Source organism: Aotus nancymaae, unplaced genomic scaffold (genome assembly GCF_030222135.1).
Source record: "Aotus nancymaae isolate 86718 unplaced genomic scaffold, 86718_ANA_hifiasm-v0.15.2.pri h1tg000018l, whole genome shotgun sequence".
NCBI classification, from domain to species: domain Eukaryota; kingdom Metazoa; phylum Chordata; class Mammalia; order Primates; family Aotidae; genus Aotus; species Aotus nancymaae.
The window spans coordinates 10,267,807-10,556,164 of record NW_026988430.1 but is presented as its reverse complement, the minus strand read 5'-3'; the positions used below and the strand labels follow the sequence as shown (position 1 = coordinate 10,556,164).

Sequence of the window (288,358 nt, the reverse complement as noted above, 5' to 3'; positions counted from 1 at the left end):
GCCACTGCACTCCTGCCTGGGCAACAGAACCAGACCCTGTCTCAAAGAAAAACAAGCAAATTATTCCCATATGCTAAAGATCAGAAACGAGTTGGCGCCCCAGGCCTCAGAGCGCGGTCAGCCTGCCCCAGAGCGCGTCCATGTGTTTATTTCCCTAAGGGCAGCGGACCCCAGGGCCGGCGCGTCAGAACCCTCGCGCGCCGCTCACAGGCCTCTCCCAGCGCCCGCCTCCAACCCCATCCCATTGGACAAAATGAAGTCACGTGCTCCAGCCCAGTCAATCTGGGTGAAGGCAGTGCCCTCCCACTCCCCAACCCCTTGGAGCTGCGCGGGCTCCCGCTCGGAGCAGGCAGGCGCAGTTTCCCCGACGCGAACGCCCTTATCCTGAGGGAGATCCGGGTGCTGCTCGCCTGGAAGGTTGGGCGCGACCAGCGTTCCTGCTGTGGTGTGCCAGTGTCCTCGTGAAGAAGGCGCTGGGCGGGGACAGCGTTGCCCGCGGCGTCCCAAGGGGCACGTCCCCTCAGGGCTCCCACGGGGCGTCCGTCAGGCACCAGGCTGAGCCGGCGCGGCCAGGTCCCCTCAGGGCTGCGGCCGCCCCACCAGAAACCGTGCCCATGCGCCTCATAGACAGTGCAGTCCTGGCTGGGGTCTGACGCCGCCGGAGGAACCCGCCAGGCCCAGCTCGGCCCCTGCAGGCGCCGGAAGGCACTCCTAGGCGGGGCTCCGGGCCAGGGGATAGGGATGCCCAACGACCTCGCGCTCCTGGGGCGGGACACTCTGCTGGCCACATCGGGGGCTCCATTCAGCAGACGACCGCTCCGGGCCTGGCGCGAGCAGGGGCGGGGCCTGGGGGTTCCTTTGCTCTTTTCCCAGGAATTGGAACGAGGGCGGCCCCCGGGACGGCGCTGGGTTTCGCTGTCGTCCTGCCCCTGCCGCTCCCTCCCCACACTCTGGCCGAAACCTCTCCAGAGTCCCCAGCGAGCCTTGCCCTGAGGCCAGGAGACGGAGGCGTGCGCGGAGCCGCAGCCACGGCCTCCTTGGCCCCTTGACTCAGGCTCCCCAACCCCTGCCACAAGAGGCAGCCCCGACCTCCACCTGTCAGAGCGAGGGCTCGAGCTCAGTCCCCGTCCCGCCTCCCGCCACTGTCCCTTTCTCTCTCTCCCGAGCCTGCACTGGGCCCGGGCTGTCCTCCTCGGTATCCTTGTGGGTGACAGTCCAGGCGGCTGTCGTGAGGCACCTTAGACTGGGCGGTTTAGAAACAACGTTGCTGTCTCGTGGTCCTGGGAGTCGCTCAGGGTGGCAGCGTGGTCGGATTCTGGAAAAGGCCTTCTTCCAGGTTGCCCAAGGCCAGCTTCTTTCTGTGTCCTCACTTGAGGGTCAGAGAGCGAGCTGCTCCTGGCCTCTTTCTACAGGGGCAGAAATTCTTCCATCCTCATGACCTGGTCACCTCCCCAAGACCCTGACTCCTTATACCCTCGCTTTGGTTAGGGTTTCAGCATAAGAATTTGGAGATGGGGGTGGGGTGTGACCACAAACATTCAGTGCATTGCCAAGGGCTTTCTTTCTCCTCTTCTGGCCCCTTGAAAGTCGGAGTCTTAAACCTTTCATCAGGTACAGGCCCCTAAGCTTGAACCTTGTAATACCTGTTACATTACTCACCCATTAGGATATAGGAGCTGCCAGACTTGCAGAATTTCGTCGGCCAGTCCCTGATGAATGGGGCTGAGGTGGCCTAGTTTGTAGGCTGAGTACAGTCACTACATACAACACAGGATGCCCAATTACATTTAGATTTCAGGTAAACAATGAATAATTTCTATGGTTGTTACTGTTGTTTTTGTTTTTTTGAGACAGAGTCTTGCTCTGCTACCCAGGCTGGAGTGCAGTGGCATGCTTTCGGCTCACTGCAACCTCCACCTCCTGGATTCAAGCAATTCTCCTGCCTCAGCCCCCCGAGTTGCTGGGTGCCGCATGCCACCACACCCGTCTTATTTTTGCATTTTTAGTAGAGACAGAGGGTTTCACCATATTGGCCAGGCTGGTCTCGAACTCCTGACCTTGTGACCTGCCCTCCTCGGCCTTCCAAAGTGCTGGGATTACAGGCATGAGCCACTGTGCCTGGCCAACAACGAATAATTTCTTAGCACAAGTACACCTCCTGTAATATTTGGGACAGACTCGGGAGTTATTTGTTGTTTATCTGAATTTCAAATTTCATTGGCAGCCCTCTAAGAGCCTTGGGGCAGGCAGGTCACTGTGACTGGGGACAACTGGAGGCCCAGGCAGGAGGAGCAAATAGTGAAGCCTGAGTGAGCCACCCAGACAGATCCTGAGCTCCCCACCAACATCCGGTTTCTGTCCCTTCTCAGTCTCCAGGAGGAAGTTTATTTTCTTCTCTGCTCGCTGGGCAGCTCTCCAGTGCCCAGCCCAACTGCTGGCAACTGTAAGCAGATACGCTCCAGATGCAGCATGGCATCCTTGGTGCCACCTTCTGGGGAAGGAAGCCGTGATGGGCTCCCTGCCATCCTACTACCATGGTGCCCACTGGAAGCGTCTTGTTCTAAAGCCCAGTGGCCTATTCCAGGTCCTGGTAGGAACTAGTTTGAATTGTTTGACCCAAATTTTCCAGCCAAAGCCTTCAGAAGGTGCCCATCCAATCCCACTGCAGTCGGTTGAGTCATCTCTGGGTTCGTCCTCTACCTACCAACTACTACTCACCTTTCGGGATTACCTAAAACAAGACTGCCTTAGAGAAGCACCTCTCCATTCCCACACCCCAATTAAACTGGGCCCCCTGAAATAATGTGGCCTTCGCTTTTCCTTCAGGACCATCATCAGATGTTTAGCTCTCCAGCTATGGGTGTCATTTTGGGGCCAATGTCCGTTTCCCACCCTCAACCAGGGACTGCAAGGTGCGCCAGGGCAGAGACCTATGTCTTTGGTCCTCTGGTGTGTCCTGGCACCACCTCCTCAGCGGAAAATGGGTGCCTGGGAGCCTGATGGCAGGCATGTTGCAGGGGTTGAGCCTCCTGAGGTCAGGAGATGGCCACCAGGTACTGCAAAGGAGGTGCCCAGGGGATGGGAAGGGAAGAGAGGTCAGGTAGGATGGCAAGTGGGGGGCAGAGGAGGCTCGGAGGCTCCAGCGGCCAGCTGGGTTGGGTGTACAGGATGGAAAAGACCCACTTTCTCCAGCCACCTTTTATTAAACAACAACAACAACAACAACAACCTTTCTTCATGAAGGAATTGAGTGAATGTGTCTAGACAAGATTGGATGTAATACCGCCCCAAAGATAGTTTCAATTAGTGTCAGTGTGAAATCCTGTAAGCCAGAGTTTTAAACCTTTTCCCAAGACCAGAGTACCCCGGTGGCCCCCTAGGGGGTCTCAGAACACAGTTTGAAGCTGTGTACTACAAGAATTTTTTTTGAAATATTTTATTTTGAAAGCTTCGGATTTTCTAGAAAGGCAGATACTGAATGCTCTCATTATAAGTGGAAGCTAAATAATGTGCACACATGGACATGCAGAGTGGACTGATGGACATGAGAGACTCAGAAGAGTGTGAAGGTGGAATGGGAGTGAAGCATGAGAAGTTACTTAATGGGTGCAATATATACTATTCAGGTGATGGCTATACCAAAAGCCCAGACTTCACCACTGTGCATCATACCCATGGAACAAAACTGTGCTTGTACCTCCTATATTTATACAAAATAAATAAAAGGCATCGTAACACATCGGTGATTTTTTTTTTCTTTTTCAATGCATATTTGCAAAACAGTGATAGTTTAATATAAAAATGATGACTTTCCCCTCCACAAATTTTTGCATAAAAGTGACATGCCAGAAAGATGCATCATAGCACCATGCAGGTATCTGTTACAGGCGTCATCCCTTGGAGGCTGCAAGCCCAGCTGGAGAAGCACAGCAGGGGGCCAAGAGGATGACTCACAGATTTCACAACTGCAGGCATCTGGGAGCTCCCTGCTAATGGTCTTCTCACAGAGCCCCTGTCAACACATCTTCTATAAAAATTCTCTCGCTCTGGAATTGTTTGTATATGGCTATATAAGAAACCAAAGTTTGAGTCCAAGAACATGTGCCAGCCTTCCAGGCTTCCGATCATTCCAGGATGAGTCAATGAGCCAGAGGGGCACCCATGTGAGTTTTATCATCCGTCTCCCCAGGCCATGGAGGATTTCTCCCCTGCTTCAGACAGTCATAGACAATGGAAACCTGTTTTCCAGCAGAAAGCAGACAAACTGAGCCTGGGGATTTGGCAAATCTCAGAATTGGCTCCAAGCATCTTCTAGGTCCCTTACAATTTAAAGCAACAGGCAGCTTTCCTCAACTGGAAGGCCTCAGTCTGTACTTCTGCAGCAGCAGGGATGCTATGGGGTCTCTGCTGCTAACAAAGCACCACTCTGAATGGCTTCTGGAGATATCATCCCTCGTGATCTTTGCTGTCATTATCTCCTTTGAAAGTGAAATTCTCCTGACACAAAACCAGAAACTACAAGATCCATTTTCTGTGATCATATAAATGTTTTAAAATGACAGTTGATATTAAAATAGATGTTCAGTACAGAATATACCAAAGGTACAAAGAAAATAAAAATGTCCTGTCATCATACCAAAAATGGGTAATTAAAATTAACACTTTTTGGTAGTTTATCAGCACACGTCCGTATCAGTTATAATTAGGTTAAGTGGCAAGGAATAGAGTCCTGAAAAACAGTGCTTTGAGGCAAGAAACTTCCTTCCTTCTCATTAAAAAAAAGAAGTCCAGAGGTAAAACTGCAAAGCTAGCATGTTGAATTCACAAAATCATTAGGGATCCAGGTACTTTTCAGCATTCACATCCTTAAGGGAGTGGCATTTGTCCTCATAAATGAAAATGGCTGTCAGTTCCAGTCCTCACAACTATATCCCAGAGACGGGATAAAGTTTATGTCTTCCTAGAAGACTCGTGTGACACTTTCAGTTCTATTTCATTAGTCCCATGGCTACACCTAGCTGCAAGGGAGAGTGGGAAATCTAGTCTGGGGTTCTGTTACACAAAGGAAGGATGAATATTGTTTAGACAACCAGAAGTCTCTGTGACAATTTATATACTTATTCATCTTAAAGTTTAACTCTGAATAGATTCAAAATTTTATGTTTACTTAACTCAAAAATAAAAAAAAATTATGAAAAAATATACAATGAAAGTCTCTGCCACTCAGTCTTCCCTTCCTTTCCCAGATGCATACACACTGGTAACCACTGTTATGAGTATTTTGTGTATCCTTCTAGAGTTTCTTAGGCACATACAGGCAAATGTGAATAGCAGCATCATATCCTCTTATTTTTAACCTGAAAGTTAGCATACAATGTATTTTGTTCTGCACCTTGTCTTTTGTTTTTGTTTGGGTTTTTCTTTTCACTTAGCAGTGTGTCTTGGCGACACTTACCTATCAGTACATAGAAAGCATCCACATTCTTTTTTTCTGCTGCATGGTATACTATTATATGAGTGTAGCATCAATTATCTAGTCCCCTATGATTAGGGCAGCTATAAAATCAGCCATCCAGATTGGGACACTTTCAGGAGTGAACAGGGCTCTATTATTAACTATACTGGGCCAAAGGTACTAGGGCTGTCCCAAGCAAACTGGGATGTAGAGTCACCCCATAGATGATGAACATGGGGACCGTTTCCAGTCTTTTTCTGTTATGACAATGCTATCATTATTAATGCGCATATGTCTGTGTTCATGTGTGTAAGTTTCAAACGCATACTTGCTGGGTCACAGGGTTTATGCTTCTGATAGAAACTGCCAAATTGCTTCTATGGGAATTGGATTAACTTGTTCTCTCATCAGCATCATAGGAGAGTGTCTCCTCACAGCTTGGCCCACAGAGTGTGCTATCAGACATTTGGATTTTTGCCAGTCTGATAGGTGAGAAGTGGTGTCTGAATTTAGTTTTCATTGGCATTTTGTTACAAATGAGGCTGAATGTGTTTTAAAATTTTATTTGTGTTCCTTTTTCTGTGAACTGCCTTTTCATATTCATTGCCCACAGGGAGACAGGGAAGGAGCCAGATTCCGGGCACACACGGAGCAGGGAGGCTGAGTGTGGGGAGCCTGTTGGCCGAGGTGTGTCATTACTGCCACAGCAGGTGCAGCTGTACAAGGGCACAGGGCTGGATGTCAGCCAGATGATGCTGAGGGGCAGGTGGAGGAAATAGGCTGCCGAGGTGGAGACAATTGTCCAAGAGGGGACACTTGAAGCAGAAACTCTGGAGAAGATGCAGTTACCGAGAGTGACAAGTCTCAGCCTTGACCAGGACTTTGTGATGGTGGGTCGGGTGTGTTAGAGGGAAAGAGGGATGTGAAGGAAGAGATTGGGAAATAGAGGCAGGAGGATTCATGGACAACATTGTTAAAGCTGCCAGAAATGAGCACAGGAGTGTCTGGCGACAGAAGGACAGTGTGAGGACGAGAAACCGTCCCCAAGTGGGCAGAGTGGCTGGAGGTCTAGAGGTGACTGTGGCAAGCAGGGCTCTAGAGTTGTATGGTCCCCAAGCATGCCTTCAGAGAGGCTGGGTTGTTACGGAAGGAGAGGGGAGGAATATTCTGGAAAAGTGGGGAGATGAGCCCTGTCAGCCACAGGTCCTTGGAGAAGGCAGAGTGTGAGAGACAAAAACAGCCGCCACTTGAGAGAGCTGCAGGGGAAACAGCGTCTTCAAGGGAGAGCCCAGCTTCCAGCAGAGTGCTAGAGTGAAGGGGTGTCGGAGAAGAGACTGAGGATGTGGGGGTTTTCTGATGACACCGTGAGTTCCCAGTGGCCTACTGACAATTTGGGAGTCAGGAAGATGTAGACTTTTAGGTCCGATTAAAGAATGTTTGAACCCTCTGGGGATAACAATGGTGTGGAATGTGAAGTGGAATCCAGCCTAAAACAGGAAAAAGCCAGGAGCTCTTTCGGGAGTCGGGTGAATGGAATGAGCAGGTGAGCCCAGGAGCCACGGGGTGGACTCCAAGATGTGCTGAGGCTACAGTAGAACCATCATGGAAAAAACTCACTGACCATGCTCTTCTCAGCCCAGCTCATGAGGGGCTGCGCTGGCCAGGAAGGCTTTCTTTGTGGAGGTGGCCAATGAGTACTGTGCTTTCATCCCTCCATCCGGTATCAAAAGTCAACCTGGTGCCCACCTGCGTTCATAGCAGCACTCTGCACAACAGCAGAAAGGTGGAAACAACTGAAGCATCCATCCATGGATTACTGGATAAAGAAAACATGATTCATCTATATAATGAGATCTTATTCAACTTTAAGAAGGAGGGAAATTCTGACACAGTGCTACAACCTGGATGAACCTTGAGGACATTATGCTGAGTGAAGTAAGCCAGACACAGAAGGACAAATCCTGTGTCATTCCACCTATATGAGGTGCTAGAATAGTCAGATTCAGAGACAGAAAATAGAATGGTGGTTGCCAGGGGCTGGGGGAAGGGGAAAATGGGGGAATTAGTGTTTAATGAGGACAGAGTTTCAGTTTTGCAAGATGAGAAACATGGAGATGAATGATGCACAGTAATATGAATATACATTTTGGTTAATGACACCAAAATGCTTAAGAAGATTTTTTTAAATGTCAGCTTGGGGAAACTGAGGCTATCCTATTGCCTCGAGGCCGCACAGTAGACCTGAGGCTGCAGCATTGGACCAGAATGTGTCTTTAACCCCACACCCTGCAGGGGCTCTGCAAGGCAGAGGAGGAATCAGGGCTGTGGTGATTTGAAACAAAGAGCATCCTGGGGCAACCCTGCTGAGCCTCTCAGGAAGAACTTTTTTTTAAAATTTTCTCTTTTTTTGTGATTGGTTTATTTGAATATAAGACACTACAATTGGTTTATATGTCATATGTCTCTTTTTTTTTTTTTTGGTGACAGTCTCACTCTGTCATCCAGGCTGGAGTACAGTGGCACGATTTTGGCTCACTGCAACCTCCACCTCCCAGGCTCAAGAGATCCTCCTACGTCAGTCTCCAGAGTAGCTGAGACAACAGGTGCGCACCACCTCACCTGGCTAATTTTTGTATTTTTTGTAGAGACGGTTTCACTGTGTTGGCTAAGCTGGTCTTGAACTCCTGAGCCCAATCGATCTGCCTGCCTTGGCCTCACAAAGTTCTGGGATTACAGGTGTGAGCCACCATGCCTAGCCAGGAAGAACTTTCACTGACTCATTTGCCACACTCAGATATAATCCAGAGACATTTGAATTCCCCAGGGTGATGATTTGCATCGGGTGGAGCAGAGCACCGTGGGCACTTAGCTTAGCCTAGGCTCAGCAGAAAAGCTGAAATGCTCACAAACAGCAGGCCCTGGGCATTATGGTTATTTTCCTGACCTCAGCCTCAAGTGCCAAATCATAAAACTATCATTAAAATGTCCATATTTTTTCATTTAGAGAAAACAGTGTCTGCTAAAATCCATAATATCCACCTGAGTGTTTGTTCAGCACAGCTGGCCTGACAGCACTTGTTTGGGACTTGACAAGTAAGTCTGAGTTCGCCAGGAAAGATGAAGCCAAGAAAATTTGGAAGAAGAATGAAGGAGGATGCACCCTGCTCATATCCAAACACACTATAGAGACGCAGTGTTGGCCAGGTACTGTGGCTTATGTCTGTAATCCTAATGCCATGGGAGGCTGAGGCAGGAGGATCTTTTCAGCCCAAGAGTTTGAGACCAGCCTGGGCAACACAGCAAAAACATCTCTACAAAAAATTTAAAAGGAGCCACAGACAGGAAAGAAAAGAGAAAAGCAGGGTGTCCATATTTACTATCTATGTTATCCCACCTGGGACTTTTCCCTTGTAGCTTAGCGCTTCAGTGCTGACCTCTACCAAGGGTCTGAACCTAAGGTCACCTCCGAGGCAACTCTTCATCTTACTCCAGAAGGCTGGAGACCTTCAGTCCTCCCCAGCACCCACTCCTGTGTGAAGTGAGATCTGATATCTTTGAAGGACATCGATGTTGGGTACAAATAGCCTAAGAAAGACTTTCATGTCCTTTTCCTTAGCAAGGATCCACATGCAGATCTGGCCCTGGGATGGGCATGGTGTGGGCATCACCAGAGGGGCAGCAGGAATGCAAACAGACCTGGCTTAAGACCCAGCTCTGCCACTTAGCAGCTGTGTGTGGTGGCTCTAGGAAGGTCATCCAGTCACCTGCAGTCTCAGCCACTTCACCTCTCTATATAGGACCAAGTTACAAGCTATGTGACTTGCTTTTGTATATCTTCTTTGGAGACATGTCCATTCAAGTCCTTTGCCCATTTTAAAAATTAGATTGTCTTTTTTTTTTTTTTTTTTTTTTTGAGACAGGATCTCACTCTCACCCAGGCTGGAATGCAGTGGTATGATCTCAGCTCACTGCAACTTCTGCCTCCCGGGTTCAACCCATTCTTGTGCCTTAGCCTCCCAAGTAGCTGGGATTACAGGCACCTGCCACCATGCCCGGCTAATTTTTGTATTTTTAGTAGAGACAGGTTTTCACCATGTTGGCCAGGCTGGTCTCAAACTCCTGACCTCAGGTTATTTGCTTGCCTCGTCCTCTCAAAGTGCTGGGATAACAGGTATGAGCCACCATGCCCGCCCTGGACACTAGACTTTTATTAGATATATGATTTGCAAATATTTTCTCCCATTTTGTTTTTGTTTGTTTGTTTGAAACCAGGTCTCTTTGTCACCCTGGTTCAAGCGACTCTCCTGCCTCCGCTCCCGAATAGCTGGGATTACAGGTGCCCGCCACCATGCCCAGCTAGTTGTTGTATTTTTAGCAGAGGTGGGGTTTGACCATGTTGGTTGGGCTGGTCTTGAACTCCTGACCTCAGGTGATCTGGTGATCTGCCTGCTTCGACCTCCCAAAGTGCTGGGATTACAGGCGAGAGTCACCTTGCCCAACCTATTTTCTACCATTTTTTTAGCTGTTTTTTCATTCTCTTGATAGTGCCCTTTGATGTACAAAAGTTTTTAACTTTGAAGAAGCTCAATGTATTGACTTTTTATCTGATTGCTTGGGTATCCTGGTGTCATAGTTAAGAAATTGTTGCCCAGGCCAGGTGCAGTGGGTCACACCTGTAATCCCAGCAATTTGGGAGGCCAAGACAGGCAGATCACAAGGTCAGGAGAGCGAGGCCATGCTGGCTAACATGGTGAAACCCCGTCTCTACTAAAAATGCAAAAATAAGCCAGGCACGGTGGCATGTACCTGCAGTTCCAGCTACTTGGGAGGCTGCGGCGGGAAAATTGCTTGACCCCAGCAGGTGGAGGTTGCAGTGAGCTAAGATCATGCCACTGCACTCCAGCTTGGTTGTCAGAGTGAGACTCCATCTCAAAAAAAAAAAAAAAGAAAGAAATTGTTGCCTGAGGTCATGAAGATTTACACCTACATTTTTTTCTAAGCGTTTTATAGTTTTAACTCTTACATTTACGTTTTTGATCCATTTTGAGTTGATTTTTGTATATGGTGTGAGGTAGTGGCTCAACTTCATTATTTTACATGTGGATACTCAGCTGTCCCAGGAGCATTTGTTAAAAAGGTTGTCCATGGCCAGACATGGTGGCTCACACCTATAATCCCAATACTTTGAGAGGCTGAGGCAGGCAGATCACGAGGTCAGGAGTTTGAGACCAGTCTCGCCAACATGGTGAAATCCCATCTCTACTAAAAAGATACAAAAAATGAGCCGGGTGTGGTGGCATGTGCCTGTCATTCCAGCTACTCAGGTAGCTGAGGCAGGAGAATCATTTGAACCCAGGAGGAGGAGGTTGCAGTGAGCTGAGATAGCACCATTGCACTCCAGCCTGGGCGACAGGGCGAGACTTCATCTCAAGAAAAAAAAAACAAAAAACTGCCATGAGACGCTTGTCAAATATCAATTGACCATAAATGTAAGGATTTATTTCTGGATTCTCAATTCTAATTCATCAATCTATATGTCTGCCCTTATACCAGCACCACATTGTCTTGATTACTGCAGCTTTGTAATAAGTTTTGAAATCAATAAATGTTCATTTAAAAGTAAAAATTTTAAAATAACAAATAAAAATAAAGTAAAAAGAAAGAAGTGTTAGTCCTTCAAATTTGTTTTCCTTTTTCAGGATTGTTTTTGCTATTCTGGGTCCTCTGCATTTCCATATAAATTTTAGGATCAGCTTGTCAATTTTTGCAAAAAAGCCAGCAGAGATTTTGAGAGATTGCATTGAATGTGTAAATCAGTTTTTGTAGTATTGCCATCTTAATAATGTCTTCAAATCAATGAACATAGACTATCTTTCCAGTTATTTGGGTTTTCTTTATTTTAATGATGTAGGCCAGGTGCAGTGGCTCACACCTGTAATCCCAGCACTTTGGGAGGCCGAGGTGGTCCGATCACAAGGTAAGGAGTTTGAGACCAGCCTGGCCAATATGGTGAAACCCCATCTCTACTAAAAATACAAAAATTAGCCTGATGTGGTGGCACGTACCTTTAGTCTCAGCTACTTGGGAGACTGAAGAACAAGAATTGCTTGAACCCAGGAGGTGAAGGTTGCCTTGAGCCAAGATTGCACCATTGCACCCCAGCCTGGGTGACAGAGCGAGACTCTCTCAAAAAAAAAAACAAATTATGTCAATGATGTTTTGTAGTTTTCTTTGTAAAAGTTTTGTACTTCTTTGGTTAAATTTATTCCTAAGAATTTTGTTTTTGATGCTACTGTAAATGAAGTTGTTTTCTTAATTTTAAGATTATTCATTGCTATTGGGTAAAGATACAGTTAATTTTATATTTTGTCCAAGATATTGATCTTGTATTCTGCAACCTTGCTGAAGGCATTTATTTGTTCTAATAAGTTTTGTTTTTGTTTTCTGTATCTCTTAGGGTTTTCTATATACAAGATTATGGCATTTATATATATATATATATACACACACACACACACATATGTGTGTATATGTGTGTGTGTGTGTGTGTGTGTGTGTGTGTGTATGTATATATATATGGAGAGAGAAAGACAGAGAAAGTTTTAGTTTTATTTCTCCTTTCTAATCTGGATGCCTCTTATTATTTGTTTTTAGTTTTTTTCCTTTGGCTTAGTTGCCCTGGCTAGAACCCTCAAAACAATTCTGAATAGAAGGAGTGAGAGCAAAATCCTTGTCTTATTCTTGATCTTAGAAGGAATGCTTGCAGTCTTTTACCATTGAGTATACTACTATTAGCTTTGAGTTTTTCATAGATATCCTTTATCAGGTTGAAGATATTTCCTTCCATTTCTATTTTGTTGATATTTTTAAATCATGAAAAGATGTCAGATTTTACTAAATACTTTTTCTGTGTATATTGAGATAATCATGTTTTTTGTCCTTTATTCTATTAATAACATATATTACATAAATTAAATCTTATTCATTAAACCAACCTAGCATTCCTGAGATAAATCCCACCTGATTATGGTACATATTTTATTTATTTATTTTTTTGAGACAGAGTCTTGCTCTGTCACCCAGGCTGGAGTGCAATGGCACGATCTTAGCTCACCACAACCTCTCAATCCATTCTCTTGCCTCAGCCTCCTGAGTAGCTGAGATTATAGGCAACCACCACCACACTCAGCTAATTTTTGTATTTTTAGTAGAGATGGGGTTTCACCATGTTGGCCAGGCTGGTCTCAAACTCCTGACCTGCAATGACCCACCCACCTTGGCCTCCCAAAGTGCTGGGATTACAGCCGTGAGCCACTGCAACCAGCCCTCATCATAGTATATAATACTTGTTTTATGTTGCTGGATTCAGTTGAGAATTTTTGGAGCTATATTCATAGGGAATGTTGCTCTGTTGTTTTCTTATATGTATTAGTCTGGCTTTAGTATTAGGATAATATTTGTTTCCTAGAACAAGGTGAGAAGTGTTTCCTCCCCTTCTATTTTTGGGAACAATTTGTGAAAGATTTCTGTTCATTCTTCTTTAAACATTTGGTAGAATTCACCAGTGAAGCCATCTGGACCTGGGCTTTTCTTTCTAGAAAAAAGTTTTAAATTACTATAAATGTAAATTTTTATTACTATATGATAAATTATATAGTTTGTCTATATGATAAATTATATAGTAATGTCTTTTTTCATTTCTGATTTTGGTAATTTTACTTGCTTTTCTTTTGATCAGTCTAGCTAAAGGTTTGTTCAATTTTATTGCTTTATCAAAAAATCAACTTTTGGTTCTATTGATTTTCTCTAGTTTTTAACGCTTTATTTTATTTATTTTCCATTTTAATATTTACTCTTTCCTTCTTTCTGTCTGCTTTAGGTTTAGTTTCCTTTTCTTTTTTTAGTTGCTTAAGTTGCTTTTCTTAGTTGCATAAGCCTTAATTATTAATCTGATTAATAACTAAGAAGAAATATCTTTTTAAATATAGGCATCTACAACTATAAATTTTCCTCTAAGCACTACGTTTACTGCATCCCATATATCTTGGTATATTGTTTTTGTCGTCTCAAAACATCTCAAAGTAGTTTCTAGTTTCCTTAGTATCTTCTTTGGCCAGGCACAGTGCCTCACGCCTGTAATCCCAGCTACTTGGAAGGCTGAGGTATGAGAATTGCTTGAACCCAGGAGGCAGTGGTTGCAGTTAGCCAAGATCACACCACTGCACTCCAGCCGGGGTGACAGAGTGAGACTCCATCTCAAAACAAAAGAAAACAAATCAAAAAACCACAAAACGTTTTTGATCCTTTGATTATTTAGTGTATCACTCAATATCCAAATATTTGTGAATCCTCCATATTTTATTTATTATTGACATTTTCAAAATGTTACTCTATCATGGTTATACAACATACTTTATATGATCTAAATTGAAGCTTGTTTTGTGGCTAACATACTGTCTACTTTGGAAAATGTTCCACATGCCCCTGCAAAGAATGTGTATCCTATTCTAATATAGCATTGAGTGTGTATCTGTTAGTTCTAGCTGGTTTATAGCGTTGTTCAAGTCTTCTGTTTCCTTGATCTTCTGTGTAGCTGTCTAGTTCTTCTATCCATGAAAGTGCACTATTGAATTGAATTTTTATTGAATTGCCTGTTTCTCCTTTCAATTCTGACAATTTTCATTTTATGTGTTTTGGGGATCTGTTATTAGATGCATAATTTATAACAAATCAGCTTTTCTTGTAAAACATTATTATTTGTCTCCATAACAACTTTTGTCTTAAAATCTATTTTGTTTAATATCAGTATAGCCTCCCCAGCTCTCTTTTGGTTACCCTTTGCATGGTATGTTTTTTCTATCATTTTACTTTCAGTCTATTCATGTCTTTGAATCTAAAGTGTGTCTCTTACAGACAGCATATATTTGAATATTTTTAAAAAATCTATACTATTCTGCCAATATCTGGCTTTTAATTGAAGTGTTTAATCCATTTACATTTAATGTAATCACTGAGAAGGTGATATTTGTATCTGTCATTTTGCTATGTTATTTTCTATGTATCTTTTTTGTTCCTCTATTCCTCTATTGTTGACTTCTTTTTTGTTAAATAGGTATTATTTAGTGTACCATTTTAATTCACTTGTCAATTATTTGTTAAAATTTCAGAATATATAATGATGTAAAAAGCTTTCTTTTTATATTGCTCAATTTCCTTCCCTCCTTTTGGCTATTATCATCATACAAATAACAGCTTCATACATTGTGTGCCCATCAGCACATATTTCTTTTTTTTTTTTAGATAGAGTTTCTCTCTTTTTACCCAGGCTGGAGTGCAATGGCGCGATCTCGGCTCACCGCGACCTCCGCCTCCTGGGTTCAGGCAATTCTCCTGCCTCAGCCTCCTGAGTAACTGGGATTACAGGCACGCGCCACCGTGCCCAGCTAATTTTTTGTATTTTTAGTAGAGACGGGGTTTCACCATGTTGACCAGGATGGTCTCCATCTCTTGACCTCGTGATCCACCCGCCTCGGCCTCCCAAAGTGCTGGGATTACAGGCGTGAGCCACCACGCCCGGCTATCAGCACATATTTCTAATTATTGTCTTATGCTGTCTTTTATATTTATTTTTATTTATTTATTTAAAGACAGAGTCTCACTCTGTTGCCCAAGGTGGAGTACAGTGGTGCAGTCTCAGCTCACTGCAACCTCCACCTCCCAGGTTCAAGTGATTCTCCTGCCTCAGCCTCCCAAGTAGCTGGGACCACAGCTGGCCAATTTTTGTATTTTTTGGTAGAGACAGAGTTTCACCATGTTGGCCAGGGTAGTCTCAAATGCTGACATCAAATTATCTGCCCACCCTGACCTCCCAAAGTGTTGGAATTACAGGTGTGAGCCATCGTGCCTGGCCTATATTTACTTTTTATTCTCACTTTTATAGTTGTCTTTGTAGTAACTTTTTCTGTTGTACTTTATTTCTACATGCATATTGAGTTATTGTCTAGTGTTCTTTCATTTCAGCCTGAATAAATCCCTTTAGTATTCATTGTAGATCTGTTAGTGAATTTTTGTTTATCTACTATCTTAATATTTGCTTCATTTTTGAAGGACATTTTTACTAGATACAGAATTTTTGTTCGGCAGTCTTTTTCTTTCAGAGCATTTACTATGTCATAGTAGACACCTTTTCTGGTCTCCATGACTTCTGATTAGAAGTCAGATGTTAATCTTATTGAGGATTCCTTGTATATAAGTCACCTTTCTCCTGATGCCTTGAAGATTTTCTCTTTGACTTTAGCTTTTGACAATTCGACTGTGATGTGTCTAGGGGTAAATATCTTTGATTTTATCCAACTTAGAGTTCACTGAGTTTCTTTGATGTACATATTTACTTTTTTCATCAAATTTGGGAAGTTTTTGGCCATTATGTTAAAATTTTTGTTTCTCTCTCTTCTCTTTCTGGTACTCTCATTTTGCATATATTAGTACACTTAATAATATTCCAGAGGTCTCTGGAACGCTATTGATTTTTATCTTTTTTCTTTATGTTCCTCAAACTGGATTATCTCAACTGATCAGTACATTCAAGTTTACTAATCTTTACTTTTGCAAGTTCAAATTTGCTGTTGAACCCTTCTATTACATTTTTCATTTGTTACTGTACTTTTTTTTTTGAGATGGAGTCTCACTCTGTCACCCAGGCTGGAAGGCAGTGGTGAGATCTTTGCTCACTGCAACCTCCACCTTCCAGGTTCAAGCGATTCTCCCACCTCAGCCTCCTGAGTAGCTGGAATTACAGGAGCATGCCACCATGCCCAGCTAATATTTTTTTGTTTGTTTTTAGTAGAGATGGGGTTTCACCATGTTGACCAGGCTGGTCTCAAACTCCTGACCTCAAGTGACCTACCCTCCTTGCCCGCCGACCTCCCAAAGTGATGGGATTACAGGTGTGAGCCACATGCCTGGCCTGTTACTGTACTTTTCAACTCCAGAATTTCTATTTGAGTCTTCATCATTTCCATCTCTTTTTTGAGATTCTCTATTTGGTGAGACATCTTTCTTTTAATCTCTATTTAGTGAAACATCTTTCTTTTAATTCTTTAGACATGATTCCCTTTTAATTTTTTGTTATTATTTTATTTTATATATTTTTGGAGACAGTCTCTCTCTTGTCACCCAGGCTGGAGTGCAGTTGTGCAATCTTGGCTCACTGCAACCTCCACCTCCCAGGTTCAGAAGATTTTCATGCCCCGGCCTCCCAAGTAGCTGGGATTATAGGCGTGAGCTACAATGCCTGGCTAATTTTGTATTTTTTTAGTAGAGATGGGATTTCACCATGTTGGCCAGGCTGGTCTCAAACTCCTGACCTCAGGTGATCCACCTGCCTCAGCCTCCCAAAGTGCTGGGATTACAGGCGTGAGCCACTGTGCCTGGCCCTTTTTAATTTTTTGAACATGTTTAAAATAGCTGATTTAAAAATCTTTGTCTAGGCCCCAGGCACGTGACTCATACCTGTAGTTTCAGTACTTTGGGCATTTGAGGAAGAAGGATCACTTGCAGCTGAGAGTTTGAGACCAGGCTGGAAAACAAAATGAGACCCCCATCTCTACAAAAAAAATTAAAAATTAGCCACCATGGTGGCGTATGTCCATAGTCTCAGCTACTCAGGAGGCTAAGATGAAAGGATCACTGGATCCCAGGAGTTTGAGACTGCAGTGAATCATGATCGTGCCACTGCACTCCAGCCTGGACAACAGAGTGAGACCCTATCTCTAAAAAAAATTAAATAAAAATAAATAAAACATGTATACATATAGTCTTTGCCTAGTAAACCCAACATCTCGGCTTTCTCAGGAACAGTTTCTATTGTTTCTTTCTTCTCCTGTATGTGGACTATATTTTCCTTTTTTATATGCATGTCTTGGAATCTTTTGTTGAAAGCAGCACATTTAAAATAATAAAGCATGGCAATTCTGAATATTGGATCCTGCCATTCCAGGGTTTCTGGTTGATACTGTTTGTTGCTGTTTTTGCTGTTTGTTTATTTAGTGAATTTCCTGGACAAATTCTGTGATGTCTGTATTGTTTGTCTTGTGCAGGAGCTGAAGTCTCTTCCTAGTTAGCTTAGTGGTCAGCTGATAATTGGATAGCAATTTCCTTAAATGCCTTGAATCCTTTTGCCTTTGCAAAAGGGCTTAGTGTGTGTGTTGGGGTACATTTTCAACGCTTTAGCAGACGATTGGCAACTCTACTTTAGACTTCATTTCCTGCTTATGTACAGCCTCAAAGTCAGCCAAAGGTGAGGTGACAGATTATGGCATTTTCATGTCTTTCCTGGGCCTATGCACATGCACAAGGCCTTACATATTCCCAGGAATAAGAGCTTTTCTTTTCTTTTTTTTAAAGACAGTTTCGCTCTTCTTGCCCAGGCTGGAGTGCAATGGCATGATATTGGCTCACAGCAACCTCCACCTTCCAGGTTCAAGCAATTATCCTGCCTCAGCCTCCTGAGTAGCTGGGATTACAGGCACCTGCCACCACACCCGGCTAGTTTTTGTATTTTTAGTAGAGATGGGATTTCACCACATTGGTCAAGCTGGTCTTGTTGGTCAAGTTGGTCCACCTGCCTCGGCCTCCCAAAGTGCTGGGATTACAAGCGTGAGTCACTGTGCCTGGGCTGAATAAGAGCTTTTCAAAGCCTCCTATGGACATCTCATTTTTTTGGTTTTTCTTTTTAATTTTTTACCAGCCTCTTGTTAATCCTGCCTGGCATTGCCTTCTCAGGGAACTGCAGTGTAAACTTTTCTCTCACCCACTCCTAAACACACACACTTTTCCACACCCCCAGTGCCATTTCCTCAAGACAGTTTTATCAGACTGGTTGTGGGGGACCATATCTGTAATCCCAGAACTTTGGGAAGCAGAGGTGAGTGGATCACTCGAGCCCTACATTGGCCAGGCTGGTCTTGAGCTCCTGGCCTCAAATGATCCTCCCACATTGGCCTCCCAAAGTGGGATTATAGGCATGAGCCATGCTGTTGTTGTTACAGCTTCGTTGATCTATAATTTATATGATGCACAATGCATCCCTTTCACATGTACAGTTCAGTGGCTTTGGGGTATATCCACAGAACTGTACAACCATCACCACATTGAGATTTTTTTTTTTTTTTGAGATGGAGTTTTGCTCTGTCACCAGGCTGGAGTGCAGTGGCACGATCTTGGCTCACTGCAACCTCTGCCTCCCTGGTTCAAGCCATTCTCCTGCCTCTGCCTCTCTAGTAGCTGGGACTACAGGTGCGTGCTACTACGCCCAGCTAATTTTTGTATTTTTAGTAGAGACAGAGTTTCACCATGTTGGCCAGGATCATCTCCATCTCCTGACCTTGTGATTCACCCGCCTGGGCTTCCCAAGGTTCTGGGGTCACAGGCATGAGCCACCGCGCCCAGCCGAGAAAAATTTTATCACCCTAAAAAATCCTGTACTCTTTAGCAGTCACCCCATGTTTTGTTTTCTGCTTAACATGATTTTACAAGCATCTTTTCCTGTTACTGGAAAATCTCCTTACCCATTCTCTTTGGTGACTGCCAGCAAAGGCTTTCGGGAGGGGAAATAGAATGGCCAGGCTCTCTCGTGTTGGTGAGGGCTGCAGAAGCTGAGGACGCACAGGCAGAGAGGCAGCGACTGTGGTGAGGAGGGACTCCAGGTAGGACTTTGCAGGTAGAGGGAAGCAAGGCTCTGGAAGCAGAATCAACAGCACTGCTGATCCTTGGGAGGAGGAGAAAGGCGGAGGCTCAAGTGTCAGCAAACTTCCTAGGGTGGGTGAGGGTTCCGAGGTCAATAACGAATGGGGTTCCAGGAAAAGGCGGCAGCACAGGTTTGGAGAGAATTCGAGATGAGCTTGGTTTTGGACTTGTTGGATCTGGGGGCACCAGTCTCTCTCCTGGAGAGTCAGTGGGATGCTCGAATCTGGCCCTCAGGAGGCGGTTAGGGTTGAAGCGAGAGATTTGGTAGTTAAGGGTGTGAGAGCCACGTGGGAGGCCTCGGGAGCCTGTGCCGATCCAGGGTGTGAAGAACAGAGGGCCTGGGGAACACTGGTATTTTCGGGCGGTGGATGAGGACGGAACAGACATGAGGTTGTTCTAAGGTAGAAGGCAGAGCGGGGCGTCGGGGCAGTGGCCGGGGGTGGAGGGGGCGCAGAGTAGCGGGCGAGAGTGGAGAACGACGCGGAGCAACTCAGGGAGGCGGCCGGGGCTGCAGCGCCCGAGAGCTCCTTGCGGTCCGGCGCCGCGGCCTGGGGACAACTCGGGTGGGGCCGCGCGGCCCGAGGCTGCCCCACGAGCGGGGACTGCGGGCTCGGCTCCCTGCCTGCCCGGCGGCACCCCATCCACTCGGCCTGCCCCGGGTGCGCAGAGTTAGCATGGAGTCCTCAGCTCGCCGCCCCCGGGGGTGCGTGACCCTGGGGGGTCCTCTTGCGGCGGCTCCTGGGACCGGCGGCGCCCCGGGCAGAGCCCTGCCCCATTCCAGGAGCCGCCCGGACTGGACGGCAGTGCAAGCACTGGGACGCAGCCTCTGAGCTCCAGAGTGACTGGGAGTTGGGGCAATTTGTTAGTTACCCGCCGCCACCAAGACGCGGCGCCGTGCCGGGACCGGAGGGGCCCCGCGTTAGCGCGAACTTCGGGCGCGGCGAGGGGGTGGTGCTCCGCCCAGTCGGACAAGGGCGGGCTCGCCGGCCAATGGGTGCCGCCTCTTGGCCGCGGATCCGACCCCTGGGTCCCGGCCCCCAGCGCCTCAGCCCTGAGGCTCAGAAGCGGCCGGCGGAGGCGCGGTCTGGGCGCTGCGGCCATGCCGGGCGGGGCTCATGCAGCTGCCCCGCGCCAGGCCAAGCTCTGGTAGGGGACGCCCGGGGCCCCGCCGGCCCGGCCATGCTGCTGGAGACACAGGACGCGCTGTATGTGGCTCTGGAGCTGGTCATCGCCGCGCTGTCGGTGGCGGGCAACATGCTGGTGTGCGCCGCGGTGGGCACAGCGAGCGCGCTGCAGACGCCCACCAACTACTTCCTGGTGTCCCTGGCTGCGGCCGATGTGGCCGTGGGGCTCTTCGCTATCCCCTTTGCTATTACCATCAGCCTGGGCTTCTGCACTGACTTCTACGGCTGCCTCTTCCTCGCCTGCTTCGTGCTGGTGCTTACGCAGAGCTCCATCTTCAGTCTCCTGGCCGTGGCAATCGACAGGTACCTGGCTGTCTGTGTCCCTCTCAGGTGAGGCGCGCGGCGTCGCCGGAGCTCGGGGCCCTGTCAGAGCTCCTAAATGGGTCGCCCTCTCCAGTCCCGGGTTCCTCCCTCGGGGACCCCAGACGGGCCAGGCTGGGGGCACTCGGGGCTCATGGAAATCTGGTTCCCATACTGGCCACCCCGTCTCGCCCCCAGACAAGTGCGCCCGAGCACCCAAGGTGTCTCGGATGCTCGTCCCTCTAAGGAGATCTGCATAGAAACAACTTTAGGGGATCCAGGGAGTGCGCCCCCCTCCCCGCGCCCGGCGAGGCGTCGTGGAAACCCCGGAGAAAGTGTCACCCCCGTGGGTGGGTGGAGCCCGGAGCGTGTGAGGTTTGGTGATCGCATCTCCACCCCTGCCGCGAAGGCCGTTCCTAATATTCACCGGCAGCGGCGATGTCCGAGAGAACGGCTGCCCCAGAGCAGGGCCGGGGTCCAGAGCGGCGGCCAGACGCGGTCCCGTGGGTGCTACCGGTCCCAGAGGCCGGGGAGGTCCCACCAAGGGCAAGGCTACTTTGGACGCTGGGCATTCGCACCGTCAGGATGGACACGCATGAACCAGCTTCAGAACGTGCCTGCTGCGGAGAGGCGGCCAGGCCCATCCCAGGAGAAGGTGTCCGTTAACTTTGGGGAACTCTACGGACACTTGTTCCTGCGTGTGTAATGGTGACTCAGATCACCTCCATGTACTTTTTTTTTTGAGACAGGATCTCCCTCTGTCACCAGGCTGGAGTGCAGTGGCGCAATCTCAGCTTACTGTAACCTCTGCCTCCTGGGTTCAAGCGATTCTCCTGCCTCAGCTTCTCGAAGAGCTGGGACTACAGGCATGCACCACCACACCCAGCTAATTTTTGTGTTTTTTAGTAGAGACAGGGTTTCACCATATTGGCCAGGCTGGTATCGAACTCCTGACCTCGTGATCCACCTGCCTCTGCCTCCCAAAGTGCTGGGATTACAGGCGTGAACCACCGCGCCTGGCCTCCTCCTTATACTTTTAAAGGAGTTCCAGTGCTTCCTCGTGTCTGGTGAGCGGCCTTGCAGCCTCCCTGCCCTTGTGTAACTGTATCTCCTGCCGCCCTGTCGGGAGCTAGCTGAAAAGTACAGCCAGAATTGCAGAAAATGGTGACGAACTTACGGGTCCACTCTTTCTCCGACTCGGAGAAAATTTAGGATTCAGGGGATGGAATCAGCCGGCAATCAGAGTGGATTCCCAGGAGGAGTTGATGACTTCAAAATTAAGGGTTTGTCGAAAGTAATTATTCTCTGTCTTTGGTGCCTGGGCCTCTTTGGCATTTCTGAGGAGAGCTTGAGATCTCTTTATATTTGGAGCTGAGACAGGGACCCTAAGTCACAGAATAGGAAGGAAGGGAAGGAAGTCATTTATTAGGTGCCAGCTCTGTGCCAGGCAGTTTATAATAAATGTGTCCCTAGAAGTCCTTGCAGTAACTCCAGAGGATAGGTGCTCTAACCTGCATCTTGTAGAGGAGGAGGGGTAGCTCAGGGAGGTTGGAGTCTTGCCCGGGATGGTGTATCAGGGACGGGTGCCAGAGCTGGGGCTTGAACTCAGACATGTGTCCCCAGTGTGTGGCACTGGTTTGGGAGACAGGGAGAAAAGTGTTCTGCTGTGTTGGGAGGAGGATCCTGCCTGCAGTAAACTGGTGGTTGTAGGAGAATGTGTTTGTGGGAACTGAGCGGGAGAATGCTCCCAGAGGCCATCTGAGTAGGCAGATGTGTTGAGTCTGGTCCCTGTGGGTTGTGTCCTGGGTCCCAGCAGGAGCAGGAACCTCCTGCTGGGGAGGGCCATGAGCCTCATGTGGGTGTCTGGTCATTCCACGTGCTGCTGCTGGTGCTGTTGGACCAGGAGGCATCGTGCGTCCCATCAGGTGTGACAGCCCAGGGATTTCCAAAAGTTAAGGAGGCACAGCAGTCTCTTCTCCTCTCTTTTGAGTCCCTTCCCTGCCTTTTGGTGTCATCGTTGTTACAGCCTCTTGGATGTTTCGCATCCAGCAGGGCAGTCACGAGCCCCAGCCTGAGTTGTCCATCTAATGGAAACCCCTTGGACTTGCCCTGGCAGAGACCCAGAGAGGAGTTACTGGAAGAATCTCCCAGGCCATAGGGAGCAGGAAGTTCCATAAAAGTTTAAATCTGTTAGTTCTTGTCTGGGTTTGTGCTGGGTGGGGTCTTGAAAAAAATGGGTGTGGGTGTGTTAAGGGGAAAGCTGTGAATCACAGGTCCTGAACGTCTTTGCATTGCCAAGGGCAGAGGGGAGAACACTGAGGCTCGCCCCATCCTGCCTTCCTGGCCCGGCCACAGAGCTTGGAGGTCTGGAAAAGGTGCACAGGGAGCCCCCCGCTCCCTGCCCCAGAGGTGGTCATCTGACCCGGCCATAGCACCACCAACCCTAGTGGGTGGGAGAGGTGAACTGGGGCCCCCAGGGCTTCCCTCTGGGGGGCTGGTGCTGGCGGCAGGCCTTCCCTCAGCTGGCCTAACAGTTCCTGGCCCCTTGTGAGCAGTTAAAATACAGATTACAGGGCCCCACCCAGTCGTACTGAATCAGAATCTCTGGAATCCCCAGGATTCCAGCAGTTGTATCTTTAACCAGGGACTTCTGGTTCCACCCAATTTGAGAACCCTCCTGGAGTCGGGGCCTGAAGCTTTCCTCACTTGACTGACACAGACTGGGTGCAGGATGCCCCAAGCTCTGACTTGGCCCTAAGGCCCTCCTGGGGTCTCTGAACTCCAGGTGAGAATAAAGTCGGAAGTGCCGTTTGGGAGGAGGTGTCTCTGCTTTGAAGCCAAGCAATAACGAGGGTGAGGTGCAGGGAGTGAGGGCTGAAGCCTTAGGAAGGACAGTCCTGGGACCTACCCCAGTTCCTCCCAGTTCACCGGCTCTGAGTGTGAGCCCTGTGGCCGCAGAGACCACAGCCCCCACCTGCCACCTCGTTGCCAAGGTATTCACTGGTGTGAGATGACTGTGTAGGAGGGAGGGGAGCCCGGAGGGAATGCCGGGGACAAATATGATGCCCTTGGCCTGGCTGGGAAAACGAGTGTCTGCTTGCACCAGGCACTGCCCTTTGCCTTCAGGGGAGGGCTGGCCACAGACAGAAGTCCGTTGCCTCTGGTCAAGTCCACAGACAGCACCTGATGTTGGGGCCTGGCAGGGTACAGTCCCAGTGGTGCCATTGGGAGTGGGCGTGCAGCTCCTGGGCTGGGGGATGTGGGCGTGGACAGGCAGAAGGGTGTGGGCCCTGCCCACACAGCTGCTTCCAGCTCTTACTTCACCCGAAGGCAGGGGCACTTCCTCCTCCCTGCTCCAATCCTGTTCCCTTCAACACCCAGTGTGGGGGCCTTCCCTGCTCTGTAGACTTAGTTTCCCTGGCCCTGTGGCATTGAGTCTGGCCAGGCCAAGGCCAGCTGTTTTCCTAGTAGAGCTGAAGGAGGGTGGATCGGGGAGGGGTGAGTTGGCCAAATTGGGTCCAACGCTGTGTTTGTCTGACCTGTCCCTGGACCCTACCCTGTCACCCTCCCTGCTCTTGCCACATTGAAGCTTTTCTCTGGATCTCACGTGTCTGGTCTGCAAGGTAGGGATTAAAGACTTCTTAGCAAGACTCTGTGCCTTGTGTGAAATGTGGCCTCCACTTAGGGTGGAAGTTGGCAGGGGGTTTTGAATGGTTTTCAAAACTTTAAAAAATTGAGCTATAGGGCTGGGCTCGGTGACTCATGCCTGTAATCCCAGCACTTTGGGAGGCTGAGGCGGGTGGATCACCTGAGGTCAGGAGTTCAAGGCCAGCCTAACTAACATGGTGAAACCCCATCTCTACTAAAAATACCGGGCGTGGTAGCAGGTGCCTGTAATCCCAGATACTTGGGAGGCTGAGGCAGGAGAATCGCTTGAACCAGGGAGACAGAGGTTGCAATGAGCTGAGATTGTGCCATTGCACTCCAGCCTGAGCAACAAGAGCAAAACTACATCTCAAAAAAAAAAAAAAATTGAGCTATAGGCCAGGCCCAGTGGCTCATGCCTATCATCCCAGCAGTTTAGGAGGCCAAGGTGAACAGATCAGTTGAGGCCCCCCATCCTAACTCACCATGGTCAAGTTCCTTTCCCACCCATGGTCTTTGCACCCCCATTCCTCACTTCACCCACCTGGAGAGGCTTCTCAGCCACTGCACTGGTTTACCACTATCTTTAGTTATCCCGTTAAACCATGTCCTTACTTAGAGTCTCTCTGCTCCCAGTGTGCGAGCTTTGTGGGCAGGGGCCTTGTCTTACACCCCAGGATGCAGTGTGATGCTGACACAGGGCAGGAAACCACATTTTGGATGAATGCATGAGTGACTAGGTGAAAAGAGCACACGTCGGCCTACGTCACACCCAGGGAACAGCTGGAATGTGGGAAGGGAGGGTCCCAGACAGCAGATGTACAGTGAGAGCCCAAGGGCTTTGTGAAAAACGCCAGAAGAGAAGCTGCTCCCACAAGTTCTAATGAACAGAAGACAGGAAAACCGTCTTCTGAAAACATCTCATGGGTCTGAGGGACAAAAGGGTGGAGAGGAATGCAGAGGTGTCTGGGGACTGCCAGGCAGCTGGCAGGGGCTGTGGGCCAGAGGCTCCAGCTAAGCTGGTGGCTGCGGGTGGTTGGGGCGTGGCCCGTGGGCCCTGGCTCCTGGTCCCATGTACAGGCCAGGAGCCACCCTGTTACCTCCATCAGGGCATCACCCAGTACTGAGTGTTGTCATTTATCCTCCATTGTTAGCACACAGTCCTCTCAACTCTACTTCTCAGGCCACGTGGCAGCCTTAAAACCAGCAGGTGCTGTTTATAATCCTGCTGGGACCTCCAGCTGAGACAAGGGGCTGGTTCCCAGTGTGTTGGTTCCACAGGGCACACACATGTCTAGGCAGGAGCCAAGGTCTGGTTTGGTCAGTGAGGCCCTCAAATGTGTCTGGGAACCAGGGGTAATTCAATCCAGAGGGTACCTGAAGGCCCTGTCCCCTTGGGGAGGGTAGTGTCAGCCCGACCTGGCTGGACAGTCATCAGGACCACATAGGAACTTCAGGGCAGGGGAGATGGAGGCGGACTTGGCATGTGTGGGGGGTGCTGTGGACGGGTTTCCTCTGAAGGAGGCGGGGAAGGAGGACCTGCTCAAGCCACCTTGGGCCTTGCCCTGGGACTGGAGCTTGGAGCTGCCCCCAGAGGGCAAAGTCCTCCTCTCCAGACCAGACAAAACCCGCAGAGGCTCTGCATGCCTGGAGGTGGCCAGGTGCCCTGGAGCAGCATGGCCAGGGCAATGGTTCCTGGCCTCGTGCCGTGGATCTCCACTGAATTCTGAAAAGCACAGTGGCTGCCTTTGGTTGTCTGGAGAAAAAGATGAAGGACAAAAGTCAACATTTTCCCACTACAGATAATCTGACTCCTTTCTCGGTGACCATGTGCAGGGCAGGACCCAATCCCTGTATCTCATTCTTCTCATTTGTCAGTTTGTGATCACAGCATGGGTGTACCCTGTAGGGACAGATATGGGGAAGTGTCCTTAGCTATTCTGGACATTGGGATTTTCAGTCTTGTGAATGGCAGCCATTGTTCCCAAGCTGTTTCTGGGTGCCAGGCACCTTACATCCCTAATTTACTTTAATTGTTATGACTACCCTATGGGAGCAGATACAATTATCTTCACCACCTCACAGATAGGGAGATGGAGGTGCAGAGAATTATGTTTAGTCCAGGGTCACATGGAAGCCAGGACTGAGTCAGCCTATCTTCCCAGGAGCCTTTAACCATCCTGTGAGCAGCTGGAGGGGACTGTACACCCCAAGGTAATCCCGAAACACCCCCTTGATGAGGGGTCCCTTCTAGTGGTGGATGAATAAGGACACCCGCAAATTGTGATTAGATCACTTTAAATGTTACCTGGACAGGCGGGGTGTGGTGGCTCATGCCTGTAATCCCAGCATTTTGGGAGGCCAAGGCTGGTGGATCACCTGAGGTCCGGAGTTCGAGTCGAGACCAGACTGGCCAACATGGTGAAACCCTGTCTCTTAAAAAAAATATATATATATATATATATTTTACCTGGACAAGGAAGACTGCAGCTAACCTGTCAAATGGCTGAGTGAGGAAAGAAGCTAAGCCCTGGCCATGTGAATGGAATCTCACAGCATTTGCCTGACAGCTGCAAGGCCCTGTGGCTCTCCTCCCACCTGCTCCTCCCTCAGATTGAGGACCTGAGGCCCAACCTTTCCTTTTGCCTCACATTCATTACTGACTCCAGAATGGGGCTTTAGACATGGTTATTCTCCCCTGAGGGCATTAATATGATCAGCAGTGGGACTCCGAGGCTAACCGGCAGAGACAGCGCCATGGGCAATGGGAACTCAATGGCAAAAAGCAAATGTACCTTCTTGGACAGAATGAAAGTGGAGAAAGTGCGCAGGAGCAGGGGGCCTCCTGAGCTGGCCTCAAACCTTGGGAGCCTCACACCTTGGGCGTGTGAGTGGGCACGGGATTCGGGCTGTCGTAGGGAACGGGTAGGGGAGCAGGCAGCTCAAGGAGGGCCTAGAGCTTGCTGAAGGGTTTGGATTTTGTCCTGAAGGTGCTGGTGAGCCCATGAAGGAGTCGCATTTATTATTTTCTATTTTTTTGAGTTAGAAATCAACCAGTGGGCACGGAAGCAAACAGTCAAAAGTACAGAAAGGCACAAAAGGGAAAGCAAGAGCCCCCACCAGTCCCTCTGCTGGGGGCTGCCCCAGACCGTTTCTCTTGGCATTTGCCCCGAGGGACGCTCCGGGCTGAGTCCTGGTTTCGTGCGCCATCTTGAAGCAGAATCCATTGACTCCCGACCGTGAACCGCGAGGCCGTGGCCCTTGCCGGCCTTCTTCCCTACCCGCCACTTGAATTTCTGTTACGTTTTTTTCGTGTGGTCATTTTGTGTCCACATTTCGTGTGGACATTTCAGCCTGTATTCCTGCCAGGTGGTGATTGTATCTGCTGACTGTCAGGAAAAACGAGGAAGAGCGTGCCCGCCATTCCTCTCCCAGGTCTGCTCCTGGTTTCCGTCAGCCGCGCGGTTACTGTGGGCACGCCGCCTACGTCACCAAGTTTTCCCTTTGGAAAGTAACTCATGCTGCTGTAAAGAAACTGAAACGACACAGGGGAAGCTGCGGAGAGTCAGTCACCTGTCTTGGGTCCCTGCTTTCCTCCTCTGCCTGTCAGAGGCAACCACTGTTTCTCATGGCTTCCTCTACACAGATGGGGTATCGAACACATTTGCGTTATACCATGACTTTTATGGTGTTAAGGTTTATACCGTTTATATTTCATTCTATTAAAAACATTTCCTGAACTTTATGTAGAGAGTTTCTGAAAACTGGAAACTGAGAAGGAGCACTTAGGATTGGTTCACTTGCCTCTGTGGTGTTCACCCCGGGACGGAACAGTCCAAATGGAGTAGGGAACGCAGGTTGCCCATACGCCCATGCTTCTCAGGGAGGAACTTCTCACGTCCAGGTCAGATGGATCCTATTTTTATTTTATTTTGTCTTTTGAGACGGAGTCTCACTGCAATGACCAGGCTGGAGTGCAGTGGTGTGATCTCGGCTCACTGCAACCTTTGCTTCCCAGGTTCAAGCAATTCTCCTGACTCAGCCTCCTGAGTAGCTGGGATTACAGGCGCGTGCCACCACACCCGGCTAATTTTTGTGTTTTTAGGAGAGATGGGGTTTCATCATATTGGCCAGGCTGTTCTTGAACTCCTGACCTCAGGTGATCTGCCTGCCTCAGCCTCCCAACGTGCTGGGATTGTAGGCATGAGCCACCGTGCCTGACCAGGATCCTATTACTCAGATTTTACTCAAAATTATGTCAAGCTTTAGCTTGCTTCATGTTTACCATCTCGAAATGAGACAGTTAAAGGAGGAAGCCTGCCTTCCCACATCCTCATGGTCACCCAGCTGCTTAATCACCCTCATGCGGAGCCTCCTCCTGCCCTTGCTACATGTGCCACAAAGCTGTTGGGGCATCCTTTACTGCTCCTTTGGAGTGGTTCCAGCATTTCCCGTATTCCGTATTCTCTTTACTCTTTCTAGGATTCTGTATTTGTTAGACATGGAGATAAACTTTCTGGGTTCTTATGTGTAAAAAATGTTTTTTTGGCCTGGTGAAATGCCTCACACCTATAATCCCAGCCCTTTGGGAGGCTGAGGCAGGAGGATTGCTTGAGCCCAGGAGGTTGAGGCTGCAGTAAGCTGCGTTCACACCACTGCACTCCAGTCTGGGCAACAGAATGAGACTCTGTCTCAAAAAAAAAAAAAAAAAAAGCTTTTATTTCTCACATATGATTGGTTAGTTGATGGATTGTGGCTCGGAAGTGTTTTCCCTTAGAAGTCTGAAGGCGTTGGTGTAACACCCGGCATTGCTCATGAAGTCTGGTGTGTCTGTGGTTCTTACTGGTAACTTATATCTCTGCTCTGGAAACCTTTGGGATCATTTGTTTTTCCTTGGTGTTCTGAAATTTCGTGAGGCTGGGTCTAAATAGTGACTTTTAGTTTTTCCCGTTCATTGAGGTTGGCACTAGTAGGTGAACCTTGCCAATCTGAAGACTTGCGTCCGTCTTCAACTCTGAAAATTTTTTTTTTTTTTTTTTTGACACAAGTCTTGCTCTGTCACCCAGGCTGGAGTGCAATGGCGTTATCTCAGCTCACTGCAACCTCTGCCTCCTGGTTCAAGTGATTCTTCTGCCTCAGCCCCTAAGTAGCTGGGACTACAGGGGCGTGCCACCACGCCTGGCTGATTTTTTGTATTTTTAGTAGAGATGAGGTTTTACCTTGTTAGCCAGGATGGTCTCAATCCCCTGACCTCGTGATCCACCTGCCTTGGCTTCCCAAAGTGCTGGGATTACAGGCCTGAGCCACATACCAGGCCAGGTCCAAAACTTTAAAAGAATACAGTTGACCCTTGAACAACTTGGGTTTTAACTGTGCGGGTCCACTTAAAATTGACTTTTTTTCAACCAAATGCAGATTGAAACTACAGTATTTGCGGGATGTGAACCTGAGTATACAGAGGGCCAACTTTTCCTCTAGTAGGGTTCCTGGGGCCAACTTCAGGACTTTTACATGTGGATTTTGGTATACTTGGGTGCCCTGGGACCAATCCCCTGTGTATAACAAGGGAAAAGTGTATTTTCTTGATTAATTCCTTCTATTTCCTCTGGGATTCTCTTTTTTTTTCTTCTTTTCTTTTTTTTTTTGAGACAAAGCCCTGCTCTGTCGGCCAGGCTGGAGTGCAGTAGCATGATCTCTGCTCATTGCAACCTCCGTCTCCTGGGCTCAAGCACTTCTCTTGCCTCAGCCTCCTGAGTAGCTGGGATTACAGGTGCCCACCATAACACCTGGCTAATTTTTGTATTTTTAGTAGAAACAGTGTTTCACCATATTGGCCAAGCTGGTCTCGAACTCCTGACCTCACATGATCTACCCGCCTCAGCCTCCCAAACTACTGGGATTACAGGGGTGAGCCACTGCGCCCGGCCGCCTGTGGGGTTCTTAATAGGTAGATGGGGACATCCCCTCCTTTACTGGTGGCTCTTCTTTTACAGCTCTCAGTGCTTCTGCATTCTCTGGAAGAGTTCCTTGACTTTTTTCCTTTGTGCTTCTATTTTTTTTTTAATTAAATTTTAGCATTAATATGTTTACTTTTAATGAAGACTAAAGGATTTTAAATTGACTTTGAAAAACATTTTTTAGATTCACATGGTTGAGATTCTTTGCATGGCACAAAGTGTACATAACAGAAACTCTTCCCCTCCCCCACCCTTCATCACTAGGTCTCAAGCTGCAGCTTGGGGAGACTGTGGGGGGGGGGGGATCAATGGTACAGCTCCTTAGTGGTGGGGGCAGCCCCCAAAGCTGCCTACAGGCTGTCTTCCTCTCGATTTCTGTTCTTTTCTTAATCCCATTCTGATCCCTGCTGTTTGCTAGACTGGAGCCTCTCATCCTGTCCATCTCTGTTTCCGATTTAAGGCTCCATGGTTCATGCTGATGATCCTGTCTGCCTTCTGTTTTTAGAAACTCATCAAAATCTATGGTTTGCTGATATCACCTTCTGCTTGCTTTTAGGATGATTATAATCACTTTCCACTTCTGTTTTTAGGATGATTATGAATTTATTTCTCTTTGTGTGTCTTTTTTTTTTTTGAGACAGAGTTTCACTCTTGTTGCCCAGGCTGGAGTGCAATGTCACAGTTTTGGCTCACTGCAACCTCTGCCTCCTCGGTTCAAGCGATTCTCCTGCCTCAGCCTCCCAAGTAGTTGGGATTACAGGCATGCACCACCACGCCTGGCTAATTTTGTATTTTTAGTAGAGATGAGGTTTCAACCATGTTGGCCAGGCCAACTGGTGAACTCCTGACCTCAGGTGATCTGCCTGCCTCAGCCTCCCAAAGTGAAAGGGCATTACAGGCATGAGCCATCGCTCCCGGCCTGTGTGTTTTTATTGTCATTAAAATGTGATTTTGTGAGGAGCGATAATTAGGTGGAACTTGGATTGCCAAGGTAGGATTTTAATCAGGAGTTTGATATAGTCAGGTTTGTATTTTTAAAGTCACTGGTGCAAAGCTGGAGGAAGGAATGGACAGGACAAAATGATATAGGGTAGCCACTTGCCATCCAGGTGAGAAGGAAGAAAGCACGACTAGGGTAGAGGCCATGGAGGTGGCGGCAGATTCTAGATATTGAAGACTTGTAGAACCACAACTTCTGCACCAGAGAAAGTTGATGTTTGATGCCAGCCATGGAGCTCAGCAAAGCCTGGAGCAGAGAAGCCACAGGTAAAGCCATGCAGCCAACCAAGGGAAGAGTCCTGAGAACCACAGATGGGCCCTGGACCTGCAATCAGTGAGTGACACCCAGAAATGTGGGTAGTTAGAGCCAAGCTGAGTGGAATTTATGTGTGTGAGATCTGCCATTGTGGACCAGTGATGAGTCAGCGCAAGTGATTGGCAAGCAGATCCCATCAATAGCACACACTCAGTTGTGGGCTTCTGGCTGGAAGACAGGGCACACAGGCGACAGGTTCAAGAGGACTTGGTGACTCAGTTGGATGTTGGACATGAGGGAGAGGGAAGACTGCAGGATGACTCCTAGATTTCCGGTCGCCTGGGTGATGCCATCCTGGAGACGGGGGCTTTGGGAAAGTGTTGCCTAGGTTGTGCTGAAGGTGCCTGTAGGTTGAGAGATGCAGTAGTGGTTGAGTCTTGGGGAGTTTGGGGCTGCTAGTCCTTCCACCTGGCTCTGGACCCAACTCTTCTTGCTTTAACGGGAGCCCAGCGCTGTTCATTACTGCTGCACAGCAGCCTCTTCCCTTCCCCATTTAAACGTGTTCAAACTCCTCCCACCCGTCTCTGCCCAACCTTCTTTGGTGTTCCGCTTGTTTTGCACCAGTCCCGCCACCTGCAGACTTCCCAAAGCAGCTTTCTATGACATCTCCATTTCCACTGCTGATTTCAGCACCACTGCTAAGTGTTCTTTGTTTGTTTGCTTTTTTTTTAAATGTAGAGAACTACAAAACTTTATTGAATGACATTGTAGTAGAACCAGGACCTGTCAGGTACACTTTATTTATTTATTTTTGAGACAGAGTCTTGCTCTGTCTTCGGCTGTAGTGTAGTGGTGTGATCTTGGCTCATTGAAATGTCCCCATCCCAGGTTCCTGCCTCAGCCTCCCGAGTAGCTGGGATTACAGGCGTGTGCCAACACACCCGGCTAATTTTTGTATTTTTAATAGAGATAGAGTTTCACCATGTTGGCCAGGATGGTCTCAATCTCTTGACCTCGTGATCCGCCTGCCCCAGCCTCCCAACATGCTGGGATTACAGGCATGCACCACCGTGCCTGGCTAATTTTGTATTGTTAGTAGAGACGGGGTTTCTCCATGTTGGTTAGGCTGGTCTTCAACTCCCGACCTCAGGTGATCCACCCGCCTCAGCCTCCCAGAGTGCTGGGATTACAGGTGTGAGCCACTGTGCCCAACCCAGGTATACTTCTTAAACCCTCCCTCCATTCACTTCTCTTTGGCCCCATCTCCATGTCTGCCCCATTCGAGGGCAGCAGTTTCCTACCTGGTCTCTCTGCATCCATCCTTGCCCTTTCAGCTCATTCTTCACATAGCTGCAATCTTTCTGAAATGAACCCCTGTGTGCATCTCTTTCCTTTACCCAGTGCTCCCAGTGCCTTAGGATAACATCCCAGATCTCTCCCTTGCCCCTGCTACCCCCCTGATCTGGGGCCTAGATCTGCTTCTGGCCTCATCCAGCTCCTCTCTTTCCTTCGTTTCTCTGCCCTGACTTCTCAAGACCCCTCTCAGTTCCTGAGGCCTACGGAGCTCAGGCCTTTGCACATGCTTTTCCCTCTGCCTGCGATGACCTTCTGTCTACCTCTTTGCCTGCTGATTCTTCCTCATTTTCACTGTGACCCTTAAAATGACGTTCCCTCTGGAGGAACACAGGGCTCTTTTGCAGCTCTCTGCATACTTGCAGCTGTTTTCTTAATTATTTGTAATTTGTTTAAGGTTTGCCATCCTGTCTCTGTTATGAGCAGAGCTCATGTCTGTTGCTTTCTCATTATCCCCAGTACATTGTCCAGTCACTGACTTGACTTGTGACATATTTAAGAGTTGGCAGTATGCATGTGCATGCAAATGTATGAACACATGTCTCTCTGTGTGTATACTCGGGGGTGGGATTAGCTCTAAACCGTTGAGCTTGTTGCCTAGAGATAAGAATCCCGGCCGGGCATGGTGGCCCACACCGGTAATCCCAGTACTTTGGGAGGCTGAGGTGGGTGGATCACGAGGTCAGGGGTTCAAGACCAGCCCGGCCAACAAGGTGAAACCCCTCTCTACTAAAAATGCAAAAAATTATCCAGGCATGGTGGCACGCACCTGTAATCCCAGCTACTCTGGAGGCCGAGGCAGGAGAATCGCTGGAACCCAGGAGGCAGAGGTTGTGGTGAGAGGAGATCATGCCATTGCACTCCAGCCTGGGCAACAGTGTGAGACTACATCTCAAAGAAAAAAGAATCCCGTGTTGGGTGTTCTGAGAGGAGAGGTAGGAGAAACTGAAGAGGCAGAAAAGCTAGACTGGCTTCACTAAAACCAGCAGGGAGACTTTGATGGGGAACGGTTAGCAGTGTTACAGAGGGATAAAATACCTCCTAAATTTGGCATTTTCAGAAATCATTTAGCAACCTAGGTATTTTTTAGTTTTTTGTTTTTTTTGAAATTGAGTCTAGCTCTGTCGCCCAGACTGGAGTACAGTGGCCCGATCTCGGCTCACTGAAACCTCCACCTCCCATGTTCAAGCTATTCTCCTGCCTCAGCCTCCTGAGTAGCTGGGATTACAGGCACCCACCACCACACCCAGATATTTTTTGTATTTTTAGTAGAGACAGGGTTTCACTGTGTTAGCCAGGCTGGTCTCGAACTCCTGACCTTGTGATCTGCCCGCTCGGCCTCCCAAAGTGCAGGGATTACAAGTGTGAGCCACCACACCCAGCCAGCAACCTAGTTTTTTAATTGCAGGGACTTTATGAGTACAGTACATATGTGTATCTGTTTGACTCATCTAACAAAGTGTGTGGTTTCAGAAATAATGAGTCATTCTGAAGCCATGTATTTTTTCACAACTTGCACAAGTTGCACAAGTCATACAGTGAATTCCTATATACCTTTCACTTACATTCACAAATTATGAATATTTTGCTACATTTGGTTTCTCACTCACACACATACACTGGCACAATCATCACATTCAGAAATTTTAATAGGTACCACAGTCTATAGTCAGATGTTCCCAGTTATCCCAATCATATCTTTAGAGTTGCTCTTTTTAAAAAGTCCAGGTTCTATTATAAGGTCATGTTTGCATTTAATATGTTCCTTTAATCTGAAAGAGTTCCTCAGTTTTTTGTTTGTTTTAGTCTTTCAAGACATTAATATTTTCACCTGGGCGTGGTGGCTCACACCTGTAATGGGAGGCCGAGCAGGAGGATCACTTGAGGCCAGAAGTTCAAGACCAGCCTGGGCAGCACAGCAAGGCCCTATGAAAAATAAGAAAATTCGCCAGGCGTGGTGGTGCATACCTGTAGTCCTAGCTACTCAGGAGGCTGAGGTGGGAGGATTGCTTGAGCCCAGGGGTTCAAGGTTACAGTGAGCTATTAGGTTGGTGCAAAAGTAATTGTGGTTTTGCCATTTAAAAAAAGAAAAAAACTGCTGTTACTTTTGCACTACCCTAATATAGTGAGTGTACCACTGTGCCTGGGCCACAGAGTGAGACCTTGTCTCAAAACAAACAAACAAAGAAACATTTTTGAGTTCAGGTTGTTTTGCCGAATGTCCCTCGATTTGAGTTTGGTTGTTTCCTTATGGTAACACTCAGGTTAAACCTTTCTGGTGGCAATACTGTCTACGTGGGTGATGTTGCGTCCTCAGTCAGTCTGCCAAGTAAGAAGGCACACGATGTCAGTTTCTTCCATTGTTGGTATAAATCTGATCACATGGTGAAGGTTGTGTCTGCCAGGGTTCTTCACCGTAATGGTATGTTTTCTCCATTGATTATTCTTGCCTGAATGAGTTATTACTATTGTCTTAGTCCATTCTATGCTGTTATTACAATACCACAGACTGTGTAATTTATAATGAAAAGTTTATTCCCACAGTTGCGAAGGCTGGGAAGTCTGATATCAAGGTGCCAGCATCTGGTGAGGGCCTTCTTGCTGCATCATCCCATGGCAGAAAGTGAGAGGGTAAGAGAGGTGAGAGAGTGAGCAAGCAAGAGAGGGCTGCACTTGCTTTTATAAAAGAACCCTTCTCAAGATAATGAACCCACTCCCATGATAATGACATTAATTCATTCATAAGGCCAGAGCCCTCATGACCTGATCACCTCTTCAAGGTCACATCTCTCAGCACTATTGCATTGGAGATTAAGTTCCTAACACATCAACTCTGGGGGACACATTCAAACCACAGCAACTGTGGTGATTATAAAATGGTAATTTTCAGGCGAGGTTCTGTGGCTCACACCTATAATCCCAGCACTTTGGGAGGCCAAGGTGGGCAGATCACTTGAGGTCAGGAGTTCAAGACCAGCCTGGCCAACATGGTGAAACCCCATCTCTACTAAAAATACAAAAATTAGCCAGGCCTGGTGGTGGGAACCTGTAATCCCAGCTACTCAGGAGGCTGAGGCACGAGAATCGCTTGAACCTGGGAGGCGGAGGTTGCAGTGAGCCGAGATTGCACCACTGCACTCAAGCCTGGGTCATAGAGCAAGACTCAGTCTCAAAAAACAAAACAAAACAAATTGGTAATTTTCTTTTTTTCTCATTCCCTCACGTTTATCAGTTTGTATTTTTCTGTAAAGACATTTTCTCAATGTCAGTATGGACTTAGGGAATTTTATTTTCATTAAATGAGTTATAATCCATTCCTGTTATTTATTTTGATGCCCAAATTCAGCCAATGAGAGAGGGCCCCTGCAAGATCACTTATGTTTGAGTGTTCCCATTGTTTTTGAGCACTTTCTTATATTTTGGGATAGAAAGGTATTCTAGGCTCACATTATATTTTCCAATTTGAGTACCAGCCATTTTCCAAAGAGCCTTGGTTCCTTTTAGTGTAGAATTGTATATAGAAACCAAGATTTGGGTAGATTTGCTCAATACTACTGGAGTAGCATTTTCTCTGGGCCCTAGCAATAAACAGAGGTAGGAGGAGACTTTTTGTTTTTGTTTTTGAGATGGAGTCTTGGACTGTCACCCAGGCTGGAGTGCAATGGCACGATCTCGGCTCACTGCAACCTCTGTATCCGGGTTCACACTATTCTCCTGCTTCAGCCTCCCAAGTAGCTGGGACTACAGGCGCATACTACCACACCCAGCTAATTTTTTGTATATTTAGTAGAGATGGGGTTTCACTATGTTAGTCAGACTGGTCTCGAACTCCTGACCTCATGATCCACCAGCCTCGGCCTCCCAGAGTGCTGGGATTACAGGCATGAGCCACTGCACCTGGCCTTTTTTTTTCAATAGTGAATTACAAGACGTCTTGCTTACAGTAGAATGCCATCTAATTAATGAGAAGGAATGATTGAGTTAAGCAAATCACTATTTCACAACTGTCACAGTAAGAACTGATTCAGGCAAGAATCATCAATAGGTGCTAAAACTCATGGGTGAAAGTTTGATGAGGAGTAAGATACTTACAGTCCCCAAACACGTACCACAAGATACCTACTAATTAAAATGGGAATGGTAGTTATGATGGAGAAACCTGGCAGATACCACATCAGCTAAGTGCCTTCTGATGAACTCTTCTCACTGGTCGTTTGTGTATATGGTGGCTGATGCTTTTGACAGTTAATGTCACATCTGAGGCAGTGTTCCATAACTCCAGTCTTGGGAGGGCACTTTTTACGGCGGAGGACAGATTGTCCTATTCTCTTTTGGTCGGGTTCCAGGCAGGGGCCCTTTCTCTCAGGGGCTGCTTATTTTATGGGAAAGAGATCAGAGTCTGGAGCCTAGTAGCTTTGGGCTGTCTCTGTGTCCCATGTGATCCATGAAAACGGTGCAAAAGAATCACCAAAACCAGGCCCAAAGGGAAACTCTGGGAAACCTGGTCCTGTCCCCTATCCGCAATCTCAACTGGTTGAATCACTGGTGGACCACCCTGGATTGCCTCTTCTTGCCATAGGAAGCTGCTGGGGAGTGCTGCCAACTTTCTTTACTGCGACCTGAATTTCCCTCTGTTGTTCTTGGGTAACTGTACAGGACAAATAACATCTCTCTCAGCCACCTTCACATATGGCAGTAGGCTTAGCTCAGGCTCAGCCAGGTCCACCACTGGAATTCAGACATGTTTGAACTTGCTGGAGTAGATGAGAACCCTGTAGGAGCCACAGCAGCCCAGGGTCAGGGCTTCCTGGGAAGACTCAGCTTGAAAGTAACCTCTGGTGACCACACCTCGCTGTCAAGTGGGCAGGCAGGCACTGTCCTTTCCTCAGACTGGCCTGCAGGCTATAGCTATGACCATCTGCAGAGACAATGTGGTTTGCCCTCAGGACACAGATGGCAGAGAGGCCTGCTTCCCATTCCTAGACCTGAACTTCATATAAGTAAAATCAAATAGTAGCTACTTTTTTTGTTGTTGTTGTTGAGGCGGAGTTTTGCTCTTGTTGCCCAGGCTGGAGTGTAATGGCATAATCTCGGCTCACTGCAACTTCTGCCTCCCCGGTTCAAGCGATTCTCCTGCCTCAGCCTCCCAAGTAGCTAGGATTACAGGCATGCACCACCATGCCCAGCTGATTTTGTATTTTTTTTAGTAGAGATGGGGTTTCTCCATGTTGGTCAGGCTGGTCTTGAACTCCTGACCTCAGATGATCTGCCTGCCTCAGCCTCCCAAAGTGCTGGGATTACAGGCGTAAGCCACCATGCCCGGCCTTATTTATATATATATTTAAATATAAGAATGGTTTTATTTGTTCCTTAAATGTTTGGTAGAATTAATTAGTGAAGTCATCTGGGCCTAAAATTTTCTTTGTGGGAATGTTTAAAATGATTAATTTTAGGCTGGGCACGGTGGCTCACGCCTTAATTCCAGCACTTTGGGAGTCTGAGGCAGGTGGATCATCAGAAGTCAGAAGTTCAAGACCAGACTAGCTAGCTGGTAAAATCCCATCTCTACTAAAAATACAAAAAAATTAGCCGGGCATGGTGGCAGGCACCTGTAATCCCAGCTACTTGGAAGGCTGAGGCAGGAGAATCACTTGAACCCAGGAGGCAGAGGTTGCAGTGAGTTGAGATCGCACCACTGCACTTGCATTCCAGCCTGGGCAACAAGAGTGAGACTCCGTCTAAAAAAAAAATAGATGAATTATAGTGCTATTAAAATTTCGATTCTTTTTCTGTTCGTGAATATTTTTTTTAAAACCCTTTTATAGTTTGGTCCCATGGGAAATCTGAAAAACGAGAGGCTGTTTAGAGGCTCATCATAAAAATATCCCCTCTTATGTAGCCTCTAGTGGTTTACAAGCTGAAGCTGAAACCATGTTCATGCACTTGATGCCTTGCTTCATTTACAACTCCCAGCTGGGCGTTCAACACGTATCTTTGATTAAGAAGGCAGGATTCTGTTCCCTTCTTATAAACTCAGGCTTTCTCTGACCATTTGCTTGCCAGGCAGTGTTAGGCATTTTGGATACAGCTGTGAGTCTGTTCCATGGAGGAGCTCATCCTTCAGTGGAAAGAGACAGAAAATGCAGTTATGTGGTAGGTACACGGGAGAGGTGCTCTGGGCGGTCATGAGCTGCTGTGAATGCTCAGGAGCAGATAAGCTGCTCTGCTTCCATGTGAACTTCTGTACTGTGAATTAATTCACACGTGGCAGGTGAGCAGGGGAAGGATGTTGGTATAATGTGCGTTTCTTTGGTTCACCTGTGATTTTGCCTAGGCAAAGGAGGTGGAGTAGTGAGAGGAGAATGACAGTTTTCAGCAGGAAAGGAGAAAGCCCTCTGGCTGCCCTGCTGGAGGAGCCCCTGTGGGCTTCTAGGAACAAGAAATAAAACCACTGGCACTCCCGGAGAAAAGCCACATCTCCTAGCCTGTTGGGGTCTTGGCGGTGGCAGGCTATGGCTGCCTCCAGGCCCAACTTAGTAACAGTCCCCTGGCTCAGAACTCCTCTTTCATCTGCACTGTCTTGGCACCTTTCAGCCTTGCTCTAATTAAAGTTTGCCAGGATTTCTATTTTACTTTTTTGGTGCATTTTTTTTTTTTTTTTTTTGAGACGGAGTTTCGCTCTTGTTACCCAGGCTGGAGTGCAATGGCGCAATCTCGGCTCACCGCAACCTCCGCCTCCTGGGTTCAGGCAATTCTCCTGCCTCAGCCTCCTGAGTAGCTGGGATTACAGGCACGCGCTACCACGCCCAGCTAATTTTTTTGTATTAGTAGAGACGGGGTTTCACCATGTTGACCAGGATGGTCTCGATCTCTTGACCTCGTGATCCACCCGCCTCGGCCTCCCAAAGTGCTGGGATTACAGGCTTGAGCCACCGCGCCCGGCCTTTTGGTGCATTTTTAATACCCATGGTGGTATCCTCTCGCCCCACTGTAGCCCAAAAGATTTTGTTAGTGCTCTAGTGACAATGTTTTATAGGTTTGAGTGGTTTGCCATAGCCCCATTTTTCACAGAAGTCTTGTTAATTATGTACAATAAGATAACATGAGGTTTTCTTTTTCTTTTTTCTTTTTTTGAGATGCAGTTTCGCTCCCACTGCCCAGCTTGGAGTGCAATGGCACGATCTCGCCTCACTGCAACTTTTGCCTCCTCGGTTCAAGTGTTTCTCCTGCCTCAGTCTCCCAAGTAGCTGGGATTACAGGCCTGTGACACCACACCTGGCTAATTTTGTATTTTTAGTAGAGATGGGGTTTTACCATGTTGGTCAGGCTGGTCTCGAACTCCTAACCTCAGGTGATCCACCCGCCTTGGCCTCCCAAAATGCTGGGATTACGCCCAGCAACATAAGGTTTTCTAAGAATGTATATATTGCTTTATAGCAGAAATGTATGTATTTCGCAGGAATTTAAAACTTGTGAGCTAGAGAGACTGTAAAGGGAAAAAAAGTCCTAAACAATCAGGAAACAGTTTTAAGAAGTGGCAGTAGAACTCTATGCGCATTTACTTAGCAATCTGCATTTACAAAGTGCTTTGTACACATTCTGTCTATGTTAAAAGCCTTGGCAGCAGCTTGGATGTGGGTTCTGGGGCCAGTGTTTCTGATGGGAAGCTCAGGCTCCAACCAGCCTGTGGCTGGACTGACCAGGCTCAGTGTCACTCCCTGGGTGGCTGCTCTTGAGGATCTAAGTAGGAGCACCCTGAGAGCTGGGAATTGATTTCTAAGCCTGCTTTGAGCTGAGGGCCACAGAGCCAGAGCAGGAGGAGACCCTGCCCCAGAAATAGGCCAGTGCTTGTTATGCAGGCTTTGGCGGTTCCCGTTTCCTTATGTAACCTCAGTGTTCACACTGTTCTCTTTTGTTGATTCCCTCCATGTGACTGTTTTTCTATCAATCTCCTTAGCTAATGAGCTCCTTATAAGGAGAACGGATGGATCAGAGCACAGCTCCGTACACAGTGGTGGGGCACAGTCATTTCCCAAAGTGTGGACTTTCCCAGAACGCCCCTTTTGTGTGGGCCTGCAAAGGCTGGGATTGTTCCTGCCTTGTTTGAAATAATAAAGCTGCCTGTGTTTCCTGTGTTCACTTTTCAGTCGCCTGTTACTCACTATCTTACACTTGGGGCAGCTGTCCTGCTTCCCTGGCCTCACTGCAGTGCCCAGTGCCCTCTACAGCAGGGCAGTGACTGCCATGGGTGGGCGAATAGAAGGACATGGCCCATGCCCTTCAGGAATGTTTTAGGAAGATGGACACACACATGCAGACCTGAGGATGTTCTGGAGCGCAGGAGTGAGGCAGTCAGCAGCAAGGGTTAGGGCCAGGGAGGGAGACAGGCCTGGGGAGAGGATGGAGGCCCAGCAACGAGTGGGAAAGAAGAGGTCCTGGCAGGCAGTTACCAGAGCCCTCCTGCCATGCCAGAGTCCCCAGGGGTTCGTTCCTTCCAGTGTCCTGCTCAGTGCAGGAATACCTGCTTGGTTTTTTTTGTTTGTTTGTTTGAGACAGAGTCTCACTCTGTTGCCCAGGCTGGAGTGCAATGGTGCGATCTTGGCTCACTGCAATCTCTGCCTCCTGGGTTCAAGCAATTCTCCTCCCTCAGCCTCCCCATTATCTGGGATTACAGGCACCTGCCACCAAGCCCGGCTAATTTTTTTTTTTTTTTTTTTGAGATGGAGTCTCACTCTGTTGCCCAGGCTGGAGTGCAATGGTGTGATCTCAGCTCACTGCAACCTCCGTCTCCTGGGTTCAAGTAATTCTCCTGCCTCAGCCTCCCCAGTAGCTGGGATTACAGACATGCACCACCACACCAGGCTAGCTTTTGTATTTTTAGTAGAGATGGGGTTTCACCATATTGGCCAGGCTGGTCTTGAACTCCTGACCTCAGGTGATCCACCCACCTTGGCCTCCCAAAGTACTGGGATTACAGGCATGAGCCACCGTGCCTGGCCACACCTGCTTGCTTTCTGCAGCATCCCTGTCTCCTACCCTCTGCCTGGGTCCAACTGTCCTGCCATTATGGAGCTGGAGCTCTGGTGCTAAAAGTGCTTCTGTCGTTGGAGCCTCTGAGCAGGAAAAAATCCCCAAACTGTTTGCTCTCACAACAATCAACACAGAAGATTTCTGTGACCAGATATGTGGGGATTTCTTCTTACCAACAAGCAAGCAGTCCATTCTGCAGCAGACACCAGTTGAGTGTCCTCCAGTTCAATTCTGACACTCTCTTCCTGGAGACAGCATCAGATCCCAGAGGTTGAGGGCTTAGTCCCACAAGACTGCCCCTAACTTCCAACCAGCTATAAATCAGGGATCTCACAATCCCTTACTTGGGTTTAATTTGCTAGAGTGGCTCACGGAACTCAGGAACATTTACATAAGTTTTCTGGTTTATTATAAAGGATATTACAGGTTAGGCACAGAGGCTCACACCTGTAATCCCAGCACTTTGGGAGGCCGTGGCAGGTGGATCACCTGAGGTCAGGAGTTTGAGACCAGCTTGGCCAACATGGCGAAACCCCATCTCTACTAAAAAAAAATACTAAAATTAGCTGGGTGTGGTGATGAGTGCCTGTAATCCCAGCTACTTGGGAGGCTGAGGCAAGAGAATTGCTTGAACCCAGGAGGTGGAAGTTGTATTGAGCCGAGATCACACCATTGCACTCTGGTCTGGGTGACAGAGCGAGACTCCATCTCAAAAAACTTTTTTAAATTTTAAGAAATGATATTACAAAGGACATAGATGAAGAGATGCACAGGGTGAGGTGTGAGAAGGAGCGTGGCGTTTCCGTGCCCTCCTTGGGCGCACCACCCTACAGGAACCTCCATGTATTCGGCTGTCCTGAAGCTCTCCATACCCTTTCCTCGTAGCCGTTTTTTGGATTCTTCATTGGATAGATATGACTGAAGCATGGACAACTGGGTGGACGTGTGAGTAGATGAAAGGGGAATGATCTCAGACTGATAGGCTGAGTGGGGAAACTCAGCAAAGCTTATCTGTTCAGAGGCTTCTTGGTCTCTGTGCACCTTCTTCTAGGGGAGGGGCAGGACCCCTTCTGAAATGGGGGTTGTATGACTCACAATCAAACAAGGTAGGTCAGAGAATTTCTTTATGATCGGCTCCAAGACAGAAAGACAGAGGAAGGTATATATTTAGTTACCATGGCCTGTCTTGGGGAGAAGTAACAAGGGCTATGGGAGTTATGAGCCAGGAACTGTGACCAAAGCCAACACAGCTGAGCCTTGAACAGCACAGGTTTGAATCTCACAGGTTCACTTGTACGTGAATTTTTTTCAACAAAATGTGATTGAAAATGCAGTATTCCTGGGATGTGAAACTCACATATACGGAGGGCTGCTGATTGCGGAAACTAAGTATGTGAGGACTTCGGCATACGTGGGGGTCCTGCAACCAACCCCGTGTGGACATACTGCAGGGTGACTGTACACACATACCATGACATCGCAGAGCACACACCTGCTTCCCACGGAGGTTGTGCCAAGCAGTCTGGTTATGTCCTCCAGCACGCATCTTTTTGCTGTCCTTGAGGACTGCCTCCCAGGAGGGTGGCAGAAGCCCCTTCCTTCAAGTCTTCAAGCCGCTGACCTATGGCTGGGTGGTCAGGCAGAGGAGGGAGCTGGGATTTGTGAGATAAACACATAAGAGCTATAGATTCCTATGCAGGAAAACAGCCGTTTGGGGCAAACTTGGAATCAGATTAGACTCGGTCTGTGTCCTGACTGCAATTTAGCAGCAGCAGGCACATCACGTAGGCTTTCTGAGTCCTGGCTTCCACATCTGTAAACTAAGGATAGCAGCTCTCAGGAGGCGTGATGTGATGAGATGCGAGAGGTCCACAGCCCAGAGCTGCCCAAACAGCAGGTGCGTGGGCAGAGGTAGCCATGCCAGGGACGTGTCCGGACAGCTCGGGGAGGATCTGCAGGCATCTGTCACCAAAACTTGGAGTTTGGTTGTACGATTCTTCCTCTGCCTCAGCTGGTGACATTTTCTATCCTTCTCTGAGGTAACAGCAGTTCTTGAAGGAGATGCTGCCCCATCTTCTTACCGCTCAACTGTCCCGCTCTGTGCACTGGCGCTATTGTCCTTCCTTCTGCTACAGCTGAGGAAGTGTCTTTCCCCATGTACCCTGGACCCTGCATCCTCCACCTCCTCCCATTCTTATCTTCTTTAGTAATCTGTCCCCTTTTCCTGCATGTTCTCTATTATTATTTTCAGCAGTATGCTCACATCCACCATTCTCTTGATCTTTATCCCTCACATCCACCATTCTCTTGATCTTTATCCCACTCTTGCTTTAATCCTCTCTTTCAGGGAATGCAAACACACAGAGGAAAACCCTAAGGAATCATCTTGGAGTCTTCATCTTCCCGCACCTGGTCGATCTTCAAGACCTGTTGGTTCTCCCTCCAAAGCGTATATCCATTTCCATCATCTTTGCTGTCACCCTGGCCCAAGTTGATGTTTTCTCGAGTCAACTACTGAAAAAATTTCCTAACTGATCTCTCTGCTTTTCTTCTGGCTCCCCTAAAATTCAGTCTCTGTACTCTGGCCAGGTGACCTTTATACAACATAAATCAGTGCCATCCCCTGCTTAAAAGCCTTCCATGGGTCCCAGTGCCTATGAATTGGCCCCTGACTTGCCTTGGGCTCATTTTCCTGCATGACAGCCTTATTAGCACACGCTGTTCTCTCTGCCTGGAATGTTCTACTTTTCAAATTTCTCACTCCTCAACCTTTAGCTTTCTGTCTGAAAGCCCTTCCTGACATCCTGTATCCAAGGCCTCTGGTTCTCCCTTATCAGTGCATCCTATTCATTTTGGTATAGCTGAACCCATCCCAATCCATAATTTCATATTTATATGTTTACTTACTGATTTCTGTCTTTCCCATTAGCTTATGTTCCACGAGGGCAGGGATTGTGTTTCCAGCGCCTAGAAAAATGTGTGGTACAATGGAAGAACTCTTCGAATGAAGCCATGAACCAACGGGGAAGAGAGGTGGTGATGGAGGTTCACAGAGAAGGCAGTGACCAGCTGCCCCACTGATTGAATTAGCTGCTTTTCCTTATCCAAGACAAGGCATGAGAATTTTGCACATGTGTAGGATTCAGCAGTTGTGAGAAGTTCAGATATGGGTGGATTCCAGTTGTTGTTCTGAAATCTAGTGGGAAGCCACCCCCATGAACAACCCCTGTATGTACACCATACCCCAAATATAATATTGCTTTTAAAAAAAGGTAAAATAAGAGGCAGCATGACAGAGTGCAAGGAACACAGGCCTCTGAGTACTGATTTGGCTTCTGGTCTTTGGTTTGTGTATTAGCTTTGCTTTTCTTATTTTATTTGTGAAATAAGAGAGATTGGACTAGAAAGATAAAAGTCCTCTCCAGTTTGGCTGCCTTAACAGAGTATCTAACAGTGTTATCAGCAATTAAGACATTTAATTTATCTTTTGAAACCAGAATATGAAGAAGCCATGATGGCTCTAGGGTCAGTGTCGTGGTTCAAAGGTGTCATCAAGGACCCAGCCTCTACTGTTTTCTTCTGCTTTGCTCCAGGCTTGTCTCTCATGGTCACAATGTGGCTGCTGCAGCTCTAGGCATCACAGCCTTCCACAAGAGCATCAAAAGCAGAAAAGGATGGGCACGGGCAGAGCTGTCCTCATGGGTCTCTGTCTCTTCATCAGGAAGTAAAATCTTTCCTGGAGGTCCCCTAGCAGATGTCCTTGTATGTCTCACTGTCAGAACCATTTCATGTAGCCACTTGACCAATCATGAGAATGGAAGTGCCATAATTTCCTTATCCCAAATATAAATTCATCCCCCAGAGCTGCCCTGTTATCTGCTGTACTCGATACAGTTCGGTCCTGTGAACAAAGGAGGAGTAAGGGCAGGCCGCTGTATGGCTGCCTCGTGGACGTGAAGTTCTGTGATTCTAAGTGCTCTGCCTTTGGGAGGCTTCCTTGTTATGCTGCAGGGACTGTGTTATTCACATCTCCAGTGAGGCAATGGCAAAAAATAACTTTTTTTTTTTGAGGAAGGCTTTACGTTCCTGAATGAGATGGGAAACAGAAAGGGTTTGGCCAAGAAAGATTCAGTGAGAAACTGAGCCCGGCAGGTCATCTGCAGTATAGGGGCCCACAACTGAGCTGCCTGTTGCTAAGAGGGAGTAGAAAAGATTAGAGATCACTGTAAATTGTGAGGCAAGACCTCAATTCACTTCCTCAGTAAACTACTGGTTCTTCTGCATGTCCAGGCTGCAACCTCAAGTATTCTTAGTAAGTAGAATCTTTCTTTAAAGCTGCTTAATAAAGTCAGATAACAAATGATGAATATATTGTATCTGCTAGGGGACCTCCAGTCCTTTTTGTAAGTCCTAGTCCTTTTAGTTTGTTTTTTTGAGATGGAGTCTCACTCTGTCGCCCTGACTGGAGTGCAATGGCACGATCTTGGCTCATTGCATCCTCCCCCTTTTGGGTTCAGGCAATTTTCCTACCTTAGCCTCCCGAGTAGCTGGATTACAGGTGCCCACCATCATGCCTAGCTAACTTTTGTATTTTTAGGAGAGACAGGGTTTCACCATGTTGGCCAGGCTGGTCACGAACACCTGACCTCAAGTGATCTGCCCACCTCGGCCTCCTGAAGTGCTAGGATTACAGGTGTGAGCCACCGTGCCTAGCCTATAATGGCTATATTAAGAACATACTATGTGCTGGGCACTATGTGAGGTCCTGGGGATACCAATACAAGGGGACAAGGTCCCAGTCCTTAAGAGGCTGACATTCCAGTTTAGGGCTACCACATGCATCAGATAAGTCGGCTTTATGGGGCAGGAGAATGGGAGTGGCCACGTCTACCTAAGAGGTAACCAAGAAAGGAAGTTAACTGGTAAGAGCAACAGATGCTTTGTCTGATGTTGAGAATAGCATGAGCCAGAGGGAGCCATTGGTCAAGACTGACAGGCACTGGACATGTGGAGCTGAGGCTGGAGGGCTCTGCAGCCTTGCAGGGAAGTGCACACCTTACCCTGCAGGCAAAGGAAACAAACGCTTCTTATTGGCAAGTCTTCAGGTAATGTCAATCAAATTATTTCCCAGTTTTCTCCCAGAGATTACAGAAGGATTTTATTTCATTTACTTAATACATTACATTGATTATGTTCATTTATACATCAGATATGTATTATGGACCAGTTGTTAACAAAATTTATACCTTTGCTATAAACCGTGGATAGACTATAGCAAAATGTCTAAAAGGTATATTATGGTATCTGTTGCTCTTATAAGATAAGCTGGCTTATCTGATACATGTCATATCCCTCAACTGAAATGTCAACTTCTTAAGGACTAGGACCTTGTCCCTTTGTATTGGTGTCCCCAATAGTGATTTCTAGTAATTTTTTTTTTTTTTGAGACGGAATCTTACTCTATCACCCAGGAAGGAGTGCAGTGGCATGATCTCGGCTCACTGCAACCTCTGCTGCCTGGGTTCAAGCAATTCTTCTGCCTCAGCCTCGAGAGTAGCTGGGCTTACAGGCACCTGCCACCGTGCCCAGCTAATTTTTAAATTTTTAGTAGAGACGGGGTTTCACTATCTTGGCCAGGTTGGTCTTGAACTTCTGACCTCAAGATCCATCTGCCTCAGCCTCCCAAAGTGCTGGGATAACAGGTGTGAGCCGCCGGTATTTTTGTTTTTTTGAGACAAGGTCTCGCTCTGTCAACCAGGATGGAGTGCAGTGCTGCAATCACAGCTCACTGCAGCCTCAACCTCCTGGGTTCAAGTAATCCCGACTCTCCCACTTCATTCTCCTGAGTAGGTGGAACCACAGAGGTACACCACCCTGCCTGGCTAAGTTTTGTATTTTTTTTGTAGAGATGGAGCATTACTGCCCAGGCTGGTCTCAAACTCCTGGATCCAATGGCTTAAAAATGACCAAAAAAATTAATATTTGCTATTTCTCAATTTTTATCAACTATGCTACGAGCATTTCTCAGTACACATGGGCATTGCCAGAACTGTTGTTCTCCAGCAGTCTGCAGAGGTATTCAGAAATGATTCTGCCCATAGTCCTAGGCAAATCTCTTGTGTTGCTTGTAGGAAGCCAAAAAGATCCTTGCCTGAAGCCCCTGCCTCACGCCTTTGTTCAAGTGTCACCTTATCCAGTTCTGCCCGTCCTGATAGTTCTTACTCTGCTTTTTCATTTTTCATACCACACGTCTCCATACTGTTTACTAACTTGTATTTGTTTATCCCTGCTAGACTCTAAGTCTCTTAAAATTCAGTAGGGATCTTTGTGTGTTCTGTTCACTGGTGTATCTTAAGCACCTAGAACAGGGTTCCCCAACCCCTGGGCCACAGATCAGTACTGGTCTGTGGCTTGTTAGGAATCAGGCCACACACGGCAGAAGGTGAGCAGGCAGGAGAGCATTACCACCTGAGCTCGGCCTCCTGCAGATCAAGCGGCATTAGATTCTCATAGGAGCTAAACCCTATTGTGAAGTATGCACACAGAACATCTAGGTTGTGCACTCCCTATGAGAATCTAATACATCCCCTCCGCCCCCAGTCTGTGGAAAAATCGTCTTCCATGAAACTGGTCCCTGGGTGCCAAAGAGGTTGGGGACCGCTGACCTAGACTCAAAGGGCAGTACCTCGGTAATTAGGAAGTATAGGAAGTCTCCTTCTGAATTCTTTTATCTGGCAAAAAAAGGAAGTTAGTCAGTTCTTGGAAACTTGTGTCTTGAAGCAAAATGATGCACTGTATAACAAACCCAATTTTACCACAGTTGATGTTGTTTAAAAAAAAAAAAAAACTTCAGCTGAATTTAATTTAAAAGAGCTTAATTTAGCAAAGAATGATTCACAAATTGCACAGCCTGCTGAGCCAGAGTAGGCTTAGAGACTCCAGTGCAGTCACGTGGTTTAAGAGAATTTATGGACAGAAAAAGGAAAGTGACGTGCAGAAAATGGAAGTGAGGTACAGAAACAGCTGGATTGGTGATAGCTCGGCATTTGCCCTATTTGAATACGGTTTGAACAGTTGGCCACATCTGATTGGCCAAAAGTCGAGCATTGGCACAAGAGTAGGCTGCAGTCTGTATACACCTCCACTTGTTACAGTTCTTGATGTACATACAGAGAAACCTTTAGGCTGAATTTAAAATATGTAAGGAGGCAGCTAAAATTTATTTAACAATATAAACAAGAGTTAACTTCCTATGACACATACAGTATATGATTTCACTTCAAGTCACAGTTTGCAAGAACCTACCGAGGAAGTTGTAAGGACTTAACAGCACTCCCTTAAGGCTTCTCCGCCTCTTGTTATTGGCCATCCTTTGTCACTAAACGGAAAGGAGTTACTAAGTCAAGAATGAAGATCTTTTTTTTTTTTTTTTTTGAGACGAAGTTTCGCTCTTGTTACCCAGGCTGGAGTGCAATGGCACGATCTCGGCTCACCGCAACCTCCGCCTCCTGGGTTCAGGCAATTCTCCTGCCTCAGCCTCCTGAGTAGCTGGGATTACAGGCACGCGCCACTATGCCCAGCTAATTTTTTGTATTTTTAGTAGAGACGGGGTTTCACCATGTTGACCAGGATGGTCTCGATCTCTTGACCTCGTGATCCGCCCGCCTCGGCTCCCAAAGTGCTGGGATTACAGGCTTGAGCCACTGCGCCCAGCCAAGAATGAAGATCTTATTGAGCTTGCTACAGCAAGCTGCTCATCCCTGCTTGCATGTCTTTAGTATTGAGGATAAAGAGCATGGTGCCCTGGAAGGTGAACTTAAGGGTCATGGAAATAAAGAGGAGGTGGGGTCTTAGATTCTGATTGCAGAGCACTATAAACTGACCATAACAGCTGGTGTTCTTTTAAACAGGTATAAAAGTTTGGTCACTGGGACTCGAGCAAGAGGGGTCATTGCTGTCCTCTGGGTCCTTGCCTTTGGCATCGGATTGACTCCATTCCTGGGGTGGAACAGTAAAGACAGTGCCATCAGCAACTGCACAGAGCCCTGGGATGGAACCACAAATGAAAGCTGCTGCCTTGTGAAGTGTCTCTTTGAAAATGTGGTCCCCATGAGCTACATGGTATATTTCAATTTCTTTGGGTGTGTTCTGCCTCCCCTGCTTATAATGCTGGTGATCTACATCAAGATCTTCATGGTGGCCTGCAGGCAGCTTCAGCGCACTGAGCTGATGGACCACTCGAGGACTACCCTCCAGCGGGAGATCCATGCGGCCAAATCACTGGCCATGATTGTGGGGATTTTTGCCCTGTGCTGGCTACCGGTGCATGCCGTTAACTGTGTCACTCTTTTCCAGCCAGCTCAGGGTAAAAATAAGCCCAAGTGGGCAATGAATATGGCCATTCTTCTGTCACATGCCAATTCAGTTGTCAATCCCATTGTCTATGCTTACCGGAACCAAGACTTCCGCTATACTTTTCACAAAATTATCTCCAGATATCTTCTCTGCCAAACAGATGTCAAGAGTGGGAATGGTCAGGCTGGGGCACAGCCTGCTCTCGGTGTGGGCCTATGATCTAGGCTCTGGCCTCTTCAAGGAGAAGATACAAATCCACCGTAAACAAAGAGGACACGGCTGGCTGATTCTCACTGTGAAAGACAGCTACACCTCACAAGGAAATGGACTGCCCCTGGAGCTACCACATATCTAGCTAATATGTATGTGTCACTAGTAGGCTCCAAGAGTTGACAAATATATTTATGATCTATTCAGCTGCTTTTACTGTGTGGATGATGCTGACAGCTTGAATGGATTCTAACAGACTGTTTTGTTTTTAAAAGTCTGCCTTGTTTATGGTGGAAAATTACTGAAATTATTTTACTGTGAAACACTGTGAACTATTATAATGCAAATATTTTTTAACTTAGAAGCAATGGAAAAATAAAAGTTGGCTGTACTAAAAATGTATACTTGCTCCTAGGAAGGTGACCTCGAAAATTAAAAGTATAATTATTCGGCCAGGCGTGGTGGCTCATGCCTGTAATCCCAGCACTTTGGGAGGCCAAGGCAGGTGGATTACAAGGTCAGGAGTTTGAGACCAGCCTGTCCAATGTGCTGAAAACCCATCTCTACTAAAAAATACAAAAATCAGCTGGGTGTGGTCGTGTGAGCCTGTAGTCCCAGCTACTCGGGAGGCTGAGGCAGGAGAATCGCTTGAACCTGAGAAGCAGAGGTTGCAGTGAGCCGAGAGCACCCCACTGCACTCCAGCAGGTGACAGAGTGAGACGCCATCTCAAAAAAAAGTATAATTATTCAATCAATCAAGAAACTGCTGTATTAATTTAAGGAAATGATAGTCTGATAAGTTGAATTTTGATCACATAATTTTAAGCTCCATTCTTTTCCATATACAGAAAACTACCCGAGGGAAAAAAGCTGGTGAAATGGGATTCCCTCCTCTACCAAATTCTGCCAGCTAGAGCTAGGTAGGGAATTTTCTTTGCTCCAAAGTTCAAGTTTGGTTAAGTTCTTGGAACCCAAAGTGTGAAAATTTTACTAAGCAAAATTATTTAACTCTGTGTGTATATGAGGTTAAATAAAAATAAAACTTACTTAAAAAGATAAGCTTAGGGTGCTGCATTGGCTTGTTACATCTACCTTCTAAACTTTACCCTGAAGGCTGCTGGAAAAAAAGTAAGTTATACTGAGTCCAAGTTTCCCGAGTAGCAGAAAAGTCTTGATAGATTTTATTTGTTACACTTTAACAAAACAAAAAACATCATCCGCCAACCATAGAACATTACAACATCCGAGCCCTGGGCTTTTCACCCAGCATTTATTCACTAGCACTTCATGTTCTGGGGGCAAAAGCACGGGCCTTTCTTAGGCTGTAAAATCACCTATATCATCTGCTTGTCCATTGCGTCAATTCCTTCTGCAGTATCCCTGCAAGGATATTACATGCTTATGAAATGCTGCAGACAGGGAGTTCCTGTCCTTCTAGGATCGTCTTCTGGCTGTGGGCAGCTTTACCATAAGTTCTTGTCTTATGATGAAATAACTGATTTTATTTTCTTCTTCATGAATTATTTTCTTTGCTCTCTCCTAGTGTCCAACTGAGTCTCATCGCTCTCTCTTCTAATACTCTTGTTACCTATTTTGTCTTTTCTTCTTCAGACTGAAAATCCCTGGTAGTACCTGTAGTTTCCTTCTAGGACATGATTTTTCATCTGTTCCTTCATTTGCCCTGTTACAAAGATCACAAATGCACGCAGAGTGAAACCAGTTCTTCCCTTGATCTCGATACTACCTCTCAATACAGCCTACTTAAGCTGTTTTGCTACCAATATCACAGATATTTGAAGCTTACAGAAACCAGAACCTCTAAGTCTTTTCATACCTGCTGCTGTTTAGCCACATCTCTGCTATGATCTACTGTTGATGCTCAATAGTTTTCTGGACACAAGGAAAAGAACTACCTACTCATCTCAACTTCATCTTACTCTGTTTAGCCCACCATTCCAACCTTTTAAAAATTACTACTAATTCAGTTACTTAAGACTAAATAATGTGGACACAACATGATATTAAGCTTTATTTGAATTTAAAATCTTGATTCCATCCAGGGACATTTTTTACCCAAGTGCCTCAGAGACTGGCTCAGGCTTTTCTTGAGAAGTCTGCACAGGGCATCTAACCATATGCAAACCCTCTACAGCCCATGGCTCCAACCCAGACCACCTCCTGCAGTCACGGAGGGAAAAGGGACAGTAATAAGAAGTCTCTGAAGATGTATTTCACCTCTTTTCCATGTGAATCATAACATATTAAATGCATTTCTTGACAGGACTGTATTTTGAAAGAATGATGCTCAATCTGTACCTTTTATGGTTCTTGTTTCTTCTCCATCAATAATATGTCAGTCAACTGCTTGTCGGAGACACTTAGCTGCTGACAGGTCCTCATAACCTGACTAAGGTAAACTGCCAGGAGATGCTTGCACTGAAATATAAAACACACACACCTATTAGAAACAGGCAGAGCTGGGGATGGCCAGTCTAACCAAGATTTCTCATTACCATCTTACTCAGCAGGAAAGAACTAGGGCAAACAGATTACGGGGTCTCTAGCTGATTGTCTAAAAAGTGCAGACAGACCTGGCATGGTGGCTCACGCCTGTAATCCCATCACTTTGGGAGGCCAAGGTGGGCGGATCACTTGAGGTCAGGAGTTCAAGACCAGCCTGGCTGACAAAGCAAAACCCCGTCTCTACCAAAAATACAAAAATTAGCTGGGTGTGGTGGTGCACACCTGTAATTACAGCTACTTGGGAGGCTGAGGCATGAGACTCACTTGAACCCAGGAGGTGGAGGTTGCAGTGAGCTGAGATCATGCCACAGCACTGCAGCCTGCCTGGGTGACAGAGCCAGACTCTGTCTCAAAAAAAAAAAATAAATAAAAACTGCAGATAAAGATGGTGAGACAAGCATATTCTCTTTAGAAATCAGAGTGGACAAAGACAGACTTATTTTACCTGCTGCTTTGGGAAACGGCTTAGATATATCGGGCACAGGGTATGTAACCCATGATGAAAACCAAGACTAGCTCTGCTCTTCACTTTAGTCCTAAGTCATCTTTTTTCCTTGCCTTCAGAAAGCTGTCACAGCAATGTTTTAATATTCCTTGGGGCACTATGTTGTTAAGTGTTTCTCATAGATTATCTCGCTGAAATCTGACAGCTACCCTAGGAGGACAGGTATTATAACCACATGCTCATCAGAGTCTATAGGCTACTCTCTTAACTACTATGCTATACTTCTGGGGTTGAGAGGGCAGGGAATAGTGGCAAAACTCTCATATATATTGGCCTGTACACACATCTGGGGAGTTGACTATGTTGAATCTGATGTCAGAGAAAGCAGCTTTAGATCTTGAAGGGGCCCTGGTTCAATCCTGTCACTTGCAGGTGAAATAAACTTACGGCACATCAGTTTTGAATGTGGCCTTTTGTACAATGGTGTACCCAACTTGCCACCCAGGTCCAAAGATGTTTGTTTAAGAAGTTAACAGTGTAAAACAAAGGGGAAGAATGGAGTGGACATCATTATTTTCTTCTTTGGCAAGACTTAAAAATAGCTGCCTGCCTTCAGGAAGGTAGCGTTTTTCCCTTTGGAATAAGGTGTGTGTGAATATGTCCTGTTTCTGCTTCATGCACTGGACTCTGATGAAATTGGCAAAGGCTTAAAGGAATAGGCAAAGGTACTTATATGCCATGTGAAGGTCAAGTGTGGTGCCAGGCTGTCTTACAGTTAATGTGAAGAGACTGCCAACATCAAATTTAGTTCACATTTTCATTGGGCCATCTAATTCCCCAATGCCCACTTCTGGGATTCCCTTTTTGTCCTTCTCAAAGCTTCACTCATGATCCTTTAAATAAAAATTCAGGAAATTGATGTAGTTCTAAAAATACATTGCATTTGGGAGGCTAAACCCCTGAGAGATGACTAACTGAAGTCAAGGACAAAAAACTACTATCTGTTTCAACAAGTAGTAAGATTCCCATTTTATAGAATAGTTAAACCACAAAGTAAGGGTGATTTCTCTCTACATTCAATTACAGTGGGAAGAGCCTTCCCCATCCTCACCAGGATGCTGTCACTCTTCCGTAGCACTGAGAAGGCAAATGCAGGACAAGAACAGTAATGACAAGAAGCCAAACATGTGTATGTTTTCCCAGAACTCCCAAGTACCTAGGAAGAAAAGGATAGATGGGATCAGACTTCAGAAGATGTGCTGGAAAACCCACCTCTTTCCCTTTTTATCTACTTAAAGACTCAGAGTTGCTCTGCAAATTGCACTGAGAAGAACTGCAGTAACATTTTACATAAAAGAGGAAGCAATGGGCTGGGTGCGGTGGCTCACCCCTGTAATCCCAGCACTTTGGGAGGCCAAGGCGGGTGGATCACGAGGTCAAGAGATTGAGACCATCCTGGTCAACATGGTGAAACTCCGTCTCTACTAAAAATACAAAAATTAGTTGGGCGTGGTAGCGCGCGTCTGTAGTCCCAGCTACTTGGGAGGCTGAGGCAGAACTGCTTGAACCCAGGAGGCTGAGGTTGTGGTGAGCTGAGTTCGTGCAATTGCACTCCACCCTCGGTAACAAGAGTGAAATTCCATCTCAAAAAAAAAGGAAGCAACTTCTCTTCCCTTCAGTGTGCAGTTAGGGCTTCATAAAGAAACTGAAGAGTTTCAGGTTAGTTCAACCAACCACATAAATCATTCTGTTCCTGTGCCTAGTGATTCACAGGGCCCACTCTATGGGCTGACTGTAACTAGAAGGAAGTGGAGGGGAAATCTCTCATCTACATTTTATTGTGGGGGTTCTTAACCTTTGGTATTCTGCAGCAGGTGTGTATATTCCTAAAGCTTCCTACATATCTAAAAAGAGAGTAAAAACAGGTAAAGGGTCAGTAGAAGAGCAGGAGTAGGATACGTCTCAAGCTGGGTATGGTTCATGCCTGTAATCCCAGCACTTTGGGAGGCTGAGGTTGGAGGATCATTTGAATCCCAGAATTCGAGACCAGCCTGAGCAACATGGTTAGACCTTGTCTCTATAAAAAATTGTTTTTTAAAGTCAGGCGTGGTGGCACATGCCAGTAGTCCCAGCTACTTGGGAGGCTGAGGTGGGAGGACTGATTGAGTCTGGGAGGTCAAGGCTGCAGTGAGCTGTGATTGCACCACTGCACTGCAGCCTGGGTGACAAAGTGAGACCCATCAAAAAAAAAAAAAAAAAGGTCACAGAAGAAGAAAAGAAGAAAGTGGGAAGAGGCTTTTTTGAAAAGTATTTGAGAGCATGAGAACAGAGAGAATAAATAAAGCAAAGAACCTTGCAAAAGGAATGACTCAACTGTTCAGAATGAAGGTCACAGGAAAAGAGGCAAGCCCAGATCTGCCTACTCATCTAGCAGGATGGAAGGGGGACACTGATATATAGCGGTTGGTAAGAGGCCCAGTCTAACAGTCTTGGTGGCAATCAAGAGGAACAAAAAGGAGAGGTACAGGAAAAAAAAACAAACATCTGTAGTATGATTGCGCAAATTTGTTGGAGAAATCATTCATTTAAGTCTCTCTACCACCAAGCAGCCAAAAACTTTTTGTTGAGGTCTTCATTCCTACAGTTAACTTCCAAACTGGAGGCGTAAGATTATTATTAGTATTTGAGGGAAGCAGAAATATCCTAAGGGTGACTTTATAATAAACTGCCACTTAGGAATTTGCCACAGGGCCTTCAAAGCACTTTTAGGCTCTCAGGTGGCAATCTAAAAGAAAAAGCAAGAACTTTTAATTTTTTTATTACAATATTAACACTCCTAGGATTCTTTAATCTTTCCTACCTGCAGAGAATAAAGCTACAGGTATGGTTTTACTGCAAGAACAAACAGCAGATTCCAGTGCCGTGTTTTGTCACATTTTCACTGGTTCATTTAATGCAGTTATCTCTGTACAGTTTCTATTAACTTTTTATTTCTTTAAGACAAGGTCTTGCTCTGTCATCCAAGCTGGAGTGCAGTGGTGTGATCATAGCTCACTGCAGTATTGAATTGCTTGGCTAAAGTGATCTCCCACTTCAGCCTCCTGAGTAGCTAGGAGTACTGGTGTGTGCCACCACACTATGCTAATTTAAAAAGATTCTGTAGAGATGGGGTCTTGCTGTGTTGTCCAGCTTGAACTGCTGAACTTAAGTGATCCTCCCACCTCGGCCCCCAAAGAGCTGGGATTACAGGCATGAGCTACCATACCCAGCCTCGGTATGTTTTTTTGATGCAATCAGAATTCCTTGGGGGTTTTTAGGTTACCAGAAATGGCCAATGATTAGGTAAGAAGATGCCTACTGAACCCATTCAAGATTTCATCAGGCCGGGCACGGTGGCTCATGTCTGTAATCCCAGCACTTAGGGAGGCCAAGGTGGGCAGATCATGAGGTCAAGAGTTCGAGACCAGCCTGGTCAATATAGTGAAACCCTGTCTCTACTAAAAATACAAAAATTAGCTGGGAGTGGTGGTGGGCGCCTATAGTCCCAGCTACTCAGGAGGCTGAGGCAGGAGAATCGTTTCAACCCAGGAGGCGGAGGTTGTAGTGAGCTGAGATTGTGCCACTGCACTCCAGGCTGGGTGACAGAGTGAGACTCTGTCTCAAAAAAAAAAAAATTTCAGCCCAGTTACAAATTAGGTGTTGAAAAACCACACGTTGCATATTACCTACTGCAAGGCTCTGACATGTTACAAACATATCATCTAGACCACTCAGTATCAATGAAAAGAATTCCCTAGCATGTGTGGAAACTTAAACCGAAGGAAGAGCATTAAAGCAGATTGTTTTCCACTTAATCCTAAAGAAAACCCACAACATCCAGCAGTGACATGTAGAATTCTTTTTTCTTTTTTTGAGATGGAGTCTCACTTTGTTGCCCAGGCTGGAGTGCAGTGGTGTGATCTTGGCTCACTGCAACCTCCGCCTCCTGGGTTCAAGCAATTCTACCTCAGCCTCTTGAGTAGCTAGGATTACAGGCTTGTGCCACCATGCCCGGCTAACTTCTTTTTTTTTCCCTGCCACCCCTAACTTTTGTATTTTTAATAGAGATGGGGTTTTGCCATGTTGGCCAGGCTGGTCTTGAACTCCTGACCTCAGGTGATCCACCCACCTCAGCCTCCCAAACTGCTAGGATTCCAGGTGTGAGTGAGCCACCACGCCCGGCCTATAATTCTTGGGTGTCCAAACTATTACCAATGAATAAAACTTTAAGTTTCTTCTCCCTTTAGTTACTCCTGTGTCTCTTCTCTCTAGATTTAAACTTAAGCAGGCAGAAGCCTCTGGGATTCTATACTGACTAGAATGATTCACTGCTTCCTTCTCATTGTGAGTCCCTCATCCATCATAATGCTCCCTGGATCATGCTAATAAATGTCTGGTGACTTGGGATGGGCGGAAATTCTACAGAGGTTTCCTTGCCTGAGCCTTTCAAGGGCTAAGACTCAAAGTAAAATGTTCAACTGCCTAAAGCAATAAACACTAAAAGAGGTTAAATTTTGTATTTGCTTTTCACTTATCTAGTAGTGGACAACTAATGAACCCAATAATCAGATAAAATCTGAGTTAGAAAATGTAGAACTGGAAATTGACCTTAAGGATAACATAATTCTATTCCTTTACCCTTCAATGAGAAAACAACTTCCTCTTACAGGAATTGCTCCTAGTTTTCCCACTTATGGTCTGGAATTTTATCCCCAGAAGGAGAGAGCTTTTTAAAAAAGGAACATGCTGGAAAGAGGATGCTCAGATCATGGCTGACTGGACTTGCAGGAACCTCACTTGGAGGTGGTTTCTACAGTGGTTCTACTGTGGTTTCAGTTAGGCTACAAGGAGAGTTGACCCGTTTAGACGGTCATCCATTCATGGGTACAGTTTTATTTTATGACTGCTCCAAGCCTCTTAAGACACTTCATAGTGTCTTAGTTATTGTTCCCTTGGTTTGGTGCTTCTCTCTGAAAATAGGATTACACATTCTTGTCCTGTTAAATACAGGCTGGCCATGTGACCTGCTTTAGTAAAATCTGAGTAGCCAAGCAGAAAAATGTTAAAAATTGTGTCCATGTCCTCTTTTTTCTCTTTGAGATTCACAATGTTCCAGATATGAGCTGCTTCACCAACTGGGATCCCTGAATGAAGATGTTCTGGAACAGAGAGCTACAACTGCCTCCTGATGGATACATAGCATGAATGAGATATAAAACTTTGTTTTTGGCTGGGCGTAGTTGCTCACGCCTGTAATCCCAGCACTTTGGGAGGCAGAGGCAGGTGGATCACCTGAGGTCAGAAGTTTGAGACCAGTCTGGCAAACATGATGAAACCTTGTCTCTACTAAAAATAAAATTTAAAACATTGCTGGGCAGGCCGGGCACAGTGGCTCATGCCTGTAATCCCAGCACTTTGGGAGGCCAAGGCAGGTGGATCACGAGGTCAAGAGATCGAGACCATCCTGGTCAACATGGTGAAACCCCGTTTCTACTAAAAATACAAAAAATTAGCTGGGCATGGTGGCGTGTGCCTGTAATACCAGCTACTCAGGAGGCTGAGGCAGGAGAATTGCCTGAACCCGGGAGGCGGAGGTTGCGGTGAGCCGAGATCATGCCATTGCACTCCAGCCTGGGTAACAAGAGTGAAACTCCGTCTCAAAAAAAAAAAAAAAGCAAAAAAAAAAAAAACATTGCTGGGCATGGTGGTGCATGCCTGTAATCCAAGCTACCTGGGAAGCTGAGGCAGGAGAATCGCTTGAACCCAGGAGATGTAGGTTGCAGTGAGCTAAAATTGTGCCACTGCACTCCAGCCTGGGTGACAAGAGCAAAACTCTGTCTCAAAAAAAAAAAACAAAATAAAAATAACTTTATTTTTGTGAGCCTTTCAGATTTGGGGTCACTGTCACTGCAGCATAACTTAGCCTCTCCTGACTGAAATATCCCCCTTCCTAAGTGAACCAAAAAAGTGTAAAAAGTGGCCAGGTGTGGCAGCTCATACCTGTTAATCCCAGCATTTTAGAAAGCAAAGGTGGTGGATCACCTGAGGTCAGGAGTTCCAGACCAGCCTGGCCAATATGGTGAAACCACACTTCTACTAAAAATACAAAAATTAGTCAGGCATGGTGGTCCACACCCGAAATCCCAGCTACTCAGGAGGCTGAGGCAGGAGAATCACTTGAAACCAGGAGGCAGAGGTTGCAGTGAGCTGAGATGGTGCTGCTGCACTCCAGCCTGGGCAACAGAGTAAGACTCTGTCTCAAAAAAAAAAAAAAAGTATAAAAAGCAACTCAGGTGTCAGCAACATAATGACGACTTTAGAATTATTTCACATTACATCTGGAGAACAATAAGAATATTAGAGTTGACCTATGGAATAAAGATTGATCTATGAAAAGATAATTAGTTGGACATGAGGCAGTATGTGACTCAACTTTTATAATCTCATACGACTCCTGAATTCAGCCACATTCTTACTATATGACCATACAATGCAACCATTAAGGTTAATTTGAAGGTGTATAAGACTTCTACAGCCTCATTTAATTCAAAGTCCAAGATGACGGCCACAATTCTTAGAAGTTAGCATTTTATAATTAATAAACCAATGTAATATATACCAGATGGGAACAACAAAAACTAAACAAGTGACTTAAAAAGTCACTGTTGACCACTGGGAGGAACAAAAAGTCAACAGTAATTAAAATATTTCAAACAAAAGTCTGCTTGCCCATGTCAAGTGTTGTGCCCATAATGGAACCAAGATCGAAAATCCAGAACTAAAAGCACAGGGAAAACCAAAAATAAAAACACCAGGAAAAGAAGACAGACACACCTCCTCAGGTACAAACTGCAAGCTCAGTGACTGATTATTAATCTCTAAGTTCACCATGAGAAAATTCATCTAATAGGCAGTCTCTTTTTGAGTAAGAAAATACCATCCAAAAGTTTTAACCACAGCAACCAACACTAATTACCACATTTTCCTTAATGCAGAAATGCAAGAAGATTTTACCAGATCAGCGTGAGGAAGGGCAAGTTAATTCACTAGGCAAAGGCATCTATCTGCCCAAGGAGGCTTTGCTCAAGCCATTTACTCCCTAAGAATTGACATGGCCTTTTAATGAGCGTTAACTGATATGGTCTCAGCTCTGAGAAATTCACTGTAAATAAATCAGAACTCAAACTCTGAAAAACTTACCCTTTTCTGGTCTCAGTAAGGCCTGGATTACATACAAGAGCTGACAAAATTTTGGACACCATTGCCAATATTTTCATTTCATTCATGATTTCCTTCCCTCAATCCCAGCTGCACTTACCCTGTGTCTCATGTAGCTAAAATGGGGTGGGGTTGTGCAGGGAGAAAGGTCAGGTGGTTGGAGTCTGGCTCCCTCTTTATATGGTCTTTATTCATGTCTCATAAGACAGGCAGTGTGGGGTAACCAGATGTGACTGTTATTTTACTTTTCTGCATTTCCATTTCCTGCAAAAGAAATACCTTGCTGGGTTTTTGCAGAGATGGGTCTTACTACGTTGCCCAGGCCAACAGAGGGCTGAGATTACAGGCATGAGCCACCATGCCGGGCCTGTAAGCAGACTTCTACACAATGCTTTTAGGTAAAGTCAGTAGGATTTAATTTTTTATTTTTTTTTTATTTTTTGAGACAGAGTTTTGCTCTTGTTCCCCGAGCTGGAGTGCAATGGTGCGATCTTGGCTCACTGCAACCTCTGCCTCCCAGGTTCAAGCAATTCTCCTGTCTCAGCCTTCTGAGTAGCTGGGATTATAGGCGTGCACCACTATGCCTGGCTAATTTTTTGTATTTTTAGTAGAAATGGGGTTTCATCATGTTAGCCAGGCTGGTCTCAAACTCCTGACCTCAGGTGATTCTCCCGCCTCAGCCTCCTGAAGTGCTGGGATTACAGGCATGAGCCACCGCGCCCAGCCATCTTAATTACAAAAATGTCTGAGGATTCTGTTAAGTGAAGCTATGCTAAGTGAAATAAGCCAGGTATAGAATGACAAATACCACATGATCTCACTTATATATGGAATCTACAAAAAGCTGAATTCATAGCCTGGGTGCAATGGCTCATGCCAGTAATCCCAGCACTTTGGGAGGCTGAGGAGGGAGGACTGCTGGAGGCCAGGAGTTCAAGACCAGCCTGGGCAACACAGTGAGACCCTGTCTTTGTTTAAAACAAACAAATATGGGAGGCTGAGGCAGGAGAATTGCTTGAACCTGGGAGTCGGAGGGTGCAGTGAGCCAAGATCGTGCCACTGCACTCCAGCCTGACACCTGGTGACAGAGTGAGACTCTATCTCCAAAAACACAAAAAACAAAAAAGTCAACTCATAGAAGAAGAAAGAATAGTGGTTACCAGGGACCTTGGGGTTGGCAAGGAAGATAGGGAGATGTTGGTCAAAGGGTACAAATTTCAGTTAGACAGAAGTAAGTTCAGGATAACCATGGTACAACATGGTGACTATATTTAATAACAACGTATTGGAGAGGGGTGGTGCTCATGCCTATACTTTGAGAGGCCAAGGTGGGAAGATCGCTTGAGCCTAGGAGTTTGAGACCAGCCTGGTGAGACCTTATCTCTATAAAAACAAAAAAATAAAAAGACTGAGGTATTGTATACTTGAAAATTGCTAAGACAGTGGATTTTAAGTGTTCTTACCACGAAAAATAAGTATGTAAGGTATTGGATATGTTAATTAATTTGATTCAGTTATTCTACAAGGTATCCATATATCAAAACATCATGTTATATGCCATGAATAAAGACAATTTCTATCAATTAAAAGTAAATAAAATTTTTTTAAAATTACCAATTTGTTAATTTTACCAAGTTAGGTCAAAAACTTTTTAAAAGTCCAGGAAATTTTTTTTTTTGAGACAGAGTCTCCCTCTGTGATGAGGCTGGAGTGCAGTGGCCCAATTAGTGGCCTGATCTCGGCTCACTACAACCTCTGCCTCCCGAGTTCAAGCGATTCTCCTGCCTCAGCCTCCCAAGTAGCTGGGACTATAGGTTCGTGCCACCAGCCCGGCTAATTTGTGTATTTTTAGTAGAGACGGGGGTTTCACCATGTTGGCCAGGATGGTCTTGATCTCTTGACCCGCCTGCCTCAGCCTCCCAAAGTGCTAAGATTACAGGCATGAGCCACCGCGCCCAGCCTAGTCCAGGAAATGATTTAAAGCTGGTCACCAGCTTCCACAAAGATGAAGAAAATATTTTGTCCTCAGGGGTTTCTGTATGGATCACCCCCATCTCTAGACTTCTACCTGGTAAACACGCCTTCCACTGGGTGATGAGATTAAGGTGATGGATTGTCGATCAACTAGGTCCAAGGCCTGGGTGGCTGATGAGCCAAAGAGAAACTTCAGCCTGCAAAATAAGAAGGCTTCAGATTAGAAGGCCTGATACTCAAAGTCACCTCAGTAACTTGACCCAAAGGATCACTAGCCTTGGCATTTTTTAAAAATTCATTTTATTTGGAAAAAAGGAAAATAATACAGCAACGGACTCACTCATTCCCCAGAATTATTATCATCTGGTGTACTTATTTCAGATCTTCTTGTATTATATTTTTAATAAAGGAAGGTACTCCCTTTGTCACTGTTGGTGATAAAGAAGCCCTCTTTATGCTTCTTTTAGTGCTTCCTGTACTTCTTCCTGCCTTCCCCTTGCCTATGAGGCAACCACATGCATTTGTTGGTTTCCTTCCTGTTAATGTGTTCATTTTATTAAATATTATACATAGAACATACATATGCACACATACATAACAAACAAATGTGCATATATGTACGCATATACATATACATATGGTATTGTTTTAAAACCTAAAAGGTATATTGTAGGTTTCTTTTTGCTGTTCTTGAAATGGCTCATAAAAAATAAATGAAAATAAAAAATACTGTAGACTTATTTTGGCAACTTGCATTTTTCTACTCAAAAGCATTTTTGAAAATGAAGCATGTTGATGTACATATATTTTTATTTACTTTTGAATAATATTCCATTACATGTACACACTGAATTTTATCTGAGTACCCTATGTATGGACATTCTGTTTCCATTTTATACTATTATAAATAATACTCAATTATCCCCATATGTGTCTCTTGGCATACATCTCTTGAAAATCCTCCTTTACTTTATGTAACTAAAGGATATGTTCACTTTTCTTTTCTTTTCTTTTCTTTTTAAGACGGGGTTTCACCATGTTGGTCAGGCTGGTCTTGAACTCCCGACCTCAGGTGATCCTCCTGCCTTGGCCTCCAAAGTGCTTGGATTACAGGCGTGAGCCACCACGCCCGGCCATTTTTCAACTTTAATAGGTATTTCGGGCCAGGCATGGTGGCTTATGTATGTAATCCCAGCATTTTGGAAGGCTGAAACAGGAGGAGTGCTTGAGCTCAGGAGTTCAAGACCATACTGAGCAATGCAGTGACACCCCATCTCTAAAGAAAAAAAAAATTAAAACACACAAAAAAGTGAAAATAGCACCCCCACCAACACCGAATAAGATTTCTATTTTCACCATGTCCCCACTAACACCAGTATTATCAAGCTTTTTTATGTCTGCCCATCAGAAAATATTAAATGTGTACTTTTTGGATTAGTAATAAGGTTATCCAACTGTTAAATGATATAAAGGAAAAAATTTTGATATGTTGGAAAATTCTTACAATATTAGGTGAGAAAGGTAGGAGACAAAATTATATTTTAGCAAGTCTCAAGCATGTTAACTTTTTTAAAGGAAATCTACAAGAATTGCTGGATCCCGGGAGGCAGACATTGCAGTGAGCCGAGATCACGCCACTGTATTCCAGCCTGGGTGACAGAGTGAGACGAAAAAAAAAAAAAACAAAGAAATTTTTTAACCTGCTCTGCCTACTTTATGACCTATTCTGAATATCTCTTGAATGCATTAAAAATTTTTCCAGAAAAAAAAATTTTCCATATCACTTTTTTTTTCACTTTTAATGGTTACAAAGAACTCTACTGTAAAGATGAATCATTTTTATTCTCCTCAAACTCCATAAATTATTAGATTGTTTCTAGGTTGTATTGCTACCATAAACAATATTGGATGACTATCCTCACTGTAAAATCTTTATGAACGTGCATAATTACTTCCCGGGTATATGTTCTTCTCCTAGAATTTCTGGGTCAAAGAATATGTCTGTTTTAAAGTTCCTATTGCCCGTTATCCTGAATTTACATTCCTGCCAGCAGGGTATAAACGATCCCTTTCCCCATATTTGTGTCAACTTCTTTTCTATGGTCACTAATTTTCTAGATGAAAAGTTATGTTATTTTAATTTGTATTTTTGTGGTCACTAGTAAGATTTATCTTTTTCCTCCCAAAGTATTAGGCTATTTCCATCTTTTATTCTTTGCCCTTTTGTTTTTTAAAGTAGTAAATTTTTTCCAGTAATATATAATTCTTATTAAAAATTTAAGAAATACACAGCCAGGTGCAGTGGCTCATGTCTGTAATCCCAGGAGTTTGGGAAGCTGAGGCAGGCAGATCACTTGAGGTCGGGAGTTCAAGACCGGCCTGACCAACATGGAGAAACCCTGTCTCTATTAAAAATACAAAAATATCTGGGCGTGGTGGCACACACCTGTAATCCCAGCTACTCAGGAGGTTGAGGCAGGAGAATCGCTTGAACCCGGGAGGCAGAGGTTGCGGTGAGCTGAGATTGTGCCATTGCACTCCAGCTTGGGCAAATAGAGGGAAACTCCGTCCCTCTTTATTTCAGAAATACAGTATTTTATTTCTGTATTTAAGAAATACAGAAAAGGTTAAGGCCCTTCCCTCAATTCAACCTCCTTCCTTGCCCAAAGAAAAAACACTGGTAGAGCTTGGTATATATTCATCAGAACTTTTATTTTTTTAGAGTCAAGGTCTCACATCATCCAGGCTGGATTGTAGTGGCACAATCATAGCTCACTGCAGCCTCGAACTTCTTGGCTCAAGCAATCCTTCCAGGACTTTTTTTTTTTTTTGGAGACAGTCTTGCTCTATCACCCCGGCTTGTGTGCAATGGCGTGATCTTGGCTTACTGCAACCTCTGCCTCCCAGGTTCAAGTGATTCCTGCTTTAGCCCCCTGAGTAGCTGGGATTACAGGCGCCCACCACCACGCCTGGCTAATTTTTGTATTTTTAGTAAAGATGGGGTTTCACCATGTAGGTCAGGCTGGTCTGGAACTCCTGACCTCAGGTTTCTACCCATGTTGGCCTCCCACAGTGTTGGGGTTACAGGCGTGAGCCACTGAGCCTGGCCAGGACTTTTAAATATAAGTTTACAACAGCAATTAAGTGTCACTTATTTCTAGGTAGCTTTCACTTTTTTTATCTCTGCATTTTTTAAAATAACTGACCACTCTATTTTATTTTATTTTATTTATTTTTTTTGAGACAGAGTCTCGCTCTGTCACCCAGGCTAGAGTGCAATGGGATGATCTTGGCTCACTGCAACCTCCGGCTCCTGGGTTCAAGCAATTCCCTGCCTCAGCCACCCAGGTAGTTGGGATTATAGGTGCCCGCCACTATGCCTGGCTAACCTGTATTTTTAGTAGAGATGGGGTTTCACCATCTTGGTCAGGCTGGTCTTGAACTCCTGACCTTGTGATCCACCCGCCTCAGCCTCCCAAAGTGCTGGGATTACAGGTGTGAGCCACCAAACCTGGCCTTGTTTAAGTAGTTGTGTCATCTGCAAATAATGATAATTGTCTTTCCTTGCAGATAGGTACACTTCTAATTTCTTTTTCATGTGTTAGCTTAATAATTACAATTTTTAAAATAATGTTAAATAAGAGTGGGAAATAGGACAATATTGTAATGCTTTGTACTGTCTGACATGGTGTTGGTTATTCAATTCAGACAAATTTTTAAGAATCATGTCAAGAAAATATTGTACCTAGTTTAGTAAGATTTTTTTTGAGACGCCTTTTCGTTCTTGTTTCCCAGGCTGGAGTGCAATGGTGTGATCTTGGCTTACTGTAACCTCCACCTCCCAGGTTCAAAAATTCTCCTGCCTCAGCCTCCCGAGTAGCTGGGACTTCAGGCAGGTGCCACCACGCCCAGCTAATTTTTTGTATTTTTAGTAGAGTCGAGGTTTCACCATATTAGCTTGGATGGTCTCGATCTCCTGACCTCGTGATCTGCCCACCTTGGCCTCCCAAAGTGCTGAGTTTACAGCTGTGAGCCACCACGCCTGGCCAGAATATTTTTTATTCTATTTTCTACTTTTTAAATTTTTTTTTTGAGATGGAGTTTCGCTCTTGCTACCCAGGCTGGAGTGCAATGGCACAATCTCAGCAAGATATGCAACCTCCACCTCCCAGGTTTAAGCAATTCTCCTGCCTCAGCCTCACAAGTAGCTGAGATTACAGGTGTGTGTCACCATGCCCTGCTAATTTTGTATTTTTAATAGAGACAGGGTTTCACCATGTTGGTCAGGCTGGTCTTGAACTCCGGATCTCAAGTGATCCACCTGCCTTGGGTTCTCAAAGTGCTGGGATTACAGGTGTAAGCCACAGCGCCCGGCCTTTTATTCTATTTTCAAATTTCTTTTGTAGAGATGGGAGGGTCTCCCTATTTTGCTCAGGCTGGTGTAGAACTCCTGGGCTCCGGCAATCCTCCTGCCTTTGGCTCCCAAAGTGCTGGGATTACATGTGTGAGTTACTGTGCCTGGTAGTAAGAATATTTTTAAAAATCAAGAGTTGATGTTGAAAGGATTTTAACATTAATGGTTAAAAAAAAAAAATCAAACACAACAATATATGTACTTACGATAACAGATATTCATCAGGAACTGTAAAATGAGAATGGAAAAAAAAAGTTAATTATGTTAAGCCAGTGACCACTGATGTAAAAATCTTAAAAAAACACTAAAACCACAAACATTTCTATGTGTTATGGACAACTGAACCTATGCATCTGGTTTTACTCCTTCCCCAAACCACACTAAAACCATAATAAAAAGGCTTCTTCTTTTTTTTTTTTTTTTTTGAGACAGAATCTTGCTCTGTTGCCCAGGCTGGAGTGTAATGGTGCAATCTGGGCTCACTGCAACTTCTGCCTCATGGGTTCAAGTCATTCTCCTGCCTCAGCCTCCCAGGTAGTTGGGACTACAGGCATGCACCACCACACCTGGCTAATTTTTTTTGTATTTTTAGTAGAGATGAGGTTTTACCATGCTGGCTGGGCTGGTCTTGAACTCCTGACCTCATGTGATCTGCTCACCTCAGCCTCCCAAAGTGCTGGGATTACAGGTGTGAGCCACCATTCCTGGCTGGATTTAGTTTTTAAAAGCATGAATTCCAAAGGATAAGAAAGACAATGAGAAACAACACCTATGGTACATTGGAAGCTGATAGAGTAGAAAATGATTTATAAGACCTAAGAATACTGAATCCTAGGTTAGCAATAGGGAAAGTCAAGCACCAGTCTGAATTACACTCTGAAATCCACCTCTCCCCTTCCCCAAACCCTAAGAAATTGGTGGTGGCACCAAACAGCTTCATTGAGGATGAAGTAGGGATATGAAAATAAGACTCTTTTTTTCCCCCAAGGCAGAATCTCACTCTGTCGCCAGGTTGGAGTGCAGTGGTGTGATCTCGGCTCACTGCAAGCTCTGCCTCCCGGGTTCAAGTGATTCTCCTGCCTCAGCCTCCCGAGAAGCTGGGATTACAGGTGCATGCCACCATGCCAGGCTAATTTTATTGTATGTTTAGTAGACATGGAGTTTCACCGTGTTAGCCAGGATGGTCTCGATCTCCAGACCTCATGATCCACTTGCTTTGGCCTCCCAAAGTGCTGGGATTACAGGCGTGAGCCACCGTACCCAGCCAATAAGACTCTTTGCAAGTACGTTTGAGAAGTAGTGGGACCCCGGTTCCCCTCCATAGCTTTAGGTGACTGCCTCTCCCTCATTCTGGCAAAAGACTAGGTTTATTTTCTGGAGAGGTTCAAATATAGGTTATCGGGACTAGGGAAAAATACTAGGCACAGTTAAGTCAGGGTGTCACACTGACAACAGGGGGATCTCCTGCTCTCTTCCCTGACATGGCTCCCATAACACAAGCAATCAGGCTTTACCCTCTAGCCAGGAAACTGTAAGTCTTCCCTTGGTATATCCCAATATATACCCAGGGAAGTGGGAATGACACTGATATGGTTTCCCCAACTAAATAGCCCAGTGAGAACGACTATAGTGACATTCACATTCCGTAAGCCCCTCTACCACCCAGAGCTTCCGAAATACTTTTTAGTCTTCACTCAAATATGGCTAGACAACCAAAGGTTACCAGACAACAAAGGAAAAAGGAAACAATAAAACAAACAGAAGAAAGTTACAGGAAAAACTGCAGGAAGGAGAAAATTTAAACATCTATTATTAATATTTTATCAGAAAAAAGTCAATGCAATCATAAAACAGGCACAAAAACAGGCACAAGACATAATAATAAAAAAAGAAATATTTTGGAAAAAAGTTATAAATTAAAAATACATGAAACATCCCTGTAGTTTCAGCTATTTGGGAAGCTGAGGCAGGAGGACTGCTTGAAACCAGGAGTCTGAGGCCAGCCTGGGCAACATAGTAAGACACCATCTCTTTTAAAAAAAAAAAAAAAAGGGCAGAAATTCAACAGAAAATCTGGAAGAAAGATAAAGTTGAAGAAAGTTCCCAGGAAGTAGAGAAAATATAAAAGAAACACAGAAGCCACAGTAGGTCAACCAGAAGGACAACAGTGGACATCCAGTATCTTAATTACACAAATACTAAAAACAGAGAACACAGATGGAGGGAACTCATCAATCACATAATTCAAATTTTCCCACAGCTGAAGAACATGAATTTCTAGCTTGCAAGGGCCCACTGTGTGCCCACACGGTGGTGTGAAAAAACACCTTATCAGAAGATTCAGAACACCGGTTGTGAAGAAAAGATAATTCAAACTTCCAGAGAAACCAACGGTCACATACAAAAATCAGGAGTAACACTAGAAGCTAGGAGGTAGTGGAATAATGTTTTCAGATGTCTGAAGAAATAGTATTTCCAACAAATAATTCAATACCTAGACAATCACTTAAGTGTGAAGTTAGAAAAAGAACGTTTTCAGACATAAAAAGTCTCAAAAAGGAGCCAGTGTAGGGGCTCACACCTATAATTCCAGCAGTTTGGGAGGCCAAGACAGAAGGGTTGCTTGAGCCCAGGAGTTCCAGACTAGCCCGGGCAACAAAGGAAGACCCCATCTCTACAGAAAATAAAATAATTAGCTGGGCGTGATGGCACACACCTGTGGTCCCAACTACTCAGGAGAATAAGATGGACGGCTTGAGGCTGGAACACTGAGGCTGCAGTGGGCTGTGACTGTACCACTGTCCTCCAGCCTGGGGAACAGAGTGAGACCTGGTCTCCAAAAACAGAAAAGAAAGCCTCAAAAAGTACATCTCATGATCCCTTCTTCGGGGAAGCTAGCAGAATATGTGCACCATAAAATAAGGTAGTAAGCCTGGGCAACACAGTGAAACCCTGTCTCTACAAAAAATACAAAAATTAGCTGGGCATGGTGGTGCACACCTGTGGTACCAGTTACTTGCGGGGCTGAGACCAGAGACTCTTTTGAGCCCAGGAGGTTGAGGCAGCAGTGAGCTATGATTACGCCACTGCACTCCAGCCTAGGTGACAGAGCAAGACCCTATTTCCAAAAAAAAAAGATTTACGACCAGACGCGGTGGCTCACACCTGTAATCCCGGCACTTTGGTAGGCGAGGCGGGTAGATCACGAGCTCAAGAGATCGAGACCATGCTGGTCAACATGGTGAAACCCCGTCTCTACTGAAACTACAAAAAATTAGCTGGGCATGGTGGCGCGCACCTGTAATCCCAGCTACTCAGGAGGCTGAGGCAGGAGAATTGCTTGAACCCAGGAGGCGGAGGTTGCGGTGAGCCGAGATCGCGCCATTGCACTCCAGCCTGGGTAACAAGAGCGATACTCTGTCTCAAAAAAAAAAAAAAAGATTTACATGGGCCAGGTGCAGTGGCTCATGCCTGTAATCCCAGCACTTTGGGAAGCCAAGGCAGGCGGATCTCTTGAGCCCAAGAGTGCAAGTCCAGTCTAGGCAACATGAAGAGACCCTGTCTCTACAAAAAAATACAAAAAACTAGCCAGCCATGGTGTTGTGTGCCTGTAGTCCCAGATACCCTCACTCAGGAGGCTGAGGTGGGAGGATCATCTGAGCCTGGGAGGCGAAAGCTACAGTGAGCTTTCATCACACCATTGCACGTCAGCCTGGGTGACAGTGAGACCCTGTCTCAAAAGAGGTGGTAAACCGAGAAAAAGAAAACCGCAGGATATAAACATAAGATGCAACATAGATACAGAGAATTCCCAGATAATAATGGTGAAGAGAGATCTCAGGAAACAGCCAAGAGATCAGTCAGTCTGTATTAGTCAAGTCAGAAGGCTCTAGAGATTTCTTCAGGAAAGTAAAACTGATAACACACTTCATTCATCTGAACATCTTGAGGGGAAATTGAGAATACTAGTAAAGGATGGGAGGTTAAAGCAGGAATAAATATGTAAAAAACTAAACAAGCAAATAAACAAAATTAACATAGCTTTAACTCCAGGGAAATCCAAAAGTTACAAAGAAAAAGAAAAGTAATCATAGCTTCCTAAATGGTTCCACTGTGACTAGTTTATACATCATCATACAACCATGAATTTGGAATCTTGATCTAAAAAAATTACCACTGAAGAATGGGGGTGAGGAAGGGTGTATAACTATATATTAATAGAAAAAAGATTTTGAAAAAGACAGAAAACAGGGCTGCTGAAAATAAACATGAATCAACAACATTGGCCCGTGTCTAAACCATGGGTGTCGGAGGCAATGATTCTGCTCCCTGGACTGTCAACGTGTATTCTGAACCTTCTTGTGGGAGGGAAAAAAACCCAAGACTTCTGTCAGTGTATGGATTAATCTATTCAGACACAGAACAGTTCCGGCAATCATTGTGTAAAGTGACAGCATTCCAAACCCTGAGGCCATCAAATCTTAGAGCCCAGAACAACTGTTAGAGCTAACATCAGTTGGCTTTTTCCCCATCTTTTTTGGAATCAAGTATGTATAACAGGCTGTACTAATCTTTCAAGCACATATACTTAAGTCTTCTTAATTTTGACTGAGAAAATAAAAGCCTTAGTTCCTTAAAACAGCAACTCAAAATAAACCCTTTCAAAGTGCAGTACAGTACTTTTAAAACAAAAGCCATCCAAGTGAGTAAGCGTTGGCAGTTCGGGGCCTAACATGGCTGTTATTTATAAGGTGGCCGTTTTTCCATTGTAAGAGTAGTTCATCAGTCAGTGCATCTTGATTAGATCAAATATGATTTGATCCTATCCTAGCATGCTATGAACACATCTAGAGATCATCCCTTCTCAAGTGATTTTGGTGAGCATAGCCAAAGAGCATCCTCTGCTGGTCAGAAAAAAAAAATAGTGCTTTCACAATACCCAGATTTACGCCAATGATTGCATATGCATTTAGGTTTTGTGGCTCTTAAATACTTACTCAAAAAAATTTTTTTTTTGAAGCGGAGTTTCGCTCTTGTTGCCCAGGATGGAGTGCAACGGCACGATCTCCGCCTCCTGGGTTCAAGCTATTCTCGTGCCTCAGTTTCCTGAGTAGCTGACATTACAGGCACCCGCCACCACGCTGAGCTAATTTTTTTGTATTTTTAGTAGAGATGAGGTTTCACCATGTTGGCCAGGCTGGTGCTGAACTCCTGACCTCAGGTGACCCACCTGCCTCGACCTCCCAAAGTGCTGGGATTACAGGCGTGAGCCACCGCGCCAGGCCTACTTTCTAAACAAAGTGTATGAAAGCATTAACTTTAATGTTAACATCAGAATTTGAGAAAAAGTTTAGGCCGGGCGCAGTGGCTCACGCCTATAATCCCAGTACTTTGGGAGGCCAAGGCCGGTGGATCATGAGGTCAAGAGCTCGAAACCATCTTGGTCAACATGGTGAAACCCCGCCTCTACTAAAAATACAAAAATTAGCTGGGCATGGTGGCGCGCCCCTGTAGTCCCAGCTACTCGGGTGGCTGAGGCAGGAGAATTGCTTGAACCCAGGAGGTGGAGGTTGCGGTGAGCCGAGATCGCGCCATTGCACTCCACCCTGGGTAACAAGAGCGAAACTCCGTCTCAAAAAAAAAAAAGTTTAGTAACTCAAAATTTCGAGTAAAATAATCCAGAACTCCATGTTTCTATCACTCACGGTAAGCTCCTGTCCCTTCCATCCCGGGGCAGGGACCCCTCTAAGGGACCCAGCCAGGTTTCGGCACTTCGGTCCCCACTGGCCTGCTCGCTCCGACGGAGGGGCTCCTGCAACTGCGCTGTACCCTAAACATTTGCTGAATCGATTTGACTTTTACTTGTTCCAATTTCGCTTTTTTTCTTTTTTAAGAACATAAAGTTAGCCGGGCGCGTTGGCTTACGCCTGTAATCCCAGCACTTTGGGAGGCGGAGGCGGGTGGATCACGAGGTCAAGAGATCGAGACCATGCTGGTCAACATGGTGAAACCCCGTCTCTACTCAAATTACAGAAAATTAGCTGGGCATGGTGGCGCGTGCCTGTAATCCCAGCTGCTCAGGAGGCTGAGGCAGGAGAATAGCCTGAACCCAGGAGGCGGAGGTTGCGGTAAGCCGAGATCGCGCCATTGCACTCCAGCCTGGGTAACAAGAGCGAAACTCCGTCTCAAAAAAAAAAAAAAAAAAAAAAAAACAGAACATAAAGTTTACAGAACCACACGCATAAAAGGCACGGCCAGGCCCGGACGCCCCGCCTCCTGCCTCCCGGCCCGGCGGCGCCCGGATGCCCGGCCTGCGCCCACGGCGCAGCCACACATGACCTCCGTCCCGTACTTCGCGCACTCTCCTGCATCGCCGCAGCCATTTCGCTCAAGAGCTCCTCCACGACCGCCGGCAACACAACGGCCATCGCGCCGCAGGACACACCCTCCTCAACAGGCAGACCGCCGCTACGCGCCAGCAGACAGCGCCGACAAGCGGAGGATCCCGGCCGCTCGAGACTGAGTGACGTCGGCGTGCGACATCGCGCGTGCGGACGCAATGATGTCTTGCTCAGTCGTCACGGCTCGGCCAATCCGGAGGGCGCTCGGCGAGGGGGCGGGGTCTAGGATCGCGCCCGGCCTGCAGTGCGCAGAGGAAGCGGCTGGAGTATGTACCGGCTCCTGAGCCGGAGCTTGGGCCGAGGCCTCCTGTGGGTCGCGGGGCGGCGGTGCCGGCGCTGCTCGGCACGCCTACTCCCGGGGCTGGCAGGAGGCCCGGGACCCGAGGTCCAGGTGCCGCTATCCCGAGTTGCGCCGCACGGCCGGGGCCCGGGCCTGCTGCCGCTGCTGGCAGGTGAGGGGCGCGGGCCGGGCGGGGCCTGCCGGGCGGGGACAGGGGCGCGGGCCGGGCCCGATGACCTCAGAGCCCCTTCCCGCAGCGCTCGCCGGGTTTTCGAGCCCCGCTGCGGCAGAGGAGGAGGAGGAGCAGGGAACCGACGAGGCCGCCGCCGAGGACGGGGCGGACGAGGCCGAGGCGGACGAGGCCGAGGCCGAGATCATCCAGCTGCTGAAGCGAGCCAAGGTGAGGCGGCTCCGGGCCCTGCGCCCGGCCGAGCGCGGTAGCCTTTGTGAGCGGGGTCCGGCGGCCTTGTCGCTGCGTATTACTCTCTCCGCCTCGCCGAAGAGTGGATGGAGGCTCCGCGGGTAGAATTGCCGAGAATGAGGTGGGTCATCCGAGAGGGGATTGGAATTCTTCCAGGCTTTTCCGGCTCTAACGCCTGCAGTAATACCTCTGCAGTGTCAAGTGCAAATGGAGATGGCGCCCCAGGCGTCATCTTTTTATGCAAACGAAATATCGGGAACGTTTTGTAAATGTTTTTATCGATTAACCAACCTAGCTGAAATGACATAATTTCTCACGTATATAGCAGCCTGAAAATGGCAGCTTAGTGTTGGTTATGCGGTTCGGTTCTCTTTTGAATTTTTCCTTTTCTCCACATCCTTTTCTATTTTATTTTCTCCAAGTTATCTCATCTCTTTCATTGAGCTAAATACCGGCTCGATGCCAACCACGTCCAAATTTGTATTCCCAGTAGTGTGTTACTGATATGCCATCTGCATTTTGGGACCTTACCTACCTCTCAGATTTAACAATGCTCCGAACTATAAACTCCATCTTTAATGCCTCGTCAACATATGCTTTCACCATCTCTTTACTACCATCAGTTTTTCAGCCTAGAAACCTCATAGTCATTCTTAAAACTTATGCTACCTTACCATTGCCTTCCAATACTCTTACAGACCAGCAACAGGTCCAGTTTCCAACAAATGCAAAATATTTCTAAATATTTCTCAAATCTCCCTATTTCTCTATCTCCCCTGCTATCACCCTAGTGCAAACCATCACTGCCACCACCTATGCTCCAGTAGTCTTCCCTGCCCTCCTGTCTCCCTGCAATGTATTCTTGCAGAAACCAGAGTGACCAAAAAAAAAAAGTAAATTGTATCATATCATCTCCTTGCCTGAAAGCTCTAAATGGCTACTCACAGCGTTTATAATAAAATACAAACTCCTTGCCATGGCTTGCAACACTCCACATTATCTAAACCAGCATACTTTGCCCACCAGTTTGGCAATAATCCTCTGGCTCACCATCCTCCCTTCACATCTGGTTCTTTCCGTTTCTCCCCGAAAACCATTCTCTTCAGCTTGTAGGGACTTGATTCATTTTCTACCCTCTCTGTTTGAGTTATTCTTCTCCCCAGTTCCTTATTTGGTTGGCTTATTCTCATCCTTCCTACCTCAGTTTAGTTGTCATGTTCTTGGAAGGCTAACCTAATTCCCATTTAGAGGAGGCCCCTATCATTTCTTTCTGTCATCTTTATAGCTCTTATTAGTTTTAATTAAGCTTACTTGCTCTATATGATCACCTCCAGCCTGTAGGAAATTAGAGGATGAAGGACAAGGAAGTTCCTTATAAAATATGTTGTAAGATCACATTTCTTCTGCCCGAGTTTCTTGGCCAAAATTTCATCAGATGGCCACACCTAGCTGCAAGGGAGGCTTACCTCCCTGTCGCCTCTGTAGACAATGCCTTGTACATAGTAGGAATTCAGTAAATGTCTGATGAATGAGTAGCTTCCTTCTATCAGTTGGAATGCATAGTTACATACACTTCTGTCTGGTAGCATATGCATCTACTTTATGTTTCATTTTCTATTATTTTGTTTGTCTTCTCTTTTCAGTTGAGCATCATGAAAGATGAGCCAGAAGAGGCTGAGTTAATTTTGCATGACGCTCTTCGTCTCGCCTATCAGACTGATAACAAGAAGGCCATCACTTACACTTATGATCTGGTAACTCTTAACACCAGTCTGAACCACTGAGGAGAAAGGTTGGATGGAAGGGGAGGGTTGTTAGTTCTCCTGATTTATATTCCTGACTTTCATGATGTTCTAAAGCTCTTTTTCTTTTTTTTTTTTCCTGAGACAGAGTTCCACTCTGTCGCCAGGCGCCAGGCACCAGGCTGGAGTGCAGTGGCTCGATCTCGGCTCACTGCAACCTCCGCCTCCCAGGTTCAAGCAATTCTCCTGCCTCAGCCTCCTGGGTAGCTGGGACTACAGGCGCACGCCACCACACCCAGCTAAATTTTTTTGTATTTTTAGTAGAGATGGGGTTTCACCATGTTGGCCAGATGGTCTCGATCTCTTGACCTCATGATCTGCCTGCCTTGGCCTCCCAAAGTGCTGGGATTACAGGCTTGAGCCACCGCACCCGGCTGAACCTCTTTTTCTTTTTTACTGAGTTTTCGTTTGGCTTCAGGTTTGTTTTGTTTTTGTTTTTGTTTTTGAGATGGAGTCTTGCTCTGTTACCCAGGCTGCATTTCAGTGGCGCGATCTTGGCTCACAGCAACCTCCGCCTCGTAAGCTCGAAGAATTTATGTGCCTCAGCCTCCCGAGTAGCTGGAATTACAGACGTGCACCACTATGCCTGGCTAATTTTTGTATTATAGTAGAGACGAGGTTTCACCATATTGGCCAGGCTGGTCTCCCAACTCCTGACATCAGGTGATCCACCTGCTTTGGTCTCCCAAAGTGCTGGAATTATGGGTGTGAGCCACCATGCCTGGCTTCAGTTTTTTTACCTTTGGGGTGACATAAGACCTCTCAATTACAGACCAAAAAGAAAGCAGTATCATTAGCATGTTTCTTTTTTTTTTTTGAGACGGACTTTTACTATTGTTGCCCAGGCTGGGGTACTAACAGTACGATCTTGGCTCACCACAACCTCCACCTCCTGAGTTAAAGTGATTCTCTGCCTCAGCCTCCCAAGTAGCTGGGATTACAGGCATGTGCCACCACGTCCTACTAATTTTTGTATTATTAGTAGAGATGAGGTTTCTCTGTGTTGGTCAGGCTGGTCTTGAACTCCCAACCTCAGGTGATCTGCCTGCCTCGGCCCCCTAGAGTGCTGGGATTACAGGCGTGAGCCACCGTGCCCAGCCATTAGCATGTTTCTTTAATGATGAGTGGACCTAGATTTGGTTTGTTACCAACAAAGTATGTGCAAGTATTTACTTCAAACACGATTGTTGTTCTGTACTTCTAGCAGATTAATTGGTGACATGCTTTTCATTTTAAACTATTTTTTCAATTTTGAGGGTGAAAGCAAAAGGGAATTTTAAAGTTTGAAATAAATAGGAACGGTGCTCTAAACTGAAAAACAATTGTAATTTGCTTTCAGATGGCCAATTTAGCATTTATACGGGGTCAGCTTGAAAATGTAAGTAAATTACTTTGTAATACCTTGAATTTGTAAAGGAGTAGCCTCAAGGGAACCGTAATAGTAAGGGTACAGCCTAAGCTGCTATAACAAAGAGACCCCAAAATAGTGACTCAAACAAGATAAAAATGTATTTCTCTTTGTTGTATTAGTCCAGAGATAGGCTAAAGACTGAAGGCAGATAGACGAATAGGCACCATTGCTCTCTGATCCAGAAGTCCAGATTCCTTCTAAGATAAGCCCTCATCTGCCTGGATGAGCTGACTCACCTCCAGCCTCCAGGAAGGGAGAGAAGATGGACTGTGAGCAGCTTCCTTATATGATTTAGAAATTCACATTCTTTCTGCCTGCATCCCTTGGCCTAAATCTTATCATATGACCATATCTAATTTCAGGGGGCCAATCTGCTAAAATTGACTGAATTTTTTTTTTTTTTTTTTTTTTTTTTTTTTTTCAAAATAAGGTGTTGCTCTCTTGCCCAGGTTGGAGTGCGGTGGCTTGATCATAGCTGACTGCAACCTCGACCTCCCAGGCTCAGTTGATCCTCCCACCTCAGCCTCCTGAGTTGCTGGGACTCCAGGCGTGTGCCACAACACCTGGCTAATTTTCTTTTTTTTTTTGTAGAGACAGGGTTTCACCATGTTTCCCAGGCTAAATTGAGGGGATTCTGTAATCAAAAAGATGGAGAAGGAGAGTGACTATTAGGAGACAGTTTGTAGTCTTGTGCTACAGTGGGTTTGGATAAGTAGTTAATCTCCAAGTTTGTTTTCTACTTATCACAGAGTAGTTTAAGGTACATAGAGGATGTTGGGGGTCCTGATATTTTGATCTGCTTTCCTTTCAAAAGGGTATTTTCCTGTGTGTGTGTGAGTGTGTGTGTGAGTATATGTGTTTCACAAGGAACGAGGCATCAGACTGTTACTGAGAATCCAGGGTCATCTATATAGTGAGGCCCAATTAAAAGAAAAATCTTTTCCTTATGCTTTTAGGCTGAACAACTTTTTAAAGCAACAATGAGTTACCTCCTTGGAGGGGGCATGAAGCAGGTAAGGACATTGCTTAGTATTGGCCCCTCACTGAAGCAGTTTTCAAAACATTCTTGTCTCCTGAAAACTCTGCCCAGCCCCTACCATACGCTTTGGTCAGGACAGGTGGAGTTTCCCTCCCAAGATCTGTATAGAAATTGCCATTCTTTCACTAAATGCAACAGCATGATCACCAAGGAATTGACAGTTGGCTGATCACTCTAAAACAATAAAGGCTATGGCTTTGAGGCCACCGTCAGTCTGGAATTTGATCTGAAATATTGCATGAGAAAATGTTACTTGTTATGAATTCCCTTCATTTCTCTTTCTCTCACAGGAGGACAATGCAATAATTGAAATCTCCCTAAAGTTGGCCGGTATCTATGCGGCGCAGAATAGGTAAGTATAACAGCCAGGGAGTAGGACTGTGGGCAGAAAACTGTCTTTGGGATCTTACATAATATTCATTGCCTACCGGTCATCTGGGTCTCCCAGAAATTGGGTGTCACACTCAGTGTTCCATCCCTCATCTTTGAAATTGTCAGTCTTTTCCAGTTTGCCCCTGCTGTTTCCATTAGCCTGCCTAGTGGGGCACACAACATCTCTGGCTGCCCTGTGACAAAGCTAATCAAGTGTTCTGTTGCTGCTTGAAGTAGGAAGGGAAGTTAGAGTTAGAACTTTAGTTTAACTTTTCCTAGAAGAGGAAAGAGCAATGTAAAAGCTGCTGGGGATGACATATTAATACTTTCAAGAAGCCACTTGGCTGGTATAAATAGAGTCCAAAGATGAAGCATGTAGGATGTAAGCAGAGAACTCGTCTAGAGAGTTATATTTTGGGGTGAATTTAGGGAGAGACCTAAGATTAGCTTCCCTTAGGGTTTTAGTGATGCAGAAGTTGGTGTGAGAGGTTTGGAGTGACATGGAGCCTGATGCTGTAGAAAGGGTACTCACCGAGGCCAGGCCCTGGCATTGGTCCCTGCTGTCCTACTCACCAGCTCCTTTGTTCTCATCAGGACCTGCATAGTCTGCTTGCATTCTGATTGGACACTAGAGAGGCTAGAGCTTCCTGAAGCCTTTGACTTCAAGTCTTTTGAGGAGCTTTGAGCTTGGCCCATGCCAGAGAACACTGCATCTTGATCAATCTTTCTTGGAGTTGTAACAAACATGCCTAGTTCTTGATTGGGAATGAACTTCTAGGGTAAGAAGAAGCCCAGAGCTAATAAACATTGTTGAGTAAGACAAACTCATAGTCTTGTAGAGGTGAAAGCTAGTAATAATTAGCCTCTAAGTTACTTGGTACTTTGTACTTTTCATTTTGTTTTATTAAGAGAAACATGAGACCAGAAAAGACATGGCCAGATCTGGGGCTTAAAAGGCTGATATAAGTTAGGAGGGGAATTGTTTGTAGATCTCTTGGCTCTGACTGGGAGCCTCTTGTGGGCAGCGTCCACTTGCCTTGTATTATGGCTAAAGAGGGCCCTCTTGCCAAGGTTTGAGTATAGGGAAGAAGGGGGGTGCTTCTGTTCTGAGAACAGAGCAGAATAGTAGGGTCATAAATTCTCCAATGGCAAAGCACTAGAGAAGATGAGCTTTTTAGTGCCACTTGTATAAAAAACTAAAGCCAAAACTGAAGAACAAGAACCAAAGCTGAGCTCCTGAATGGAGAAGGGATTTCTGTCACATTTCTTCTGTGTCTCTAAAAAGCAGCAGTCTGTCTGCCTGCTTGGGTTGACTGAACCCTCTCCAGATGATTGAGGGTCCGGGGCTGCAGAGTTGGGTTAAATGACTTCTATTGCCATAGCTAGGAGTTCCATTTCTGTAAAAGAAATTTTTTTTTGGAGAGGATGGAGTTTCACTCTCGTCACCCACCCTGGAGTGCAATGGCATGATCTCACCTCACTGTAACCTCTGCCTCCTGGGCTCAAATGATTCTCCTGTCTCAGCCTCTTGAGTAGCTGGGATTACAGGCACCTGCCACAATACCTGGCTAATGTTTGTATTTTTAGTAGAGACAGAGTTTTGCCATATTAGCCAGACTGATCTCGAAACTCCTGACCTCAGGTGATCCACCGGCCTCGGACTCCCAAAGTGTGGGGATTACAGGCATGAGCCACTGCACGTGGCCCTGTAAAAGAAACTTTGATCAAAGACCAGCTTGAAAGAAATATAAAATGACTAAACTCCTCAGAAGCTATATGAAGTCAACAGTTGGAATCCTCAACTGCAGGGTGGCCTGAGCCACCTACTTCAGGGTAGTATTACTTGAACAGGGGTAAGGCTTTCACACATGGAGAAACTGATTCACTGGATACCATTTGTTCATGGGAGATGATGAAGACTACTGGCTATGTCAGTTATTAAAATTATGGTAGCATTCCTAGTTCTTTATGTCTTAAAGTTATATTAAATAGATGACTTAAAAAATACTTCTGAGAAATGGCAGATTTGACACTCTTTAGACTTTAAGCAAAGTTCCCTCTTCCTATTTTACACTTCCTTTACTGATAATGTTTAAATTGAGCTGGAAGAATGAAGATAAAAGAGGAATTTATGAAAAGGTAAATGGACCAGGCAGAGTGGCTCATGCCTGTAATCCCAGCACTTTGGGAGGCCAAGGTGGGCGGATCACCTAAGGCCAGGAGTTTGAGACCAGCCTGGCCAACCTGGTGAAACCCTGTCTCTACTAAAAATACAAAAATTAGCTGCGCATGGTGGCAGGTGTGTGTAATTCCAGCTACTTGGTAGGATGAGGCAGGAGAATTGCTTGAACCCAGGAGGTGGAGGTTGCAGTGAGCTGAGGTTGCGCCATTGCATTTCAGCCTGGGCGACGAGTGAAACTCCGCTTGAAAGAAAAAAAAGAAGAAAAGGTAAATGACTGATTACGCTTCAAAGAAAAAAAGAAAAAGTAAATGACTGATTATTGATTTTGCTTTACAGGCAGGAATTTGCTCTTGCTGGCTATGAATTCTGCATTTCAACTCTAGAGGAAAAAATTGAAAGAGAAAAGGAATTAGCAGAAGACATTATATCAGGTAGGAAACCTGTTATCTGGGCATTGCCTTTTCTCCACAAAAGGCTTTATTTTACACTTTGAGAAATGGAAAGAGATCTAAATTGGGAAGAGGGAAAGTTACCTATTTTGTAAAATAGATGGCTATCTTTAAGGTATCAGCAGAAGTTTTGGAATAAGATGTTTTGTTTAAAATATTTGACTGCTGTTTTGGTGGGTTTTTTTAACCCTGTTGGTGACACGTTCATAATTTATCTGTTAACTTTTAGTTACATGTAACTCATGGAAAATCAGGGAGCAGAAGGAGGTCTTTCATCTTTTAGTTCAGCTACCAATTGAAATGGTTATTATGTTTTAGCCCTAAATAAACAGCAAGTTAAGAAGGAAGAGAAAAAAGCTCATGTTTTTACAATTCATCCTCACTCATTATGGAGGCTAGGAATAGAACTGGATGAGCAGGAAGCTCTCTAGCTCTCCATTTTGGGTTTCTTAATTTGGGTTGAAGTATTGAGAATTTTCATATGTGACATTTATTCAATACCTACTCTATACCAAGAGCTATTGAGATGGTAGGGATACAGCAGTCAACTCTACTGGACTTAATTGTCTTCTCTCTCCTGAACATATAGTAGTTCCCCCAGTAGATGCCTGAAACAAATTCTAATACACTGTTTTTTCTATACATATGTTCTTATGATAAAATTTAATTTATATTAGGCACAGTAAGAGATTAATAACAGTAACTTAGAACAGTTATAACAGTATAGTGTTAACAGTGTCACAGACAGAAGATTCATTCTCTTGTAGATCTTAGCAACTTCAGCATACAATTTTTGTTTCTTATTGTCGAGAACTTTCACCTTTTCATTAAAAGGAAGCACTTTCTGACTTCTCTTTGTCATATTCAAATTACCAGTGTCACTATTGCACTTTGGGGCCATTATGTAAAATATGGATCGCTTGAGCACAAGTACTGCGACATGATGGGTTGATCTGATACCTGAGACTGCGGCTAAGTGACTGAGGCCAGGTGCTGTATGCAACATGGGTATGCTGGACAAAGAGATGATTATATGTCCTGGTCTGGATGGAGTGGGACAGTCCAAGATTTCATCATGCTACCCAGAATAGCATGCAATTTAGAAACTTATGAATTATTTATTTCTGGAAATTTTCCATTTAATATTTTTTGGACCATGATTAACTGCAGATAACGGAAACCTCAGAAAGTGAAACCGTGCATTAGGAGGGGTCACTGTATGCCAATTTTTTTGTCTTCACCACTCCATTGAAGCTACCTTTATCCAAGTCACCAAATCCAGTGGTTACTTCTCAATCCTTAACTTACTCATCAGCAGCTTTAACTTAGCGGATCACTGTCTTTTATTGAAAATACTTTCACGTGGCTTCTGGGATGCTTCATTGGTCTCTTCAGTGAGGTGAGTGTTGGCAGGCCGTGGGGCTGTTTTCAGCCCTATTCTCTTTTCTTTCTGCCCCCACACCTAGGAGATATCCTTTAATTCCATACCTTTAAATATTAGATTTACACCTTCAGCCCCAACTTGCCCCCAAATGGCAGACTTATGATTATGATTGCCTACCTGACATCTTGACTTGACGTCTAATGGTCATCTCATGCTTAACATGTCCAGAATGGGTCTCCTCAGTTTTGCTATTCACAATTTGTTTCTCCACTAGTCAGTCTCAGTTTTATAAATGGCACAACACTCACTCATTTAGTTGCTTTGACCAAGAACCTGAGAATTGTCCATGATTTCATCTTCATTCCTCATATCTAATCCATTAGCAAGTTGTATTGGATCAGCCATCAAAATATATCCATATCTGACCATGTCTCATCCCTTTACCCTACTGCGTTGGTCCAGACCATCACTGTTTCAAGACTTCAGTATCTTTGATCACCTTTAGAAAAAACTTAGAGTCCCTGTGTGGACCTGTAAGGCTCTTTTGACCTGGGCCCACCCACCTCTTTCATGCCATCTACTACTCTCCCCTTGCTGGTTCTAGTCTCTCCACACTGGTCTTATTCTTGCACATTCCAAGCTCAGTGCTGCTTTAAGGCCTTTTTGCTTGATATTCCCTCTTCCTAGACTATTCTGTCTTCTCCCATACTTCACTCAGGTTGCTGCTCAAATATCACTTCCTTGGAGTCCTCCCCTCACTAAAACAGTCATCTCTTCCAACCTTACTATTGATCTACTCCTCTTTCCTTTACTTTTCTTCATCACATTTGAAAGTAGAGGTGTGTGTGTTGTGTGCTTGTGTTTGTTTCTCCACTAAAAGTATGTTTTTGTTCAAAAATTTTTAGTCTTTGTCTTCCTTATCAAAGAAGGATAGAGACTTCATCCATTATGCTCACTGCTAAATCCTTGGTGCCTAGAACAGTGCCTGGCACATAATAGAGGCTCAGTAATTACTGAATGAAAGAACAAAAGACCCAAGAAAGACCAATAAGTAAATCCAGTTTCAGTGCAGTGTGGAAGTGCTTTGAGGAAATCCACAAGAGGTGTAAAAACAAGTCTAGCTGTCAAGCAAGTCACTTTTGAACTATTCACACCCTTGCTATCTTTCATTCGTAGTGTTGACTGCGGTTTCTTAGGAATGTAAAGCTATATTTTCTGACTCAAAAAGTAGTATCAGTAAACACTGAAGAAAATTTAGAAAAGTGCTAAGAAGTAAAGATCATCTATAATCGTACTGCTAAGAAAAAGCTACTGTTTATTTTTTAGTAAGTCTTTTTGGGTCACATTTTAAGAAATAAATTTGGGATGATACTATATATGCTACTTTGTAACCTGAGTTTTAAAAATTTAGAAACATATTGTGAAAACGCTTCTTTTTTTTATAGGCAAAGGAATTCTTGTTGGATAGAGCAAGCTAATTTCTATTATAAACATTATTTTTACGTTTTATTAGTTGTGCAATATAGAAAATGTGTTACATGATTGTTCATCTTATTTTTTTGGGGCAAAGAAATAAATTCCTACCTATTCAGTTTTGCACAAAGCAAATCTATTATCAAATTTATGTGCTTTTTATTGACACATCTAACTCTATCCTAAGAGAACATTACTTAAGATCACATAAAAACTTGCTCTAGCGTAATTATCTTGTTCCCCATGTAAGTATATGTACTTACTGAGGAAATGCCCATAAAATATTAAATGAAAACTTTGGTTACAAAACAGTATAGTTAATATGTAGACTAAAGATAGACATGGAACAAAGGCTGAATGATACATATCAAAATATAGGCAGTGATTCTCTTTGGTTGATTTATAGGGAATTTATATTTGTGTTTCTCTGAGTATTCTATAATTTTTTACAACAAATTTACATTTTTCTTCTTAAAATTGATTTCCATTGTTACCTGTTAGTATAAAAAGTCAAATAATATTAATAGTACAAAGCTTAATTTAAGATAGCATTTTCTTGCTACCTCACCCCACCCCATCTGTTTTCAACTCTTAACCAGTTTCTTCTGGTATTTACCTTTACATTTCTCAATAACATAAAATTGTTATTTCCTGATTCATTATTTTCAGAATCTGCTGATTTATGGAAAAGTGAAGATTTAGTGCAATTTCTGGTTATGTCTACATCATGAGTGTATGAATACTGTTAGCTGCTGAGCCAAGTAACATGATTACAGAATTATATTTCCTTTTGTGTACATTTTGCTTCCTTTGCAGTTAACTAGGTTTTTTTCGTGGCTCTATTTGTTATGTATGTGTCAGATAATCTTCACTTAACCATATTACTTGCTTTCTTCAATTTATAAGCTTTTCCAGTATTCTAGAGTTCATGTTGGCTCACTTTTCATTGGCATGGGTGGCCATAGGCATTCAGTCTTCATCTTCCTTTTTTTTTGTTTTTGTTGAGACAGGTGTCTCACTCTCTCACCCAGGCTGGAGTGCAGTGGCGTGATCTTGGCTCACTCTTAAGCTCTGCCTTCCTGGGTTTAAGTGATTCTTATGCCTCTGCCTTCCAAGTAGGTGGGACTACAGGCGTGAGCCACCATGCCCGGCTAATTTTGTATTTTTAATAAAGACAGTTTTACAGTGTTGGCCAGGCTGGTCTCAAACTCCTGACCTCAGGTGATCTGCCTGCCTCAGCCTCCCAAATTGTTGGAATTACAGGCATGAGCCACTGCTCCTGGCCATGTTATATCTTTTTCCTCCTGTAACTTTCATTTTAGTGGTATTTAGGGAAGGAGTGGAGAGAAACACGTGTTCAGTTCAGCATAGTAAATCTGTCATTGGGCATCAAGATAGTGTCCAAATCTGTTTCTTTAAAGTGGATTCTTAGCACTGAGATTTTGAAGTCATGAGTAGCAGCACATTTTAAGGTTGTTGATGACTGTTGCCAAATTGCCTTTGAAAGGGCTGTGTTACTTTATATTTCCTGGTTCTGCTATTTATTTACCTTGTGACTTTGATCAAATTACTTAATCCCTGTGTGCTTTTTCTTCAGTGTGGGATTAAAAGTAGTACTTATAGGACCTTTAGGAAGGTTGAATGAGTTAATACATAAAAAGCACTTAGAATAATACATTGTAGCTGCTCAAAAAGTGTTTGTTAGTGGTTTGTATTATTGTGGTAAGGCTATATCCTCCTCCCGAGAACTCATTAATTGTTATAATCTTTGTTAGCTTGATGATATGGCCTTGGTGGATTATCTAGCATTTCTTTGATAAGCAGTGAGGTGTATCTTTTTCTTTTCTTACCATGTCTTAGGGTGCTGAGAGGTTTTTCTTTTATTGGAGCTTTATTGTAAAAATATTAACCCTTTGTCTCTTGAGTTTTCCTCCTGATTTGTGTTTATAGAGTGGGTTTTTTTTCCCTAATGAAAAGGGAATATGAAATTAACATTTGTATAAAAAATTATGAGAATCGGCCAGGCACAGTGGGTCACACCTGTAATCCCAGCACTTTGGAAGGCGGAGGTGGGCGGATCACTTGAGGTCAGGTGTTCAAGACCAGCCCTGGCAATGTGACAAAACCCCATATGTACAAAAATTAGCTGAGCGTGGTCATGCACCCCTGTAGTCCCAGCCACTTGGGAGGTTGAGGTGAGAATCTTTTGAGCCTGGGAGATGAAGGTTGCAGTGAGCTGAGATTACACCACTGCACTTCAGCCTGGATGACAGAGCAAGACCCTGTCTTGGGGGAAAAAAAAAAGGGATTGTGAAAATAGACAAGTGGCCCAGCATTACAAGTACCTTTGGAGCTCTTTCTGCCTGAGATACTGCTTTCCTTAATCTTGTCACTGTCATTCATTTGCTTTTCTTTAGTTTTACTCTGTGTCCCTTAAGAAGATGTCCTTTAGTTTTTGCATATTGCTTTTAAAAATTTAAGTAGGCTGAGTGCAGTGACTCATACCTGTAATCCCAACACTTTGGGAGGCCAAGGTGGGAGGATCACTTAAGCCCAAGAGTTTGAGATCAGACTGGGCAACATGGCGAGATCCTGTCTCTTAAAAAAAAAAAAAAAAAAAATGAGTTGTACACAGTGACACATGCCTGTGGTCCCAGCTACTTAGGAGACTGAGGCAGGAGGATAACTTGAGCCCAAGAGGTTGAGGCTGCAGTGAGCTGTCATAGTGTCAGTGCACTTCAGCATAGGCAACAGAGAGAGACCCTGTCTCAAAAAAAAAAAAAAAATTATATAAATGAATCATAATATGTATTCATTTTAGGGCATTTTTATGACTTGTCTGAGTAATCTTTTTGGAATTAGATCAGAATTCATTTCTAATTTCCTTTGCTTTTATTAATTTTTAATAAATACTAAGTAGCTGTTCTGTGCCAGGTATTCTAGGATTTGAATAGCAGCAAGGAAGGCAAAAGTCTCTGCCCTTCTGGAGCTTAATGCTTAGAGAGGTATTTTTCAAGCTTTGAAATCATATGAATTCTCACTCATCTTTCCTTACAATCTTCTATTTTTTCCTCTTTATTTCTAAACAATTTAACTTTTTAGTATATCTGGAATTTATTTTGGTGTGAAGCTGGTAACTTTTCTTACAGATAGTAATCAATCTTTATGTACTAAGTAGTATATACTTGGCTTTCTTCTGGGGTTTTCCATTCTAATGTATTTGAGGACTCTTATAACAGTATACATTGTTTGAATCAAATATTTGAGTTAATACAATAGGACAGCTGACACATGCTTCCTTTGCAAAATTCCTTCCTACTTTTCATGTGAATTTTAGAATTCTGTCAACTTCCCAAAGTGCCTTGAGACTGAATTATCAGATTTGCATTATATTTACAAATTAGTTTGAGGAGATTGCCATCTGAATTAAAGTTAGCATACCTTTGACTGTAAAGAGCAGAAATTTCAGCTAAATGGGTTTAACAGTAAGGACACTTACGTCAAGTAGCTGGCAGTCAGCAATAGGGAGCAGGCTGTTGAGTTAGTTGATAATGTGATTCATTGAAATCATTAAGGAACAGGCTCTTTCCATCTTTCCTCACTCATTCTCAATGTGTTGGCTTTTTTCCCATGCTCCCTTGTGGTCGAAACATGACTATAGCAATTCCCAGGAATCTCATCCAGAAATGACAGTGTCCAGAGAAAAAGGAGACTTCTTTGATGTTTCTCATAGGATCAAGGTAATCTTTCCTAGAAGTCTCCAAGTAGATTTATCCTTACTTCTCATTGGCTAGAATTGGGTCACATGCCATTTCTAACCCAGTCCTTGGCAAGAAAAATGGATTATCATGATTGGCTAAAACTGATTGATATCCTTTCCTGAGGATGTGAGTCATGTGAGAAAAGAATGGATACTGGGACAGACAGCTGCTCTGCTAACAAAGGAAGATCTTTGTAATAGTGAGCCGTCTCACTGAGGAATTATTATAGTTTTCTTCATATGGATGACAGCTATTTATTACATTTGATTCTGACTCCTTGACTGAACTCTTTGCTTTTCAGTTGATATTCACACTAATTCTGAGAAAAATGAAGTCAGAAAAAAGTAAAAGAAAAAAATAATGTAAAAAGATACTCACACGAATTCCAGATTTATGATTATACATTCCTGAAATCATGATACAGGTTGAGCATCCCCTAGATCCAAAGCTTTCTGAGTGCCAACATGATGCTCAAAGTGCTCATTGGAGCATTTGAATTTGGATTTTTGGTTTTGGCATGCTGGCAGTATCCAAAGCAAATATTCCAAATTCTGAAAAAATCTGAAATCTGAAACACTTTTGGTCCTAAACATTTCAGATAAGGAATACTCAACTTGTAATTGTTTCCTTACAGAAAATTATACTACTATTTCCCTCCACTTCCTTTATTAAATTAGTTCATTGGCTGCACCTTTAGAACATTAAGCAATAGTAGTAATAGGCAACTTAGTCTTATATACAATTTGGTACCAAACTATATGAATATATTTATTACTATTATATATCTAGAGCAGACCAAGCTTGCTTATAGGTTAATTGCTCAATACCTGTGTACTGCTGAATAATATTTAATGCTGATATGTAACTTTTGTGTTTCTTAAGAGATCCACAGTATATTTCTTATTGTATTGTTTGTATTATTGTGTTTGTATTATTTGTCATTGCAGGGTTGTATTGTGATAAAATGAATTGGGATGGTTTTTGTATTTTCTATTCTGAAATAAGTATGGGATATTGCATTGGAATGATCTGTTTCTTGAAAAGTTGTAGAGTCTATGATGCCAGATGGACCAGAACTCCTGAGTTAATTCTCTGGCAGCTTTTTCCTTCCTTCTTGATTACTCATGTATTTCTTCCATTTTCTTGATTTAATTTCAGTACATAGGACAGTGCTAAATACATGATAAGCATTAATAAATATCTGTTGAATAAATGAACATATGGGTCAACAAATTTTATAAACCTATTTGCTAGAAGAAACTTTAAGGAATTATATTTTTAAAGCATATTTTACACTACTCTTATATGTCTGAGATCATCTTCCTTTTCTGTTTCCTAATTTTATGATGTATATTTTTTTAACTAGTAAAAAGATGTTTCCCACTGATTTCTTCCTCCTCCTTTCCTTGAAAGGTTTTATTCCTTTTCATATTTTAAATACTCAAAACATTTCTGAAAAGTTATTTTTGATGACATAATATTTGGTACCGTGAGTGTTTGAAGTCTGGAGCCTGAGTTCAGATTCTGGTTCTGCCACATATTAGCAATGGACAACCTATTTAACTTCTCTATTCTTAGCTTCCTTATCAATAAAATGAAAATAATAATAGAACTTACCTCATAGAGTTAGGAGAATCAAATGCTTCAGGTCTATGATCAGTACGCATTAGGCACTATACAAAAGTTTGTGGAATGTGATATATTTACTAATTTATTATATGATTTGGCACCTATATTTTACCACTCTCAATTTTATGAAGGACTTTTCTGGCTTTTGTATTTATACTTCTCCTTGGTTTTAATTTTGTTGATTCATTCAAAGAGCCAAATTCAGGTTTCATTAATTTTCTTTATTTTTCTATTTTCCATTTGACTTATTTCTACTTTGTCTTTATTACATCTCTCCTGTTTGCTTTAGGTTTATTTTGTTTTCTTTTCTCTTTTTTTTTTTTTTGGTTTCTTAGGTGGGAGATTAGGTTGTTGACTTAAGGTTTTTCTTCTGACATAATTGCCACATAACTATTAATTTATAACATCTCATTAATTTTGGTGTATTTTCATGTGTCTCAAGTATTTTCCATTTTTTTTGTGTGATTTCTTCTTTGACTCTTTGGATATTTAGGAGTATATTGATTAATTTTCACATATTAGTGAATTTCTCAAATTTCCTTCTTTTGGATCCAGTTTCATTCCATTGTGTTCATAGAACAACTGTGCATGATTTTATTTATTGAGACGTTTTATGGCCTCACATATGGCTTATCCTGGAGAATGTTGCATGTGCATTTGAGAATTGTGTGTATTCTGTTGTTGGTGTTTCCTGTGAATGTCTGTTAGGTTTAATTGGTTTATAGTGTTATTCAAGTCTTTTGTGTCCTTACTGATTTTGTCTAGTTGTTCTAGATATTTTTTTTTTCCTTGAGACGGATTCTCACCCTGTCATCCAGGCTGGAGTGCAGTGGCATGATTTCGGCTCTTCTGCCTCCCAGGTTCAAGCCATTCTCCTGCCTCAGCCTCCCAAGTAGCTGTAGTCCCAGGTCTGTGCCAGGCGGGCATGGACCTTTTTTTTTTTTTTTTTTTTTTTAGATAGTCTCTGTGTAGCCCAGGCTGGAGTGCAGTGGCATGATCTTGGCTCATTGCAACCCCTGCCTCCAAGGTTCAAGCGATTCTTGTGCCTCCGCCTCCCAAGTAGCTGGGATTACAGGCACATACCACCACATCCAGCTAAGTTTTGTATCTTTCGTTGAGACAAGGTTTCACCATGTTGGCCAGTCTGGTCTCAAACTGCTGACCTCAGGTGATCCGCCCACCTTGGCTTCCCAAAATGCTGGGATTACAGGCGTGAGCCACTGTGCCTGGCCAATTTTTTGTATTTTTATTAGAGATGAGGTTTCACCATAATTGCCAGGCTGTTCCTGAACTCCTGACCTCAGGTGATCTGCCTGCCTCAGCCTCCCAAACTGTAATCCCAGCAGGCTCCCAAACTGCTGGGATTACAGGCCTGAGCTATTGTGCCCAGCCGATAAATTTTTTTAAATCTTTTTTCTTTATACATGTTTCTGTGCTCTGTTTAGATAGTCCCAGATGTATATCTCTGTTATGAATTATCCCTTCATCAGGAAAATGATTCCTTTTTCCCTATTTAAGGTATTTGTTACAAATTCTAGTTTTATATTATCTACTATATCTTACCCTAAAACTTTTCTGAGTCTTTTTTTATTTTTATTTTTTTGAGATGCAATCTTGCTCTGTAGTCCAGGCTGGGGTGCACTGGCGTGATCTCAGCTCACTGCAACCTCCGCCTCCCAGGTCCTGGTTCAAGCAGTTCTCCTACCTCAGCTGGGATTACAGGCATTAGCCACCATGCCCAGCTAATTTTTGTATTTTTTTTTTTTAGTAGGGACGGGGTTTTACCACGTTGGCCAGTCTGGTCTTGAACTCCTGACCTCGTGATCCACCCGCCTCAGCCTCCCAAAGTGTTGGGATTACAGGCGTGAGCCACCACACCCAGCCTTTTCTGAGTCATTTTTCAGTGTGTGTGTGTGTTTTTTTTTTTCTGTGTACGTATCTTGACATTGCCTTTTTTTTTTTTTTGAAACTGAGTTTCAGTCTTCTTGCCCAGGCTGGAGTGCAATGGTGCCATCTTGGCTCACTGAAACTTCTGTCTCCTGGGTTCAAGTGATTCTCCTGTCTCAGCCTCCTGAGTAGCTGGGATTACAGGCATCTGCCACCACCCCTGGCTAATTTTTTTTAGTAGACACGGGGTTTCTCCCTGTTGGTTAGGCTGGTCTGGAACTCCCAACCTCAGGCAATCTGCCCTGCCCGGCCTCCCACAGTGCTGGGATTCCAGGCGTGAGCCACCACACCCAGCAGCCTCAGTGTGTCTTTTGTAGAAGGCTATGGTTGGATTTTTTAGAAACCTGAGTATCATTGTCTTGTGATATAGAATCTGAAAACCTTTTAAAAATTAGTATTAAAAGGGATAATTGGTCTAACTATTGCATTTTAAAAAGTGCTTTCCATTTTTGTTCCTCTTATAGGAACTCTTCCCTCATGGATCTGTATTTGTATTTTGTAGGGAAGGTATATATATGATTTTCAGTTCTATAAGGAGTGACCTAAACATTTCTTAGACATATTTGACTCAGAGGAAAAAATACTGTTTTCAGTTACTTCTCTAAAATGACCTGACTACATTTTAACATTGTCCTGCCTTTCCCTTTTCCTCACTTGTTTTTTCTCTGTGATCTGGAATTTTAGACTTAGTGGAATTTATTGCAGAGGGGAATTCTAAAGCCTGAGTATTTGCCTTGCTTTTTAAGTAGTTTTTTTTTTTGAGGTTAGGGAGTTGTCTGTTTATGAAGCTTGCTTAGTCCCTTGTGAACCTTCATTTTTAGCATCTAGTTCTTTGGAGCTTTGTAGTCTGACCTGGCTCAGTGCTTCTGTTCCACATGACCTCTTTGTCTGGAATGTCATTTACCTGTATGTTGACCTCTCTCTTCTCTATCCTTCACATTATCCCCTCTTCCATCAGTTTTTTTCATCTATATTTTGGGAGGTTTTGCAGTTTATATTCCACATTACCCATTTATTATTAAGAAAAGTCAGTTCTGGACCAGCTGTGGTGGCTCATGCCTGTAACCCCAGTACTTTGGGAGGCTGAGGCAGGCAGATCATGAGGTCAGGAATTCAAGACCAACCTGGCCAAGCTGGTGAAACCCTGTCTCTACTAAAAATACAAAAATTACCCAGGCACGGTGGCAGGCACCTCTAACCCCAGCTACTTGGGAGGCTAAGGCAAGAGAATCCCTTGGATCCGGGGAGTGGTGGTTGCAGTGAGTTGAGATTGTGCCAGATAGAGTGAGACTCCGTCTCAAAAAGGGAAAAAAAAAGAAAAGTCACTTCTGTGCTTTTCTTCTGATTTTTTTGTTTTTTGAGATAGGGTCTCACTGTGTCACCCAGGCTGAAGTGCAGTGGTGCAATCTTGGCTCACTGCAACCTCTGCCTCCTGGGTTCAAGTGATTCTTCTACCTCAGCCTCCCCAGTAGCTGGAAGGGACTACAGGTGCATGCCACCATGCCCAGCTAATTTTTGTATTTTTAGTAGAGATGGAGTTTCACCATGTTGGCCAAGGATGGTCTTGATCTCCTGACCTCATGATCTGCCTGCCTCGGCCTCCCAAAGTGCTGGAATTACAGGTGTGAGCCACCACACCCAGCAGTATATTGTTTATTGATTGATATATACAAGTGCAATAAGTAGGCAAACAAGACCAAATTCAGGATAGTAGCTACCCCTATGCACAGAGGGGTATACAGGGGTTTAAACATTATATATATATATATATATATATATATATATATATATATATATATATATATGTATTCCAAAGCAAATATGGTAAAATACTGAAATTTGGCCAAGGCTGAAAGTATAAATGTATTTGGTAAATCCTCCATCTCAAAGAAAAAAAAAAATTAGCCTGGCATGGTGGTAAGCACCTGTAATTCTAGCTACTCGGGAGGCTGAGGCAGGAGCAGCACTTGAACCCGGGAGGCAGAGGTTGCAGTCAGCCAAGATTGCGCCACTGCACTCCAGCCTGGGTGACAGAGCAAAGATTCTTCTCTCAAAAACAAAGATATACAATAGGGCTAATATATTTTTAAACAATATGAATGGTATCATACTGTACAGTTGTTTCTGTAGTTTGCTTTTGTCACTCAACATTTTGTTGTGGAGATACATCAGGCTGATATTTAAAGCAGTTTTCTTAGCACAGTCCCTGTTTGCCATACTGCATGTCTGCTGGGTTGCATCTGTTTTTAAAGGGTGACTTCCTCTAATTAATCCACTGGTGTGAGGGGTAAGTTGAACCTTTTTTCTTTTCTCACAAGGGATGGTACAAGCTAAAGGTGGCCCTGTTTCCTCAGTACAACCATGGTATACAGTCCATTGTAGAAGTATACCACAGTTCTTCTATTGATGGACCTGTTGGGTTATTCTGTATGTTTTGCTATTAAAAGTCATACTTCATTGAACATTTTTGGACCTGTGTCTTTGTGCACACCTATAAGATATTTCCTAGAATATGTATATAAAAGTGGAGTTGCTGGGGTGCATATAGCAAACTGCTTCTCAGGCTTGCCACAGTGGCTCATGCCTGTAATCCCAGCACTTTGGGGGGCTGAGGTGGACACATCACTTGAGTTCAGGAGTTGGAGACCAGCCTGGCCAACATGGTGAAAACCCATCTCTACTTAAAAAATAATAATAATACAAAAATTAGCGTGTTGGTGGGTACCTGTAATCCCAACTACTTTGGAGGCTGAGGCACAAGAATCACCTAAACCCGGGAAGGTAGAGGTTGCAGTGAGCTGAGATCACTCCAGCCTAGGCAACAGAGCAAGACTCTGTCTCAAAAACAACAGCAACAGAAACCAAATTGCTTATCAAAGTGGTTTTACGTTTACATTTTGACTAGCAGTATATTAGTGTTCTTGATGCTCTCTGTATATCTTTGTTATCATCAGATTTTTTTTTTAAATAATTGCTGGGTTTGAAAAGGAATTTCATTGTGGCTTCACTATATGTTTCTGATTACTGGTAAAATAGAATATCTTTTTATGTATTTATTGGCTATCCAGATTACCTGCTCTGAAAATTAGCTCTTCATATCCTTTGCTTATTTTTTTGAGGGGTTGTCTTTCTTAATGATTTGTAAGAGTTACGTATTCAGTCATTTTATATTTTTATGGGTTACATATCTCCTTGTAGCTTGTCTTTTCACATTAGGGCATTTGGCATAGATGAAAAATTTGGATACTAACAGAATCTTGATATTTACCTTCATAGTTTGTACTTCTTGCGTCTTGATTTGCAGTGACATCTCTATATATATTGTTTTCATAGATTCATGGGGTGCTAATCTTTAAATCTGTAATTATAATTAAGTTTTAGTTTCATTATTTTTCCCTATTGAGTTCAGTACCTTTATGGGTTTTTTCCCAAGAGACAGGGTCTTCCTTTGTTGCCCAGGCTGGAATGAATGCAGTGACACCATCACAGCTCACTACTGCCTCAAACTCCTGATCTCAAGATCCTCCCACCTCAGCCTCCAAAAGAATTAGGACTACAGGCATGTGGCAACGTTGTCTGGCTAATTTTTCTATTTCTTTTTGGTAGAGATGAGGTTGTGCTGTTACCCAGGTTGGTCTTCCTCCTGGGCTTAAGTGGTCCTTCTGCCTCAGCCTCCCAAACTACAGGATTGCAGGTGTAAGCCACCACGCCTAGCCCTTTTATGTGTTTAATTCCTTCTATTTGTTCATTCATTCAACGATCCAGTCAGAAATACTGAGTGCCCATTACATGCTAGATATGCTGCTAGGTGCTGAGATACAGTGACAAAGTCACTGCCTCATGGAGCTACATTTGTGGTGGGGGAAAGATGCATAGTAAGCACTGTCCCACAAGTTGGTGTGTACAAAGATGAATTAAGTGCTGTGTAGATATTTATGAAGGAATATACATACCAGGAATATGTTGGGGCAGTATGCGGTCTTACAGAGTGGGTAGGGAAGGCCTTGTTAGTAAGAAAACCTGGTGAATGGGAGAGAATAGGCCAAGTGGCTATTTGAGGGAAGAAAATTACAGGCAAAGGGCAATTACAGGTATAAGACTTTTGAGGTGGAATATGCTTGACTTACTAGAAGTAAAGAGAACTACTGGAGTTGTTCTGATTTTCTAAAATTCTTGAGGATGAGGCCTGCTTTTTTACTGTCTGCTGATTCTCATTTATGATGAATTGTCATGTTTAGTAATACTGGATTATACATTCATCTTCAGCAAGGTTTTAGCTATACAGTGAGATTTCTGAATAGTTTTGTGTCTTCCAGGCACTCAGCTCCTGGCCTAAATGGATGTTATAAATTAGACATCAAATTTACATGGTAGTCATTTTTCTCATCTAGATCCCAGACTTGGCCATTCAAGCCTCCTTGTCGTCTCCCTCTGCCTGTGGTTGGGGGGTTGAGGGAGTGAAGGATGGAGTGGTGCAGTTTTTTTCACATATATTCTTTTCCTGGGGTTGTGGTCTTAATGGTAATTATCCTGGTTTTATGCATTGGTTTCAGATCGAGTTTTCTGTTTAGTACAAGTCAACAGCTTTAATTCTTGGATTACAGAGACACTCAAACTATCCTACAAAACCAACAAAAACTGGGCTTTTGCTGTGTCAACTCACAGGCTCTCCACTTTGGGTTTTAGCTTACTCCTGATTTCTGGCTTTTAGGGGTTTCCTTCTCTTAGGAGCTCAGCTGTGCATGCAAAGGATGTATGTTGTATTTTTTCTAAGATTACTAGGTGTTTGAAGCAGATGAGTTTCATGTATAGCATTAGGTTAGATCCTGCTTTATTTCCTCCACTACAACCATTAAGACTAATCAGGAAGTGCTAGTCAGTTGACTAATAAGAGATTTAGTTTAACAGAAATTTCAGGGTGTTCCTGGAATTTGGGTGACAAATATCTCTAGTTTCAAAGAGCCTTGCAGACTTCCTATATTGCTATTGATGGTGAGGGGGTATGGGAGAGTTAGAGGTCTATGCTCAAGTTTTTGTAAATTAAGAGATGCTCTTTTGCTATTGTAATAAATGCATATAATTGCTCCAGTACTTTATCAGATTCCCTTTTAGTCTATATTTATGTAAACCTAGTTTGATACTCTGATACATTAAGTATGTTGAGCCATTCTTATATTCCTGGAATAAATGCTGTTTGGCCATCTCTTTAATATATATGATTGTTCCATTTGATAATATTTTGAGTAAAAAAATTCTATAGTGAATCCTGTTTGCTTCATGGACTGAGTATAGGTAGTAGTGTATCTTTTTGTGAGCAGAAGTAATTTATGAAAGAGAATCATGTTTGAAGAAGTAAATATGCCTCAGTTTCAAATGATCTTTTAGGAGCTCTGTATAACGATTCCAGTGTATTTCTGTTATTAAACTACCTAACTTTTTTCTTGTCTATATTAATATTTCAAAGAACCACGTTTAAGTAAATTACTAGAAAAGGAACTCTTTGGGGGAACTTTATTAAATCTATGAAATTTTCTCTTGGCAGTTGTTAAAGGTTTTGTGTTTTCTAAAAGTTAGGTAACATTTATTTTTTAGAAAAGTTTGGTTTTCAAAAAGTGTTTTCATTTTTATTGTGGTCAGAAAGTGCTATGAATTTTAAGTAGCTAAACTGTACCTCATTAATTGTTTTCTCTAAAAAGCTTTGCTGCTTTTGCTTCCACTCCACTACTTAGTGAGAACAGGGGTAACAATTTTCCACTAGAATTGCTTGTCACTTTATTCTTGTACTTTTGTTATACTACTGAACATCTTTTTTAATCATTGCCACAAAATATCTCGCTTTTACCATTTTCACATCGCTCTAGTATATCAACTTTGGAAACAAAAGACATCATTCTAATTATAGCATTCTGTTTTTAGTAGTGGTATTTTCATTTACAAAATACAGTAATTCTTGATTGCTGAAAATGTCATATCCTAGAAAACATAGCATGTCTATGCGTGACGTTAACATCCTTCTTGAACAGTTGTTGGTTGAAGATTCATTTGATGAATCTGATTTTTCCAAAATAGATGAGTCTGATTCAGATGATTCTGGTGTTAGTTCTGTATAGAAATAACTCCAAGAACACTTTTAATATTTATTTTCACATTGAAAATCAGACTTGCTCAGTCTCAAAGAGCATATTTATGTAAAATTAAGTGATGGAAATAAGCTGTACTTTTTTTCTAAATGGGAAGGTATTAAAAAAGAAAATTCTCATTTTAGTAACATAGTCTTCCTTAAACTCTGTATGCCACTTGTAAGATTTCTGAAAACTGAAAACATGGAAGGAAAAGGGTTTGATATGAACAACAGCTTTGCTGGTAAATAAATCCAACTGAACATATTCACTTGGGTGTCTACTAATTTGTTACCTAAGATTATCTAAGGTAACCTCTTTTTCTAGTCTTTTATTGTGTGAACATTTACCTTCTGCAGAGTGTTTGCAGAACTTCCATATAATCTTGCTTATGACCATTTCTGCATTATTTGTATCATCTATTAGAAGTCTTACCCAGGTTGATAGAGGTTACTGTGCTCTAGATCTATGTTTTCCAATTCTTCCAATGTGGCATTAGGTGTTTTATGCTTGTTCTTTTTCAGACACTGTATAGTCAATTCTTGAATGTGTTGAGAGATGCTGTGTCATTGTAAGCTTTATTCTTCTTTTCTGAATGGATTAGCTTTTTTAAATTTTACCTTGCATTCTTTAAATTCAGCTTGTGACTTTGTACTTCAGGATTTTGAGTGTTCTGTTTTCTTACTGCATTGCTTTTCTTATACCCTGCAGATTTTTCATTAGCCTTAGACTTTTTGTTGTTAACTCATTCTTATCTTCATTTGTTTCTGCTGAATATTGTTTCAAACTAAAAATGACATTCCACATTTTAATTGATGTGTGGACTCTTAATCTGCTTAAAATGTAGGGTGAAGTTCCATGATTCCAGCTAGTCTGGAATATGTCATTTAACTGGATGTTAATCCACCTACGTTGTTCCCTAAGTGACATGTGGGTCCCAGTCTGCTGACATATTTGTGGGTCCTGGTAACAACGATTTGAGTAGACTTGCTGATTCCTCTTCTCTCCTTAGTGGAAGAGAAAGCCAATACCCACCTCCTCTTGGGCATGTGCTTAGACGCCTGTGCTCGCTACCTTCTGTTCTCCAAGCAGCCATCACAGGCACAAAGGATGTATGAAAAAGCTCTGCAGATTTCTGAAGAAATACAAGGAGAAAGACACCCACAGGTAAGGGAGGAAAACATAAAAGAGGGAATATAAAACAAAGGCTTCAAATTGATGGGTGTGAAATGTCACACTCATTGAGAACAGAATCAGCAGATGGTCCTAGATCCTCCTTGCTCCCCAGTCTACTCATTTTCTTACCACCAGTACCCTCACCCCAACCACTTGTTTCAGAAAAGATTTGGGACTAGTTATCAGTTACTAGGTCTGTCCAGAACATGTGCATGAGCCATGGTTTGCACAACAGAGCAACCTTTCTACAGGGCAGGACTGGTCAGGCTTCAAAGGACACAGCACAGTATTTCAGAGTGGGGTCTGTATGTACCCCCATTAGAATCTTTATGAGGAACATTTTAATACACGAATATCCTTGCCTTCCTTGCCCCACAGTTAAAATGGCAGGTGAGGAAAGGAATCCGGGACCACATTAAAACCACTTTAAATCATTGGCATATTATAGAATTTAAGTATAATATGTAAAGCTCTGTGTTAGAACATTAAACACATTGAATTGAAATCATCTTTTTGGGTCTCTCCTCCATCAAAATAAGTTCTTAGATGTAAGGAGTGCATGGCTTTGGCTATGAATGCTCGCTACTCCAGTGTAAGACAACTTTAACTGAATCTGTCCAAGGCTGGGGTATATGGGTAGGGTAAGTAATACGTTTTGGAAGAAAAGGGAAGTTGAGCTATGAATTATCTCCATGAAAGGGATTTACGACTTATTATGAAGAGTCTCCTAATGGAGTGAGGAATAATAAGCAAGCAAGCAAGCACAGAATTCAGAGCTCCAAGTCCTAGAGTCGGGGGGCTTAAAGCATGGCATCAGTGGGGAAGAAGGTATGGAAATCTACCTCTTACAGTAGCCAGATTTAAAAAACTTTTACTGGGCATCCTCATAAAATAGATTGTGCATTTCTTGTTTTTGATGAGCCTCAGGGTTATCAGCAGCAACAACATAATACAGTGGAGCTCCAGAGGCAAACAAACCATAAGGGGCTGGCTTCTCAAAGTTGCTCAGCCTTAACTGGGATCATATATATAGCTTCTTGCTGTTGTTTTCATTTGGTGCTTCTAATTGGGTAATTAGTTGGAATAAGGTATATCCATTCCCCAGTTTCCAGATTTGAATTTCTCAAAAGGTCAGACTAACATTGTCCACTGTACAATGTGATTAACAAATGCCCACAAATTTGTTAAAGGCTGATATCCCTCATCTTTTGTGGAATGCTAGGAAAGATTAAATCTTATATATTCACAGTTGGATGAACTCCACATTAACATTCTATGCAGGCATGTTTTTAAAGAAAAAACTTTTTTTCTTTTACATATAGACAATTGTGCTGATGAGTGACCTGGCTACTACCCTGGATGCACAGGGCCGCTTTGATGAGGCCTATATTTATATGCAAAGGGCATCAGATCTGGCAAGACAGATCAGTCATCCTGAGCTACACATGGTACTCAGTAATCTAGCTGCAATTTTGATGCACAGAGGTAGGTAGCAATGGAAACTTAACTGACTTGCTTTAAGGGAGGGATGTCACTGAACTGGTAAATTTGTGAAATGGTGTATAGGAAAGGCAAGGGCCAATGAGGAAACTTGTACATTAAAAGGCTGGTTGAATAATGGCAGAAAAAACCCGAGGTATTATGTTGAAGTACGATTGTGCTCAAGTCACAAAACTTCTACAGTCCTGCATTAGCCTCTCAAATCCCATCAAGCTGCAGAAAACTTTGCGATGATAGTCCCTTATCATTTTCGAAACCTGGGATGACAGATGTATTACACATACCACCATTCGTGAAATCTTTGGCTAATTGAGGACCCCAGGATATACTGGAAAGGATGGTTAGAAATTCCACAGAATTTAGTGGAGTTCCAGCCTGTCAGATGGGGATGAGATGAGGCAGCACCAGCCTGTCACTTCATAAGCACACAGTAAATTATCCCTATATCCTCATTAGTGCTCTCTCTTCAGAATCACCTTGAAAACATACACTTTCTTACTATCCCTTCTCTCTGGGTTGTTTTAGAACGATATACACAAGCAAAAGAGATCTACCAGGAAGCACTGAAGCAAGCAGAGCTGAAAAGAGATGAAATTTCTATACAACACATCAGGGAAGAGTTGGCTGAGCTGTCAAGGAAAAAAGTATACCTTTGACTTAAATTCTGTCAAGCTCTAAATCCGTTTTTGTGTAGGGAGAATAATGTCTAGTAATGCAGAAGAATAGGTATTATTTTTCCCGTCTCTGTGGCACCCAAATCAATGGCTTAAATCTGTTGTTTTTGATATTCAGGTTTCCTCAATTTCACCTTAGTGAAGGACGAGTTATATACACTGCCATTTTTGTATTTTAAAGGAAAAATGACTTTCATTCCCAATGATTATGATCTTTCAGGACTGCTGTTAAGTAATGGTTTCAGTTGTAACATATGACTAGGTGCTGTCCCTGCTGGTCTAAGTAGAACTATAGATTAATATGGGCTGGCTTTCCTGTGGGCTGTGGGCTGTGGGTGTGGTGATTCAGCCTGGCATTTCTATCATCAGTTTGTGGTCTACTGATTTGCTGCACTCTCTTCTCTTACTTTATCAATATCTGGCAAACTGACCAGAATTACCTTTCTCATGGCAAAGGGGATTATGGTGAGTTTTTCTTATAATCTGTTTCATGAAGCACAATGTGGAATTTAATGCATAAAAGAGAAAAAGTAATAGTTTCCTACCAGCATCCAGCATGAAGTTTTAAAGTGGGAATTGGGCATGTGACAGTATATAGCACCCACATTTTATTTGAATTTAAATAAAAGTGAACCATATGTATCTGGTTATATAAAACTACTTAAAAATAGGGGTGGACTAGAAAGAATGATGTAACCTTTTGTCGATGTTATCTGAACACTCTACTACCCAGCCTTAGTCACACAACTGAGTCATCTCAAGTACTCTTTAAGGACACACACGCCCAGGGCTAAGTCAGAATAGGGCCCTACAGGTGTATTTAAAAACTTCTCGTAATTTCGATGTGTACTGCTGGTATAGTTAGTTGAACTACTGACCTGGATCTTAGTCCTAGCCTTTTTGCTTTTGTGATTTCAGTATCTTCATCTGTGAAGTAGGGAAACACTGAGATTCTTTCTTAGCCATGGGAGAAGGTATTTGGTTAGATGACTTTGAATGAATAGACTGCTGTGCTAAAAGAGCTTATCACATTGCTTCAAAGTATGTAAAGATACATAGGTGGGTGCTCTTACCTCAGCAGTTGTACAAATATATCTTGAGCCATTTACCAAAGGGAAAAGACAGTTTAAACTTTCTAGGCACCATAAAGGAATACTAAAACTGTTGGTATGCCTGTGTGGGTGGGATGTGAGTGGGACCGATAAACTGCTATTTTTGGTTCGTATGTACATACTGGAAGAATCTTTTCGTAATAAATGAGACTACACAACAATATTGTACGTATCCCAGTAATCTCTGCATTTCTCAAAAAACAAAACAAAACAAAAAAAAACTTCCTGAAGAATTAATGAAAACACCGGAAACCCTGAGGTCCAAATCCTCAGGGATTAGACTAAAACTAGAATTTTGTTCAAATCTCATATTATTTACCACCCAGATAATGCCGTTAATCAAGTCTAGCTCAGAGAGATAAATACAACATAAATCAGACTGTCAGTAGAAACCAGTATTAACATATGGTGATTTCTTTAAAAAATTAATGTCAACCACTTACCTTTTGCATGGAGAATGTTTTTACCTTTTCACAACTTGCAGGGGTTACTGAAAGGTTTTTCATTGCAAGTTTAATTTATTAATTTTAAATCATCCACAGTAGTTAAGTTCATGGTCCGTTGTTGGAAACACTAGGAGTTTTCAGGACAGTGTCTTCATGTGGGTGTTCTCATTACAGTTCATTTGCACTGTTGTAAAATAAGGTATTGAAGCAAAAGGAGGACTGATCTCCTTTACTGACTGGTCCAAATTCAAAAGTGAATTGGTTAAAATTATATGACTAAATTTTTGGACTGTCCAATGGTCAGTGGAGTTTTTCCGGGCATAAATATTTTTAAAATAGAATCAGTGTACAAAAATTAAAGCATTATGAAATTTCCAATCATAAACATGCACTGTAAAATTGGCTGTCAGAATATTTCTATGAAGTGTATTTGGAAGACTTTAGTTCTGAGTGTCAAAAAAACTCACGTGTAAGGATATAGTGTCACAACACTGAAATCTAAGCCTACAAATATCAGGCCTTGGTTTGCAGTGAACTTCAGTAAGTCATCAGTACTGCTCCATGCTGTGCTTACCACTTAAATCATGATAGGTGAACCTCCACAGGTAAGCCATGTGAGAATTCGGTCCTTTCTTTTTTTTTTGGAACCAAGAACTGTTATTGGATTTTTAACTCTCATTCTGAGATTTCTTCTCCAGATGATGGTAAATAAAGTAATACGCACATGCATTATGATGAGGATGGAGTGAGTGGTTCACAGCAGCTCACCTTCAGGTCCTCAAGTGGAACTGCAAGAGTAACAGGTTAGGCTCTGATCTGACATGTTCTCAGAAACTATACAGTTGACCTTCAAACAATGCAGGAATTAGGGGCATGGACCCCCTAAGTAGTTAGAAATCCACATCTAACTTTGTCTCCTCCAAAACTTAATGCCTACTGTTGACCAGAAGTCTTACGGATAACATAGTCGATTGACACATATTTTGTTTATGTATTATGTGCTATATTCTTACAATAAAGTAAGCTAGAGAAGAGAAAATGTTATTAAGAAGATTATAAGGAAGGAAAAATATATTTACTATTCATTAAGTGGAAGTAGATCATCAAGAAGGTCTTCATCCTCATCATCTTCATGTTGAGTAGGCCGAGGAAGAGAAGGGGTTGGTCTTGCTCTCTCGGGTGGCAGAGGTGGAAGAAAATCCGTGTATAAGTGGACCCACACAGTTCAAACCCATGTTGTTCAAGGGTCAACTATATTCTGACTCCGAATAGCTTAAGACCCTCAGGGTCATAGAAAAATACCATCATAATCTCTTTTATGGTAGCTTGGCAATATAAATTATTAACAAACTCTAAAATATTACCAGTATCTCAAAAAAAAAAATTCATCAGAAAACTGTAAAGTGGAACATTTAGTCATTGTTTTTCATTCATATTGAAATTTTTATGTGTTTACATATATCTATTGTAAAAATACGAACTTTCCAAGTAATAGGAATGCTGACCACTAAGCCTGATCTAAAATTTATGTTGGAGACCTCAGGTATACCGGAGTGGAACAGGGACAGAAATGAAAGATTTCACTGAAGACAAATGTGGGCTTATGGCCTATCTCTGTCACTAATTTAACTACATGGGCAAAGTACTAAACCTGTGTCTTCATCTCAACACAGGGATTAGACACCAGTGATAGGAGGGTCTTGGTCAGCAGCTAATCATAGAGCTGCTTCCTTAAAAGCCTTGATTACTTTTGTTTAAAAGTTTAGGTCTACTTGAAAGTCTGTAAAGTGCTAATTTTTATCATCCTGAGAGATCTATTTCTCCCCTTTCCAGTTGCCAGTGGCATTCTCCCAAAACTGTTAGTATCTGTATGTTATGGAAAGGTACTTAAATGCTATGATAAATTGTATGAAAAAAACTTTAAAATTCAGCAAGCAATTCTTAAAGATAAAACTGGCCCTCTAGTACCATAATTAGTTTAGAATTCCATCTTTTAAATTATTTGCACCTTGAGAATCTGTGAAATGAAACATTTAGCAGTAAACTCTTGTCCCAAGGAAGCAAAGTGAGAGTAAGTGCTGATCCGGAGCAATGTGGAGAAGGGCTGTGTTCACCATGAGTTTTTCAGGATGCAGCACAAAGCACATCTAAATACTACATAGATCATTATCATTTAACTTGACCAATCATAGCAAACTAAGGGAAAAATACGTAAGCTTTTTCTTTGGAACCTGAGACACCAGGAGCCTGAAACCACAAAATAATCTACTATCGCTATGGACAGGGTAGTCAAATTTATTTCAAAACAAAAGCTTTGTTGGGCTGCATCAAATGCAGGAGAAAAGGAATACTTAGGGGCATGGTTAAATTACCAGTGTGCATAACAGTGAGGTATGCCTCAAATAAGCTTTTAAAACTTTATAAACTGAACTAGAACATACCCATGCAGTAATATTTTTTCAGTGCTACTAATGGAAAAAAAAATTAAAGCCTGCACTGGAAATTTACAATATGGCAGAATTTGTTACTTCTACCTTTTGACTCTAATGTACAGATTTTATGACAGGGTCTGTGTTAAAAATCTAAACATTTCCACAAGATTTTAAACATCACTGGAAAGCTGAATTTAGAGGAAACAAAATCAGATAAAAGTACAATGCCCGTGACAGCCAACATTATGTAACTGGGCTGTATGAGGTTGTTTAGAAGGCTAGGGTTAAAAAGATAGACAAAAAGATTTTTTAAAAAATCACCCCCAAAGTTGATGCGCTGATTTGAACATAAGTACACCAGATACTACACAGCAAGGGGGATATACACTGCAAAAAGATAATCTATTTACAGAAGAGTGATTTAAAGACATTATGGTTTTCTTTACAAACAGATGTAAGAACAGGAACTGTCCACTTTTTAAAAACTCTACATTTCAACCCTCCACTATTATAGTCCACTGAATTGCCTGTATCAAAGGCAGTTTTTTGTTTTTTTTTTGTTGACTCTCCAAATAAATTTCCATCATTTCTTCTTCATCTGTGGGCTGGCTGTCCTGAAAAGTCTCAGGGCATAAGTCATAGGAGGGCAGGTTTTTGACCTGCTACTAAAAATCAAACCATCAAAAACTGGAGATCCCTTTCCTGCACCCTGTTCCTCTCACTTTGTGCAGTTCAGTCATCACTATCCGACAGGGTCTCGTACTGTGCTGAGAGGAGGGGGGCAGGCTCTCGCTCCCAGATCCTGTTCTGTTGGTGAGGAGCTGCTTGGTTCACAGCAGAGGGAGCACATGCAATCGGTGTTGGTGGCGTACTGCTTAGCATCCGCATAGTCAGAGGGTTATAGGGAAACTGAGTTGAGCCTGACAAAAGAAAAATTAGGTTTTCATTGTCATGAGCATACCTTCTATTTCATCCAATCCAACTTTTGTAGGATAGAGTAGAACAGGATTACTCTAAAATGGTCATGTGACACCATGAAAACAAAATGAATACAACACAGAAGGGCCAAAGTCTCACCACTTAAATCCTAGCCAATGATACGTACCAATCAGTTCAAGTCCAAAAAAGAAGAGTAACACGAGGAGCATATGAGTGAGGGCTGCTTAGCCCAGAAGAGAAAGCCCAGGATAGATTTTTAGTTAAGTCTATAACTATCAGGTGTTACCATGGAGAATCCAAGTGGAACTATTAAGTATTAAGCTCTAATTGAAACAGGGTCAGGTTATACCAAGAGCTTTCTTAACTCTTCAAGAGAAATGCAAAAGTATCAAAGGACAAGTAGCCAGGAATGTGAGCAGACTGAGGGGCAGCAGGATGCATGTCATCTGCTGACTCTCACTAGGCAGATTTTAAAGTATAAAGACAGAAATGAGGTAATTAATGAACACTGCTACCCTTCATCAGTTTCTAGATGTTTACCTGTCCCCAGAAAGCCTCCTACAGCTTAAGAAACCCCAAAAACATAAAACATAACCATTTCATCAAATAGTAAATCTCATGTATGGTCTAATAATACTTCCCTAAGAGAGATCTGAGAAGCAGCAATCACTGGTCTAGGCTGAAAGCTTTCAAATTCAAACACAACCACTTTGCATGTGGCATGAGTTTTATAATGCAAAAGCCTGATATAATTTATATATGTCTTTAGGGGGAGGGCACATTTCAGATTTTTTTCAGTGACATGTATTTAATCCTAAGGAAAAGAAGGCTTATAATTCTCTGAAACTTTAAAATCCATAATATCCCAGTTTTATTTAGAAAGTCCGTTACTTTTTAAAGCTACCATGATGACAGTTATTTTACGTTTTTTAAAGTTCACAAATAGGCACAAAATAGAAAATAGTATCCTGGAGTATTATTTTTCATCAGTTTGTGTAAATGTAGTGAACGTACAGAGAGATGACAGCTTTTTTGTTTTTAAGTTGGAGTCTCACTCTGTTGCCCAAGCAGGTGCAGCAGTGCAATCTCAGCTCACTGCAATCTCTGCCTCCCAGGTTCAAGCAATTCTCCCACCTCAGCCTCCGGAGTAGCTGGGATTACAGGAGCCCACCACTGCACCTGGCTAATTTTTGTATTTTTAGTAGAGACAGAGTTTCGCCATGTTGGCCAGGCTGGTCTTAACTACTGACCTCAAGTGATCTGCCCGCCTCAGCCTCCCAAAGTGCTGGGATAACAGGCATGAGCCACCACACCAGACCAGATGATGGCTTTTTAAGCTAGTCTTCTCATTTCTAATTTTGATTTCTTAGTATTTCCCTAAGAACTTTTTCTAAGAATGCCAATATGAAAGGTGAAGTTCTCTTAGAAGTGGCATGGTACATTCAGGTACAGTTCTCAAAAGAACTAAAACTGCATTGTTTGCTTTGCAGATAGTAAATGTTCACTACTAGTGTACTAAAGAAGTGAGAATGGATGAGATAATTTTTTCATAGCTCTTCCTTTGTTTGCATTCTAAAAATGTTTCAGGTTATATGTGCATTCAGTTTCTATTCTGGGTGTGTGCATTGGTTTATGTCTGTAATACTAACACTTTGGGAGGCCAAGGCAGGAGGAATGAGTTCAGGAGTTCGAGACCAGCCTGGGTAACAGTGAGATCTCATCCCTACAAAAAAAAAAACAAAAAAAAAGCCAGGCATGGTGGCGCACATCTGTAGTCCCAGCTACTTGGGTGGCTCACCTGAACCTCGGAGGTTGAGGCTGCAGTGGGCCATGATCATGCCATTACACTCCAGCCTGGGTGACAGAGCAAGACCACCCAAAAAAACATTTCTATTCTGGAAAGTGGAACCTATTAATTAAACAGAAATGGGAATATAGGTTTCCAAATTAGAAAAATTGCTGAATTTTGAAGAACTAATAACCAAGACATTGATATAAGTTGCTTTGTCTCGTTTTCTAACAGTTAAAGCAGGCTCCTTACCTGTTGAAGAGGGCCTGTCTTCCCAGGCCCACCCTGGCGTCTGCCTATGGTAATCCCCTTCTGAATGCACAGAGGAGACTGAAGACGGCCGTTCGGTTCCTAAGTAGCCTTGCCCAGGGATAGGAGATTTAGATTTCCTGCTGTTTGACTTGCTGATCAGCTTTGGTTTGCAAACGCCTCCTAAAAGTGAAATTCAAGTTAAAGTATTAATATATTTAAGTTCTCAAAAATCACCCAAATGCTAATGATTATATAGTGCTAAATGAAAAAAGCAGAATGGTAACTTGAAGAATCCAGACCCTAGTACTCAATGAAATAAAACTCTACAGGGATACCTCAGAGATACTGAGGGTTCAGTAAGTCAGAATCATTTTGCTGATGGATGGTCTTGCCTCCATGTGGATGGCTGCTGACTAATCCACATGGTGGCTGCCGAAGGCTGGGGGTGGCTGTGGCAATTTCTGTTTTTTTTTAATGAAAGATTTATTTGTAGCATACAATGATAGCATTTTACCCACAGTAGAACTTTCAAAATTGGAGTCGATCCTTAACCCTGCTTTATTAATTGGGTTTATGTAATATTCTAAATCCTTTGTCATTTCAACAATATTCACAGCATCTTCAGAGGCAGAGTCAATCTAAGAAACCACTTTCTTTGCTTATTCCTAAGAAGTAACTCCTCATTCATTTCAAGTTTAATCATGAGATTGCAGCAATTCAGTTACATCCTCAGGCTCCACTACTAGTTCTAGTTCTCTTGGTATTTATTTATTTCTTTTTTAAGGCAGGATCTCACCTCTGCTGCCCAGGCTGGACTGCAGTGGCACAATCACAGCATACCAGTTCACGAAAGCCTCAACTTCTTGGGCTCAAGCAATCCTTCCACCTCAGAACCAAGTAGCTGGGACCACAGGTGCACACCACCACACTCGGCTACTTTTTAACATTTTTGCAGAGATGGGGTCTCAGTATGTTGCTCAAGCCAGTGTCAAACTCATAGATTCAAGTGAGTCTACTGCCTCAGCCACCCAAAGTGCTGGGATTATGGGTATGAGCCATCACACACGGCCTCTCTTGCTATTTCTACCACACCTGCAGTGACTCCCTCCCCACTGACATCTTGACCTCCTCCCAAGTTATCCACAGGAGTTGGAATCATCTTCCAAACTCCTGTTAATGTTGATACTCTGACCTTCTCCCATGAATTACAAATGTCTTTAATAGCATCTAAAATGGTGAATCCTTTTCAGAAGGTTTTCAGTTTACTCAGATCCATGAGAGGAATTACTGTGGCAGCTATATAGCCTTATAAAATGTATTTCTTAAATAATAAGACCTGGAAGTGGAAATTACTCCTTGATCCATGGGCTACAGAATGGATGTTGTGTTAGCAGGCATGAAAACAATGTCTTGAACCTTTCCAACAGAGCTCTTGGATGATTAAGGTGCACTGTTAATGAGCAGTAATATTTTGAAAGTCATACTTTTTTTCTAAGTAGTAGGTCTGAACAGTGGGCTCAAAATATTCAGCAAGCCATTCTGTAAACACATGCTATCGTCTAGGCTTTGCTCTGTTTCTAGAGCACAGGTGAGTAGACCGAGCATAATTCTTAGGTGCCTTAGGATTTTCAGAATGGTAAAGGAGCACTGGCTTCAACTTAAAATCAACACCTGCATTACCCCTAACAAGAGAGTCAGCCTGTCTTTAGAAGTTTTGGACTGTTCCAGTAGAAGGTGGTTTTGTCTGTATGGAAGATCTGTTGTTTAATGTAGTCACCTTTATCAATGTTCTTAGCTAGGTCTTCTGAGTAACTTGCTGCAGAGTCTTCATCAGCACTTTGTCCCTCAACTTGCACTTTTATGCTAGGGAGACAGCTTCAGCCTCTCAACCAGCCTCTGCTAGCTTCAATCTTCTCGTCTGTGGCTTCCTCACCTCTCTCATTAGGACTGAGGAGTCAGGGCTTGGAACAGGATTAGGTTTTGGCTTAAGGGAATGTTGTGGCTGGTCTTTGGTCTTCTATCCAGACCACTAAAACTTTCTGTGTATCACAAAACACTGTTTTGCTTTCTTATCATTTGTGTGTTCACTGGAAAAACACTTAATTTCCTTCAAAAACTTTTCCTTTGCATTTACAATTTGACTAATTGTTTGGTGCATAAGGTCTAGCTTTCTGCCTGTCTTGGCTTTCAACATGCCTTTCTCACTAAGCTCAATCATTTCCAACTCTTGATTTCAAGTGAGAGACTTGTGACTCTTCACTTGAACACTCAGAAGCCACCATAGGCTTATTAACTGGTGTAATTTCAGTATTGTTGTGTGTCAGGAAATAAGGAAGCCAGAGGAGGTGAGAGACAGGGAGCAACTGTCAGTGGAGCAGTTGGGATACATGCCGCCATTTTCTTTCTTTCTTTATTTTTGAGATGGAGTTTTGCTCTTGTTGCCCAGGCTGGAGTGCAATGGCACGATCTTGGCTCACCGCAACCTCCGCCTCCTGGGTTCAAGTGATTCTCCTGCCTCAGCCTCCCAAGTAGCTGGGATTACAGGCATGTGCCAGCAAGCCAGGCTTATTTAGTATTTTTAGTAGAGATGGGGTTTCTCCGTGGCTGGTCTCGAACTCCTGACCTCAGGTGCTCCGCCTGCCTTAGCCTCCCAAAGTGCTGGGATTACAGGCATGAGCCACTAAGCCCCAACCAAGTTTGCCATCTTATACGGGCGCTGCTCATGGTGCCCCAAAACAATTACAGTATCAAAGATCACTGATCAGTCACAGAGATAATAATCATGAACAAATTTGAAATATTGTGAGAATTACCAAAATGTGACAGAGACAAAAAGGAGAACACATGCTATTAGAAAAATAGTGCCGACAGACTTGCGGGGTTGCCACAAACCTACAGTTAAAAAAAAACAAAACACACACACACAATAAAACGAGGTATGCTTGTATTTAAAAGAAAGCCAGAATTTCACTTGTAGCAATCAAAACAAAAAACAAGGGTCGTCCTCCTGCCATTAATTTTAAAATGTGGTAATTAAGGAACTGAAATTTCTGGAACGTCAAGGCTTCTTTACTGGCCTCAGAGTACAGAAACTACTAAAGAAAGAAGGCAAGGTGACAAAAATCATACCTCATAATGACCAAGCCCCCTTTCCAACTGGAGTTAACAACACGCCACACAAAGAAACAGTATGTAAAGGAAAAAGTGCAAAACAAAGCTGCTTCACGCTACTACAGGCCTTGAGCAGAGGCTCAGCAAGTGTTGGCAGCCCTTTCTATTTTCCCAGACTTTGCAGCTGATGAACTCAGCAGAAGTTCACGTAAGTGAGACACCTCTGACTGTGCTCTAGAAGAAAACGTGAAAAAGATCTCAGAAGAGATCAGAGCCCAGGTCACCAGCAAATACTTTCCTCAACCCCAGCAGAACAATTTCACACTGCCCCAAATTCCCATACAACCCGTACAGTGTAACTGCCTAAGTCACCAGTCTTACAACCTTAAAACACACACACACTTAAAGCCAATAAAAATTGGAAGGTAAGAACAGAAAGAGGAAGATGATGCTTATTTTTCAGAGCAGGAAGTAAACTGATAAGGTCTTAAAGTTAACATGTATAGTTTTTTGGTGTTTTTTTTAAGACCTCTAATTTTTTAAATCTTTTTCTTAACTACAGTATCTAAACTAAAACAGAAACTGCTGAATTTCAAGTAATTTTCAAAAGCACAAGAGATATTAGTTCTCAAAATATTAAGAAAAGGGTTATAAGATTAAAACTTAGGATTTTTTTTTCTGTGCTTGTTTTTAACAGAACGTATAAAATCTTAGACAGAGACATGTCTGAAACAATGCTTATCAGATAGAATAGCATTCTGCATGGCGTAACTTGAAGAGTTGGGTTTTTTCTTCCCTTTTTTCAGACAGGGTCTTACTTTGTCACCTGGGCTGGAGTGCAGGAGCACAATCCCAGTTCAATGAAACCTCTGCCTCCTTGGGCTCAAGTGATCCTTCCACCTCAGCCCCCACAAGTAGCTGGGATTACAGGTGCAAGCCACCAGGCCCAGCTAATTTTTGTACTTTTTGTAGAGATGGGGTTTTCACCATGTTGCTCAGGCTGGTCTTGAACTCCTGAGCTCAAGTGATCCACCCACCTTGGCCTCCCAAAGTACTAGGATTACATCTTTTTTCCTAATCTATTTTTGGCATACGATTATTTAATTTTAATTTATTAATGTATTTATTTAGAGACGAAGTCTCCTCGCCAGGCTGGAGTGCAGTGGTGTGATCTCAGCTCACTGCAACTTCTGTCTCCTGGGTTCAAGCGATTCTCCTGCCTCAGCCTCCCAAGTAGCTGAGACTACAGACAAGCGCCACCACACCCAGTAATTTTTGTATTTTTAGAAGAGACAGGTTTCGGTATGTTGGCCAGAATGGTCTCCATCTCTTGATCTTGGGATCTGCCCACCTCAGCTTCCCAGAGTGCTGGGATTACAGGTGTGAGCCACCACGCCCCGCCAGTTTACAATTGTTTTATACTGAGCCTAATTTTTGCAGTTAAATCATTTTCATTCAAAAACATTATATTTGTGTTACAATTACAATGTAGTATGTATAGATGAGGACTAGATGCAAACAAATAAAAAAATGGACATCCCAGGAGGGTGACACTTCGTGGAATTTTCTTCCTTTTTATTTCTGTTCATGTCATGATAATGTCTTGGTAAGTTTTTAAAAACATTTTTTAAGTAACTGAAACCCTAAGAGGTGACTCTGACCACATAAAGACATAAATGAAATCTCTCAGTGATGCACTGGAACTTGGGAAATAAACTGGCTTTGAGGGGGAAAAGCAGCAGAAAAGCACTAAAATGAAAGCTGTACCTGAATGAGGTGATGGGTCCCCTTCCTCTCTCCGTGTCTCACCACTGGTCACAACTGAGGTGTTGGCAGTACCAGACACTACTCCCATAGGCTGGGACATGACAACTCCATGATCCTCAACTTTGTCATCAAAGCTTCCCATAAGAGCCTTCCTGATAATGTCTTCCAGCCCGAGATTACTGGCAGGATCAGCAAAAGAATGGCCTCTAGAGCTAACTGAGCCTGAAAGAGAATCAAAAGCATTTCCACGTTATTTCTGAAAGGCCAATCAGGAAACAAACATGAACAGTCCCTTCAGCCCGCGGAATACATATAGCACTTGTCAAGTCACCTAGAACAACACCAGGACTCACCACACAGAGACCATCTTTTTTTTGAGACGAAGTCTCACTCTGTCGCACTCAGGCTGGAGTGCAGTGGCACGATCTCGGCTCACTGCAACCTCCACCCCCAGGTTCAAGGGGTTTTCCCACCTCAGTCTTCCAAGTAGCTGGGATTACAGGTACCCGCCACCACACCCAGTTAAAATTTTGTAATTTTAGTAGAGATGGCGTTTCACCATATTGGTCAGGCTGATCTCAAACTCACAACCTCAGGTGATCTGCCCACCTTGGCCTCCCAAAGTGCTGGGAGCCATCACGCCTGGCCCAGAGATCATCTTAATCCACAAATAACTCCTTAAGGAAATTTCTTTCCGAAGTGAATCGGTCACCCACACTTCTATTAAAGTTACTCAACAGTTTTCCCAGTTCCCTAGTTTCTAACACTGTTCTTTAATAGTTTCCATTCTTTTTGTTCATTTATCTTTTCAATAGGAATTTATTGGATCTCAGTTCCTTTCTGTGCTACTGACTAAACCTTCGTTCACTAAATTATTTATTCATTTTTCATACTGGAGCAGTCACTCCCCTGGTATACAGTTGCTACTCGGTACATTTGTTGGACTGACTACTGCTGTACCAATTTTGTATTGGTAAATAATGTCTTTTCAGTCTTACCTGATGTAGTAACTGCTGGCAGATTAAAGATCTCAGTTCCTGGCTGAGCAGCTGCTATATTTAAGCAAACATTTAAATTAATTAAGATGTGATAATCATATACACCAAACTAAAGTCTCAAAAAATTCCGATAATAAAATTAATCTTTTTATTTTCCATGATCCCCACCTTTGTTTTTCACTCATTGAGTGAAGATAAAATGGAAGAACATTTTTTTGAGATGGCGTCTCACTCTGTTGCCCAGGCTTAGTTTATTTATTTTTATTATTTATTTATTTTTGTTTTGAGACGGAGTTTTGTTCTTGTTACCCAGGCTGAAGTGCAATGGCGCGATCTCGGCTCACCGCAACCTCCGCCTCCTGGGTTCAAGCAATTCTCCTGCCTCAGCCTCCCAAGTAGCTGGGGCTACAGGCGCACGCCACCATTCCCAGCTAATTTTTGTATTTTTTTTAGTAGAGACGGGGTTTCACCATGTTGACCAGGATGGTCTGGATCTCTTGACCTCGTGATCCACCCGCCTCGGCCTCCCAAAGTGCTGGGATTATAGGCGTGAGCCACCGCGCCCAGCCCAGGCTTAGTTTTTTAAAAGGAAATCAGGAAATAGGTAAGTAGGAACATCAAAAGAGAATTAGTAATTGGGTACAGTGGTGTGCTTCTGGTCCCCCAGCTATTCAGGAGGCTGAGGCAGTAGGACTGCTTGAGCCAGCCTGGGCAACACAGTGAGACTCTCCCATCTGTTAACAAAAAAGGAAAAAAAAAAAAGTAAATAAATAAAGGAGCAATGTAACCTAGAAAAGGGGGAAGAAAGTTTGCACTGCTGGAGAAACAAATAGGAAAATGCTGTTCTTAGAACAGGAATCAAGGCTTTCTAACGAAGAAGAAATCTTGGACTCTGAGATGACCACAAGTACCCAGGCAGCCTGGGATTAGATCCAGAGGAAAGCCGCCTCAGTGAATACTATGAAAATGACTGAGTTTTCCTGTATGGCTAACTAGAAACTCAGGATATCTTTTGGAAAAAAAAGACTGTTAATCCTTTTCATTTCTGCTGACTGTGCAACTTGTAATCTGCAGTTTGAAAAACAGCATAAGATCTGTGAACCACCTATAATAAAGCAGTGTGCCTTTATTATAGGGGAAGAATTTAGGACATAAATGGTGTTTCTGTCATTCCTGACTTGATGCTGAGAATTTTAGAGAGAGAAAAGGAATTCAGGAAGCAACTGGGTAGGCAAATGGTGTCCCAAAAAATGTGAAAATTTTTTCTTTGTTTTGAGATACAGTTTTGTTCTTGTCATCCATGCTGGAGTATAATGGTATGATCTATGCTCACTGCAGCCTCTGCCACCCAGGTTCAAGCAATTCTCCTGCCTCAGCCTCCCAAGTAGCTGGGATTACAGGCCTCCACCACTACATCCAGCTAAGTTTTGTATTTTTAGTAGAGACGGGGTTTCACCATGTTGGCCAGGCTGGTCTCAAACTCTTGACCTCAGGTGATCCACCTGCCTTCCAAAGTGCTGGGACTGTAGGCATGGGCCACTGGGCTCAGCCAGAATGTGAAATTTCTAATGAGACCAAAGAAAGATGGACTCTTAACCAAGGGGTGAGCACATTAAACAAGAGGGAAGAGTGCATGTGCCTAGAAACAAACTTGGTTGATCAGGGAGGCTTTAAACTGACAAAGAGAGGAGAAAAGTCTTCAGAAGAATGAGAAAACAATGGCCATGGATGATAGTCTTTACTTTTGAGCCAGGTGACAAGGTAAATAAACTGAGCCTGAAATAACAGAGCCTTGTTATTATGAAGTTCGTGGAAGAGGAGTCATTCATTCATTAGATATTTAATTGAGCAGTTATTTGGCTGAATCATAAGATTACCTTCTTACTGATCAAAAATGGTCAGATGAAGACAATTTCCTATAGTTAACCAATGATAATCCTTAGAAACTACATTTGCAGAATACCCGTTCCTTTGCTGATGGAGCTTACAGTGCAGTGTGGTACTTGCTGAGGCCATACAAATCAGAATCACCTGGAGTAGCTTAGTAAATTTTCTACATTCCTAGGGCCCCATAATTCAACCATTTAATAAGGAATCCAGGTGACTGGTATCTACGGTTGAGCAAGAATGTGGTAACTGCTCAGAAATTAGCAGAAGGGAAGGTAGACGTGTGAAAGCACAGTGGAGGCCAACTTGATGGGAGGAAGTGACTCCCATCAGGAGGCAGAGAGGCCAGGGTAGTGATGGCCAGAGTGAGGGCAACTGCGGTAGGGAAGGAGGAACTTTTTGTGTGGGGAGGTAGAATATGAATTCAATTTTAGATGCTTAGGGAGCCAGTAAGTTAGTCAAGAAGTAATGAGGTCTGCAAAGATATGTAAGTAGAGCTTAGCAGGAAAAGCTGGACTGCAGATACAAATTTGGGAGTTTTCAGCATACACCTGACCATTCAAATCCCCAGAGTAGATGAGATGACTCAGATTATAAAGCATGAGGAGAAAGGGACTAAGAAGTGAGCCCTGGGGAAAACCAACAATCAAGGGCCAGGCAAAGCAAGACTGAGCTTCTAAGGAGATGGAAATGGCCAGAGAAGTAGAAAGAGGAGAACATGGTATCAGAAAGCCAAGAGAAGAAAGCATTTCGGGAAAAGGAAAGTGGTTCACTATGTTAAAAGCTGCAAAGCGATCCAATAAAGTAAATTTTAAAGCATTAAGGTTTTCAAAAAAATAAAGTCATTGATGTCCTTGGGAACACTGAGTTCAGATACAGTGAGGTGAAGTGAAGCTGTGCTGGTTGCTGTTGGGTTTCATTTAGTTCTACTTCCCAGTGAGGGCTAAATGTGCCATGGTGGGCCCACTGGTTCTTTAATATAAATTATCCTTTCCACCATGAAAACCAGTTCTTGGGAAAAAAAAAAAAAAAAAAAATCCCAGACTTGAAAGCAGTTCTGTTAGTACTTCCCTTAAGACATGATTATCTCCTATTAAAGTTAGGTATTAGTTTCGTCATGCATTTTCAGAGAATAGAGACCATCCATCATACTAAAATACCCAATATAGCAGTATCCTACTCAAAACATTAGGCAAGAAGGAAAAACTATAAAGTAGGCTTCTTCAGTTCATACACGGCATTTCCCTGTCAAGAGTTTCCCACTTCAAGGGCAAGACAAAGACTAGAGGATGAGAGTAAACCACACAACGGTGAAATGATTTGAATCTCAGTTCCTGGCTGCTCTGGTGTATCTAGCTCTCCACGCTCACACAAATTCACCTCTGAGTTCCGAGAGCATATTTTTGTTGGTGACACTTGAGGAGCTGTAAATAATAAACTGTTGAAGACTGGAGATAGAAAATACTAGTAACAGTATTTTTTGAAAAGAAAGGCGGCCAGGTGTGGTGATTCACGCCTGTAATCCCCACACTTTGGGAGGCCAAGGCAGGTGGAGCACGTGACGTCAGGAGTTCTAGATCAGTGTGGCCAACATGGAGAAACCCCATCTCTACTAAAAATACAGAATTAGCCAGGCATAGTGTCAGGCGCCTGTAATCTCAGCTACTCAGGAGGCTGAAGCAGGAGAATCACTTGAACCCGGGAGGCAGAGGCTGTGGTGAGCTGAGATTGCACTACTGCACTCCAGCCTGGATGACAGAGCAAGACTCAGGTCCCCCCACAAAAAAAGAAAGGTCATCTGTAAGCCTGATAACAATTCTGGTCACCATTCTAAAATATTTGTCTTTTAGATGATTTTCTTGCCACCTTAACAGAGAATCAAGGACAAGTTCACAAACTGGTGACACAGCCCATCCTTTTCTCCTTGGCGTTCAACACTTATCAGTCACACAGAGTGACAGATCTAAATACACATCCACCAGGCAGTTTACAGTGCAGGGCCCCCACTTTCCTTTTTTGACAGGGTCAGAAGACTAGTACATGGTAAATTACAGAAATAAAGCAGATTACCCATTCCTCAGCTGCTGTCACAGTGCTTGGTCTTTCTGAGGAAGCTGAGCCATGTTGGGGTGAGGCCCTCATTTCATCACGCAACTAGCACTGTGTCCAGCAGCACCAGCCCCACCTCACCCACGCCATGGCCCCCGTCTCTGAGCACGCCTGCATCTACTTGGCCCTCATTCTGCACGAGGATGAGGTGACCGTCACGGAGGATAAGATCAATGCCCTATCATTAAAGCAGCCGGTGTAAATGTTGAACCTTTTTGGCCCGGCTTGTTTGCAAAGGCCCTGGGCAGTGTCAACATTGGGAGCCTCATCTGCAATGTAGGGGCTGGTGGGCCTGCTCCAGCAGCTAGTGCTGCACCAGCAGGAGGTCCTGCCCCCTCCACTGCCACTGCTCCAGCTGAGGAGAAGAAAGTGGAAGCAAAGAAAGAAGAATCCGAGGAGTCTGATGATGATATGGGCTTTGGTCTTTTTGACTAAATCTCTTAAAATATGTTCAATACAAAGCTGAACTTTAAACAAATAAAAATAAAGAATAAAGCAGACTGTGGTATACCCAAAGTCTCTCTATCACGAGGACTAACCTAGGAAAAGACTGGTAAGACCAGGGAGACAGTAAAAGTGAGTGTGCTGACAGAGTATGAAGAGGTTCTGATTAATATTTGCATATCAACCCAGAGGAAAGGTTCTGCCACAGAGCATTAGCTAGGGTATCTTACCAACTATCTGGCTAGGATGCTGAGTATGGAACTGTTACAAGCCAGTTGGTCCATCATTAGCAACATGGATTCTGGAGTTGGAATGCCTGGGTTTGAACTGCAGCCTCATTACTATGTTAACTGTGCCAGCTCTTAAACCTGAGTCTCAGTTTCCTCAGCTACAAAAGTGGAGATTATTATAATGTGTAACATGTAGGGTTGCTGTGAGGATTAAATGAGATTATATCTACACATGCTTTGAATAGAGCTTAGCACATAGTACGTGCTAGATAACCTTTTGCTACCATTATTTTTATATTTTTATATTATTTTATTATTTTTTTGAAATGGAGACTCACTCTGTTACCCAGGCTGCAGTGCAGTAGCACAATCTTGGCTCACTGCAACCTCTACCTCCCAGGTTCAAGCGATTCTCATGCTTCAGGCTCCCGAATAGCTGGGATTATAGGCACACACCATCATGACCAGCTGATTTTTGTATTTTTAGTAGAGATGGGGTTTCACCATGTTACCCAGGCTGGTCTCAAACTCCTGACCTTAAGTGATCTGCCTGCCTCAGCCTCCCAAAGTGCTGGGATTACAGACATGAGCCACCACACACCCAACCAATCTTTATTTTTAATTTTTTTTTTTTTTTTAAGACAGAGTCACATTATGTCACCCAGGCTGGAGTGCAGTGGCACGATCTCAGCTTACTGCAACCTCCACCTCCCAGGTTCAAGCGATTCTCCTGCCTCAGCCTCTTGAGTAGCTGGGATTACAGGCACATACAACCACGCCCAGCTAACTTTTTTTGTATTTTCAGTAGAGATGGGATTTCACCATGTTGGTCAGGCTGGTCTCAAACCTCATGATCTGCCCGCCTGGGCCTCCCAAAGTGCTATGATTACAGGCGTGAGCCACCGCGCCTGGCCAATTTTTTTTTTTTTTTTTGAGACATCTCACTCTGTGACCTAGGCTGGAATGCAGTGACCCAATCATGGCTCACTGCAGCCTCAACTTCCCAGGCTCAAGCGATCCTCCCACCTCAGCTTCCCATGTAAATGGGACCACAGGGGCATACACCACCATGCCCAGCTGAGTTTTTTTTATATTTTGTAGAGACGGGGTCTCCCTGTGTTGTCCAGGCTAGTCTTGAACTCCTGGGCCCAATCAATCCTCCTATCTTGGCCTCCCAAAGTGCTGAGATTCCAGGTGTGAGCCACCGTGCCTGGCCAATGTTACATTTTTACACTGTGAGTTTATCAGAGTTGCATATGAATAGTGAATGACTCAACTGAAGTCCAGAAAGACACTGGTAAGGTAGAAAAAGTAGTTGGACTGGAGCAAGCACAGACAGACTTGGACTTGTCCTATACATGGAGCTAGTTACTGCAGAAGTAGAGCAAAGGGGCAAAGTGTGGATTAATAGTAGCCCAAGACCTTGATTATCAACATTCAAATTAAGTACACTATAACTTAACAGTGTAACCAAAAAAGCTAATACAGTTTTAGGCTACTTTAAAAATGATGTCACGCCTGTAACTCCAGCACTTTGGGAGGCCGAGGCAGGTGGATCACAAGGTCAAGAGATCAAGATCATCCTGGCCAACATGGTGAAACCCTGTCTCTACTAAAAATACAAAAAAATTAGTTGGGCGTGGTGGTGCACCACCTGTAGTCCCAGCTACTTGGGGAGGCTGAGGCAGGAGAATCGCTTGAACCTAGGAGGCAGAGGTTGCAGTGAGCTGAGATTGCACCACTGCATTCCAGCCTGGCAACAGAGTGAGACTGTCTCAAAAAAAAAAAAGATGAATTTAGCATATATCATATTACACTACTCTATTCTGTATTACTTGGAACCTAGTGAAAGGCTAGGCTAAACGTTTTTGGTGGAGAATAATTGAGATGGTAGGGGTACTCATAATGAGGACATGTGATAAACAGATGAAACTGGGGACACTGATTGAGAGGACCCCTGAAGGACATGTCTTCAAATATCTGTGGGGATGGGCCCAAATGGACAAAAGTAAGACTCATGGGTAGGGGAGAAAGAAAAACTACGGAGAGTTAATCCAGTCCCCTATAAGGAAAAGTAACCTAGACACAGCATTTGTTCAAAGAGAAACAGCACAACTTCGGAAAGGAGCGAGCTCCTGCTTCCTCATTAGAACTCTTCATGGGCTGGCAGGCACTTGAGAAGGAATGCTAGGATCAGATGTGTTGGACAGATGCCCAGTAAAGAGCCTTCAAAGTCAAACATTATAGGAAAGGCAACACTAGAGAGATCATTATTAATGCATGTTTTATTTGAGGTTCATGAAAGAAATCCCACTTACCCATATCAGAGTCACCTCCACCAGAGGAGTTCAACTTACGAAAAATCTCCTGCTTCTTTGACTTAACCATGGGTGATGTGTTTTCAAGCTTGGTGAAGAATGAAGGCAAGTAGCTTATACTCCCTGGTGAGCGGGAATCATTCCTGTTAGAGCCAAAGTTAAGTACATTACAACCACGTACTCCTAATCCTGGGGACATTCCTATCAATGGTAACAACAGTCAGAGAGTGCTTGGGAAACTACCGCCTCCTCATCCCATGTTTGTGGTTACAGCCCTAAGAAACTGTATGAAATCAAAAGCGATTTAGTACATCACTTGAGGACAGTCAAATGATTTAGCTCTCAAAATGAAATCATAAAATTAGAATTAGAATGGAGATAATCTAGAGTAGAAATTCTTAGGAAGGAATGAAGCAGCAGCAAATGAATATTAATAGGAAAATTCAAACAGCTTATCATGATTCTCTCTGCTTAACAGCACAAACACTGATATATTCATGGTTGCCACATAAACTGCAAACTATTTTACTAGAATTAGTTTTAAGTACACTAAAATATAAGCATGCTTGCCTATAAAACATCAAGAACTCAGATCTAAGCAATCAACAGTTGGAATGGAATGCAACAGGGATAGTAGAGGAATAACACTGCCTGTTTGTTACAGTCATTTCAAGACACCTAACAAATGAGCGGAGTTTAATATAAAGAGTTTTATGTTTTATACACATTTTAAAACACAACTTTCCCCTAACAGCTCGAGGCCACCAAGGATCTAGGTAGAGCCAGAGATGAGAACAGAGAATTCAGGTTACTGACAACCCTAATCCAGTCATGTGGATTCATTCATCATTCAAACATAAGAACACTTACTTTATGCCAAGAAAGACAATTAAGATGACAGGAACAGGAATAAGACATGGTTCCTGTCCTTAAAAAACTCACAAACGTGGGGAAGAAATATAAACGCAAAATGAAATTGAATATCACTCCCTCTCCAAAAATGGATTTTCTTCATTTCATTGAAAAGTAGCAAAATTTATTTAGCTGCCTAAGAATAAATGCAATAAATTAATAGCAACACATTGTAAGAAATGCACTAGCAATTTGGAGTTAGAAAGACCTTAGTTTAAAACTGGCCTTTCCCCATTAGTATCAGTATGACCATGAGCAAGGGACATGTCTGGCACTTGGCACATCACCAGAGGGTGTTCTGCTCTAGGCAAACTGCACAAGTATGGACAAAAAGGAATTCAGGGAATAATAAGCTAAATGATATGGACAGAGACTCCAGTGTAGGGGTGAAGCAGTGGGAAGCGAAGCTGAATAGGCAGCATAAACCTGGTCATGCAAGAACTCAGATGCCACGTTAAAGACTGGCTGCTGGATTCTGCATGGGTTTTAGACAAATCACTCAGATAGAGGTATGGAGACTTACTGGAAAGGAGCCAACTCGAAAGCATCTAATCCAAATGGGGAAAATAACTTAATAATGAATAGGATTGGGGTCAGGGTTAGAAAGATGTAAGATAAAATCCATTCAGAGTCCACAGTGCTTGGTGTACAATAAGCATTCAAATGTTGGCTGAATCAATGTGTGACCCTTCCCCCTAGACAAGAAACATTAAAAAAAAACTATCTAGAGAGATTTAATTTCAAGAAGAATAATGAACAAATATTTTCTAACCTATTTAAATATTATGATATTGTGAATATTTTCTTTTTGCCAAAATCCACTAGCATTAGATCACTAGGAAAACAGAGACAAATGATGCTCTGAGAATCCCATCCAGACATAAAAGCCCAAAGTAGAAAAATGGCACTAACTGAAGGAAATGTTAAAGCATGAGCACCCGCGCCATGAATCAGTGCCGTCACTAGGAAGTACACTTACCTCTGCTCTGTAGGCTCCGAGCCCCTCTGAGACAAGAGCAGCAAGCTGTCCTGTTTCTCATGTACAACTGGAACCTGGGGTGGGGAGATGGGCTCGTAGGGCTCCGAAGAGACGTGACTTCTCTCTGGGGATTTTCCAGGCCTACTATTGTAATATGTAAAATATTAGCTTCTGTTTCAAAGGCGTACCTAGGACTTACCTAAACAGAAACTGGTTAACTTATGACTTCATTCAGAAGAAAGAACAAAAGCTGCCAATTTCTGTCAGTAAAGAAGTTGCTTCAGGTATTCACTATATACATAGTTATAAAAAAAATAAAACACTCTGTTACTGCCACTTGACCCACGAGCGCCCACGTCATCAGACAGGGCTGCCTGGGCAGCAGCAGCAGCAGCAGCAGCTGTGTCCTGAGGCTCCGCGTGTGTTTCAACGTCAGGCGCCATCTCACCCTTGGCTCCTTAGTCCAGGTGAACCCTCAAGGGTTTTCCTATTTTGAGTCATGACTGACCAGTTTTTTCATCATCAAGTTAAAGATAAAGGACTTCAGTACTAAAATGATACCCAAGAAGTTTTATCAGATGAGTCAACACAGGTTCTAGTTACAGTATATTACAGAGGGGTTCTCTGCAATTTTATATTTTTTCTCTGGATATCATTTGTTAAGAATAATATACGACGGATGTACTGTTTAGCTCCTACCATTTATTTTTATTTTTATTTTTTTGACAAAGTGGCTTTGTCGCCCAGGCTGGAGTGCAGTGGCGTGATCTTGGCTCATCGCAACCTCTGCCTCCCAGGTTCAAGCGATTCTCCTGCCTCAGCCTTCCAAGTAGCTAGGATTACAGGCAAGTGCCACCACGCTGGCTAATTTTTGTATTTTTTTTTTAATTTCTTTTTTTTTTTTCTTTTTCTTATTGGCTACTGCTCAGCAAAATTTTTGTATTTTTAGTAGAGACAGGGTTTCACTATGTTGGCCAGGCCTCCTGACTTCAGGTGATCTGCCCGCCTCAGCCTCCCAAAGTGCTTGGATTGCAGGCATGAGCCACTGTGCCTGGTCCGTTTATCTTATTATTACTATTTTTATTTTATTTATTTATTTATTTTTTTTTTGAGACGGAGTTTCGCTCTCGTTACCCAGGCTGGAGTGCAATGGCGCGATCTCGGCTCACCGCAACCTCCGCCTCCCGGGTTCAGGCAATTCTCCTGCCTCAGCCTCCTGAGTAGCTGGGATTACAGGCACGCGCCACCATGCCCAGCTAATTTTTTTGTATTAGTAGAGACGAAGTTTCACAATGTTGACCAGGATGGTCTGGATCTCTTGACCTCGTGATCCACCCGCCTCGGCCTCCCAAAGCTATTTTTATTTTTTTAGAGACAGGGTCCTACTCTGTTGCCCAGGCTGGAGTACAGGTATGCAAACAATCATAGCTCACTGCAGCCTCAAATTCCTGAGCTCAAGTAATCCTCTCACTTCCATCTCCCAAGTACCTGGGATTACAGGCATGCACCACCATGCCCAGCTAGTGTTTTTATTATATGCTTTATTATGTCGGTGTGGCTCCTTTTTAATTTTTTGTAGAGACGGGGAGTCTCACTATGTTGCTGGCCTCTAATTCCTGGGCTCAAGCAATCCTCCCACCTCAGGGTCCAAAAGTATTGGGAATTACAAGCACCTGGCCCCACCACTCCTTCCCCCCACATCCTCTCTCTCTCTCTCTTTTTTTTTTTTTTTTAAAGACAGAGTCTCCCTCTGTCATCCTGGCTGGAGTGCAGTGGCACAATCCTGGCTCACTGCAACCTCTGCCTCCCAGGTTAAAGGGATTCTAGTACCTCAGCCTTCCGAAGCTGGGATTACAGGTTGATTGATTTTTGTATTTTTATTAGGGACAAGGTTTCACCATGTTGGCCAGGCTGGTCTCAAACTCCTGAACTCAAGTGATCCACCCGCCTCGGCCTCCTAACGTGCTGGGATCACAGGCGTGAGCCACCACGCCTGGCCCCCTAAAATTTTTTGACATAGTGATTATGCATATTAAAGCCACCTGTGACTTTCAGCATGTAGAATTATGACAGTTATACTTAAGCAAAATTATAATATGATTTGTTATGGCCCTTCCCAATCATCCCCTTCCAATTGTTCAAGATAGCCACATTTTTTTAGTTGCTTTGGTATTTACCTTCAAAACTCTTTAAATAATCTTAAATATGTACTTTTTTACTTATCAAATTTGAAAGAGTATCTGTCAACTCTCTTCCATGAATGATGAAGAATTTATCTTCTCTGTAGTTGCCTATTTTAATTTAATTTAATTTTTATTTGAGATGGAGTCTTACAGTGTCGCCCGGGCTGGAGTGCAGTGGCGTGATCTTGGCTCACTGTAACCTTTGCCTCCCGGTTTCAGGAGTTTCTCCTTGCCTCAGCCTCCTAAGTAGCCGGGATTACAAGTGTGCGCTACCATACCCGGCTAATTTTTTTTTTTAATTTTTAGTAGAGACAGGATTTTAGTATGTTGGCCAGGCTGGTCTCGAATTCCTGACCTAGTGATCTGCCCGCCTGGGCCTCCCGAAGTGCTGGGATTACAGGCATGAGCCACCGTGTCCAGCCTATTTTTACTTTTATTTTTTTGAGACAGGGTCTCCCTGTGTCACCCAAGCTAGAGTGCAGTAGTACGATCACTGCTTACTGCAGCCTTGACTTCTGGGCTCAGGTGATCCTCCTAACCTTGGGTTCCCAAGTAGTTGGGACTTCAAGTGCACGCCACCAAGCCTGGGTAATTTTATTTTTTAGTTTTTTTTGTGGAGATGGGGTCTCACTATGTTACCCAGGCTGGTCTCAAACCCCTGATCTCAAGCGATCCTCTCACCTTGGTCTCCCAATACACTGAGATTACAAGTGTCAGCCAACCTGCTGGCTTGCCCATTTTATTTTAATTTTGCCCATTTTAACTTTACATAGCATACTTTGGCCTTTGACATTTTCTTTCTTTTTTTTTTGAGACAGAGTCTCGTTCTGTCGCCCAGGCTGGAGTGCAGTGGCATGATCTCAGCTTACTGCAACTTCCGCCTCCGGGGTTTAAACGATTCTCCTGCCTCAGCCTCCCAAGTAGCTAGGAATACAGGTGCACCACACCCAGACAATTTTTGTATTTTCAGTAGAGATGGGGTTTCACCATGTTGGCCAGGCTGGTCTTGAACTCCTGACCTCGTGATCCGCCTACCCTGGCCTCCCAAAGTGCTGGTATTATAGGCGTGAGCCACCTCACCTGGCCAGGCCTTTTACATATTCTTTTCAAAAATGAAGAAATTAGCACACATACCCTTACTTCTACCTCTTTTTCCTAAGCAACCTCCACCTCCCAATATCGGTCAACCATTTGTTGATTTACTGCATCACATCCTTTTCTAGAACTACAGAGAAACTCCTCTGTGTTTTGCTTATAAAAATTAGTCCATACAATTACATGGAAATTGAGTAACCTGCTCCTGAATGACTATTAAGTAAATAATGAAATTAAAGCAGAAAGCAAGTTCTTTGAAACTAATGAGAACAAAGATATAACATACCAGAATCTCTGGGACACAGCTAAGGCAATGTTAAGAGGGAAATTTATAGCAGTCAATGGCCACATCAAAAAGTTAGAAAGATCTCAAGTTAACAAGCTAACATAATAACCAAGAGCAAACAAATCTCAAAGCTAGCAGAAGACAAGAAATAACCAAAACTGAAGCTGAACTGAAGGAGACTGACACACAAAAAAACACTAAAAAGATCAACAAATTCAGGATCTGGTTTTTAGAAAAAATTAATAAAACAGACCACTAGCTAAGATGAACAGAAAAGATTCAAGTAAACATAATCAGAAATGACAAGGGGAGTATTACCACTGACCCCACAGAAATACAAACAACCATCAGAAAATATTATGAACACCTTTATGCTATAAACCTAGGAAATCCAGAAGAAATGGATAAATTTCTGAACACATACACTCTTCCAAAACTGACCAGGAAGAAACTGATTCCCTGAAGACAGCAATAACGAGCTCTGAAATTGAGTCAGTAATAAATAGCCTACTACCCAAAAGGAGCTCATGGCCAGACAAATTCACAGCTGAATTCTACCAGATGTACAAGAAGAGCTGGCACCATTCCTGCTGAAAATGTTCCAAACACTGAGGAAGGACCCTTTCTATCTCATTCTGAGGCCAGCATCGTCCTGATACCAAAACGTGGCAGAGACACAACAACAACAAAAAGAAAACTTCAGGCCAATATCCTTGATGAACATCGATGCAAAAATCCTCAACAAAATACTGGCAAACCAAATCTAGCAGGACATTAAAAAACTTATCAGCTGGGCATGGTGGCTCACACCTGTAATCCCAGCACTTTGGGAGGCCGAGGTAGGTGGATCACGAGGTCAGGAGTTTGAGTCCAGCCTGGCCAACATAGTGAAACCCCATCTCTACAAAAAATTTAAAAATTAGCCAGGAATGGTGGCACGTACCTGTAATCCCAGCTACTTGGGAGGCTGAGGCAGGAGAATTGCTTGAACCCAGGAGGCAGAGGCTGTGGCAAGCAGAGATAGCACCACTGCACTCCAGCCAGGGCAACAGAGCAAGACTCTGCCTCAAAGAAAAAAAACAAAAAACAAACAAAAAAGCTATCCACCACAATCAAGTAGTTTTATCCCTAATATGCAAGGTTGGTTCAATATACACAGATCTCAATAGATTCAGAAAAGGCTTTCAATAAAATTCAATACCCTTTAATGTTAAAAACTCTCAGTAAACTAGGTATTAAAGAAGGATGCCTCAACATAATAAAAGAGCCATAAATAAAAACCCACAGCTAACATCATACTGAATGGGTAAAAGCTGGAAGTGTTCCTCCTGAAAGTCAGCACAAGACAAGGATGCCCTTTGTCACCACTTTTATTCAACATCATATTGGAAGTCATGGCCAGGGTGATCAGGCAAGAGAAAGAAAGAAAGGGCATCCAAATAGGAAGAAAGGAAGTCAAACTATCTCTGTTTGCAGAGGACATAATCCTCTATCTAGAAAACTCCATAGACTCAGCCCCAAAGCTCCTAAAGCTGATAAACAACTTCAGCAAAGTCTCAGGGTATGACATCAATGTGCAAAAAATCACTAGCATTCCTATACACCAACACAAGTCAAGCCGACAGCCAAGTAAGGAATGCAATTTGATTCACAACTGCCACAAAAAGAATAAAATACCTAGAAATACAGCTAACCAGGGAGGTGAAAGATCTCTGCAAGAAGAACTACAAAACACTTCTCAAAAAAATAAAAGACGACATAAACAAATGAACAAACATTCCATGCTCATGGATAGGAATAATCAATATCGTTAAAACGACCACACTGCCCAAAGCAGTTTACAGATTCAATGCTATTCCTATTAAACTACCAATGACATTCTTCACAGAACTAAAAAAAAAATTTTAAAATTCATATAGATCCAAAAAAAAGAGCCCAAATAGTCAAGGCAATACTAAACAAAAAGAACAAAGCTGTAGGCATCACACTACCTGACTTCAAACTATAATACAGGACTATAGTAACCAAAACAGCATGGTACTGGTATAAAAATAAGACACACAGATCAATGGAACAGAATAGAGAACCCAGAAATAAGGCCTCACACCTACAACTATCTGATTTTTTAAAAACCTGACAAAAACAAGCAATGAGGAAAGGATTCCCTATCAATAAATGGTGCTGGGATGACTGGGTATCACATGCAGAAGATTAAAACTGGGCCACTTCTTGCTGGGTGGGGTGGCTCATGCCTGTAATCCCAGCACTTTGGGAGGCTGAGGCGAGTGGATCACCTGAGGTCAGGAGTTTGAGACCAGCCTGGCCAACCTGGTGAAACCCTGTCTCTACTATAAATACAAAAATTAGCTGAGCATGGTGGTGAGTGCCTGTAATCCCAGCTACTGAGGAGGCTGAGGCAGGAGAATCACTTGAACCTGGGAGGCAGAGGTTTCAGTGAACCGAGATCACGCTATTACATTCCAGCCTGGGCAACAGGACTAAACTCTGTCTCAATTTAAAAAAAAAAAAAAAAAAAAGTACCCCTTCTTTATACCGTATTTTAAAATTAACTCAAGATGGACTAAAGACTTAAATGTTTTTTTTTAAAAAAAAAACTATAAAAACCTTGGAAGACAACCTAGGAAATACCTTTCAGGATATAGGCACAGACAAAGATTTCTAACGAAAACAACTGCTGCAACAAAAGCAAAAATTGACAAGTGGGATCTAATTAAACTAAAGAGCTTCTGCACAGGAAAGGAAACTAATAACACAGTGAACAGACAACCTACAGAATGGGAGAAAAATTTTGCAAACTATGCATCTGACAAGGTCTAATATCCAGCAATGTATAAAGAGCTTAAACAAATTTAAGAAAAAAAAAACAACTCCATTAAAGAGTAGGCAAAGTGAGTGTGGTGGCATATGCCTGTAATCCCAGCTACTTGGGAGGCTGAGGTGGGAGAATCACCTGTTACCTGGGAGGCTGAGGCTGCACCACTGAAATCCAGCCTGGGCAACAAGAATGAGACTCTGTCTCAAAGCAAACAAAAAAGAGTGGGCAAAGGACATGAACAGATACTTTCCAAAAGAAGACATATATGCGGCCAAGAAGCATATGAAAAAAAAAAAAAAGTTCAGTATCACTGACCATTAGAGAAGTGCAAATCAAGCCAGGCGCAGGGGCTCACGCCTGTAATCCCACCACTTTGGGAAGCTGAGGCAGGTGGATCAGCTGAGGTCGGAGCTCAAGACCAGCTTGGCCAACTCAGTGAAACCCCATCTCTACTAAAAGTACAAAAATTAGCCAGGTATGGTGGCAGGCACCTGTAATCCCAGCTACTTGGGAGGCTAAGGCAGGAGAATAGCTTGAACCCAGGAGGCAGAGGTTACAGTGAGTTGATATTGCACCATTGCACTCCAGCTTTGGTGACATGGCAAGACTCTGTCTCAAAAAAAAAAAAAAGAGAGAGAGAGAGAGAAGTGCAAATCAAAACCACAATGAGACACCATCTCACACCAGTCAGAATGGCTATTAAAAAGTGAAAAAATAACAGATCCTAGAAAGGTTGTGGAAAAATGGAACACTTATACACTGTTGGTGGAAGTGTAAATTAGTTCAACCACCGTGAAAGACACTGTGGTGATTCCTCAAAGACCTAAATACAGAACTACCATTAAACCCACAATCCCATTACTGGGTATATACCCAAAGAAATATAAATCGTTCTATTATAAAGACACGTGTGTTTATGTTCACTGTAGCACTCACTATTCACAATAGCAAAGACATGGAATCAACCCAAATGCCCATCAGTGATTGATTGGATAAAGAAATGTGGTACATATACACCATGGAATACATGGAGCCATTAAAAAGAATGAGCTCCTGTCCTTTTCAGGGACATGGATGGAGCTAGAGGCCCTTATCCTTAGCAAACTAACGCAGGAACAAAAAACCAAATACCACATGTTCTCACTTATAAGTGGGAGCTAAATGATGAGAACACGCAGACACAAAGAGGATAAAAACACACACTGAGGCCTATCGGAGGGTGGAGGTTGGGAGGAGGCGGCGGCTCAGGAAAAAATAACATGAGTTCAGGCTTAATACCTGGGTGACAAAATAATCTTTACAACAAACTGCCATGACACAAGTTTACCTATATAATAAACCTGCACGTGTGCTCCTGAACTTAAAATGAAAGTTAAATAAATAAATAAATAAAATGAAAATCAGTTGATGCTGTTTTCAAACACCACAGATTATGTTAACATTTTCATCAGGAATGGACCATGACACTACTACAGAGTTTTCAATTTTTCCTTGATAATTGCATTTCTTTCTTTTTTTTTTTTGGTTTTGTTTTGGCTAAAAGAGAATAAATGTGCTTTCATCTTATCCTTAAAGTTATCCAACTTCTTCTAATGACTAAGTCCGAAATTTGCTTCAAAATTATCCAGTTTGGGGGTTAGGCCAAGCGGGGATAAAAATGAAACAAATCTCGTCATACACTGATGATTACCAAAATTGGGTGATGGAAACTTAGAGGTGTATTATATTGTTCTCTCTACTTTTGTATGTATTTGAAAACTTCCACAACAAAATGTTTTCTTAAAAAAGAAGACCATCTAGCTTCTTATCTATATTTTTCTTTCTGCTCTTTGCTTACTTTGATGGGTTGGTAGGTAGGCTGGAAAATACTTCTGCTACAAATTTCTCTTTTTCAGGCTCTGAGCCATGGCTTCCACTACTCTGGCTCACCTGTCCTCTATATCTTCCAGGTATCTGCCAGAATCTTTGATCTGCTAATATCTGTCTTGTTCTCATCATTTTTCAGCTCTGTCACCTAGGCTGGAGTGCAGTGGCACAATCTCGGCTCAATGTAACCTCTGCCTCCTCTCTCAAGTTCAAGCGATTCTTCTACCTCAGCCTCCAGAGTAGCTGAGATTACAGGCACTCGCTATTATGCCCAGCTAATTTTTTTTGTATTTTTGTAGAGACGGGGTTTCAGCATGTTGACCAGGCTGGTCTTGAACTCCTGACCTCAGGTGATTTGTCCGCTTCGCCCTCCCAAAGTGCTGGGATTACAGGCATGAGCCACTGTGCCTGGCCTTCTCAGCATTCTTAAATTTACTTACCTTTGTGCTTGGTAGTAATAATGTAACACATGCTAATATTTAGTCTACCACTTTGAAGCAAATATCCTGTGTCCACTTTATTTTAACCAATCACAGAATATAAGAAGATATGCTCTTTATCAGAAAGCCCTGCCATATAACATGTTTCCACCCATGATGCCACTACTGGCTTCCCTTTCCTTTATTTAATGTCACTTTTTTTTTTTTTTTTTTTTTTAGTTTTTCTGTAGAGGTGAGATCTCACTGTGTTGCCCATGCTGGTCTCAAATTCCTGGGCTCAAGCAATCCTCCTACCTCAGCCTCCCAAAGTGCTGGCATTATAGGTATGAGCCACTGTACCTGGCCAATATCACCTTCTTAAACCTTTACTCATGCTGATCCAGTAGAAACCACTGAGACAGATAAATATGAGAGGTATTATTCGGAAGGACCACTCAAGTGTCCCTAAACCACTACCAAACTACACATTCTTCTTAACTGTCTTTACAAACCAACAAACAGAATATAATCATCAACTTTTGAATATACATTAAAAAGACACAGTACCAAATGCCAAGACAGCGGACATTCTAAGAATAATATTCAAGGGAAAAAACCTCATTTACGGTTTCCTAGGAATAAAAGCAAACGAACTTTAGTTGTGAGAAACACATTCCTTATCCTGTAGATACATTCCATTTGTTTTACTGTTGGGAAATTTATATATAATTTGAAATAAAGATCATACCTTCCCCTGGATTTGTCCACAAGATTTTCTGGAGAGACTCTTGAACCTGGTCTTTGATGATGGACAGACTGAACCTGGGATTCTGGGCTGTAACGGTTTGACGTTTTAGTCCTCACAGGTGTAGACACCAAAGAGGACGGTGAGTTCTGGAATGTAGAATTAGGAGGCTGCTGGGGAGTCTGTGAGGAAACTTGATTTCTAGCAAAATCTTGTGTGATAATTTGCTGTGAACAAGAAAAGAAGGAAGTGGTAAAACTCACTGAGTACTTACAAAAAAAAGTATTAAGAAATCTAGATATCTTTATTATAATTTTCTTCTTCTACATGAAATTTGCTTTCCGCATGATCAAAAAAGAAAAATTAATAAGAATAATGAAAAACTTACACAGATGTGATCAGCAAGTGTGATCAGCCGATGGGTCCTAGGCACTTGCCCCATTCCCTCTGCCTGTGAAGAAGGGGGCAACTGTTGCTGGGGAGATGGTGATTCCTGCTGTGGTCGATAGTGAGGTAATGGTCCTTCATACTGTCTGGTAGGATCATCTAGCAGAGAACATATAGATGTCTTACTCCAGGAATGCCCATACCTTTCACTCATTATCAAAGGTTAAATATAATTCAGAAGAACACATGAAAGGACGTGGTACATAGCTCCAAACAAAGAACTTATCTTAATTTTGGAAAAAAAAATATTCACTGCCAGAAGTCTGAGGACTAACAGAATAAAATATAAATGCAGAAATACGCAAACAAATTTAATATAAACTATTTTCTGTATCATTAAAAAATAAAGAATCGATAGCTGAAAAGTTGTTTTTCACTAGTGCAATGTTAAATGTTTCTAAAGCAGGCTCGTATAAGATTACCTTAAACAAGTTATTTCTTAACATGGTCTAGACAGATAATTAGAAGCAAATGATAAATGCAAATAAGAAAACATGTAAATGGTGGCTTAAAAAGACATACTTTCAGCTTGATTTGCCTTAACAACCTCTGGCTGATAGGTCTGCAGCTTTTCCTGGGGTGGTGCAGGCGAGCTGGCAGGACTTATCACCTCAATAGCATCGCTAGGTGTTTCATACCTGTGAGAAGATACTTTAAGAAAAGAAAATCTTATTTTAAAACTAATCCTAGGAAAAGTTTCTAAAGTCTAAGTTCTTCAAACCTATAGTATATTTCCAATTCTGATCAACCATGTTCTTTGGTATTCCAGGTTAATGACGGTTTTCTGAAGTTTTATGGGCTTTAAGACATGTTTTAACACCCAATAATAAACACTGAAATAAGTTGGAACAGAGAACAGATTTATGATATTTTCCTGGGAGCTGGAAAAGAAATCACCAGGGAAACATTTATGAGAAGAAATTAATTAACAAATGAGGGAGTAGATCTCAATAATTGATTCCAATAATTCCAATTCTGTGGGACATTCTGTACTTAGAAAAACACTGAGGCTATAAAGCTGTTCCATTCACTACCATGATGATTTTAAAGCTATGGATTACATAACACCATATAATGATTTTCTCAAATAACTGGAGTATTGCTAACAGCAGTTACTCCAAATAGTAATAATTTATTAGAACTGTGTTATATTGTGAAAATAACCAGAAATGGTAGAGAGTATCTGAAGTGAAGTATATTCCCAGAAAGGGAAGATGTCAACCAACTCTGGAGGATGCCCACATCAGAGTCCTCTAAGACGCAGAGGGTCTATGTGGTGGGGCTTATAGAGAGCTTCTCACAGTCCTGCTATGGCCTCATAGCTGACAATTGGAGAGAGGCAGATGTAACCACCTGCTCAGGAACTTCTGCATTCAGAGGGCCCTTCACATCCACAAACTACACTACAGAATCTGAGAGCACTGTCAGAGCTCCAAAGGGTACATGGGCCTGGCTGGACACAGATGTGGCAGGTGGGGATGAACTCTGCTCCCTAGCCACCACCTGCTCCTCTGGTACTCAACAGTCCTTCCTAACCCACCAGGTCATGGAAACTGCCACTACCTGGGTTTTAATACACTTAGGAGATTGGAAACCTGATAAATAGGTCAGAAATGATCATTGAGAAACTAAAATAAATATCTGTATGCTAAGTAGTTTACAGTAATTTGTGACTTTTGTATCCACTGTTACTCATCACTATTTATGTATTCAACATTCTAATTCTGCTTACAACTTCCAATATTCACTCAGTAAGTCTGATTCCAAACTGTGTTCACATTGCTCTTGAAGCCTTAAGGGGCAAGACTATGAAAATGAACTTCACCTTCAGGATGAGGGAGGCTCTCAAGAGTCAAACTGAAAACCTCACTGAAGAACTATACATAGCCTGTGGACATCATGGAATTCACTGATCAGTGATAAAAAAGATTACCACATACAGAGACATGGATACTCAGAAAAGATGAACTTTCTGTTTTCACACCTTCTGAAAACCAAATTTTTAGAGCAAGGTTTGGTTTCTGATACAAACTGAAAAGAAATGTTTTATCCAGTGATTAAGGAATCCATGTGTTATACCATTCAATGAGCCTGGGTGAGATCTCCCAGTGTGCTGGTGACTTCCCTTCAAAAACCCTATTCATACAACTACAGAATATTTCTTTCTCAGCTAGCAATTTTCTGCAAGCAGAAAATCTATATTGCAGATTTTCCTAATCTCAAGCTAAAAGAAGTCTTTTGTCTCCACACTACTACCCTCTCTCTCTAAAAGCCTCACCAATGGTGTAGATGTGACCCAAAAAACAAATTATAATTAAGCTAGTGGATGCTTTTAAAAAGAACTGCACATTGCATTCTGGAGCATAAGAAATAATTTTTTTTCATGATCTCTAACTCTACTAGATTTATTCAATGGAGATAACAGAAACATGACTATATAGGATTAAATTACTTCTAATATTAGCAGATGCTTATTTAAATACCTGCTTGTTCTTTCTGCAATTCTACATAGAATTGAAGCAATAGTTTAAAAGAAAATTTTAAATATAACTTTTCTAGCATTTTAATGTAGTATCAGATTTGCAGGGTAGCCATCACAATGACTAACCAGATTTGAACAAAATCCAACTTGCAAGAAAGATGCAATATAAATACCAATCACCAATAATAAGGTAGTCTCACTTTTAAAAAGCTGTGTCTTAGAAAAAGGATATTCGAGGCTTTGGGCTATTGGCATAAATATAAAACCATGTCCTAGCAAATGCTTCCTGAGAAATTACACCTCAGTAGCACAGAGCCTGGCAGTATATCCATTCCTTTCAAATGCCTAAATACGTTAATAAGGTCTGCTTTCTACTTTCCAAATTTAATTACATAAATGGTACCGTTTTCTTGTGGAAATACATTGATATGCTTATATGTAGGAAACTGGGGATATTTAATCATAAAAACAGCAAAAGATACATTTTTGCATTACATTTACTATCAAGCATTAGGATTTTTAAATACCATATAGTTTACTTGACCTAAAGAAAAAAGTAATTCTTTACTCAGACATCACATTGTGAAACTCAGATTGAGATACATACAGCTACTAGAAGAGTCTGAACTTTGAGAGCCACGTTCCCTCGCATCCTTGTCCGAGGCAATTTGCCGGGTGATGATCACGTCTATGAAGTTAGCTGCAGTAATGGTAGTCTTCCCTCGGGTCCTTAGCTCTTCCTCATATCTGGATTTTGGAGGAGGCCCTTTATCTTTCCCAGCCTCAGAATAAACTACTGAAGAATGAGGCTGGGGCTTGCCACTTGGAAAGGCTGAAGAAGTGTATAAACACTGAACAGATCTCTTCTCCACCTCCAGGGTTTTCTGCTCTAGCTGCTGCTGTTCACTAACTGCTGCTGACCTGCTTCTCAAATTTTCTTCTAACCTGGCAGCTTCATGCTTACTCTCTTTTGTTTTGGACACATCCATCTGGGGTGCAGAAGCTGCAGCATCCACAAGAGCGGCCAGGGCATCCGCAGCAGTGTTGTAACGGGAGGCTGGTAGACCTTGGCTTATTGAAGGGCCTGCAGCAGGCAGTGGCCTGTAAATAAAACCAAATCACAGCTCTGTGAAAGGAAGACCATTTACTGGGAATGCGGTGGGGAGGTGGAAGGACAAACTGCAATAACAAAAAAAGGCTTTGTGGCACAGGGAGAAAAGTATGACTATACTTAGACTACAGCAGTCACAAATTTTAAAATGTATATGCAAGAGACTTTTGTCAAAATGTGTACAAGAGACTGACATGATTCGTAGCTGAGCAGTTGGATCCAAAGGTGTGATTACACTGGTTCCATTGGTTCCTTGGAAAACACTGGGTCTCTGTTGCAACATGGTCTCCTGAGTTCTTACTGAAGGGGAAGGGGAGCGAACATATCCATGACTGCCAGGTCGGCCAGGCTGTTCTGAGCCTGCAGGAGCAAAAAGAAAAAGGAAGAAAGACATAAGGAGGAAGCTGGTGACAAAAGGAAGCAGTATTTATGGATTGTTTATTTCCTAATATACCTAAACGGAAAAAAGGAAAACAAGACAAGAAACTTGATAGTCTACTTTCTGGCCTTTCCAGAAATATGTTCTAAAAGTTTCCCAACAAAGATACAATAAGGCCAGGTGCAGTGGCTCACGCCTGTAATCCCAGCACTTTGCGAGGCCGAGGCGGGTGGATCACGAGGTCAAGAGATCGAGAACATCCTGGTCAACATGGTGAAACCCCGTCTCTACTAAAAATACAAAAAATTAGCTGGGCATGGTGGCGCGTGCCTGTAATCCCAGCTACTCAGGAGGCTGAGGCAGGAGAATTGCCTGAATCCGGGAGGCGGAGGTTGCGGTGAGCCGAGATCGCGCCATTGCACTCCAGCCTGGGTAACGAGCGAAACTCCGTCTCAAAAAAAAAAAAAAAAAAAAAAAAAAATACAAAAATTAGCTGGGCATGGTGGCATGTGCCTGTAATCCCAGCTACTCGGGAACCTAAGGCAGGAGAATTGCAGTGAGCCAAGATCACACTACTGCACTCCAGCCTGGTGATAGAGTGAGACTCCGTCTCAAAAAAAAAAGATAAATAAAACTACAGCAGTAACTTGAAACAAAACATCTGCTATCGTTTACTGTCATCTCCATTTCTCTGATAAATTTCAATCTTGATTTCAAAAATAAAACAGCACCAACAAGTACTACTACAAATCATTTCCTCAAACTCTAGTGTGTATATGATTTCCAAAACCAAATCAGGCACAACTTTCTAAGCATCATAATGAAAATAATATACCACTGCTACACTAGGGTTTGAGACTGTTTCATTCAACCATAGTTCACCCTGCTTCACTTCTTCACTGTCCCCTTCACAGGTGACTCTTTCTCTCAGCAAGCTCTCTTTTGACATGGAATCACTCACATTATCCTCCCACAAAACTTGGCTCCAACAACTGCACTTCTTCAATGTTTGACATATTTTTGTTCACTTAACTTTAACTCTCTTAACTCTCCCATAACAAAATCAGAGCTTGGACTTGGTCAGAACTACTTCATGCACAAATCTTGAATTATTAAATCCCTCACTAATCACTTTCTTCTCAACCTCGTCTTGTTCTGTGTCCTCACTCCAACCTTCTAACACACTCACTGGCCTCCTAACAGCTAGCAGTTTTAGCACACACCCCTCCTTCTCACAGACACCACCACCTTAGTCAGGCTTCTCAGCAGTTTTCTCCCTTCTGATCCATTCATCAGTTCATATGAATATTTATTTTTTAAATTAAATTTTAAAATGTTTAAGAGACAGCATCACACTGTGTCATCAGGATAGAGTGCAGTGGCACTCTATAGCTCACTGCAGCCTCAAACTCCTGGGCTCAAGGGGTCATCCCACTTCAGCCTCCTGAGTAGCTAGGACTACAGGTGTGCACCACCACTCCTGGCTAATTTTATATATATGTGTATATATCTATATATAGAGATATATATAGAGAGAGAGATATATATCTCTATATAGAGATATATATATCTCTATATAGAGATATATATAGAGAGATATAGATATGGATATTTTCCTAGACGTGGAATTACTAGACCACATTATTTAAAATTTTTATCTCCTTAGAGGCTACACCAATTTTTGCTGCCATTGCCAATATATGAGTGTCTGTTTCTGTAGAAACTCCAACACAATATTTATCAACTTTCTTATATGTCTGACACAGAAAAATGGTATCTTTGTGCCTTAAATATAAATTTTTTTCATCTACAGGATCACAAACATTTTAAAAATCTGTCTCTACCAAAGTTATGTATCATTGTTTGAGGGTTTCTTAATTAAATCAATTTTCCATGTTTTATGCAATTAACATGGAATCAATATTACAGTTCTGCCTTACAATTCATTAAAGCATTTCCTATGGTCAGATTCTTAATTTTTATTGTACACAGATAAAGATACATATACATAGATAATCTTACTATACATAGATTATACAAGATCCTCTGGGTGAAGTAGTTGTATCTAAATGTGTCTGAGCTTTGCAACCATAGAATTATTTAAGATAACACCTCAGAAATGATATTACCAGATCAAATATGATGACTCACTTTTGGGCTCCATCCATATATTGCCATTCATATTGACTTCAAAGGTTTGTTTCCTATGACAATATCAATGTGACAACCTTCTGCCACTGTGCCCTTTGCTTCTGCCTCTATCCCTCTGATCACATCTCTGCTTCCTTTTTCCTTGACCTAGATCAACTGTCCTGGTAATATCTAAAGACTGATCTACTCTTCACACTCTTGCCCCTTGGAAATCTCATTCAAGCCAGATCTTCGGCTCTTGCAAGTTGACTCCTAAATCAGCATCTCCAAGCTCTGTGTCTTCTTCTGAGTACCAGATCAGAGTATCTAACAATACAGACATAGTCAATAATTTGATTTAATTAAAAGAACTGAAAAGGGCAAGTATACCATGGCTAAAAAAGATTGCCCATGGACACATGAGACTAAGTATAGGTTGGGCATCCCAAATCTGAGTAAGAAATGCTCCAATATCTGAAACTTTTTGAGCTGACATGACACTCAAACACTCACTGGAGCATTTCAAATTTCATTATTTTTGGATTAGGGATGTCCAACTGGCATAATGACAATATTCCAAAATCTGAAAAAATCCTGGTTCTAAGCATTTGGGATATTCAACCCGTATGTCTAAAATCATCATCTCTTTGCTGTCTCTCATCATGCTGTATCTTTACTGCAGACTAATCTTGTTTCTCATCTCTTTCTCACTCCCCATATCTAGGTAAGTCCCATTTGAGTCTATAGTGATATTCTTCCCAGCAGTTCTTTTCTGGCCATTCCCAGCGTAAAGTATTCCAGGTTGCCATTAGCACACATAACTACTGACAGTCTCACTGGCCTTCTTGGACCAGCCATTCCCTTCAGGGTTTTAATCCACCTATTCCACTCTGTGTAAATGGCCCTCTGATCATGTCACCTGCCTCCTGAACACAACATTTCATTGTAATTCAAGATGCTACACAAGCTGCTAACTGTATTTTCCATTCCACCTCTAAACTCAAGCTCAACAAGATGTTTATATCTAGGAGTTTTGCTAGGGCTGTTCTCAGCTTTCAAAGCTCTGTGACCAGTATCTTCAGGCCCAACTGCAGTCCACTGTTTGCACGAAATAAAAATGATACCTTCATCATGAAAACATTTTTCCGTGTAAAATTCATGTCTCTACCATCTCAGCTTCTACAGTATTTTCACCTGTTTTTCACTTAGGGCCTGTAATGATGTTGTCTAGAATTTCTGTTTGCATCAAAATTTTTTGTGTGCAGCATTATGCACAGCACACAGAACTGCCAAGATGTGTCCAGAGGATGGAAGAGCAATGCCTTTCACTGACCTGGCCGCAGGTAGAGATCGGAGGAAGCTGCAGCAATCCGCTCCCGCTCCCGCTCCTTCTCCCGCTCACGTTCCCGTTCCCTCTCAGCACCTGCAGCAGCTGCAAGGTGTGTCGGGTGTCCTGTAAAACATACACCTGCAGCTTAAAGATAAAAATGTCAACTCACTGAGTATATCAAACAAATTTGCAATTCTAAGTGACTGAAAATTTTTCAAAAAGTTTCAAATTTGGGATAGGACAAGTTTGTTTTGGCTGGGTGCGGTGGCTCACACCTTTATAATCTCAGCACTTTGGGAGGCCAAGTCAGGTGGATCACTGGAAGTCAGGAGTTTGAGACCAGCCTGGGCAACATAGTGAGACCCTGACTCTACTAAAAACACAAAAAAATTAGACGGGTATGGTGGTGTGCGCCTGTAATCCCAGCTACTTCAGAGGCTGAGGCACGAGAATCTCTTCAACCTGGGAGATGGAGGTTGTAGTGAGCTAAGATCACACCACTGCACTCCAGCCTGGGTAACAGAGCCAGACTCTTATCTCCAAAAACAAACAAACAACAAAAACAAACAAACAAACAAAAAATAAGAAAAAAGAAAAAGTTTGTTATTATTAAGAGTCCTGGATAACAACTGCAGCATAACATAAGCTTTTAGGGCATTTCTAAGGTTTCTAGTGACAGTTGGCACATAGGAACTACTATTAAACATTAAACGAAAAACAAGAAACCAGCTGGGCACAGTGGCTCATGACTGTAATCCTAGCACTTTTAGGAGGACGAGGTGGGCAGATCATGAGGTCAGGAGATTGAGACCATCCTGGCTAACATGGTGAAACCCCATCTCTACTAAAAATACAACAAATTAGCCAAGTATGGTGGCACATGCCTGTAGTCCCAGCTACTCAGGAGGCTGAGGCAGGAGAATCGCTTAAACCCGGGAGGCAGAGGTTGTGGTGAGCTGAGATTGCACCACTGCACTCCAGCCTGGGCGACAGAGAGAGACTCTGTCGAAAAAAAAATGAAAATAAAAATGAGGAAAAACTGCCCAAAATACCTTAAAAGGCTATGTTGTAAAAACATGAACATATTTGTTCTATTAGAGAGATGTGTGACTGCAGAATCTTACCTGGAGACATGGAAGCAGAGTTGTATGGCCTGGGAGGGAAAGTAATCTGTGTACCAGGAATATATGTGATTCTGTCCATGGGAGGAGTACTTGTTCCCCCTGGATGAGGCACTAAAATTGTTGGAGGCATATTGGTCAGGTCAATGATTCCTATCCAAAAGACAAATACAATTTATGTTAAGTGTTATTCTATAGGTACAGAACCATACGTGACTTTTGGATTTTGTCTCTCTCTATGACTCAAGGATAATTTAATATAAACAAAAATGTTTACTATCACCATTATTTTTTAAGACATTCTTTAACTCTAGAAAAGGACGTTAAATACTCTACTCCACATCAGTAACCTTAAAGTATGGGCAGATTAAAGAGACAGAACAAACTTGTAAGACATGGATTACAAATACTCAGCACAAGGATTTGGCTTAATTTCAGTATTCATTAAAACACCTTGTTTCAGTGTATGACTCTGGGCTAAAAAAGTCTATGGGAAGAAGGATATAGAGTTCTTTTCTTTCTTTACAACAAGTATTTTTATTTTTTTGAAACAGAGTTTTGTTCGTATTGCCCAGGCTGGAGTGCAATAGCACAATCTCAGCTCACTGCAACCTCTGCCTCCAGGGTTCAAGTGATTCTCTTGCCTCAGCCTCCCAAGTAGCTGGGATCACAGGCATGTGCCACCATGCCCAGCTAATTTTGTATTTTTAGTAGCAATGGAGTTTCTCCATGTTGGTTGGGCTGGTCTTGAACTCCCGACCTCAGGTGATCTGCCCACCTCGGCCTTCCAAAGTGATAGGATTACAGACGTGAGCCACCGCGCCCAGCCCGATTCAACAAGTATTTATTGAGTACCTAAAAAACACTGGGCAAACATAAATTCTATGAATCCTGAAATGCAAAGACACATACCTCTCGTTGCTGGGTATGGGAGACCCAGTGGCTGCTCTCTTGGTGATAGTCCTCTGGCCACATCTGGACGCAAGTTCACTTGCATCTGTTGTGAGGTAATGTAATCATTTAAGATTGTCTGTCGTGTGTTCTCCATTGCATAAAGCTGATACTGACTTGGGTAACCTGGAGTTGGTGAAAGCTGTCTCTGAAACAGGTAAGCAGCCGCTGCTGATTGAGAGAATGAGAGAAAGGCAATGAGTTTTGTCCTGGCTGAAATGCATTTGCTAAACACCATCTACAAAAATCATGTGCTGAGCTAGTGCACATGGAACTCTTACTTAGCTACAAGGATTAAGGTGGATTTATTTTAGACCTTCATATATTAGCAATATCAATTCTAACTCATTCTACTGTCTAAGATGTAATGGAAAAGGGGAAGGATAACAGCAGCTAAAAACTTCTCAAGTAGTTTAACTTTCAATTTTGACATGTAACTTTATTACATTTTTATCTGTCATCTGCAAGAGTTGCGTTTGAAACTAAAATTGTTTTTATAGTACTGATCTTCCAATAGAACCAATGAAATGTATATGAAATACTTTGTGGCAATCAATCAGCAACTTTACTCTCCAGGGGGTGAAAATGATTAGACTACAAGGATTTAATTAGCCCAAGTGTATGGAGCAGAGAATGGCAAACTTTTGATATAAAGAGCCAAACAGTAAATATTTTAGGCTTTGTGGGCCATTTTGCATCTGTCACAGCTGCTCAACTTCATCACTATAGCACAAGGAGAGCTAAAGAGAAAAGCAATAAATGGTGTGGCTGTGTCCCAATAAAACTTTATTTACAAACACAAGTGGCAACAGGATTTGGCCAAAAAGCTGTAGTTTTTCATGAGAGAATGACACAAGACACGAGGAAGGGTTAGGTGTGGTAAAAAGTAGAAAATAATGTCTCTATACTTGAAACATAATCCAGCTCAGGCTCAAAAACAAGCAAATGAAACCACTACAAAATGAAGACTATGATAAACACTAAATAGAAACTAGAAATATTCCATTTTGTCTGAGAATCTGAGTGACCTATTTTATATGTATATGTTCTCCCTAGAAAAACAAGTAACATGTTTTCTGGAATATTTGCTTCCTCTTCATCTAGAAAGTAGATAAGTCTGTCAGCTGACACAATCTGGGAGATAGTGCCCTAAGTAATAGGTATTGGGCTCCTCTGAAACAGTGTTGTCAAGTGACAAATAATTTGATGGCATTTACACAGCTTTTGGATATTTCCCACAGATATTCTGCTATCATGAAATGTAAATAACCCTTAGAATTCTTACTTTTAAAATTTAGCATACTGGTAATGAAAAATTCTTCCCTAAGGACCAAAGTGAGACACAGGTATTCTGTGTCCTAATTTCCACCTGAAGGACATAAGTAATAAGCAAAGAGTAATTTAGGCCAGAGAAGAGGTCTGAGCAGAAAACACGTTTGTGACTGGGCTCAGCCAATAATGTCAAGGAAGAGCAAGGACTGCAACCTGGGAGGACAAGGTGCAGCCTCTGGTCCAGCAGATTATAACAGCCCAGCCGAGCCTCTCTTAACCAACAGGTGTGACCGCTCCTCTCCCCTCCTTATATAAAACACCAAGTTCTGTCTACCAATGGCAGTGGTATTGCAAAGTTTCTTCCAGCTATACTTGTTACTAGAATTATGTAACTTAATGACATAATCTGTAAATCAAAGAAGAATGAAGAGTGGTTTCTCTGAAAACTAAGTTAATAGCTTTGGAAAGACTTGATACAGAAGCTGAATCAGGTGTTGAATCTTACTCAAATTTATAAGACTGAAAAAAAAATCTGGAAGGATTTTTATTGCTTCGAAGTGTCTTTACTTGGAAGTTCCAGCTTTACTTAAAAAAAGTAAAACCTGGAAATGTGAATTTCTTCTATATAAGATAGACAGTGAGGTTTAATCAATCATTTATGAAAAAGCCATGGCCTGTCTACAGCCATACCACCCGGAACGAGCCCGATCTCGTCTGATTTTGGAAGCTAAGCAGGGTCGGGCCTGGTTAGTACTTTTTCCCTGGATGGGAAAAAGCCTTGGCCTTAGGTCAGAGTAATGGTAGATGAACGTCTATTTATGCTGTAAGTTAACATGTTTAAGGTATGCCTCTGTCATTTAAAAATAATTATTCACATTAACCCACTTTTTCAATTAGCTTTGCCAAGTGCTATCAGATCAGAGAGCTTTTCATATACTATTATTTTTAGTTCTTTAATGGGTGCTGATAAGATTTTATTTCTTGATCTGGGTACTGGTAGCACGGGGGCATTTAGTTTGTGAAAAATCATTGAGCTGTACATCAATGATACACATGCCATTGCACTATCACAGAAAGCTGAAAAGTCATACAGGTGGCATATTTCTTTGCCATAGATTGTCACTATATTTTGTGTTTACCAGGATCCAAAGCCCTGTGAAAAGGCATGGCTGGATCTAAGTGTGTGGGCAGGTGGCTCCGATAAACCTCTCCTGCAGCGCTGCCTCTGTGATGGGGATCAAACGGACTGTGGCTCACGACAGGATCCACCCCAGGCACTGGAGACTTCGCTGGTATACTTTCCCTTTGGGTAGGGGTCAGTGTCGATTTCCTTTCATGATTGGTAGACTTGTTGGAAGAAATTGTAACTGGAAAAAAAGAGCCAATCCCACAAGTTCTTAAACTTGCAAAGTATGATAATATTTGTCCATTTCTCAACCATTCAAATACAGACTATATTCGTGTATTTTGATCTTCTCTTTCCCCTCAACATTTAATATTTAATATTGCAAAATACGAAAATATAAAAAACTAGTAGAAACTGAGATCTGGAAAGTACTGCCACCTTTTGGATCACAGCACCAGTATTTTACATTAAAAATAAAATTCAGCTCTTCTTTAAATCTCATTATGAATGATTTGGTTTTTTGTATGACTTTAACACTCTAACTTATTTTGTCCCCACATGTAGTAAACTTCAATTTTCTCTCATTGCCTGTGTTATGCAATCTCCTTCCCACCCATTAACCACAGTTTCGCTAATTTCTCATTCTTTCACCAAAGTCTATCTCCTCCCTACTCCAGCCTCTCCTCTTCTAAATGATGTTATTCAGAGTAGTCAGACTGTCCCACCAATACCTATATATTCAAACACTTATTAGCCATCACTCTCAATTTTTTTTTTGAGACAGAGTCTCCCTCTGTCGCCCAGGCTGGAGTGCAGTGGTGTGATCTCAGCTCACTGCAGCCTCTGCCTCCCAAGTTCAAGCGATTCTCCTGCCTCAGCCTCCTGAGTAGCTGGGACTACAGGCACCTGGCTAATGATTTTTGTATTTTTAGTAGAGGCGGGGTTTCACCATGTTGGCCAGGATGGTCTCCATCTCCTGACCTTTTGACCTCTCCTGACCTTTTGACCTACCCGCCTTGGCCTTCCAAAGTGCTGAGATAACAGGCGTGAGCCACCATGCCCAGCCACCCTCAATTTTTTAAACTGTGGTGAAATATACCTAACATAAAATTTGTAATTTTAGCTATTTTAAAGGGTACAATTCACAGTGGCATTAAGTACAAGATGATGGTCGTGCAACCATCACATCTAATTACTAATATTTTGATATTATAAACTTTACCACAATCAGACAAATCTGCCTCCCCAAAGAAAGAAAGCACACTGGTTTATCACATCCCCTTCCAAGTTGCAATGAGCTCAAATATGGAGTGCCCTTCCCTCTGCAGGGCAATTCTCCATCAGAACTAAAGCTACAAACTTTGGATTCACCACCCTATCCCTAACAAGGACTTCCCCTTCTCCTCACTCTGTGCTATGCCTCTCACAGCTGCCAAAACATTTTTCTTACAGCTCGAAGTGTCTAGCCTAGGACTTAGCATGTGAGTCATCAATAAATTTGTATTATAATAAAAAATGCTAAGTAGATGCATTTTTAAGGGCCTCATGTTGTTTCAGGGACCACTTGGTAAAAATCATGTGGTAAAGGGCCGGGCGCAGTGGCTCATGCCTGTAATCTCAGCACTTTGGGAGGCAGAGGTGGGTGGATCACGAGGTCAAGAGATCGAGACCATCCTGGTCAACATGGTGAAACCCCATCTCTACTAAAAATACAAAAAATTAGCTGGGTATGGTGGCGCGTGCCTGTAATCCCAGCTACTCAGGAGGCTGAGGCAGGAGAATTGCCTGAACCCAGGAGGCAGAGGTTGCGGTGAGCCGAGATTGCACCATTGCACTCCAGCCTGGGTAACAAGAGCGAAACTCCGTCTCAAAAAAAAAAAAAAAAAATCATGTGGTAAAAATCACTTCTCAATTGATGTAGCTGCCAGCAGCATGGGGATATAGTAATAACAATAATAACAACAGTAATAATTCACATTGACTAAGCCCTTCGTAAATACTAAGCACCATTTTAAGCTCTTTACTTATACTACCCTATCTTCCTAACAGTCCAAAGAGGTAGGTCTTAATGTTACATTATGATTTTACAAATCAGAAAACAGCCAGAAAAAAGCTAAGTAACTCATCTGAGTTTATGCAGTAATAATGTTAATTCAAGCTTACACAGTCTTATTCCAGAGCCTACTTTCAGCTTCCACACCACACTGCCACTGAAGGAACAATGTCAAAACTGACTTCCAGAAAACCTTATGTAATTGGCTGAAAATCCACCTTTAAAAATACTCTTACTCTACAGCATAATCTGCACTTGATTTAAATATTAGGTATTTTACTTAAATTATTCCTACTTTCACATTGGTAGCCTTTCATACTTCTAGAAGCAAGCACAACCTGCAGATCTTGAGATACTCTAAAGCTAACAATTCGGTATTTACTACTTGACAGAGGTTTCTTTTTTTTTTAATGCAATAAAAAGGATCAGACCAAGCCTCAAAAACAACATACCATCAGAAGTTCTGTTCATCATGGGTGAGCCTCTGGACATGGTGTTTTGATAACTCACAGGGGTCCTCCGTGCACTGGTGTCATCGTAAATCCCAGGGCTCAGTTGTGCTTTGGGAGCTTCATGTAGTGTGGACCTAAGAACGGAGGGGCCAGAGCTTACCACTGATGTGTGTCGGGAACGCACGGGCTCGCCTGCTTTCACATCTTCATATTTTCCCCGTTCTACCACTTTTATGTTCTCTGGCACGATTTCCAGCGAAGGCATTCCACGGGATAGTTTGCTAGGCCCCGTGATTAAGGATTTGACATTGTGTTTGATGGCAGATTGACCTGAGTTGCTGTCAAACTTTATTGGTGTGCCCTAAGGAGAAGGAAACAAACATTACAGTGGCAAAGTCATCTGCCTATTTTTCTATCTCAGGTCTATGTCTGGCCCATGGAAGTTACAGTTCGCTGGGGTGACCTTTTTGTCTGTTTGGACATCTCAATCACAACCCCAGTGATCCCCTGAGCTGCCTACTTTCCCATATTCCACACTCCAGGCTATGGACACAAGAAAACCTGATGATAAGAAGAACACAAAGGCCGGGCACAGTGGCTCAAGCCTGTGATCCCAACACTTTGGGATGCCGAGGTGGGCATATCACTTGAGCTCACAAGCTCGAGACCAGCCTTGGCAACATGGCAAAGCCCTGTCTCTACAAAAAAATACAGAAATTCTGGGTGTGCTGGTACATGCCTGTAGTCCAGCTACTTGGGAGGCTGAGGTGGGAGGATCACTTGAGCCCAGGAGGTCAAGGCTACAGAGCTGTGACCATACCACTGCACTCCAGCCTGGCCCACAGAGCAAAAAAAAAAAAGTACAGGAAACTTTCATGTTTATTTCCAGGAGGTCTGGCATCATAAGAACCACTTATAATTATTAAGTCACACTTTTTAAAATGTTCCAATAAATACCAGTGACTGACAAAAAGAGCCCAAACTTAGTTACCTGGGAAATAGAACCCTCAATTATCGGCCTTGTGCTCTGGACCACTTCTGGAGTTTTCCGACTTTCCTGAGTTAAAATATCTTGCCTTGGAATCTCATGAATGGAACGCCCCATTTCTTTGATGGTGGTGATGCCGTCATATGGTTTTCCTTTGGTAATGGCACCTTCAAATGCTCGTATGGGAGGACTTTCCCTTTTAATTTGTTTGGGATATTTAAGGCCATCTTCAAAGCTTTCAGTTGTTGCTCTTGGTGTGCCTTGAAAAACAGTTCAGGAAACATTAAAATAATGCTGATGATTGCACAACAATGCCATTGAACTGTGCACTTAAAAATGGTTAAAATGATAAATTTTGTTACATATATTTTAACATAATTTAAAATAATTAATGCCTTGGCATCTTGTAGTCTCTAATTAATTTTCTGTTTACAACAGATCCTCAAATCAGTATTCATCAATCATTATTTCTTTAGGGTTGCTCAAGATATAATATTAATACATCATTCACAATAGTCACAGAATGGTTCTTGCATAATAAATATGTTATTAAAAGATTAAGAAACTGTCACCTTCCAATAAATTATGTAGCCCAGAGGCAGAAAAGTAATAACCAAGACTTTAATATTTAATATTTCAAAAGGGAAAATACCTTGAAAAGCAGAAATGCACTGTAAATTAATGTCAAACTATTTTGCCAGGGAGGCAGTTATAAATAAAAAGGCAAAACAAGCAGAAAGTTTACCCTGCATTATGGAGCCAGACAATACAGTCCTTTCTTTGAGGTCAGAATGAGGACTCCCCCTGGGTAATGCTCGGCATATCAGCCCTTTCAAAACAAAAACGCAATTCAATTATTTAACGTAACGTGTATGTCAGCTCACATATACTGAATGTTGTTCTTAAAGTACATGTTTATGATAAATGCTCTATGAAGGAAGGAATGTCAATTTAAGTTTGTGAACTATCCAGAAGTATCTAATATAACATCACACGGTCCTTTGTAAATATTTTCCTAAATAAAAAATGGTCATCAAAGGCATCTAATGAAAGGTTGAAAAGGAAAGATACTTTCAAAGTTAAATCTAAAATCCCAACACTTCTTTATCAAGAGAAAAGAAGATATGGGATTGGAAATCATTGCTTAGCTTTGAAATATACTTGTGATAGGGGCTGGGCGCGGTGGCTCACACCTGTAACCCCAGCACTTTGGGAGGCTAAGGCGGGTGGATCACCTGAGGTTCGGAGTTCGAGACCAGCCTGACCAATATGGTGAAACCCAATCTCTTGAAAAAAAAAAAAAGAAATATACTTGTGATAAAAGGAAAATGGGAAATATGAACACCATAAAAACAGGGAAAATGTATTAAATAAAACATGCAAATCAAAATGAAAGAGTTGTAAATAACCTCCTAAGAAGTTTCACATTATTGTTGCTGATAAATATAAATAAAGGGTTAGAAATAACCACACATATTTACAGTAAAAGTGAGGTGTGATTTTTTTTTTTTTAACATAGAGAAAAATACAGCTCTTGGAAAATTATATAAGACTTACCCTGCTTTTAGTATTTCATCAGGTTTAAAATTGGCTGAGGCAGGTTAAGATTTAAACAAAGTGGGAGATTAACAGAACAAAATCATACTGATTATGTACTGAAGGCATATCACATGAGTAGTGACAGTTCAGACACTGCTTCCAATCCTCACACGATTTTAGGTATGACCCCTTAATTTACAGAGGAAGAAACAGGCTCAGAGGAATTCAGGGAAAGGTGAAGCTGCAATTCAAATTCATGTCTTTATCCATTACACCACTTCATCTGCCTCACAATTCAAAATGAAGTTCTCATAACAAATTTTACGTATTTTATTTTATTTTATTTTATTTTTTGAGACAGAGTCTCCCTCTGTTGCCCAGGCTGGAGTGCAATGGCGAGATCTTGGCTCACTGTAACCTCTGCCTCCTAGGTTCAAGCTATTCTCCTGTCTCAGCCTTCCAAGTAGCTGGGACTATGGGTGCATGCCACCATGCCTGGCTAAGTTTTGTACTTTTTAGTAGAGACAGGGTTTCGCCGTGTTACCCAGGATGGTCTCGATCTCTTGACCTCGTCATCCACCTGCCTTGGCCTCCCAAAGTGCTGGGATTACAAGTATGAACTACCACGCCCAGCCGGTACCTTTTTTAACTCACTTAGCTGAAACAAAAATAATCTACAAATTGTATGAGCATTCAAATATGAACATTCTAATAGTAACCTACGATATGACAAATTATGCTTAATTTTACTTCCCTCCATTGTTATATGCCACTTTAATTATATACAGATATGAATATAAACTTCGATTAATATTAATATAAATATACATTTCAGGTGGAAATGACAAATTGCATACAACTTAATTCAACAATGCAAACTTATTATATAAAATTACATTTATCAAAATAACATTCTGGAAACAAAGCTTTACCCTCTAATGGTGCTGATACTGGAGACTCCCTCATTGACATCCCTTGCTTTATATTTCCTTCCACTGATTCATAGCTTCTCTTTAAATTAATTTCATGAGCTGTTCTTGGACTCCTAGTCCCTTCTCGGGCATTCTTAATATCTGCAGAATACACAAACAAGATTTGCTCAGACAGAGCACAAGGTGTACAATATACAGTAAATAGGTTAATTTCATAGTCTATCTTATAAAAATAATATAAAAACTTATCTTAAACTATAATAAAATGTGTGGAGATGATTCATGAAAATATTTTCATTCATTCACATATGTTTATTAATGCCTACTGTGTGCCAGACATAAGCTAGGCTTGCAGATGAGATTTACAAATTAAGTCCCTTTCTGCATGAAACTTACAGACTATGTAGTGCAGTACAGACTCTGTAGTGCAGTAAGCTATGAAAATATAATGTGCTATGAAAATGCTGGGAGAGAAACCTAACACCTTCAGGTTCAGATAAGCCTGCTTAGAGGAAGTAATGTGTAAGCTGAGAATGAAGGATGAATAAGAGTTTTCAAGTCAAAGGTAAAAGGAGGAAAAAGGACAGGTAGAAGGGAACAGTGAACACAAAGACCCCCTAGGCAAGACAGAGAATGGTACATTAAAAGAAAATAAACTCGGTAACTGGCTAATGTGTAGAATGGAGTTGGGAGAAAGAGTGTAGGGGAAGTAAACATGAGGGACTAAGGGGAAAAGAAAGAACGGAAGAATCTCAAGAGCTAAGCTGGGAGCAGCTCCTGGAGAGGTCATAAAGCTAAGGGGCTTGCAGTTATCTTAGGGGTGATGGAAAATTCAAGCAAGGAGTGATATGGTACACACTTTGAATATGAGTGAGACTGAAGGTAGGGAGATGAGTTAGGCGGCTGCTGGGTTAAAGATGATGGTGACAGTGGTGAATACAGAGTATGGATGGATTCTAGACACTTTAGGAAAATGAACAGAAATGACACAGTGATTCTGTGGATGTGGAAAGAAACAAAGGTATGCAGACTTCTGGTTTGCACAACGTACATTAATTTCTTAACCCCAGAAACAAAATGTTAATCAATATATGCCAGACATGTAAAGGAGAGAGAAATAAGAATGCTACGAAGCATTCTGCAGCATCTGGCACTGTGTACACTCATACTTTATTTTTTTTGTATTGGAAGACAAAGAAAGCATAGCTAATGACTACTCCAAGGTCACAGAACCAGGCCCAAATAAGAACTCAAACTCAGTCAAAACTTTGGCTAATATTGCTATCACATTTGAGTCATTCTTATAAAATACTACTACTGAGAAAATATAACTTAAGAATACATCTAAAAAAATACATAGATGTTAAAATAGTTTTATTAAAGAGATTTTAAATATTGTTATAAATATTGTCAGATTATCTACCCTTTAATTCTTTTTTTTTGGAGACGGAATCTCTCTTGGTCGCCCAGACTGGAGTGCAGTGGCGCAATCTCTGCTCACTGCAACCTCCACCTTCCAGGATCAAGTGATTCTCCTGCCTTAGCCTTCTGAGTAGCTGGGATTACAGGTGCATGCCACCATGTCCAGCTAATGTTTTTTGTATTTTTAGTAGAGAAGGGGTTTCACCATGTTGGTCAGGCTAGTCTTGAACTTCTGACCTCGTGATCCGTCCGCCTCAGCCTCCCAAAGTGCTGGGATTACAGACATGAGCCACGGCACCCGGCCTACCCTCTAATTCTTAATTCATAAAACATGGATCTCTTCAAAATAAAAGTATTCCATTAAAGTTCAACAAAGGCTCTTTTCCTAAGCTAAACTGACCACAGTTGATAATCTTAGCTACCACCTATGGGACATTTAGTCTGGGCTCTGCATTGTTAATTGCTTTTCACTGACTGAGCTAATATTCACAAAATTCTCATGAGATAAGTATTATTACTAACTCCTTTTACTGAGAGAAAACATAGGCTCAGCAAAGATAAACTGACTTCCCCATAGCAGAAATGTGGGAAAACCCAAGCCTATCTTTTTAGCACATATTGTAATACTGGCTATGGGTGTATGTATACAATACTTACTATCATATGACAAGATATGTCCACTTTTGCCTTCATAAATAACATGGCCTTTGGATGCAGCTTCCTCTCTGCCTTTTTCAGGACTGCTGTCTTCAATGGGCATTCTAGAAATGGACCCCTTCACCAAAGTCTCCGTTGGTATGCCAGGCTGGGGCAGAGCCGGGGTGCCCTGCCATAAAATCAAGCACAATCACTCGAGTTTAGGGGAAACACAAGATGCTCAGAAAATTTAACTTATCACAGAGTCAGACTAATCCATAGCTTCAAAGAAAGCAGATGTACATGAAAGGAACTTAAAACACTGAATTTTGTTTTGTTTTGTTTTTGTTTTGTTTGAGATAGAGTTTCACTCTTGTTGCCCAGGCTGGAGTGCAATGGCGCAATCTCGGCTCACTGCAACCTTCACCTCCTGGGTTCAAGTGATTCTCCTGCCTCGGCCTCCCGAGTAACTGGGACTACCGGCATGTGCCATCATGCCCGGCTATTATTTTTAGTAGAGATGGGGTTTCTCCATGTTGGTCAGGCTGGTCTCCAATTCTCGACCTCAGGTGATCTGCCTGCCCTCCCAAAGTGCTGGGATTAAAGACGTGAGCCACCACGCCCGGCCTGAATTTTTATAAACATGAAGATATCCTGTAGCTTCATCCTTCAACTCAGTCACATAACACTTAAAATTATGACAGGTATATTAGGTGAATCAACTTTGCTCCCACCTTCATGTGAGGATTCTATTACAGGACTTAACTCTCAGAAGTTTCTCTTAAGGACTAAAATCATTTAAATGTAACAGCTTTTATTAGGTCAGTGCAAACATAATTGCAGTTTTTGCATTGTTGAAATTTGCCTTCTGATACTGGAATATATTCTTAAATAAATGTGGTTATGTTCTTTTCTCTTTTGAATGTTGTTAACGCTATGTATCATTTTAATGCACATTTCTCACTGTATTTGCTAATAACATAACTTGCTGTTTATTTTATATTCATTTTAGACAATGAAAATGATGTTAGACAAAAAGCAAATTCAAGTGATTTTCTTATTCAAGTTCAAAATGGGTCATAAAGCAGCGGAGACAATTCACAACATCTGCAACGCATCTGGCCCAGAAACTGTTAATGAGCATACAATGCAGTGGTGGTTGAAGAAGTTCTGCAAAGGAAACGAGAGCCCTGAAGATGAGGAGTGTAGTGGTCGGCCATCAGAATTGGACAATGATCAACTGAGAGCAATCATTGAAGCTGATCCTCTTATAACTACACAAGAAGTTGCCAAAGAACTCAACGTCCATCATTCTATGGTTCTTTGGCATTGGAAGCAAATTGGAAAGGTGAAAAAGCTCCAATAAGTGAGTACCACATGAGCTGAGTGAAATTTTTAAAAATCGTCCTTTTGAAGTGTCTTCTCTTATTCTAGGCAACAACAAACCATTTCTCAATCAAATCATGCCATGTGATGAAAAGTGGATTTTACACAAAAACTGGTGACAACTAGCTCAGTGGCTGGACTAAGAAACTCCAAAGCACTTCCCAAAGCCAAACTTACACCAAAAAAAACGTGGTCTGCTGCCGGTCTGACCCACTACAGCTTTCTGAATCCCAGCATAACCATTACATCTGAAAAGTATGCTCAGCAAATCAATGAGACGCACTGAAAACTGCAATGCCTGCTGCCAGCACTGAGCAACAGAAAGGGCCCAATTCTTCTCCACGACAACACCTGACCGCATGTCACACAACAAACACTTTAAAAGTTGAACAACTTGGGCTATGAAGTTTTGCCTCATCTGCCATATTCATCTGACGTCTCTCTCACCAAACAACTACCACTTCTTCAAGCATCTCAACAGCTTTATGCAGGGAAAATGCTTCCACAACCAGCAGAATGCTTTCCATGGCCTGGCGCAGTGGCTCATACCTGTAATCCCAGCACTTTGGGAGGTCGAGATGAGTGGATCACCTGAGGCCAGGAGTTCAAGACCAGCCTGCCCAACATGGCGAAACCCCATCTCTACTAAAAATACAAAAATTAGCTGGGCATGGCGGCACACACCTGTAATCCCAGCTACTTGGGTGGCTGAGGCAGGAGAATCACTTGAGCCTGGGAGGCAGAGGTTGCAGTGAGCTGAGATCGCACCACGATCTATTTTTTTTTTTTTTTTTTTTTTGACAGAAGAAGACTCTTGTCAAAAACACAAAAAAAGAAAGAAAAGAAAAAAAAATGCATAGTTTGTCGAATCTCGAGGCATGGATTTTTATGCTATAGGAATAAACAAACATTTCTCATTGGCAAAAAATGTGTTGATTGTAATAGTTCCTATTTTGATAAAGATGTGTTTGAGACTAGTTACAGTGATTTAAAATTCACAGTACGAAACCACAGTTTTGCACCAACCTAATAAAAATAAGATGCTAAATCAAGTTTTAAATTTAGAGTACTACAACTTTCTCTCAAATTGCGATATGAGGGAAAACCAACTTTCAAATATCCAACTGACTACTAGGTTGTTAGGCCTTTGGATGCCTCTGTGTTGTGACACTGATTCAGTTTAGGTCAGATTATCTAAATTTTCACCATCATCAATCCTCCTCTGGGTTGCCAGTGACCATGCTTCTTTTTATTCTTCTTTTATGCAGTGAGCCCTTCCTTCAAGGAAAATAGTTCATAGAACCTAATATGTAGAGCATTTGGCAAGAGAGAGCAACTTGGCACATAATAAAGGAGTTAGAGGCCTAGACTGAGTTTACTCCCACATTTGGGGTCACCACTATACTCTGAGGACTGCTAAAATACTAGAGAGCATGATCTGATACTATATGCTTAAGAAAAGTGGTAAGAGACATACATTTACTTGTCCAGTCATTAAGTGAACTCATTAGTAAACATCTAGAAAACCCTAATACCCACTTCAGAAGTACTCATGTCAAATGCACAGATTTTAAAACAAATAAAATTTAGTCTCCTTTGGCCCAGTTCATCCTGTCTTTCTTCCCACAGTTTGGATACTAGTGTGAAGAGACAAAAATAATACTATAGGCCCATTTATTTTCCTCTGTCCATATTAAAGCATTAGCTTGTAAAAATAGAAACAACTGACCAACTGTAAAAGGAGAGATTTTACAAATCAGTACGTAACTTTCTTCTTTTTTTTTTTTTTTTTTTTGAGATAGAGTCTCACTCTGTTACCGGGCTGGAGTGCAATGGCACAATCTTGGCTCACTGCAACCTCTGCCTCCCAGGTCTGAGCGATTCTCCTGCCTCATCCTGCCTCAGCCTCCCAAGTAGCTGGGACTACAGGTGCCCGCTACCACGTCCAGCTAATTTTTCTATTTTTAGTAGAGAAGGGTTTCATCATGTTGGCCAGGATGGTCTTGATCTCTTGATCTCATAATCCACCCACCTCTGCCTCCCAAAGTGCTAGGATTACAGGCGTGAGACACTGAGCTTGGCCCTTTTCTTCTGTTTTTAACTTAACCTTCAAGGAAGTGGTATGTGGACTACATCTCAGAAAGAAATCACCTGGGAATCTCTTTAAAATGGGGATTTTGATTCACATAATCTAGAATGGGGACTGACATTTCTCCATTATCCTAGCAAGCTTCCCAGTGATGCCAATGCTCTGCTACACAAACCACACTTGGCCAGTAAGGCCCTAGCAGAATCACTGAAGGGCTTGGGAAAACAGACTGCCAGGCCCCAACAACAAGGGTTGGGTTTCAGTAAATCTGATGTAAGCCCTGAGAATTTATATGTCTGAAAACTGCATGCCAGCACTTTTCTGACAGTAGTATTAGAATCACCTAGAAAATTGCTAGACATTTTCTAGGTGATTCTGATGCTACTGGTCTGGGGATCACACTTTGAGAACAACTGTCCTGGAGAATAGGAACAAGTCAAAGAAGAACAGAGTGACAATGAACGAACACTTTAGAGAATGCCAGACACAAGTTTCTGTTTACAATGATTTCCCAAAACAGAATCTTCCATCTTGTGCATATACATAAAGAACTTTTTTAAAAGATACAAAAAATAAAAATAAAGAACTTTTTATATTTCAAGTTAAAATTAACAACTGAGAGAAATTTTATTAATCAAAATTGGTGATTTATTTGGCCTAAAATTGGAAGATTTTTGGTGCTTTTGTTAATGCCATCCACATTTCCTGGTTTAGCATTAGATTCTAATAAGGCAGCTCACATACTGAGATTCTAGAACCATCTCTCCACAAGGGCAAAACTAAGCAAATAATTTGTAATGGTTTTCTTCTCAATTTCTATTTAGGCTAAACACATGGTAAAAGCTTTTCCAGGAAGACAATAAGAGCTGCATCAATTGGAACATATTTCTTCTTCCAATTTGCAAATAAGTGACCTTTTCAAATGAACCAAAATATACATAATATAGCTTGCAGTCAAAATGATCACATTAACGTCTCTGTGTAGGTAGTTTGTAGATCTAGGTTTTACTACCACTGAGATCCAGTTCCATAATGCAGAAAAATGAGCTTAAGCCACAAGACTAATAACTAAGTGCTAAGAATTATTTCTCATTTTTTCTGAGCTTCTGTTCAGTATATTAGAGATAATCATAACTAACCTGAGTGATAGAGCCCCGTAGGGACGGAATGCTCTCCACTGAAATTTTGCTGGTTGGAGTTCCCCGAGTTATACTTCCTTCTTGTATGGTTCCTGTGGTACCTGAATACAAACAAAGCTATTAGCAAATTACACCCCCAGCCCCTGCCCCAAAACACAAAAAAATGGCCCCTACTTTCTTACTCAAATAAGAAGAAAAGGAAAAAGCAGCACAAAAACCATGATGTTTGTTTCATTAAAACGTACTTCCAAAATAATACTAAAGAACTGCTGAAACATGGAATTTCAAAGTTTTAAAATAACTTTTACATGGAAAGAAAACAAATTTAGAATTTAAAGACTATAGTTAAAAAATATTAAAATCATTAAAATGTATTAATAATGTACTTTAATAAATTTATTGGGGACAAAAGTTTAGTATTTCTGCCAAACAGCATATTTTACCTCTGACTACACCTTCATGTTGGGCCCTGACCAATAGACCCTCAGGTTGTGAGTTTTGGCTTCGGGGAGAAAATTCTTCCTGCTTGATGTAGGGCAAAGTAGCTGTGGAAAGGAAGAGAAACATGAAGCAACCCAGTACTAAATTACTGGCTGTGATGCTACAAACGTAGACACATTATGCACATTATAACTGTATTAACTCACTGACCTGATTTAGCAGATTCCTGTTGCCGTGGCAGTCCAAGAGAGATAGATCCCACTGAGGGTTTAGGTGTTTCTTGAGTGTAGGAAGCCTGATTATGAGAAGTCAAATAAGTGCCTGGTGTTCCCTAAAAAAAAAATTTAAAGATTAAACATTGTTTTCTCACAAGGTCAGTTTCACAAAGTCAGCATCCCCATTTCTGTTTTTAAAAAAATATACCCCAGGCCAGGTGTGGTGGCTCATGCCTGTAATCCCAGCACTTTGGAAGGCTGAGGCGGGTGGATCACGAGGTCAAGAGTTCAAGAACAGCCTGGCCAACATGGTGAAATCCCGTCTCTACTATAAACAAACAAAAAATTAGCCAGGAGTGGTGGCACGCACCTGTAATCCCAGCTACTCCAGAGGCTGAGGCAGAGAATTGCCTAAAGCCGGGAAGCGGAGGTTGCAGTGGGCCAAGGTCATGCCACTGCACTCCAGCCTGGGCAACAGAGCAAGACCTCATCTCAAAAAAAAAGTATATCCCCTCTACCCAAAACTAAGAATAGTTTTTGTAAAGCAAGAAAATCTTCATTATAGATTGCTTTAATTTTAAAATTTAATTTTATTTTTTAAATTTATTTACTTATTTATTTATTTATTTTTGAGATGGAGTTTTACTCTGTCACCCAGGCTGGAGTGCAGTGGCATGACCTTGGTTCACTGCAACCTCCACCTCCCTGGTTTAAGTAATTCTCCTGCCTCAGCCTCCTGAGTAGCTGGGATTACAGGCACGTACCACCACATCCAGCTAATTTTTGTATTTTTAGTAGAGATGGGGTTTCACCATGTTGGTGAGGCTGATCTCTAACTCCTGACCATGTGATCCATCTGCCTCAGTCTCCCAAAGTGCTGGGATTACAGGTATGAGCCACTGTGCCCGGACCAATGTAAAAAAATTTTTAAAGGGAGTAGGATGTGTCTTCTAAAATTACCATACATTACATGTAGATAATATTTGCTATTAATAAATTACATAAATAAAGCACTTGCACATTGCAATCAAAATGTAAGCTACTATTATTAATATTCATTCCTACTAAAAATGCTATGGAGAGTGATATCAGCAAAAACAGCAAAGTAATAAGTACTTCCAAAAACTCTCTTCCATAAAAGCAACAAGAAAACATGGAAAAACTGTAAGAATCAACTTTTTTTTTTTTTTGAGACAGAGTCGCTCTGTCACCCAGACTAGAGTGCAGTGGTGCAATCTCAGCTCACTGCAACCTCCACCTCCCAGGCTCAAGTGATGTAAGAATCAACTTTTAAAGAACCCTGGAAATTAGCCAAAGGCTTGTAGAAATCTGGAAACATTTATTAAAAAAAAACATAGTGGAATTTAGGTAAGAACAGTGGGCTTTGTGACATTTTAACTTATTCTATTCTCATTCTCATCAAGCTCTACGGTAGTGTTGAAAACCAAAAGCACATAATCATAGTGCAAACTAGCTGCCTGGCAGCCACTAGAAGGGAAAGAGCAAGGTTGGAGCTCCTTAAAAGTCTCATTCCCAAGTCATTCCCAAGTAACTGTCATTGTTTGACTTATCTGCTGGTTTTCTGGGAGACTCCATTCACGAAGCTTGTCTATATTTGACCTGACTAGAATGAGAGAGAAGGTACAGGCTTGTCAAAAACACAGGCAAGTGATTAACCTCTCCACTGCCTGAGACAGTAGATAACAGCCAGGGTAAACAATAGGCTAACCAAAATGCTTAAAAGTCAGAGAATGAGATGTTCATGGGGGTCTGAAAAACTCCAACATATTCTTGAGAACCTAGAACACTACTTGCATGTGGCAAGGCTATGGCTATGCCTAGGAAAGACATGGGAAGGCCCTATGCTCTTAACTCAGGCTGCTTTAAGGCTCTGCATGCCAGAAAGTGAAGACTAAGGCAAAGCTATCAATTGCCCAACACACAAAGAGGCCTCCTCAGCAAAGACTGATTTTACTGATTTTAGACATTTAAGGAAATCTCTGTCTAATCATTAGCTGAAGTTAACCAGACTTCAGTAGCCACATATAACAAGTAATACAAACTTTTCTGAATTAGTTAAGAAAAGTCACTAAGCAAATAATAACAGCAAAAATAAAATAAAATTTAAAAAACCCAGAAACAAGCCCTGAAAAGTGGGGGAAATCCAAGTTCCAGAGTTGCTACATTATATAAAATGCCAGTTTTTGACTAAAAATTTCAAGATACTCAAAGAAACATGAAAGTGTGAGCCGTACATATGAAACAGAGCAATGAACAGAAACTATTCCTGAGCTTTGGGCTCACTAAAGACTTTAAATCAGCTATTATAAATACATTCCAAGAACTAAAATGAACCATGCCTAAATTAAAGGAGGCCAGATGCAGTGGCATGCCTTCTTTAATCCTTACATTTTGGGAAACCCAGGCAGGAGGATCACTTGAGGCCAAGAGTCTGAGACCAGCCTTAACAATATATTAAGACTGTCTCAACAAAAAATAAAAATAAAAAGCCTGGCATGGTAGCGCATGCCTCTAGTTCCAGCTACCCAGGACGCTGAGGCAGGAGGATTGCTTGAGCCCAGGAGACTGATGCTGCAGTGAGCTAAGATCATGCCCCTACCCTCCAGCCTGAGCAACAGAGTTGCTCTAGAAGAGAGAAAGAAAAAAAAGAAAGTACAAGAATGATGTTTGTCCAGATAGAGAATACCAACAAAGAGAAAGAAATCATTAAAAAACAAAATAGAAATTCTGGAGCTAAAAAAAATATAAGAACTAAGAGTGGGGGTGGGTCTCAGCAAAATAAGAATGGAAGGAAACATCAATCTGATGAAAAACATCCATGAAAAACTTAACACTTTGCCTAACAGTAAAATACTGAATGCCTTCCTTCTAAGATGAGCAACAAGAAATGCATGTCCATGTTCACCAATTCTATTCCGTATTCCACCAAAAGCTCTTGCCCAGCTGCTACAATAAAATAAGAAAATGAAAGGAATAAAAATTTGAAAGGAAAAAGTAAAACTCTGTTTATTTGCAGATGACATGCATATATAGAAAATCCTAAGAAATACACTAAAACAAAAGCCCTACTAGAAGCACTAAGTAAATGTTACAGGAGAAAAAGCCAAGATATACAAATCAATTGTACATCTATATAAAAGAATTGGAAAATAAAAATTTAAAGGCCGGGTGCGGTGGCTCATGTGTGTAATCCCAGCACTTTGGAAGGCTGAGGCGGGCAGATCACTTGAGGTCAGGAGTTCGAGACCAGCCTCGCCAACATGGTAAAACCCTGACTCTACTAAAAATACAAAAAAATTAGCCAGACACAGTGGTGCACACCTGTAGTCCCAGCTACTTGGGAGGCTGAGGCTGGAGAACTACTTGAACCTGGGAGACAGAGGGTGCAGTGAGCCAAGATCCTGCCACTGCACTCCAGCTTGGGTGACAGAGTGAGACTCCATCTCAAAAAAAGAAAAAAAAAAAAACTTCCCAGTTACTCGGAAGGCTGAGGTGGGAGGATCACTTGAGCCCAGAAGTTGGAGGGTACAGTGAGCTATGATTGCACTACTGTAGAGCAAGACCTTGTCTCAAAAAAAAAAAAAACACTTTTTAAAGGAATCAAATAGCCAAATATAAATCAGACAAAACATGTACAAATCTCTAAAGTGAAAACTTTAAAGTGCTGCTAAAAGATATAGATAAATAGATATATAAGTTCATGGATTAGAAGATTTGAGGTTAAGATTTCCATTTTTACCCCAAATTGATCTACAGATTTAATATAATCCCAACAAAAATCCCAGCAGATGGGTGGTTTGTGGGTTTTCTTGGCTAGGTTTTTTTTTTTTTTTTTTTTTTCGGTCTTTTAAACCTTAAACTATAAGTTGAAGCATTCTCTGATGTTTGCAGGGAAACATCCTCTTAAAATGGGTCCTTGATCTTTCCTTCTGGGGAAGAGTACTGAGCAGGTAAATTATAAAGCATTTATGCATATGTTATATGCCAACTGCACCCACCTCTTCCCCATAATCTTTGCCTCTTGGGTAGTTTGTGTTATTTTCCCCTTACTTTGCTACATTTATATAGTTAAGTTGGTTTTACTTAAATGATTCATGTTTGGGGGTAAAAATAAAAATCTCCCTTAAAACATGTTTCAACTCCTTCTGCAAATAAAACAAATGAAGGGGAGGAGAGGAGGGGGAGGGGAGAAAAATAAATCCCAGTAGATTTTTTTTTCTTTAAGTAGAATGACAAACAGATTGTTTCTGCCTTTGCTGCTGCCAGGTGCCCATGAAAAAGCTTGTGGCAAAGTGCGGTGAAGGTGGGGGCGGGGGCGGCAAAAAAAAAAAAAAAAAAAAGACAGGATGACTGGATCTACCCTGTAGAAGATGCTGCTAATTGTGAGCAGTTTCTCTAAGACAGAATTAAAGTGAATGGAACCACCGGGAATCTTGGTGGAAAGGTAGTAACCATTGAAAGGAGCAAGAACACAAGCACTGTAACTTCTGAGGTGCTTTTTTCCAAAAGGTATTTGAAATAGTTCACCACTCAAAAAATATCTGAAGAATAAGCTATGTAATTGGTTGTGCATAGCTGCTAACAAAGAGAATTTTGAATTGCGTTACTTTCAAATTAACCAGGACAAAGAAGAAAAGGAAGATGAGGGTTAAAACTCATTTATCTGGAATGTTTTGTATGAGTTCTTGAATAAAACTTGGGAACCAAAAAAATGGGGGAGATAAAAATTGATAAACCGATTATATAATTTATATGAAAATGTAAACGACATCAAATAGTCAAAACAATCTTGAAAAACAAAAACACTGAAGACATAATACATAATATCAGGACTTACAATAAAGCTATAGTAATCAAGACAAAAGGATGCACAAGTAAATCAGTGGAACAGCATGGAGAGAGTGCAGAAACAGACCCATATATACTGTCAAATGATTTCTAACAAAGGAACTAAAGCAATCAAATGAGTAAAAAGACTTTTCAACTGATTTTCTTTCTTTCTTTCTTTCTTTTTTTTTTTTTTTTAAGAGACGGGGTTTCACCTGTTGGTCAGGCTGGTCTTGAACTCCTGACCTCAGGTGATCCACCCACCTCAGCCTTCCAAAGTGCTGGGATTATAGGCTTGAGCCACCGCGCCCGGCCTGATGTTATTTTTCAACTAGAAATTTAAATAGAGACGAATGTTAATCCAGATCTTATACTATACACAAAAACTAATTTGAGACTGGTCACAGGCCTGAATATAAAAACCAAAACTATAAAGCTTTTAGAAAGAAACACAGGTGAATATATCTCACAACCTTGGAGCAGGCAAAGAGTTCTTAGGAAAATAAAACTAATCATAGGAGACAAAAGTGTGAATATATATTTAGACTACATAAAAATTTGAAACTTCTGCTCATCAAAACACCAATAAGAAAATTAACAAAAAACACAAAATATTTGTAACATATATATCTAACAGAGAACTTTCAACCATAATAAAGACCTACAACACAATATCAAAAAAGTCCCAGTAGAAACATATAATCAGATTTAAATAGTCACTTCCTAGGTATACAAATGGCCAATAAAAGCACATGAAAAGTGCCCAACACTGTTTGTTGTCAGAGAAATGTAAAATAACACACCAAGTACGACTAAAATGACCAAGACTGACAACAGCAAATGGAGCAATCACAAGTCTCATACATCGCTAGTGGCAGTGTAAAATTGTAGAACCACTTTGGAAAAGTATAAAATATACATAAACCTAGTAATTCCACTCCCAGGTAATTGTACAAGAAAAATAAAACCTATGTCCACAAAGAACCCCTTACCAGAATGTCCAGCTTTATTCATGGCTGCTGAAAACAGCTTAGGTTTTCATCAACAGGAGAATGGATAAACAAACTGGTATTATTCAGCAATAAAAAAGAAGAAACTACTGATTACATAAAACCCTGGATAAATTCCCTAAAACCATTATGCTGAGTTAAAGAAGAGAGACACAAAAGAGTACACCATGTTTGATTCCATTCACATGAAGTTCTAGAAAAGCCAAGACAAATCTACAACAACAGGAAGCAGAACAGTGGTTGCTTCAGGCAGCGGGAGGGGAGATGGCCTGGGAAGGAAATGAGAACACTTCTGAAGTGATGGAAGGTCTTCAATAACTTGACAGGGGTGTGACCACTGATGTACCTGTTAGTCAAAACTGATGGCACTATTAAGACCAGATTGTATCTCAATTTTTTTTTTTTTTTTGAGACAGAGTCTCACTCTGTCGCCAGGCGCCAGGCTGGAGTGCAGTGGCACAATCTCGGCTCACTGCAACCTCTACCTCTCAGGTTCAAGCAATTCTCCTGCCTCTGCCTCCTGAGTAGCTGGGACTACAGGCGTGCACCACGTCCCGCTAATTTTTGTATTTTTTTAGTAGGGATGGGGTTTCACCATGTTGGCCAGGATGGTCTTGATCTCTTGACCTCGTGATCCGCCCGCCTCAGCCTCCCAAAGAGCTGGGATTACAGGGGTGAGCCACTGCACCCGGCCTGTATCTCAATTTTTAAAAACATAATGAACCAGAAAAAAGATTAAGTGGCCAAAGTCAGAATAAATTATAATACTAATCACCTACAATTTAATATTTAGAGCCTTTACCATAGGTTAGTGAACAAATATTCTACTGTTTGAAACTAAGTTTAAAACTTGTAAGTTTAGAGTGATGTAAATTAAACCAGGTGGTATGCCAAGTGCCAAGTGTAATTAAATGGGTGTTATGCCATGGCCACTCAATCTGGGTACACAACCCACTGAAAACTCTTGTGGCAAGAGTATAGCAACTGCTGCTATACTTGAAGCTCCATATTCAGACAGATTACTATTTGCTAGTACTCTGACAGATAAGTGCGAGCAGGAAAAAGTTTTACCAAAGCCACATTTGACAAGAAATCTAATGTAAAGAGAAGTCATTTCACCTGTGAGATGGAGCCTCCCATTATAAATGATGGTTTTTCTGAAGCCACTGTGGTTTTGGATGATGGGATGAGAGGGGGTGGCGGCCTGGTTGGTCGAGTTGTCGGAAGCCGAACACCTTCAGGGAGATTAGTTATCACTTGATGTGGAGCAGGCTGAAGGACTTTTAAAAGGAAAAAAAAAAAATGATTTTAAAGTAGTCCATTTCCTAGTTTACAACATGTTACCTATCTCAGTCATTCCTGAATTTTTAAATCACAAATTAAAAATGCAAGATGAAACCAACAATGAACATTTCTATTTAAATTTCTCATTCACTTAAGCCTGTATACATATTTAAGTCACAAATACTATTTGTGGGGTTGAAATAGTCAACTCTCTGTCAAACCAGCGCTTTCAAGCTGATGCTCATTTCAAACTATTTCTGCTTAGCATGGCAAACATCAGTCTTCAAAAATGTTTACCTCTTGCCATCACTCTTAGGGTACTTCTTAAGAACAGCTGATAACACTACTTCATAGAATACACAGACATGACTGACAACCAGTTATGCATCCTTTTTGCATCTTGCATATTTTGAGAAACATTTACTGATTCTGGCTTTCACAGAACACTTTAATTTTAAGGATGGGGAGATCAAGCCTTTTGCAAATTCGTGTACTCTTCTTAAAAGAAGAGCCAGTCAATGTCACAGTATAAATGTGTGAACACAAATTTCCCAGTGGCCCAGTGAACTCAACTAAATACAACTGATGATGGAATGCAGAGAAACAAAGTTATTTTGAAACAGCAAGGACATGTCCTGGAAAAACAGTTCATTCATGAGATTAAACCACCCACATGGGACATCTGTGGGTGGATGGCCAGCAGCCACTGCACAGAGGAGTGATATTTACCTGGCGGGACACTATAGCGGGCTGCACTCATATCAGGCTGTGGAGCGGCTTTACTGACTTCTCTTGGAGAAAGCCTACACGGTGAGGCTGACCTTGCTGCAGTATTGTGCATCTGTGCTTCCTGTTCTAGAGCACGTTTGACCTCAGCATAAGGCATATAGGCGACTGATTTTCCTATGAAAGTTAAAGTTATCAAAATAAGGGAAGAACCCCAAATTAAAATAGTAAGTGTGAAAGGACCAAGCCCACACCATCCAGGGGCAGATCCGACTATATACTAATATTAAAGTCTAAAATTCCTGGGGGCAAAATCCACCCACAGAGAAATTAAGAAATCCTATAAACCTAAATCTTCTGTGTATCCTCAAAAATTCATTTACTAGTTTTCCCTTTAAAAGAACAAGAACTGCTCTCTCCTCTTAAGGAGAATCAAGTGTTTTCACATGCAAAAAAAAAAAAAAAGAAAATCACAACAGGCAAACATCAGATTATCAAGCAATTCTGTTCATTCAAATCTGGCCTGACTGGAGGTTATTAGCTTTGCAAGGATTTCAACTCTTATAACTAGCTTGTTGAAGCTCACTGCTTGATAATATTCACAGAAACAAATTTAATTAAGAAACAGAAGAAGCCTTTCAAAAAATGCAGATCAAACAAATCCAAAAATCCTATTTAAGCTTATAAAACCATGAATATAACTACAATCATACTAATGAAAATTACTTATCATGTAAGTTATCTCCACATAAAGCATAAAGAAACTTTAAACATTTAAAGGGCATGTCAGAAATGTAGTCATATTAAGACTTTAAAATATAATTTCTTTTTAAAATGAAATTAACATCTTTAATTTTTGAAAATCAAAAAAGCACAAAGTAAAACTCATTTGTAACACTGACCACTTAGATTTGTAGCATTTTAATGTCTGTCAGAACAAATTCCCACTCATTTTATTATTTTCATTACCTAGTTGTATCCATTTATCTTTCCAGGTAAATCTAAATTTAAAATCATTTTGATTACTTCCTCCCAAAACAAAGAATCACTGAAATTTTCATTAGCCTTTTATTAAACTTATGAATAAATACAGGAGACTTGACATTTTATAATAATGAGTTTTCTAGTTGAGAAATCTTGTTTTGTCAGATAGGTCCATACACCGCTTGTTAAAAAATTTTTCCTAGATATGTCATATTTGTAAGAAAATCAACTCTTTCAAAGATACGGGTTTATATAAATAAAACTGATTACTGCAGACATATAGGAAAGATGCAGATTTCTGTGTAATAATGTTTTCTGAGAAACCTAATGAACTTTCCTTTTAGCTCTTACAACTTTTCAGTTGATCTTTTATGCTTTCTAGGTGAATAATCTTACCCTGTAAATAATTTGTCTTTTCCCTTAAAATACCTAAACCTCTAATTTCCTTACTACACTATGTTTAGTAATCATTTACTAAGGTGCTTTTAAAAATCAAAAACAATTACAGAAATATCAACTGATATTCAAGTGTTAGGCAGTGTGTGTTACATAAATTATCTATTTAGCCCTCAAGACCAATGTGATTGTTAACACCATTTTACAGATGAGGAAACTGAGGCTCAGAAAAATCATATCTCATTGCCCAATAAAGGTCTACCAGGGATTTTTTTTTAAAGCATTATAATTCTGGACCCTTAGCTCTAAACCACAGTGCAATAGCATCCCACTAAAGGACTGGGTGTCAAATTTCAGATGTCTCTGGGGTATCCATCAAGATGATGGTACTTTTTCCTTCTTTGACATATTAATATAATGAATTAGAGTAAGTGTCCTAATACTGAGTAAACAGATTTATGAAATAACCCAACCCCAACCCCAAAAGAAAATCACCGCTTCCTTCCTAGAGAATTTAATATGATAATGTATTAAAAATTCAATGTCTGATTATTTTAACATTTCCAGTAAATTTATAACTATGTCAAAAAAAGAAAAAATCCGCTAGTTACAGTCGTGGTTTTTTTTTTAATGATGAAAATTTGGATGGTTCTAAACACAGCTATTTAAATCACCATGAATCCAGAGCAGGAAAAGAAAAACAGCAACAGCAACAAAATAAACATGCAACAAACCAGGGTCAGTTTCATAGAAGCAAAATTATTTTAATTGAATAATTTTGTTACATTTGCATTGGAAGTTCAATTCTAACTCTAACTCTATATGCTTAAGTTTGAGTTCCTTCACTGCAGAAAAGAGGCTTAAAAGTTAACAGTAAAGCAGAGGTCAACTCGTGTAAATGTTACTGGTAAGTGAAAACAATTCTCTAAGGTCTTCTTCAATCTTTTGTCAGACGGGAAAAGCTTTAGGCAACTTAAAACAGGGATACCTACAGTAATTATTTATACGATTCACATTAAGAAAAAATAAATACAACCAAATAGTTGGACAACAAGTGTTGCCTGTTACTTTTTAAATGAGACCATAAAGGAAAAAGTAAAAAACATGGCCCTAATTCAGGTGAACTGTACCAACATTTGGTGATATTTTATACATAAATTCATACTCTCACTATTCTTCACATTCTATAAACTGTTCTATGAGGTTAAATGTAAACTGTGTCAAACATCCTAGACACAAGCATCTTAACTGAAAACATTTAAATGTTATTTGAAAGATTATCCTATACACTGAACTACAGGATAGACTCAAGGAGAGACTTCCAGTACTTGTTAAACAAATTACTGGATGAATATACTAGGGAGTTTAGCTAAAACAAAACAACCTTTGGATAAAACGTAACCAACTGTCCCTACTTTGTAGAGGATCACCTTCAGTCAAATTATAAAATTCTTAATGTCATACTAATGAAAAGTATAATTACAATTTGGTTTTAAGATGACTGAATTATGATTAAAAATTAGGATACCACTGAGTTCCAAACCATGTGTGACTAACAGAGAAACACAATTCACAGTTTGGAGTCTCAGAATTTTGGGCTCTAGCCTGGTTCAGTTTCTTTAGTTCCCAAATACAACTTATTTTATAAAGCAGACCAAGAAAAGATATTAAGGCTCTAAAATTATAATATGATATCCATATTAAAAGGACTGAGATATCACTAACAATAATGTTATGCTTTGGCATAAGTTCAACAAATGATATCATTTGAATGTCATTTTTCTAACTTTTACTTCTTCTTCACAAAATCTATCCTAAAGCATTAATGTAAGGAATACATTCAAAGACTCTTAAATTATCCTCTAAGTATTATTTTCCACAGATGGATTTACTCATAATTGGAATGTTCAAAAGACAAACACTTGTGATAAGTCCATTACTACCCTGCAGTGAAATATGATAAAGGTATCTCCATTATGTCATTCATGTATAATTCATTCCTTTAAGGTGTAATTACTGAGTATCTGTTGTGTCAATTACAGAAGTAGGGATTAAGAATTCCCTAGATGCAACAGACTAAAAGCCTAAAAAGTATCAATATTTCTACCTTCATTCAAGGAAATATTCATTTAGCATTTATTATATTCCCTGCTGGACATTAACATTCTGGTTCACATTTTTCCTAACACAAGATTTATGTTTAAAAGATTAACAAGTTTACACTTAAAACTATAACATAAGAGTTTCAGTGTGTTATGTAACTAATAACTCATTATTGGTGTAATCTGGGCAGAGAGTCAGCAGGATTAGTTAAGTACCACAGTTCCTATTTTATATTAAATAGCCCTTGGAATGCATGGCATTGTAAAGCTAAAAGCTCTTACTTAGCAACATAAAGTACTACAAAGGATCTTCTCAATCATTCAGACTATTTCAGTATTCTTATATTCTAAGCATACTGTAGCATACAAGTAGACTATTAACTCACTCTTAACCAGAAACATGTGCCAATTCTTCTAACCATGTTAGAAGAATGTATTAAAACTTAAAAACACTCCTTTCTTCTTTTTTTTAAAGAAAGTAAAAGAAACTAAAACAGCAATGCACCAACTCAAATCTATCACTTGAAATAAAAACAGTGACATAACAATGAAAACAGGTACCTCCATAGTAGCTACTAATTCTGTGTATATGCAATACTAATACACTAATTACTATGTAATAACATACTACATTATACATAAAATAGTGCAGAGCCATGTGTTATATAACAATACCAAATGCTCCTTAACTTTACAACCCCAGCAAGGTAGATGTGTACTGTTATTTTCATTTTACAGATGAGAAAACTCAAGCTATGAAAGGTTAAGTGACTTGCCTGTGGCCACACAGCTGGCAAATGCCAAGGTGAAGGCTGAGCCAGCGTCTGATTGGGAATATCCACTACACAAAGTTGTGTCTCTCATCTACCAGAGAATGTGAATATTACAGTGTAATATTCGAAGGTGATTTGCTTCAAGGACGGGACAACAATTCTCACTTACTCTGAAAATTCAGATGAATGGAACATAAAGCATGACTTTATTTATAATGACTTCCAGCATAAAGATGAATATCAGAAAATTCATATTAACTAGAATGCTACTAAAAATATTACTGGCATCCTTTAGTAGTTAATAATACTAACATTTTTTTCATAGCTTAACTGAGGTCAATTTAAGGAACTGTGTCTCCTAGGGACAAATACAACAATCAATTGGGAAGCTGATAACCGACAAAGCACAAAGGACACTACTTTTGGGTTTAGCTTTGTTTCCCTTCATAAAACTTATCTGTGGTGATAGCTCTCTTTACCTACCTTCCCACTCTCTGTTTGGACTCTTGGATGTGCCACATGGACTCGTAGAACTTCTGCATTCCAAATCTATCTGTTCTTGTCTCTGCCGCTGCTCCTCCAGGAGTGCTGACTCATGCATTGCTTTAATGTGTCGCTGGTAGAGAGCATAGCCACTCACTGGGGTTCCAATTGGTATGTTACATGGGGTGCAGGATACCTACAGGAAGAAAATAAATCTAAATATGCCAACGACCAATGTTGTGATAACTGCCATCTGTCACAAGTAATGCTTATTTCTGTCATATTACTGGTTGAATTAATTTTATCAATTTTTAATCCAAGTAATCTTCAAGAATAATGCTTATGGCAGGGAGCAGTGGCTCACACCTGTAATCCCAGTGCTTTGGAAGGCCAAGGCGGACAGATCACCTGAGGTCAGGAGTTCAAGACCAGCCTAACCAACATGTTGAAACCCTGTCTCTACCAAAAATACAAAAATTTAGCTGGGTGCGATGGTGTGCGCCTGTAGTCCCAGCTACTCAGGAGGCTGACACAGGAGAATAGCTTGAGCCCAAGAGGCAGAGGTTGCAGTGGGCTGAGATCGTACCATTGCACTACAGCCTGGGCAACACAGTGAGACCTAGTTTTCTTTCAGAATGGATCACAATATAAATCACACAAGTTGTAATAAGAGAAATCAAAAATCAAATTAAAACACATCTGTCTGATTCTAATTTATGGCAGCCAAGTCCCTCGTGGCTTGGCCCTAGGTCCCATCCCTCATCTCTCTTTCACCAGGGATCACATCCATTTATGTATTTTTTCTTTTTCTTGAGACACAATTTCACCGTTGCCCAGGAGCGCAGTGCAGTGGTGCAATCTTGACTCACTGCAACTTCCACCTCCCAGGTTTAAGCAATTCTCCTGCCTCGGGCTCCTAAGTAGTTGAGATTATAGGTGTGCAACACCACACCCAGATAATTTTTCTATTTTTTTAGTAGAGAAGGGTTTTCGTCATGTTGGCCAGGCTGGTCTCAAACTCCTGGCCTCAAGTGATCCTCTCATCTCGGCCTCCCAAAGTGCTGGGATTACAGGTGTGAGCCACTGTGCCCAGCAGATAACATCCATTTATGTTGATTTAAATGCCATCCATTGGTTATTGATTCACAAATTTTATATTTCCTCAAGACACCGTCTCCAAGTTCCACACTCATATAAAATGGCCTACCTAACAACTTCACTTGTGATATCTCAGGGAAATTCAGAACTTAACAATAAGAAGGGAACTTCCCATTTTCTAAACTCCATTCTTCTTCTTCAGTTGCTCTACATTTTAGACATGGAACCTTAGGTGCTTTAGTCAGAAACCTGGCAGCCATCCCTGACTAATCAATCTCCTCCTCTCCCACAACCAATTCATTCACATAGCCATTCTCTTAGGACAGATATGGACTGTTCTTAAGATCGGTCATCCACAACCATCCAATAAAACATAGTGATTCCCTCCCCGTTTTCCTTCTCATTGCAGCCTGTTCATTGCTTTCACAGTACACAGCATTTACCACAGTTTGAAATTGGTACTTTTCTGTCTCGCTGACTTTATGAAGAAAAGAACCCGAGATGTTTTATCCAATACTTAAAAAATAGCCCAGAAAACTTGAGTTAATTTTTGTATTTAAAAAAAAAAAAATAGCCCAGAACACCGTTCATGATTAAATACTTCATGAATAGCAAATATCACTAGTATGCCCTAGAGATCTGACTTTTTTAGAATCTGGTAACTTAAGACTTCCATAGTTTTTTCCCCAGCATAAGTAGTATTATTCACTGATCCTAAAACCCCTAACTTTCTTGCCTTTGTGCTTTGTCTTACACATAAATATGGTTTCTCCTCCTTTTGCTATAAAGCCAAATGAGCTGTTTTGATCCAATGAAAATATTATTTCTTATGCAGGGTCTTCGTTAAGCACATGCCAGAATTTCTTTCCTTTTTAAGGCTGATTAAGAAGATACTCCCTCTTCTCTAAAACATCCATAGTATTTTTAACCTAACAGAGCATCACATTTTAATTCATTTTAACCTTTACGGTAATTTTTTTATGCTTTTGTTTTATTTTGAGACAGTGTCTCAATTTTTTACCTAGGCTAGAGTGCACTGGCACCATCTCACCTCACCACAACCTCAGACTCTCAAGCTCAAGCAATCCTCCCACCTCAACCTCCCAACCACAGGTGCATGTCACCATGCCGAGCTAACTTTCGTATTTGTGTGTGTGTGTGTGTGTGTGTGTAGAAACAGGGTTTCACCATGTTGCCAGGGCTGGTCTTGGAACTCCTGCGCTCAAGCAATCCACCTGCCTCGGCCTCCCAATAGTGCTGGGATTACAGGTGTAAGCCACCACTCCCAGCCTCTGCTTTATTATGCAGACCAGTCCCTAAATTTAGTTTTTTAAAATCAGAGGAGATATATATTTATATTCTCCACAATACGAAGAACATTGTCTTAAACTAATCACTCAATAAGTGTTCATTTGAATGAATCAATGAATGAACAAATGTTTAATGATCTTTTTGTAATAAGTACATAATTAACTACTTTTTACCAATTATTATTTAAGACAAAAAACGTGTTTCTGAATAAAGCAAGAGCTTTAAATATTTGAATAAATAGGACATAACTAAAGAAAAGAACAATACCTAAGACTGGAATTTAGTATCAAAAATGAGTCAAATTTATACAGATTGTTAAGGTAAAATGTAAATAAAACTGACTTGAAATCTGTAGATTAAGGTAAAATATAAAAATAAACTACACTTAAAATTGTATACTAGAGCTAGCCATAATCTCTCTTCATTCTAAATTTTCAAAACCTAATTATATGCTTAATGCTACTACTGTTTTATGGCTCCTTATTGCTATGGTTACAAACAAAAACAGGACTTACTAATATTTATGGCTAGAGCATTATAATTTTTTTTTTCTTAACTGGAAATGACCATTTCAATCAATCATCACAAGTCATTTGAAAAATCAATGCACTAAGGATATAAATTTTGGTTTAAAGTTAGTCAGCATCTTCCTACCCTTCTCTCCCATATGTCTTAGCACTCCCTAACCCAAGCCCAGCAAAGGAGGATATAAGAAAAACCAAGGTACTAAAATCAAGGACTGACCATAGAGGTACTAGTCACAATAGTCCAGAGGTGGGAGCAACCCAAATGTCCATGAATGGATGAATGAATAAAATGTGACATACAGATACAACAGAGTACCATTCTGCCTTTAAAAAGAAAGAAATTCTGGGACGTGCTAAATATATTTAGAGGACATTATACTGAGTGAAATGAGCCTATCACAAAATGACAAATACTGTATAATTTCATCTATATAACATAGTGTGATACAATAAAAATTATTTGGTCTCTCTTCCAAAGACTTTTCTTTGTTTCAAATCTTTAGAATTTTCAAAGCAGTAACAGTGTCTTTTGTATGCTAACAAGATGACTCCTGGCTGGGGGCATCCAGATGGCCTCAGAATAAGGGCTGGGAGCCCAAAAGACCACAAGGCATGAGGCTGGAACTTCTTTGGGGCTTGTGGTAGGATGTCTCTCAATATTTTGCCCAGGCTGGGCTTGAACTTGCAATCCTCTTGCCTCAGCCTCCCAAATAGCCGGGAATACAGGGCTGGTACTACAGGTGGGCATCACCATGCCCAGCAAGGGCTGGAACTTTCAGCTACACCTAGCTCACCCCACCTCCAACCCTCCAGAGAGAGAGGGGCTAAAAGTTCATGTACCCATCACCAATGGCCAATGATTTAGTCAATCATGCCTATGTGATGAGGCCTTCACAAAAACCCCAAACAATGAGGTTTAAAGAGTTTCCAGGTTGGTGAACACGTGGAGATGCTGAGAGGGTGGCAGGCCTAGAGAGGGCACAGAAGCTCCACACTCCTTCTGCACACCTTGCCCAATGCATCTCTTTCATTTGGCTGTTTCTGAGTTATATCCTTTAAAATGAACAAGTAATCATAAGTAAAGTACTTTCCTAAGTCTCTGAGGCATTCTAGCAGATTATGGAACCTGAAGGGGAGAGTCAGAGGAATCTCCAATTTGGAGCCTAGTCAGAAGTGTGAGTAACCTGGATAGAACCAGCATCAGAAATGGGGGTAGCCTGTGGTACTGAGCCTTTACACTAGTGGTATTAGACAATTGTGCAGGGTAGTCAGTGTCCAAATTGAACTAAACTGTAGGAATCTAGCTGGTGTCCAAAAAGGTGGAGAATTCATTAGTGTGAGGAAAAAACCCATACATTTGGTATAGTAAGTGTTGTGGTACAAAACATTTCATTGGTATCTAAACTATGTGTTAAAATCACAGAACCAGAAAGCAGAACAGTGCTTACCAGTGGCTAGCAGGAAGAGGAAGAGAGGAGTTATTTAATTAATTTCACATTTGAAAGATGAAAAAGTCTTGGGGATCATTTTCTCAACAACGTCAATATACTTAACACATTGAACACTAGTGAACTGTATACTTAGAATTGGTTACAATGATTAATTTCATGTTATGTTTTGTACTCCAATTTTTTTTTCAAGAACCAATTAAAGAAGAGAAGAAATATCTCTATAAAGGTCCCTGTTTTTCAACTTTAGTTTTCTTCCTCACAATAAAAACTTACCATCGGTGGGATAACAGCAGCTCGATGCTGAAGCTGTGGGAGGTCCAGTGGATTTGGTTTTAATGGGGATGAGACTAGTATAGATCCAGTGGGATTTAACAGTGAAGGCTTTGAGTCCATAGGAAACATTCTGCAATTGTCGATTTAAAAAAAGATGAATGAATACATTTTTATTTAAGACTCAAACATACAATCACCATAATTTCTTGTAAGTTAATATGTACATACACATGCACATATGGACACACATCTATTAACCCGTATAAAATATATGGACAGTTAAGGAAAAAGGAACCTATAAAGCTGATTTTCCAGATAAAGAAACTGAATATTGTACTCACTTCAGCAGAACACGTACTAAAATGAAATGATAAAAGACTACCATAGCCCCTGCACAAGAAAAACTTGCAAATTTGCAAAGCATTTTATATTAAAAAGAAAAGAAAAAAGAAACCTAATACTGACTTACAGGTTGAAATTTATCTGAATCGTCTATATCTAACCAACAAAACAATCTGAACAAAGTCCATTTAAAACTGTTCAGTTCTAATTTACCATAAACCTCCTAACATGGGTTAAAAACTACTTACCTGTTAGAGGATATTTTATTGGGAATCACAGAGTATTTTTTTTTTAATATTTGAATAAGCTGCTACAATTTCTAAATTGAAAATGTCATCCAAAATTCCAGACTCTGGCTTCTCATAAAAAATGGAAAGAATGAACAACATGGGATCAGCACTCACCCACAGCAGCGACCTACCGTGCACCTAGCAGTCGCTGCCCTACTCACATGAGTACACCCTCCTCTGTTTCCCATAGTCCCTAGCATCTCACACTCCACTGGCTGATATTTCCAATACCTACACTCAAGTTTAGGATGCCCAATATATAAACTCGAGGAAATTTTATACTAGTGTCACATCTTAGGAGTTTGGTCATATTTCCCAATGTTATCATGATCACTGGGGGAAGGTGAACATTTAAAAATGTATAATTTGGTAAGAAAATTAGAATATATTTTAAAAATTCACATACTACATAAAGAAGATATTACAGATATACAAAATTGAAAGTGCTATTTCCATCATTTGGGAGCAGTGTAGACTTTACAGTGTCAGTCAAAAAACATCATATTTTTCCATGGAATTTTTGAATTTCAAGACTACTGTCATGTTCACCTCTTAGGATGTCTAGCATTTAAAATTACTGCCATCCTAATTTTTCCTTCATGTATAGTTACCAAAACCAACAGTGCAAAACACAGATAATCCTAATTTTAGATGAGATGTTTCATTAAAGAATGCTTTAAAAAGGACTACAGAGTTTGAATCAATTTGTGTTAACTGCAGTTAAAGACTGACACCATTAAAATAAAATCTAGATTACTCTGAACTGAAGGAAAAAGATAGTCAAATTTTCTGGTAAACCAATAGTTAAGCAGAACGTCTACTTTGTTTCGATTCACGTTGATGAAAATTCTAGCATCCACTATATAAAACACTCTGAGAAATCAGGCACTATAGTGTTCAATACTATTCTAGTAACAAATCTCATTATGGAGTATATAAGATATAAAATTCATTGGATATTAACTGAAAATACAGACACCAAGACAAACTCTGAAAGTTAAATTTTGAACATAATTTATCTATCTGTTGAGTAGCCTGTCTCCTTTTTCTTATTAAAAAGAAAAAAAGGGCAGGGTTTAATTGGGTTTGGATTAAGTGATGTTTCAATCTAATTCACTTCTAGAATTTGCACCAATTTAACATTCTACTAAAATTATAGGTGATTCAATTTACTTTAAGGAAAAGGAAACACCAGGGAATAAAATACATTAAATAAAGAGGTAACTATACCTGTAAAATATGTATCTTTTTATTGTGATTTTTACAAAAGCCATAGATAGGATGCATTTTTTGTATAATTAATTAAGCTTTAATGACTACAAATACTTGTAAATTGCCGGACACAGTGGCTCACACTTGTGAGCACTTTGGGAGGCTGAGGTGGGCAGATCACCACTCCCAGCACTTTGGGAAGCTGAGGTGGGCGGATCACCAGAGGTCAGAAGATCGAGACCAGCCTGGCCAACATGGGAAACCCCATCTCTATGAAAAATACAAAAATTGGCCGTGCATGGTGGCACGTGTCCCCCAGCTACTTGGGAAGCTGCGGCAGGAGAATCACTTGAACTCAGGAGGCAGAGGCTGCAGTGAGCCAAGACTGCACCACTGCACTCTAGCCTGGGCAACAGAGCAAGACTCCATCACAAACAAACAAACTTGTAAATTAATCTGCATTATACCTGATATTTTAAATTACAAAAATGAACAATCTAAAATTTTAACTGCTACAAAAAAGTGGTCATAATTATCATTAAGATTATGCTTTCTAAAAATTTTCAGAACACTGAACATGTTTTTCTTTTCAGTATTTTCTTCTATCTAACAAGTAGGGGCTAGAAGGCCTTGTTTTGAGGCTGCATTGTCTTATAGCAGCCGGAGCTCCTTAATGGCTCTAGCCTCCACCTTCATCACCACATCCCACTGCTGCCTCCTTAGGCACAACAATTATTCACAACTTTATTAGTTGAAATTCCCTTTTTTGCTATCATACAGAATACACATAACAAGACAGATGTAAGAAAAATGTATAATCTGTTTCATCAAAATGATCACGCAATTGTTTTTGGTTAAACAGAATAGTATCAGCCCAATATTAAAATCATAGAGACTACCTGTAACTTGCCAATATTTATATAGGAGCCATGTCTACAGCCAGTACCACCCTGTGATTCAGTCAGCAACCCACCGAGTAAGCACAGGGTAGGACTTATGGAACGAGCCTCACCTCTGCCTCTCTGGCTCTCCGTCCACATCCTCATCAGCACTGCACGTGGCACTGGAATCATTGTCCGACTGGGGCTCAGGCCTTTGGGCATTTATTTGCTGAGCTACCACCAAATCTTCCTCTCTAGGTTCCACCTTTTCACTGGCTCTATCCAAGTCTCTTTCTTTGGTATTATCACCTTCAACTTTAGATGCATGGTTTTCTGGCACCCTGATTTCAACATCCACAGAATCGGCTTTGGTAGCGGGTGGGGGATCAGGAACAGAACCCCCTTCGGCACTGTGCTCCTGCTGATCTACGTCCACCTGCCCTGCTGCCTCAGCACTGATGCTGTCATTCACCTGGGTCTCCACACTTTCATCTTCAGCTGGTTTTGTACTTGGAACTGCTGAGGAGGGAGATGTACTGGGTGCAGTTTCCGTAGTGGGCTCAAGCTCAGTCGCAGGTTCTGTGTTTCCTCGAGAAGTAGCATTTTCAGGACTGTCCTCACTGGGCTTCACAGCTTCAACTGGTGAAGGAGAAGGAGCACTTTCTGTATCAGAACTATTTTCTGCACCTTAAAGATAATGATATAGCATAAAAATCTGATAATGAACATGTTTCAGGTGGTGATAGAAACCATGCTTGAAAGTAGTTGTTTAGGATGAATTCTACTCCTTTGATGACCTCAGTGGAGTATTTACAGCCATTGAGAAGGCTAAAGTTTCCTACAGAATATAGAAGTGAAAGATCAAATTGTCTTCACCTTCTGAAACTAAAAGCATAAAGGCTTTTAATGTCTGAAAATAATTTATATGAAATTGAAAAACAAAGAAAGATAAACCTAAACAAAAAAAACTCCTATAAATGATGACATTCTGGTGTATTTCTAGAAGCCTCTTCCTGTGAATTTCCTTTACCCAGCTGAACTGACACTCTAGAACAGCTCTATCCAATAGGCATACAATGTAATCACATCTGTAATTTTAATTTTTCTGATGACCACATTTAAAAAGTATGAAATGGGTCAAATTAATTTAAACTATGTATATATGTATGTATGTATGTATTTTATTTTATGTTTTGGAGATGGGCTTTTGCTCTGGTCACCCAGGCTAGAGTGCAATGGTGCAATCTAGCTCACTGCAACCTCTGCCTCCCAGGTTCAAGCAATTCTCTTCCCTCAGCCTCCTGAGTAGCTGCGATTACAGGCATGTGCCACCACGCCCAGCTAATTTTGTAGAATTTATTTAATTAATCCAATATGTGTGAAAAGTCATTTTAACATGTAATCAATATCAAAAAAATTCATAAAAAGATTATTTTTCCTTTTTTTGGTACTAAGTCTTCAAAATCTGGTATGTATTTTACATATTCTGCATATCTAATTGTTTTTTTTTTTTTGGAGACAGAGTCTTACTCTGTCACCAGGCTGGATTGCAATGGTGCTATCTTGACTCACTGCAGCTTCTGTGTCCTGGGTTCAAGTGATTCTTGTGCCTCAGCCTCCTGAGTAGCTGGGGTTATAGGCACCTGGCACCATGCCCGGCTAATTTTTGTATTTTTTAGTAGAGACAGCGTTTCACCATGTTGCCAAGGCTGTTCTTAAACTCCTGACCTCTGGTAATCTGCCCACCTCAGCTTCCCAAAGTGCTGGGATTACAGGCATGAGCCACTGCACCTGGCCTGCATATCTAAACTTAAACCAGTCAAATTTCAAGTGCTCAATTGCCACAAGTGTCTAGCAGCTACCACACTGGACAGGGGCTCTAGAATAGTATTTCACAGATTTTTAATTTAATGTTGAAACACAGATCTTTCCCCATATTGTTTGTATTATTCTATAAATAGACTTTCAGTGCTTTTGACATCTTTATCTAGATATATCAAAGGCATCACAAATTCAGTATGTCCTGCACTAGAGCCGTAATAAACACTCTCAAATCAGATTCTTTTCTAGTGTTTACTATCCAATTAAACAAACCAGAGACCAAAAAGTCATCTTTTAAACCCTGCTCTCATTTACCCCATATCCTGCCTTGACAAGGCTCACTGATTTTCTCTCTAAAAATTTCTCTTGAATTAATCCAATCCCATTCAACTTCAAAGCTAGCACTCAAGTCCAAAACCAACTCTCTTCATTCAACTTCAGAACATTCTCTACAACAAAGCCAGAGTTATCTTAAAGCCAAATTTTACCATAATAACTCACTCTCCCCCTCTGTCTCGCATGAATTTTCAATGGACCCCCATTACTGTTAGGATAAAGTTCCAAAATTGCTGATACAGCCTGCAAGGCCTTGCCCAGTGGGCCCCCACCAGCCTCTCTGGCTTGCACACAGATCTCTGAATTCAAGTCACATTGGCCTTTAGCTTTTTCAATGCCTCATGCATCTTCTACAACAGAGACTTTGTACACGCCATTCACCCTTACTGAAAGGTTCTTTCACCTACTTTTCCTTAGGTGATCAGCTCAAACATCACATGCTTAAAAAGCCTTCTATGGGCTGGGTGAGTGGCTCAAATCTGTAATCTCAGGACTTTGGGAGGCTGAGGTGGTTGGATCACCTGAGGTGGGGAGTTCAAGAACAGCCTGACCAACATAGTGAAACCCTGTCTCAACTAAAAATACAAAATTAGCCAGGTGTGGTATGCCTGTGTTCCCAGCTACTTGGGAGGCTGAGGTAGGAGAATCACTTGAATCTGGGAGGTGGAGATTGCAGTGAGCCAAGATCAAGATCATGCCATTGCACTCTAGCCTGGGCAACAAGAGTGAAACTCTAACTCAAAAAAAAAAAAAAAAAAAAAAAGAAAAGAAAGAAAGCCTTCCATGGTTTCCTTAACAAAGTTATATTTTGCTAATGTAGTTCTGATACCACATGTACTAGTTACAGTTACAATTACATTTATTTATTAGAATGATTTCTGGTCATTTCTTCTACTAAGCTATAAACTCCATAAGAACAGAGATCATATATTTTGATTATCACTTAAGTAATAGCCTGGCACACAGTAACTCAAATATTGTCTGGATTATAAAGTGCATGAATGATTGTGAGAACCTAAAAAACCATCTGGGGGAAAAAAAAATATTTTTTAATTATATATTACAGCAATACAAAAAAACTTCTACAAATTCATTATTTTATTCATTCAAATATGATGAAGTGTCAACAATGTATGTGCAGGGAGCTGTTTGAGGTACTGGGGACAGAGCAATTTAAAAAAATCTAAGCAGATGCTGTCATGGAGCCAACCTTCTAGTGTGAAATAGACAATAAACAGTAAATATGTGATATAGGCTGGGAGTGGTGACTCACGCCTATAATCCCAGCACTTCGGGAAGCTAAGGCAGGAGGAATGCCTGAGGCCAAGTGTTCAAGACCAGCCTGGGCCACATAGTAAGACCTCATCTCTACAAAAACATTTAAAAATCAGCTAGGCATGGTGGCGTACACCTGTAATCCCAGTTATCGGGAGGCTGAGGCAAGAGAATCACTTGAGCCCAAGAGGTCAAGGCTTGCAGTGAGCTGTGTTTATGCCACTATACGTCAGCACTGGGTGACAAAGTGAGACGCTGTCTCAAAACAAACAAAGTGATGTATCAGGTGGTGATCAGTGCAGTGACTAAAAAACAAACCTGAGAAAGAAGTAGGTGAGGAGGTATTATAGAATAAAGTGGTATTTGAACAGAGGACTCAAGGAAATGAGAGAATGAGCTGTGGGCACATGGTGGGGAAGAACATTCCAGGTAGAGGGATTAGAAAGCACAAAGACTCCCGAAGTAGGGGCTGGTTTGTCCAGGAATAGCAAAGAGGACAGTATGGTTGGAGCAGAGAAGGCAAACAAAAGAGTGGCAGAAAGTTCACAGAGGTACAAAGGTCAGTTCATGCAGAGCCTTATAAATCACAGTAAGGCCTTGAGTCTTTATTCTTACTGAGATGGGAAAGTATTACAGAATTTGGACTAGAGAAGAAACAAGATTTGATTTACATTATAAGAACTACTTGAGCTGCTATGGAAGAAAAAACAGAATGGACTTTGTCTCTACAAAAAGTAAAAAAGTACATTAGTCAGATGTGGTGGTGCATGCCGCCTATGGTCCCAGCTACTTGGGAGGATGAGGTGGGAAAATCACTTAAGCCTAGGAGTTCGAGGCTGCAGTGAGCCACAATCAAGCCACTGCACTCCAGCCTAGGTGACAGAGCGAGACCTCATCTGTAAAAATAAATAAGATAGAATGAAACAAAAGCAGCAAGAGACTATCAAAAAACTATTGCAATCCTCAGAAGCAGGATAGGAGCTATCGAGACAAGAATCCAATTCTAAAGAGACTAAAGAAAAGCAAATTTACTGGTATAGGAAAAGACTAGAGGGAAAAGCAGCTTGTGGTGGTAGAGACACAAGAGTTTATTCTGGATGTTAACTATGAGATGGCTCTTAGGAATCCAAATGGAAATACTGAGTATGTGATTAGATATATGACCCTGGAATCCAGATGAGAGTTCAAGTCTCCAAAATAAAACAAAAGATAGACAAGCAAATAACTCAGAACAGTACCTCACATGTCACAAGGCTTTAATATATGGCAGTCATTACTGTTATTGAAAGATCCTACCAAAGCAATGAAAAGCTAACAAAAAGCCTGACTTAACCTTCTTTTCTATTTAGATAGTGGTAGAAAGCCCCAAATCCAAGGGCAAACTAATAAGGCATTTATCTTCAAAATTTTAGAAGACATGTTGGTGATTACACAGCAGATGATATCATTTGACATAAGCGCTTTTCCAATTTTCTTCTTCCAAGCCACAAAAGAGTAGGAAGGTTTCCAAGGCATAATGTTTCACTAAGCAATAGCCAAACATGAATATCTTTTTTTTCAAAAGATACAGGGAAAAAAACCTTAAAGAATGATGTAGAAAAAGAGAACAAGAGCAAATCCAAGTTTTGGTGAAGTTCTGGTCTCTCTGATTTAATTCTTCTAATCATGAAAGATACACAGTCAGATGTGTTTTAGGAAACAGACACAGGAACCCTCCCTTCAGCAGCTACCTTCATTCTTCAATTGGCAAGAGACTTGCCACACAATAAACAGTGTATCTGTAGTGTCTCATTAAGATTAGGAATAAGTATGAGATCATAGGTCACATAAACTGCATTTATGTTCTTGTCTTGACATTTTCCAAATGAAGCTAAGTCAAAAGGAGGAGAGATCCTAAAATTCTACTGGGAAATCCTCTTAAGAGGAAACTCTTCTAGATGATTGAGCAGATGTGATGGTGCCACCCTACCCTTGATCAGATGGACATATTAATAATGGACTTGGGCTTTATTATGGACTGAATTGTGCCCCTCCCCACCAAAATTCTCAGGTTGAAGCCCTAACCCACAATGTAACTGTATTTGGAGACAAGGCCTTGAAGGAGGTGATTAAGGTTAAATGAGGTCATAACAGTGGGCTCTAATCCAGTAGGAGTTGTCTTCATATGAGGAAGATACACCAGGAGTGGGCACACACAAAGGAAAGGCCATGTAAGGACAAAGTAAGGAGGCGGCTGGCCATCTCCAAGCCAGGAAGACAGCCCTCATCAGAAAGCAACTGTGCCAGCACCTTGATCTTGGACGTACAGCCTTCACAACTATGAGAAAATTACTTTCAGTTGTTGAAGCCACCCAATCTGCAGTATTTTGTTATGGCAGCCTGAGGTTTATTAACCTCCAGGCTTCATTAACATTTATAACCCCAGGGAATACTAGCCACCAGAAACAAACCCATTAAAACCAAGAGACTCTGACCACCTCTCTGGAAGTGCCATAAACACAGCAAACTACCTTCACTGTTTGCAGCACTCTTACCTTACCCTACGGTGAGCCTGCTCTAATACTCCTACTATAGCCCACCTCATTTTTCACAAATCCTCCCCAAAAATGCTTAGGATTAGGGGTTGTTCAAAGCCAAAACCCATTTCAACACAAGTTTAAGTTTAAAGACAACAATAATAATCTACAGGAAAAAAACTCAAAATCTAGTATTAATAAACCTGGAGAATGTAGAACTTTTAAAGCTTATATAAAATAAAGACCCTACAAAGGAAAAGATATACAACTCTAATTACACAAAGTTTAAGCAAAGGTAATTTAAAAGCAAAACAAAAGGGAAACGAGAAGGAAAAAATTATCTGCATATACAAAACAGGAACATGTTTAATATATATGAACAGCTACTAAAAGCATTATAAAAATCCCCACATCAGAAGCAGTCAATTTACAAAAAAATCCACAGAAACTTTAGAGTGTAAACTGAAATAAATTAGATATCTTTTTTTACCAAAATAATCAAGTAAATATTTATTTTTTCATGAACTTGTCATTAATTTGTTTAAATGACAAAGAGACATTATTTCTTAAATTTCCTTAGGTTTCATGGGTTGATTTTTTTTTTCTATTGTTGCTTCTAGGGTCATTAATTACTTTTACATAAAAACATTAATATAGTACATATAAATCTTTGTAAAAATATGAAAATAAACTCAAGGCAATAAAGAAACATAACTGATGATACTAACTAATTGAACAAATAAATGTGGCAATGACATAGACACACAGATATTTTATTGATGTTGGCACTTGATGTCTGAAACAGGACTGCCATTTCCAAGATCTTCTGGACCATCTTAGGTGCTACATAAATATTTGTGATTAAATGAATAAAAATATTATGTTCAAGTTTGAAGTCTCCTCACCATGAAAACACTGGCGCATTGTTTCCTCAATGAAGCAATTCCTACAGAGTCAAATGACTAAAAATTATTTATTTAGGATAGCAGATGTCACAACTAAATTTAAAATTTTGAGATACCTTCACTGTCTTCTGGATTTTCTTCTTCGTTGGAGGCTTCAATATCTTCATCCTCTTGAGCAGAAACAGTGGAAGCAACACTTTCACACTGAGACACATCTCGCTCTTCACGAGGTTTTCGTGAAGCCTAAAGGAGTAAAGAGTATTATTTGATTTAAATAACTAAAAAGGAAAAAAAAACAATTCATTTCTGAAGTAATGTAGAACACTGATAAACACACACATACAAGACAAGGAGGTCACACATTTCAAAACAGTTCTGGTTAAAGTGCAGACAAATATCTCTGCGTAATCACTAACTGGCCAAATTTTGTGTATATGGCTCACCTTTATCAAACAGATCAAAAGTTACATCTAACCCATTTTTGGAACTACTCACCACTATATATGTACAAATAGCCAAAAATCACATCTCTCTATGCTTTTCACTTACTCTAGATAATGTATCTTTCTAATAAAAACAACATATATATTTATTTTCTAAAGATAATTATACCACCTTTAAATGTAGAAGACATAACATTACAAAAATCACTACTCATTATTCCAATAGTAAGAGATTCTAAGTATACTGGTACATTTCCTTTCAATCTTTCAGATGCATATACATGAATATAAATATTTATGTGTACACGTAAACACAACCAGGAAAGCCCTATGTAGTTACATATTCTACTTTCTTAACATAATGTAGCCATGAGCCGAACATATCACTGTTACAAATTCTTCAAAATTATTTTTATTAATGATCCCATGAAAACATTATGTTGATATAATGTGGACATACATTTTATGTTGACATATAATTAAAATTCTCCTATTTGAAGGCATTTCAGTAATTTTCAACTTATGGTATAAATAAGGCTGCAAGAAACTTCCTTCACTAGCTTTAAGAATTATGCAATTTAAAAGGCAACAATTCATCATTGGTATTACTACTGAATTTCTTTTTACCACTCAATTTCTTTTTCTTCTTTTGAGACAGAGTGGTGCTCTGTCACCCAGGCTGGAGTACAGTGGTGCAATCTTGGCTCACTGCAACCTCCGCCTCCCGGGTTCAAGCAATTATCCTGCCTCAGCCTCCCAAGTAGCTGGGACTACAGGCACACACCGCCATGCCTGGCTAATTTTTTGTATTTTAGTAGAGACGGGGTTTCACCGTGTTGCCCGGGCTGGTCACAAACTGCTGAGCTCAGGCAATCTGCCGGCCTCAGCCTCCCAAAGTGCTGGGATTACAGGCATGAGTCACCAAGTCTGGACCAATTTATTTTACTGTAAAAAAGGACAAATTCAGCCAAGCACAGTGGCTCATGCCTGTAATCCCAGCACTGTGGGAGGATTGCTTGAACCCAGGAGTTTGAGAGAAGCCTGGGCAAGAAAGTCAGACCCTTGATCCTATAAACAATATTTAAAAATTAGCTGTGTGTGCTGGTACTCTCCTGAAGTCCCAGCTACACAAGAGACTGAGGCAGGAAGATCACTTGAACCCAAGTGGCTGAAGCTGCAGTGAGCCATGATCATGCCACTGAACTCCAGGCCAGGTGACACAGTGAGAACTTGTCTCCCAAAAAAAAAAAAAAAAAAAAAATTTTTTTTTTTAAATAATTCCTTTTTTTAAAAAATAGTATGCTCCCTTCTGCAAACTATGTTTATGCAAAATTGCTCATTCTTCTACTGGGATCTCATATCCATAAGAGGACTTGTGTACACATTTAAATGTAAGACATTAGCTATTTACATTATACTTATAACTTCATGTTACTAAATAGAAGCCTTAATATCTTCTGTTTGCAGATACAGGGTTCTGGAAGTCCCAGCCCTGGTGGTCTTCTGTTGTGTGCCCCTTACAGAGCCTACATTTCACCTCATATCAGCTGTCAGCCTCTCCCAGTGAAACTCTTCAGGAGAGGAAAATATATCATTGCCCTGTTAAAAATTATCCATACATCTACTCAACATTCTTATGAGGATGGTATTTAGGATCCAGCCTAAAATATTAATTAACTCAAGATAAACAATCATTTTCTAATACCAGACTTACAGAGTTAGTTGAAATTCTGAAGGCTAAAATATTTATTTCTATGTTTCCAGTAGGAACGCAAGAGAATCCCAGAGACACACAGGCTACACTTTTTAAAAAAACTTTCAGAAGATTCTATGAATTTCCACAGATTAGACAATAGCTACTCTTGTTTGTTTTTGAATATAAGGTCTCACTTTGTTGCCCAGACTAGTGTGGAACCTCTAGCCTCAATCAATCCTCCCGCCTTGGCCTCCCAAAGTGCTGAGATTACAGGCATGACTGACCGTGCCCAGCTGATGTTATTATATATATGGATTATTCCAGTGCCCAGTGTATGTCCCTCTCTTGCCAATATCAACCCATTCTGTTTGGTCCTTTCACTGGTAACTAGGGAAGAGACAACTTTTTATACTAGTACAACAACCCTCTGTTCACATGCAACAATCCACTATGTCGCCAAGCATTTTCTTTAATATATGATAGTCAAATATAGAGAAACAGGCCAGGTGCAGTGGCTCATGGCCAGGCCCAGTGGCTCACTCCTGTAATCCCAGCACTTTGGGAGGCCAAGGTGGGCAGATCACTTGAGGCCAGGAATTCGAGACCAGCCTGGCCTATACGGTGAAACCTTGTATCTACTAAAAATACAAAAATTAGTCAGGTGTGGTGGCACACGCCTGTAATCCCAGCTACTGGGAAGGCTGAGGCAGGAGTATCGTTTGAACCCAGGAGGTAGAGGCTGCAGTGAGTCAAGATCACGCCACTGCACTTCGACCTGGGAGACAGACTGAGACTCTGTCTCAAAAAAAAAAAAAAAAAAGAAGAAGAAGAAGAAAGAAGAAAGAAAACATCCATGTGTCTATCACTGAAATTTGATAGATATTAGACATTTTGCATGTTTTCTTGAGATCTATTTTTAAAAGATAAAACATTCGAGATAAACACTTGAAGTCTGTTGTCCCTATTATTTTAATTGTGATCAAAATAATTAGAGGAAAGATGTTTGTGATGGTTAATTTTATGTGTTAACTTGGCTGGGCCACAGTACCCAGATATCTGGTCGAATCTTATTGTGGAAGTTTCTGTGCAGATTTTTTTTAGATGGTATTAACATTTAAATCAGTGGACTCTGAGAAAAACAGATTACCCCCCCATAATGTGGGTGGGCCTCTTCCAATCAATTAAAGGGCTTAATGGAACAAAAAGCTGGATTCCTGGAGTAAGAATGTATTCTGCCAGGAAAACTGCCTTTGGAGTCCAACTCAGACTCTTCCCAGAGTCTCCAGTCAACCAGCCTATCCTATCAGACACTGGACTCACCAACCCTCCACAATCATGTGAGCCAATTCCTTAAATCTCAATCTCTTTCTCTCTCTCTCTCTCTCTCTATATATATATATATATATATGCATGCATGCACACATCCTTTTAAGTTTTGTTTCTCAGGAGGACCATGACTAATAGAACATTTATATTTTAAAAACATATCTGATTCATTCTTTACTTCACTTTGTCTCAAAACATTTTGGATGTTATCTCGTGAAGTCAGGTCTTTATCTTGTCAGTAGACTTTTTCGTGTTTTGGTTGCTACAGCATATTTTTAACTCTCACTTTCTTATTAACCTGAAAGTCCCTTTGTATATACCCTTTTAAATTAGTCAATGTTATGCTTTGTATCCTCTTAATAAATTCAAATCTTAATAGCTTTACTATCACACTTTAATAATTCTCAAATTTTTTGGTCTAAGGATGCAACACTCTTAAAAAGTATTAAAAGCCACAAACAGCTGTTCTTTTTCTTTTTTTCTTTTTGAGACGGAGTCTTGCTCTGTTGTCAGGCTGGAATGCAATGGCGTGATCTCAACTCACTGCAACCTCCATCTCCTGGGTTCAAGTGATTCTCATGATTCTCCTGCCTCAGCCTCCTGAGTAGCTGGGATTACAGGTGCACACCACCACACCCAGATAATTTTTGTATTTTTAGTAGAGACAGGGTTTCACCATGTTGGCCAGGATGATCTCCATCTCTTGACCTAGTGATCTTCCCGCCTCAGCCTCCCAACGTGCTGTTATTACAGACGTGAACCACTGTGCCTAGCCAAAGAAAGAGCTTTTCGTTATGAGAGAAATACAGACGGACAGCCAGATAGATAATTACTATATCAGAAATTAAAACTAAGAAAACTTTAAAATTTTAACTCATTAAAAGCAATATAAACCCATAAAGAACTTATTTTTAACAAAAACTAACCATTTTCCAAAACAAAAAATGACTTACTAAAAAAGTGGCAAAACCTTTCCTTTCTGGAAATCTCTTCCATGTCTGATCTAACAGAAACAGCAGAATTCCCAAAGGTGCGTCCACATATGATCTAATCTGTAGATTAGATTAAGTCATCTAATGTTTTGGTTGAAGTATATAAAAACAATGTAGCCTCACACAGATATGTAGTTGGAAAAGGGAAGAGTATTTTAACAGATTTTTCAGATACTTACAGATATTATATTTTGATACTGTACCAAAACTCAGCAAGTGTCACTTCTTATTGGTTAGTTACAATATGAAATCTGATACCATATCAAGGAAGCCTTTATACTCTGTTAAAATCTATAATCTATCTTACATTTTGGTATATTAAAAAAACATTATCAATCTTTTATCAATGAATGATCCATTATGTATTAGTCCATTTTCATGCTGCTGATAAAGACATACTCGAGACTGGGAAGAAAAAGAGGTTTAATGGACTTACAGTTCCACATGGCTAGGGAGGCCTCACAATCATGGCAAAAGGCAAGGAGGAGCAAATAACATCTTACATGATTACGGTAGGTTAAAAAAAAAAAAAGAGCTTGTGCAGGCTAACTCCTCTTTATAAAACCAGCAGGTCTTGTAAGACTTACTTACTATCACAAAAATAGCACAAGAAAGACCTGCCCCATGATTTAATTATCTCCCACTGGGTCCCTCCCAGAACACATGGGAATTATGGGAGCCACAATTCAAGATGTGATTTTGGTGGGGACACAGCCAAACCATATCATTTGGTCTCTCCCAAATCTCATGTCCTTACATTTGAAAACAAATCATGCCTTCCCAACAGTCCCCCAAAGTCTTATTTCAGCATTAACCCAAAAGTTCACAGCCCAAAATCTCATCTGAGACAAGGGAAGTCCCTTCTGTCTATGAGCCTATAAAAGTAGAAGGAGAGTAGTAACTTCCTAGATACAATGGGGACACAGACATTGGGTAAATACAGCTGTTCCAAAAAGAAGAAATTGGCCAAAACAAAGGGGCTACAGGGCCCATGCAAGTCTGAAATCCAGCAGGGCAATCAAATCTTTTTTTTTTTTTTTTTTGGAGATGGAGTTTTGCTCTTGTTACCCAGGCTGGAGTACAATGGCGCGATCTCGGCTCACTGCAACCTCCGCCTCCTGGGTTCAGGCAATTCTCCTGCCTCAGCCTCCTGAGTAGCTGGGATCACAGGCATGCGCCACCATGCCCAGCTAATTTTTTTGTATTTTTAGTAGAGACGGGGTTTCACCATGTTGACCAGGATGGTCTCGATCTGTTGACCAGGATGGTCTCGATCTCTTGACCTCGTGATCCACCCGCCTCGGCCTCCCAAAGTGCTGGGATTACAGGCATGAGCCACCGCGCCCGGCGGCAATCAAATCTTAAAGCTCCAAAATGATCTCCTTTGACTCCATGTCTCACATCCAGGTCATGCTTATGCAAGAGGTGGGTTCCCATGGTCCTGGGCCACTCTGACCCTGTCGCTTTGTAGGGTACAGCCTCCCTCCTGGCTGCTTTCACAGGCTGGAGTTGAGTGTCTGTGGCTTTTCCAGGTGCACAGTGTGAGCTATAGGTGGATCTACCATTCTGGGGTCTAGAGGATGGTGGCCCTCTTCTCATAGCTCCATTAGGTGATGCCCTACTAGGGATTCTGTGTGGGGGCTCTAATCCCACATTTCCCTTCTGCACTGCCCTAGCAGAGTTTCTCCACGAGAGCCCCACCCCTGCAGCAAACTCCTGCCTGGATATCCAGGCATTTTCATATATTCTCTGAAATCTAGACAAAGGTTCCCAAACCTCAATTCTTGACTTTTGTGTACCTACAGGCTCAACACCACATGGAAGTTGCCAAGGCTTGGGGCTTGCACCCTCTGAAGCCATGACCTACACTATACTTTGGCCCCTTTCAGCCATGGCTAGAGTGACTGGGATGCAGGGCACTAAGTCCTGAGGCTGCAAATAGCAGGAGCATCCTGAGCCCAGGGCATGAAACCATTTTTTCCTCCTCAGCCTCCAGGCCTGTGATGGAATGGGCTGCCATAAAGACCTCTGACATGCCCTGTAGAAATTTTCCCCATTGTCTTGGGAATTAACATTCAGTTCCTCATTATGGACACAAATTTCTGTAGCGGGCTTGCATTCCTCCTCAGAAAATGGGATTTTCTTTTCTATCACATTGTCAGGCTGCAAATTTTCCAAACTTTTATGCTCTGCTTCCCTTATAAAATTGAATGCCTTTAACAGTACCCAAGTCTCTTCTAGAATGCTTTGCTGCTTAGAAATGTCTTCTGCCAAATACCCTCAAGCACCTCTCTTAAGTTCAAAGTTAAGCAAATCTCTAGGGCAGGGGCAAAATGCCACCAGTCTCTTTACTAAAACATAACAAGAGTCACCTTTGTTCCAGTTCCCAACAAGTTCCTCATTTCCATCTGAGACCACTGCAGTCTGGACCTATTGTTCTTATCACTATTAGCATTTTTGTCAAAGCCATTCAACAAGTCTCTAGGAAGTTCCAAACATTTCTACATTTTCCTGTCTTCTTCTGAGCCCTCCAAACTGTTCCAACCTCTGCCTGTTATCCAGTTCCAAAGTTGCTTCCACATTTTCAGGTATCTTTTCAGCAATGCTGACACTACTGGTACCAGTTTATTGTATTAGTCTGTTTTCATACTGCTGATAAAGACATACCTGACACTGGGAAGAAAAAAAGGCTTAAAAAACTTACAGTACCACATGGCTGGGGAGGCCTCACAATCATAGCAGAAGGAAAGGAGGAACAAGTAACATCTTACATAGATGGCAGCAGGCAAAAAAGCAGAGCTTGTGCAGGGAAACTCTTCTTTATAAACCATCAGATCTCAAGAGACTTATTCACTATTATGAAAACAGCACGAGAAAAAGACCCACCCCCATGACTCAGTTATCTCCCACTGGATCCCTTCCATGATGCATGGTAATTGTGGGAGCTACAATTCAAGATGAGATTTGGGTGGGGACACAGTCAAACCATATCACATTACAACATCATGAAATAGCCATTTGGAAAGTATTGAGTTAAGCAAGTTTTTCAAATTGAGAAAAAATTTCATCACTCAGTAACAACTATCACACTTACTATTATTACCACTGATCCCATCAGAAAATCTGTAATGAAGTGTGAAGCTCATGGTTAGAGAAACATATTTTCCAAAATTCTCATTTTTTTGCTAGAAAGCTCAAATATTTTAAAGTGGCAACAAACACTAACAGTTATTTTCTTTGAAAGACAGGCTCATTCACTAGTTTTCTTTTTTTTTTTTCATTCATTAGTTTTCAAGAAAATGTCTGCTAAATATACCAGTCTGAAAACATAGTTTGTCTGTCATTCTTTCAATCTAAAATGACATTCCATGATAAAGGGAAGCCTAGTGCAGCTTAGAACTCAAACAATTGCCAAAGTGTTTTTCCTTGAGAGAACCATTACATTTTAGTATAGAGCAGAATAACTTTACGTTTACTTCCCATTACATGACACTAAGTATAAAAAGACGTACTTAGGGATGAGATTTAATAAAACTAACTTTTACTACGTCATCAAGGACATTCTTAAGTGACATTTTAAGAAAAAACTGCAAGTGCTCAGAGATGAAAAATACACTGGTTTGGTTCCATGCCAAGATTTATGCTAAAGCATCAGCAATTGTATCTACCACAGCTTTGACACCATAAATGCAAATGTCATATAATGAAAAAAAGTAAATCACATTTGATTGAAATTTTTGAGAAAACAGTCTTGACCTCACAGAATCATCAAAAAGCTCTATGGTCTTTGACAACCACTACACTGGAACTTTCTTCTTAAGGAATTTCCAATATGTTATGCTCCTTGGTTTTTAATATTTATACCATGGAATCTTCTCTCTGAAAAAATGTCTAATATATGAAATCAATTCACTCGATATTATCAACAAACCTCCAACTAAAGTTCTCCTTTTTTTTTTCTTGAGATGCAGTCTCGCTCTGTCACCCAGCCTGGAGTACAGTGGCGCAATCTTGGCTCGCTGCAACATCTGCCTCCTGTGTTCAAGCAATTCTCCTGCCTCAGCCTCCTGAGTAGCTGGGATTACAGGCACGCACCACTATGCCCAGTTAATTTTTGTCTTTTTAGCAGAGACAGAGTTTCACCATGTTCGTGAGGCTGATCTTGAATTCCTGACCTTGAGATCTGCCTGCCTCAGCCTCCGAAAGGCTTTTTTTTTTTTGGAGATGGAGTCTCGTTCTGTCATCCAGGCTGGAGTACAATGGCGAGATCTCGGCTTACTGCAACCTCTGCCTCCCCAGTTCAAGCGATTCTCCTCCCTCAGCCTTCTAAGTAGCTGGGACTACAGGCATGTGCCACCATACCCAGCTAATTTTGTATTTTAGTATATGTGCTGCTGAAGACAGCACTGATTTTTCTATTTTTAGTAGAGACAGGGTTTCACCAGATTGGCCAGGATGGTCTCGATCTGTTGACCTCGTGGTCCTCCCACCTTGGCCTCCCAAAGTCCTGGGATTACAGGTGTGAGCCACTGCACCCAGTCTAAAGTTTTCAATTCAACCTCCAAAATGTTTATAGTTTTCAAATCCAGCCTACAGTAGTTCAAAGTACTTAATTCCCTTTACTACAAATAGAAACTTTGGAGTAGGAAAGATAAGATGGGGCAGGTCATAATGGGCCTCTGTGGACTGTTAGGAATACCAAGAGAAACTTTACTCCTTGAGCAATAAATAGTAACAGCCTATATCAAAAATCTAGCACACCTTTTACATGTAAGTGCAGTAAATAAAAATATAAGACACAAAAAGGTTTCTCTTAAAATCAATCCCTGAAGCTCTGGAATAAACAACAAGACCAGGTGCAGTGACTCATGCCTGTAATCCCAGCACTTTGGGAAGCCGAGGTGGGTAGATCACCTGAGGTCAAGAGTTCGAGACCAGCGTGGCCAACCTGTTGAAACCTTGTCTCTACTAAAAATACAAAAATTAGCTGGGCATGGTGGCAGACACCTGTAGTCCCAGCTACTTGGGAGGCTGAGGGAGGAAATCGCTTGAATCTGGGAAGTGGAGTTTGCAGTGAGCTGAGACTGCATCACTGCACTCCAGCCTGGGTGACAAAGTGAAACTCCATCTCAAACAACAACAACAACACTCTAAGTAAAAACCAATAATAAATAAAAGATTCACCACCCTTGATATACTCACTTTCTGTTTATGCTGCTGTAAGAGGTTGTCAAGATTGTGTCGCCTTTTATAGTTAAAATAGAAGTTTTTACATTGAGCTTCACTTTTCGTTCCCACCATTTTAGCAATTGCTGCCCAGTTACGACCATGTTCTACTAGACCTGCATTTTAAAAACAAACCAAATGTTAATTGAACAGTCACCTGATAAAGCAAACAAGAGAAATAATAAAAATAACTTAATCATTTTATTCACAACCATAACACTTAAAAAGTGTGGTTTCAATTGCATATTATAGTTTGATATTTATAAAAATACTTGACACAAAACTCATTTACAGTTCTATATTTTTCCCCTCAAATTTAAAACATATGCCCTCCCACGTGCCCCGCCCACCCCACCCCACCCCCCAAAAAAATTTAAAACATATTTATTAATAGAAGGTCTAAATCTTGTCTTTCTTACATATCTCCCACAGGGCTAGGACAATGTTACACACATCGGTAACAGCTCAAATACTTGCAAACTAAATGATTAGGTACATCTAGATCTCTGAAGACAATACATCAAGTAAATAAGGTAATCACATATAAATGAACACAAATTAAAGACATATATGACTCCACTTATAATCCACATTTCTCCTCAGTCAATTCACAATCAAGCAATCCCATCAGAAAAATAATAACCAATTAAAAAAAGAAATCTGGCTGGGCGTGGTGGTTCACGCCTGTAATCCCAGCAATTTGGGAAGCCGAGGTGGGTGGATCACAAGGTCAAGAGATCAAGACCATCCTGGCCAATATAGTGAAACCCTGTCTCTACTAAAAATACAAAAATTAGTTTGGCCTGGTGCTATATGCCTTTAGTTTCGGGTATACCCAAGCAGGTGTATGGCCCAATCAGGTATACAGGGATACCCAAGCAGGAATTTCCAGTATAAATTTAATGACTTATAGGAAAACATCAGTTTTTCAAGGTTCACACAAGTAGCGCCCTTAAATACTGAAAATTAGAAGATCATTTCCAAATCCTGCCTGATACATGAATAAGAGAAGAAGAGTAGTGGCCAAATAGTTATATGCAGGTACATCTACCTGAAAAAGATCACTCTATGATCTACAAGAAAAATATTTAACCACCAAAAAATTAGCTAATCTTTCTCAAAATTACCAATTACTTATCCTATTAGAAATTTTAGCTCTATTTCAAACTATACTGCATTAACAAGCAATGACAGAAAAATACAAGGTCCATAAAGTGTCAGAGTAAGAGGAAGGCCACAAAACTATGAAAGTGGCAGAGAGAGGATTCAAACCTTCATTGGCTTGGTTACAAACTTCATGCTCTTCCCTCTGAATCACAGAGCAATCTGCTAGTGATTTATAATTAAACAATTTACCAAATGCAAATTGACAAAAGTATTTACCATCCTATTCCATTAAATACAACTTTTAAGTAATAGAAATATAGACTTTATGTCAAAATTCATTCCAAAACAATTTCAAGAGCATATCATCATAATTATTCTAAGAAAGTGAAAATAACCTTCTTGCTCTTTAATTAAATGACATTCAAATTAAACAGTAAAGATAATCTTAAATCCCTCAAAACTGGGCATCTTAAATAAGGCACACTGGGGGTATGCAATTGGGTACTATACTAGCAAAATGAACTTTTAAAGTCACTTCTAAGTCTTATTTACCTTTCTGAAAGAAATTTTTTTTCCAATTAAAAAAATTAGTTCCATATTACTAATTACTAATAACTCTTAAAAAAAAAAAACCTGGCCGGGCACGGTGGCTCAAGCCTGTAATCCCAGCACTTTGGGAGGCTGAGGCGGGTGGATCACAAGGTCAAGAGATCGAGACCATCCTGGTCAACATGGTGAAACCCCGTCTCTACTAATACAAAAAATTAGCTGGGCATGGTGGCGCGTGCCTGTAATCCCAGCTACTCAGGAGGCTGAGGCAGGAGAATTGCCTGAACCCAGGAGGCGGAGGTTGCGGTGAGCCGAGATCGCGCCATTGCACTCCAGCCTGGGTAACAAGAGCGAAACTCCGCCTCAAAAAAAAAAAAAAAAAAAAAAAACCTGAATAACCGGAACAATTACAATTTACCTTTTTTTGCAACTTCCATTTCTTCTTCTGTCCATCGAGAGGTCTCCACAGGCTCTGTAGAAACTGAAATAAAGAGAGAAGCCAATCAGGCAGAGAAAAAGTTAAATCCTTCATTCAGACCAATCATATAATTATATAACCTCTTTATCTGATATAAAAGACTGAATAAAGCATTTGGTGAAAGAAAACTACACACATAGGATAGTATCAACCTCTCCATCACCAAACTAGAAGAAACAAGCACTTCTCAATATTATGATCTTTCTCAATGTTCTTAAAAGTTCTCTCCATGTTTACATTTTTTAACAACTTTAGCTTATTTTTGGACCCAGTAGCTTCCCACTTAATATATCTCCATTTCCACTTAGCAGACACTCTTCTCCTGCAGTGTCAATGGAAGAAGCAACCCTCCTCTTTCCTGTCCAAGCACAATTCCCTCTGAGCCTCCATCTTGTCCTAACTCCTAGAGACCATTTAGTTCATCCCCAAGTGTCTGATATCCAGTGGGTAAAGATGGATCATGAACTGAATACATTCTCTTTTGCTTCAGGGAAAAAAAAACCTGAGAGCATCAGGCCTGATATGAGCTCCTGCCATATTCTCTTTCTCAGTTTATAGTTCTACCATTCACTCACTCAAGTTATTAACAGGCATCTGAGACTGATAAACTAATTTTTGAATCCTGCCTCCCATTTACTACTCATAACCAATGACATGCAGCAACTCTCAATGCATCCCCTCCTTGCTTGGGCCACTGCAGTCCCATGAGTGGGCCCTCTGCCTCCAGCCCTTATTCTGTCTAACCTGACCTCCACAATTGCTACCAGTTAACTTTCTAAGACACAAATCTGATCACAGCATTCCTCTATTTAAAAATCTCTGCAAGTTCCCCACTTCTTAAAGCGGAACGCAGTTCAAACAAGGCCCATCATGACCTGACCCAGCCTCTTTCCTCCTCCTATCTCGTTCATGCCCCTACCTCATTCTTACCATTCCCTAAACTCCATTTTCTTTCATACTTCATGTTACAGTAACAATGGTACCTCTGAATCATTAAGAGTGGTACTCTATCATTAATGTAGTCCTTTTATAAACTAATGAGACAATACTTAGAAAGATGCTTGAACTATTAGATCCAGTATTCCCTTGCTCAAGAATTTATTCCATGAAAAATAACTTAACATAAAGAAAATACTATGTGAATAAAGATTTTTTTATTATACTGCTATATACACTGGCTTAAAAGCAGGGAAGAGAACAGACAGCCTAATCATTCAGCAATAAGAGAATGGTTAAAGAAATCACGCCTCCGTATTACACAGCCATTAAAAAAATGAAAATTACTTAGAATTTATAAAGTATTTATGATATATACCAAGTTAAAATATCAGAAGACACAGTAACATGCACACTAGCATAACAACTAAGTAAAAAAGAAAAACAGCTCTATTGGGGAGGCAAGACTGTGGGTGATGTTCTTTTTGAAAAGATTTTGATATTGAAAGTTTAAAAAATTTAAAGACCACACTTCAGGATTGTTTCTAGGTTGTCAGTACTAAAAGTCCCTCCTACCCTATCCTAGCAGTGAAACAGAATCACAAACAAAATTATGGTCTGTTTATGCCAATCTCTTCCACTCACTGGGTTCTGGTGGCGGTGGCAGAGGTGGTGGGGGCTCTTCAGTAGCCGCTGCGGCTGCAGCGCTAGCAGCTGCGGCTTCGTTTGTCATGGACCTGGTGATCCGGCCCTTACGGCGGCCCTGACTGTTGGCAGTCTTTCGCCCCCGGGGTGTGGCTTGCTCTCTTTCCTCAGTTTCTTCTGCTGTACCATCCATCTTGTCCTTTTCCTTGGTATTTTCTCTGGACACAAAAGCAAATGAAAACTGTGATTCAAAAGTATACATACACCAAAGAAGGTTTTGGTTTTGGATATCATTTAAACATAAATTGAATAATACTACCTAATCTCTCAGTTACTTAAAAAAAAACTTATCAACAATTCTGCCATACGATAGTTTTTAAAAGTTCTGATCGGCTGAAATTAAGATATTTTATAAGACCTATTTTAAATGTTAATGGACTTAAAATTTAAACACATTTCAAACCAACTGATTCAGAAACCAGAACTACTCCATGAGAAAGTAACAAATGACAGCAGAAAACCTCTAGATCTGCAATCCAAAAGCAATAGGCTATACCAAAAGGCAGGAATTCTGGGGTTTTCTTTGCCTTTGCTCTAGGTTGACTCATGTATGAAGTTAAAACAGATGATCTTCACGATAGATGCCTTTTCTACTGTAATAATGCACAACATTGTTTTATAAAACCAAACTCAATACTCTAAATCATGCCTGATACTAATTATGTACAAATTGGGCAGTAATGGTTAATGCTTAGGAATGGCCTCTGGAGCCAGGCTGCCTGGGTTTATACCACAGTTGTGATTTACTAGCCATGTGATGACCTTGGACAAGCTGCCTCACCTCCATGGGCCTCAGTTTCCTCATCTGTACAATGAAAAAAAGAGTTTATTTCATGGGACTGCTGCCAGAATTAAAGGAGTTAAATAAAGTGCCCAGAACAATGCCTGGAACACAGTCAGCATCAAGTAAGTTTGCTAAAACTCTCTCAGAATATAAAGCATGTAGAAAAATAGTAGTTCCTATTAATAGCAGCAGTACTACATGTAATACTAGAAGACCATTCTCTGTACTACTTACCTTCCATGGTTGTTATATTTAAGATAATGTATTCAATGTACATTTTTGCAAATGAATGGATAGATGGGAATACTCAAAGACTCAATTATTCTTGATTAATGGAAGATTTTTTTTTTCCAAAAATAATTCTCTCCCCTTCAGTCCTAAATTGAAGTTACCACATAGCCCTTTCTCTTTACTTACTTATTCCCTCATAAAGCTGGCTTCTATTCTGCAGCCTCCTGTTAAAAGATGTTTTCTGAAAAGTCACCAATGACTTGGAAACTGCAAAATCAAATGACCTCTTCTCAATTTTCCCCACAACAGTCTTTTTGTCGCAACTGATGCTGCGGATAATTCTTATTTTTATATCACTTTAAACTTAGCTTTTGAAATATCCCCACTGTTATTCTGGCTCTCCCTCTGGGGATAGACCTTTCTCCTCCCATTCTTTCTTTTGGGTTTTTTTGGGGATTTTTTTTTTTTTTTTTGAGAAAGCGTCTCACTCCGTCACCCAGCTGGAGAGCAGCGGCGCGAACACGGCTTACTGCAGCTTCAATCTCCTGGGCTCAGATGAGCCTCCGACCTCAGCTTTCCAAGTAGCTGGGACTACAGACACGTGCCACCATAATTGGCTAAATTTTTATTTTTTGTAGAGACGAGGTGTCACCATGTTGCCCAGGATGGTCGTGAATTCCTGCGCTAAAGCAATTCTCCCAGCTTAGCTGCAATTACAGGAGTGAGCAACTGTGCTGGGCTCCTCCCATCCTTTCATATAGGGATTTCCCCCGAGCCTTAGAGCTACATGGGGTTACCCATTCTCTTAAGTTCTACTGGGAAGACTCCCAATCTTTATCTTTGGACTCATCCCCCAGCTCCCAACTGGAGGGGTTGTCTTCCCAACTACCTGCTAGAAGGGATTTCCCATCAATAGAAACTGAATATACCCAAAATCATATTCATCCTCACCTCTGCTCCTTGCTCTACCTCATTCTCTAATCATTTGTTGTTAACACTACTACCATGCTCATCATCATTCAGGCTTACAGATTAGATATCATCTTTAGCTCTCTCCCTTTTCCTATACTTCCTACATGTGATCTAATGCCAAGTTTTGGTTATTTAATCTCAGAAATGCCTCTCTCTCACTAATTCTACCATCTCTATTTCTGCTACCACTACACTTATTCAATACCTTAGTACCCCAATCCTGGCCTTTTCATATGGCTTCCCTGATTTATACCTCTACTATTCATTCTACTCTATCAATGGATCAGTATTCTAGCAGGATAGCTTTGGCAATAAACCACTCCATCCATTCTAATCCCTTTCTAACTATTCCCAAACAGATACACAGCATAGCCACCTGAATGCAGTCTAACACTTTTGGCTTTCATTAAAGCTCTACACAATCTAACTGCAATCCACCTTCCACTTCCCTTCTCAACGCACACTATGTTAAGTCTAATGAAATCATTATCTGCCACTTCTCAAAGCAGCATAGCTATTCATGCAGTTCCCTCTACCCTACCCACAGTAACCACTAGCTTCTGCATAAAGTCCTCCAAATTATCCACAGAGAAGTAGCTCGACCTCTTCTTAATCTGCCAAAGCACTTAACTGGTTGTCTGCTGATTTCTTACTGCCAGGCTTTTATTTCTTAAAGTAACACTTGTACTTTACCTAGTTTTTCCCCTGCTAAATCATGACTACCTGGGAATAGTATATATCTTACGTATTTTCACATTCTCCATAAGACTTAGCTCACATAGATAATAAATGAAAGTTTCTTAAATAATTTAGAAATTTTAACAAAAAAATAAAATCCAGATATGATAGAGTCCTATGTGAGAAGAACCACTGGCTACATGGCGTAATAAATGTCTAACCTAAACTAAAAGAAAAAAATATATTCTCTTATTGGTATCTTCATAAAGTATAAAATTACAATGACAGGAATATCTGTCTCTTTTAAAACCATGGCAAGTGACTAGCTACTTCAGCTGCCACAAAACTAGGTAAACCTTAAGTATTTCCACAAGGACTATAGAAATAACATATTAAACATTAAAAAGGAATAAACTACTGATACATTCAACAACCTAAACGAATTTCAAAGGCATTCATGCTAAGTAAAAAAGCCACAAAGAAGATGACATACTGTATGACTTCATTTTTACGTAATTCCAGAGAAAGCAAAACAGATCTGTGACTGCCTGAGGTTGGGAATGAGGAAAGAGAAACTGACTGCAAAGGAGCATATGGGAGCTGTTTGGGGTGATGGAAACATTCTGCATCACAACTGTGATAATAGGTACAAAAGTGCATATGCTCGTCAAACACATCAATGAACACATTTCAAACTGGCGAATTTTGTTCCATGTAAATTATAAAGCTAGTTCTTGGGGGAAAAACCACCAAACCAACTGTTGTGTCCCTGCCCCTACCTCACCCCTGTATATACACAAAAGCATCAACAATAACTGTCTCTGAGTGGCAGAATCATAGGTTAATTTTCTTTTTTTTTTTTCTTTTTGAGACAGAGTCTCACTCTGTCACCCAGGCTAGAGTGCAGTGGCACAATCTCAGCTCACTGCAACCTCCACCTCCTGGGTTCAAGCAATTCTCCTCTCTCTGCCTCCTGAGTAGCTGGGATTATAGGCGTGCGCCATTACGCCCAGCTAATTTTTTGTATTTTAGTAGAGACAGGGTTTTACCATGTTGGTCAGGCTGGTCTCAAACTCCTGACCTCATGATCCGCCCGCCTCAGCCTCCCAAAGTGCTGGGATTACAGGCGTGAGCCACCGTGCCCGGCCACAGATTAATTTTCATTTTATTTTTCTTTCTTTTTCTATTTTTCTATAATGTACAAGAATTACTTTTATAACCAGGAAAACAGCAACAACAACAACAACAACAAACAAACCAAAGACTCCATTTTATATAAAGTCAATAAAGATGGAATCTAAAATATAAAATGAAAACTCTTCCTTTCTTAGCATTTTTACACTATAAATACATACTACCTGAAGTTCAAAAGAAGATCCTGATAATGATTAAATTACATTCAATATATCCTGGGGGAAATGTATATATTACTATAACCCATCCCTTCTGAAAAGTAATAATAACTCATGACTTGTATATAAGTTCATTAAGTCAAAAGTTACTTAATACTGTAATATTCTATTCCTTAATCACATCAACTTAATCATGTAACTATTAGATGTATCTAAAATTTCGGCCAGGCGCAGTGTAATCCCAGCACTTTGGAGGCAGAGGCAGGTAGATCATCTGAGGTCAGGAGTTCTAGATCAGGTCAGGTAACATGGTAAAATCCCATCTCTACCAAAAATACAAAATTGGCTGGGCATCGTGGCACATGCCTATAATCCCAGCTACTTGGGAGGCCGAGGGTGGAGGTTGCAGTGAGCTGAGATCGTGCCACTGCACCCCAGCCTGGGTAAGAGTGAGGCTCTGTCTCAAAAATAAATAAAATAAAATTTTAGCAGATTAAATTTCATTATTTAAAAATAACTATACTTTTGCAGCAACATGGATAGAACTATAGAACTAAAGGCTATTATCTTAAGTGAAATACCTCAGAAACAGAAGGTCAATTATTACATTCTCACCTATAAGTGGGAGCCAAATAATGTGGACACATGGATATAAATAAAGAGTGGAATAATAGATACTGGAGATTCAAGCAGGTGAGAGGGTGTGAGGGGGTGGGTGAGGGAGAGAAATTACCTGATAGGTATAATGTACACTATTCGGGCAATAGTACACTAAAAGCACAGACGTCACTACTATGTAATATATCCATGTGACAACTGTACTTGTACTCCCTAAATCTACAAAAATGACATTTAAACATTTAACTTATAATTATTTAACTCACTTAGAGTCTTCTTTTTCATCTTTTTCTTCTTCATCTTTCTTTTCTTCTTCTTTTTTTTCTGTTTTTTCTGCTTTATCCTCTTCTTTTTCTTCTACTTTTTCTTCTTGTGAGGGTCGGGCAATTTGCTGCTAGAATGAACCATCATTTGTAAAATTCAAAGGCAACAGAAATAGCTCCTTATATTACAATAAATTATGTCTATCTAAAAAACTTTTAAATGATTGTTAGTCATTTGAAATGTAACTGGTGATCATGTGTTAAAAACCAGTCTAGAGGTTTTTAATGTATTCTATATGCACTACTTAAAGGGTCTTATACACACACACACACAAATGCTCATAGCACCTGGACCCATGAGAAAGTGAAAATGTTAAGATTTCACTTAGAAATCTGGGGTGGGTTCCCTTATTTGGCAACCTCCACATCTAATCTGTCACTCAGGCATTCCAATTCTACCTTAAAATTTGATAACCCATACATAATTTATCATGTATAAGATACCTAGTATGTTTCCAACTTTTTCATGACAATCAATAATGGTATAAGAAGCATCTTTACGTAGCTATACTTTTGAGAGAATGTCTACTTAATAGAACAGTAGACAGCTATGGTCATTATTAAGACTGAAGTAATTTGGAAAAATATTAAAAATATAATAAAGTGAACAGAAGTAAAATGCTTAAATATTTCTAAGCTGGGCAGTCAGATTAGAAATCCTTTTATCTCCGATGTCTCATTTGCAAAAGCCCTGTGACTCGAAAAGAAACAAGTGAAACTAAGTATGCACTGACTGCTACTATAGCAGTCCCCACCATATCAGAGTTTCGTTTTTTGTGGTTTAAGTTACCTGGAGTCAACTGCAGTACAAAAATAGGTGAGTGCAGTACAGTAAAATATTTGAAAAAAGATCACATTCATGTAACTTCTATTACAGTATATTATTATAATACCTCTATATTATTTGTTACTGTTAATTCTTTACTGTGCCTCAAAGTTTATCATAGGTGTATATATAAATTTATATATATATAAATCAAAGTTTATCATATACATATATAAATATAAATTTTCTTTTCCCCTAAGTTAACAAAGGCCTTATTTGCCTCCACAAAACAGGTCCCACATTATGCCTCCTTCTAATCCAAGGGGGAAGGAAAGAAGAAAATGAATCCTTCTTGGTCCACTTCCAGAACACTGCTGAACTGTGATATTTTAAAAATGATTCCTTTTTCACATTTCATAAAATCTCCCTCTGACGACGTTCTCTTTTGGTGTTATGGAATGACTTCTTAAATATTTCCTAGAACATTTAAGTGATTGCATCACATGGCTCATTATGCCTTGACATTATTTTTCAGATTTCAAAATGCACGTCAATGGCTTTTCTAACACTTGTCACTCAATCAACATAACATCTCACAGTTAAAATACTTTTAGGTCATGCCCATTAAACTCCCCACAAGCCAAATCACAATTGCCTCATCAGCAATGGGCACTGCTTTGCCTTACAGATCCTGAAATCAGAAAGTCTTCTCTCCAACTGCAACCACCCATTGCACATCTTCATTGTGGCTGATCCTACTTTGTCTTCATCGTGACCTTTGAACCCTTATTCTATCAAATTTTCACAGTCCAGTGAGAACTGCACCCACTATTCTACTTGGTAAATCATTTCAACACTGTGAATCCTTTGCTTGCTTTATCTAACCTTACTAATTTCTCACCCTGGCTGCCAGTTTCTCTTTCTTCTGGGTATTTATTGCTACAGAAAACTCATAAACCAGGGAGATTTTAAAATTTAAACTTTCAAACCATGAGTAGGTCTGCTTTACAATCGGGCAAGTTTTATTCAGCTCTGACTCCCTGGGACACTGTAGTGGTCATAAGACCTGTTCAAATGCTAATAAATAACCTAACCCTGCAACCAATGTAGCATCCATGTGTCACTCTGAACCAGTAAGATGACATAGTAAGGACAAATCATGCCCTTTGCCTAGCAAGTGGGCTGTGTAACCCAGAAAATTGTTTATAGCCTAAGATTTATGATGGGGCCATGTCAACTCAGCAGAATGTAAGGAAAAAGGTTCAGTATTCCCTTAGACTTGGGTAACACATGCTAACCATATTTCCCCAATACTTTTCTGCTTCTAATGCCAACAAGAGCTTCAAAGTAATCCCACACATTCCCTGCTGTCTAAAATCCAGCCAACATATAACTTCACTCCCCTTTCCCTGGTGCTAGAGACTAAGAAACAACTGCAGCACCTGCTTAAACCAATCAGTGTAAAGAAGGAAACAGCTCCTGGCTCTGCATAAAGTGTGGAAATGATCCAAAGCAATGGAGTGAGTTGCTGGATTTGAGTCTAGAGAAGTGTGTGGCACCTGTCCAGCAGAACCTCTCACTGCTCTGCATACTGACCAGGCAGTGGGGAGTGGGGAGGAAGCGCAGTTAGCAGCAACTGGGGGACCTCACCTTTGTGCAATATGCGTAAAGACCTATCACAACAACTGCCACTGACATCCAAGAGAATAAGAGATTACCTCCAATTTAAACAAGAGATGGTTGGAACTACTTTTGATTCTGGCAAATCTGTAAAGAGAAGTGCCAATCAATCCACATGGTCTAGGATGAAGGTTACAAGTTACATCCCTCAACTCTGCAGGGTGGCTGGAGCAAAAGAGGTCCATACCTTCAAGGGAAACCCTTTTAAAAGTTCCCTACACAGACACAAATATTCTCAGTGGTTCCTTGTTCAGGATTTTTCTTTTTCCCCCTTCTTTAAGCCCAATACTTGAGAGTCAATAAAACAAGTTTATTTCTGTCCAGGAGTTAATATAACATGAAACATTTCTATCAAACAACAAGCTATTCGCTATAAATGAATATTCAAGAGCACGTGTAAAACAAAATAAAAATTCAAATTAAAAAAGTAAAAGTTAAGTATATTTCTTTTCTTTATTTTATTTTTATTGTGACACAGGGTCTCGCTATGTCACCCAGGCTGGAGTGCAGCAACACAAGCTTGGCTCACTACTCTTTTTTCTCTTTCTCCCCTCTCTTCTCTCTCTCTTTTTTTTTCCAGATAGGGTCTTGCTCTGTCACCCAGATGGGAGCACAGTGGCATGATCTAGGCTCACTGTAACCTTTGCCTCCCAAGCTCAAGAGATTCTCGATTCTCCCACCTCAGCTTCCAGAATAGCTGGGGTTACAGGCGTGCACCACCACTCTCAGCTAATTTTTGCATTTTTAGTAGAGATAGCTTTCAGCATGTTGCCTAGGCTGGTCTTGAACTTCTGACCTCAAGTGATTCACCGGCCTCGGCCTCCCAAAGTGTTGGGATTACAGGCGTGAGCCACCACACCCAGCCGCAAACTATATATTTATCGCTGATAAAAATTACTTCCTATAAATAGGAGGCTGGGAGTACGGGATAGGGAGAGCAATCAAATGCAAATTGACAGGATCTAGCATAAACTTCAGCAGAACTCTAAAGAATCTTTTAAGTAAATATACCATAATCCCTGTGAGATTACCTGAGATAATCCTCCTGACCATAGCTTGGTTGCATGGCAGAGTAGTAAAGTGATTTTCAAATTAGTTCGATCTCTGTATCCACCATCTCCATATCAACAAGAGAGTTGATACATAAAATTTTGAAAATCTTAACCTTGTAACTCAATTCTGTTTTTAAAAAGAAATATTTCTAAACTTTTTTCTATACAGCAAATTCTCTATCTTTAACCCAGATCTTTTTCCTACACTCCAGACTTATGTGTCTAACTACCCGCTTTACTTGGACATCTCATTTGCATCTCTGCTTAGATACCTAATAGGTATTTCAAATTCAGCCATGTCCAAATTTCCCCTCAAAACCTGCTCCTCCTTCAGTCATGCCTATCACAGTAAATGGCAACTCCACAGGTCAAAACTTGGTGTTTTCCTTGATTACTGTCCTTCCCTCATCCTCACAATCAATCCATCATTAAAATCTTTTGGTTTTACCTTCAAAAGTACATCCAGAAACAAATCCATTCTCCCCACCTCCTCATTATAGCTTAGTCCAAGCCACTGGGATTATTAAAATAATCCCCTAAGTGATCTCTCTGCTTCTTCTCTTGTCTCCTTACAAACTGTTGTCAACACAGCAGCCAGACTAATCACGTCACAGCTGAAATCTGGCATCACTCTTTTGCTGAAAACCCCAGGGACTTCTTTTCTCACCTGCTATCAGCTCTAAAAGCATTCAGTTTTATACAGAGAGCCCTTAAACTAACACCACCTAATTTCTGAAAAACTGTCCCTCTATTTTGACACGAATAAATGGAATGAGTTACAGACACAATTAAAGAACAATGATAAATTTGGTGGCGTGACATGGTGGTCTAAATTCATCATTTAGCTCGCACCTCTCCCAAATTTCCAATGAAATAGAGAAATGTAAAACTGGAGGAAAAATCTTCAAAGGAAAAAATAAAACAAAAAAAGAAAAAAAATCTTCAAAGTAATAACTTAAAAGCTAATAAGGGCAGGGCTAGCCTACCGAAAGTGCTGACCAACCCAAACTGAGCCTACCTGGGGGGAAAGCAACCTAAGGCTCAGGTCAAGGTGAGGGTGCATGTGGCAAGTCTGAGATCTGCAATTACATTCTGAGACAGGTATTTTGAAACATGCAACAAGAATGTACAGAAGAAAACACGGATATGGCTGGATCTTAACAAGGATCAGTGTGTCACAGAGAGGAGGGAAAGTGTCTCCCAGACAACTTTAGGACAGAAACAACTGTTTCAGAATAACAAACATCCCTGCCCCACACAACTTCCTGCTAGAGATTTCTCCTCTAGCATCATGGGCAACTGGCTGCAATCTGGCAAAGGTAATGTACACTGTGTAAGTATCACCTTATCCCCTTACATTAATATAGGACTGAACATTTTCAACAGTAACATATACAATTTCTAAAGATAAAGTTATAAATACTATTTTGTAATGAGGAATAAACACTGTTAAAATTTGCAGCTAAAGCTTGTTTAAAACATAGATGGTCCCTGTCATCTCTAGCTAAAAGGGTATTACAAGACCTTGATTCCATGTTCTTTAGGGGAAACAGGAAGAAAACCCTGGCAATGTTCTTCTCTCTGGTAGAACAGTGCTTCCTATCTCACTGTCAATACTCAATTTATTCCTTTTCTGTCTGTATGAAGGCTGGCAAGCATCTATCCTTTGTCTTATGGTACTGCACCTGTCAGTATTCAAACATGCCCTTTTTCCTCCCTTCTCTGATCCTCATTAGCCCTACCGACCCATTTCACTATTCCACTTTATAAACAAATTTTAAAAACAAGGTCGCACTTCTGGCCACTTCCCTCACCTTCTATATCTTCTTCAACTCTGTGTAACTGTGTTTCCGCCCCCTCAATAATCCACTGAAAATCCATGTCTACGGCACCTTGGCTTACTCAACCTCTAGCAGCATTTTACACAGTTGACTCATGAAACACTCTCTATACCTTTTTAAACAAGAAATACTGTTTCCAAAGAACAGGTAATCACATCATGTGGGGTGGTAGTGTTCTGTGGGAAATAATGACCCAGAAAACATAAAAAGGTTATAGCTGTGAATAACGAAAGAACTGGGTTAACAACCTGTATCTGGTAAGCAGGGGCTATCAAATGAAAAAAGGGAGTAAGATCCCACCCCAATAAAAGGGTGGCTGAGTGGGAAAACCAGAAGAGACTTAATAATGCTAATGAACAGTTGCAATGTCAGAGCTCATGCATTTAAGTCCTTATTGTAATATCTATATAGGTGTGGACAGCAAGAGCCTCCATATTAGCTGTGGTGACTGCAGTAGCTCAACAGCCTCACTGGTAAGCATCTGTGAGCTATGGCAGCTGCTGATCAGTTACTTTGGAGAAAACCATTCTTAAAGTACTGAATTGCAACTGTAAAAACTACCCTTTTTCAGTTTTATACTTGTGGAAAACTACCTTTAGGAAAAGCGTCTTTTTTATTTTTGAGAGACAGCGGTCTTGCTCTGTCACCCAGGCTGGGGTGCAGTGGCACAATCACGGCTCACTGCAGCCTCGATTTCCCAGGCTCAAGCCATCCTCCCACCTTGGCCTCCCAGGTATCTAGGACTACAGGTATGCACCATCATGCCAGGCTAATTTTTATATAATTTTGTAAAGACAGATGGTTCTCGCTATGTTGCCTAGGCTGGTTTTGAACTCCTGGGCTCAGGCGATGCTCTGGCCCCAGCCTCCCAAAGTGTTGGGATTACAAGCGTGAGCCACCACACCCAGCCAGAAAAAAGTGCTTTTTGAAATTAAACTATCTAAACTCCACAAATGAAGTTAATATGAAACAAAATCAGGTTCCAGGTTTTTTAAAAGAATCCTTTATCAAGTTACCATGTTGTATTTCTCTCCTTTACTCTACCTGACCCCTCCTCAGATAAACAGACTGGCTAAAGATGGTATATTAGGTAAAGTATTAAGGGCTTCATATTTAATTACATGATTACTGCTGACACTGAAATGCATGACTCAGATGACAGAAGGGTATAAAACTTTTCTAATTAGTTTTATCACACTAGAAAATTAAAATATATTTGAAATACAAGATATACATTAAATAAATATATATATGCAAAACACTTCAAAATAATTACAACATCCTCATTAATTTAACAGAAACATCAGTGTTTAAACTACACACTCGGGGCAGAACTTCTGCTGTAACACTTTTCACTTGCCTATTTCCACCAACCCTGAAACATCTTCCATACATTAAGAAAACACACCTGGTTTCTGCCTCTGCGTTTCCCATAATTTCTTCTGACTAGAGCTTTATAATTCTCATTTTTCTTTGTTAAATAATAATATAAAACACAATCAGGAACACTCTGTAAGAAATAAAACAATTACTTTTGAAGATCCAATGAAATAAAAATTTTTTTAAATTAAATATTACTTTCAAGGAAAATCTCTGGTATCCTCAAAGTACAAATTAAAGAACACACATGGCTAGCATTTTAAGGCATATCTAGGGTCTAGAACTATTTACATTATATATACTATTTTAATGGACAGTTACAGTTAATTCAAATTATGTGAAAGATGCCAGGAACTATCAGAAACATTCAAATATTTTCTTTTTTTTTTTTTTTTTTTTTTGACTCTCATGTGCCTATGGAGAAAGCAAGGGAATTTTTTTTTTTTTTTTTTTTTTAGAGAAAGAGAGAGAGAGAATAGGAAGGAGAAAAAAGGAAGAGAAAGAGAGAGAGAGAATGGGGAGGAGGGAGAAGGAAAAGAAAGAGGGAGAGAGAATGGGAGTATTGCTTTCTTGCCCAGGCTAGAATGCAATTTAGTAATGGGTATTGAAAACCTCTTTTATACTGATAATTATACTTAATGATGTAATCAGGAAGGAGTAAGGGAAGAAGATAACAAACAAACAGCCAACCAATATTTAATTTAAACCTATGAAATGCTATGCGATTACTGAGGAGTGATTTACTTCCAATTATATAGTCACCTTTGGAATAGGTGTGAGGTGGTAATGTATGTTTTGTGTATTTGAAGTGGAGAGTACTATAAATATTTATTAAGTTTACTTGTTCCGGGTCTGAGTTCAAGTTCTGAATATCCTTGTTAATTTTCTATCTCGTTGATCTATAGAATCGTTAGCTCTTCTTGTTGCATTGATCCTTTTGCCATTATGTAATGTCATTCCTCGCCTCTTTTGATCTTTGTTGCTTTAAAGTCTACTTTATCAGAGGTGAGAATTGCATCTGCTGCTTTTTGTTTATTAGTTTATTTTTACTCTCTGTTCAATTGGTAAATCTTTCTCCTTCTCTCTGAGTCTTTGTGTATTGTTTCATGTAAGATGGGCCCGGATGCAGCATACCGATGGGTTTTGGCTTTTTATCCAATTAAAATATATGTAAGTTTAATACCAGCATTTGATGCTAGTTGGCTGTTTTGCCCATTAGTTGATGTGAATTTTTTATTGTGTTAAAGTTCTTTGCTTTTTGATATATTTTTGGAAAGGCTGATATTGGTTGTTCCTTTATATGTATAGTGCTTCTTTCAGAAGCTCTTGTAAAGCAGGCCTGGTGGTGGTGAACTCTCTAAGTACTTGTTTGTTCGCAAAAGATTTAATTTTTCCTTCGCACATAAAGCTTAGTTTGGCTGGATAGGAAATTCTGGGTTGAAAGTTCTTTTCTTTAAGGATGTTAAATATTGGTCCCCACTCTTTTCTGGCTTGTAGGGTTTCTGCTGAGAGATCTGCTGTAAGTCTGATAGGTTTCCCTTTATGGGTAACCTGAACTTTCTCTCTAGCTGCCCTTAGTATTTTCTCCTTCATTTCAACCCTAATAAATCTGGCAATTATGTGCCTTGGGGTTGGTCTTCTTGAAGAATATCTTTGTGGTGTTCTCTGTATTACCTGGAGTTGAATATTACCCTGCCTTGCCAGGTTGGGAAAATTTTCCTGAATGATATCCTGAAGAGTATTTTCCAACTTGGATTCATTCTCTTCATCACATTCAGGTACACCTATCAAACGTAAATTAGGTCTTTTCACATAGTCCCATATTTCCTGGAGACTTTGCTCATTCCTTTTCATCCTTTTTTCTGCATTTTTGTCTTCTCGTTTCATTTCACTGAGCTGGTCCTCGACTTCTGATATCCTTCCTTCCGCTTGATCAATTCGACTGTTTAAACTTGTGCATGCTTCGCGAAGTTCTCGTGTTGTGTTTTTCAGCTCCATCAATTCACTTATATTCTTCTCTAAATTGTCCATTCTCATTAACATTTCGTTAAACCTTTTTTCAAGGTTCTTAGTTTCTTTGCATTGGGTTAGAATAAGTTCTTTTAATTCACAGAAGTTTCTTATCACCCACGTTTGGAAACCTGCTTCTGTTATTGGAATACCGGTGTAATCTATTAAGCCTTGTTCCGTTACTGATGAGGAATTGCAATCCCCTGTAGAGGGAGAGGCATTCTGATTTTGAGTATTCTCTACCTTTTTACGCTGGTTTCTTCCCTTCATTATATATTTGTCCGTCTGTCGTCTTTATAATTACCGACTTTCTAACTGGGTCTCTGACGTCCAACTTGTTGATTCCCTGCGCCGAAATCTGAGCAATCCACTGAGCCGGCCAAAAGAGCGGTGTTAAGATTGATGGTGCTTTTCTGCCCGGGAATATCCGGACTCTGCACCAAGAACTGGCGTGCTAAGGCACCAGCAAAACCGCCACGCCGGCCACAAGAGTCGCCCTGGCGACCCGTGGAGCTCCTCCACTGGGAATCTCGTGGTCCGTGAGCAACTAATATTCGTCTGAAAGTGTGGCGTCCTCTCGTTCTTTGCGCTTTCACTGGGAGGTACGTGCCCGAGCTGCTAATCATCAGCCATCTTGGATCTCTCTCCCAAATATTTTCTTATTAACAAGTAAATTCCCCTTCGAACTACATATATGTAAATATTTAAAATGTCTTTGTTAAAAAACATTAAAATCAACTTTATGTTTATTAAATATGGAATGATTCACAAATCTGCTTGTCATCCTTGTGCAGGGGCCATGCTACTTTCTGCATTGTTCCAATTTTAGTATATGTGCTGCTGAAATGAGCACAAGACTAATATTTTAATTAGAAATGTAATGAGGTTCAAAAAGCATTGTAATCTAGTGTTTTTAGGGAAATAAAAATCAGGTCATCTTTCATTAACCATTTAGTTCTGTGTTCTAAGATTTCTATTATAATTGTAATTATCACTATATTAATCATGTGAGATGCTTCGCAGCCTTTTTAAAATCGGTTCTGCTTAACTTATCTGTGTGTGTTAGGGTACAAGAATTTCAAAGTAACAATCATCACAAACTTATAAAGATTCCTAATGCAAACCATGTCTTACCTTCCTCTCCAAGTAAGATGCAATTAGTCCAAAGTTTTTTGGATGCTGGATAAACCTGAGTAAAAATGAAAACAAAAACACACTCACACACAAACATTTCAACAACTAAAAAAGAAAACTTGGGAAAAGAAATACTATGTACAGGCTGGGCGTGGTGGCTCACACCTGTAATCTCAACACTTTGGGATGCCAAGGCAGGAGGATCACTTGAGGTCGGAGTTCAAGACCAACCTGACCAACATAGCAGAAATACAAAAATTAGACCGAGCACAGTGGCTCATGCCTGTAATTAGCCGGGCGTGGTGGCACGCACCTGTAATCCCAGCTACTCGGGAGGCTGAGGCAGAAGAATCTGAACCGGGAGGCAGAAGTTGCACTGAGCCAAGATCATGCCACTGCACTCCAGCCTGGGTGACAGAGCGAGACTCGGTCTCAAAAATAAAATAAAATACAAAAACTAGCCAGGGATGGTGGCACATGTCTGTAGTCCCACCTACTCAGGACACTGAGGCAAGAGAATCGCTTGAACTCGGGAGGCCGAAGTTGCAGTGAGCCGAGATCACAACACTGGACTCCGGCTTAAGCGACAGAGTGAGACTCGGTCTCCAAAAAAATTAAAAAAAAAAAAAAGAAAAGAAAAGAAATACTATGTATAGACTAATTTCCAGGGCTTTCTAACTGCCAATCTGAGGAACAACTGTAGAATCACTGGAGATTTTTAAAGCGCACAGATTTCTGGGCACCATATACCAGGAAATGAGTGAATTGGTCTAAGGTAACGCACAGAAATCTGTACCTTATAAAAGCTCCCCTGAAAGTCCTGACAGCACCTAAGCTTGGGAACCACTCTTAACATGACTCCATAACCCTAGTTCTTATCTGTTATCTCTTTTCCCACCTACAAACTTACAGGAAGATCAATATTCTCTACTTTTCAAAGAATCTATTCAAATGCCAAAATGGGGCCAAGTTTTTGTGAAAACAGTTCAATTTACAAGTAAATGCCAAATACTTTTTACTAACTTATGTAGAAATCTATAGAAAATAATTAAAAATATAAATTACTTGTCCTTAAAGATCTCCTTTTCATGGTCAGTCCAAACATTCATAAACTGCCTATCTTTATAAACCTTCATAGGGTCCTCCATAAGCCCATTCATATTAATGAACTTGACTCGTCTTTGTTCTGCATCAAACATCATAGGTGGAATCACAGAGAGCTGCCGCATTTGTTTCTCATTATTCTGGAAAAAAAATACAATTTACTTAGAATAAAGCATAAGCTAGAAATTAAGGAGGGCCATGGACCAATGTTCTCAATATATACTAAAAAACCATGTATACAGTTTAATGACAGTAACGGTGTATACCACAGCATCTAACATATAGTAATTACTTATATATCCAGTAAATATTCACTGTATGAATTATAGAGGCAGAGAATATCCATATCATTTTTTAAATAATCCACTCCTTTGAGAAGAATTATTTTTTTAAACTAAGCTGATACTTAACATAATAAAATTTAAACCTGGAAGATAAAAAGTAATGTCAAGTTCACTGAAGAGGTGACTTTATGGAACATTTAATTATCATATAGTCTCATTTTTTAAAACCTCAACATCATTTTAGACAACTCTTACCATCGTATTAGAGAACAATAAATAGAAAAATGAGCCAACAGGCATCAAAATCTAAGTCACTGATTTTAAATTAAACTCATTTTACTATTAAATGCTTCTTAATCTTACATAATCTTTCCATTGAAAACGTAAGGCTGTTATTCTTAGAAATAAAGCTTGTTTCAATTAAAACTTTGTTATACATGTAGAACTTATTTTTCCCAAAGTTTAACTGATGAAATTTACAAGTGCAAGCTTCTATTTAAAAACTTTTACCCAAATTACAAGTATTTACCCAAATATAAGAAAAAGTATTTCCCTAAAAATTTTCCTCATAAAAGTGGACACTGTTTAATAGTTAAGTCCTTATAAAGTCTCTAATTTCATGAGACACACTCAATCAGTTTGAATATTATAGTGTTTCAGACACATTAGATTGAAATGACATCAATACATAAACTAATTTTAGATGCTTACAGATGTTTCCTAATGGAATCAGTCAAAGAGCGAATAAAGAAATTTAACAAACATTTAATCGTCATTGTAGAAATAATGGCTATATATTCCAAGGGCTGAATGTCATTTCAATCATGTACTTTACAGGTAATTTTTAAAGCAATATAGAATAAGTGGTTATATTTTAAAGTTTTGAATATATTGCTACAAAAGAAATGAAAAATTGCTAGGCACAGTGGCTCATGCTTGTAATCCCAGCACTTTTGGAGGCCAAGGTGGGAGGATTGCTTGAGCCCAGGAGTTCAAGACCAATCTAGGCAGTGTAGTGAGACCCCATCTCTACAAAATATTCTTTTTTAATTAGCTAAGTGATAAACCGGGTGTGGTGGTTCATACCTATAATCCCAGCACTTTGAGAGGCAAAGGCAAGTGGATCACCTGAGGTCAGGAGTTCAAGACCAGCTTGGCCAACATGGCGAAACCCTGTTTCTACTAAAAATACAAAACTTAGCTGGGTGTGCTGGCATGTGCCTGTAGTCCCACCTACTTGGGAGGCTGAGGCAGGAGAATCACTTGAACCTGGGACGCAGAGGTTGCAGTGAGCCGAGATCATGCCACTACACTCCAGTCTGGGTGACAGAGTGAGACTCCATCTCAAACAAACATACAAAATGTTAGCTAGGCGTGGTGGTGTACCAGTAGTCCCAGCTACTCAGGAAGCTGAGGTGGGAGGATCGCTTGAGCCTGGGAGGTGGAGGATGCGGCAAGCCAAGATCACACCACTGCACACCAGCCTGGGTGACAGAAAAAGAAAAATCAACTTGTCAAAAAAAATCCTATGTCAAAAAAAGAAAAAGAAAAATCCACTTGTCCTGACAATATGCAATATTATGTGCAATATGTATTTAGGGCTTGAGATAAAATTTAGCAAGGATAACATCATAAATGTATTCCAAAAGAAGTATATCTCCAGGAATCTGGGCACAGTGAAGCTGGTGTGCTCTGAAACACTCTGATAACCCAAAGGTGTCTCTAGAAATGACAAAGATCCAGGCCGGGTGCGGTGGCTCAAGCCTGTAATTCCAGCACTCTGGGAGGCCGAGGCGGGTGGATCACGAGGTCAAGTGATCGAGACCATCCTGGTCAACATGGTGAAACCCCGTCTCTACTAAAAATACAAAAAATTAGCTGGGCATGGTGGCGCGTGCCTGTAATCCCAGCTACTTAGGAGGCTGAGGCAGGAGAACTGCCTGAACCCAGGAGGCGGAGGTTGCGGTGAGCTGAGATCGCACCATTGCACTCTAGTCTGGGTAACAAGAGCGAAACTCCATCTCAAAAAAAAGAAATGGCAAAGATCCTGAAATCACATAACAATGCACTGAAAAGCTTGAGTGTGGGATATCCCTCTGCGACTAAATATTGTATTTGTCCCTAAAGAGTTATGTATTTCAATGGACCAAAAATCAGTTTGGAATCCTCTTTGGGAAAGGAGAATATCAGAAGAAAGGAAAGAAAAACCACCTGTAAAAGTCTGTCTTGATCAGTATAAGAGCAATCTGAGAAGTAAAGTGGTTCAAGGAACTCTGAGACATAGTTTATATAGTTCTCTACCTCCTCCAGGGCTAGTCTGACTAGAATTCTGAAACAAAGTAACTTATAAGAACATATGATATACTTTTATTCAGTTATGAATGCAAAACAGGGTACCATAATCAAATACTGACAGAATCCTACCACAAATATCAACACAAAGACAAACTCTGTACAAATGGGCTATTTTTTCATCCTGGAGGAAAACTTACTACAACAGTTTCACAAGTAATGTTTCATGAGATCAAGCAACTTGATGGTTTAATTCACCACTGTATTCCCAATGCCTAAAGGAAAGTTTGGCACGTATAAGGCTATAAATAATTGTTGAAAGAATAGACTTGATTGAATATAGACATGGAAAAGAACACACAGTTCCAGAGTTTGCCTGGGTTGGGTATCTGGCTCCACTTTTTATTAGTCTATGAACTTGGGCAAATTATTTAACCTGCAGCTGGGCTTTAGTTTCTTCATTTGGTAAACAGCCATTAATTATAGCCTCTACTTCACAGAATTTTCATAGAGTTTAAGTAATACATATGAGGTGCTTATCACAATTGGCAATTTTAAGTAGTAACTACCCCTCAAATTTCCCCTCCTCAAAACACCAAAGATGTAGTCAGTCCACCACAACCTAAACCAACAATATCCATAGAAAGAGGAGAAACATATTAGTTAGGTTAAGTAGTAGTAAAGGGTACAGCAGAGGAATTCATGACACTGCTTTTTACTTTTGAATGTGCTACGTAGTGTGTAAAAGGAATTTAACTTATCTAAATTATTTCTAAATCATTCAACATTTTAGATTAAATCCACTTACTCCACTTAACTTTGCAAAATCAAGTATTAACTGTATACTTGTCTTCAAAAAATATATTTATTTACATTTAACATTTATTTTGAAGTATAAAACATTTAAAAAGTATCTTTGATCACTACTCAAGGCCAAACTTCAAATAAACCTCGTCTCAGAATTTTGAGACGAGGTTTAAGAAAAGCCATATAATAAAATCAAAACTAGCAAAACTCGGTCAATAGTAGGTGGCTTTCGGAACAATCTTGAGAGTTTGAAGAAAACTCAATGACAGAAATGGAAATTTATTCTTACTCTGCATTTCTGTATTAATATACAAGTAAACATTAGGCACCAGGGACTCAAAGACAGCCTGATCCAAAGGTATAATAATCGCACTCATGAAGACGACACTTTAGCTGATCATAAATATTTATTAAACAGAAAGATAAACACAATAGAAATAAATGTAAACTGACACTAATTAGGCATTGATTATTTCTGTTTTGGGAAAGTGAGTGAGGAAGCTTCACAAGGGAGGAAATATTTCTGTTGGGTCTGGAGATAAATTCTTCTTCAAATGTATACCTTGGTGTCTACTACCTGTTTCATAATTTTATTAATTCTGCTCTTTACACAGGTAAAGAAATGCCTGAAAAACAAAGTAATGACATTCACTACAAAAGTATATCTTCACCTTAAAAATTAGTGAAATGGCCTTCTTCTTCATAGATAAATCTCTTCCATATATAAACTTAATCTCTATAATCTCACTCACCTGCCCCTTTCACTTCATGTTACCATTATTGCCTGGGGACTATGTCACCTGCATACAGATGACTCTGGTATCTAACCAATCCCAGTTCAACTCTCTCCCAGGTTCACCTGCTAGACAGCACCCTTTGAAGAACATAAAAATGCATGCTCCTTTGCTACTTTAGGAAATGGCACCATCAGCTTAGTCCTCTAACCTAGAAACCAGGGAGTCACATTCTATTCCTCCTTTTTCTCATCTCCCACACCTTTTTATTACACTTTCCTATACATCCCTACCACTGTTGCCCTGACTCAGATCCTTATTTTTATCACAACAGCCTCCTCACCTCTCTCTAGGTCTCTCTGCTGCCAAAGCCATCTTTGTAAAATTCCAGTATGACTGTGTGACTGCCTCGTTTAAAAACGCTTCAACAGAGGCCTCAAATCTTTGAAACAGTCTAACACCTAATAAAGTTTCCACATTTACATACAAAACCCTTAACTCCTAGGCTACAGAGTTAAAACGCTTTAATAATTAAAAAATTAACTTGAATTAAATTAATTTTCTTACCTCCTGTTCAGAGAGCCCATCAATAATTTCAGAAATCTCATGCTCACTCCTAGCAATGGTGGCTGAAAGACCAGCTCCCCTCTGTCCAACTCTAAACATGAGGGAGAAATTAAAATATATTTAAAGGCCTTTTATAAAGAAAACATATCGATTAAATTAACTATATATTACTTTTCTGAGTGGAACTTTTTAACCAAGTTAAGAGAAGAAACATAAAATACTACTGAGTATCTACTTTTAAATAATATTTTTGGGCTGGGCACAGTGGCTCACGCCTATAATCCCAGCACTTTGGGAGGCCGAGGCAGGTGGATCACAAGGTCAGGAGTTCAAGACCAGCCTGACCAACATGGTGAAACCCTGTTTCTACTAAAAATAAAAAAAAAAAACTAGCTGGGCCTGGTGGCACACACCTGTAATCCCAGATACCTTGGAGGCTGAGGTAGGAGAATCACTTGAACCCGGAGGTGGAGGTTGCAGTGAGCTGAGATCACGACACTGCACTCCAGCCTGGGTGACAGAGCGAGACTCCAGCTTAAAAAAAAAACTGGCTGAGCGCGGTGGCTCATGCCTGTAACCCCAGCACTTTGGGGGGCCGAGACAGGTGGTTCACGAGGTCAGGAGATCAAGACCATCCTGGCCAACATGGTGAAACCCTGTCTCTACTAAAAATACAAAAAAAATTAGCTGAGCATGGTGGCACACGCCTATAGTCCCAGCTACTCGGGAAGCTGAGGCAGAACTGATTGAACCCAGGAGGCGGAGATTGCAGTGAGCCAAGATCGTGCCACTGCTCTACAGCCTGGGCACAGCATGAGATTCCGTCTCAAAAAAATTTAATTAATTTATAAAATAATAATATACTTGTGTCACCTATTAAAAACAATTTAAATGCTATGATTGAGATTTGAAGGTTACATGTTCAAATTTAAATGGTAGAAGTAGTTATGGAATACTTCTGAAAAACCATAGTTATTGATGCCATTTCCATTTCAAATAGCAGTCTTTGTATGCCCTGTAGTAAACTTAGAAAAATACATGAAACATTTTTAAACGGAGAGATAAAACTCAACCAACACCCCTTACAAAAATTTAATTGTGAGTTAAGGGGCTTACATGACTTTTTTTTTTTTTTTTTTTTTACATGACTCTTAACGAGACAATAAAGAAGAAAACTAAAGCTTTTAACAATTTTTTAAAATACCTTTTCGCTAAAACAAATCAGAATCTACCAAAGTCAAAGAATTTCTTAATTGGCCATCAACTGAATATAGTTTGATTATGTTGGTAATGAAGGAATAAAGGATATTCAGGTCTGTTCTTATTAACTGTCATTTCCAAACTATTTAATATTTTTAGGAACTAAACAATTTAGTTCAGAATTAATTTCAAAATATTCACTTATATTTAGATTCAAGAGGATAATATAAAAATTAAATTTACTATGATACAATGTTTACTGGTTGATAATAAAGTTTTCGTTACAACATAAAAGTTCTTTTAAGTTCATGGGTCCAAGTGAAGGTTTGTTATACAGGTAAACTTGGGTCATGGGGATTTGTTGTACAGATTATTTCATCACTCTGGTATTAAGCCTAGTATCCACTAGTTATTTTTCCTGATTCTCTCCCTTCTTCCATCCTCCACCCACCACACTCTGATAGGCCCCAGTATGTGTTGTTCCCCTCTATGTGTCCACAACATAAAAGTTCTTTATAAACTTTCTTCATGATCAGTTACAAGAAACAATAAATATTTGAAGGAAAATATCACAGTCATTAAACATCAAACTACTTACCGCTGAAATCTTTCTTGCTGTTCTCTCTGTTTTCGAATTTCTGGAAACTGCTTTTCATAGTATTCCCTTGTTTTGCTTTCTTTAGCTTTCCTCCGAGGATTATTTTCTATTCTGTCCACTTTTTTCTCCCATGCCTCCATGAGCTGATCATAACGCTGGCAGATTTTTTGTTCCTATTAAATATCCGTAGCAAATTAATAATAATTAAACTAAACTCTGATTCTGACAAACCAAATACTTTAAAATAAATGCTACTTCTTAAGGTTAAGTCAGAAGTACATTTGGCTTATGATTCAATTGTGAATGAAAAGCTGAAAGAGGAGAGAGGAAAGGTAGCTCCGTTTCCTACTAAGATCAACACACAGAGCACAGTTTGGCTGGATTTTTTATTTAACATTAAGGTTATGCATATTTATAAAGTAATTGACAATCTACTACTAGTATTAGCTGACCAGTTACTTTCATTTTGCTTAAAACATTATGTCATTGTTGTCCCCAAAAATGGAAAATTAAAAATACAAACATGTAAATAGTTCATAATCTGACCAATTACCCAAAGGCAACCATATGAACATTTTGTTGTTATCCTTCCAATCTGCGAAAGAAAACACGCACACTTTAACTGTTTTATTGTTGAAGGTTCTGGTTGATTGCCATTTTTAGCTATTATAAATAATGCTATCTAATAAACATTTTCGACAATATGAAAAAGGCAGAAATTGGTTGGTTATACTTTATCATAAAAAGAAATCCAGGCTGGGCACAACGGCTGATGCCTGTAATTCCAGCACTTTGGGAGGCCGAGGCGGGCAAATCACAAGGTCAAAAGATAGACCAGCCTAGCCAATATGGTGAAACCCCGTCTCTACTAAAAATATAAAAATTAGTTGGGTGTGCTGGCAGACACCTGTAGTGTCAGCTACTTGGGAGGCTGAGGCAGGAGAATCGCTTGAACCCAGGAGGCGGAGGCTGCAGTGAGACAAAATGGCGCCACTGCACTCTACCCTGAGCAACAGGGCAAGACTCTGTCTCATAAAAAAAAAAAAAAATCAGTGAACTACATGAAATTGAGATTTAACGTTTTTAGAGAAGTGAACTATGATACCGTTTTGTAAATAGAGAAGAAAAGACTAAAGAACCCTCCATTATAGACAAAGAACTGTCAACATATCTGATGACACATGGATAGAGGAAAGTGAAGAAGGGCTCATGAAAAACTGCTAACATGGTCATCTCAAGAAAGCAGCATTAGAGAATATTATCTTTCTCAAATTCCATACCACATCCCACTCCCAATTCTCAATTACTCCTACATGTCTTCTGTGTCCTTCACCTTTTCTCCATTTCTACTATTACCCTCATAATCCAGGCCAACACCATCCCTCTTCTAGATCAAAACAATAGCTCCCATGCATTCTTTTTTCTTTTCCCCACCTGCAACTGTCTTGATCGAGTTACACCATGCATTCTTAATATTGTAGCCAAATGCAAATTCTTAAAATACAAATCCAAACATTATGCAACCTCCAGGACAGTATACAATCTGGCTCTGGATTCCCTCAGTAGCCTCATTTCTCACACTGCCAGCTCAGTCCACATTCCCTCTAGCTCCCAGACATTCACTTAAGCAGCTCCCTCTGCGTATACAAGTTTGCAGAGAATTGGTTTTCCCATGAAACTTCCCCTCATAATTCCTATCTGCCTTAGGTGTCCTCCTCAGTCATCTGTAGTCCATGACCATGGTGTGATCCAATACTATGACTACCTGCTGACCTGTCTGACTCTCATCACCTTAGGCTCCCCCTAAAACTACTAAAACCATATGGCTACCTTGTTCACCTTCACAGAATATATAGGACAGAGTACACAGCCAAGCAATATTTAAGCTAATTGGTGAACATACAAACCTTACAGTGTTTGCATCACCAGTGAGCTAATCTAGCGAGTACCACAATTACAACAAAATTACTTGGAAAGGGAAAAAAAATACATGAGAGCTAATTTCTTATTTGATATTTATATGTTCTTGGCAAAAAAAGAAAAAAAAAAAAGTAAGACCATAATTTAAGATAGTACCTGAAGGAACAGACTGGCAAATTAGAACATTAGACATTTTCCACCAAATAAAAGCGGCTTACTCTTGACCTTTACAACTCATTAAACTGTCAGGTCATTAAACTTAAGCCACAAAGTTCATTTTTGATGTAGATTTAAAGAGCAGCATTTATTTAACAGACACTTGAATTTAAATGTATTAACAGTTAAACTGTAAATTTATTGCTAACTGTAAATCTGTAAAATCAGTATAAACATACTATGAAAAAAAATCACTGGCATTATATTTTCTATAACTTAATTACCATGAAGATTATATAAACACAAAACTTTTGGACTGTAAGTCATATAACAAAATATGGAAAACTATTTGAATTTGAAAAAGCTGAACCCTAGCTGACCCAGTTTCTAATAAAATAAAGAATAGTAATATCTAATCAGCATGACTGCAACTTACCCACAAGTGTTTGAGGCTTAAGAAACTAAATTATCTATCTTTCATATTTTTTAAACTACTCACCATTTTCTTTATTTTGACTAGATGAAAATGTTCTAGATAGGTGACCAATGAAATTAACTTGATAATAATATTACATGTAAATTATGGTATCAAAATGTTACTAGAATTAGATTTCAGTCATGTATACAGTCACTTTCTAAATCAACACTTATCCTCAAATGGAGTCAAGGACCATTCTCATTAATAGTGGGAAAGTGAATGCCTAAATGAGCACGAATGGGAAAGCTGTACAAATTTCAGTTAACAAGGATAGGACCTCACCCTTTGTTTTCTTGCATGATTTCTTCTTTTAAAAAATAAAATGAGTTTTTTCCTCATCACCTGGTTTCTAGAAGAGAAAAATATGGTTGCATGACATTAAGAAAAAGCACAATTTAATAATGTATTCGCTTTTTTCCCAAAGACACTGGAACACAGGCAAAAATCACTTAAGAATTTATAATGTAAACAAAGTTAATCCTATTTTTTTCACGCTGCAAAATAAGACTTTATAATTTTTGCAAAAATTAGAACTCACTAAAGTTCCTCCCATTCTACAGTAAGACTTTATACAAAATAGTTAACTTTCAATTAGCAAATCCAATTATAAGGCAAATATTTTCAAATTAAAATTACAGTTACTTATCCTTCTTAACAACTCTGGTGACATAAACATCTTAGTCTTGGAGGATAAGAGGTAGAAGAGAAGGAAACTCTTTTAAAGTTACCTCCCTACATCAGGTAAGGTGCTAACCTCCCTTCTATGAGGATAATGTATAACAACATATGTAGAGACAGATGACTTCCGCTTTAAACAGAGATTTTCTTCAGTCACAGAAATGACACAATCCACTCTAAGAAGTAATAGAGGGCAATGTGATAAAACAGCAAGATTTCTAATATATCTTAATCACTTTTTAAATTGGAAGCATTGTGACCTTCAAAAACAATGACATGCAGGTTCAAATATAAATATTTATACCCCACCTACTTCCAGAAAGGATTTCAAGCTGATTATTCAAATATAAATACAAAGCCAAGGCAAGTAGAAGTAATTTTGTGGATTATCTGCCACTCTGGCCTAACAGTGACACTGGTTCCACTCAAGTAAGCATGGACAATCAGGAGCTGGCTATATGAAAAAGTAGCCAAGAGATGAAAAGAATTATTAAAATGTACATTTGCTATTTCATACAAAGCAAATGATGGTGATGAAAGAACAGCTACTGAATGACTCATACAGATGCATGCAGCTGAGGAAATATTTCAAAAGGTGTTGTACAGGGAAGCATTACCATATACTCAGTTTGCTCTAATGATAATTATACGTTACTCAAAAGCAAATGACAATCAACAAATACAATCTTAAGTGTTTCCTAGGAATTTAAATGAAGTCAGCCAGTCAGTAATCCATCTCAGGATAGTGTGCTGAGCACTAAATAGGCAATGTAGATGACATGAAATAAATCAGACAGAACTGCTCTCCAGACTGTATTAGGAGAAACAGGACAGAACATAAACATAACTGAGGCTTTGGGGGAGAAAAAAAAGTCATTAAAAGTAGCAAACTAGGTCTTATCTGCTCTTCTCCTCTTTAAAAATGTTACAACAGCTAAGCAGTTCCAAAACAAGGTATATTACTATGTGAGTTTTGACTGATTTACTTCTAAGGGTTCTCAAGATCATAATAGCATCTCACAGAAAAATTCACAAATACATTAACTTTTATTACGAACCACTTATTTAACAAAAGTTAAAATTATTCAAGTTCAATTGTTTTCATGCATACTACCATGCAAATTATATTTGCCACCAGTTCTGCAAAGTAGTCAATAATTGCACATACTCTTAGTAAGAAATTTTTAAAAAGAAAAAAGTATATATATGTGTATATATATAATAAATAGCAATGTGCTCATTAGCAACCATACTAGTAAATAATTATAATGATATGGTTATACTTAATAAAACATATAAAGTAGAAATATCACATTTTTGTCACAAACTAAGAATAATTCACCTAAAATTCTCTTAAAGTATAATTTTTTTAAAAAAGATACCTATCTAGCTTCCTTTCTTACTTCAATCAGATCAAGAAATCAGATTTTCTTTTCACTTATTTTCTTATTCCAAAATCTGCATCCATAAAGGCCTGGTACTAGGATGAGCAAGGCTAAGCAAACTATATTCTGGAGCAGCCTCCTCACCCACATGAGGTGACTGAGCGCTTCCAAGGCACCAGGACATTAAATGGCAGAAGGGTCTACAAATACCGTCATTAGCAAGAGTCATGGAAGGGATTTCCCTAGAATAGGATTTTGAATAATGATAAAATGATCCGTGGCACTTCTACTTTGCAATGGCAGATGTGGCTTGGTGGGGGACGGTGTCATCACTAGTCTTAAATGAAAAAGCTTCATTATCTTACTTCATCATGCGCCTTGCAGGTACTCCACTGAAAAAAAGACAAAACAGGAGGCAAAAAATTCAAGCCTCAAGGTAAGCCATTTCAATGTTAAGTATCCACCTTTTTTACTAGCAGATTATAAAACCAGCTAGTGTTATGCAACAATTTATTTCATTTTTTTGGCCTCGGAAACTCAAAGCTGTTACCCCAACCCCCAAGAAGCCAGAGGAAGATAACATATAGTAAAACAACAGCAAATTACACAAATCTAAAACACACCTACACTATATTATAATACTGTCAGCAGATAACATAAAAATGATCTCTTTATAGAATATATGGTCTTTAATTGAAGAACTCCAAAGATGATCAATACTTACGTCTTGATGTTCTCATGGTACACCTTGGTATCTGATGGCTGGTTATAGAGTGGCTATAAAAGAAATCAAATACTTATGTATAAAATGTTGTACATATGTCTACAAAGAGACAAAGAAACAAAATTTAAATGTAAGCACAGGTAAAGTACTAATGGATCTATACAATAACATGCCCTACCAAAACCTTAAACTTTTAGATTCCTTAAGTAACTGTTAATCCCATCTCCTAATGATGCCACTCCCATAAGACAGTTTATAAATGCACTGTTTCCCATAATAAGTATATTTACGCACAGAATTTTAAATTTAAAGGTGGATTAATTTTTAATTTCAAAGGAGGATTAAGCATTGCCACTATTTGAACAGTAAAATTCAAAGAGCTTTCTAATTCTGTTCTTAATTCTCATTCTACCTGGAATGATTAAATAGCTGCTAAAGTAAAAACATGCTCAGGATAATGCTTCAACAAAAGTTTGCAAAGGTAACCAAGTTCACTCACCATTACTTTAAACTTCATCTCAAACTCTGCTCAGCTACATCTCTCTTATCCCAAAATAAATGGATCATATTCCATCTTATCCCTAGAAAAACTACTACCAAAAGAAAATATCACTGGAAATGAAAAAATTAATTTCTTACTTACCAGTTCAACTTTTGGGCCAAGACCTTCAAAAATTTTATGAGCTTCTTCTGCTTTTTTCTAGAGACAAAGACATTGTTACATAATTAAAAATTACATTACCTAAGTGCAAAATCACTATTTAAAAAATATTTATCTAAGACTAATCTACAGATGAACTTATCCTTATTTCCAAATATCGTTCTCCTATATGATATGCTGAAATATGCTCCAATTGTTTTTTATTTTTTCTTAGTTTGCAGTTACAATGATGGAAACTCTTAAATTTTATTTTCATAGCTTTCCTCACCAAGTTCAGTCAAAACTTAACATTTATATTGAAAGCAATGCCTGAAGAATTTTTTGAGACAAAGTTTTACTCTTGTTGCCCAGGCTGGAGCACAATGGCGCAATCTCAGCTTACCGCAACCTCCGCCTCCCAGGTTCAAGCAATCCTCCTGCCTCAGCCTCCCGAATAGCTGGGACTACAGGCATGTGCCACCCGCCCAGCTAATATTTATATTTTTAGTAGAAACGGGGTTTCACCAAGTTGACTAGGATGGTCTTGATCTCTTGACCTCGTGATTCGCCCGCCTTAGCCTCCAAAAGTGCTGGGATTACAGGCATAAGTCACCACGCACAGCCAAGAATTATTAAGTTTTTAAAAGCTAATAATTATATTAAGAATCTAAAGAGAGGGAGTGAAAATTCACTATTAGAAATAAATCCCCCAAACATTCTACATATTTTAACTCATACCATCTTTAACAGAAACTTAAAGCAATAAAATACCATAAAATGGCCACTCTTTACTGTGGTAAGCCACATTGATCTCTTTGAAGGAAAGATTTTTTTTTTTTTTTTTTTTGAGATGGAGTTTCGCTCTTGTTACCCAGGCTGGAGTGCAATGGCGCGATCTCGGCTCACCGCAACCTCTGCCTCCTGGGTTCAGGCAATTCTCCTGCCTCAGCCTCCTGAGTAGCTGGGATTACAGGCACGCACCACCATGCCCAGCTAATTTTTTGTATTTTTAGTAGAGACGGGGTTTCACCATGTTGACCAGGATGTTCTCGATCTCTTGACCTCGTGATCCACCCACCTCGGCCTCCCAAATTGCTGGGATTACAGGCATGAGCCACCGCACCCGGGCCTTCAAGAAAAAGATTTTAATGAGCTAATTTTCTAGTTACAAGGAATCCTTAGTAACAGCTGAACAACAAAGAAAACCGCTCATTTGTTATTCAGAGTACTCAGTAGTGGAAAAAAATGCTGAATTATATCTATTTGTAAACTGCTATTTCCTTTTTTATTTTTTTTATTTTTGAGACAGGGTCTTACTCTGTCACCCAGGCTGGAACACAATGGCATGATCATAGCTCACTGCAGCCTCAACTTCCTGGGCTCAAATAATCCCCCCACCTCAGCCTCCCAAAGCTCTGGGATTACAGGTGTGAGAAACAGCACCTGGTTGCTATTTTCAAAAGTAAAATAATCTAGACCAAAGTGTTACCTAGCAGAAATCTTGCCTTGCTAAGATTAACCTACCAATACTTTGGCAACAAAAATTTTAACTTAAAACTCTCATATGTTCATATTATAATTTTCATTCTAAGTCTACAGACAGAAGTAAATAATTCTTCAAACATATGTTCAGTATGTTCTACGTGCCAAGCACTTGCTAGACACTAAGAAAACAATGAAAAAGATAAGTCTTCCCACCATAGGAAGACGAGGGGTCTTGAAAGCCTTACTAGAGAAAATGATACTTGAGCTGGGGCTTGAGGTATAAGTGTGCCTGGCAGAAAAGACAAAACATGGGGCCACCTGACGGCAGGGGCAATATAGTAGGATATAGGTACTACTAACAAAGGAGCATCCAAAACCTCTTCTGGTGGGATATCACTAAGAAAAGAGTACTGGGCAAGGGCCAGATGGATAAGCATGTAAACACCAGTAAAGGTTTGGGCTATTCTGTAGAAAGTGGCAAATCATCAAAAGATTCTATTTGGAGAATCATGTGATGGGATGAAAATATGAAACATGGGTTAGAAAGGAACAGACTGAAGGAGACTCAATAACTATGTGGGAGATGAAGGCTCAAATTAAGCTAACAATAAAGGTAGAGAAAGAAGCCAAAGACCAGACCAGTATTTAGGTAGGACTGATGCTCTTCATTGATTACCTGAACATACATGAAATGGCAAAGAGATAGAATTGGCTAATTCCTAGGACGCTGGCCTAGATGACCAGAGGTGCTGGCACAGAATATACATCCTACTATCATCCTTTTCTTTCTTCTGATGTCACATTCTCTTCCAAATCCACCAATCAAAATATAAATAAGGCAGGTCGCGGTGGCTCACACCTGTAATCTCAGCACTTTGGGAGGCTGAGGCAGGCGGATCACTCAAGGTCAGGAGCTCGAGACCAACCTGCCAACATGGCAAAACCCTCTCTCTACTAAAAATACAAAAATGAGCCAGGCATGGTGGCACGCACCTGTCATCCCAGCTATTTGGGAGGCTGAGGGTGGAAAATCGCTTAAACCCAGAAGGCAGAGGTTGCACTGAGCCAAGATCGTGTCACTGCACTCCAGCCTGGGTGGACAGAGCAAGACCTCGTCTCAAAAAAAAATAATAATAATAATAACATATATATGAACAAGATATTCCTGAAAATTTCTCTAGTAGAATCCAACAATCACTTTTCTTTATGCATTATTATTCTGAAATTAAACATTTACAAATATTTTTGGAACTTACAACTGATAGAGTAATATCAAATTGAACTGTTAAAAATAGTCTGTTTAGAGACTAAACAAATTTAGTCTGAAATTTATGATGCAAGTCAACTTTTCTCAGGAAGTCAACTTTAAAATTAACACTTTGGGGCAGTTTTTTCTCCCTCCCACTAACTTTCTAAAGAAAAGAAATGGTCCCTCTACCTCTTAAGCCACACTTGGCTTAATTCCAGCTAGTGTAGACTGCTGCCACACAAGAAATAAGAGGGAGGTGTACTTTTGTCATTACTCCATTACTCCTTGCCTACAGTGCTAAAACAGATAAGCTCATTCATTTAAAAAAGCTAAAGAGGCAGGGAGGGCCTTTCAAAAGAGCATAGTGGGACAGAAAAAGCCTTGGGGAGTACATATGAGAAAGCCTGGGATCTAGGCCCACTGTACTCTCCTACGCCCCTCTGGGAGCCCCCTATTACAATTCTGAAACTGCACAGGTACATGCATAAAACATACATAAAAAAGAAAAGATGAGGCCAGGCATGGGGGCTCACACCTGTAATCTCAATACTTTGGGAGGCTGGGGCAGGGGGATTGCTTGGGGGAAGGAGGATTGCTTGAAGCCAGGAGTTCAGTATCAGCCTGAGCAACACAGTGAGACCCTGTCTGTTAGAAAGAAAAGAAGGAATAAAAGAAAAGAGGCCAGACGCAGTAGCATTTTGGGAGGCCAAGGCAAGTGGATCACTTGAGCCCAGGAGTTCAAGACCAGCCTGGTCAACATGAGGAAACCCTGTTTCTACCAAAAATACAAAAGTTAGCTGGGTGTGGTGGTCCACATCTGTAATCCCAGTTACTTGGGAGTCTGAGGCAGCAGAATTGCTTCAACCTGGGAGGCGGAGGTTACAGTGAGCCAAGATTGCGCCACAGCACTCCAGCCTCAGAGACAAAGCGAAACTCCGTCTCAAAAAAAAAAGAAAAAGAAAAAGAAAAGAAAGAAAAGAGAGGGAGGAGAGGAGGGAAAGGGAGAAGAAAAGAGGCAGAAGAAAAATGAAAGAAAAAAAGAAAAAAAAGGAAAAGAAAGATGACTTCTATAGTTGCCATGAGTTAAAAACAATCTTCACTGTAGAAGGTAAGTCTAAAATTAAAACAGATTTCAGATTTGGTTTTCTTCATAGAATGAACAAGAAACCAAATGTGTAAATGTTAATAGATAAAAAAGAGGTGTAAAAGGAGTTTTCAAGTTTTGCTAACGTGCACCAAGAAACATACTGATTTCCCAGTGAAGCAACCACAGAACTAATATTGTAAGACAAGGCTCATAAGAAATTAAATCATTAGGAGGCCGAGGCGGGTGGATCACGAGGTCAAGCAATCGAGACCAGGATACATGGTGAAACCCCGTCTCTACTAAAAATACAAAAAATTAGCTGGGCATGGTGGCGCGTGCCTGTAATCCCATCTACTCAGGAGGCTGAGGCAGGAGAATTGCCTGAACCCAGGAGGCGGAGGTTGTGGTGAGCTGAGACCGCACCATTGCACTCCAGCCTGGGTAACAAGAGCGAAATTCCGTCTCAAAAAAAAGAAAAGAAATTAAATCAATTAATAATTATCACCAAATCCAATTTATTTGAAAAATTCATACTAAAAAAAAAACACACACACATTTTATAAAACTTTAAAAAAAAACTATCAAATCTCCATTGTTATCACTGCTAATCCCTATTTACTTTATCTTTGAGTCACAGTCACAAACTGGCCATGGAGTCCATGAGCCCATAAAAGTATTTTGCAGCTATGCAGAGGATTTTTTTAAACAAATCATAGATTTTACATAAAACCCCATATTTTGAGCTTTTCTTAAACAATGGAGCAACTGTATATCCTGGGCCACAGCCCCCATCTTAGGCATGGTCACCTCCATCTGTTCCTTTACTGGATTTATCTTCATGCAGACTCTTGTGGCCATACAATAAATTGGACTAGTGTTGAACCCAGCCAAGAAAATAATATTAATTGCCCATATGTTTACCTGCCCATGACACTTATCACTAGCATAAATATGTTTCTAAACTCTCAGTTATCTACCTGATACATGTATATCTGAATCCAAGGTCATTCCTATAAATGTTTATTTATTTATTCAGCTTTTAAGTTCAGGGGTACATGTGAATAAATATTTATTAATTTACAATTGCTTTACTTAAGGTCAATTTCCTTTAGGCTCTGGGCTACTATAAAGTTACAGACTGTGTAAGATAAACTGACAAATGAATTCACTCACTACAGAGCAAACAAATCTAAACAACAATCCTAACTTTTACCTGATGATCACCTTTGGCTAAAAGCCTATTCTATCACACACAGTATAAAGCATATTATCATTTTTTGCACTGTGGACTTCCGGAAGCCCACTGTTAGACAGCTCTGTTGAAACACTTTCTTCATATTGAGGTAAAATCAGTTTCCTTTTATCTGCTAGTTCCTGGGCCATGTTCTGGCCAAAACTAACTTTGTTATTACAAAAATGATTCATAGAATACATGCCTGGTTGTTCTGATTCCATGATATTTTTAATTAAGAGTATGAAAGTAAACCTAAAAAAGCAAAGTCTATCTAAAGGTCAGAATCTACGATGAACTTGGTTTTTCCTTTTGACTGAGTTTTGCTGTGTTGTCCAGGCCAAAGTGAATGGTGAGATCTCAGCTCACAACAATCTCCACCTCCCGGGTGTAAGTGATTTCCCCGCCTCAGCTTCCCGAGTAGCTGGGACTACAAGGGCACACTACCACACCTGGCTAATTTTTGTATTTTTAGGAGAAGACAAGGTTTCACCACGTTGGCCAGGCTGGTCTCAAACTCCTGACCTCAAGTGATCAATGCGCCTCAGACTCCCAAAGCACTGGGATTACGGGTGTAAGCCACCATGCCCAGCCTTGAACTTTTTAACAAGTTCAAACCATAGCCCAACTATCGACTGTGAACTAATGCTGACAAGAAACTTCATTTCCACATACAATGATCTTTCTTTACTGAAATGTTATCAGTAGTCAGCATAAAACATCTTTTATTAAGGGAAAAATTACAGAATGGTTGTTTTACATTATATGCTACCAAACTTGCATTTCAGTATTCATACAAAAGGAGACTCAGCTGACAAAGTTTTACTGATTAAATATTTATGTAATATATAATGTAAAATGAAATATTACATAACTTAAGGCACAAATTAAACTTTTCTTTCAATTGATAAGAAAAAAAACACCAAGCTCAGTCAGCCAAAGCTTATGAACATTAAAAATTATAAGAGAAATCAGCTTTTAATAAAATTAAAATTATACCAGAACACATTCAAAACTAAAAAGGGCAGAGACAAGTGGGTTTAAAGGCCTATGCTGCCAGAGATGGTATGAGCTTACCCGATTCTCATCATAAATAATTTGGACAATACTGCGGTGTTTCTGCTCCACAGGAGGAGGGGACACGGGCTTCTCAGGCTCGGGAGGTTTAGCTGCCTCTTCTTCAAGTTGTTGCTAAGAGATCCAGAAAGAAAGAGTCAAATATGTGCTGCACACCACCCCCACCAGTGATTAACCGCTGGAGGTAGCACAGGCTACTAAGCTTTGCTTACAGATTCTGTAGGATAACCAAGTAATCCACGAGGGTCTCATGGACCAAGAGCTCAAAGAAAATGAATCAGATTTATTTCACAACACAAATTTTCGTAAGACAGAGTTTAAAAAAACAAAAAAACTAAGAGGAAGCATTTAGATTTTAATTCAGATTAACCTAAAGTAAAACAATAAGTTAAATTTAATGAAGGAACTCTATATACCTCTATCACAATGACCTTTGACAGTACTGAAAAAAACATTTTTCTATGTTATAGATACACAGTATACATTACTGTCTGGTGGGCAGAATATGGTAGAAAGGAGTTCAAGGATTAATCCTTAACTCAGCACAGCACCATGCCACCCTCAACACCTAACCTTCATGTGTTACAGTGCTCCAGCCAAAGGGCACTCAACAGAACTACAAAAATACAGACTGTTGCTGTGTGCAAGTATAAAGCAAAAATCTATCTATATTAGCTTGCCTGGGTTTGAGCCTCAGGGTCACCCTTTACAGATGGTATGATCCTAGGACCCTTTCTGGGTCCTTAGGTCAGTCTTCAGCAAACCACTAAACTACTCATAAATAAAGTAGGGGTAATACTACTACTGTCATACAGCTTTTTGAAAACACTAAATGACTTTATATATATAAAGCATATTACAACTATAAATTGCATATATTACCAAGTATTACTAGTGAGGCAAGCAGGGACTTGTCTGCTTTATTTCAACACCTAAACCAGTGCCAGTGCCTGATACCTAGTAACTGCTTTAAAAATATCCACATGAGGCCAGGTACAGTGGCTCACTGCTGTGGTCCCAGCACTTTGGGAAGCCGAGGCAGGTGGAACACCTGGAGTCGAGAGTTTGGGACCAGCCTGATCAGCATGGAGAAACCCCATCTCTACTAAAAATACAAAACTGGCTGGGCGTGGTGGCGCATGCCTGCAATCCCAGATGCTGAGGGTGGAGGGGTGCTGAGACTGTCGAATCGCTTGAGCCCGGCAGGCCGATGTTGGAGTGTGCTGATATCACGCCACTGCACTCAAGCCTGAATGGCAGGAACAAAACTCTATCGCAAAAAACAAAAAATCCACATGAATAAATATAGCATAAGTCCACGGCCTAAGATGATAGAAGAAAAATTAGGTAAAGCCAAATTAAGGTTAAGTCTAGTATAGCCTACAGGAAAAAATCATCTGTACTGCTAAATAAGACTGATAGTCAGGCCGGGCGCGGTGGCTCAAGCCTGTAATCCCAGCACTTTGGGAGGTCGAGGCGGGTGGATCACGAGATCGAGAGATCGAGACCATCCTGGTCAACATTGTGAAACCCCGTCTCTATTAATACAAAAAAATTAGCTGGGCACGGTGGCGCGTGCCTGTAATCCCAGCTACTCAGGAGGCTGAGGCAGGAGAATTGCCTGAACCCAGGAGGCGGAGGTTGCGGTGAGCCGAGATCGCGCCATTGCACTCCAGCCTGGGTAACAAGAGCGAGACTCCGTCTCAAAAAAAAAAAAAAAAAAAAAAAAAAAAAAAAAAAGACTGATAGTCAAAGCTCCTAGTCCTACAAATCAGATCATGCCCAAATGAAAGCATAAAAATCCACCAAAAAAGCCACCTATTGTGGCTCAGGAGGCTGCCCAATTGGAAAAAAATTAAAAATAAATTCACCAAGAGAGTCTAAACTGTTAGGAACACTTCCACTTTGGAATTACAAGCACTCATGCAGTCTGTTATCTGTATAAGCAAAGGAAAGATATTTGAAATTCTTAAATCCTTCTTATGATAAAGGGTTCTTCAATGATGCCCTTTCGTTCAGGCTTAGAGGGCCTTCTTCTATAATCCTTGGTAAGGAATAAACAAATCACACTTTGTAGTACCCAAAAAGCCTTGGGACAAAAACATTACACCTCAAAGACTAAAAGCGAATACACTCTCTCTCTCCCCTCACCTGTTTGTTTGTTTGTTTGTTCTCGGAATTACTGGCACCCACCACCACATGAGGCAAATTTTTTGTCTTTTTAGTAGAGACAGGGTTTGGCCATGTTGGCCAGGCTGGTCTCGAACTCCTGACCTCAGGTGATCCGGCCAGCCTCCTCCTCCCAAAGTGCTGGGATTACAAGCATTGAGCCACCACGCCCGGCCCTGTCTGTTCTTTTACATTAACTTTACAATGTACTTGCCATGTTTCAAAAAAAAATTTAGTTGGAATTTTATTGTAATTGTATGGGACATGATTCAGTGCAAGATAAACACACAACATTATTACTAATGTTTCCATCCAGCTACGACAGGTTTCTTTGTTTTCTCTAGTTATCTCTCATTAAATTTGTAGCTCTGGTACATTTCATAATAATCACACATTATATTTCATTATTTCTAATTATAATACATTGCATGTACATTTACTATGTACCAGATAGTGTGCAATATATTCATTATCTCAATTTATAAAACAATCATGTGATTTAGTTGGTGTTATTACTAGATTATTACCAGTATACAAGTAAAGAAACTAAAGTCAAAAGAAAGAAAAGAAAAGAGACTCAGCAAAATCAATCCAATAAAGACTTAACTAGAATTGTTGGGCATATAATAAAAATTTAATATGATTCAATGAAAGCAAAGAAGCATTTTAAAAACTGACCAGGCAGATTTGAAAAGGAGTCAAATACAAATTCCAGAAATAAAAACATAATTGTTGAAATTGAAGACAGATTTGACAGATTACATATAATTGAAAAGGAAAATGTAAGCTAGAAGACAGGCTGAAGAAATTGCTCAGAATGAAGCCCAGAGAAGTAAAAAATGAGAAAGAGAAACAATTAAGAGACATGGAAGACAAGAGTGGTAAGATGTTACAACTAACAGGAATTTCCTAAGTAGAGAAAGAAAATGTTAGAAAGGTTTTGTAAAAAAAGATAACGGCTCGAAATGTTCCCAAAGTGACGAAAAAACTCTACGCTTCAAACTCAGGAAGCTCAAGTTGGATAGATTTAAAAGGAGGGGAAAAAAAAACACCTAAATGCATCATCATAAAAATAATGGAACTCCAAGGAAAATAATGTATTGAAAACAACTAGAGGGAAATTCACATTATCCATGAAAGAATACGGATTTAGAACAACAGCTAATGTCTTAAAAATGGAAGTGAGAAGACAATGTACTAAGAAAAAATAATCACAAACCAAATTAATTTTTTTTTTAAGACGGAGTTTCACTCTGTCACCCAGACTGGAGTGCAGTGGCACGATCTCAGCTAACTGCAACCTCCGCTTCTCAGGTTCAAGTGATTCTCCTGTCTCAGCCTCCTGAGCAGCTGGGACTACAGGCATGCGCCACCATGTCCAGCTAATTTTTTGTATTTTTAGTAGAGACAGGGTTTCACCATGTTAACCAGGATGGTCTTGATCTCCTGACCTCATGATCCGCCCACCTCTGCCTCCCAAAGTGCTAGGATTACAGGCATGAGCCACCATGCCCGGCTAATATGTCTTTAAATAAACAGGCCAAAAATAAGACAATATTTAAGTCATAAAAACCAAACAAATACTGAATTTGCCAACTAAGAGACCTTCACTAAAGGAAATTCTAAGAGATGTTCTTCAGTACAAGGGTGTTCCCCTAGATGGAAGACTGGAGTTGCAAGAAGAAATAGTGAGCAACTAAGAAGACAAGACAAACATGTGGATAAATATAAATGAATACTGACTATACAACATATAGCTTCCAATGGATTAAGAATCAGATGAGAAGCAAAACTATAAAACTTTTAAAAATAATACAGTATAACTACCTTAATAACCCGAGGGGGGTTTCATATAAAATCTAAACAAATTCAGTTCAGCAAAAAAACAATATCAGGATCAAAGACCCAAATATAAGAGGTTTATAAAATTTGTAGAAGAAAACATAGGTATAAACTTGTGACCATGAATCAGGCAATGGCTCTTAAATATAACACCAAATGCAAGAGTGACAAAAGAAAAAACAAACTGAACCTCGTAAAAATTCAAAACTTTTGTACATCACCCAGGACTTTGGGAGGTCAAGGCAGGCGAATCATGAGGTCGGAAGATCGAGACCATCCTGGCCAACATGGTAAAATCCTTTCTCTACTAAAAATACAAAAATTAGCTGCGTGTGGTGGCACGTGCCTGTAGTCCCAGCTACTCGGGAGGCTGAGGCAGGATAATTATTTGAACCCGGGAAGCAGAAGCTGCAATGAGCCAAGACTGCGCAACTGCACTCCAGCCTGGCAACAGAGCGAGACTCCATCTCAAAAGAAAAAAACAAAAAAAACAAAACTTTTGTCCATCAAATGATACTATCAGGAAAGTGAAAAGAACCCACAAAATGAGAGAGAGGATCTAGTAAGTCATATATCTGATGACGGACTAAGATCCAGAATATATAAAGAATTCTTAGAACATCCACCTAGATTTCAGAGGATAAAGAAAAAAAAAAAAGAATTCTTAGAATGATAAAAAGACAACCCAATTAAATAATGAGCAAACAGTCTAAATAAACATTTCTCTAAAAAAGAAATACAAATGGCCAATCAGCACATGAAAAGATGCTCAACATCATTAGTCATTAAGGATATGCAAGCGAAAACCACAACTAGATACCACTTCACATCTACAAGGATGGCTATATTTTTTTAAAAAGGAAAACAGCAGATGCTGGCAAGGAGGTAGGAAAAAATGGAACCTCCATACACTGCTGTTGAGAATGTAAAATGGTACAGAGGCTTTGGAAAACAGTTTTGAAGGTTTTCAAAAATTTAAACATAGATTCACCATATGTCCACTCCTAGATAAAAGAAAATTGTAAAAATATGTCCACAGGAAAGTGAGACATGACTCTCATCACAGTACATTATTAATCATAGTCAAAAAATGAACACAACTCAAATATCCATCAACTAATGAATGATAAACAAAACGTAGTATACTCAGGCAACGGAATTCAGGCATAAAAAGTAATGAAGTGCTGAGACAAGATTCAACATGGATGAATTGGGACCACACACTAAATAAATGAAGCCAAATACAAAAGGACACATATGATTCTATTTTTTTCTGATATTCAGCACAGGCAAATCCATAGAGACAGAGAATGGACTAGTGGTTGCCAGGGGCTGGGGAAAGGGGGAAATGGGGAGTAACTACTGGAGTTTCTTTTTGAAATGATAAAAATATTCTGGAATTAGAGAGTGGTGATAGCTGCGCAACTTCAGGAATACATTAAAAGCGCTTAAAGCTGCGCATGGTGACATGCACCTGTAGTCCCAGCTACTCGGGAGGCTGAGGCAGGAGAACTGCTTGAACCTGGGAGGCAGAGGCTGCAGTGAGCCAAGATTGTGCCACTGTATCCCAGTCTGGGTGACAGAGTGAGACTCCAAATCCAAAAAAAAAAAAATGCACTTAGTGTACACTGAGAGTGAATACTACGCTAAAAGTGAAATGACAAACCACAAACTAGGCAATATCTGCTATACACATATCTGACAAGAGACTTCAGGAAATTCTAAAAATTTTAATGACAGAAGAGGAGAACACAGACAAAAAGACTTAAACAATGGACATAAGGAACCCAAATAACTGATAAACAAATGAAAATAAGCTCAGTCTCCTCCCTAATCAAGGAAATACAAATTGAAACCACAGTGAAAACTATTTCATATCCAACTTTAAAAACTGTATCAAGTAAAGGTAAGAATGTGCACAAACCAGTACTCACAAAAGCTGCCAGTGGGAATGTAAAATGGTATTACTTCTTAGCAAATTTGGTATCATCTATTAAATAGTTCACTGTGTATAATCTTGGGCCAAGCACTGTAATTCCTGGACACATGCCCTAGAAAATCTCTACATGTGAACTAAAAACCAGTATATGGAATAGAAAAAAACAACATCAAAAATAGAATGGACAAACAAATTTCACTCTCTACAATTATATAATCAGACAGTGCAGCAGGGAAAATGAATGAATGCAAGAAAACCACAATAATAGCAAAAAACAGCTAGTCATAGAATATATAAGGCATGATTCCTTTTATGTTAAGTTTCAAAATATGGAAAACTCAAAATTATCTTCCGTAGGAAGACAAACATACATTCTTAGAATATATTAAGCAAAGGCATTTACTTGTTTCTTTTTCAGTTTAAGGATCTGCTGTTCTACTTTTGCAATTTCTCGATCTACACGATCCATACTCTGTATTAACTCTTCTTTTGAAAGTTTTGAAGGTGAAGCATTTTGATCATCTCCACATGGTTGCCCCGAAATTGGAGAGGATGGAGCGTCATGTTTGCCTCCGAATGCTGGATCCTTTAGAGAATAAAACCAAGAAAAACAATTTATTTCTAATAGAGTCCAGATTGCCTTAAATGAAAAAGTCAGTTTTAAACCACAGCAGAGCCATGTGTATTCTTTTAGTAGTAACTTTCATATTCACATACATGCAAACTGACACCTCACTTTTATAGTTTGATATACCATTTACTATTTTGAAGACCCTAAAAGCTATACAAAGTGAAGTAAATGGGTGTTGACCAGCCTCTAGTGTCACAATTACTGACACTGTAGAGAATTTCCGGGTAAATAGTACAATCATGACAAAGAAAGATACCAATTTCTTAGCCATTTCCTTGCAATGGCTCCTCAAAAAGTCTGAACAAGTGGCTGGGAAATAGTATTATTCCAGGTAAAACCTGTGTGACCACGTAACTTAACAACTACAATATGGCCAAGAGTTCCTATAAAAAAGTTCTCAGGCTTTCCAAACGAAAACGGAGGTACACACACAAGTCAGAGAAGTGACCTAGGAACTTCAGTTGATACTATCTCTGGGTCTGCTTTCATACAGCCCACACTACAGCATACGTAACATTTCTGTAGCCGAAAGCATCCCATTGCACCTCCAAATCAGCAGAGAGCCGGAGCAGAATGAGAGCCCCTCCACCCAAAATCCACTACCCTCCAACACACATACACACACACCCTATTAATTTCCAGTTTGCTGTTAAGATATAAGCAATATTGGGAGAAGGATGTGAGGTTGGAAAAAAAAAGATATAAGCAATATTATAACACATAAATTTTAGATTAAGGCACTAGTTTCTCTTAGACTATGAGAAACCTATAATAAGTGTAGTTCACAGGATTATAGAACCCTAAAATGTATTAAATAATGGTTAAGGAACTGTGAAAAGTCAGTAGGTCTGAGCCAAGAATGCTTACAGGAGATAACTGGACAGTTGCTTCAAAACACCTTAATACAGATAGTTCAGCTAATACAGATAGTTCAGCTAATACAGATTGATGAAAACCCTTATATTCTGTAATAGTATACACTGAATCTAAGAGGTTTTCTGGGAAAATAAGATTATGGCTATACCCTAAAACCTGTACAATTCTGTAAGGAAAGCACCAACAAAATCAATAACAATTCTAATACACTTCATACAGTTAAAGCTCCAGTATCATTTGCATCTGGCATACAGTCAATCTTTGGCTGCTTTAAGCCCTACAGATTCCTCTCTTAAGATGTAAATCGTTGAGGTCACTGGCTTCCAAAATAAACCAGTATGTTTCATTTTAATAAAAAATCAGATTTGGCGTATAACCACCTTTATCAACCTTTTTTTCCTCCCCCTCCCTCCTTTATCAACATTAAAAAAATACAGGAAAATTTGTCTTCACACTGTCTTTTCAATGCTCGAATCTTCACTAACACCATGAAAAGCATAATGGTTCTTAAATTCACTAAACCAGCTACTAACTGCACTAAATGAAAACTAAATGCAGAATGTTCAAATATTTTTAAGTCTTCATGTGTTGTGATGCCTTTTGCTTTCATGATGAGACAGCGTGCTCCTGAGGACTCTGAAACATTAATGCATAAAGAAAAATCTTGGGCCGGGCGTGGTGGCTCACATCTGTAATCCCAGCACTTTGAGAGGTCAAGGAGGGAGGATCATGAGGTCAGGAGATCGAAACCAGCCTGACCAACATGGAGAAACCCCATCTCTACTAAAGATACAAAATTAGCTGGGCATCGTGGCTCATACCTGTAATCCCAGCTACTCAGGAGGCTGAGGCAGGAGACTTGCTTGAACCCCAGAGGCAGAGGTTGCAGTGAGCCAAGATTATGCCACTGCACTCCAGCCCAGGCAACAGTACAAGACTCCGTCTCAATAAAAAAGAAAAGAAAAGAAAAGAAAACTCTTTGGTGACCTACCAGGACTTTCGTGTTACATTAATATCATTTTCCCACTGTATGCATATGACCAAATTTGTGTTACAGAAACATATGTAATATATTTTGATTCAGTAGGCTTCAAAAATGCTCCTCAGGTGATTCTGATGCATGCCCAAATAATATTACAAATCAACATTTTCCACCGGCTTCCTTTCTAAATATTAAATATTTAGCAAGAAACCAAATCCTCAAAAAAAAAAAAAAGCCAAGTAATAGCAAACATTTATAAGAGGCTCATTAGCAAATCACAAAAAGCCTCAAGTTAAAAAAAAAAAAAGATTCACATTATTTTGGGGTTCAGGAAAGCAAAAAGCAAAAGATATAAGAGACGTTAGTTAAAAAAAAAAAGAGAGAGAGAGATTGATAGATCAAAATTTAAAAACACAATTGGGAAAAAAATAAAACAAAACACAATCGGTCGGGCGTGGTGGCTCACGCCTGTAATCCCAGCACTTTGGGAGGACTAAGCAGGCAAATCATGACATCAGGAGATTGAGACCAGACTGGCCATCATGGGGAAACCCCATGTCTACTAAAAATACAAAAATTAGCTGGACATGGTGGGGCACGCCTGTAGTCCCAGCTACTTGGGAGGCTGAGGTGGGAGAATCGCTTGAACCCAGGAGGCAGAGGTTGAGCCCAGCAAGCCAAGATCATGCCACTGCACTCCACTCTGGCGACAGAGTCAAACTCCATCTCAAAAAAAAAAAAAAAACAACAAACGACCACACACACAAAAAAAAGACACAATTACCTGCTTCTCAAAACAGTAATAACAAATTAAAAAGGCAAATGAAATAGAAAAACCGTTTGCAAAGCAGGCAGTCTAACAACTCAATATAAAATAAACCAACAGAAAAATGGGCAACATACATGAAAAAGCAATTTACAAAACAGGAAAGATACACAACCAATAACACGAAAAAATGCTAAATTTTACTAACAAGTGTAAGTTAAAAACCATCATTCAGCCAAGTGCGGTGGCTCATGCCTGTAATCCCAGCACTTTGGGAGGCCGAGGCAGGCGGATCACAAGGTCAAGAGATCAAGACCATCCTGGCCAACATGGTGAAATCCCGTCTCTACTAAAATACAAAATTAGCTAGCTGGGCATGGTGGTGCATGCCTGTAGTCCCAGCTACTCAGGAGGCTGAGGCAGGAGAATTGCTTGAACCCAGAGGTGGAGGTTGCAGTGAGCTGAGATCACGACACTGCACTCCAGCCTGGCACCTGGCAACAGAGCAAGACTCTGTCTCAAAAAAAAAAAACCATCACTAACCAAATTTACAACTTTTTTTTAAACCATAAATAGGTGGTGTCATCAGGGATACATAAGAAGTAGGTACCTTTATACAATGCTGTCAGGAGTTAAGAAATGGCCCAATCTTTTGCAGGACAATCTGGAAGTACCCACTGAAAGCCTTAAAAATTAACTCTGGTCTGTAATTAATTACACTGTAAGAAATCTACCTTATGGAAATAAGTAAGAATGTATACAAAAAAAGTCAGTCTAAACAATGTATGGGAGATGTGCAGTGGCTTACGCCTGTAATCCCAGCACTTTGGGAGGCTGAGGCAGGCAGATCACCTGAGGTCAGGAGTTCAAGACCAGCCTGGCCAACATGGTGAAACGTTGTCGCCACTAAAAATACAAAAATTAGCCGAACGTGGTGGCATGTGCCTGTAGTCCCAGCTACTCAGGAGGCTCAGGCAGGAGCATCGCTTGAACCTGAGAGGCATACACTGCAGTGAGCCAAGATCACACCACTACACTCAAGCCTGGGCAACAAAGTAAGACTCCATCTCAAAAAAACAAAAACAAAAAAAAATACATGTCACAACACTGTACATCTGAACAAACAGGTAACCTAAATGTATGATGACTGATTAAATAAATAACTTTATATTCATATGTGGAATACTAAGTAGCCACTAACAATACAGTTGTAAACTTACTGGCACAAAAAGAAGCTAATCACATATTTAAGCAAAAGTTAAGTTAAATGGAATGTATACAGTGACCACATTAAAATATTTATACAGGCTGAGTCTGGACACACTGCCTATGGGTTAGCCCTGTTTCATAAGGAGCAGCAAAGAAAAACCCATAAAATTATATAAAATTAAAATAAAAATAACATACATACAAATAGGGAAGAATCAACATGAAAATGTTAATGATTTTTAAGTGGTAAAACTGCAGGTATTTTTTTCTTTCAAGCTTATTTAACTCTTCTATAAATGATATGCCTAGGCTTAACATTTTTAAAAAAAACTGAACAAATGTTAGTTCTTTTTAAATCCTTACTTCTGGAGGTGGGCAGTTGGGAGAGAATGGGGAGAGGGAGACGGAAGTATTAGTTAGTAGTAGCAGTCATGGTTTACACTTTAGGGGGAAAAAAGCAGGAGAAGAGTCAGGGGTTCTGGGCTAATTCCTACTCAAGAGGTTCTACCTAGGTCACTTTAATTTTTTTTAACATCCAGTTTCTCAACTGTAACATGGAAATGGGTCACACTACAATACAACATGTTCCATTTTAATGAATGAGTTAAGATATTTTTCTGCTAAAAAAAAAACTATAGTTATAAATTACATTTGTGGTAATATATTCAGCCACAGAAGATGACCTTTATTCACTATATTTTTTTTTTAATGCAGCAAAACATTTCTTATAAACTCCACAGACTACTATATGATAAAGATATTTTACATGATAAGGTGAGTCACAAAACACCTAGAAGTTTAACTAATTTCTAGCTTATGGCACAGAGTTTTTCCCCACCCAACTTACTATTTTTAAAAATTTCAAACTTACTTACAAGTTAAAGGAACAGTATAATGAACACTTATTTATCCTTCATCTAGATTCACCAGTGGTTAACATTTTGACATATTTGCTTTCTTTGTGTATGTGTGTGTGTCTGTGTGTATATGTGTGTGTGTGTGTGTATATGTGTGTGTATGTGTACACATATACACACAGACACACACGCACACATACACGCACCACTTCATTTTGGCTGAACTATATGAAAATAAATTGTAGAAACATTTACTATCTTTTAAATCACTCTTCATTGCATGAAAACTCAAAGAATATTTGCGGATACTTATCTGATATCAGAGAAGAAAGAGCAATTAGGCAAAAAGGTTAATAAACATTATAAAAAAAGATTTGACAACAGTGAAAAAAAATTTTAAACTTCAGTATGCTTAAAAAAACTGAAACAAAAAGACACTGGGAAAAATATTAATATGTTAGTAAAAAGGTTAACAATTTACTGTTAAGAGTTTTTAATATTAGTTTATTCTTTCTACAACAAAGATTTATTCAGTATCTACTAAGTATCACACACTTCCTAATCTGCAGATTTAATAATAAGGAAAGCAGACAATTGTAAAAGGCAAACATTGCAACAAAACAAGAACATAATACATAAGCAAACATTTCACAAAAGATGGGTAAATGAACACAAGGGCAAAATGGTTTGATCTTAATAGAACTCTCACAGTTTCAAATATCACAAAATATAGCTAAATATTAAAACTTCTTATCTCTGTACAGCATGGTGATTATAGCCAATGATATGTACCATATACTTAAAGATTGTTGAGAGTGGATTTTAAATGTTCTTACCACCAGAAAAAAAACTATGTGAGGTGATGAATATGTTAATTAACTTGATGTTTCCCAATGTATAATATCAAAATATCACACTGTATAAATATCATCATAAATATATACAATTTTTTTCCACAATAAAACTTGGAGAGGGTCGTTATCTCCAAGTTACAGGATTACAGCTAACTTTTTTCTGTTTATTTTCCAAGCTTTCTATAAGTATGCATTACTTATATAAATTAGGAACAATTTTATTTTGTATAAAACTTACAAGCACAATTTAACCTTACCTAGATGTGTTTTTTCCCATATAGCAGTTAATAAACTGCTACTAAATTTAAAAGGCTTATTTAAAATGTAATGAAGATTTAACAAAACTAGTAGTCTTGAGTACCTTTGAACACATTTTACAGCCAGCAAGCCAGTAAAAAAAATGCTTGAGCATTATTCGATAGAAATTCTTCTTTACGGGAGTAGTCTTTTTGGATTGTTTTCACTTACCAAAGAGGCAAAAGTGCTCACTTGAGCAGTCTGGAGCACTAAGTCTGTGGTTTCTAGTTTTGTTTAACAAAATTTTTACTTTCCCATAGCACTAACCTTTAGAGACTGGAGTAATTGGACTTTGAGGTGCTATGAGTGAATATAACTAAATAAATATTACAAACTTACAACTCTGCAGGGTAAGAGAACAAACACTTACCTTCTTAGCATCTGCAGAAGACCTCAGCCCTTCTGGCAGTGGGTGCACTAAAGGCAAAACTGCAGCACTGACACGCTGAAAATGGGAATCAGAAACCTGTTCCAGACGTGGTCGCTTCGATTCCAGTGAATCATGATCCACTGGGGATGGGCCTGGATGAAACTGTTCATAACCAGTTCTCCTTTCTTGAGGCCTAATACATACAAAGAAAATAAACACTTGAAAATTTGTAAGTGATGTACAACTCCCTGCTAATATCCCTGGTTAGACTTTGAAATAATCAATGAAAAAGTCATGTTTATGTTCAAAGTGAACCCGTACCCCTTCTGTTCCCACCCCAGAAGAATATATACCTCACTATAGTACCATTAAACTTCTAATTTTTAAAAAAAGGTTTAATTAGCTGGCACGGTGGCAGCACCTGTAATCCCAGCTACTCGGGAGGTTGAGGCAGGAGAATCATTTGAACCTGGGAGAAAGAGGTTGCAGTGAGCCAAAATTGCACTGCTGCCCTCCAGCCCAGGCAACAGTGTGAGACTTGGTCTCAAAAAAAAAAAGAGAGTTTTGGGGGGAGGGTTAAAAACTAATCTAGAAGTGAAAGATGAAACAAAAGATTTGCAGAAAATTTAGTTGCTGAAGAATATCTATAAACTAATAGTTTTAAATGTTAAAATGCCATAATAATTAAATTTGGGATAATATAAACCAGAAGAGCCACCATTTATCAACCAATAATAAAAACAAGCAGGAAATAAAAATCTCCCAGCTATTGCTACACAGAAAGAGAAATGACTTCAGTTATGAGGTACCATTCAGTCTTAAAGACAACTTCCTTGAAGAGAAATCCAACATTGCTTCTAAAACATCATGCTGGCCCCCAAAACAGGTAAATACATGATTTGAAGATCAGAATCTTTTATTTCTTTACAGAAAATGTGTCTTGCTCATGGGTGCTCTTAATTTGACTTTTCATTTTCTACCAGGTGTTAACAAAGGTGATATTGTATCTCATGGCCAACCTGTAAACTAACGCTTTACAAAGCAGTATTTCAATGAAAACAGAATCACTAGGTTTCATATTGAGGACAGACAATGAAATAAATGCTAAATTCTTTTTCTTTTTTGAAACTCAGTCTACCTCTGTTTCCAGGCTGGGGTGCAGTGGCGCCATCTCAGTTCACGGCAATCTCCACCTCCCGGATTCAAGCAATTATCCTGCCTCAGCCTTCTGTGTGGCTGGGATGACAGGCATGTGTCACCATGCCTGGCTAATTTTTGTAGAGACGAGGTCTTGTTACGTTGCCTAGGGTAGTCTCAAACTCCTGAGTACAAGCAATCTACCTGCCTCAGCCTCCCAAAGTGCTGAGATTATATGCATGAGCCACCGCACCCGGCCTGAATGCTAATGCTGTAAAATTATTGCACTTCAAAATTTTAAATCTCATCCAACACACAGAATCCCATTATCTTAAAATTCAGAGTGATGTCACAAAAAAATGGTGGGGTGGGAAACTTCAGGAACAAGACAAAGATGACTGCATTCACCATTTATATTCAATATGGTATTGGAAATTACTGTCAGAGCACTAGGAAAGAAAAATTAAAAAGAAATTAAAAAGAAATAAGCTTTTTTATTCAAGACAGCATGATCTCATATGCAGCACCCTAAAGAATTGGCAAAAGAAAAAAACTATTAGAGCTAACAAATAAATACATCAAAGTTGCAGGATACAAAATCAACATACAAAATTTGTTTGTATTCTATATACTAACATTAAACAATCCAAACAAGAAAAACTTAAAAAAAATACCATTTATAAGAGCACCCAAAGGAACATGGCTAGGAGTAAATTTGACCAAGGAGGCTTACTACTTTCAACACTGAAAACCACAAAACATTGCTCAAAGAAAAAAAGAGTTAATACATGGTAAGAAATCTCAAATTCTTATATTGGAAGACAATGTCATTAAAATGGCAATACTACACAAAGCAATCTATGGGTTCAGTGTAATCTCTATTAAATGATACTGACTTTTTTTTTTTTTTGCAGAAATAGAAAAACTCATCATAAAACTCATATGGAATCTCACAGGATTACAACCAACCAAACAATCTCGGAAAAAAACAAAGTTGGAAAACTCACACTACCTTTCAAAACAAAGCTTACTACAAAGCTATTATAATCAAAAGGTTCATCCTCCACCAAGGCCCAGAGGTAATCTACCCAAGTAATGCCTTAGCTGGAGTTCAGCCCTCAGAACCCCCTCAGCTAGAACATAACCTACAAAAAGCATAATTTTCAAGTATTACATTTCATTTCCAGCAACTCTGCCTCTGAGATTTATCAAAGCTAGAAGGTGAAGCATACCCAGTGCTGGAAAAGAAACTAAGAAAGCCAAGGAACAGGACAATTAACAAAACAATAAGTATGGAATGCTCTTTTTTCTATCTAGTAATCAGACTACTTCCCATTTCAGCCTGCCAATCCTTTTTAGAAGAACAAACCTGCTCAGTCATAAATATATAATTTAATGTGTAAAACCTCAGAAATTTGAATAAACTATGAAAATCTGTTGTAGTCATCTCATAACACCATCTAAATACAATTTTATATTAGGAGTTCTGGTAGAACAAAGCATGAAATCTACAATTTAAATTATTGTATTTGCCTTTTAAAACTAACACCAGACCAGGTGTGGTGGCTCACCACTGTAATCTCCGCACATTGGGAGGTCAAGGTGGGCAGGTCACGAGGTCAAGAGATAGAGACCATCTTGGCCAACATGAAAATACAAAAATTAGTCTCTACTGAAAATACGTAAATTAGCTGGGCGTGGTGGCACATGCCTGTAGTTCCAGCTACTTGGAAGGTTGAGGCAGGAGAATCGCTTGAACCCAGGAGGGAGTGGTTGCAGTGAGCCGAGATCAAATCACTGCACTCCAGCCTGTCGATGGGGCAAGACTCCATCTCAAAAAAAAAAAAAAAACTAACACCAGTAGAATGGCACGGCCACTTTGAAAACGATCTGGTAGTTTCTCAAATAGTTAAATATGACTATATTACCATATGACCCAGCAATTCCACTTCTAGGTATCTTACCAACAAAAAGGAAAATATATGTCCACAAGAAAACTTGCACATGAATGTTCATAGCAGAATTATTCATAATTGTGAAAAAGTAAAAATGATCCAAAAACCCATCAGCTGATGAAAATAGATAAATGTGGTATATATTTAAAAAAAAAAAAACAACTAATTTTCATATAAAGAAATCTCTGTAGGGCTGGATTCAGTGGCTCAAGCCTGTAATCCCAAGACTTTGGGAGGCTGAAGCACGTGAATGACTTGAGGTCAGGAGTTCGAGACCAGCCTGTCCAATATGGTGAAACCTCGTCTCTACAAAATATACAAAAATTAGCCGGACACGGTGGTGCACGGCTGTAGTCCCAGCTACTCTAGAACCTTAGGCAGGAGAATCGCTTGAACCTGGGAAGCAGAGGTTGCAGTGAGCCAAAATCACTCTACTGCACAGCAGTCTGCACAACAGAGCGAGACTCTAGTCTCAAAAAACCAAAAGACAAAACGAAACAAAACAAAACAAAAAAACTCTGTATGCTTGAAAACTTTTTAAAGTTCCTATGTTTTACTGGCCTTTTAAAAGTTCCTATGTTTTACTGGTTATCTCATAACATGATCTAAAACATCTTTAAAACAAATTAAAATTACCAAACAGATTTCTAATTATAACTATACTTTATCATTTGAATTTTGAAGCAGTCTGATTTCTTGACAAAAAGAGAATGTTCCATATTCAATGTTTTTCTTAAATTTCCTGTGCCCTGGTTGCCAGTGGCTCACACGTTTCACATCACATTTCCCACACATGTTGGCCAGGCTGGTCTCGAACTGCTGACCTCAGGTGACATGCCCGCCTCGGCCACCCAAAGTGCTGGGATTACAGGTGTGAGCCACCACACCCAGCCTCTTTCAGTCTTAGATGTTATAACTGCTCAGGGCTTTCATGTCTAAGAACATCTGCCTTCTGTTTTTATTGTTAAACTGTATGGTATAATATTCTTGAACACCAATTTCTTTTACTCAGAACTTTGTAGCTATAGCTCCACCATCTTCTGTCACTCAATTCTGCTATGGAGAAGTTTGTAGCCTGACTCTTCCACCCCGTGGAGCATTTATTTTGTTTCCTGAATTCCTAATTCTTTCACTTATCCTTGAACTTTGATTCCTTAACCATGATCTGTCTTGGTACGGATCATTCTTTCTGCATAAATTTTTCCTGGAACAAGATATGTTGTATCAATTTGTAGACTCTATTGATTGTTCCTTAACTTTATGTGAAATTTTTATTTGAGTATTATTTCTGTTCGTTGACCAGATTTTCCAAGTCAAAAACATGTTCTCATAGTATACTGGATGATCTTTATTTGTCCTCCCTATTGTTCAAGTTCTGTCTAATTGCCTTAATCTTTGTCCTTTTCTTCTGCACTCATTCTAATTATATCAAGACTTTGTTCTAAGACAAGGTTTATCTTAAGTTACATCTACTTTATTCCTTGTTCTTTCTCATTTTATATCTTGAGGCCATTCAAATGTCTGAACTCCATTTAGCCCATTTCGTTTTTGAATACTTCATTATTTAAGTTCTTTTATAGTGCATAGCACTTACAAGGCACACTCTTTGTTTACTTTTCTTACACATGATGATTTTATTTTTGGCATACTGTGTTGCTTTAATTTTCTTTTCCAGGAATATACTGGCCCTGTTTGTGCTGTTCCCCACCCTCCTGCTCAGGTCCACTGTGATAGCCTTTCTCTTTGGCATGGGATAGTCTGGGTGGGTTCTCCTTGATTGTTGCCACTTTGTCTGGCATGTGTTTGTCTTCTCTACAAATGGAAGACTGGATTTGGCTTTCTATATACTGTTCTACTACCCGAGGGAGCAAGGAAGTGGGGCAAAGGAGGAAAAATCTAGGTTAGGGCTGTAACTGCCTTTGCTAAAGACTTTGGCCCACTCTAACAGCCAGACATGTAGACCACTCCAGAGGGTTCTGGCTCATCACTTTACAGAATGGAACATCCCAACTGTCCTTTCTGCAGCTGTTGAGAAACCAGCATAGTATAATGGGAATTCGCAAGCAAACCATTCACCATCACCCGTTTAAATTTTTTCCAATCAAAGAATATTCATGTGAAATTCTAGGATTTCACTAATTTACTTTCTTCAATACTGCTTCTTTTTTTTAATTTTCTTTTGAAAAAACTCATGTTCCGCCAGACACAGTGGCTCACACCTGTAATCCCAGCACTTTGGGAGGCCGAGGTGGGCGGATCACCTGAGGTTGGGAGTTTGAGACTAGCCTGGCCAACATGGTGAAACTCCATCTCTACTAAAAGTACAAAATTAGCTGGGTATACTGGTGGGCGCCTGTAATCCCAGCTACTTGGGAGGCTGAGGCAGGAGAATCGCTTGAACCCGGAGGGCAGAGGTTGCAGTGAGACAAGATCGCACCACTGCATTCCAGCTTGGGCAAAAAGTGAAACTCCATCTCAAAAAAATAAAATAGACCAGGTGCAGTGGCTCATACCTGTAATCTCAGCACTTTGGGAGGCTGAGGCAGGCAAATCACAAGGTCAGGAGATCAAGACCATCCTGGCTAGCACAGTGAAACCCCATCTCTACTAAAAATACAAAGAATTAGCCAGGTGTGGTGGTCTGCATCTAAAATCCCAGCTACTCAGGAGGCTGAGGCAGGAGAATTGCTTGAACCCGGGAGGCGGAGGTTGCAGTGAGCCAAGAATGCACCACTGTGCTCCAGCCTGGGCGACAGAGTGAGACTCTGCCTCAAAAATAAAAATAAAATAAAATAAAAAATAAAAACTCATGTGCCTTGAGTCATAAAATAACGCTATTTTAAGAATAGAAAACAGAGCTCACGCCTGTAATCCCAGCACTTTGGGAGGCTAAAGCAGGCAGATCATGAGGTCAGGAGTTTGAGACCAGCCTGGCCAACATGGTGAAACCCCATCTTTACTAAAAATACAAAAATTAGCTGGGCATGTGGCATGTGCCTGTAATCCCAGCTACTTGGGAGGCTGAGGCAGGAGAATTGTTTGAACCCAGCTGGTGGAGGTTGCGGTGAGGTGAGATTGTGCACCTGCATTCCAGCCTGGGCAACAGGGCAAGACTCGGTCTCAAAAAAAAAAAAAGAAAAGAAAATAGGGCCGGGCACAGTGGCTCATGCCTTTAATCCCAGCACTTTGGAAGGCCGAGGTGGATGGATCACCTGAGGTCAGGAGTTCAAGACCAGCCTGACCAACATGGTGAAACCCCATCTCTACTAAAAATACAAAAACAAATTAGCCAGTTGTGGTGGTAGGCACCTGTAATCCTAGCTACTGGGAAGGCTGAGGCAGGAGAATTGTTTGAAACCAGGAAGGGGAGGTTGCAGTGAACCAAGATTGTGCCACTGCACTCCAGCCTAGGCAACAAGAGCTAGACTCCATCTCAAAATAAATGAACAAATAATAGAAAACAGGAGGCCACGTCATTCAAGATACTTATAATTTTTTCCTTGAATCCACTTTTCCAAGTTTTTGGCAGTAGCTGTATGCCTTTACTTGTTTATAAAGATACATTTTTAGCCTTTTGGAAAAAAATATATTTCTGTATATTTTTTAGATATTGGGGGACAAGTAATCTGAATTCTCTCTCCAAACTTCACGAAGAAATATATCCTATAATAATTTTAGGCGGGGCACAGTGGTTCATGCCTATAATTCTAACACTTAGGGAGGCTGAAGCGGGTGGATCACCTGAGGTCAGGAGTTTGAGACCAGGTTGGTTAACATGGTGAAACCCTATCTCTACTAAAAATACCAAAAAAATTAGCTGCGCATGGGGGAGCATGCCTGTAGTTCCAGCTAATCAGGAGGCTGAGGCAGGAGAACCACTTGAACACAGGAGACAGAGATCGTGCCACTGTACCCCAGCCTGTGCGATAGAGTGAGATTCTATCTCAAATAAAATAATAAAATTATATTTCAAATCTTTTATTATCTTAAAACCTAAACAGTGACCACATTTTTGAAATGGGAAATCAGGTACCTTATAAAATCACTGAAATCAGAAAAAAAACAGAAATTTAATAAAGGTAATTATATTTCAAAATACTTTAGAATTCATATAAATAAAAAATGAAAGTGAAAAAAGTACAACAGATGCTTCAGAAATAAAAAGGATCATAAGGAACTATATGAACAATTATATGTCAATAAATTGGATAACCTAGAGGAAATGGATAAATTCCTAGAAAAATACAACCTACCAAGATTTAGTTAGGCATAAAAGCCTGAACAGACCAATAACAAATACAGAGATTGAAGAAGTAACCAAAAACTTCTCAACAAGAAAACTCCAGGATCTGAAGGCTTAATGGCAGAATTCTACTGAATATTCAAAGAAGAATACCAATTCTTCCTAAACTCTTCCAAAAAATAGAGCTAGAGGGAATATTTCCCAACACATTATATGAGGCAAGCATATCAAAGTCAAAAGCATTTAAGTTGATATCTAAGTCAAGGACATCACAAGAAAACAAAACTACAGGCCAATCTCCCTAATGAACACTGATGAAAAAATCTTCAATAAAATATTAACAAACTGAATTCAACAACACATCACAAAGATTAAAAATCATTACCAAGTGAGATTTATCCCTTTCATGCAACATGATTTAACATACACAAATCAATGAATGTGATATATTATATCAAGAGAAGTGAAGACAATGGGAAAAAGACCTAAACAGATATTTCTCCAAAGAAAACATAAAAATAGCCAAGAGATATATGAAAAGGTGCTCAATATCACTAATCACAATGGAAATGCAAATTAAAACCACACAATGAGATCTCACCTCACACCTGTATGGATGGCTATTCTCCAAAAGACAAAAGAAAACAAATGCTGGCAAGGGTGTAGAGAAAAGGGAATCCAAGTATACTGTTGGTGGGAATGGAGATTGTTAGAGTCAATATGGAAAAGTATATGGAGGGTCCCAAAGAAATTAAAAATATAGAACTATCATAGACTCAGCAATCCCTCTTCTGATTATATATACTCAAAAGAAATGAAATCACCACCTCATAAAGATATCTGGGCCAGGCCCAGTGGTTCATGCTTGTAATCCTAGCACTTTGGGAAGCTGAGGCAGAAGGATCACTTGAAGCCAGGAGTTCAAGACCAGCCTGGACATAGTGAGACCCTGTCTCTACAAAAACTACAAAAATTAGCCAGGTACAGTGGCATGGACCTGTGGTGCCAGCTACCCAGCAGGCTGCAGTGGGAGGATCACTTGAGCCTGGGAGGTCCAGGCTGCAGTGAGCCATGGTCATGCCACCGTATTACATCCTGAGTGATAGAGCAAGACCCTATTTCAAAAAAAAAAAAAAAAAATCTGGCTGGGCCTGGTGGCTCATGCCTGTAATCCCAGCACACTGGGAGGCCGAGGCGGGTGGATCACAAGGTGAGGAGTTCAAGACCAGCCTGGCCAACATGGTGAAACCCCGTCCCTACTACAAATACAAAAATTAGCCAAGCGTGGTGGCGGGCGCCTGTAATCCCAGCTACTGAGGAGACTGAAGCAGAGAACTGCTTGAATCAGGAGGCAGAGGTTGAGGTGAGCCGAGATCTCACCACTGCACTCCAGTCTGGGCAACAGAGTGAGATGCCATCTCAAAAACAAACAAAAAAATCCAACAATCAGATATCTACACTTGCAGCATCATTCACAATAGTTAATACATGGAAACAACTTAGATGCCCATTGACAGATGAATGGATAAAGAAAATGTTGGACCAGGCACAGTGGTTCACACTTGTAATCCCAGCACTTTGGGAAGCTTAGGTGGGTGGATCACTTGAAGTCCAGAGTTTAAGACCAGCCTGGCCAACATGGCAAAACCCCATCTCTACTAAACATACAAAAATTAGCTGGGCATGGTGGCACATGCCTGTAGTCCCAGCCCTACCTGGGGGGCTGAGGCAGGAAATTGCTAGAACCTGGGAGGTGGAGGTTGCAGTGAACCACTGCACATTGCACTCCAGCTTGGGTGACAGAGTGAGACTCTGTCTAAAAAAAAAAAAAAAAAAGAAAGAAAGAAAAGAAAATGTGATATGTGTGTGTGTCTGTGTGTGTGTAATATTATTCAGCCTTAAAAAAGAAAAAAAATCCTGTTATATGCCATAACATGGATGGACCATGCTGAAACCATGCTGAAATAAGCCAGACACAAAAAGAAAAATAGCTCCCCTATATATGTAATATTTAAAAAAAAAAAAAAAAAAAAAGCACTCAAATACACAGGACAGAGAATGAAACAGTGGTTAACACCAGTAAGGGATGGAGAAAGGGGAAGATGGAGGTCAAAGGATACAAAATAGCAGAGTTGTAGGATGAACAAGTCTAGAGATCTAATGTACAACATGAGGACTAAAGTTAACACAATTATATCTTAGGGATTTTTGCTAAATGGATAGATTTCAGCTATTCATCACTGAAACAAAGTACGTGAGATGATAAATATGTTCCTTGGCTAAACTATATGTATCCCATAACATCATGTAAACCTCAAATATATATAATAAAATTTATTTTAATACATGAATGTAAAAATAATTCTTAACTTGAAGACTCTACAAAAACTGGACAGGCAGGATATGCTCAGCACCAACTAGCCTTAGTCTGGCAACCTCTGTCCTAGATAATAAAAATGTGAGAAATAGCAACGACTAAAACTAAACCTCCAGTGCTGCAAAAGAACAATTTGAAATAATGATATCCGGCCACATGGCTGACACCTATAATCCCAGCACTTTGGAAGGCTGAGGTGGGAGGATCACGAGCTCAGGAGATCAAGACCATCCTGGCCAACAAGGTGAAACCCCATCTCTACTAAAAATACAAAAATTAGCCAGGCGTGGTGGCTCACACCTGTAATCCCAGCTACTCAGGAGGCTAAGGCAGGAGAATCGCTTGAACCCAGGAGGCAGAGGTTGCAGGGAGCCAAGATCATGCCACTGCACTCTAGCCCAGGTGACAGAGGGAGACTCTATCTCGAAAAAGAAAAAGAAAAAGAAAAGAAATAATGGCGTCAATACTAAAAAAAGAAAATAGCAAAAGTAGGGGTAACAAACTTTTTTTTTTTTTGCAAAAGTGGTTTCTAATTCTTTGCTTTTGTATCAAAGGAGAAACTAGTTAAGTTTTTAGCTGGAAGACCAAAAAAAAAAAAAAAAATTTTAGGAGTCAGATCACTGTGGTCTATAAATTGGAAGGCATTCAGAATATAATTAAGCAAAATTGCACCTACAAAATTTTTTCCATTTCTACCTACTTACATGAACAATATTCTTTGTCTATAAAAAATAAAAGTTGGAATAGAATTCATATAGAAGCCTGCCTATTTCCAGTAATTAGTAATCAAAAATTACAATAATTGGGAAAAATGAAACCAGTCTGCTCTTACTAAAAAGTGTTTTCAGTAAGATTTTACTTTTGCTTTTAATAATAATGTAATAAAATGCATACATATACTTACACTTTTTTGTTCACTGGTTTACTACTACTAATTGTCATAACTTAATCCAAAGTAAAACTTTAAAATACTCAGAGCTTAAAATCACAGAAAATTTAAATAAATTTCAATTTCTATATGTATTTGTAGCAGAAATATGAGAGCGTGAACAATAAAATGCTATTAAGAGACCAGGCGCGGTGGCTCACGCCTGTAATCCCAGCACTTTGGGAGGCTGAGGCGGGCAGATCACGAGGTCAAGAGATCGAGACCATCCTGGCCAACATGGTGAAACCCCGTCTCCACTAAAAATACAAAAATTAGCTGGGTGTGGTGGCGTGCGCCTGTAGTCCCAGCTACTCGGGAGGCTGAGGCAGAAGAATTGCTTGAACCCGGAAGGCGGAGGTTGCAGTGAGCAGAGATTGTGCCACTGTACTCCAGCCTGGCGCCTGGTGACAGAATGAGACACTGTCTCAAAAAAAAAAAAATGCTATTAGGAATAAATATATTAGTAAAAAAATTTACTGGAAAAGAAAATGAAAGTTCAAGGAGAAAAAAGGACAATATAAAATCTCCTACTCACAAAAAAAAAAAAAAAAAAGAGCTGTAAAGGCTGGCGCGGTGGCTCACGCCTGTAATCCCAGCACTTTGGGAGTCAGGAGGATAATGAGGTCAGGAGATCAAGACCATCTTGGCCAACGTTGTGAAACCCCATCTCTACTAAAATACAAAAAATTAGCTAGGCGTGATGGCACGCACCTGTAGTGCCAGCTACTGGGGAGGCTGAGCCAGGGGAATCACTTGAACCAGGGAGGTGGAGACTACAGTGAGCCGATATCATGACACCGCACTCCAGCATGATTTCACTTATATGTGGAATCTTTTAAAAAAACAAAAAAGGAGCCAGGCATGGTGGCTCATGCCTGTAATCCTAGCACTTTGGGAGGCCGAGGTGGGTGGATCACCTGAGGTCAGGAGTTCAAGACCAGCCTGACCATCATGGTGAAACCTCTTCTTAAAAAAAACAAAAAACAAAAAAGGAACTATACAAAGGGAGTAAAACAGTGGTTTACCAGGAGCTGAGGGTGGAAAGAAAATGAAGAGATGTAAGTCAGAAGATGTAAAGTAGCAAATATATAGAATGAACAAGTCTAGAGTTATTATGTACAACATGAGGACTACAGGTAATAATATCGTGCTGTATCTGGATTCATGCTAAATGAGTAGATTTTAGTTGGTTCTGCACAAAAGCAAAAAAAAAAAAGCAAAAATAAATAACTTTGTTAACAATTTGCTTCACCATAGTGACCTTTTTACTATCTATACGTATCCCATAATACCATGTTGTATGCCTTAAATATACACAATTAAAAAAAAAAATTCTGGCCAGGTGAGGTGGCTCACACCTGTAATCCCAACACTTTGGGATTCCGAAGCAGGCACATCACTTGAGGCCAAGAATTCAAGAGACCAGCCTTGCCAACATGGCAAAACCTCTTATCTACTAAAAATACAAAAATTAGCTGGGCTTGGTGGTGCATGCCTGTAATCCCAGCTATTCAGAAGGTTGAGGAATGAGAATCACTTTAACCCTGGAGACGAAGTTGCAGTGAGCCGAGATCATGCCACTGGCACTCCATCCTGGGTGACAGAGCAAGACTCTTTCTCAAAAAAAAAAATTAACTATTTTGGGAAGTAGGGGTAGGCAGATCACTTGAGCTCAGGAGTTCAAGACTAGCCTGGGCAGCATAACAAAATCCCACCTCTACAAAAAATACAAAAATTAGCCAGGACTGGGAGGCTAACATGGTAGAATTACTTGGGCCCAGGAGATTGAGGCTGCAGTAAGCCATGATCACATCACTGCACTCCAGCCTGGGCAACACGGCTAGAAAGATGATGTCTCAAAAAAAAAAAGGAATGAGGATGAAGTAAAAGAAATGCAGAGATGGTAAGGACACTGAGGAAAAACAGAACCTACCATGCATGTATAGAACCTACATTATCTGACAGAATATTTACTCTCAGTTGAGGACAATGCCCCTATTATCTCCATTTTTACAGGAGGGAAAACTAAAGCCTGAAGAGTTAGGATCAGTGATTTGCAACCCTAGCTGCAAATCAGAATCACCAGAAAAACTTCAGCCATAAAATAAAGCCTAGGCCAACCCCGGAGACTGATTTAAGTGTTTTGTGATGGGACTTGGGCATCCCAGGTGATTCTAATGTGCAGCCCAAGTCTATAGATCATAACCAAGGCCACATAGGTGACCACGTGGTTTACTGCCTCTCTACTACATAATATTAACGCCAAACTATGGAAATAAGTTTTAAGAGTTTGTTAACTGTTGCAACCAACCAACACAAAAGAACTCAAAATGTAAACTACAAATAACCAGTCAAGGCTTGGTTAATAAATAAAAAAATAAAATAATGACACACTTGTATACTTCACAATTATAATCCTAGATAGAAACATAAAAGAAACCTCATTACCTGTCAGAACCTGGGTGAAATTCTGAAAGCAAGGAAGGTCGTCTTCGAAGCTGCTGCTGCTGCTGCTGTTGCTGCAAGAGCTGTGATGCCTGACTGACTTCAATATGAGAGGAACGATAATCAGGGACTGCAAACTCCTAGTATTAAAATAATCATAAATTAGTTATTAACTAAAAACTGAACGGCATCATGAAATCAAAGCAAGTATAAAGGTAGTTATGGGCCACTAAGTATGGAAAGAAAAAGTAATGACCATTTTAAACCTTCATTGATCTAATTCTTCCCCTTAAAATAATCAACATTTTAACTATGTATCATTAAAAATAATCCAAAATGAAATTTCAAGTTTAATCTATATTGACTCATTCCTCTAATAACAAATTACAGTAACTCCCAATCTGTATTACTCACATCAGTAAAATCTCAAACTCATGTGTTCAATATGAAACCCTAAAAAGCATTCCAATATTATATTCATAATGAGTAAGCTGGAAGAAGGGTCATAGAAGTCTAATCAAATCCATTCACACTTACAGTGAAGAAATTGGAGTCCAGAGAATTAACCTGCTAGTTAAGAGTAGTAGTTTTGGCTCACACCTGTAATCCCAGCACTTTGGGAGGCTGAGGCAGGTGGATCACTTGAGGTCAGAAATTCAAGACCAGCCTGGTCAACATAGTGAAACCCTGTCTCTACTAAAAATACAAAACTTAAGCTGGGCATGGTGGCCGACACCTGTAATCCAAGCTACTCACGAGGCTGAGGCAGGAGAATCGCTTAAACACAGGAGGCGCAAGTTGCAGTGAGCTGAGATCTCACCACCGCACTCCAGCTGGAGTGACAGAGCGAGACTCCATCTCAAAAAAAAAAAAAAAAAAAAAAAGGTAGTTTTTCCCATCATAACTAGGTAAGTGTTTATATGTTTGTTTTTGTATCTTTCCTTTGTTGATTTTTTTTGTTTTTTGGCAAAAATTTCCTTTCAAAACAAATCTATTGTGCTAACTCAATCATAAACAGATAAACACAGAATTACTAAATAAGCCAGGAACTCCAGTCCTAGGTATATACCCCAAAGAATTACAAGTATTTAAAACCACACACAAAAGCTAATACACAATTTTTCACGGGTGCATTATTCACAATAGCCAAAAAATGAAAACAACTAAAATGTCCATCAACTAATGAACAAATAAACAAAATGTAGTATAACCACACAACTGAAAATCATTTGGCCATAAAAAAAGGAGACATATGCTAGAACACAGATGAACTTAGAAAACATTACACTAAGTCTAAAAAAAATAAAAGGCCAGGCACAAAAGGCCACATATTATTATTCCATTTATATAAAATGCTACAATAAGCAAATCCAGGCTGGGTGCTATGGCTCACGTCTGTAATCCCAACACTTTGGGAGGACAAGGTGGGCAGACTGCTTGAGCCCAGAGGTTCAAGACTAGTCTGGGCAACATACTGAGATTTCATCTCTACAAAAAATACGTTTAAAAATTAGCCAGGCATTGTGGCACATCCCAGCTACTCGGTAGGCTAAGGTGGGAGGATTGCTTGAGCCCAAGAATTAGAGGCTGCAGTGAGCTTCGATTGTGTCGCTGCACTCCAGCCTGGATGACAGAGCAAGACACTGTCTTTATATTTAAAAAAAAAAAAAAAGGGGGGGGGGCAACAAATCCAGAGAAACAGAAAATAGATTGGTGATTGCCAAAAGATAGGGGGAAGAGGAGAATTGAAAATACTATTACATATGGGGTTTCATTGCAGGTGATGGAGATGTCCTGAAATCGAGTAACAATGATAACTGCACAACATAATGAATATACTAAAAGCCACTACGTTACATACTTTAAAATGGTAAATTTGCTGTTACATGAATTCTGTGTCAACGAAAAAAGGTTCAAAAATCATAAACAGATAAAATTGTGCTGTCTAGGATGAAACAGAGGGTAGATAAGCCATTGAGAGCCCTTCTTTATAAGTTATGACTAAAAAATGACTCATAGTCTAAGGAGAAACTTCAGCTATAAAGTTGAAAACATAAAAAACAAAACCATTTAAAACACTTTTTCAGCCAGGTGTGGTGGCTCACATCTGTAATCCCAGCACTTTGGGAGGCCAAGGCAGGCAGATCACGAGGTCAGGATTCAAGACCAGCCTAGCTGGTCTCTACTAAAAATACAAAAAATTAGCTGGGCGTAGTGGCGTGCTCCTGTAATTCCAGCTACATGGGAGGCTGAGGCAGGAGAATCGTGTGAACCCAGGAGGCAGAGGTTGTATTGATCCAAAATTGCACCATTGCACTCTAGTCCCAGCAACAGTGCAAGACTCCGTCTCGAAAAAAAAAAAATTTTTTTTTTCCAAAGGCACCAAAACAAAAAGGAATTTATATTCCACGGAAATAAGTAAAACAGTAGATAGGAGTAGAAAAGGACCTAAGAAATATTGACAATATCAAATAGGTCAGGTGCTATGGCTCATGATTGTAATCCCAGCACTTTGGGAAGCTGAGGCAGGTGGATCACTTGAGGTCATGAGTTCGAGACCAACCTGGCCAATATGGTGAAACCTCATCTCTACTAAAAATAAAAAAACTAGCCAGGCGTGGTAGCAGGCACCTGTAATGCCAGCTACTCCAGAGGCTGAGGCAGAAGACTTGGTTGAAGCTGGGAGGTGGAAGTTGCAGTGAGCCAAGACCAAGCCATTGCACTCCAGCCTGGGCAACAGAGCAAGACTCTGTCTAAAAAAAAAAAAAGTCAGCCCTTGATACAAGGGTTTGTTACCAAAAAAAAAAAAAAAAGGAGGAAAAGAAGATGAAGAAAAAGTAGCAGCAGCAGCAGCAGCAAATAGCAAGCCAGGCCTAGTAGCTCACACCTGTAATCTTAGCCCATTGGGAGGCCAAGGTGGGACGAACTGCTTGAGGCCAGGAGTTTGACACCAGCCTGGCCAACATGGCGAAACCCCATCTCTACTAAAATTACAAAAATTAGCTGGGCGTGGTGGCACATGCCTGTGGTCCCAGCTACTCAAGAGGTTGAGGTACAAGAATTCCTTGAACCCAGGAGGTGGAGGTTGCAATGAGCCAAGATTATGCCACTGCACTCCAGCCTGGGCCACAAAATGAGATTCTGTCTTAAAAAAAAAAAAAGAAAGAGAGAAAGAAAGAAAGAATCAAATAAAGAAATTAAAAACTGAATCACTGAAAGTAAATGATAGTTAAAAGCAAATGAAAGCTAAGAGAGAATTGAGGAATTTTCTCAGTACCCAGTAAAGTACAAAGACAGAAACCACAGAAGAAAAGTTAAAAATGGGAGCTAGAATAAAAAGTTACAACATCCCATATCCACAGGTAAGAGACAGGATCCTGAGAAATAATAGAACAGCATTTCTCAGAAGTTAGAAAAGACATAGTCTTCAGATTTAAAAAGGCTTAAGGAAAAAACTGGATGTATTTTTAAAATTAATCCATACTGAACACATGAAAATTTTAGGTAACAAGAATAAAGTGAAAACTTTATTACAAGTTCCATGAAATAAAAAAGAGGTTTCCTACAAAGTTACAAGGATCATAATAAAAGCAGACTTCTCATGGCAACACTCAATAGAAGCAAACAGCAAATCACAGCATATTCCAAGTTCAGAGGAAAATAACTTTGAAGCTACAAATTCAATAACTACATCATTTGGCTGGGCATGCTAGTTCATTCCTATAAGCACTTTGGGAGGGCAAAGGAGGATGACAGCTTGAGGCCAGGAGTTTGAGATCAGCCTGTGCAACACAGTGAGACACTATCTCTATAAAAATATTTAAAAATTAGCTGGGCATGGTAGTACAAACCTATAATCCCAGCTACTCAGAAGGCTGAGGTGAGAGGATCACTTGAGCCCAGGAGCTCAAAGTTACAGTGAGCTATGATTGTGTCACTGCATTTCAGCCTGAGTGATAAGAGTGAAACCTTGTCTCTAAAAATAAAATAAAATAAAAAATAAACCATCACTCAAGTTTTAAGGATACTAACTTTTGAGAATTCAAGAACTCAAATAATGAACCAACCACAGACACTCTCTGAAAGAATTTCTAAAGGATGTAACCAGCAAAAATTAAGAGTAAGGAGTGAAATGAAAGTAACAACAGTGCACTGCGGCTTCCAGGTATGAGCAGTCAGCACGGCTCAGAATTACCTTCTCACAGTCAACAGCTAAAAAAGTCAACAAAATGTAGAAACTATTTTCAGAAACTGGATAAATAGGCAGCACATGACTTGATCATTGAGAGAAATGAAGCAAATGAGGTGAGCCCTACATACCATACTCTAGGCCCTCTGTCTAGAGGCAATTTCCAAATTGCAGCCATGGGAAGGGAACCTAAATCGTGTCCCACAATCATAATCATTGAAGAAACAACCGTACAAGGCTTGGATAAGCCATAGGGACTGAACTTCCAAAGTTAGTTTCAAAGAGAAAGATTTCCTGAAATCTGAATTTGGGATCCCTTAAGCCTCTGAGAATTCTAGTCTGTAAATACATAAGGAGAAATATCACAGGCTGGGGTAAGAATAATTTCTGATGAAAGAACAATTAGAAGCAACTATAAAGCAAACAACTCCCTGCGCTCACTGAGGGTAAGAACTCATTCAAATTTCCTCCAGCAAGAGTGAGGACACTCCACTGAATACATGGGATATTCAAAAGAAATCCTAGGAGACAAGCTTAGAAGTGGGGGATAAATTAGATCTACAATAAAGACTATGCCAGACGTGCCATAAGAGTTTAAAAACAAGCCTCAAAAGTAACTTAATTTCCTACCAGAAGGACTTCCATCTCTCTTTACAGGAATGTAACAAAGGCCAGCAGTAAAAAAGTGTAAAACACAACGTTCATATTCTAATCAAAAATGAAATCCATCTGCGATAAAAATGTGTTAACAACAGATTGAAACATACAGAAGACCACTGATTACAATATCACAGCAAAGTGAAACTAATGGATTTAAAAAAAAAAAAAAATAGGAAAAAAGTGAACAGAGATCCAGTGAACTGTGGAATAACATGCAACATGAGTAACTTGAGTCCCAGATAGAAACTAGGGGGAAAGGAGACAGGAAAAAAATATTTGAAAAAACAATGGTCCCAAACTGCTCAAATTTTATGAAACTTATAAATCCACAGAATTGGCAAGCTATAAATCCATAGAATGCTAGCCACAATAATGTATTCACTCAAAAAGCACAACAGCAAGGCATTGTGGCTCACACCTGTATTCCCAGCTACTTGGGAGGCTGAAGCAAGAGGATCCCTTGAGCCCAATAGTTCTGGGCCATAGCTCTGGGCTATGCCAGTCAGATGTCTACACTAAGTTCACATTTATATGATGACCTCCCAGAAGCAGGGGGACCAGCAGGTTGCCTAAGGAGGGATAAAAATGCCCTAGTTTAAAAAAAAAAAAAAAAAAAGGAGGTCACATGTGCTGATCAGTAGTGGGATTGCACCTATGAAAACCACTGCATTCCAGCCTAGGCAACACAGCAAGGAATGATCTTTATTTGAAAAAAAAAAAAAAAAAGGCACAACAAACGCACATAACACCCAAATTGCTGAAAACCAATGATAAAGAGAAAAATCTTAAAAAGTAACCAGAGGAGACCAGGTGTGGTGGCTCACACCTGAAATCCCTGCACTTTGGGAGGCCGAGGCAGGAGGATCACTTAAGGCCAAGAGTTCAAGACCAGCCTGGCTAACATAGTGAAACCTCAACTCTACCAAAAATACAAAACAATAGTTGGAGCCAGGAGCAGAGGCTCATGCCTGTAATCCCAGAATTTTGGGAGGCCGAGGCAGGCGGATCATCTGAGGTCGGGAGTTTGATATCAGCCTGACCAACACAGAGAAACCCTGTCTCTACTAAAAATACAAAATTAGCCAGGCATGGTGATGCATGCCCATAATCCCAGCTACTTGGGAGACTGAGGCAGAAGAATCTCTTGAACCCAGGAGGCAGAAGTTGTGGTGAGCCAAGATGGCACCATTGCACTCTGGGCAACAAGAGCGAAACTCCATCTTGTATAAAAGAAAAAAAAAACTTAGCTGAGCACAGTGGTGCGTGCCTGCAGTCCCAGCTACTCAGGAGGCTGAGGCATGAGAACTGCTTGAACCCAGGAGGCAGAGGTCACACCACTGCACTCCAGCCTGAACAACAGAGGAAGACTGCCTCAAAAAAAAAAAAGGAACCAGAGGAGGGAAAATGTGTTTTATAAATAAATGAACAAAAATTGAGGCTTCTAGACAGAAACTATACAAGCCAGAATAAGATGATATGACATATCTTAAAATACTAAAACTGTCTGGCAGATAGAGCACTAAAAAAATAAATAAATAAATAAATAATACTAAAACTGTCAACTTAGAATTCTATATTTAGTGAAAATAGTCTTCAGAAATAAAGCTGAAATAAACTTTTTCAGGCAAATAAAAGCTGAGAGAAATCATTGCCAAAAAACCTACACTAAGAGAAATGAAGTTCTTCAGGCAGAAACACAATAATATCAGAGGAAAACTTAATATACAAAAATGAATGGAAGATGACCAGGCGTAGTGGCTCACGCCTGTAATCCCAGCATTTTGGGAGGCCGAGGCAGGCCAGTCATCTGAGCTTGGGAGTTCAAAACCAGCCTAACCAAAATGGAGAAACCCCACATCTACTAAAAATACAAAATTAGCCAGGCGTGGTGGCACAAGTCTGTGATCCCACCTATTCGAGAGGCTCAGGCAGGAGCACTGCCTAAACCCTGGAGGTGGAGGTTGTGGTGAACTGAGATTGTGCCACTGTACTCCAGCTTGGGCAACAAGAGCAAAACTCTGTCTCCAAAAAAAAAAAAAAAAAAGAAGGATGTCAGAAATGGTTATACTCAGGCAATCAGAGAAGGAAAAAAATAATAAAGAGCAGAAATCAGTGAAATAGAAAAACAGTAAAAATGACTGAATCCAAAGCTAGTTCTTCCAAGAATCTACTAAACTGACAAACCTCTAGGCAGACTGATTAAATAAAAAATAAGAAAAAAACACATTATCAATATGAGGAACAACATCACGACATATCGCAAACACACTGAAACAATGAGGGAATATTGTGACAATTTGTGTCAATAAATCTGATACCTTAAACAACAAAATACACCCAAAACTGACTCAAGAAAAAACTGAGTATCCGGATTAAAAACTATTAAAGAAACTGAGTTCATATTTAAATTCTTCCCACCAAAAAAAAGTTGGGGGCCCAAGAATTTCACGGATAAATTCTATCAAATATCTAAGGATAAAAATGCATCAATGCTGGCCAGGCACAGTGGCTCACACCCGTAATCCCAGTGCTTTGGGAGGCTGAGGTGGGTGGATCACGTGAGGTCGGGAGTTCAAGACCAGTCTGGCCAACTTGGCAAAACCCCATCTCTACTAAAAAAAAAAAAAAATACAAAAAATTATCCAGGCACGGTGATGGATGTCTGTAATCCCAACTACTTGGGAGTCTGAGGCAGGAAAATTGCTTCAACCCAGGAGGAGGAGGCTGCAGTGAGCCGAGATCACACCACTGCCCACTCCAGCCTGGGCGACAGAGTGAGACTCTGCTGTCTCAAAAAAATAAACAAAGAAAAGGCTGGGCATGGTGGCTCACACATGTAATCCCAGCACCTTGGGAGGCTAAGGCGGGTGGATCATCTAGGTCAGGAGTTTGAAACCAGTCTGGCCAATATGGTGAAATCCCATCTTTACTAAAAATACAGAAATTAGCTGAGCGTAGTGGTGCACACCTGTAATCCCAGCTACTCAGGAGGAGGAGGTTGCTATAAGCCAAGATCATGCCATTGCACTCTAGCCTGGGCAACAGAGCAAGACTCCATCTCAAAAAAAAAAAAAAAAAAAAAAAAGTACCAATCCTACACAAATCCCTTAAGAGAACACAGGAGTAAAGAGCATTCTCCAAGTTAACATCATTCTTAACACAGAAGGACTGAAACTCAACGCTTACCATATATAAAATTTTAATTCAAAACAGATAATTTACCTAAATGAAAAACCTAAAATTATAAAACTTAGAGAAGAAAACATAAGTGAAATCTTGGCGACCTTCAATTTGGCAAGAACTTCTTAGATATGACACAAAAAGCACAAAATATGAACAATAAAAGTAATACATCGGGGACGGGTGCAGTGGCTGACGCCTGTAATCCCAACACTTTGGGAGGCCAAGGTGAGCAGATCATCCGAGGTCAGGAGTTCAAAATCAGCCTGGCCAACAGGGCAAAGTCCATCTCTACTAAAGATACAAAAATTAGCTGGGCATGGTGGCAAGCACCTGTAATCCCAGCTACTCAGGAGGCTGAATGAAGCAGAATTGCTTGAACTTGGGAGGCAGAGGTTGCAGTGAGCCCAGATGGCGTCTCTGCACTCCAGCCTGGGCAATAGAACAAGACTCCTTCTCAAAAAAAGGATTTGAGAAAAATAAAAAATGTATACTCTCCAAAGGATACTGTTAAGAAAATAAGGCAATACTTATTTTAATAATCTAAATACAACAAATATATAGATATATGTTTTCTAAGTAATTTTACTTACAATAATCAAAACCTGGAATAGGTGACTAGATAAACAAATTGTGGTATACCCATAACCAACAATAAAAAGGAAGGAACTGAGATGTGCCAGACATAGATAGATCACAGAAGTGTTATGGGAAGCAAAAGAGGCCACAGACAAAAGAGTTCCCATGAAGCTCAGAACATATACAATGTATTACGACAGAAAGCAGATCGGTGGTTTCCTAGGAGCTGAAGTTAGTAGGAAGTCAGGGAGGAGGACTGACACGAATAGGGTACCAAGGAGGATGGGGTGCCAAGGAATATTCTGGAGTGTTGGAAATGTTGTTCATCTTCATTTTGGTGATGGTTCTATGGGTTTATGAATTTGTCAAAGTTTGTTACTATGTACACATATAATGAGTGCAATCTAGTATATATATATAAACTAAACTGCAAAGCTAATTTTTTTTTTCAGACAGAGTTTCACTCTTGGCCCAGGCTGGAGTGCAATGGTAGGATCTCGGCTCACTTCAACTTCTGACTTCTGGGTTCAAGTGATTCTCCTGCCACAACCTCCCAAGTAGCTGGGATTAATGGTGGCCGCTACAATGCCTGGCTAATTTGTTTTTTGTATTTTTAGTAGAGACAGGGTTTCACCATGTTGGCCAGACTGGTCTTGAACTCCTGACCTCAAGTGATCCATGTGCCTCGGCCTCCCAAAGTGCTGGGATTATAGGTGTGAGCCACCGTGCTCAGCCCGAAGTTTTTAAAAAAGCAGTAGCAACAATAATCCAGAAAACTGGTAATCAGATAAATAACACTGGGGTAGGGGCAACAACACAAGCAAAATTCAACACCCAATCATGACAGAAATTCTCAAACTAGGAACAGAAAGCAACCTCTTCAACCAAAAAAGGGATCAACAAAAACATGCAACTAACATTACATGTAATGATGAAAGACTAAATGCTTCCCTACACAAGAACAATGTAACAATGTCCACTCTAATGCTGTAATCATGACTATACTTCAAAGGAGTCCTCAGTAGGGCCCCATAGTAAATACTCAACTACATTTTTATAACAAATCTGCTTTATCAGTCTCTGAGATGACCATTTCATCACATCCTTTCCTATTTTTCTTTAAACCTCTTACACCCATATCCTTGGTCTACTATGAGCTTATTATTTCACCTCATATTTTATTTTTCACAAGGTAAATCAATCTCTTACAAACTCTTCCTATGATAAAATCTTCCTTCCTGCCTATCTACCATGCCCTCTTTCCTTCCTACCTACTATGCAAAGCTTCCTACCATCAATCTCTCAAGAAGAGAGAGGTCTTTATGCTGGCCATCACTCAAGAGAGGCCAAGTTATTTGGCCAGCTTAAAACTCAACCACAACTTGGAGTATAAATATAGGTCTTACCCTTGAAATTCTAGACAATTGATAGTTTTCTATTTATCATCAACTCCTACAATCAAAAGCAAAGACAAGTTCATAAAGCCACAGTAAGAAAACAGGAATAATTAATTCCCAACCTTTGGTTCCTCATCTTTGTAAACAGTTCTTGCCACTTAAAAAAAAAAAAAAAAGGTACATGTGGTAGTTTCTGACCAACATGTTTATTAAACAGGAAAAGTAAAGAAAAACACAAAAAAACGTGCAATTTGCATAGCATTTGTTCCTTACCTGCTGGTGGCGGGTGCTGGGAAAAGTATACTGGACAGAGTGGGAAGGATACCGACTTTGTTCTGTGCTGAATGCTCCTTGGTTGGGAGGATAACCTGAACTTGACATTATCAGTAAAGAAGTCCTCACCAGACTGTGAGATCAACGCCAACAAACAATCATGTTTCTAGGAAACCACCTAAACATGATGGGAAAAAACCGAATTAATAAGAACTAAAACACCAAGTGTACTTCTAATAAATGATAACTATAGCTACATAAATAAAACCATCATTACCAGTAAAAGCTTCCTCTTATGTATTTACTTAATAAAAGTTACCAAGATTTTAAAACATTAATGGGTCATTTCTTTTTACATTTAAAATAGGTTATTATGTGACAAATAATATAATTAGCTATATAAAGTAAAAACAGTATATAAAAACTTAGCATAAGATCTGGCACCTCTGCTTAGTATCTTTCTATAAATGTCTGAGAAACAAATATAAAGATAAAAATACATGGTTCTAAATTTGAGAGTTCATAAGTCAATTGTGAAAAATAATTCAAGAGTAATTACAAGGTAAGCACTTGTGCAGAGGAAGTATTGCCTTTATTAAATAATTCTGAAGCAAGTATGATAAAATACTAAGTTTTGTACATCACAGATGGTAGGTAGATGGACATTTGTTGTATTACTCCTTGCATGCTTCTATGGGCCTGAAATAGCAAATAAAGGAAAAAAAAAAAAAAGGCCAGAAGTGGTGGTTAACACCTGTAATCCCAGCACTTTGGGAAGCCGAGGTGGGCAGATCACTTAAGGTCAGGAGTTTGAGACCAGCCTGGCAAACATGGTGAAACCTCTTCTCTACTAAAAATATAAAAATTAGCCAGGTGTGGTGGCATGTGCCTGTAATCCGAGCTACTCAGGAGGCTGAGGCAGGAGAATCACTTGAACCTGGGAGGCAGAGGTTGCAGTGAGCTGAGATCACACCACTGCACACCAGCCTGGGCAACAGAACAGGACTCCATCTCAAAAAAGAAAAGAAAAAGAAACTCCATCTTCATTATAAAGTATATTCCTACTTATCCACAATTCTAGACTCACTAATTTGATTTGCCTGTCTTTTCTTGTGCCAATGCCACACTTTTCAAGTTACTCTAGTATTCAGAGGTTTTTATATTCAGCAGGGCAAATTTCCCTCACTATGCTTTGTTGTTGCTAACTTTCACCGCCTTCCCAACTATTCTAGCACATTTCCTCTTTCACACAAGTATCAGAGTCAGCTTGTCAGGTTCCATAGAAATTCTAGATGAGAACACATAAATAACTGAATTCACAGACTAATGGGAGAACAGGTACCTTTATACTCCTGAGTATTCTGTTTATCCTGAGATAAACATTATCTATGTTTATGTTTCAGGATAGCACAAATATTTATGTTATATATAATTAACATGGGAATATTTTGCATACATATGATAGAGAATATTACATATGTATAAAAAATGTGCTATAATATATAATTTCTATCTTAATTATATATAAAATATGTAAAACTACCATGACAAAAATTTAACATATATACAAACATGTGCATGTGTATACACACACGCACACACATGTGCGTGTGTGTATACACATACTCTTACTTTAAAACAGGAATTCTATTACCTAATTGGGTGGTTTTAAAAAAAGAAATTATTTATATATAATTAATATGAAAATTATATAACTATATATATATAACATATATATATATAATATCCACTCATTTAATATTTTGTTTCTTAGTAAAGTTTTAATATTATTTCCATCATTTCAAGGGATTTCAGAAGAGGGCAAACAAAAAATAATTCAATGTGACAACTTGATCAATTTCCCAGTTTTTACCAATATATGCAATACAAAATATGCAATTCTTTATTCAGTTAGGTTTAGAAAATAAAATTTTCTAGGGAATTGTCATTCAATCTAACTTTAAAACAAAACTTATAGGCCAGCCACAGTGGCTCACACCTGTAATCCCAGCACTTTGGGAGGTCAAGATCAGAAGATCTCCTAAGGCCAGGTGTTCAAGACCAATCTGGGCAATGAAGCCAGACCTGTCTCTACGAGAAAATAATAATAATAATTAGTCAGGCGCGGCAGTACACACCCATGGTCCCAACTACCCAGGAGGCTGAAACAGGAGGATCACTTGAGTCCAGGAGGTCAAGACTACAATGAGCTGTGACTGTGCCACTGCTCTCCAGCCTGGGTGATACAGTGAAACTCTGACTCAAAAAACAAAAGAAAAAACTTATAGAAAGAACTTTAAAAAGTGTATGTGGTGGCCGGGTGTGGTGGCTCACACCTGTAATCCCAGCACTTTCGGAGGCCAGGGCGGGCGGACCACAAGGTCAGAAGTTCAAGACCAGCCTGACTAATGTGGTGAAACCCCGTCTTTACCAAAAATATAAAAATTAGCCGGGCGTGGTGGCATGTGCCTGTAATCTCAGCTACTTAAGAGGTTGAGGCAGAAGAATCACTGGAACCGGGGAGGCGGAGGTTGCAGTAAGCCGAGATTGCGCCACTGCACTTCAGCCTGGGTGATAGAGCAAGACTCCATCTCAAAAAAAAAAAAAAAACTGTATGTGGTACCATGTAATATATAAATATTTTAAATAAATATACCATCCTTCCTCCAATCTCACTTTTCCTGCTGTTGTGAAAGCTCGCCAGGAGAAGAATCAAATCAGAAGACTGACCAGCTGTCCCTCAGTCTGTTCCCCCGCCCAACTCACCCCCACCACCCCCCCTCCCTTCCAACGCCCAAGGCATGGAAGTCAGCAAATCTTAAGGACTGGGAGATTTTGAGATTACCCAATTAACACTGATTTGACAGATGAGAAATCTGAAAAACCGAGAAATTCAATAATTCCTCCAATATCACAAAGTTGTCTGTGGAAAAATTGGGAAAAACTAACGCTTTCTGCAATGTTTTGCAGCTTTCTCAGCAAGCAGTGACCCACTTGGAGGAGTTGAGATGTTCAGTGAGACCACACATTAAAACCACCTGAGGAGCTTTCTTCTCATCTATTCACCTGCCAGGTGGAAGGGGAAAAGCCAACATGTGGCGTTGTGGGAAGGGTTGATCTTTTGGGAAATAAATATTCTATGCAGGACTTAAGATTGTTTTTAAAAATACCACAGAATACAAAGTGAAAAATCTCCCCACCCTTCTCCTCCAGCTGCTATCCAGTTATCCTCCCAAAAGGCAACCAAAGTAACCTATTTCTAGAGTGTCCTTTAGAAATATCCTACACATACTCACACTTTTTCCCCTATGTAAATGGTGGCATACTAGAAATACACTGTTTTGCATGTTGCTTTTATTAATACATCTTGGCAATTATTCCCATGAATTTATGGTTCTTTCTATTGCTATAGAGGGTTTTACTATATGAATGTCCATTCATTATTTCGTAAAAGTTTTCCAACTAATTCTGATCTGCAGTCCTAAAACATGCTTTAAGTGATCTGTCTCTGTGCTCTTCTTCCAACTCTGACATCTCAAACAAAGCTATAAATGGAATAGGGAGGCAAAAGGAAAGATCTTAACCCAGGATCATCTAATTTTTTTCTAACAGTAGCCTAAATGATTAGAAATCCATGAGGTATAATTTCTTTTTTTTTTTTTTTTTTGAGGCAGAGTTTCGCTGTTGTTACCCAGACTGGAGTGCAATGGCGCGATCTCAGCTCACCGCAACCTCCGCCTCCTGGGTTCAAGCAATTCTCCTGCCTCAGCCTCCCGAGTAGCTGGGATTACAGGCGTGCGCCACCATGCCCAGCTAATTTTTGTATTTTTAGTAGAGACGGGGTTTCACCTTGTTGACCAGGATGGTCTCGATCTCTTGACCTCATGATCCACCCGCCTCGGCCTCCCAAAGTGCTGGGATTATAGGTGTGAGCCACCGCGCCCGGCCGAGGAATAATTTCTTAATGCATATTGTTTAATTTTCAGCTACGGTGAGTCCTGAGTTCAACAATTACACTCAATGTCACTCAAAGTCACAAGTTAAGTAACTTGTTCATTTTTTCCCCACTTCTTAGTAATCCTTCCTGTTGTCCTGGTTTTATGGTGTGACTTTAGTGAAGTTAACTTTATTACCTCAAAAAAAAAAATCAGTTTTATTTAAAAGTACTATCAGCCCAACATAGAAGGGGGGGAAACAAAGGCACTAGCCAAGTCAGGAAATTATCCCCAAATGGCGTACAAATTTACAGGTCAAAGCAAGCCCTTCCTGCCTTCACATGAACTATAGCCTGGAGACCACTGCAACCTCCTTCCTCAAAACCTGTCCATGAGATACACAGCAACAGTGGTCAGATCTTGTTTTTTAACCAGCATGCTTTCATCAAAAGTCTTAAATGAAAGCCAGGTGTACAAAATGAGAAACATTCTGATTTAGTGAGAATGGGAGACCTGGAATTCATCTTTTCAGTCTCCCCCCTACCCTTCCCCAACCTTCCCTCCACCCCTGGCTCACTAAGATACCTCTGCAGAATACATTTAAAACCCACTGAAATAAAAGAATCTAGTTTAAAGTTCAGACTGAAGGGGAAGGGAACACCTTAAGTGGCAGTATTAAATTATAATTTCAGTTCTTAGCACCAAAACTCATTAACTCAGGATAGTCACATGGTTGACTCATGAACTGCAAAAATTAACTGCTTAAGAAACCTGGTCAAGATTTTATAAGCAACTTCCTCATATCTTATACAACAACATATATAATGTTTTAGGATGGAAATAACATAGTAAAAATTATATTTACTGTACTATTTTTAGTCATTGTCATAAAGACAATAGCACTTCTAACTGGATTAAACAGATAAACCCAGAACTAGTCTCTTATATCTTGCAAACAGACAATATAAAATGGCAAAATGAAATTGATCTATTTAAGTTCCTTTTTAAATCTTTACATATTAAATAAACACACACACCATTACTCAAAAGGAAAATCTCCCAACAAAAAAATTTCAAATACTATCCTGCCCAAAAAAAAAAAAAAAAAAAAAGCTATTCCTCCTCTCACCAGGAACTCCTGGCTTTTGGCCTACAATCCCTGCATAACCAAAATGTACTTGGATTGGCGTTCAAGGTGGCCTAAGCTATACTGGGGAAAAAAAAAAAAAGCTAAAAATAGCCAGGCGTAATTGCTCACGCCTGTAATCCCAGCACTTTGGGAGGCCAAGGCAGGCGGATCACAAGGTCAGGAGATAGAGACCATCCTCGCCAACATAGTGAAACCCCAACTCTACTAAAATACAAAAAAAATTAGCCAGGCATGGTGGCGCATGCCTGTAGTCCCAGCTGCTTGGGAGGCTGAGACAGGAGAATCGCTTGAACCCAGGAGACAGAGGTTGCAGTAAGCTGAGATCGCACCACTGTACTCCAGCCTGACAACAGAGCGAGACTGTCAAAAAAAACAAAAAAAGCTAAAAACAAAAAAACAAAAAAAGCCACTTCACTGTGGCAGGACTGCAGATGCCACTTCAGATTAACAAGAATTACTCCACCAAGGGTCACAATAGAGGTGAAGCCCACATTTTACCAAAGCAGAAAAAGGATCCTACAAAACATGAAATTATATTTTTAACTGATAAAATAATAAAACCTCCTGATACAAAAGTATGGGATAGGGCAGTGCTTCTGTGAAATTCAGATGCTAAAAAATTAGTTATTAAACTGAGGCAAATTAGGTCACACCAGTTCCCACAAAGCTGCCCAGCTCTAGTCCAATTCCAAAAGTATCTTAGGAAAGACGAGACTAAGAAGGACCACAACCCTGGGCATCCCAATCACCTAAAATCCTCCAACCTGGGGATGATTTAAAGAAAGCTGACTGACAGGTGCGGTGGCTCACGCCTGTAATCCCAGGAGTTTGGGAGGCCAAGGCAGGCAGATTGCCTGAGGTCAGGAGTTAGAGACCAGTCTGGCCAACAGGGTGAAACCACGTCTCTACTAAAAATACAAAGAAATTAGTCGGGTGTGGTTGCAGGCGCCTGTAATCCCAGCTAATCAGGAGGCTAAGGCAGGGGAATTGCTTGAAACAGGGAGGTGGAGGTTGCAGTGAGCCAAGCGCACCACTGCACTCCAGGCTGGGAGACAGAGCAAGACTTCGTCTTTTTTTTTTTTTTTGGAGATGGAGTTTCGCTCGTTACCCAGGCTGGAGTGCAATGGCACGATCTCGGCTCACCGCAACCTCCGCCTCCTGGGTTCAGGCAATTCTCCTGCCTCAGCCTCCTGAGTAGCTGGGATTACAGGCATGAGCCACCACACCCAGCTAATTTTTTTTTGTATTTTTAGTAGAGACAGGATTTCACCATGTTGACCAGGATGGTCTCAATCTCTTGACCTAGTGATCCACCCGCCTCGGCCTCCCAAAGTGCTGGGATTACAGGCGTGAGCCACCGTGACCGGCCCCAAGACTTCGTCTTAGAAAAAAAAAAAAGAACAAATATATTTCACAACCAAAACAGGTGACTACATGCCAATTCCCTCCTTAATCAACACAAAAGAAAAACAGAGAAATTGAAGTAAGAAAAATTTTAACTGTAGATATTTGGCCTGAATTAAGAGACATAATATCTACGTAATCATTACTAAAAGAGTTACCATTTATTGAGCTCTTGTTATATATTAGGCAGCGTACTAAGACTTTGTGTGCATGAGCTCACCTAAAAGTCTGGTTCTTTTATCTGTAAGGCTGTAGGGAAGCTAAATAACTTCCTCAAGCTATATTTTTCTAACTCAGAAACAGATATCTTAAAGATCATCTACTGCTGCCTCCTCTTTGACCCACTAACAGAAACTACAGGTTATTAAGCAATATAAAACAAGGGTTACGAACAGACTGTTTTTTGCTGAACCCCCTCCCCTCTCAGCACCCTAAACTCCATAAATGTTAAAGTCAAATGCTTTTAGCCTATTTTATTTTGGTACACACCTTAGAAACAAACAAAACTAGCAGACATCTATGAAGGCAAAGACCAGCTTTGTTCTACTCCATACTGCCTCTGCAGCAGCTAGCAGTACTTAGCTCTCAGTAACACCCACTCCAGCAGCAAGTTGTTTAGCTGTAAACTTACACACAGCTGAAGCCTCTCAGGCCTCTCCACCTGATTAGCACCATCCTCACCTGCCTATTGCTGCAAAAAAAAAAAAAAAAACTCCTAACTGGAGTCCCCACTTCCAATACTTGAACTCAAAAAGCCAACTGTGGCTGGACACGACTTTGGGAGGCCGAGGCAGGCGGATCATCTGAGGTCAGGAGTTCAAGAACAGCCTGACCAAAATGGAGAAACCCCATCTCTAGTAAAAATACAACAAAATTACGTAGTGGTGCATGCCTGTAATCCCAGCTACTCAGGAGGCTGAGGCAGGAGAATCACTTGAACCCAGTAGGTGGAGGTTGCGTTGAGCCGAGATCGCACCATTGCACTCCAGCCTGGGCAACAAGAGTGAAACTGTCTCAATTAAAAAAAAAAAAAAAAAAGCCAAGTGTTCTTTTTAAACCATAAATCAGAAGTCACTCTTCTGCTTCAGACTCCCCAAGGATTTCCTACGCACTGCAAATAAAGTCTAAACTACTTACAATGACCCAAGGCCCTACAATTTGGCCTGCTTACTTTCCAGATTGCTCACTAGGCCCCAGAAATGTGAGCTTCCTTTCAGTTTCTTGAGAGCCCTTCTCTGCCAAGCCCTTCCTAGTCAGGTCTTTATCCTTCTTTACTCTCTGCCAGGAATGCTGTTCCTGGCTCATTCAAGTGGCTAGCTCCTCCTCAAACTTAAGGTCTTAGCTCAAATATCATCTCAGAAGAGTCTTTGCAACCACCCTACATATAAGCTCCCACCAGTTACTCTCAATCACATCACCCTTTTGGTTCCTTTGTAGGTTTACCATAATCTGAAATCGATTATGTGCTTCATTTTATTTGATTATATTCTGTCTTCTCTCACTAGAATAAAAACTACCTGTTTGATTATCTACAATATTTGTTGAATAAAATAAACAAGCATACTCTCATTCATGGGTCTGTTTTTTAAAAGAAATAAACAAGAAATATACAAGACTTATTTGTACAGGACTTAATTGAAGCAAAGTTTGAAAACCTACTGAGAGACATAAAAATCTATTTGAACACAGTACAGAAAGTACATAAAGATGTCAATTTCCCCAAACTTCACTTACAATTTCAGTATTCCCAATCAATATTCAGTATTAAATAAAAATCTCTGTAAGATTTCTTTTTGAATGTCACATAATGATTCTAAAATTCATCTAGAAGAATATATAGACCAGAATTGTCAGTCTTAAAAAAAAAAAAAAAGAGTAATGAAGAGGTGACTAATCCATCTGTATCAAAATTACAAAATGATAGTAATTTAAAGCATATGATAATACACAAGAGATCAAAATAAAATAAGACAGATGAGAAACAGTCCCAAACACATTTAGTAAATGACAAAAGTTACAATTCTAACACTGGGGCAAAAAATAGATTATTCACTAAATGGTGCTGACGCAACTAGCTAGTTGGGGTAGAATTCACCACGATTTTATCCCCCAAAATATGTCTCACTTCCTATACCAGAAATAAATTTCTGATGGATCAAAGAATTAGAAGTTTTAAAAAGGAAAAGGAGAAAAAAAAAATCCATTAAAGTATTAAATTACAATCTGGGGACTTCTTTGTTTTAAAAATACAAAAAGGCATGCAGTCAAAAAGTCTTCCTCTCACTCATTCTTTTACTATGACAACCAATGTTTCCAAGCATCATATATCCTGTGTTACACAAGCAAACATGCATACATTGTTTGTCATCTTTAAAGCAATGACACAGAAAGACATATTATATATAATGTTCCTCATTTTGTTCTTCTAGTTTAGTAGATGGGTTAATATTTTACATTTTAGAGTAAGGAAAGTCTTAAGTAGAGAACAAAACCCAAAGTCCGACATAGACTAATAATAGTTATAGCTAACGTTTATTATTTACTTACTTTGTGCCAGCCACTATGCCTAATGCTATTTACATTATCTCCATTTTACAAATAAGGAAATTAAGGTGTAGAGAGGTTAAGTAATGTGCCCAAGGTCCCACAGCAGCATAGTGCTGGGTTTGGATATATCTGACTACATTACAAAAGAATAGCTATGTGCACACGTATGAAAAAAATGAGTAAGGCCGGACATGGGGACTCACACCTGTAATCCCAGCACTTTGGGAGGCTGAGGCAGGTGGATCACCTGAGGTTGAGAGTTCGAGACCAGCCTGGCCAATATGGAGAAACCCCGTCTCTACTAAAAATACACTCAGGAAGCTGAGGCAGGAGAGTCAGTTGAACGCAGGAGGCAAAAGTTTCGATGAGCTGAGATTGTGCCATTGTACCCCAGCCTGGGCAACAAGGGCAAAACTCCATCTCAAAAAGAAAAAAGTGAATATTCTAATATGCAAAGAACTTTTCAATCTGGAAAAAAATAATAACCCCATCAGAAAATAACCAAAGAACAAAAGTAGGCAATTTATAAAAGAAATACAGCCAGGCACAGTGGTGCACGCCTGTAATCCCAGCACTTTGGGAGGCCAAGGCAGGCAGATCACCTGAGGTCAAGAGTTTGGGACCAGCCTGACTAACATAGTGAAACCCAATCTCTACTAATAGACAAACTAGCCAGGCATGGTGGCGGGTGCCTGTAATCCCAGCTACTTGGGATACTGAGGCAGGAGAATGGCGTGAACCCAGGAGGCAGAGGTTGCAGTGAGCAGAGATCACACCGCTGCACTCTAGCCTGGGCAACGAGAGCAAAACTCCGTCTGAAAAAGAAAAAAAAAAAAGAAATACAACCCTCCCCATATTAAAAAATGTTCAGCCTCAATAATGATTGATAAAAGGCCAGTCAGAATCACATTTTTCAGTTCCTAAATTGTCAAAATGTTTGAAACTGTAATATCTAGTATTGGCCACAGTATGGGGCATATCTGAATACTATTGGTAGCTTCATAAATTGGTATGACCATCTTTCAGAAGGAAAATGTGTCAATATCTATCCAAATCTACAATGTTCATTTTGATTCAGCAACTTCACTTCTAGGAGTCTATTCTACAAAGCTGTTTGTACAAGTACACAAAATATATACATATACATATGTACATGTGCATAAATATTAATATACATACAATTGTTTACAGCTTTGTTTTTCTGGCAAAAAAAAAAAAAAAATCTAGTGACCATAGCTGATTAAGCAAATTATAGAATTTTCCTTTTTTTTTTTTTGAAAGGGAGTCCCACTCTGTAACCCAGGCTGGAGTGCAGTGGCATGATCTCGGCTCACTGCAACCTCCGCCTCCTGGGTTCAAGTGATTATCCTGCCTCAGCCTCCCAAGTAGCTAGGATTACAGGTGCATGCCACCACGCCCAGCTAATTTTTTTTATTTTCAGTAGAAGTGGAGTTTCGCCATGTTGGCCAGGCAGGTCTCAAACTCCCGACCTCAAGTGATCCATCTGCCTTGGCCTCCCAAAGTGCTGGGATTACAGGAGTGAGCCACCACGCCCAGAAAATAATGGCATTTTCATGTAGTGGAAATGGGATATTAAGTTGCTGTTAATGATTGATAGAGTTAACGCTGAAATAAATAGACAAACTTGGAACAGTAGTATACAAAAGAACAGTGTATTATGATTCCTTCATATAGAAAATTATACACACACAGAAAAAAATGGGAAGAACATGCAACGAACTCTCAGTAGATTACATCCAGGAAATGTCCTTTCAATTTCAGTACATATATAAAATAATGTATTACATGTAATTAATGGAAGATAAGATTTTAAAATAGCATATCCTCCTGCATGCATTAAAATGATTTTGTGGCTTCTGAGCCTTTTGGCTAAGATCAAGTGTAAAATGATTCTGTTTGAATGTAAAGTAACTTCTCCTTCCTCCCACCTCAACAGAATGTATATACTCCTGCATCAGGTATATTTACATTGTGCATATTTTAGGTTATAACTCTTAGATAGCACAAGTTTTTATTTCATTCCCAATACATAAAAGTTATTGTAATTCAAAAATGAATTTTAAAAACTTAAAAGTAATGCAAAGTTAAACATCTTTGAACAGAAACTCAAAGTCATGATGATGACTACTTAAACATTTTCAAGATTATATAAATTTGTATGTTATTGCCAAGGGAAATGAATTGCCTAAAACAAAGTATTCTGAATGTGAACTGTGTATGACAGTGATAATGGCAAGAAGAATGTCTGTCAGTTCAACAGAAGTATGGGGTAAAGGGGCCAGCTATAAGCATAAAAGTGACTCTCATAATAAATCTAAGAGTCAAATTTTCCTAGAAAAATGTAACCTTAATGTACTTGGGTTTGATATCAGTTTATTTATGTATAACAAAGAATAAAAACAGCCAAACAGCACAAATTTTGTTCGAGTACACTATAATGGGGGAAAGAAATCCAAATAAGTTGGGAATCTTGACTTTTCCTTTACTCCTGACTAATCTACTTAAAAAATTATTTATATAAAACTAGTCAATACTATTCTTTCAAAGGAGTCCCAAATTCTATTATGATCCCATCAACCAACCATTCCATATTTCTAACTCACAATTTTTTCCTAGGATTGAAACTACTCCAAAATTTCCTGCATATAAAAATTAAAACACTCTTGCATTCTAATATTATCTAGAACTATGAGTGCTGCCTGGGATGAACCAATCCCATGTTTACTTTCTCTTCCTCCCAAAAATCTCAATAAACAGAATTTAAAAAAAAAAAAAAAAGTAAAAAGAAATGCTTTTAACGGGGCCCAGTGGCCCACAACTATAATCCCAGCACTTCAGGAGGCCAAGGTGGGAGGATCACTTGAGCCCAGCAATTTGAGGTCAGCCTGGGCAACATAGTGAGACCCTGTTTCTACAAAATAAAACGCTGACTAGCTGTGGTGGTACACATCTGTAGTTCCAGCTACTCAGCAGGACCGCATGAGCCCAGGAGTTGGAGGCTGCATTGAACTATGATCACACCACTACACTCTAGCCTGGGCAACAGAGAGAGACTGTAAAAAAGACAAAAAGAAATATTTTGATAATTTACTAATTACAGCTATGTTAGTCACTGACATTGGTGAAATTTCTACTTGTATTTTAATTTCCAAAAACTAGTCTGCATCAAACTGCCATAGTGTATCAAACATCTTCTACAGCATCGGCACTAACTCTAGCTGCCAAGCTCTTTTCTATGCATGCAAAGTAGTAGCATCTACTACTACTGGATGCAGGGTGTTATTCTGGGAGTGGGAAAAGAGGAAAAACTTTAAAAAAATTCGATACAGACATGCCTACAATGGGCTTATGGTCTAAATGCAATATATCAAGAATTTCCAGAATAAAAAATACACATTTTGGAGAAGAGGGAATAAGAGAGAAACTTTCTGGATGATATAATATATGATTAGACCCTTGAAAAATAGGATAAATATAGATGTAGTACAGTTTGGAAGAGTAAGGTAGGAAAGGAGTATTCCAAAAACAAGCACAGTAAGAAAAAAACAAAAAACTCTTCTTTTTTTTTTTTTTTTTTTTTGAGACGGAGTTTCGCTCATTACCCAGGCTGGAGTGCAATGGCGCGATCTCGGCTCACCACAACCTCCGCCTCCTGGGTTCAGGCAATTCTCCTGCCTCAGCCTCCTGAGTAGCTGGGATTACAGGCACGCACCACCGTGCCCAGCTAATTTTATGTATTTTTAGTAGAGACGGGGTTTCACCATGTTGACCAGGATGGTCTCGATCTCTTGACCTCGTGATCCACCCGCCTCGGCCTCCCAAAGTGCTGGGATTACAGGCTTGAGCCACAAAAAACTCTTCTTAATGCAACAAAATAGCCCAAGTGGAATAAAGAAATACACCAAGCTTCAGTATTTATGTAAAGATTATCAGCTTAATAAGAACATGCCTTTTCCTTTACAATAAAACTTATAGCCGGGCATGATGGCTCACACCTGTAATCCCCAACACTTTGGGAGGCCATGGCGGGAGGAATACTTGAGCCCAGGAATTCAAGACCAGGTTGGGCAAAAGAGTCAGATTCCATCTCTATTTTTTTTAATTATAAAATAAATTTTATAACATGAATACATATAGAAAATGAGTATTACAAATTAGCTTTTTGAGGTTAAAAAAAAAATTCATGAAGAATATAGTTGGCCAAGTGCAATGGCTCACGCCTATAATCCCAACAATTTGGGAGGCCACAGCAGGCAGATCACTTGAGGTCAGGAGTTTGAGATCAGCCTGGCCAACATGGCAAAACTCCACCTCTACTAAAAATACAAAAATTAGCGGGGCATGGTGGCACATGCCTGTAATCCCAGCTACTTGGGAGGCTGAGGCATGAGAATCACTTGAACCTGGAAAGTGGAAGTTGCAGTGAGCCGAGACTGTACCAGAGTGAGACTTTGTCTCTAAAAAAAAAAAAAAAGTTCATGTTTGTGCTATTTATCTAAGCTTTTATATTAATACAACAACTGAAATCCTTCATACTTAAAAAAAAAAAAAAATTCCAAAAGTCTGAGAGTAGGCAAAACAAGCAACAGCTAATTTATAAAATAATTGAACCTATTTGGATCTCAGAGGTATTTAACCACTGGCATAATAAAATTTCCATCACTGTAATACTTAAATACCATGAAGTATCACTGGGTTCAGATAATGTCAAAGATATTTTTGTTTAAGAAGACATTCATCAAAGCAGATTAAAAATTAAGCAAACTAAATAATTCCTGGTGATCACTGTAACACTGACATAGAGCAGTATCGATTTTTTTCAAACTGTATCTTCATTGCAGAAATTTAATATTAAGAAGTATCTTAAATTCAGTACTTAAGCTAAAGATCCAAAGTAATTTCTCATTTCCTATTCACTCCAATTTTTAAGTGTCAGTCACCAACAAATCATCCCATGGACGATACAGTGTAATGCAGTGAACACTATAATGGATGTGAAAAGACTTGGATTCTGCTTTTGCCCAACTTTAGCAACTTAGGCAGATAAATCACTTCACTTCTGGGACCTTCAGGTTTATCAAAAGTAAAACAAGACTAGATAATCTGACTCTACAGATTAGCTCTTTTTTGTTTTGTTTTTTTGAGAGACAGTCTTGCTCTATCACCCAGTCTGAAGTGAGTACAGTGGCACAATCATGGCTCACTGAAACCTCAACTTCCCAGGCTCAGCTTCCCAAGTAGCCGGGACCACAAGTAAATTCCACTAATTTTTTAACTTTTGTAGAGATGGGATCTCTCTGTTGTGCAGATTGGTCTCAAACTCCTGGCCTCAAGTGGTCCTCTCACCTCAGCCTCCCAAAGTACTAGGATAATAGGCGTGAGTCACTGTGCCCAGACATTAACATTTTATTTTAACCAATTTTGTTTGTTTTTGAGATCATTGCTAAATAAAAGTAACAGCAGCACATATGGAAGAAGGAAGCTGTCTAAAGAACTCCATAGGAACATTTGCAGTGTTTCGTACAGTCTCAGACTTTCAAATGCAAAGAAAAAAATAGGTTGTATCTGAAGACTAGTCTAGTAATATTTTGACCACACAAGCTACTTGGGTAGGAAAAAAATGGTAGAACAGTTTAAGTGTTCAAGGAAAAATGCCACCACAAGAAAATCAAAATAAAAAACAGATGCTCCACATCCAGTTATTACTACATTACAGAAGCTTTTCATAGTTTTTCAGTACTCTTAAGAAATGCTAATAGAAAAAGAAAATTTTTTAAAAATGTTTTCTTAACCATTTACATGTATACATGTATTTTTTGCATCCTCAAACACGAAAAGAACCAAATATAAGATAATCAGGAGACTGAATTATTTGTGAATATAACTGATCTGCTCAAATATGCTTTATAACCTTCTAGTATTTAGTAGTGTGCCAGAACATAAAAAGCACCTCATACTGGTTGAATAAGTGAGTAAACAAAAATACATGAATCTCTACTCTACAAATAAGACTGTACATAATAAATTCTGATCAGCCTTTACTTAGTTTTGTATCATAGTCTAGTAAAATCCAATATCTGAAGTAAAAGAACAGATGGAACTAAATATGCAAGAGTTCCATCATTCTCAGGCATCAATAAGAATTTGAAATTACAACTAAGCTAGATCACAGAATACAATTAAAACCAAATAACCAAAACATATTTTTTAAAAAACAAATAGCCTGACATTCACCTACATCAATCCCCAGTCTGTCCAAAGGCCTTTGCCTTCTATAACAGATAGCAAAGGTAAGAAAATCTCACCAATTCTTAACATAATTTTTTTAATGCTTTTAAGACTGGGTCCAGTGGCTCACCCCTATCATCCTAGCACTTTGGGAGGCTGAGACAGGCAGATTGCTTGAGCCCAGGAGTTCAAGACCAGCCTAGGCAACATGGTTAAACTCTGCCTCTACAAAAAATAAAAAATTAACCAGGCATGGTGGACTGCGCCTGTAGTCTTGGTGACTTGGGAGGCTGAGGTGGAAGGATCACCTGAATCAGGGAAGTCAAGGCTTCAGTGAGCCACTGTACTTCAGCCTGGGCAAAAGAGGCCCTGCCTCGAAAAAAAAAAAAAAAAAAGCTTTAAGAAAGTTATTGACTAACTTGCCTATACATTAATTTCATTATTTTTTTTATTAACAGGGTAGGCAAAAAACAAATTTTACTGTTTTTTAAATTCAGCAAGCTATTCAATTAAAAATAGGCCAGGCACAGTGGCTCATGCCTGTAATCCCAGCACTTTGGGAGGCTGAGGCAGGCAGATCACGAGGTCAGGAGTTCGAGACCAGCCTGGCCAACAAAGTGAAACCCTGTCTCTATCAAAAATACAAAAATTAGCTGGGGGTGGTGGCGGCATGCGCCTGTAATCCCAGCTAATCAGGAGGCTGAGGCAGGAGAATCATTTGAACCTGGGAGGTGGCGGTAGCAGTGAGCCAATCACGCCATTGTACTCCAGCCTGGGCAACAGGGCAAGATTCCGTCTCTCTCTCTCTATGTATCTATTTTGAGATGGAATATATGTATATATATTCATCTAGAGGCCATGGAGAGAATCACAGCTATATAGATATGTTACAGCAGATAACAGGTGTATTCTGATAAAATGTAATGTGAATACGTTCTAATTAGAATCCTAGGTTTATTCATTCAACAAAAATTTGCAGTGTCAATTTCTCTCTGTCTCTCTCTCTCCCCACCCCCCTCCACCACCACATGGTTCCTTAAACATAAAGATAAAATTAGAGAAGGGCCTATCCTGCTTTCAAGAGATAAAATAGGTACATAAATACCTACAAGATACAAAGTGTAAATGCCACAAAAGATGTGCAGAAAAAGCATTACAGGAGCCCAGGGGGAGCTGTTACCACCTCACAGATATATAACCCCTTCAATCTGTTTAAAACAATTTACTAACTATTAACTCCCTTTAGGCTCACAACAGCCAACTCTAGGAGAACAGACGTTTACCTAATATTAAAGATGAGGAAACTGAAGCACAGAAAAGTTGATCATGTTCCAAAATGTCACGTAGTTACAGGAAGAATCAAGTGTCTTTGTATTATATTTTCTCCAAGCCGGGGGAGTAGTTCAACATATGGCAAGTCTTTTGTAAACGGAAAGAGTATTTTAGTATTGTAAGTAATCAGTTCCTAGTGTGAGTATTTTATACATAGCTATATCCATATATACAATTAATCTTGATTTCCATTAACAGGTGTGCTTAAAGCAAGGCCAAGCAACTGGGTACTATAAATATTAAAATAAATAAATAAACTTCCACCGGATGTTAACAGAATGAGAAAATAAGATCAAGATTTCTCTCTCCAGTAACTTGTGGTTACTTCTGTAATTGTTACCCATGTCTAAATAACATTCTAAAATTGGTCTGCTCCTGAGCCCGGGCAAGTACAAGTCGGTTCATCCAATAAATATTTTCATGAAAAGATACATAAAGCATTTCAAAAAGCTATTAAAAATTAAACAATGCCATCAACTCTTCAGTTATCCACAGGACAATCACATGTGACCCAGCATCCGCAGCTATTGATCAAGGTATATTGAACGAATGAATGAATGTTTGTAGGCATTTTTAAGTCCTGGGCCTGTTGCTCCTTGCACACTGCCATGTTCAGCCTTCCATCATTGCCTCACCGGGGTGCACACAAGGAATGTAAATTTCAATATAATTAGGATATAATTAGAGAAGTAAATCTAATGCAGGTTTACATACTAATCCCAAAGATTAGAATTACCTATACCACTACTCTCCAAGGTTAACTCTGTTGAAGAGGCACCGCGGCATGCAACATCACATAAAGAAAACTGACACTTCCTGAGCAAATAGTTTTCGTCCATATCACTTATTCCCATCTATTCCTTTAACACATGACTACTCCTGATCCAGTTAATTTGAATAATTCAGTCTCCTCTCCATAAAGGCTGATTTTCAACTATAGTTTCTCACATCCCTCTCTACCCAAAAAGGGGTGCACTCACGGACTTCACACAAGAAAACACCAACAATAAACGGCAGAGGGTATAGGGTTCGGATCTTTGCCATCTCCACCCGCACCTAACCTTCGCCATTACACCCTGAAGCGGTCTGTTAGAAAGGTGAACTAATTTACTCTGCACGCACTTGCCACGGCTGTCACCCTCCCTAGCCCCTTCTACACTCCCAAGTCGGCCACCAACTCCGCCTCAGTGAACCCAGGCCCGCCACCTGCGCCGGCCCCACCCGGGGCCCCGGCCGCCCGCTCTCCCTCGTGGGCCCTGCAAGGCTCCGCACGCCCCTCCGCACAGGACACCTCGGGGCCGGCCCCGGCCCGGCCACAGCCCATTCTTCCTCCAAACTCCATAAGCCTCCGATAGCCCAGCCCGAGCTCTCCGCCGCGCCAGGCTCTCCCCTGGGCGGCCGAGGGGAAGAGGCTGGCGGCCAGGACAGGTCTCGACCTGGCCAGGCCTGCGACACCCCCAGCACGGCGGAGAAGCAGTCCCAGGGGCTTCTGCCCCGGGAGCCCTCGGAAGCCCCCGGACTAGCAGGAGCCCGGAGGCCGGGGTTGCAGGCTCCAGGGCCTACTCACTGGGAGCTGGCGGAGCGTGGGAGCCGACGTGCGCCCCGGCCTGAGGAGTGGGACGCAGCCCCAGCGCGCGGCCCTACGCCGGTACCTCGCTCGGCGCTGCGAGCCGGGCGCTCACTCCAGCCGCCGCCGCCGCCGCTGTTGCTGCTTCCCCACCTTGGCCGCCATCTTGACTCAACCCCTCTCCCTCCCCCCAGCCCCGGCAGCCGCGGCTAAGGCGGCTCCGGCGCGGGCTCCTCCTCCTTCCGGAGAGTTGGGAGACCGACTCCCTCCGCTGGCGGGGCGCCTCTCCTACCTCGGCGGAGCTTCCTGGGTCGCGCGGCGCCCGCTCCCCTCACGTCTCCTCTAGGCCTGGCAGAGGCAGCCCTCTCTGATGGAGACGGGGCCGGGCAGCGTCCAGCCGGATTCAGGGCGGCTGCCATCGTGCCCCAGGCCTGTGCGCACCGCCCCCCGCAAGCCAGTCTGTTCCCGCGTGCCCGAGGCCTTCCCCGGGCGTGGGAAAAGGAAAAACGCCAGGCCGTGCCAGGGACTCTGCAACCCCTCCGCGGCGTGGCAGGACGGCGGTGGCCTCCTTTGACGGGAGCTGCAGAGAGGGAAGCCGGGTCCCCCTCGTGGCTGGGAGCCAGAGGGGTGCATTTCGACCTGCCCAAGATACTTTATAGAGCTGTGGCTGGAATTCGCACCAAGTCCTCCCTGAAATCCCGGACGAGACCAATTTGTCCCAGATGTTGCTTCTTAACCATAAATAACTAGCAAGAGGAGTCTGTGGCCCTCGCGACTGTGAAGTGCATTCTTAGCTTCACTCTGCTGGGGAAATGACTGGATGGTTCCTCGTAACCGCACACATACTTACCTTAAGAAAAGCCAGGCCCGACAGGGCACGGTGGCTCACGTCTGTAATCCCAGCACTTCGGGAGGCTGAGGCTGGCCGATCACCTGAGGTCAGGAGTTCGAGACCAGCCTGGCCAACATGGAGAAACTGCTGTGATAACATGCTTTTTGTTAGCTTAAACTGACTCTCTCTTTCTTAGCTGAGAGCAGTTCAGGCTTCTTGTTAGCTTCTTGAGCCGGACAGACTCTATCTTAGCGTCCTCATTTTAGTTATTCCCCTCTTTAAGTATGTAACTGTCGTATGTAGCTGGGGCAGGATAACACTGGGCACATCCTGGAGTGCATTTGCTAATAAGAAGCCGAGTTAAGCGGTACCAGCAGAGCTTGGGAAAGCAAGTGCTTTCAAGTATTCAGAGCCACCATATGTGTAAATTGTATGTCTTTTTATGACAG

The 288,358-nt window shown here is 40.8% G+C and overlaps 4 protein-coding genes, 1 non-coding gene and 1 pseudogene across 21 annotated transcripts; 3 read left to right on the top strand and 3 right to left on the bottom strand.

Moving 5' to 3' along the window:
- The first annotated feature begins 20,261 nt into the window (after positions 1-20,261).
- On the top strand, positions 20,262-56,970 carry ADORA2B (adenosine A2b receptor). Its single transcript, XM_064378279.1, has 2 exons — positions 20,262-20,715; positions 49,836-56,970. Exons 1-2 carry the CDS (start codon positions 20,381-20,383, stop codon positions 50,497-50,499), a joined length of 999 nt encoding a protein of 332 aa, XP_064234349.1. The 5' UTR covers positions 20,262-20,380; the 3' UTR covers positions 50,500-56,970.
- ZSWIM7 (zinc finger SWIM-type containing 7) lies at positions 51,640-73,605 on the bottom strand. Its single transcript, XM_064378280.1, has 6 exons — positions 73,456-73,605; positions 67,310-67,331; positions 62,784-62,886; positions 54,570-54,674; positions 52,807-52,926; positions 51,640-52,171 (listed from the first exon to the last, which is right to left on the bottom strand). Exons 1-5 carry the CDS (start codon positions 73,529-73,531, stop codon positions 52,810-52,812), a joined length of 423 nt encoding a protein of 140 aa, XP_064234350.1. The 5' UTR covers positions 73,532-73,605; the 3' UTR covers positions 51,640-52,171; positions 52,807-52,809.
- Positions 73,606-74,232: 627 nt separating this feature from the next.
- On the top strand, positions 74,233-102,398 carry TTC19 (tetratricopeptide repeat domain 19). Its single transcript, XM_012475082.3, has 9 exons — positions 74,233-74,326; positions 75,849-75,959; positions 77,347-77,385; positions 78,375-78,431; positions 78,748-78,809; positions 81,348-81,442; positions 98,786-98,940; positions 100,272-100,434; positions 100,975-102,398. Exons 2-9 carry the CDS (start codon positions 75,858-75,860, stop codon positions 101,103-101,105), a joined length of 804 nt encoding a protein of 267 aa, XP_012330505.1. The 5' UTR covers positions 74,233-74,326; positions 75,849-75,857; the 3' UTR covers positions 101,106-102,398.
- A 2,562-nt stretch (positions 102,399-104,960) lies between these two features.
- Positions 104,961-287,250, bottom strand: NCOR1 (nuclear receptor corepressor 1). 17 transcript variants are annotated; one of them, XM_012475068.3, is made up of 48 exons: positions 287,163-287,248; positions 268,894-269,071; positions 258,619-258,755; positions 245,531-245,723; positions 239,092-239,274; positions 232,739-232,852; positions 226,613-226,669; positions 225,970-226,022; positions 225,611-225,637; positions 223,465-223,531; positions 220,629-220,801; positions 218,831-218,921; positions 214,108-214,286; positions 213,043-213,097; positions 209,927-210,028; positions 203,123-203,250; positions 198,162-198,379; positions 196,521-196,583; positions 194,423-194,562; positions 184,880-185,006; positions 178,042-178,597; positions 175,186-175,315; positions 170,526-170,721; positions 165,791-165,964; positions 164,897-165,057; positions 157,915-158,035; positions 157,707-157,808; positions 157,264-157,364; positions 152,671-152,839; positions 150,592-150,732; positions 148,866-148,949; positions 148,124-148,380; positions 147,133-147,493; positions 144,641-144,868; positions 142,191-142,400; positions 141,282-141,431; positions 140,161-140,301; positions 136,513-136,678; positions 135,815-136,308; positions 133,248-133,376; positions 132,667-132,824; positions 132,282-132,505; positions 122,849-122,992; positions 120,958-121,100; positions 113,970-114,023; positions 112,972-113,193; positions 108,094-108,273; positions 104,961-106,033 (listed from the first exon to the last, which is right to left on the bottom strand). In XM_012475068.3, exons 2-48 carry the CDS (start codon positions 268,999-269,001, stop codon positions 105,846-105,848), a joined length of 7,599 nt encoding a protein of 2,532 aa, XP_012330491.1. In that variant the 5' UTR covers positions 269,002-269,071; positions 287,163-287,248; the 3' UTR covers positions 104,961-105,845. The 17 variants fall into 17 exon arrangements, with proteins under 17 accessions (XP_012330491.1, XP_064234346.1, XP_012330495.1 ...); XM_064378276.1 differs by having other exon boundaries at positions 122,849-122,989; XM_012475072.3 differs by having other exon boundaries at positions 140,161-140,295.
- Positions 114,677-118,805, top strand: LOC135275752 (large ribosomal subunit protein P1-like; annotated as a pseudogene).
- On the bottom strand, positions 212,658-212,761 carry LOC135275830 (U6 spliceosomal RNA). The gene has a single exon (XR_010343399.1). It is a non-coding gene; the product is annotated as a U6 spliceosomal RNA (small nuclear RNA).
- Positions 287,251-288,358: the final 1,108 nt, after the last annotated feature.

Excerpts from the sequence above, each read along its gene's own strand:
- ADORA2B (XM_064378279.1), top strand. The coding sequence starts at position 20,381 with ATGCTGCTGGAGACACAGGACGCGCTGTATGTGGCTCTGGAGCTGGTC. Across the intron at positions 20,716-49,835 it reads GCTGTCTGTGTCCCTCTCAG|GTATAAAAGTTTGGTCACTG; the intron begins GTGAGGCGCGCG and ends TCTTTTAAACAG.
- ZSWIM7 (XM_064378280.1), bottom strand. The coding sequence starts at position 73,531 with ATGGCCGTTGTGTTGCCGGCGGTCGTGGAGGAGCTCTTGAGCGAAATG. Across the intron at positions 62,887-67,309 it reads CCTGATGAATATCTGTTATC|GCTGAAGTTTCTCTTTGGCT; the intron begins GTAAGTACATAT and ends CTTATTTTGCAG. Across the intron at positions 52,927-54,569 it reads GGAAGAGTGACAGCATCCTG|TGCAAGCATCTCCTGGCAGT; the intron begins GTGAGGATGGGG and ends TTTATATTTCAG.
- TTC19 (XM_012475082.3), top strand. The coding sequence starts at position 75,858 with ATGAAAGATGAGCCAGAAGAGGCTGAGTTAATTTTGCATGACGCTCTT. Across the intron at positions 78,432-78,747 it reads TTGGAGGGGGCATGAAGCAG|GAGGACAATGCAATAATTGA; the intron begins GTAAGGACATTG and ends TTTCTCTCACAG. Across the intron at positions 78,810-81,347 it reads ATCTATGCGGCGCAGAATAG|GCAGGAATTTGCTCTTGCTG; the intron begins GTAAGTATAACA and ends TTTGCTTTACAG.
- NCOR1 (XM_012475068.3), bottom strand. The coding sequence starts at position 269,001 with ATGTCAAGTTCAGGTTATCCTCCCAACCAAGGAGCATTCAGCACAGAA. Across the intron at positions 226,023-226,612 it reads TTGGCCCAAAAGTTGAACTG|CCACTCTATAACCAGCCATC; the intron begins GTAAGTAAGAAA and ends TTTCTTTTATAG. Across the intron at positions 158,036-164,896 it reads TGGGAGGCTCCATCTCACAG|GGAACACCAGGCACTTATTT; the intron begins GTGAAATGACTT and ends TTTTTTTTTTAG.